The sequence below is a fragment of the Athene noctua genome, unplaced genomic scaffold, assembly GCF_965140245.1.
Source record: "Athene noctua unplaced genomic scaffold, bAthNoc1.hap1.1 HAP1_HAP1_scaffold_31, whole genome shotgun sequence".
NCBI lineage: Eukaryota > Metazoa > Chordata > Aves > Strigiformes > Strigidae > Athene > Athene noctua.
The window spans coordinates 1,692,404-1,979,727 of NW_027437536.1; the positions used below are offsets into that span (position 1 = coordinate 1,692,404).

At 48.8% G+C, this 287,324-nt stretch overlaps 3 protein-coding genes, 2 long non-coding RNA genes and 1 pseudogene across 15 annotated transcripts; 3 read left to right on the forward strand and 3 right to left on the reverse strand.

Annotated features, from left to right (window-relative positions):
* Positions 1 to 54,469: 54,469 nt before the first annotated feature.
* On the reverse strand, positions 54,470 to 220,284 carry LOC141974119 (uncharacterized). The gene is made up of 3 exons (XR_012635689.1): positions 220,082 to 220,284; positions 219,049 to 219,505; positions 54,470 to 54,571 (listed from the first exon to the last, which is right to left on the reverse strand). It is a non-coding gene; the product is annotated as an uncharacterized LOC141974119 (long non-coding RNA).
* LOC141974154 (ADP-ribosylhydrolase ARH1-like) lies at positions 83,584 to 87,231 on the forward strand (annotated as a pseudogene).
* On the reverse strand, positions 88,082 to 95,937 carry LOC141974151 (transcription elongation factor SPT5-like). Of its 2 annotated transcripts, XM_074933485.1 has the most exons (6): positions 95,809 to 95,937; positions 94,258 to 94,422; positions 93,059 to 93,333; positions 91,972 to 92,175; positions 91,776 to 91,868; positions 88,082 to 91,604 (listed from the first exon to the last, which is right to left on the reverse strand). In XM_074933485.1, exons 3-6 carry the CDS (start codon positions 93,236 to 93,238, stop codon positions 91,584 to 91,586), a joined length of 498 nt encoding a protein of 165 aa, XP_074789586.1. In that variant the 5' UTR covers positions 93,239 to 93,333; positions 94,258 to 94,422; positions 95,809 to 95,937; the 3' UTR covers positions 88,082 to 91,583. The 2 variants fall into 2 exon arrangements, with proteins under 2 accessions (XP_074789586.1, XP_074789587.1); XM_074933486.1 differs by lacking the exons at positions 93,059 to 93,333; positions 94,258 to 94,422 and having other exon boundaries at positions 95,809 to 95,932.
* Positions 129,118 to 148,377, forward strand: LOC141974122 (uncharacterized). Its single transcript, XR_012635690.1, has 3 exons — positions 129,118 to 129,480; positions 147,495 to 147,586; positions 148,206 to 148,377. It is a non-coding gene; the product is annotated as an uncharacterized LOC141974122 (long non-coding RNA).
* Positions 158,630 to 165,733, forward strand: LOC141974116 (protein Smaug homolog 2-like). 4 transcript variants are annotated; one of them, XM_074933423.1, is made up of 10 exons: positions 158,630 to 158,743; positions 161,637 to 162,086; positions 162,770 to 163,013; positions 163,094 to 163,213; positions 163,312 to 163,398; positions 163,962 to 164,084; positions 164,193 to 164,278; positions 164,377 to 164,501; positions 164,772 to 164,852; positions 165,131 to 165,733. In XM_074933423.1, exons 2-9 carry the CDS (start codon positions 161,742 to 161,744, stop codon positions 164,815 to 164,817), a joined length of 1,176 nt encoding a protein of 391 aa, XP_074789524.1. In that variant the 5' UTR covers positions 158,630 to 158,743; positions 161,637 to 161,741; the 3' UTR covers positions 164,818 to 164,852; positions 165,131 to 165,733. The 4 variants fall into 4 exon arrangements, with proteins under 4 accessions (XP_074789524.1, XP_074789521.1, XP_074789523.1 ...); XM_074933420.1 differs by having other exon boundaries at positions 163,094 to 163,203; positions 163,871 to 164,084; XM_074933421.1 differs by having other exon boundaries at positions 158,633 to 158,743; positions 160,651 to 162,086; positions 163,094 to 163,203; positions 163,871 to 164,084.
* LOC141974117 (transcription elongation factor SPT5-like) lies at positions 168,791 to 197,914 on the reverse strand. Of its 7 annotated transcripts, none has more exons than XM_074933426.1 (6): positions 189,084 to 189,430; positions 178,405 to 178,553; positions 170,563 to 170,740; positions 169,749 to 169,952; positions 169,552 to 169,647; positions 168,791 to 169,374 (listed from the first exon to the last, which is right to left on the reverse strand). In XM_074933426.1, the coding sequence occupies exons 2-6, from the start codon at positions 178,536 to 178,538 to the stop codon at positions 169,231 to 169,233; spliced, it is 756 nt and encodes a 251-aa protein (XP_074789527.1). In that variant the 5' UTR covers positions 178,539 to 178,553; positions 189,084 to 189,430; the 3' UTR covers positions 168,791 to 169,230. The 7 variants fall into 7 exon arrangements, 6 of the variants coding, with proteins under 6 accessions (XP_074789527.1, XP_074789525.1, XP_074789529.1 ...); XM_074933424.1 differs by lacking the exon at positions 189,084 to 189,430 and adding an exon at positions 184,948 to 185,797; XM_074933428.1 differs by lacking the exon at positions 189,084 to 189,430 and adding an exon at positions 178,782 to 179,256 and having other exon boundaries at positions 178,405 to 178,527.
* Positions 220,285 to 287,324: the final 67,040 nt, after the last annotated feature.

A 287,324-nucleotide genomic window follows, 5' to 3' on the forward strand; every position in this document is an offset into this window, starting at 1 on the left:
CCGTCAGGAGGGGAATGCAGTAACCACCTCAGACAATTCTCCGGGTGCATTGGTGCCACAGAGGGACTGTACCCTCGTGCCCACAGAGCTGCAGGCAGCAACATGTGTGGCCAGTGGTCCAGCTCTGGGCTCCTACATCACCTCTGCTGTGGCTGAAGAAGGTAAAACATGAAGCAGGTAGAAAGGACAACGTGGGGAGATTGGACTAAAAGTTCTAAGATCATGTCATAGTTGCCCTCGAGGCTTTCAAAAAGTGGTATTTGGAAAGTTCACTTTGACACAAGGTGATTCACTGATAAAGGCAGAAGTTCAAGAGTGTGTCTCACCGGTGCTGTGGCCAAGGAGTACAGTGCTTGCAAAGAGCATCAATTATTTCCTCAGAGAGATCACGTGGGATTGTTTCATCTCCATTCGTGACATCAGAAATCCTGCATGACTTCATCCTGACTGCAGCCTGGAATACCTGCTTCTAAGGGAGATACTGGGTGAGAGATTCAGCCCATCAGTCAGGATAGCCACTCTCATACTAGAGGCGTGAAGGAAAGTAATAAAAAGCAACAGATCTAGCTGCTGGTTGTATGGAAGCTCTTGCAAGTGTTATGCTGCCCTGTTGGTAAATTATCTAGCACAGATTAATTATAATGGGGTTACGGTTTAAGTCAAAATTTGTCCCACCCTCTTGTTTTTCATGTCTCATGGCTTTTGTGCAGGATATATACCATGTAAAAAGATAAAATCACACTTAGCTCAACTTTGACCAAAACCCTACTTTTGTTTCTTTTATTTTCCTATCTTTTAAAGTAAACTCACTATCATATTTGTTTTTTTCTGGAATGACTTCCTCTGAAAGTTTTCTGGGGGAAAATGGATCATAAAGTCTTCTGAAGAGAAGAAAATGGAGATTTCTTTTATGTCTTTTATGTCTTTTATCTGAACAAAGCTACAGTTAACTTCTTGGAAGGCTTATTTTAACTTAAATCTTTCTTTGGTATTGTGAGTTTAGGTATTTTATGATTTCTTCTCCCCACTCCTTTGAATCAATTTGAAAGTTAAAAAGTGCTTTCTTCAGTTAATGGAAGGTATTAAGCATGACAGACCCTGGGAGAAACCTTTATGGGCTGCTGCACCATTGTCTGAGGATTTTGTTAGGCACGGTCAGAAAAAGAATGATGGCTTTGCTTTCCTCTTCAGGCAGTGAGATGTCATGATTCGCAATTAGAGGGTAAGAAACCTCAGCTTTCTCTCCTGACTGTCCTAAAAGAAAATCAACAAACAGGAATGTCACATTCTGTCTTCACAGTTAAACTTCAGTTCTCTCCTTTGCTTGAGAGTTCAGCAAGGGACCACTGTAACATTCTTTCCCTTCCTCCTGTTTCAGGATCTATTTTGACTAACCACTTATAGCAATTTGCAGTTGTCTTTGGACTCATGTTAAATGATTTAGTGCTGGGTTTCTTGGTAGCCTGTGCCTGTATCAATGTGCTATAGAATGATACAGCTCCTGGAGCACATTTGTAATTGAACCGTAGAGCGTTTTGTGAACACTGAGGTAACGTTTGGAAGCCTGTGAAACTCAACAGGGTTCTGATCAGAGAAAGTTTACAAGGAGAGTGTGTGCTTCAGATAAAACAGGAAAATTAAGGCAGCCAGTAGGAATCAGCTGGGCCGTCTAAACAGGGCACTGTTCTGTGGAGGCAAAAGCTGGCTTTTGGAGTGCACTGAACGTGCTGGAGGGGAACAGTTAGGATGGTGAAAGCAAGAGTCTGTTATGGTCGAGAGCGTTGGGGTTGTTAATTATAAGGACTGACAGAATCCCTCTCACGATGGCAAGAAAGGGACAGAAATCCCAGGGCGAGGGGAGAGAACCAGTGGGACAACCAGCAATGCTATCAGTGGGAGGCCTGGGGTAGGAAAGAGAGCTGCGAGCAGCTAAGAATGGAGCCCTGATGACCTCAGCATCCTGGCAAAGAGGGTGGCAGGTCATACACTGACAAGCTAATGACGGCTACTGATGGAATCTTAAGCAAAGGCTGGAGAGAGAGGGCTCGGGGAAAAAGCTCCAGGGGAACAATTCCCTTGCTTCCAGGTTTATGGTCAGTGATGTAACCCTCTGCTCTGGCAGTCCTGGCACTGTGAGCAGGATTGGCGCAGCCCTTCAGCTCCGTGCAGCATCTGCCTTAGCGTTCCTGCCGGACCGTCACGGACCCTTGGTGTGACCTACCCTCCTTCCCCATTTTCACATTAGTGGCATTACTTGTTTTCCTTCACTACTGAAGACATTTTTCTTTCCCAGTTTGGTGGTGCGCTCTTTACTGCTGAATCTCTCCGTGCTGCTGCCACTCATGGCAAGTGCTGAGATGACTTTTAATTCGTGCTGTTAAGTACATACTTGAATTTAAGTGTATGACTGAGGGTTGTGTGGAATGGAGATGCTGTAACTCTCCCGTTCCAGGGCGCTGTTGCTCCAGCGGGCATTACCACATGCAAAGAGACTCTGCAAGCAGGGCAAATATGACTCTAGAGTCCAGAGCAACCCTTTGCTTCTTACTGTGAACAGCAGACAGCGAGGATTAGGAAGTTACCAGGCTAATCATCTGGATGTGCATCGCCCTGGTAAGACCGTGTGTTTCTGTTCTCTCTGCATGTTCCACTGGGCTGGGAAAGCAGGGAAGGGTTGCCTCTGCCCCTCCTTGAAATGGGCTGGTCCTGGCTGATACTCAATTGCCATCTTCAGATTCTCTTTCCTCTCCCCTCTCCCTTTTATATAGCTTTTTATATCATCCTATCCCTGTAGGTCCCTCCTCTCCACACAGAACGCATGCTTTTGCTCTTCCCCCATTCTCTCTCATTTACCCTTCAAGGACAGACAGTGTCCATTAAGACCCTACTGACCGCTACTGCTTTCCTGTTTCTTTGTCTTCCCTATCTGACCATATTAACCCGGGGTCTCCTGCCTTACGTGCCGCTTTGGGAGCTGCTCTAGCTCAGGATTTTCTAAGTGCACAGCACAATGGGATCTCACTCTGCTCCTCAGGCACCGATAGAAAACAAAATTATAAACAAGCAACCATACAAAAATGATCATAATTTCTGCAGGGATACCTCTATCTAGGAAGTTACCTACAGTAAGAACAACTTGAGGGCAAGCTCTGCCCCCTGCTCTGTGGAAACACAGCACTGAAGAGATACTGCAGGTCTCTGGGTACTTGATAGCTACCTTCAGGATTCACAGGGAAATCTTGTACCCTAAACCCAAACCAACACCCCGGAGACAAACTGCCATCGAGTGTATCGAACCCTATGAAGTTAGGACTCTCAGTGCACCGTGCTTCTCCCCTCTGTCCTCTCAGCCTCCCAGGAAAGCACAAGAGAGCATGACTACCTCTAACTGAAGATGCTTCCCCCCAGTACTTCTCTTTGGACTGCATCCTGCTGCTCTGCTTTTCCCAAGGAACTCTGCAGTAAAAGCGTAGCAGAGCCCTTTCTGTCCTCCTCTGTCCCCCCCTGTGCTGAGCCCCTGTCTGTTTTACAGGGGAAAGGCGCGGTTGTTGACATTTCAAACCATTCTGAAGCAGGACACACGTCCTCCACTCGAGTTGGTTCTGGCAAACCACATGCACCACCGGAACTTTTATATTAGTCCCTTGTCATCACATTGCTTTCTGAAAATTAAACACAGCAAATACTTGTCTCCTTGCACTGACCTGAAGTACTTTGTCATGAAGAAACCCAATTGATATTTTTTGATTGTGAATCTGTTCTTGTATAAAATGGATTCCACCTCCAAAGGCCATAATTAAAACCCTGGAGAAGTACGTCAAATCGAGAAGGAGCCATTTATCCAGTCAGTTTTTCATCTGCGAGCTGAAGGAATAAAGCGTAATCATAAACAGCAGCTAACGTAGCAGATGTAATCTGCTTATAGAGATGAGCATAAACTACTCAGACCTAAAAGGACCCCTTGATTTCAGCAATTCTGCTGAAGCTCAGCAAGTCATCCAGCTCTGTACTAGAAACTTCTGAGTGTCTGCCCCTACAGTCTCCTGGCAACTGTAAACGAATCTACATTGAAAATTCTAGAGGAGAAATTTTAAGTCCTGAACCTGACTTGAGTTTCAGCCTCTTTGTCACTGACTTTTAAACGGGAAAAAATAATGTTAAGTTTTAAATGAGCCTTGCAGACTTCTTTCTCCAATAAGCCAGTCACAGCCGATAGTTTCTAATTCAGAGCCGAGAGGCCACACTGAAATGGTGACCTGCTACTTCAGTACCTTTCTAATAGTTTGTTCCTTCTGAGACAAACACTGCACTTACCATTATAAAACACACTCTTCCAGAGATTTTCACGTGGGGAATCACAGGACCTTCATTAAGGGAGACAGCAATGATTCACCTGATGTATCTGGTTTCAGACGCCTGGGCACATCTTCCTCTTAGTCTACATGACACTGTGGTCTCCAAGGGAACCATTTAGTACCTGTGTGGCTTCTAAAATTCATTCTGCTTTCTTCCTTAGGAACTTCAGCATTCTTACCTTGCTGTGGGAACTAAGTGCACTGCGTACCCTCGCCTTTATGGGCACAATCAGTAAACAAAACAAAGCAAAGCAAACCAGCACAAGCCTAGGAGAAATAAGTGCTGAAACAGAGAGCAAGTTTACAAACTAAGTTCTCTGTTGCAGGCTGCAGAAAAGAAATGAACTGCTCATACAAGCGCCATGTTTATTCTTGCTTCTAAGTGCTGTACAGATACTAGGGTTGTACTCCAGGTTCTACATTCAAAGCAATGTTTAAGCACTGGTTTTTCGAATTCTTTCAAACTTCCAAGGATTTTTCTATAAGCAGTTCTTCTCTTCTATCTAACTAAAGGTGGCTAGGAGCTCTGTCAGCTGGCAGCTTGACAGCTCAGACCGGGACAACTCACCCAGGCCTTAAGGATCTCTCCTGTCCCCTCGCAGTGCCGTGGGAAACCATCAGAAGCAGCACATGCAGTTAAGAGAAGCTCTGCCTCGACAGTCTCTCCTGTCTCCCTGAAGACAATATGAGGAACCGTCAGCTAGTCGCACAGGAGGGTAAGTAACCTGGATTTGCGGTGTTACAGTATTACCTTGTTGGCTGTTTAGACAAAACAGGCTCCAGCATGGGGCAGCACTCAAATGTTTTTTCACTCCATCTGATCAAAGGTTCTGAACTAATATTCCAAAGTATATCAACAACCCTTTCCTTCACACACTGCAGGAGCAAGAGAAATACAGCTCTCCTTACATTTTCCTCTGTGCCTGATGAACAGAATCTTGATTTTACTGGAATTCTTCTGTTGCCACCAGTCAGCTATTGATTTTAAGAAATAGAGAGATACAGAATACAAGAAATAGAGAGATACAGAAATAGAGTCCACTTGACTCGGGTCAGGAGAGACGATAGGAAAAAATGGGGCTTGTGGTTCATTTAAAGCACAGCCTCAAAAGTAAAACCTGCTGGTTGCAAGTGCTATGAGTCTGAGCTTACGTGGTCGTAATCTTAACTTTACAAATCAGGAACTTTATGATGAAATGGATCTCTCTGTTAGAAAATCCTCAACTGCTCTGTGGTCTGTGCAGACGTTATCTGATCGTTCAGTGAGGTCCTTGTGGTCTGTAAAAGTGGGGACCCTGAAGATCATCAGAGCCAAGTCTCTTCCCTGGGGCCTTTTTGCTCTGCTGACACCTACTGCAAATCTACCAGCACTACGCTCTCCAGAGCAGCAGTCATTGACTCCGTCAAAGTCACAGGCCAAGGGTCTGGGGCGAGCATCTAGTAATTAGTGTCATTATTCCCAGGATGACAGTTACCAGCTGCAGGATCCACTCAGCATCTTCTCTCAAAACTTGTCTTTCTGCAGTGCTGAGGGTTCAGTAGGCTCAGTTACCACCGTTTCCCGATTACGTTCGCTAGGGTATATTGTTTCAGATGCACAGGACGGAAAGCCAATACCTAATTCTGACCTTTACAGTAGCCTGTGATTAGAGAGGCTGCTCCTACAGCCATTAGCCACAGCATTCTGCTGAAAAACATCTATCCTGTTTGGGATAGATTTGGGATATTTCTCCTCTTTCAAAGATGCTTACAAAACTAATTTCCTGAAGAAATAACATGGTTTCTTTCAAGCTATTTTCTTTGACAACAGCCTTCTTCAAACTAATACACTGCATATATTAGTTGTACAATGTGATGTGTAAGCCTCTTTCAGCTAATGGTGATATGCACATGGTAAAAGTTCAAACCCGATTCTCCAGTTTTCATTAGAAAAAAATAACACTGAGAAGAGTTACAAGGCTACGGTCTGTGTTTGCTCGGCAGTGTCCAAATCCTGCATGGTGCTGAGCCGAGCTGAAGTCCTGTGCAGTTCAAAGAAACTAGAATGCTTGGCATGTATTTGAATCAGACCTACGTCTTTCCTAAAGGAACGGAGAAAAGAAATAGCATAAACGTACTTCCACCTGCTCGGGAAATCTAACACACCTCTCCTGTGAGCAGGGGGATAAGGTGTCCACAACAAACAAGGCTTTGATAGGACCTACTGCGAATTCATTTAATAACAGAGGGAAGCAAGCCTTTGATGGGAAGATTCTTCTCTACACTTTGAAAACTGGAGGTGTTTTAAATCCATGATGGGACGAGTTTCCCCAAAGGCTCTAATAGAGCCTACTGATTCCAAAGAATATTAATCTTCTGCCAAATCAGAGCCCTACATTTCAAAGGGCGTAAACGATGATAAATCAGAAGGTGTCATACGGGGAGACTACAGAAGGAGGGTTATGTCAGAAGGTAGGACAAGAGCTCCTCTTTCCCAGAGCAGTAAAGTCTGGATTATTGAAACAGGCGAAAGATTGTCTAGTACAAAAGCAGGAGAAGAGTGCGGGGAGCGTGGCATCGTGTCACTCTGACGTATTTCTCTCCCTTCATTCTCCACGAAGCTGACAGCAAGAGCAATCGGGGATGTCCTGCACTGAACAGCAGAGTTCAAAGGGTCAGAGGAACAGATAGATGTGTTCTGGAGAAGCTTTGATTCTTCACTCCTACTGTGCTGATGAGTCACAAATCAGAAGAGAACGTATTTTTCAAACTCTGTCAATAAACTGTGTTTCCGAGTGGTAACCTGCCCTTTCAGCAGATATTGCAAAGGGTCCCCTGGACAGTGCCTCAGCTGTGCCGGGGTCAGTGGAAGCAGCAGTGTTGCTTTGAAATGTGCTGCTAGACTGTATCTGTGAGCACTGGATGTTCTTCTTGAATAACCTCAAGTAAAAGGCTGAATCAATTCAACGACAGCGGCTGAAAAAAAGTGCAATGAGCCACATTATAGGAAAATGGGGAAAAGGATGCAGGATCTCCACTGAACACAAGCCGATATTGTCGGCAGTCTGTGGCAACACCCTTTTCATTTCAGTTCAGTCCCATAAAATTACCACTAACATTACAACTCACGCAGAACACAGATCAATGTAAAAATGTCACACAATTCCTCCAGATGGGATTTTTTAGTTCCACTAGATCCCCATCTACTTTTTTACTTGTCTAATATTTCATTACAACCTTCCATAAGTTAATTTTCTTTCCACTGACCATGTAAATCACAGATCAATTTTCATTTCAAACCCCTGACCACAGATTGCTCCTGAAAGCTCAAAGCACATGCTTCAGTAAGCTCTCCAACATTCTTAATGCACATTAGAAAAAGGTTGTGTTCTCTTTAAAAATCTTTTTTAAGGAGTTAATTTTACCTTAAAGTCTGGCACGAGACCCAAGTAGTTGGTACTCCTCCCTTCTCTCCTTCCCCCGCCTCTAAAAGCAGGTACACATTTGAAATGTAACCGCATGTAGAACTAAAAATCTTTCATGGCATTTGTTCCGAAACCAAAAATTCCGGCAAAAATACAAACTGCTTTAGATTTGCAGAAAGTGGACAGGATTGCTTAATCCCCACCCCCTACTGCAACCATGTACTGCTCTAGGGAAAGAAGACAGAAAAGGAGGAAAAGCATTTACACTTCAGCCGTCGGCTGTGCTTTCTCTGAACCATTCTTTTTCTCCTATTCTAACAGAACCTTTGCTTGGGCTAAAGTACATGACTCAGTATTGCTGATTTTACTTACAGAAGCAGCCACCCTAAAGCCAGTGAGATATGCCTGCGAGACCAGCAGGATTCAGCCTTGAAATCAATCTGTAAGAAAAGTTTTGTGGGAATGCCCGGAAAATACCCTGCAATGTATTCTCTGACGCGTTCTCTTCTGACGTTAATTTAAACGCAGCGCTCTCGTGCTCTCCCCTACAAATCTGTAAACGGACCCTTGGCAGACGGGACCTGGGAAACATGATTTCTAAGGCTGGTGTTGCTATCGTCCTGCTGAGAAACACAGGGCAGTCACTTCGCCACTCTGTGCCTCAGCTTCCCCATTAGCTGACGGGATCATTACAATGGCCATTTTTTATATTTAACAGGACACCCCAGTGCTTGAGCCGACATATGCATAAGCATCTGCTGAATCAGTAAGAGGCAGGAGGGACCCTGTGGCCATTTACCTCCTTTTACAGGCAGGCTGCGCTTCCTCACACCAGGAATTTCTGCTGTTTAATCTCAGATTGTTTTCACGGGTTCTGGGCACTTGAGAACCGCAGCACCAAACCTTGAAGGACAAATACTCCAACAGAGCCAGCTGGTGTGGTCGGAAAAGGAAGGGTTGTGGTTTTCTCTTGGAACACAAAGGAATGGTAACCCTTCCTAAGGACATGACCCGGATCACTCAAGTCTTACTAATTGATTAAGTGCAAGGGAAGAGAGAAGGGTGCGTCCTCCAAGTGTCTATTCTTTGCACATTCCTTGTGCATATGAAATTTGCTTAATAGGAGCCAGGGAAAACACATTTTTGTGCAAATGTCACAGCAGGAATTTACACATTCACATTGACTTAGTGGGGCATCACGACCATACAGCAACTGAACACTTTAACACAAATGTATTTGGGGAAAAAAAAATCTTATTTCTAGGTAACTGACAACTGAAGAATCGGTAATTTCACTGAATAAGTTGTACTGGGTAACTTCCGTATCATTAGTCACTCCATTTTACCTGTGCCTTGAATTCCTAAAGAGACTCATTTTCTCATTTTAAATGCTTAACATATCTCCTCTATGATTCCTATGATTCCTGTCACTGAAGGCTCTTTTCTCTTTCCACAAGCAAGAGGTGTAATTGTTTTATCCAATCACCCTGAGGTCTGAAAGCCCCTGAGAAGAAAATCAGTTAAACGCATATATGGATCACAGAAGATTTAGTGGGATTATTCCCTTGATCAGCGTTTAGTATGAATTCAAGTACTCTGTTAGATCAGAACTTTTCTGAATTCGTACGTTAATCAAAAAGTCTTCAGGGTGTTGTCTTCTGAGTGACCTAACTGAGGTAGTTTGTGATGAAAAGGTTTAGCAGTTTACTGATGAGAGAAGAAGTAAAAGACAGCAGGAGAAGCTCCAGCTCACAGACGCTGTGGACACCTGGCTTGGCTGCGCTGGCAACCCAGGGACAGCAGGCGTGACAACAGGAGGAGTGAGATAGGTCAGAGAACAGCATGGAAACACGTCCCCCACTCCTCTCGGCCGACCAGGCCCGGTGAGGTTTAAGAGAGATGAAAGTTGAGGAGTATCGCCTGGTTTCGCTACGTTATGGAAGGTGTGGTGGCATCCACAGGTAGGGAACTGCCCCGGATGCTCCAGCAAGGCCCTGTTTGATCCCATGCTTCTATCTGCCAGCAACGGTTATAGCGGGAAACTTCTCACCTGGTAAGGTCACTGCTTGCAAAAGTTGTTTGGCAGCAGAGCTGCACCTTTTAGCTCGCAATTAGACACCCCTGGCTAAATAAAGAGCAAAGGTTTCCCAGCTTAATCCCTACCCTCCAGCTCCGCACCGTGGGGTGAATAAATGATGTAAGAACGGCACGAGTTTATGTTCCTGCAGAATACTACGTGCCCAGCCACTATAACCTGGAGCACTCCGCAGTGGAAGGATGCATTTTTGCAATGCCTGTTTCTTCATTAAGATTTCATCCTCCACCCACCCTAAAAAGCCACTTGCCCTTCACTTTGTTATATCTGCTTTTCCCCGCTCCTGTTCCCACATTATTTTTTTAATCTCCAGTTCCCTGCTTTACATGCACTCTCAAATTTTGAAGCGGCAAAATTTGTGCGTCAGTGTGTCATTTTCATCTGTGGTTTAGGAAGGACAGGTTCTTCGGTGCAGCCTAATGCTCTGAGAGAGACGGTATTTTAAACACTAAAGCGAAACCTGTTTACAACTGTGAGAAGAGAGGTGTGTTGACACTAAACTTTAAAGCAGGCACAAGGTAAAGGCAAGTCGCTGCTCCAGCAGGTGAGAGTACTATGCACACGGTTTGTAAGGGAGTTTGCTCGACACACGAGCTGCCTCCTCTTTTTTCTGCTTGACAACCTGTAGGATTTGGTGCTTCACACAATTCACCTGGTAACCAGTAGTCACCAGAGCTTAATAACTAAACAGTACTTCAGGCACAGTGCAGAGAATTTATTTTTTAAAATTAATATTCCACCTGAGGAAAACTTTTCCTACCATTTCCATCTGCAAGAAATAAAAAGAAACAAAGAAAGAAATGGAAAAAGCTGAAGCTTTGATACTTCCTGCTCACCCCTTTATCACTTTCATACCGGGCAGTCCCTCCGCATCCTTTTCCATTAAAGCTGTACAATTCAATTGTAACCTGCTGGCTAATATCTTGCTGTACTTGGCTGAGTTCTGTTCAGCAGCAACGGCTTTCTGAGAAGCAATCAATGTAATTCTGAGGAGTAAAAAATACATCTGCATTTTATATCCTCTGTGTTTCGATTGAGTACTGTTTCTAACAGGGTGAGACCCAGAAGGGCAGAGAATACTGGGGAAGAACAGGGGTAAGGTGTCTCGCAGAACTGCTTTGCAGTCTGATTTGAGACCCCAGGGAGGACGCAGCAGAGATCTCAGGGTAGAACTCCTAAATCGCACACTCTCTTTACACCTAGCCTACTCTAAGGTTCTCCCGATCTACTTGCACAGCCAAAACTCTTGTCTTTTGACAACATCCTTTCTTTCCTCACAAGAAAAGAAATCGGTCCCTTTTACCCATTTAGAGTGGACAGACTTATAAATAATGGAAACGTGAAAAAACCCCAACTTCAGCACATTAAGGTACAAATAAAATCGACTGCTACATATTATTCAGTTGACTTCTATCTGTACAGCAAGGTGTCAATCATAACAGCATTTTCGAATAGGATTAAACAACAAACGTGCAGAGTTATTATGCAGGAATCTGAAAATCTGATTAATTTGTAATATTTGTGTGTGGTCTCAGAAATCCAGCCATGGGCGCTGCCTTGGACTCAGAGCAGTCCCTATGGAGCTGGGGAGCCACCAGCAGCACCTTCTCTGCTCTCCGCTGTGCTTTGGGGAGAGTGTAGTCTTGCTACACCTCTGATGGCTGGTGCGCAAGGGGCAGGGAGAAGGGACGGGGAACCTACTCTGGAAAGAGATGTAATTCCCCTTAACGCCGTTTGCCTAGGCAGGGAGCTAAGACTTCTCTTATCACTGGGCGCCGCATCACAGCCTAAGCCAGCGAGTTTGCTCAGCAGTGCTGTATGAACAGACAGGAGTGCTGCTGCCACGCTACAGCCATGACTGCAGACAAGGCTTTCATATTTAATAAGCAGCATTCATCATATATGATATATCGTAAATTAATTATAAATGACATAATACATACACCCACCTCTCATCCCACCAAGGGGCCGGAAGGGCACGACCCGATAGAAAACTGAAGTGCACTGCAAACACTGTAAAATAATCTTCTTAAAATATTATTTAAAATAAAGCCTTTATCAAAAAAAAACCCAAACCCAAGCAGAAAACCTTGCTGAACAACACCTGGCTTAAAAACATCCCACACGCCAAGGCCTCCGAGCCTCCCACAAAATCACACTGTACAGGCACTAGTTGTAAACAGGCTTTCCACAGTTTGCTTCCTTTCTGTTTCTTACACATCTTCAGCAACACACCAGGTAACTCCGTTCTAAATGTCTTTATCTCCCGGTGCCCCACAGAAAGGAGGGAATCCCCTCATCCCCACTTTGCAAATGAGCCACTAAGGGACATGGGGACTCAGAGCCGGATTCTCCCGTCACGCCACTGAGGCACCCAGATCCCCTCCGCCGGAGTTACGCTGCTCAGGAGAGCCTGGGTCAAACACAGAACTGCTCTGTGACTCCTTGGCCTCTCCAGGGCTACCAGCAGCTCTGGCACACGCTCCCCAGCCCCCTGCGCTCGGACGCGCTGCCCGTCCCGGTGGCCTTGTCTCACCTGGTGTCCCATCTCGCAGGGAACCTGCAGCTGGCTGCCGAACGTGGCTTCACTGGAGAGCATTACAGGGCACAGGCTGGAGTGCGTTAAACACGCACGTCCAGCTCTGTCCCGGGCCTCCTGGCTCACCTGCAGATGTGGGCTTGTGCCTGCTCAAAGGCGCGGCGCACGCGGGTGTTTCCTCTCAAACTCTGCACCAGCGCTCGCGCAAAGCCCGGGCTCAAAGCCCAGCACAGGAGCAGCCTCAGCAGATGATCCGCACATCAATAACTTCCTCACAGGCTTCCAGAATGAGTTCGGGGTGTCTCACATCTATGCCAGGGAGATGCTGGGCCGCCTCTCTTAGTGCTCAACGCTCTGAAAAACAAGCAGGATCAAACTGAGAAATGCTAGAGTTGCAGTAATCAAACGAACACAGAAATCCTTCTGAGATACCCGTGTAAGCAAATAGTTTAAATGAATTAACAAAAGAATGCAGCACTTCAAGCAACAGTTCATATTAAAATCCTTAGACACAGTTCCACAATGTGACATTAAATTACCTGTATTTATCTCTCAGTAACGGGAACAATAAGAACTCGAGAGTAGACTTTTTGCTTCCTCGCTGAGCCAACTCACATTAAAAATACAGCTTTAAGAATTCAATCATTAAAGTGAAAATACTGCCAGTGAGAAAAAAGGCTTACGTTTTTAAAACTAATAAAATCGCAGTCTGCGCACGTGATGTAGCTGCATTTAGATCATAAGCCGTATCAGGAGAAAAACAGATAACTTCTTAAAAGAAATTAAATAGACTGATAAAATTCTAATTATCGGGTATGGTGTATGGAAGTTTGTCATCCCTGGCTAAAGTAACTTAGCTCTTCATTAGACGAACCCTTAATTGTCAGCGACTACACCAGCAGCAACCTTGCTGAACAAAATTTAATAGCTGAAAGGAAAAGATGCAGCTGATAATGAAAAACCATAACATTCCCCCCAACCAATCCTCATTCTGCCATGAAGCACCATTCTGCCACGAGCACATACTGTGGCTCTTAATTTCACCATTTCAATTTTCCTGCTGCCTCCCAAGTTAGACATGTAGGTAGGACGCCTTTCCAACCCACGTCGTAAAACCTGAGTCATCAGATTGCTCCACAGAATTTCACAAACACATCTAAATTTTACAATACTTTCAGGAGAGAGAAGTGAGATTTTATGCTGAATCCACCTCACACTGGGATTATGCTATGGCTGCCAGAGGAGATATTCCTGCTACCTCAGCAAAGAAAATCAAGATGAGAAATTAAATGAGAATAATGAATCATGCACTGAAAGGTGTGAATTTAAGCTTGGGCTTCTCACATTTAAGTAGTCAGACAGCTGTCTTCTTCCAGTCCATGGCCAAGACAATTCGCATACAGCTGACCAAGACAATTCGCATAGAACTCACTTATCTAGATTGTATAAAACTTCTCTAAGCATCAGGTTGTCCCACAGATGGTGAAGCAATTCACCTTCTACTGCTGATCTCTACTTCAGATTCTAAGCTGTTATTTCTAGGCAGGGATTTCAGCCTCACAAAGAAAAGCAAACAAGTAGAGGTCTGGGTGAGTGCAGAATTACCACCAGCACCTGTTAACTCTGAAACCTAACAACGTTGCAATGCCAGTATCATTATTTTACAGTTTGATCCTTTTAGCACAGCACACAAGTACTGTGCTGATCCGCCACAGCGTCAGGTTGTCTCAACTTACATAACTCTCACCCTTAACTTTTCCCTACCGGCGCACAAATCCTCATAGTTTACCTTTGAAAATGTTTGTGGTGTGATAAGGAAACGCCATCTCGATCTACCATACTGACATGTATGTCAGTGCAATATCCTGCACAGAATGCTAAAAATCCTGCCTGCGGAATGGATTGAATCAGCCAGCAGAATGGAGAGAGCAGATCTGCTTTACTGGCTGCATCATTCAGCACTGAAGTAAGTAAAACCTCACAGTTTTCTACTGATCAGAACCTGCCACGCCGTTGTTACTGCAAAGCGTCCAAAACCACTGCAGAGCTCAAAATCATTCTGCCGGCAGAGCGCAAAATCTCGCCTTTGCCTGGTCCCTGGGGACATTTTCTCCTAAAGGTTCTTCTCCCACAAGACACATAAGGTAGCCGCAACCCCCGTGCTCATTACCCGTGTGCACAGAGCGTGGCTTGTGTTTACACACCTGCATCTTTCTGGATCGGGACTGACGACATTAAAACTCCCGGAGATTTATAATGAAAATCAGGCGGCTATTAAAGTGATTCACGTTACCGAGACCTTCTCCTGGGCACCCCCCAGTTATATTTACCACCAAACAGAAAACCTACCTCACCAGGGCACAAAAATCACAGGTAGCACAAATCCCCAGCTCTCCCAACTGACTTAAATTTTCTCCTTTCCCATCTTTATTTCTGCTCCTCTTCCATTGTCTCATTTTTTTCTTCTTTCTCTTTTCCCCAAGTGATGCTTTTTTTCCTTATTGGTGCCTATATGAATATTCTTCCACTTCGGATACTTTGTGTGAGAAAAGACGCATTGCTACTGCAGAAAAGGTGAAGGGATATAATTGCAAAAGTATGTTCTTTACTCAAAATAGACTCATTCCACTTTTCTTCACCTGCTAAGTACAGTGCGTGAAACTCCCTTGCTAATGGTACGTGCATTTTTAATGAATTGGACCCTTCCTACGGAGAGTCCTGGTTTCTTTTATACTGGATGCATCAGCACAAATATAGTCACATTAAGGTCACAAAGACCCTACCGGCTCTCCCTGAACTCATACAACATTTCATACTCACTGTTTGCTGATAGTGCTGGGGAATGCAATGATGATAAAGGTTACTTACCAGGAGATGGACAGCCGAATGCATTATTATCTCACGCTGGGCAGCTGACCCCTTGCTAAGAAGGGCAGGAGGCTTTCCTAAATTAAACTTTCCTTGCTTTCCATCCCTGGAAGCTTAGTAAATGCCAGAGTGAGCACACTGAAGAACATCTACTTTGGAACAACGGCCAGTTTGCTGTGGTCAACTACCATTCCTTTATGATTTTTACAGCACTTATCTGTGCACGCATTTTTATTCCTAGCAGGGCAGAGGGCAAGCTTTCCCCCAAAAGCTCGACTTCCTGACGCTCACCCTGCCCATCTGACTCCTGTACCCTCCCCAAAGTAAGGCGGACTATGGCGGTACCTTGTAATGATATAGATTGCTGTTCACCTGGAGACCCTTGCACAGTTTCCGTATTATGGGCTTGGCTGCTGGCACTCCAGACTGACGACAGCCAGGCGATACATGTGGACGGCTTCCCGTGCGCAGTAATTCGGGCTCTGGGTGGAGGAAAAGGGTGGCCTGTCTGACATCTTTTGCTTTTTACAAGTTACACTGATAGACTTATTTACCAGGGATAGGGCATGGGTAGGTGGCTGATGACAGAAATTTAACTCACACCTGTTGACACCCTCCAGGGACTGGAAAGAAAAAACCGTAAGGTGGGGAAGACGTGAACCTTGAGCCCTGCCAGACCTAGGAGAGCCTGTCTAGAAATTCCAGTCACCTGGTTCGGTGAGTGGGGAATATCCAGTTAAGGGAGGAAGCGTTCAGTTAAACCCAGTAAAAGCACCTGGCACTTAGATCTTCAGCAGAGCCAGTGTTCAGCAAAATGCCCCCCCCCATATATGTAAACTGCTGCGGGAGCGTCCTGGCCAGCGAGTATGCTCAAGCAACAGTGCTTTATCACTCTTGCTACTGAGTTCACTGTCTGGTTTCATCCCTGTGGTGTCTTTAACAATTTCACACTCTCTGCTGTGGTCTTTGCAGAGCCCTGTGGGGCAGCTCCATCAAGGGCCATTGCAGGTTGTTCAGCTGTTCAGACTTTATTATTGAGACTCTGGAAAGAGCCATCCCACAGAGCAGCGTACTGTAGGAGTGCAGTGGATCCAGGAGGAAACTTTAGCAGTGGCAGCACCTCCGTATGCAGGAGACCACGCTCCTAGCTCAGACTAAATCACAGAACTGCGAAGTCTACATTATAAACCTCTTGAGCTGCACATGTACCTTCAGAAATTCCTAGCTGCAAAAACCCAACAGCCCTCCCCCTTCAAAAGCAGCCTGTGCCATTTGGCATCTGCAGCAAGTTCTCCCGGTGTGGCTCAGCAGGGGGAGCCATCACTTCAAATTAAAGCCTTGGCTGGGAGCTGCCCACACTCAGGGTATGTATGCGTGTCTCCCGAGCTTGGAAATCCTGAACTGAATTAACTTCCGTCTCTTCATTATTGTCTGAAATCAACGGCAGTGACTATTTACAAGGAGCTTTTGACAGCGGTTCCCAAACACTTTATATTTTTTTAAAGAGCATTCAGTCTGCTGGCCAGGTCTTGAAAGCTGTGCCAAGCCTGACCATGCCTAAACTAAGTTTAAAACACACAGCAAGGGCTTTTGGTCCTGCCCGCCCCCCCTCCCCATAGACCAAAAGTTGAAAACATCACAAAGACCTGAAGAACTAGCAGTCAGCATTCCCACCCTGTCTGCCCCCTGAATTCGAGCAGGTACTTACCAGACAATGATAGTGAAACACTCCGCAGCAGCCACTGGGATGGTCTTTCGCACACTGGCAATACCCTAAAGCAATCTGCGGGGAAATGACCAAGTGCTTTACAAACATTTGGGCACTCTTTCTCTAATATGTTGATCTTGCCTTTATGTGAGGAGTCAGACTCCTACCGGATTTCACATGGTGGCTTAGTTCTCTAGGAAAGGTTTAAGAATACAGCAGAGGCTGGAAAAGCTTTCCCTGTAACAGGCCTCCATCCCAGGCCAGGCTCACTGCAGGAAAGATCTCCAGTCAGTAACGCTGTGGCATGGCAAGACCTCTTGGCAACACCATGCTGTGCAGGAAGGGACAAAGCAAAAAGGAGCCACACCACTTAGCTCTGCCACAATACCCAGTGGCGGGCAATTTGCTCAAAGAGGGAGAGAAGGCTCTGCAATACATCCTAACAGGGTTAAATTATACGGAATACACAGGCTGTTTCTAATCCAGGAGAATGCCTGCGTTCATCTCTAGATGTACGCGTCTCTATAGATACATATTTTTAAACAAAATAGTTTCCTACATCCCTTTTGGTTTTATATTATTGTTCTGTTTATTTTTTCAGCAAAACAGTAGTTGAAACATATCTACTGGTTAAAGATGCTATTAAGTGCATTCCCAGTGTGCTGTGTCGCTAAGAGACTTAGGTGACATTATTCTTGTATCCTTTTACAAAGCATTATTTTATCGTCCTCTCATTTCTCAAGTTTTACTTCCACTTAAAGTCAAGCAGAGTGAGGGCTTCGCAGAATTCTCTTACATTACCGTCCTGTCATTATTCTGACTCACTTACACAACAACACTAAACCAGCATCAGCTTCCATTTGTCGTATTATTTATTTTGAGGATTATGTCAGATCTCGGACTATGTGTACGTGCCTACTAAACATCATTTGGAGTTGGGCAAATGTGGAGCTGGACCACAGTCCATCAGAGTGGTTGCATCGGCACGTGTTGCCAGCATGCCGCTTCCTCCAGCCACAGATTCCTTCTCATCTGACCCTGCCCTATCTCTGGGACAAACACGTAGGTCGGACAGGGTGCAATGTCTGCCCAGCTGGCCTCTAGAGTTGTCTTTCCTCCACAGTGAAGAAATCTGCACTCAGATCTCTGGGATAAGTTCTTGCTGTCTTTGGGACAAAGCCTCTGCAAGTCTTCCTTGCATCCTCACATCAGAGAAAAAGCCCCTACTCCCATCACCTTGCCTCTCCTTAAGTCCACATACTGGCTACTGAAGGACTGCTGGAGGAAATAATATTTGCTGACTGCCGACTATACAGTCCCGAGTATGGTTCTGGGCACAAGCAGCCATTCCATTAACCATCGCTCAGATTGCTCCCCTTGTTATTCTGCAGGCTCCGTTGATTATATGGGTGATAATACACTAAGATTTCACTCAGAAAGAGATGGCTGGGTTCAAAACACAATCTAGATTGAAAATACACTAAAAAACCCCAAAATATTTGTATTGATACTTACCATCTTCTCCGCTGAATGGTATTTAAGGAGCTTCCAGGGAAAATCCAGCCCTTTACCATAATATGTAGGATTGACATTCATAAGGCAGTTGTATACAGAAAACAGGATGCAATAGGTTTATTTCAGCCATGTGAAGCACACCTCTTGTACGTGTTACTCCACTTTGCACACGTAGTGCTATAATAGCATCGTTTTTACTTAAGGTTATTCTAATGACTTTCCTCCAAAGAGCATTTCTGGACACCACAACTCCCTAAATGGCAACAATGGATAAACATCAGCTTGAGAAAGGCAGCTCTATATTATTTATGAAGCTGCAATTCTCCTGTAAATAACCCCGTTGTTAAAATGATATGTGTCTATGTAATTGAGTCTTCTGTATACAAGGCTTTATTGCAATGCCAGAAGTTAACAGACCAGTCAATAAAATCAATAACTCGCTTTTTCTTGCTTATGTATCTCACTTTTCTCCACCTTTCCTATGTCCTCTGTTTGTTCCGGTGACATATTAACCCTACAAAGGATACACAGCTCTTATGATATTGTTTAGTAAATGGTCATCTGAAGAAACACCGTGTTGGGGCAGGCAGAGGGCCTGCCGAATGCCTGGCAGGGAGAGAACAGTTTGACCTTGACCAGCTTGTGGTGTACCCCTGAGCAGCTGGAAAAGTCCCGGAGGAGTGCTGGGTCAGCCTGAGAAAGGGACTGGAGATAAGGAGAAAGAAGAACAATACCGTGTTTGTCAGATACCCCAACAGTGGGGGATTTTAAGAAAAGTAGCCAATAAAGTAATAGACAAACAGCCATGTAACCAATGAGCATGGTGCCTGGATGAAAGGATAAAGTATGTAAGATATGGGGGGAGCAATAAAGATGGCTATTCTGCTGCAAAAACGTTGTCGTGTCCGTCTCTGCCGCGACAACACCGCCTCAGCAACTTAATACTCTGCCTATTTATTGTGCTCTTTAACATACACTTGTCTGGTATAAATCAGGGTGAAAGGAAGCGACTGTCTGGATCTATAGGTCAGAGCGCTAGAGATTTCTAACCTGAACGACTACATGAAGGTCTGAGAAGATTAGGTTCCTACTGATGCGTTTAGCTAGAAGTGCTCCAGGCCTGGACTGCATTATCGTACAACCACTGTCAAAGCAGCTCTGCCAGATTATAGCACTGTGCTGCTTATGCCTCTGATGCTAAGGTTGCATTTCCGTTACGTTCCCCATTTTTCAAATATTTATAACTTGGCCGTAAAATTTGCTTTGGCCTGAAACATGGTGAACCAGAAGCCAGATTCTACAAATCTTTACTCAAGAAAGTTGCCCATCTTGTTTCAGTGGGAGTGTTTCCATTAGTTGGGTCCTGCCAGACTACAATCCAAGGTCGAAGGCTACAAGCCTGGTTGTTTTATTTTCTTAATGAAAAGAGGCCTTGGTCCCTTGAAAATTATTCCTTAGGAAAAAAAAAGAAAATATGGAAGCACTGGAAAATAAGGCTTGTTTTTGTGATGTCGTTAGATTCCCTACCTTGGTAATCTCTTGATTTCAGCACTTCGAAAAGAAAAATTAACAGCAAAGCTGCTGCAGTGTCGAAACCAGCTGTGGGGCACACGCACTAAATTTTATTCCACTAATTGCATTTTCTTGTGGGATTTCATCTGGGATCTAGCACACCTCCTAAACAGCGTAAAACTGGGGGGGGCTCCCAACGAGCCGTTCTCGTCCATCAGGAATGCAAACGTGCTCACAAAAGGGATCTTACTATGTGTGCTCCATACAGGCTCTTCATTCAAAAATACTTCAACAGATGTCATGCTGGATAAACATAATGGCTCGCCTGAGGCTTAGAGCCACTTTACTCACAGTAGAAACAAATTTGGACAGCATTATTCAGATGAAGTCCTTAATATACACCCACAGGCTTACTCGGGCTTACCGACACAATATCTTTTTCTTTCATGCTCCTTAGCCAGCTGAACACGTGATCTGTTATCGACTCAAATTTTCCCTGTTGATGCTGCTCTCTTGGCTCCCTGCTGAAATAGGTCCTCCCTCTGCCTTTGGCTTTGGGGTAAGATTGCTGTGGAGCGCTGGCTGGGGACCAAATGCGAGGCCCTTCTGCCTGCTCCAGCAGCCCACACGTTATCTGCGGGGAAGTGCAGGAGGCGCGTGTTGTACAGCAGCGTTCTCCGAATCCTTTCCTTCTGAATCCTGGCCACAGACAGGGTTGCCCCAAACAGCAGAAGGTAGCGACACATTCCTACTCTTTGTTAACCTAAGCCAGAAAATCCAACCACAGGAAATGCTTTTAAAACAGAGTATGAATCCAGTGATGAGCAGCAGAAGACTGTGCAGTCCGGGATTCGTTTTGGAGTTTCATTCGAAGGAAACTCGCCCTTGTGCTTTCACTGTACCTGGTGCAGAAGAGCATGTTGCAGCGAGCTGTGATTCGGCTCAGTCCTGGAAAGGTCTCAGTGAGCAGTTTCACTCTTGTGAGCAGACTCACAGAAATAACACGAGCATGAGGCACTGGCGATGCTTATTTATGTTCCTGGGGTAAGACCCCTCTGTGCACAGAGCAAGTGTGTGGTTGCAATGCTTCTTCACAAGAATTTATACCTTTTCTTCCCGTTTACACAATCTTGTTTGGCACTGCAGAACCAGGCTCTGGCAGTGGCAAGTACACAATAATATCGAGTGGTATCTGTTCTGAGCAGCATGAAAATTCCTTGCATGGAAGTTCCTTTCTTCCCCATAAGATTCATCTCATGCCATATAGTAGCACCAAGAACTGTGGCAGTAAGCTACAGACGTGCTGGTTTATAATAAAGTAGAGGGTTTCTTTAAAGTACCTCTGACTTTTGCAAGGGCCGAGGTCTGAAACACTGGGCTATAGGACAGCGCACGCGCCTGACACACCACCTTGCAGGCTGTGATGGGGGTGGCGTTGTGTCGTGTGCTGGGACCGGAGGTTATCCCAGCGGGCTGCAAGCAGCGATGCTGTGCTGCCTCAGGGGAGCCCGCGCTGCGGTTGGGGTCTCTAAGGACACTCCTTGCCTGCAGCCCCTCTGCGCTGGGACCCCTCAGCAGCAGTCCTGGCAGCCCAGGTGCCCTGAAATACCAGCGAGCGAAGCCGGAGAGAGCTGCGGTGCTGCCAGGCGAGGGGCCGAACAGCACAAGTATCGCTTCTCCTAAGCCACCAGCAGCAGCCTTGGGGGCTGACAGGGAGAAATACAGCGGGCGGGAGTTCACTGAGCGGCATATCTGCCAGGGCTCGCTGGTTTGAGTAGGGGCTGCTATTTCTGTGGCAGCCTGTCTAGGGAGAGCTCCCCAAAATATTAGGCTGGCATCATCAAGTAAGGCAGAGCCCATGCTGAGACTTGGTCAGTTGTTTGAGCAGCCGGTACGCTGTGCCCCTCAGGAACAGGGCCTGCCCTTCCGAGAGCGAAGGCATGGCAGCACTGGCTGCTCTCTGCCTACAGCATCGGGCAGCATGCCGCGCAGCTCTGTGCTTGAGCTCCGGGCACCGAAATAATGTCATATCAGAACTTCAGGCTGACCTGCTGCAGGGGTCACAGCTCAGGAGACAGAGAAAGAGAGGGTGAGTCACTGCAGAGAATAGGGACAACATTTACGTCTCAGATCTGCAGAACATGGGTGCTGTCTTAATCTTCAGGCATTCCCTGCTGAAGCACATGGTTCTAACGGGGGGAGCAAGAATACGTTCCCTTTATTTATTTACAGTGAAGTGGTCGCGAGACTGTAAAAATAAGGTATGGGGTGCAAATCCATAATTCTGAGCTCGCTCTCTCCCACTCCGATCGTCTGTGAAAACATCACAGAGCAAAGCGCAGCATCTCTTCTCATACAGCAAGACCTTGATGGGCGATAGTTTTGAATCACCTAATCTCAAAGATACCCTGCAATCCTTAGAAAAATCCTGTGGATACTGGGGGACAAAAGCACTTGTACAGTGATCCCCACGTTCTTCTCCAGGGCTCTTCACTGGAGCTGCACTCTCACAATGTGCACAGACGTAAAGTCTGACCCTGATGTACCTCTTCTAAGAAAGAATCGGTCCCGGGCTACAGTTGCTCTCCTTGGCTCCCCTTTCCTGCTCAGCTTCCCCTTTTTCTGTGCTGTTTTCCTCCTCTTTTAGGAGGATTCTCAGGCAAAAAGCCCGAAACAGTGACTTCAAGAATATTAAAAATATGTGGGGTCAATTGCTTATGTTTTTAAAGGCAGGGTGGCTCTTGGAAAAAAAAATCTCAAATGAAGTACATAAGGCAACTTTTAAACCCACTATCTTCTGAGAATGATTTTGTACTTGGAATAAAAAAATATTTGCATTAAAATGGGAACGGTGGAGAAAGTCCGAGCAGATGGGTGACAGATCCTGCCACTAACACAAGGGTTTAAAACCTATCAGGGCATCCTTGAGGCTGGAGGCCACACACACTTCATCCTTTCACACTGGAGCAGAAATCAGAATTCCCCCATTAGGAGCAGCTCATCTTCCAAGGATACTTTACACTGTATCACATCCAGCAACGCTGAAAGTCACACTGAGAAAACATCCAAATACCAAATTTTTTTCTACCGTCTGAGAAATAAGGAAATGGTCTGAGCTGCAACTCTCTCTACTTTTATTTTGGTACATCCAGCATTTTCCTCCCAGTCTCTTAAAATCTAGTGCTAAAATGTATCTGTAGCTGGGATGGGAAGAGATCTTCAGGACTGCACCACAAATCAATGCCTTTTCAATATACGTGTTCTGGGTGATGAGCTGCAGAGAAAGAGTATCTAGGATCAGGAGGATCACGTCTAGCACTGGCATAAAGAGGCGAAATGCACGTGGGTTAATCTTGCCGTGGCACAGAGGGCCTGTAAAGAAATGGAATTCCTATCAAAGAGCACTGCATGCTCCGCTGAACTTTTGTCACTGAGAAATCAGCATTTGGTATTACACACAGCTTTCAGGAGAGCTTCTGCAATGGCTGTCTGCACGTAAGCAATACACCCTGCCAGCGAGCATGGGCTCGCCGAGCGGGGAGAAGGGCCAGCAAGGAGACAGCGAGCCCTGAACGAGGGGCAGGATGAACTGTGCCTTCAGCTGCAGACTGGAAGCGCACAGCCCTGAGCCTGAAAGGAAGGTCTTTGACCCGTTTGCTATGAAACCAACAGGCAGTGGGCCCGGACTGTGAGATGACCCCTGCTGAGGAGTGCCAGCTTGCCATGGAAGCAGCCACGGGGGTAAGTCACCCCCAGAGGAGCGTCGGATCGCCTGGTGGGAGCAAGTCAGATCAGTACCCGGAACAGAAAGGCTAAAGTGCTTCTCCTCTTTGGCTCCTCTTGTCCAGAAGCACACTGAGGCAGGCAGAAATACTTCCTGACTCACACAAGTTCAGTACGGAGGACTCCCAAGGGAAGCCTGAACTAGATTGCGTTTGGAGCTTGGCAGCAAAGCTGCTAAATAGAAACAACAGCTTTAACGAAAAGCAGTGGTGTGTTAAAACCCCTGCGCAAAGCCTGTTTGCCTCTCTGATTTCTTCATGGTTCTTGCTCTCTCCCTCCCCCCCCGGCCCACCAATAAAAAAAAGTGGATGTGAAGGGAGAAGGCAGCCTGAGACTCCAGGCGCTCATGCAAGAGTTCAACAGCTACTTCTCTGGACTGCAATATGGTAACTGTCTAACAGGGCTTGGCCAAGCCACATGCCGGCACAGAAACGGGTCTTTAGTGACGGATTTGTACCCGAACATGGTAACTAGGGGGGAAAGCAGGTTGGTGTTAGAGTATTCATAAGGCCCTAAGCAGATTTTAAGTGAGAATACAAGAGCAAACAGGTCCTTCTCATTACTCCCATGCTTGAATTCGTCTCCAATAAGGCCAGTGAGAGATGCTCCAACAGATGACAGTGGAACCCTGTCAGACCCCATGTCTCATAAACTTGGAAGCATACTTCACTTCAGAAGCGCTTCTTTGACACAGGTGTCGTCAGGAGATGACAAGGAACATTATGCCTTTTTAAAGCTGTAAAGCAAAGTTGGTTAATAAAAATGTTTTCCTCAAGAAGACAGTAATCTAAATTTCTTTAAGTACAGTACGCTGTATCTCCTCTGTACCAGCTCAGTTCTCCTTTCTATCCTTCTTAGCCAGCATGCCCAAACTGTCAGGGAGAGTGGCAGCACTGCGACAGGAAAGGCCCCTAAAGCTGCTTCCTATTATCCTTTGGCATGACGTGTCGCTACGTGACTTGTTTTTCCTACTTTCCCTCTCTCCTACAAAAGACATGTGGGAGGTAGGATGAACCTCGGACCAGGACTTGACACTTGGGAAAACTCCATTTTCCTAAGGAACTGTTTCCTTTTCTTATTTTTTCCACTACTGTCTTCAATGACATCCATGGCCAGAGGAGTCTCTCACATCCCTGAGATGCAGAGACACCCCCCAAGCTCTGGGGGGGCAGGCACGTTACATGGCAGGGAGAGGGGGGACGCGAGGCTGCCGATGCCGGGAGGAGGCAGAAGGCCCCTGGGGATGGCGGAGGGAGCCATCAGCAAAGAGTGGCACCCAGCCCCGACCTGCAGAGCGGACACTGGTTCCAGAAACACAGGCACCATCTCCCGCAACACGCTTACGCAGTGTCTGACAAAACGCTTGGCTTGGGCCTCGGCCTGCCACAATCATCCCAATACTACAAAGCCAAAAAATGCAACAGTGTGAAAGGGACACTCATGGACCAGAAGAACAGGCAGCAGCTCTTCTGCACACACAACATTTTAAAATCGCTTAAATTCCCCAGTAGACACTTGGCACCAGACCCGTAAGACACGCAAGCATAAAGTATCTCTCCGATCACAGTAACAGCCAGGGAAGGCAAGAAAAGAAAGCCAGGAGCATTCGGTCCAGCTTAGGATTGGGGATTTCTTGACTACCAGTCCCGGTGCTCCAATCACTAATCCTTGCATCCAATAGCTGAGGACGCTCCACGCACGTAACACTGATCTGATCTTGATGCCGGCAGGAGAACAGATCAGTACAGCACTCGTAACTGATGTATCACTAAAGTATCGATGCAATTTTCCTCATGCCTTGCTATTTCTATTTTGTTTGCTTTTCCGTGTACGCAGAATACATGCTGTGCTCCTAGCTGCTCTATACTCTGCTCTTTCCATCCTGTAGGAACAAACAAACCGAGGCAAAGGCTTTAACAGAACTCCTGCTGCTCATCAGTCTCATGGCTGTTTCAGCGTTATAGAGTTCAGCCCTGCCAGACACCGAGCCATTCTGTGGTTTATGAAAATTTGGAACCCTTCCACACATCGTGGAAATAATTAGTGCCTACTCGGAACATTGTCCCAAATTATTTACCTTCCATTTCCACTATCTAATATTCTCAGCATCATTATGTTTTCGGGTTTTGGGTTTTTGGTGTTTGTTTTTTTTTTTTTCAAAAATGCTGTAACTTCTGGGAACAGCTTCCCCTTTTTGCCCTGTATTTATACAGCACCTAGTGGCACGAAATCTCTTGTGCAGAGTGAGATGATGAAGAGCTAATCCAATAGGCAGCCTTCCTGAATTTGACCAAAAGGAGCGGGCGAAAAATTTCTCTATTTTAAAAAGTGCCATTCTCTTATGTCATTATATTCCCAATACTCTATAGATTAATTAAAAATAAATTTCCAAATTTTTTTTTTTTTAAGACACAAAAATATTTTAAAGACACAAAAATTCAGTTTTCCCTCATGGAGATAAGGACTGCTATGAGGCCTCCATCTCTGACACAGGATTAATTTGACCTGTAGACCCAGGTAGAAAATTTGTGATTCTTTGCTATTTTATTTTCATTGCAAAATGCCAAAAGAGTTAAAATCAGTTAACTGAATTTCACCAAAAATCCATTTTCCGGAGAGGAAGTGTACACTCAGTGTATGGCAGAACACTCATTTCGAGCAGCCAGCATGAAATTTCAGGCTGAAACCAGAACCAGAGACGGAAAACGAACCAGCCTTCCTAGGAACAGCCAGCGCCCCAGTGGTTTCCACACCTGACAGAGCACTAAGATCTGATTCAGGACACAAACCCAAAACTCTCATTTCCCAGGCTGATACCTGACGCGGTCTCTAAGATGCACCTTCCTCTTCACGTTCCTTTACTGAAAGAGCTCCGTTCTTTTTCCACACGGGGAAGACAGCTGGGACACAACCCCCTGGTGCCTGGGTCAGCCCCAGCAGCCTTTGGCCCCCCTGGACCCCAGCGCTGGTGCATACAGAATCACCCTACATGTGCTTTGGCACCTGGAGCGCAGCGTCAGAGCACCACTCACGCAGCGCAGAGCTCAGAAATTCAGGCCCAGCCACGGCGGAAAGGAGCTGCTTGCGATAGCCCTGGTCTCAGGCAAGGCTGCACATGGTTCACATGCAGATGAAACGGGACCAGCAGGATCAGCCCCTCATATTGCTCCTATTCAAAAACCCCTACCCAACTCCACCAAAAACCAGCATTCCATTGTGAAAAGTAACTGGTGCTGACTTTACGCAGAATTGCAGGAATTTGAGAAGTGTGCACGTTTTCAGCGCTGGTAATACCGCCAAGCAACGACATGTTAGTCCTTAGAAACTGCCAATCTCACGCCGCGCACAAAACCAAATCAATAGGAGGAGGCACACGTGTATTTTGAAGACATGTCGGTTTTACAGAAGGCAGTTCCTGTCATCATCAGTTACCTGCTCCTGTGCAATGTTCATTTCAATAAAGATTCCTTTCCACACTTTCAGCGGAAGGAACACAAACGTTTTCTCCGCCGCCTCCCAAGCTCTGCAGAGACAACTGTGCAGGGTCCCTGCAGGGATGACTGATCACGCGGGATGCTGGAGGCCCTTGTGGGTTAATCCAGGGCGTCATCCCTGTCCTTAGGACAGAACAGAAGTGCCTTGCTGGGTCACAGCCAGGGGACGGGACGTTGCCCTGTGCGGGCTGGGAACACCTTTCTGGAGGAACAGCGCGCTGTGGTTACCCATCTGGGTAAACCTTGCAACTTCAGCAACAGTTCCTCTGTGTGTCAGCAACGTTAATAACCTGATGCCGAAGCTACTGCCTGCCTCCCCCTCCAGAGGGGTTCCAATCAAAAGGGAAGAATAGCACTAAGACTAATCCCTGGGCAGACTGGCTCCTGGGCATAACCAAAATATCGTTACGCAGGACATGATTTCTCACTCCAGTGCCGTGAGGGCAGACACCGCTGCTGCCGTTCCTATATGAAGTGTCATACGTGTCCCACGGACACATCATACAATACACAACACAGAATCTGCCAGCAGACGTTTCTCCAGGTTTGCTTCCATTGCTCTTTCCTCGGATTTATTCTAGTCACCACAATACACATTTTCTTCGCTTTCCTGACCATCTTTCCCATGCTTATAAACACACTGTAAAATAACATGCAATCTCTCTCAGGTTTTTAGAAACACAAATAATACAGCACTCTAACACCTAGGCTGATGCTTTACCCGTATGATACTGCAAGGCATGAGACACATCTGCCAGTCAGATCTTGCCGTGTCACATGCAAACATTTCATTAACGGATCTCGCAGGGGGGTTGTTTAACCTTTAATCCCCTGATTAGCTGACTGACTCCATGGGTAACGATTTGATTCCAGTCCCTCTGCCACAGCAACATGTTCTCCTTTGTCACTCTCCAAAACCACGAAACTTCTATCACAAGTTAAATTAGCTCAGGATATAGCAATAGAGAGAGTATTCTTGCTCTAACGGTAGGTTTAAGATGGAAGCCTTCCACAACACTCTTAGAGAAAAAAATCAGGAAAGTTACCCTAAAAGGGAGGTTCTTGCCTTCCTGAAGCAACACATTTTCTGCACTAGAAAGTCTTTACTGAAAACACTCCAATGTCATTACAATTTTATGTAAAGATACTTTAAGACGGTTTGTTTTTTTTTCCAGAAGAGTTTATGGCTCCCTCTGAGCCTTGTTCAGTTCAGCTCGATCCAAATACACCTGAGAATCAAAAAAACCAACTGCAGTGAAGCGAACGCTGAGCTCTGATTCTGCAGGCACGTTTGTCTGTGCTTTCTTTCACCCTGGAACCGATGCAGGGGACAGAGACACTGTGGGGTGGTAATGGGGTGGCAGCCCTGTCGCAGACGAAAGTATTGATTTAGTAAGAAATCTAGATTTATTAATAACTAACAGCAATTTATCAATACAAAATAATTCAGACAGAAAAGCAACTTATTCACAGATTCTAAAATGACAAGATTCACTGTAACTTACCTAACGGTACCTTAATTTATTCATATATATATATATACATGCACATACACAAACCAGACATGTACATACAGAAACACCCGCCTGTGCTGGTGTAAACAGTGCTCAAGCACTGAAATGCTGCAGCCTGAGCAACAGGCCCCGGGCTGAAGCCTCTACCTTAGCATGTGGTCATTAATAAAGCAGGGAAACTCGCCAGGGAAAGAGGCAGCTTAGACACCAGATATAATCTGTACGGAATGTGTCAGGAGACAAAGTATCCAACTTTCCTTTCGCATCCTTGTTCAAGGCTGAGGACCCATGTATTCGGCCTTGGTAGAAGCTCCCTTGATCTCCCCTCCCTGAGCCCTGGCCAGGCTTTGGGTGGAATCCAACAGGAGAAAACTGGGCAAAAAAAAGTTATTTTGGTTTGTCAATCTCTGGTATACAAGGGCGTGCCCGCTCCCAGCGCCTCTGGAGGCCTCAGCTCCGGGCGGAGGCACCGCGTAGGATTTCCCCCTGCCCGGGCCAGGCTCTGCAAACCCTCGTTGGAACCGGGGCTGCCCGCAGGGCTGGGGGACGTCATCCATCTGGAGAAGGATCTTTCGTAATCGCCGCTTTCTCTCTCAGGTAGTGATGATTTCATGCATTACACTGTGCTCTCCTGTTTGCTGCTTTAAGTGCACTCTTCTGCCTTTCCTTACTGCACATTTTCTATATTACGCTCTTACATTACTTAGTTATCACTAGTAAAATACACCTGCTCTTTTCACTCTGGTGTCTGGGTTTAACTGGTATCAGAAGTGGGTTTCGGCGAAAAATGCCGTTATTTAAGTTCAAAGGTATTTGGTGAAGTCTACCAGATGTTCCTGGTTGGGAAAATCCTCCCTATAGTTCGCTGGCCCAGGAGTGGGCTCAGGTCGGAGGACCGTGTGAACAACGGGAGAGCTGGCTGGAAGAAGCCGAACCATTAGATGTTCTAAATTGTATGAAAAGGAAACCTACTGGAAAAGAGGTTACAAATCGAAGTAAACGAGGACGGATTTTGTTAACTGCGTATAGAAAACACCACCCGAGTAAAGAGAGGCTGTTGCTGGAGCTCTCCCAGCTGGAGTGACAGATGAGTGATTTGCAGAGTCAAATAGTGATGCTGCAATGCCAAAATAATTTGCTTGCTGATAAGCTGGATACTGATCAGACAGTGGCGGAGAAAGCTGCGGGGTGAGCAGCACGATATAAGAAAAGGAAGGGGCGAGTGAATCGTAACAAGGTGCACGCAGTGATTGCGGGTGCCGGTGCACAGTGGGACTGAGACGTGGGATGGTGATATTTGGGAGTCCACAGATTCTGACGAGGTTGGTTCCACAGATGAATTTGTAGATGCAAAACCTGTGTTGAGGTGAAAGACGAAAGCCGATTCTCACGGGCAAGTTGTAAGGAAGGATACAATAGAGGATTATGCACAGCATGAAGTAAATGATATAATTGAAAGGTCTAAGCAGAGACCAGGGGAAGCCCTGCTTGCTTGGATGGTGCGTTTGCATGGTCAGGGAGCTGCAGGGATAATCCTAGATGCAGGGGGTTCTAAAAAGTTTGTGATTTTATGCTCAGATTCTTTTGTGCAAGATGCATTTCGAAACAATGTTCAGGATACTCATTTGTTAGCACTGGCTGCTCTGGGATGTATACCAAATATCCCACAGACAATAACTGGCCGGCATCTGACCGTCCCTGGTGTACTTTGCGAGACTGTATACAGCGGATGAAAGAGGAAGGGATGCAAGCAGCTATTTTTATAGGAGACGCTGACCTTATGCTGCAGCATCCTTTGTCAGTCACTATGAGAAACAGGGTGATTAAAACTGCTCCACCAGCATATAAGAATGTAATTATGACTCTTCTCCCTAACGAAACGGGGAATTGTCTCAGTGAAGTAATTGGCAAAGTGCAACAGTTACGTGACCTTGGAGAGTGGGGCTGCTGGAGAAGTGCAGGGAACCGAGAGAATTCCGACAGATACGATAACAGGATTTCTCGAACAGAAATGTTTACTGCCTTATTAAGGGATGGTATGCCCCGTGATCAAATTGATGGCATTTTAACCCCAGAAATGTGGAAGATATATAAAAAGAGAGGGTTGCATAAACCCAACAAAAAGGTACAAAATTCCCAGGCCAATAAGGCAGGGACAACTCAGTCTACGGCGCCACCTCTCGAGCCTTGACGGGACCATCCATCTGCTCGCGGGGGGGCCACCACAAGTGGATCGCCGGTTCTGGGGGGTGAGGAGGATTGGGCACCTTTCTCTGACTTGTACCCTTTGCAGGAGGCAAGGGAGGTGAGTCAACATTAGGATCAGCACAAATGAATTAATGGCCAAGCTCCAGTGCAGGGGGTACGGAAGGACCGATGGCCTCACGTGGAGCTCAAAATATTTTGGAATAACCCGTCTCCACAGACTGTAAATGCCCTAATTGACACTGGAGCGGAGGCCTCTCTAATATTTGGAAAGCCAAAGAAGTATAGGGAACAACCTGTAGTTATTACTGGGTTTGGAGGAAAACAAATTGGGGCAGTACAAACACAAATAGAAATGAAAATAGGGAACCTCCCAAAGAAATTGTCCTCGGTAATGATTGTTCCTATTCCTGAATATATAATCGGCATAGACATTTTGAAAGGATTGACTTTAAATCTCCCTGACGGTCAGTATCAGTTTGGCATCAGACCCTATATTGGTGCCAGACCTGTTACCGTCGGCAAAGTAAAAATGCCTCCTGTGCAGATCCCGGCTGCAGCTGAGTTAGTCACAAGGAAGCAGTATAGAATTCCGGGAGGACATGAAGAGATATCACAGGCAATTAGAGATTTATTAGATGCAGGAGCTTTAAAGCCAACCACGACAGCGTGGAACAACCCGATATGGCCTGTCAAGAAAAGTGATGGCTCCTGGAGAATGACGGTGGATTTCAGAGAAGTAAACAAACATCCTGCACCGCTTGCAGCGGCCGTGCCGGACACTGTCACTTTCATAGAGAAGGTTCAGAGACATCCCGGAACTGGGTACGCTGTCATAGATTTAGCTAGTGCATTTTTTACTGCCCCTGTTGCAGAAGAGCATCAGGACCAATTTGCCTTCACATGGCAGGGCCAGCAATACACCTTTACTAGATTACCTCAGGGGTGGCTCACAGCCCCACCATCTGTCATAGAATTGTAGCTGAACACTTAGAGGGAGTACAGCTGCCTCCTCACACACAATTAAGTCAATATATAGATGGTATTTTGATCAAGGAAATAATCAGGGGGAGGTACAACAAGCTCTTGAATTAGTGATAGACCACATGAAACAGAAGGGTTGGGAAGTTAGCCCTGAAAAAATCCAAGGACCGTCTCAGACAGTAAAGTTTCTAGGAATTCAGTGGCACTGTGGGCATCGAGAAATACTGCCTAAACCCGAGAAAAAAATTTGCATTTTGCTGTACCACAAAATAAAAAAGAAGCTCAAAGATTTATTGGGCTATCCAGCTTCTGGAGGCGACATATTCCCCATTTGGGACAGATTTTAACCCCTTTGCACAAGGTGACAAGGAAAGAATATGAATTTGAATGGGGAAGTGAACAACAAGTTGCTTTTGAGTTAGCTAAGGAAGCCATTCAAAAACTTTAGATTTATGGCCCCTACAGGAAGGGGAGGTAGAGTTAAATGTGTCAGTAAATAAATCATATGCTAACTGGAGCCTGTGGCAGAAACAAGGGAGGAAGAAGGTTCCGTTAGGATTTGGGGGCAGAAAGCTGCCAGAGGCAGGAAACAATTACACTCCTCCTGAGAAACGATTATTAGCATGTTATTGGGCATTAGTTGAAACTGAACAGCTCATGACAGGACATGAAGTGGTTCTTTGCCCCGAGACTCCTGTCGTGCAATGGGTAAAAAGTTCTCCAAAAACTCATCGCATTGGGCATGCTCAGGAATCAAGTATCATAAAATGGAAATGGTGTATACAAGATACAGCTAAGGTAGGAGTGGGTGGGGTAGCCACTCTCTGTGAGCAAGTGGCAACTACCCCCACAAAGGATCGAGAAATAAACCCTGATGTTACACCTGAACTGGAATCCCCAGTACAATGGGAAAGGCTTTACATCAACTAGAACCCTCTGCAGAGGAACATGTCTGCTTCACTGAGGGATCAGCGAAGTACACAGGAGGGAAAAGGTTTTGGAAAGCAGTAGCTTATCACCCTCCTTCAGGAAAATTTTTAGAAAGCACAGGAGAAGGACAAAGCAGTCAGTATGCTCAATTGTGTATGTTATCATTTTAATCAGATTGCAAATTGGGAAAACAGATTCTTATCCCTTGCAGAAACAATAGCAAACATATTCGATCTCCGCAACTGCTGGGTCTGCGGGAGCCCAGGCGGATTGGAGGATTGGCCTTGGACAGCCCAGCCGGTGTCACCTAAATGGGGGATCAGCACACGAAGTGATGTAAATGAGACAACGGGATTTTGGACTGACGACAGCGACCCTTGGCGATTGCACTTTCCTGGAAAGGGTCTTTACTGTCTCAGTCGGACAAGAGAACACGGGGTTCAGATGGGGAAAAGTGTTTGTGAATGGACCTTGTCTCCAGGTTTTGATTGTTGGACTCCTAATTGTCCTCCCTATGATTGTTTCAAATATCGGGGCAGATGGAATCAAACACATGTTAAACTTACTAATGGTAGTTGGGCAAGGTGTTCCTACCACAATTACAAGCAAGATTTTGAAGGTTGTAAAGCAGTAGGATGGGATGGCTATTTTGACCATCTATTTTTAAGCTGTCCCAGAGATAACTCTACAAGTAAGACTCATGTTGTCCATGATTATCAGTGCAAGTGGCAACATCAAAATGGCACTCGAGCTCACTTCAGCGAGTTCTGGTCCAAAGCTAACAAAACATCTTGGGGATGCGATTGTAAAGGGAAGTCCCATGTGGGAGCTTGGAGCTGCACCTGTTGTGATTCTTACGGTGAAGCAACTGTGGTCGGAGGACCACTAGGCCCAGGAAACACATTATATTTTGACCCACCAACTGATGACGAAACCTGGGAAGGCCCCTTTGCCAATGGAGCTTGGGCTTTAAAGGGACATTATTGGATTTGTGGCCAACCTGCTTATCGGAGGATACTCCCAAATTGGTCAGAATATGCTGTGTGGGATACAGCAGACCCCTATTCTTTTTACTATCACAAGATCAGGGAAAGGGGCTTGGGGTGGAATTATATGAAGACTTGGTTAGGGAAAAACGGTTCATTGACACTTCCCTAACTAAGGGGAGTGTGCAAAAATGGGGACAAGATGAATGGCCACCTGAAAGAATCATAGAATATTATGGACCAGCCTCTTGGGATCCCAACGAAATAGTGGAGGGTGCCAGAGAACCCATCTATAATTTGAATCAGATAATTCGGTTACAAGCTGTCTTAGAAATAATAACTAACCAAACAGCTACAGCTCTTGACCTTCTGGCTGACCAGTCCACTCAAATGAGGAGTGCAGTCTCTCAGGATCGTATGGTCTTAGATTACCTGTTGGCAGAAGAAGGTGGAGTCTGTGGGAAATTAAAGGAATCCAAATGTTGTTTGCAAATTAAGGATAATGGAAAGGTAGTAAAACAAATAACTCTAGAAATGAGAAAATTAGCTCACGTACCGATCCAAAGATGGAAGGGCTGGGACCTGGATCCATTTTCATGGCTGCCGGGGGGCCCTTGGATCAAACGTGTCCTTTTCTTTTTCCTATGTGCTGTTGCTAGCTTAGTGTTTATTGCTTGCTTCATTCCTTGCGGTATACAGTTGATTAGGCACGCAGTAATGGAAATGCAATTTGTAGTTACACCTGATGGGAGATCCTCAACTGATGAACGAAAACTAATGTCACTGACCACAGAAATGGTCTGGGAGCCATGATTCACCTATAGGTCCAAGGGCTGAATGAAGTGCTAAGGCTTGGACAACAAGCCCAAGCCAGAGTTGACCTATAGATGAATCCTGTCTATTTTAGAACTGATAACCATTGTGCTAACAGGTATTATACTGAGTTATAGCCACCCGCCTGTGCTGACGTAAAAAGTGCTCAAGTATTGAAATGCTGCAGCCTGAACAACAGGCCCCAAGCTGAAGCTGCTACCTTAGCATGTGGTCATTAATAAAGTACGTAAACTCGCTGGTGAGAGATGCAGCTTAGACAAAATATAATCAGTAGCGAGGAGAGAACGCATCCAACTTTCCTTTCTCAGCCTTGTTCAAGAACCCAGGTTTTTGGCCTTGTTAGAAACTCCCTTGGTTTCCCCCCCTGAGCCCTGGCCAGGCTTTGGGTGGAATCCAACAGGAGGATGAAACCAGAAATTTTCCGCTCAAAACAAAGGTGCCAGCTCTTCTGGCCTGTCGATCTCTGGTCTATAAGGCTGGGCCCGTTGCAGTGACCCTGGAGGCCTCAGCTCCGGGCGGAGGCACCGCGTAGGATTTCCCCCTGCCCGGGCCAGGCTCTGCAAACCCTCGCTGGAACCGGGGCTGCCCGCAGGGGGATGGGGGATGATAGTATATGCAAGTGGGGATGTATTTTTCCTAATCTCTATTCTCTCTCTCATGTAGTAATGATTTGATGCATTACCCTGTATTTTCCTGTTTGCTGCTTCAAGTGCACTCTTCTGCCTTTTCTTACTGCACGTTTTCTGTATTACACTCTTAGATTACTTGGTTATCACCAGTAAAATATGCCTGCTCTTTTCACTCTGGTGTCTGAATTTAACTGGTATCCTTAATCAGCAAAATAGGGGGGGTCTCCTCAAGCATCACCCATCCCTGTCCTGCATCCCCAGGGGCCACGTCAGCATCCCCCACAAACTCCCCTCGTAGCCCCCCTACAACCCCCAAACCCACCTTGTATCCCCCCTACACCCCCCAACACCACCTTGTCTCTCTCCCCAGGCCAGCCACAGCCCCAGCTCCATGATGCCTGGGGCCTCCTCCCCGGGGGATAACAGCCCCCACACCTCCGGCTCGGGGATCGAGCAGAGCTCCAGCGACTGGGTGACCACCGACATCCAGGTGAAGGTCCGTGACACCTACCCGGACAGTCAGGCGGTGGGACAGACCGGCGTCATCCGCAGCGTCACGGTGAGACCCCCCCGCCCCGGTTCGGGGGTGCTTTTGGGGCAGGGAGGGGGTAACACACATGGTGAGGCTGATATCCCACCCCCCTTTTTCTGTTTTTGTAGGGCGGGATGTGCGCTGTCTACCTGATGGACAGCGAGAAGGTGGTGAGCATCTCCAGCGAGCACCTGGAGCCCGTCACCCCCACCAAGAGCAACAAGGTAAGGCTCCCTCCCAGCCCACCCCTTTACTCTGGGCCCCCCAACACACCCCCTACCACCACATGCTCCTTTGGGGACCTTCTAGATCCCATCAGGTGCTACCCCAGCCCCTCTGGGACCTCCCCCCAGCCCCCTCAAGGCTCACTCTCCCCCCATCTGCCCCCCCCCTCAGGTCAAGGTGATCTTGGGGGAGGACCGTGAAGCCACCGGGATCCTGCTCATCATTGACGGGGAGGATGGGCTCGTCCGCATGGATTTAGAGGAGCAGCTCAAGATCCTCAACCTCCGCTTCCTCGGCAAACTGATGGAAGTTTGAGGGGGTCCCCCAGTTTCCCCCGTTCCCCCCACCCTCCTGTTGATCCCCGTTCTCTTTGTGTCCCCCTGTTTTCTTTCTATAGGTTTTTCCTTTCTCGTTTTTTTCCCCCTGCTCAGTGTCGGTGGTTGTAAGGAGGTTTAGTTGTCAATAAACGCCAGTGGGTGCAGCACCCCCTCTTGTGTGCTGCCTTCTGAGGGGGGGTGTAAAACGGGGGGGAGGTTGAACCAGGGCCCCGCGCCCCCCAGGGCTGGGGAAAGGGCGGTTAAATGCCCCCCCGGGGCCGAGAGAGGGTTGCAGCGGGACCCCCGGGGGTGGGGGGTGCTGAGCCGGGACCCCACTGCGGGGCGGGGGGAGAGTGAAGCGGCTTCAGCGCCGGCCGCGCTCATGCTCTGCCCTTACACCCCGCCTCCGCTTCCGCCGCCTCCTCCCATTGGCTCTGCCGCCGCCGGGCCCGCCTGCCCACCGTCACCATTGGCCAGCAGCCGCGCCGCCATTGGTGGTCGGCCCTGAGTCCACGCCCCTCCAGCCCCACCGCCGCTCATTGGCTGGAAGCGGAGGGAGGGGATTGGCTGCGGCGGCCGCGCGTGCGCCCTGTGGCGCGCAGTGCGGGAAGATGGCGGCGGCCTGTGAGTTCCGCGGCGCCCTGGGAACCCGCCGGGCCGGGCCGGGCCGCCAGCGGCACCGGCGGTACCGAGGCGGTGCTGCGGGAGCGGCTGCGGCGGCAGCAGGTGGGGCCGCGAGGGGGCTGAACCTGGTCCTGAGGGGACGGGCGGGCGGGAAGGGGGGGCACGGGGCTCCGCGGGTGTCCCCAGCGGTGCCCACCTGTCCCCGGGCTTCTCTGGGCGCCCCGCGCCTGGGCCTGTCTGTCCTCGGGGGTCCCCCGCCCTCCCCGGGAGGCGCCGGCGGTCTCTGACTGGCGCTGGGTGTTCCCAGAGCTCCCCGGCTGTCGCTGGCCATCCTCGGCCACCTCTAGGCCTCCGGGGCTGTTCCCGGGGCCCTCTGGCTGTCCCTGGCCACCCTCGGCCCGGCCAGCACTCCCTGCCTGTCCCCGAGTGTCTCTGGGGCTCTCTGGGCGTCCCTGAGCATCCTCAGACATCCCTGGGGGCCCCTAAAGGTCCCTGGGGCTCTCGGGGTGTCCCTGACCATGCCCAGAGCTCCCTGGGAGTCCCCAGGTGTCCCCCGAAGTTCTGGACTGTCCCCGGGGCTCCGCGGATGCCCCTTGCTATCCTCGACCCTCCCCAACTGTACCCAAGCCCCCCTGGGTGACCCCAAGCCCCTCCTCCCGGTGTGCGCCCCCTCTCTCTGTGTCCCCTCGCTACACAGGTGACAGAGGGACCCCTGGGACACCCCGAGGGCCCGGAGGAGGAGGAAGAGCACAGCCCCCTCCAACCGCGGCAGCCCGAGTTTTTGTGGAGTTTGCGGGGCTGTTCTCGAGGCAGGGGGCCCTCTGCGCCGCGGCGATGGAGAGCGCCGGGCCTTTGCTGAATGCCGTGCCGGCAGCGGGAGGGAAGCCGGGCGCCCCTCGAGTCCCGGCGGTGCCAAACCCACCCCGGCAAAGAGTCAGAGGAAACGCTTGGCTGTCGGCAAACCATTTACTGGGGGATCACTGCGAAAACCGGTGCCGAGAGCGTGTGGCACAGCACATCCTGGGGCATCCCTGGCTCCGCTCTTCTCTCCCGGCGTGGAGCCGGGTGTTGCTGGTCGGGGTGGCTGAAGGTGAGGAAGAGGAGGGTCTCTGGGCAGCTCTTCTCTGCCGGGGGGTTTGCCAGGGTTGCCGCGGTGGCTCAGCAGGGATGCGGGTGTTCTGGCTCTGTGCCGGGAGGAGTGTGCCAGGCACAGTGGGGGAGTCCCCGTCTGTCCCCTGGGGCCCATCCTTGGGGACAGGGATGGCGCTTGGCCGCTTGGGGTCGCGCCGCGTCACCGGAGCGTCCTGCGGGGAGAAGGATGGGGGGGGCGGTGAGCGGCACCGTTACAGAGGCTCTCAGATAAACAACAACCACCAACAATAAAAAATTATTATTATTATCAACCCCATTAACTACCTCTCTGTAAATTACAGGTGCAGATCTCTGTGAGAGGAGAGCAGATCGCCTGTCTGGGGTCTAAGGGCAACCCCAAACGCTCTCTCGCTCACCTGACAAGTGAGGGCTCTCACCCTCGAGGACCTGCTCAGGGCAGCGTCCCGACCCAGGGCCCCTCGAGGAGTTTCCTTGGGCAGCGTCCCGACCCCAGGGGAGAGGCCTCGACCGCAGCTGCTGCTCCAGGGGACGAGCTCCAAAGGGCTCCCAGGGGACTCCATTTATAGCCAGGTGACTCTGACCTGTAGCCAACAGCGGCTCCCGTTAGCCAAAGGCCCCAGTTACCGCCAAGCCCCGAGAACAGGCAGCCAGGAGCTGCTACGCTTCAGCAGCCAAGAAGCTGCTTTCACTGGGGGGGGCACCAGCCACAGGCACCCATGGGTGGCATCCCCACCCCTTGACCCTGAGCACCCCGGGATTCTGGGCACTCATGACAAGGGGCACCAGGGACCCCCAGCACCCATGTAATGGTGGCACCAGGGACCCCGAGCATCCAGGGCCCCAAAGCACCGGGGGGACGCAAAGGCCCCGAGCACCCGGTGTCCCCGAGCACCCACGCCCAGGAGCCCCCCCACGGCTGTACCTCGGCGTGGGACGAGGTGTTCGCTCTGCCAGGCAGGTTCTGCTCCACGCCGCTCCCGGCGACCACGCTGCCATCGGGGCGGCCACGCTGTTCCCGGCTGCCGGGGGCCCCCGGCACCGTGGAGTTACCGGCCGCGCGCGTTGCCCTGGGCTGGCGCTGATGCTGGGAGCGCCCGGTGCCGTGGCGGGTGGGGACGGGGGCTGGGCAGACGTCCCGCGGGCTCGTGCCGCTGCCGTACCCGCTCGGCTCAGCCAGGCTGAGCCTGTCCAGCGGGGTGGTGGCCTTCTGGGTGCTGCGCTGGCTGGCGGGGATGAAGGCGCCTTCCTCCGTGCCAGGGAAGAGCTGAACCGCGCTGCATCCTTACGGGATGCCCTCCAGTCCTTGTGGCAGAGCTGGCGATACTGGGTGGCCTCAAAGCGGGACTTCACCTGCTGCAGGGAGATGAAGGGAGGCTGGAGGGCGGCGCTGGGCGTGATCCTCTCCCGCGAGTCCCGCGTGAGCGTCGTCTTGAGCAGCGGCACCGTCCCACGCAGTCACAGTGCTCGCCCAGGGCTTCCTGGCTGGAGTCAGACGCCAGGCGGACGAGCCCCGGCACCAGCTGATCCAGCGAGGAGCAGACGTACCTTTTCCTGGTAGGACAGGCTTTTACCCGTCCTGTTAGCCGATCGGTTCTCACTAACATGTCAGAGTACCCAATTTTGGTTTTGGCATTTCAGTGGAATTTCCTTTCAGGAAAGGTGTCTGGAGGTCTTTTTCCACTGGGAGCCTTAATTCGTACAGAAGCGTATTGTTTACAAAGTTTACATCCTTCACAGATTCTTTTGGCTGCTGCATAAATTCCCAGGGCAGCCCAGAGTCGTTGAGTCCGGAGCGCTAAGCTCTTCGGCCCCCCATGAGTTTTTTCGTGATGCCATCGCGTAATCGGTAATAAATACCTTTTGGGGAGAAGCAGCTTGTTACTGAGCATCCATTGTTCTCCTTGGGGCTGGGCTCCAAGCCGCATCCACCGCTCCTTTTCTTCATCAGGGAGGTCTTCATAGAGCTTATCTATATCCAGAAGTTTGGATACATCAGCCCTGACCCCCAGATCCAGCCGGGCCGGGGGGGTGACGCCAGAGCGAGCTTAATGCCCCTCCAGACCCAACGGCCCCAGCGCTAACGCCCTCCCCCAGAGAGGGCAGGGTGTGGGGGGAGCGGAACCTTGGGGCTGAGCACCCGCTTTCTGGGGGGGCCCTGAGGCGCGAGCGTGGGGTCCCCGAGGGGTGGCGGGCTCTGCACCCCAGAATTGGGGTGTCCCGCCCTACTGCCGGGGGTACCGGCCCCGGTGGCGGAGGAGGGAGGAGCAGACCCTTCCCCTCCCTGCCCCAAACAGGCTGGGGCACGGGAACACCCCGATCCCGTCAGCCGGCCGGGAACGTCTCTGCCCCGGCCGGGTTTGGGCTCTGTTCCCTTCTCCGTAGCCCAAAAGTCCCAGCTGTACTGCCCCCGGGGGGGATTCGCCTGTCCGGGAACGTCAGGAGAAATGGGTTTGTTCTGTGCCAGCGTCACGCCGGGATGAAGCCCAGCGGCACCTCCAAGCAGCTCCGGGGCTGGCGACACCCCGAGACCCCAAACCGAGGCCGGAGTTTTCCCGCTGGGTCTCTGGGGCCTCCCGGCCCCGCGCGGCTCCTGCCCTCGCCCCGATCGCTGCCCCCTTCCTCGCGGCTCCGCACGCCCTCGGCAGGGCCGGCCCAGCCCCCGGGGCCGGGGGTTTAGTCCCCAGGTCAGTTAAGCTCAGCTCCGCGCCCACAGAGAGCGGAACAGAAACAGCAAAAGGCTTTTGAACAGGATCCGCGGGGGCGAGGAGCCGGGAAGAGAAAACCCGCCGGGGGCTTGGACGCGGCGGCGTTTCGGCAGCAAAACGTTTGAAATAATCTCACCCCAAACCCCGCCGGGAATGCCAAACGCTCCCCCCCCGCAATGAAACTGAAATTACCCCTTTTCGCAGCCAGCCCGGGTCAGCCAACGACGCAGCGACGCTGCTCGGTTCCTCTCGGCATCGCTCCTCGGAGCTGCGTCCCGCGGGGCTGTTACTGGTAGGAAACAGATGAAAATCTCTCTTTTTTAATGATTTCTTTTATATGAACGAGATCCTAGAAATAAGCAATCAATGGCCATCGTGATTCCGCAGAAGAGACTCGGAATCAGTAAACTGCCGTGAGGCTGCAGGTGCTCCGCTAGTCTGAAGTCACAGAGCCACGCTGTGCTGCTCGTTCGTCCCCTGCACAGCCCGAGCACGGCTGGCCAAAAACCCCGCCCAGGTAATCCTGGGTGAGGACGGACGGGTGGACACCTTTCCTTTAGGCATGCTTAAGCTGATTATACTATTTTAACTGAGACAGGCACAAGAAATGGGTGACAATCCAAGCGTCTGGCTTTAATGCTTTTAAAGGTTCTAAGATTAACTTCTCAGAAATGGGAAATGTTAAACGGAACATCGAGGAACGGTTGCGGGAGACAGACCAAGAAAAGAGGGTTGTTTGAAGCCGGGTGACTTGATGGCCCTGAAACGGCCCAACAGACCGTGTGATCAGGGGCAGAGCCACAGACAAGAAAGGACTCGCTGCCTGGTGGGGATTTCTGGGCATTTTTGATCACTGAAAGAACAGAGCATTGAAACGTCAAGGGAACTGCGGTGGACTTTGTACGATGTGATGGTTTAGAGTCCCGATGTAAGGAGGAGCAGGGACTGATCAGCTCGTAGGTCAGCTCGTAGTGGGGCGGGTTGATGCTGCTCTGGTCGGTGCAAAAGACGTTTCCATCCGAAGCGTCTGGGAATGAAAAGGTTCAAAGGCGTCGGGGATTTCAAGGGTGCTGACGAGAGCCCGGAGGCCAAGGGCAGCTCAACGTGAGCGCCGGTCCCTGGTTTATCCGGGCTCTGAACGAAGTGTTGGGAAGCGAAGGCTTTGCCCTCGGGATATTCGGGGTGAGGCGGCAGCTGGAGTCCAGGTAAGTGCAGAACACGTGTGTGATGATCTGGAAGCAGAAAAACAAACCTCGCTTTAGCGTCCTTAAAAATACAGCAGCTTCCTTGCCATAATCGTGGCTGTCCGTGACAGTTTTGGCGAGTGCAACGCTGGCTCAGCCCCGGTGTGTTCAGGAGCCCGAGGCAGTTTGACGCTTAAAGCGGAGATTCCAGCGGGCCGGCACGCCACGGCCGTGCAGGCAGGTTTGTTTTGTCCAGCAGCGAAACAGCCCCAGTCACAAGGCGATAAACTGAGGCTGCGCGTCAGCAGCTCGGTTCCCCCAGCAGCAACTTTATCCCGGCACCCTGCAGAATTTGGCCAAGGCACGGCTTTAGCAGATTTCGGCCACGAACTCCAAGCAAACTGTTTTAGCGACGGGTCCTGCGCTGCCTGCGAGGCTTCGGCTCAGAAGGGCAGCTGGAATCCAGTGACAGCAAATCCCTCCTTGTCCCTCACGAAAGGCCAAACAAAAATCACTGGAAAAACCTGAGCTGGCCACAGGTCTTATTAAGAATGCCAAAATTTTGAGATAAAGGGGTAAAACGAGAAAACCACGCTGCAGCCTGCTGTTGGTGGATTAACCCTTCCCGGGGAGGTCTCAACATTTTCTGTGGGCAACATCACCCAGTGATCTGTAATCTGGTACTTGCTGGGCTTGTTCTATACAACGGGGTCTGTTGCACAGAAAACACAAAAGAGTTCCTCTGGGCTAAATGGCCAAAGTCTCCAGAAATCTGGGAGATGCGCCTGGGAAAGCAGAGCGTTGTATTGCCTGCAGGGTGAGCGACAAAAGGGCGAAATTCCATTTTTTCTTATTCTTACAGTGATTGTCTCGAGTCACTGAATGTCAGAACTTCATGGCAAGTGTTTCTTTTCATCTGTTGGGTCAGAACTTCTGTCCCAGGATTGCTGGAAGTTTCACTCCGGGGTGCCCTCCTCTCTCTCTTCATCTCTGAACACTTGGAGCTGCTCACCCCGCTGTGGGGCAAGACACCGAGAGCTGCTCCGTGGCCAGTCACTGTCAAATATTCCATCATCTTCACAAACTGAAAATCAAACCCTGTGTCACGACTGGTTTTGTACAACTGCAGCTTCAGCAACTGACTCTCGTGATACCTTTGTCAGCAAAGCTGTGAAGCTCTGACGGTCACACCTCCTGTTATATTCATATTAATTAAAAACATCAACCCGCCGCGTTTTATATTTCAAATCCAAAACTAAAGGCTGTGGGCGGCAGGGGGGAGGAAATACAACATCCCCAGCCCCTCCCCGCAGCCGCCACTGCCACGATTTGGCCAGAAAAGCGCTTGGAAAACGGCAAAAGTCCCCAACGAAACGAACACACACACACAGAGGAAAAAAAAAATAAAAATTGAGTTAAACCTGCCTGTGGGACATCGACAGCGTCTGATCGTTCCGCGGCGGTGACGGGGTGCGGGGGTTTGGGGGTGAGGGCTGCGGGGAGCGTTCTGTACAGCGGGGCCTCCGGCTGCTTTACGAGTAGAATAAAAAATGGGAATTTTCCAATTATTTGGGGGGTTTTATGAAGGTTGGGAAACGGTGAGATCCTGGCAGGGGGCTCCCCCATGGGAACCGCCCTCACCCCCCGCACCGCCCCCCAATTAAAAACGCGGCGCTGCTAACGAAGTCGGCGCCGAACTGGGCCCGGGCGGCAGCCGCCTCTTTCCCTGGAGGTTTTTACCAAAACTGGAGGAGTTGTTGGGGTTTTTACCAAAACTGGAGGGTTTAGTTGGGTTTTTACCAAAATTGAAGGATCTTGTTGGGGTTTTTTAACCAAAATGGGAAGGTTTGGTTGTGCGGATGTTTTACGAAAATTTGAGGGATTTGGTTGGGGTTTTTTTTCCAAAATTGGAGGGTTGTGGATGTTTTGGGAGGGTTTTTTTAGCAAAACTGGAGGGTTGTTGGGACAGGATTTTCTACCAAAATTTGAAGGGGTTTGGGGCGAGGGGTGTGTGTTACCAAAATTGGAGGGTTTGGTGGTTTTTTCACCAAAATTGGAGAGTTGTGTGTCTGTGTGTGTGTGTTTAACCAAAATTGGACATTGTTAGAGGGTTTTATTTTTTTACCAGAATTGGAAGGTTGTGGGGGTCTTTTACCAAATATGGCAAGGTTTGTGAGTTTTTTCCTAACAAAACTGGAGGGGGTTTTGGGGGGATTTTACCAAAATTGGAGGTTTTTCTTTTTTTAACCAAAACTGGAGGGTTTTGCGTGATTGGCAGGACTGCCCTCCCACCTCGTTAGCAATTTTATTAATAATTTGTAACGCATTAGACGGGGAGGGGTGGGCATCGAGCCCTCCTCCGACTTAGGGGACCCCCCCCGGACTTGGGGGGTGCGGGCCCGATCCTGCCCCCCCCAGGAGCCGAGATGGGGAGAAACCCTCCAAAAACGGCTCTCGGGAGGGGTGGGGGTGCGGGCGTTAGGTGACATGGGGCTCTTCCCTCGCTTCTGGGGTGCTCCCCGCCCGCGCTAATTAGCGCTTCCTTGGTCTGTGGTAATTAGCGACGGACTGGGGGTAACTGGGTGCCCTGGGCTGAGGCTACTGGGGAAGCTGGGGCCACTGGGCTGGGGTTACTGGGGAAACTGGGGGCATTGAGCTGAGGCCATGCGGGGGTACAGGGGGATGCTGGGGGTTACTGGGGATACTGGGGGCACTGTGCTGGGTTTATGGGGGATGCTGGGGGGATTTAGAGGAATACTGGTGAAAGCGGGCAGAGCAGGCTGCAGGGTGTGTCTGTGGGGGTGTTACTGGGAGTACTGGGAGGCACGGGGTGGGGGACGGCGGGAGCTGTTGAAGCACACTGGGGGCACTGGGAGCGTCAGTGAAGCTGAACCGGGCCGTCAGACCGGGGGTACTGGGAGCACTGGGCCGTGTGGTGGCAGGGCTGGGACGGGGGCCACTGGAAGAACTTGGGGGGGCCACTGGGGGACACCAGCCTGAGCATAAGGGGGGCACTGGGAGCACCGGGGGCCACTGGGGAGTACTGGGAGCGCTGGGGGCACTGGAGCCGGCGCGGTCCCTCCGGGCTGACACGGGGCGAGGAGCCGGGGCTGCCCTCGGCCGGGCGGGCACGTTCATCGCCGCCAGCCGCTCGCCGCAGGAGGGGGCGGCCGCTGGAGCGCTGCGCCAAGCCCAAGGGGCTGTTCGCACCCTTCGGCCACCGCGGAGGAAAAAGCGGAAGGTGAGGCCGCACCGGGGCGGGGGCACCTCGGTCCCCCCCTGCCCCGGGGGAACGTCGGCAGCTCCCGGCGGGTTTTCGGAGCCGCAGGAAGCGTGGCACGGCGGCACAGAACGGAGCTGAGGAGCCGCTTGTGCCTCGCCTTGGGTTGGGGCTGCGCTCGCTTGGAGGACCCGGCTAAATGCGAGCGCTGCCTCAAAAAAAGCATTTTCCTCTCGCGGTGAGGGCGGGCGGCGAGGGGGGTGTGGGGCAAACCCGGCCGCGACGGCGGCTCCGTTTGCGGGCAGGGTCGGCTCCACGAGGATCGGTACCGCGGTACTTCAGCCCGGGGCGCATCCAGCCGCGGGAGGGCGAACACTCCGCGGCTCTGCGGGGCCTGGCCCGGGCGCGCGGCTGCGCCCGGCCTCGGAAAGGGAAGGGGCTGGAGAGCGAGTGCTGCGGCAGCACGGCCCGGGTGGGTGCTTACGGGGGCTCAGGAGCTTCGTCCCGGCCTCGGGTGAACCCGCTCTGATGGGTGTCCCCGCTGTCACCCAGGTCCTGCCGCGTTTGGGGCAGCTGGCGGCCGCCAAGCGCTCGCTGAAGCCAGCTCACTGCCCGAGGGGCTGCTCTCCCTGGGGAAAGCAAATGACACGGGATTACCGCCCTCACCGAGGCAGAGCTCATTCCTCTGAAGCACTGCAAAGCGCACAAAGAAACCAGCGACGGGGAAGAACGACGGGGAACGAGAGCAGAACCAAGACGGTGCATCACAGGAAAAAGGGGATGGCTTTTTCCCCGTTGCCGAGTTAAACTTCTTGTACACTCACGTTACACCGACTGTCACGGGATTGCTGGAGGTTTTTTCCTGGGACGTCATTCACGCGCAGTCAAGGGCCGGGGTGACTTCGGCAAGCACATGTCAGCCTGCGAGCTGACTCAAAGCACTCTTCAATGCTGAGCATCTCACCCCCCGCTTCTCCCTGTCCCCACCACACACACCCATCCTCACAGCTGTGCACGGACACAAACGGGTGTTTGTTCCCCCTTTGTGAACATCCTGTCTATGTACAAAGGCATTATACCACAGGCAAAGGACAGGCGTATGAAAAGAACCTTCTACTGGCACTTGTTAGCTGAACCAGCTGCCAGTACGAGCCAGTGAACTGCTAAGTCAGTGCGCAGTGAGTCAAGGATACCCTTCTAAACTCCAACAGGCAGTTAAGTGTGACACGAAATAAACTCACCCAGTGAGAATTCATTTCCAGACAGGTTTCCTAAGACAGGAATGGGTAAGAAAAGGGATCTGCCGAGAGAAAAACCAGCACACTCCTCAGATCTAAAGGTTCAAGGAGTTTCTGTGACTAAAAATTTATCCTAAGACAGCAATTTAGAAAACACTGTCAGCAAAACAGTCACTTTATTCTGAGAGGAACTTTTGCTACAGTTTTTTGGGGGAGAAAAACCTCAAACCCCAAAAAAGACTTAGAGCACTTCAACACTTGCATCTATAAACTGTGTAAAGTAAGAGTAAGCTTCACTTACTTTTTGGAACAACAAAAAGAATCCCCAAGAGCCCAAGCCCTTGGTTAGAGGAGCTGCCTTACAGAAAAATTCCCGAGTTTTTCATTTCTTTCTGCAGGTAGGCACAGATCAGCAGCCCTCCCAGAAAGAGATGGGGGACACATACACGCCTTTCCTTCATGTCACCGGGCAAAGGTAAGCACCTCAGCTTTAAGTTCTGGGACTCCCACGAGGGCCCGGGCAATCTGAACCCCTCCTCACTCCTAACAGTTTCCTCTAGGACATCGCGCGAGCCTGTCCTCCGAGCCCAGCTCCCTTCAAACCCTCCCTGGTTTGAAGCTGAGGACAGACCAAAGACAGAGTAGTACTTCTCCGTGGTGTCTGCTTCTGCAAACCTTTGCGTTGGCTGGAGACGGCTTCTCTCCTGAAGTGCCCAAAGTCACCTACTCCACCTCCTGAAAAGCCACCTAATGGTTTCAAACACTGACAGTCCAACATAACAGCAAGCCACGAAGAACACACTGACACAGCAGTGCTCAGAAACACGTTCAAGCAGCAGTACAAGACTGGCAATCACAGCATACTTCATAGGCCATTTGGAGACGTGTCTTAAGTATGTTCTGTCTCAAAGCCAGACAGTCGTGCTGCAGTCTGTGTGCTCAGCAAGCACTCCTGGTAAGCATCTCCATTACCCCTGTCACAGCTGGGAGCCATTAGTACATCTGAAGGCTTGTGGAACAAGAGAAACTACACTCTCTTAACACAAAAATTTTATTTTACCACACTGGAACTAACACCCTGATGGGTTAACACAAAGCTGCACCGAAAGGGGACCAAAAATATGGCGCGATATTGCACCACAGCATCCTTCTACCACTCGGTCAAAGACAAACTGTCTGCACAGACAACTCTTTGTCATATGAAAGCACACTAAAATAAGACAGGGTAGCCTTGCTAAGTATCTTAAAGTCACTTCTGACATAAATTTGGATAACAGACATAAACAATGGGAGTTTTACTAATCTGCTTTTGTTTCTTACACAGCTGAGAATATCGAGCAATCTCTTCATTGACACCAAACAGAAATTTCCACTGTGATAACAACAATGGTCGCTGGGACATGAAAGCAAAGCAGTACAAAGTACAGCAAAGCAGTCTTGCAACAGCAGTAAACTCTAACTTTTATCCCATTACTGTGTTTATACTGACAGGGAATGTTAATAAAACAGTAACAAAAGCTTCTTTACAGCAGCCGTTTAGGAGAAATGCAGCGGTAACTTAAGGTTGTCACTAGAGTGAACAAGTGACTTCTGCAAAGTATTAAACAAAGTGTATCCTGAATAGTATACTACAGCCTTTGTCTAGGATTTAAGTGCATCTCTTGTACAACATAAAGCAAAAATACTGAATTTAAAAATGTCATCTCCCAAAGTCATTCATTTCAAACAGCACACCCAGTCTCAACATCAAGCATAAAATCTCTTTGTCAATTACAGTATATTCTTATGGACTCTCTTGTTTGACAAAGCAATACATTTGTTTTACCTGACCCAATTTGTACATGATTCTAATGTTAACTTTCGTCTTTTGTGTCATTCAACACACGGCACCTACCTTCTACACAAGCATTATCCCTCATGCCCTTCCATTAAACTCATTAACCCAGCCAAATTAAGCCCAGTCAGCAGCTGGCTGAAACAATTTCCAACGTGGATGAAACATCCCTTCCCATGAATATAAATCACGACTTTCATGCAACTCCATTCTAAATCCTCCTAACGACACTATGGTTCAAGATTCACTCTCAAAGTGAATACGTACAACATTATATACCACTAACAGAAAATAACAGTGAGCAGGCAGGTATCTTGGTATGTGTGCATTTATGTGAATAGGAGTAAACTGCCCAAGAATTTCAAGTAACCATTTAAGATCTTGCCAATGCAATCTCCCTTTACTTGAACCAACTTGTGCAATAAAAGGCGGGGAGAGGGCAGGGATCTGCCATGCCCGTGGGCACAAGTCAAGCCAGAATTCAGCTCTTCCAGCGTCCTCGAGCTCAAACCTGCCCCCAGGTCCCCGCACGGCAGGAAGGGAAGGATGCTCTCCATGCCTACCAGCCACAGGGCCGCCTTCAGCTCTTGCTAATGGAACCAGAGGACGTTTCATCCTTCACCCACTTCACGTGAAGGCTGCAACAGTGGCTGGAACTCAGTGAAGGGACCGTAATACCAAAGCTGTGACTAAAGGCCCAACTCTTCCCCGCTACTTTAAATCCATGCTTCTCAAGCATTTTCTGGTCACCTAACAGAGACTGTATAACAGCAAAGTGCACAGCGGGCTTCCCGGGTTGGATTTGTTCTCCTACCGACAGCGCAAAGCCATCCATTGTATATTTTTCCTCCAGCACTAATAGTCTGAAGCGGCTGCAAAGACCCTAACTGTCAACAAACACTTAAGACAGCAAAAATAACTTGTTTTTTGACAGTAATGCAAAGAATATAGGGTAGAACTTCAATTTAATGAACCAAAGAACATATGTTGGAAGCATCTTAATCGGACACGATTTCCTTCTCAAGTATGACTGAGAATTGCTTATGAACAGTTTCCTTACAAAACAATTCTCAACATCATCAAATCATCCTCTCCTTCAGCACAATAAAATCAAGACTTCTTCCTCGCGAATGACTGAAAGTTCCATTACTGTTCTTTCAAGAGAAGGACATGCTATCTCCCATCTTCTTCAAGAACCTCCCACCCTCCCAAGCTCTAGGGGCAAATTCCTAATGAAACTGCATAAACAAGTAACTGAATAACATTAGCTGGAAGAACTCTGCAAGCCCCATCAGAAAAAGTCATTTTTAAAATTTACGTGTAGGCTAACGTAGCACTGAAATGCTTCTTCATGTAGGTTTCCAAGACAGGATTAAAATGTTGACATTTTCTGTCAGCAGTCAGTCCCAATGATAAACACCTGAAAGAGCAGCATAATTATTGCACTATCCTCAAGAAATCTTAATATTGTACATTCAACTGCCTTTATTTTCACGCAAGACACATTAATAACATTAAAAACACAGACTTTGGCTTTTCTTCTTTCCTGTGAAAATCTCCCTGCTCACAAGAAAGTTCTCTGTTCCAAGCAGAAGCTTCCCGTTTGTCCTCAATTCTGCTGTTAATCCACTCAAATGACTGGACTTGATTGCTTCCATCTCTGCTGGGAGGATGACATAACTAATCCAACCCCCTTTTGATCAAATCCAACTGAAATGTCAAATATAATAAAAACCTTCCATGCATTTTAGATTAAATAATAACTAACAGCTCATAAGATCCGTTTCATTAGTAATCTCCATTCTAGCTTTCACACCATGTTTATTTATTCACCTCTGCAGTACCGGCATTTCACGCCAACCACAGAGAGAACTTACCAAAGCACCAAACACTAACGTGTCACACATCTCACTCTCCGAGTTCTCCAGCATTATGTGAAAAAGTGCACCCAATGTATCTTGAAGAAACTACAACTAAATATACCATTCATCACATTCTATAGGAAAAATTACATTCAGATGTCACACAGGTTTCTACAGACGTATTTACTTTCACTTACGAATTTTACGGAGTCGTGACATTTTAAAAGACAGCTAAAAAAGGAAAATTTAACAATTTTTCAGCAAATTATTTTTCAGTTACGTTTATTATATCTATAGATCCCTATCACTCAGATAGAAAGAAAAAGGGTCAGAAATGACACTTGATACGCCTGAACAGTAAGTTTCATCTATTATAGTGAATCAATGAAGATGTATTTCAAAACCCAGGTTCAACAGACAGTCAAGAGGATCAAGCAGTTTCTGAAAACGGATGTTTCAGAGCACAAACCAGAGAAGCATCTCAGTCTCATGCCAAAATAATCAAGTCACCCTCAGTAGATTTGAGCCCAGCAACGAAAAGTGCACAGCGCATCGCTTTTCACGACTGCGTAAACTCAGACCCACAGTTTCAAACGAGAGCACACGTGCAGGCGTGGGAAGCAGAGCGCAGCACCTCCTGCCCAGCCCCAAACCTCCACGCCTCTGCCACTCTCTAACAGACCAAGAGTCCTCACTAGCCAGCTGGCTGGACACCTGCTCTGTGCAACACGGAAGGAAAAGCAGATTAGCGTCAGGGAACCCAAGTTAAGCAGAGGGATAAAAGCTGTTTTATGAATGTATAATCCCAGTATTTCTTCCCAGTGACAAGTATTACATGCGCAGACCAGAGATCCTCATCAATGCATTCGGCTTTATCAGCACGGGATTCCATGTCTGAGCATTTTCTTCCACCAGATGACACAAAAACGACACGAGCTCCTCGAGGGCAGAACGAGGATGGATCACGGTCTCAGTCCGTATTTCTTTTGGTTGACAGAGAAGGGGTTCAACGCGGATTGTTCCAGCACGTCTGTCTCAAATGAGATAAAAATGGGTTTTGTCTTGTAGACGAGACAAGGTATAGTTGGGAAAGACGTCTGAACAAGCAGAAGGCGACTGATTCCTGAGACGGCAGCGACAAAGAGATATTATATACACTGCGGGAGCGAGGGAGAAACAGCCCGACTGCCCCAGTGCTCCCTCAGAAACCGTCACCTGTGCAATGAGTCTCCCAGATCAAACATGATTCACCTGGGCAATCTACTAAAACCACAGCTCAACTTCAGGAATTAAACTCCATTTAGCAGCTCGCTAAACCCTGCTGAATGCCAAACTTCCTCAAAACCAGTGAGCATGGAGCCACAGTTTGTGCTACTAATATCTGACGATGAAGGGGTGGGGGGAAATGATAGCCTTTTCACACTCCTATTCATTCAATTAAAGAAAATCCAGCTGGTGGCCGGTCACGAGTGGTGTCCCCCAGGGCTCAGTTTTGGGGCCGCTCCTGTTTAACATCTTAATTGATGATCTGGACGAGGGGATCGAGTGCCCCCTCAGTCAGTTTGCAGACGACACCCCGTTGGATGGGAGTGTTGGTCTCTCGAGGGTGGGGAGGCTCTGCACAGAGATCTGGCCAGGCTGGAGCCATGGGCTGAGCCCAACTGGGGGAGTTTCACTGAGGGCAAATGCCGGGGGCTGCCCTTGGGCCACAACAACCCCCAGCAGGGCTACAGGCTGGGGGAGGAGTGGCTGGAGAGCTGCCAGTCAGAGAGGGCCTGGGGGGGTTGACTGACAGCCGGCTGAACAGGAGCCAGCAGTGTGCCCAGGGGGCCAAGAAGGCCAATGGCATCCTGGCTTGTGTCAGGATTAGTGTGGCCAGCAGGGACAGGGAAGGGATCTTGCCCCTGTACTTGGCGCTGGTGAGGCCGCACCTTGATTCCTGTGTTCAGTTTTGGGTCCCTCACCACAAAAAGCACACGGAGTTACTCGAACATGTCCAGAGAAGGGCTACAAAGCTGGGGCAGGGTCTGGAACACATGTCCTGTGAGGAGCGGCAGAGGGAACTGGGGGGGTTTAGTCTGGAGAAGAGGAAGCTGAGGGGAGACCTCATCACCCTCTACAACTCCCTGAAGGGAAGCTGCAGAGAGCTGGGTCTGAGCCTCTTTAGCTAGTAGAAAGCGACAGGACAAGAGGGAATGGCCTCAAGTTGCTCCAGGGAAAGTTCAGACTAGATATTAGGAAGCATTGCTTTCCAGAAGGGGTTGTTGGGCATTGGAATGGGCTGCCCATGGAGGTGGTGGAGTCCCCATCCCTGGAGGTGTTCAAGAGTAGGGTCGATTTGGAGCTTAAGGATATGCTGTAGGTGGGAACTGTGCTAGGTGAACGGTTGGAATAGATGATCTCCAGGGTCCTTTCCAACCTAGATGATTCTGTGAGTATTCTGTGAGTAAAACATGCAAATAAAGTACATTTAACCAGCAGCTGGCAGGAAGAAAAGAGTAAAGCACGGTTTTGAGCTTTGACGGGAGAACTTTCTGTCTTGGCTTGAAGAGAAGTAGCACTCCCAGATCCCAAGCACTGCCTGGCTAAGTCCCTTTAAAAACAAAGGGTGGTTAGAAGGCCGCGTCATTACCACTCGAGTCTTCATTTCACATTTAGGCATCATATAGTGACCTTCATCAGCAGAGTTCAAGTTTCAAATCTGTTCACAAGGACCTCATGTAACAGCAAGAAGAATACAGGATAGATAGATGCTTCTGTTGTATAAAGGGGCAGGAAATCATTTCTCAAGTGGGGAGCTAGTAGGAACAATTTCTAGACTATTAGTTTACATTCTCATATCCTATAGACTCTGTGCACAAATGGAGTCAGAGCCTCAGCTAAAGGGAGATAACATCTACAGTCCCCACACGCTATTGAAACAGTCAATCACAGAATGAGCATCTTGGCCGATCTCTGCTTAGCAAGAAACGAACTCCAGTAGGCAGAGGCATTTCACTGGAGGTTTAGAAAACAGAAAGAGTTTAACAGAAAAACTGAGTATGTTTCATCACATGCGTACTTACTTTAAAATAGACGTAGACTGTACCACGTATCATATTTAAAAACACGAAGGACAAAAAAAGCTGAAAGGAAAGAAAGGAAGTTACAAAGTAGATGTTACAAAGGTGCAACAGAGCAGTCTACACAAAGATTTGCTGAAGACTGCTGTAACAGACGGGTAACGTAAATAGTGATCACATGAAAAAAGAACAGAAATGGCCAAGAGAGCGATATTAAACATGAACTCTTCTCTCCGGTGCCTAAATCAAGTGCTGCTCAGATCCCTGTGCCACGGGGAGAAGGGATTATGATTTCCTATGAGTCCTGCAACAATGCGTGGAGAAGAGGGAAAACTACAAGTGACACAACGATGACAATGCTTGGCAGAAGCCAGTATCAGTGTCAAGATTTTCGCTATCAAATGCTCCACAACAAAACAGCAGCAGGTAGAACCTTCCTGAAAAACAAATCCTGCGAGATACTATTGTCAACCTACTCAGTGAAGGATAATATCAGCACGCCCAGATGTTTTAAGTTATTTCAAGATAAGGTATTTATTATGCTTCTATTTACCAAATTAAAACCCACTGAAGTAAGGAAACAACACTACAGGCCCTTAAGGGTCATCTTTCCCCAATACATTACATCTTCTGACACTCTTACATTGATTTATTACAACACATTCAATAAAGTCCCAGCCTACTCTTTTCCACAGCTAAACCTGTCTTTATGTAGGTCTCTACAATCTCTCAGTGACCTTGGCAAGTGCAAATAACTTGACTCAGCTAAGAATTTTCAGAAGTCATTTTCTTAAAAAAAGTATCAGCAGCACAGAGCAGGATTGCATCCACATCCATGTATTAAAAATACATTTAAAATCACCACGTAACAATGTTCTAATCTTTAAAGAAGAAGAGCTTTTGCCTTTATGTATCTGTATACAAAAATTCACTGAAGGGCTAAAAAACCCCAAACACCCTAGTCTCCAGAAATGGGCAGTTTCCATGTGTTTTACCACTACTCAGGCGAAACGTTCTTTGCGGGCAGGGAGAAAGGCATTAGCATCCCGAAGGCTGAGATCTCTGCCTACAATTTAATCTGCACGTGCGTGCAGTGAGGCTGAGGCAGATGCGTGGGGAACAATAAAGGTATGAATAACACAAAATACGGGATTCAGCAAAATTATGATACCAAATTTATTTTCAAAGAAATTAACTTGTTACTTAACCCCTTCAGCACCATCAACTTTCATCAGCTGCTTCAAATTCTGCTGCAACAGGTTTGTGTTCCATCGCCAGTTCAGAAGTCCCAAGAGGTCAGCTAGGAATAAGAAAAACAATTCTAACATGCAAAACATTTACTGTCACTCACACTCCCTATAACTATGTTCAGGACAAACAGGTTTACTCCCTTGGGTCAGGCATTTTCTCCAGACAACAACATACTTCTAGTCTGCCCCTGACACGGCAGAAAGTTAGCCCAGAGCTTCTCTCGTGGAAGAGCTCTGACAGGCTTTCGGACAAGCAGCCTGCTTTTGAAATGTCAGCGTTAAAATCTCGGCCAAGGAAGTCTGATCCTTCAGTTTTAATTTGTTGTACACAGCAGTTGAGTGTTTAGATAAAGATGCCAAAAGGAAATTAGTCAGCCACCGACACAGCCACATCTACAGGGCAGTGATACTTCCAGCGTTAATATTTCTAACCTCTCACAGAATACACTGAAAAGAGAATAAGGCACAAAAGAAGGCAAACAGCTGCAAAATAAGCTAAGTCAGAGGAAAGCCGTCTGCTTCACTCCCAATGCCCCAATTGCTTGCTCGCTTCCAAAAGATGGAGAGTTCGGGCACAGACCAGATCACGGAACAAATCACCTGCCAAGGGGCTCGTCCCCAAATCCTCCCTCCCACCGTTTAGACTGTGTCACTGCAGCTTCACTGACAAATACGGGAATGCTGAAGGCAAGCGCTCTCTGCTTTATTAGTCAGGAAGAGCCACAACACCATTTTCTGTTTCCTTTAAGGAAAGCTGCTCACGAGGAACTCACAATTGGTGTCCCCCTGCAAATAAGCACGCCAGGAAATGTTCACAGCCCCACTGGAGCACCGGGAAATTAAACCCACCCCAGCATTTGTTGAGATGCGACCGGAACTGCCCACAAACCCAACACCCCAGCTCGTCCTGCCTTTGCCAAACCAGCACCAGGGAAAAATTCCACCCTGCCCCATTAAAAGTCACTTTTCAGCACAAGACAAACTCTCTGGGAGCCACCCTCAGTAGAAGTCCCCCGAGAGAGACACCCAGAAGATTTTAAAGACTACCTACCTGAAGTTTGGCCACCGGGTTACTACTGCACATTACACCCACCAATACGGTTAATATTACGTGAATTCTGCCCAGTAACTCCTACAGGACAGGCAGTTTCTCCCAACCAATATCCCCTCAGCTCTTTATTTCAGACTTTCAAAACAACCAACACAATGTTTACCAACTGTATTGGGTCTGGCTGAACTGGAATCGGTTTTCCCCTACAGCAGCCCCACGGTGCTGTGGTTTATGCTGGGAGCTGCAGGGTGTTGATAGCACCCTGGTGTTGTGGCTGCTGCTGAGCAGTGCTTACACAGCACCAAGGCTCTTTCTGATATTTTCCCCAGTGGGACGGGGTGGGCAAGATCTTGGGAGGGGACACAGCCAGGACAGCTGACCCAAACCGACCAAAGGGATATTCCATACCATATGACGTCTGCTCAGTATAAAGCTGGGAGAAAGGAGGAAGGGGGTGGGGTCACCCTTGGTCCTCCGAGGCAACTACTACGCGTATGGGAGCCCCGCTTCCTGAGAAGGCCCGACATCGCCTCTTCATGGGAAGTAGAGAATAAATCTGTTTGCTTTTGCTTCCGCGCGTGGACTTTTGCTTTGCTTTGCTTATATTAAAACTGCTTTTGTTTCACCCACAAGGGTTAGTTTATCTTCTTTCCCCTCTTTACCCTGTTGAGAAAACAAAGGGAAAGGGGGGGGGAAGTGATAGAGCGACTTGGTGGATACCTGGCATTTAGCCAGAGTCAAACCATCACAGTCTATTTTGGCGCCCAACGTGGGGCAAAACAACGGCAGTTTTATATTAAATGTGCTGTAGCTATAGTAGTTATTAAGCAACAAGCTCTTGTGCTGGTCACGGGCTTGTTTATTGCGCTGCTTATCTTTATTTTGTTAAGCTCGGGAACATGCTGCAAGGAATCGGGAACATCATGAGTGGTTTTATTTTGCAGGCTCCCAAGGTACTTAGTCATCCTTATGTTAGTGCATTGATACTCTTTATTAATGCTGTTCGCCTGTTGTGGGTTGTGTGGAGCTCGGTATGCTCTTGGTGTAAGAGAACGCAAATTTTGAGTGAATCGGTGCCAAAATGTGCTCTGAGGCGGCCTGTTCCTGGGTGGCAGGGAGAGTGGAAGGAGTTGGGCAGATTCCTAGGATGGTTATCACCTCCTGTAGCCTGGGATCTCACCCCTGAACAGGCAAGCAACCCCACAAAATTGACACATCACCTGATAGAGGGGTGTCTTGCCTATCCCAATGAGAATCAGCAACTTCTAGCACTTTACTGGGGCCTGGCCTGTGCTTATCGAGCTGCAGTTCAGCACTCTCAAAGGGCTGTGGTTGGCATGGGAACTCAAACAATAACAACAACAGAGATTGCCCCAGTAGTAAAAAAGAAACAATGGACAAGGAGAACAACAGGCCCATACCCTCGATTAATAAGGGAGGAGAAAGAGGAGGAAGAAGCTGGTCCTTCAGCAAAGGTATCAGAAGAGGGAATAACAGAACTGAAGCAGGAGGCAGAAACTACCCGGTCCCTGACGTCATCAGAACTGCGAGATCTGCGGAAAGACTACTGCCGCCAGCCGGGTGAGCGGATCGCTGCCTGGCTGCTGCGATGCTGGGATAATGGGGCAGATGCTCAACAGCTGGAAGGTAAGGAAGCCCAACAGCTGGGTTCCCTTGCTAGAAATCGAGGAATTGAAAGGGGAATTGGAAAAGAGACAGCAATTTGCAGTCTGTGGAGACGGCTCCTTTCAAGTGTTAAAGCAAGGTATCCTTTTAAGGAAGATCTTATGGACCACACCCCAGGGAAGTGGGCTACTGCAGATGAAGGTGTCCAGTACCTGAGAGAATTAGCAGTGATGGAAGTCATCTATGGTGATCCAGATAATGATGAAGCCCCTAAAAATCCAGAGGATGTCCCATGCACACGGGCCATGTGGAGGAAGGTGATTAAAGGTGCGCCATCCTCGTATTCTGCCGGCTTGGCCGCAATGTACTACCCAGAAATGGATGCAGGAGAAGGACTAAGATGTACGCCAACTGTGGAGGCAGTCTCTTCCTGGCTTCAGAACTTTGAAGAGAGTCTTGGTACCTCCTCATCTCTACGGGCGAGTGCCCTGGATGTTAGGAGCTCCCCAAGAAATCATTTCTCTTCTGTCCCAGTCAGGGGGAAAGGAAAGCCAAGGCGCATGACACGTGGCAAACTCTGGTTCTTCCTGCGCGACCAGGGGGAGGACATGAGGAAGTGGGATGGTCAGCCCACCTTTAAGTTGGAAGCACGTGTACATGAATTGCGAGGAAAGACCCCTGCCAACAAGAAGACATCTAAGAAGGTTGCTAATGTAGCTGGTGTAAAACCACAAGGAAGTAACCAGCGATCTCCCAGATACAGAAAGACTGAGATCACCTCCCTTGATCCTGAAGAAGGAACCTCTGGCCTGGCACGGCAAGAGTCAGACAGTGAGTACTCCGACCAAGAACAGGAATAGAGGGCCCCTGCCTCCAGCCAGGAGGAGGAAAGGGATGATCGGGTTTATTGGACAGTGTGGATTCGATGGCATGGCACATCAAATCCACAGAAGTACCAGGCTTTAATTGACACCGGGGCACAATGTACACTAATGCCGTCAAGTTATAGAGGGGCAGAACCTATCTGGATCTCAGGAGTGACAGGGGGCTGTCAAGAACTATCAGTATTGGAGGCCGAAGTTAGCTTGACTGGGGACAAGTGGGAAAAACATCCCATTGTAACTGGCCCAGAAGCCCCTTGCATCTTGGGCATTGACTATCTCAAGAGGGGATACTTCAAAGACCCAAAAGGATACCGATGGGCTTTTGGTGTGGCCAGTGTGAATACAGAAAAGGTAAAACAGTTGTCTAATCTGCCTGGCCTCTCAGAAGATCCTTTTGTTGTGGGACTGTTGCAAGTTGAAGAACAACAGGTGCCAATTGCTATGAGGACCGTGCACCGACGGCAGTATCGTACAAACCGAGACTCTCTGGCTCCCATCCAAGAATTGATTCGTCAACTGGAGAACCAAGGTGTCATCAGTAAGACACATTCGCCTTTTAATAGCCCAATATGGCCAGTGCGAAAGTCTGATGGAGGGTGGAGGTTAACAGTAGACTATCGTGGCCTGAAGGAAGTGACGCCACCACTGAGTGCTGCTGTACCAGATATGTTAGAGCTCCAGTATGAACTGGAGTCAAAGGCAGCCAAGTGGTACGCCACAATTGACATTGCCAATGCATTCTTTTCAATTCCTTTGGCAGAAGAGTGCAGGCCACAGTTTGCTTTCACGTGGAGGGGTGTCCAGTATACCTGGAATCGACTGCCCCAGGGGTGGAAGCACAGCCCCACTATTTGTCATGGACTAATTCAAACTGCACTGGAAAAGGGTGATGCCCCTGAACATCTACAATACATTGATGACATCATTGTGTGGGGCAATGAGGCAGAAGAAGTGTTCAAGAAAGGACAAAGAGTAATTGAGATTCTTCTGAGAGCTGGGTTTGCCATAAAGAAAAGCAAGGTCAAGGGACCAGCACGAGAAATTCAGTTCTTGGGAATAAAATGGCAAGATGGACGCCGTCATGTGCCATTGGATGTTGTCAACAAGATAGCAACTATGTCTCCACCGACCAACAAGAAGGAAACACAAGCTTTCCTAGGACTTGTGGGATTTTGGAGGATGCATATTCCAGGTTACAGTCAGCTTGTGAGCCCTCTCTATCAAGTGACCCGCAAGAAGAACAATTTTCAGTGGGGTCCTGAGCAGCAACAAGCCTTTGAGCACATCAAACAGGAGATAGCTCGAGCGGTAGCTCTTGGGCCTGTTCGGACAGGACCAGCTGTGCAAAATATACTTTACACATCAACTGGGGAGCACGGACTCACATGGAGCCTCTGGCAGAAGATACCAGGTGAAACTCGAGGTCGACCATTAGGATTTTGGAGCCGGGGATATCGAGGATCAGAAGCCCACTACACTCCAACTGAAAAGGAGATACTGGCAGCATATGAGGGGATTCGAGCTGCTTCAGAAGTTGTTGGTACAGAAGCACAGCTCCTCTTGGCACCACGGCTGCCTGTATTACATTGGATGTTCAAAGGAAACATCCCCTCCACACACCATGCAACCAGTGCTACCTGGAGTAAATGGGTAGCATTAATCACGCAACGGGCTCGACTGGGGAAACCCAACCATCCAGGGATCCTGGAAGAGATCATGGACTGGCCAGAAGGTAGAGATTTTGGAGTGCGGCCTGAGGAGGTGGCTCGTGCCCAAGAGGCACCGCCATATAACGAGTTACCAGAAGATGAGAGGCGTTATGCTCTCTTTACTGATGGATCCTGTCGTGTGGTAGGAAGCCATCGGAAGTGGAAAGCTGCTGTGTGGAGTCCCACAAGACAAATCGTTGAGGCCACTGAAGGAGAAGGAGAGTCAAGTCAGTTTGCAGAAGTAAAAGCGATCCAACTTGCCCTAAAGATTGCTGAACGGGAAAAGTGGCCAGTATTATATCTCTACACGGACTCCTGGATGGTGGCTAACGCCCTGTGGGGGTGGCTGCAGGAGTGGAAGAAGACCAATTGGCAGCGCAGAGGTAAACCCATCTGGGCTGCTGCATTGTGGCAGGACATCGCTGCCTGAGTGGAAAACGTGGCTCTAAAGGTACCTCATGTAGATGCTCATGTGCCCAAAAGGCGTGCCACTGAAGAACACCAAAACAATGAGCAAGCAGACAAAGCTGCCAAAATTGAAGTAGCTCGGCTGGACCTGGACTGGGAGCGTAAGGGTGAGCTGTTTGTAGCTCGATGGGCCCATGAAACATCAGGGCATCTTGGCAGAGATGCAACGTACAGATGGGCTCGTGATCGAGGGGTGGACCTGACCATGGAGGCCATCTCACAGGTCACTCACGAATGTGAAACATGTGCTGCAATCAAGCGAGCCACACGAGTAAAGTCTCCCTGGAACAGAGGGCGATGGCTGAGTTTTCAATACGGTGAGGCCTGGCAGATTGACTATATTGGACCACTGCCACGAACACGCCAAGGCAAGCGCTACATACTCACCATGGTAGAAGCAAATACGGGTTGGCTAGAAACGTACCCTGTAAATCATGCCACTGACCGAAATACCGTCTTGGGTCTTGAAAGGCAAATTTTATGGCGACATGGTACTCCTGAAAGAATCGAGTCAGACAACAGGACCCATTTTCGAAATAATCTTATAAACTCCTGGGCAAAGAAACACGGCATTGAGTGGGTGTATCACATCCCTTATTACCCACAAGCGTCTGGAAAGATTGAAAGATATAATGGACTGTTGAAGACTATGTTAAGAGCATTGGACAATGGGGGATGGAAGCATTGGGATATAAATTTAGCAGAAGCCACTTGGCTAATTAATACCAGAGGATCTGTTAACCGTCCTGGGCCTGCCCAAACAAACCCCCTTCATACTGTGGGAGGAGATAAGGTCCCCGTAGCACACACAGGGAGGTGGCTGGGGAAGGCAGTGTGGATCGCTCCTCCCTTGGGAAAAGGCAAGCCCACTCGCGGGATTGTCTTTCCTCAGGGACTGGATGTACTTGGTGGGTAATGCGGGAGGATGGGACTACTCAGTGTGTGCCTCAAGGACATTTAACCTTGGGGGGAAAGTAATCTGTGGGATGAGTTGTATGTTGCAGGAAGTGATGGAGGAAGTAGGAACGATGAAGAGTGAACCAGACACGTGCAATGACGACCCAAACCTAGCCGGTGCTGGAGTCCAACGGTCAAGCATACTTCTGTCCTTGACAGATGGAAGCCAAGACACTGAACATCTGAAGGAGTGAAGAAAGCTTATGGAATGGATAAATGAATATTATGTGGGACCTGGGCATAACGTAAATGGTATGGAATAAGGGGTGGAGACTGTACTGGGTCTGGCTGAACTGGAATCGGTTTTCCCCTATAGCAGCCCTCACGGTGCTGTGGTTTGTGCTGGGAGCTGCAGGGTGTTGATAGCACCCTGGTGTTGTGGCTGCTGCTGAGCAGTGCTTACACAGCACCAAGGCTCTTTCTGATATTTTCCCCAGTGGGACGGGGTGGGCAAGATCTTGGGAGGGGACACAGCCAGGACAGCTGACCCAAACCAACCAAAGGGATATTCCATACCATATGACGTCTGCTCAGTATAAAGCTGGGAGAAAGGAGGAAGGGGGTGGGGTCACCCTTGGTCCTCCGAGGCAACTACTACGCGTATTGGAGCCCTGGTCCTGAGAAGGCCCGACATCGCCTCTTCATGGGAAGTAGAGAATAAATCTGTTTGCTTTTGCTTCCGCGCGTGGACTTTTGCTTTGCTTTGCTTATATTAAAACTGCTTTTGTTTCACCCACAAGGGTTAGTTTATCTTCTTTCCCCTCTTTACCCTGTTGAGAAAACAAAGGGAAAGGGGGGGGGAAGTGATAGAGCGACTTGGTGGATACCTGGCATTTAGCCAGAGTCAAACCATCACACCAAGGCACACATCTGCAGAGTACATTCTGGAAATTGTAGGCAGAGACCCAGAGCAGCTGCTATACCTTCCCCAAAAGCTTTCATTCGAAGCAATAAATAAAATGACTGCTAGTGGAACGGACTGCAGTGCTCCCTGGGACAGATTCTCCTCCGAGCAGCACTCAAACCAAGCCTTCTCATCATCTCTTTGGGAGTAGACGTAAAGAGCTTTTTACTACATTATAGCTTGGAGCAATTCAAGCACTCCATTTAAAATTTTTTTTAATATAACCTGCTACAAGTCTATAAGATTTTTAAGCCAAGATCTTAGAGACTCAACCTTAAGAGAAAAATTGCTTCTGGAAGAAAACTAAAGATGCCTCCATGAGCTAACTGAAGTGTTTCATGAATATGTTGGTACGAGCTTTCCACCACTAGTTTGATTTCAGTCTGACTTCTAAAAAGGCACCAGCGTGACAAAAGAAATGATGCCAACAGAAGCTGGCCCACAGACTGTTTTGGAATGGCATCGGGTATTGCCCCAAGAAAACAAACCCACGCGTGCTTTCAGCAGGACGACACAGCAGATGCTCGATGAATACACATCTGCGGAGAGAAAATGTCAGTGCAGTCCAGCTACCAGAGAGAGAAAAATAAGTCACAGTGTGCAGCAGAAGTGCGTATTCACTCTCTCAGGGCAAGCACTCACCCCAGCAAAGTACCAGTTAATCCCGCTCTTTTAATAGGTCCAGGGATAGAATAGGTCCGGGAAGTAGAACAGGATAAGGATGTACAAAGGTATTTTAGCCTAGGAGTGACAGGAGGAGGAGGAGGAGCAATAGTAAATAGTAATAGTGTAGTCAGCCTGGGTTCAAGTGAAATTTATGTGATCAGGAAATACCAGAGCAGTAAGACAGAGGATTTTCAACTGCAAAGGGTTAGAACAACCCCCCAGCCTGCCAAGTAGCCAATAGCAACTGCACTTTGTTCGGGTTAATGTGATTTATGATTATACTGGCTACATATAAAGATCTTCCTTTACATCACAGTTAGCAGCTGGAAGCCAATGGTCCAACGCCCTGGCTATGCACTTTCTTTGACCTGTATCTAGGCAACGGTTTCCCTATGGAGACACCCAAATGTTTCTCAAAGCCCAGTCACAGGGCTGAAGTTAGATAACGTAACTGAGTTGAAGTTAGATTACATTTTCACTCTCATTAAGTTTTCATGTGTTCTTTGAAATAATCTTCCCTTTTGAGTATAAGCATATGATTCTCCACTCTTTGACTTGTTTAATTCTGTATTTACATATTCATTGTTATATTCTTCATTTATGCCACTTCCGCACCTGAATTTGTCATGTCATGTGCATTGCTTCTTTTAAATAAAAACTATCAGTGGTGTTAGATGAGTAGGTAAAATTTCACTCAACTCTTCTCCAAAAGCCTAGTCTCCTTGGTCCCTCAATGTCTTGACTTCCAATCAGTAACAGCCACTATTATCTAGAGGTTTGAGTCCGTCAGGCCCCAAAGAAAACATAGAAATACTCTGACTAAGCCTTACAGACACCCTGGATGCTTCACCATAGCAAATCCACGGGTGGAACACTAGACAGCTCTCTGACTACTGGCAATCAGAACAATTTTCCAGCAAGCCCGTTAGCAGAATTCCGGTTCTATTCCCATTGCCCCGATAATAAAAGGACATCCAGCTTGATAGTCCTGTCAGAGGCACTGGTAAGACTCACTATCCACCAGCAGTGTTTGTATAGAGGGGGATGTCACTTCTGACGCCGCTTTGCCCCCCCGTTCTGTATTTCCTGGTATCTCCAAGCTCCTAGCTGACAGAAGAAGATTCAAATACCAAAAGTGCTCTGCCAGTGCAAGAGAAAACAAGACCTCGTTTGTCACAGCTCAACCAGATACTCAGAAAAAGGAGAATAAAATCATAAAATCAACACTCAACCCTGACTTGGACGTGACTCGAGGAGCAGATGCAAAACACACCTTGCTATCAATTTACCCCAAGAACAGAAGGCCCAACATTTCCCAGCCCAGAGACACCTACTGAGATGTTACCAACTGCAAGCAGACATCCCCTACATATGGGATCAAATTTCTCACTTCTGACTTTAAAAGCCCAAACAAAACCACTGTAAACACAAACAAAACCACACAAACTTGGGGTGTCTGCTGATGCATTCAGTGCCCCACAACACAAACCACAGTAAAGCAAGTGGGAGCTATCCAAGGGTCAACCAGCCCCTAGAGAAGGCGGGAACCCAGTGCCACGCTGCCTGCAGCCGCGTCAGGTGACGGCAGCGCTCGGCCAGGACTCCAACACACATCTCTACAGTTCCGTACCGCTTCACACCAACTCTTCAATTCCAGAGTTTTCATACAAAAATGCACCTGAAGTTTCATGGCCCCAAGTGTTTCTTCAGCCCATAAAGGACAGACTCGTTACGGGAAGTCTTGAAAGTAGAATGAAGGCATGTGCTGCCACGGTCCTGTGGGTACAGGAGGAAGGACATTCTCTTCTGCCTCAGATGGAAAAGGGCGAGAATCTGGCCAAGAGGCAACGTGATGGTGAACAGAAAATTCTCATGCCTCTAACAGCTGACTTTCTCCCTGATTCTTGAGGAGGTTGGCGTGTTTTGCTTCTTTCAGACAGTCCTCCTCTCTGGCTTACACTGCTATTCTTCCTCAAAAACTGAAAGCAAAATCTGAAAAAAGGCAGGAAATGCGTGGCTATAATACATTCTGCCACAAATCACTAACAACTGCTCGAATGTTCACTAAGCAGATACTTCATGCTATCACTTTCTCTCAAAGAAAATAGCTGAAGTGCTACCGGTGGCCAAGTTTGCTCTTTTGGAAACCTTTCAGATGCTAAGGACATCAGTTACTAACGGAAAAGCAGCATTAATAACTTGCAGTTTACAGAGAACTGGAGTGTTCCAAGAGCTTAGACACAAAAAGACAGTCTGCAACATCCACTGCAATGCAGAAAGAGCCATAGGATTCGTTAACATACTTCCAGAACTGCTAAAAATAAGTCTTAAAGCCCATGTTCTAAGATACTTGTGGAGGCTGAACAAAGAACTATTATAGGTAACCAAAAGAAGAAAATGATGTTTTGGCTCAACCTTTTGGTAAATGAGGATAATCACAGATTTTTACTTCATAATTTTCAAGAAAGCGAAAGGAAGTCTGTTAACCAACAATTTTACAGAAGTTACAATCAGCTTCAGAAACTATGATCTGCGCTATAAAGCGCTGCCCATTTTTAGATGAAAAATGATACTTGAGGGAGGAACTGTCGCAGATGAGAGTATTGACACGGTAATGATTTAGTAAGAAATCTGGATTTATTAGTAAGTAACAGCAATTTATCAATACAAAATAATTCAGAAGAAAAGCAACTTATTCACAGATTCTAAAATGACAAGATTCACTCTAACTTAACGGTACCTTAATTTGTACATATATATATACACACATGCACATACACAAACCAGACATGTACATACAGAAACAAAGGGGTTTGGATTCAGTAAAATGAACACAAAAGGGGCAAACACACACACAGGAACAAAGGCAAGGGTACGTACCCACACACACACACCCCCAGTAAACAGAGAAAGAATGGGTCAAATAGAAGCTGGCTCAAAGAAAATTTCCCTCTCGAGTTTAGAGCAAATACTCCCAATGCCTTGGCATTCCTCAAAGGGCAATAATTGAGACTCGAGCGGGCGGACTTCGCCCCGGCCTTCCGTCTGGAGCAGACGACACCTTAAGGGTTTTGGTACCCGAGAGGCTCCCAGCTCAGGGGAGATGCTGGTCACAGGCCGCTGCGATCCAGGAGAGCTCAAAGGGCCTCTCTGGTGGTCGCAGTTTGTAGGATCCAAGATAATTGACTTTTGTCAAATGCTATCTGGTGCCTTCCGGCAGTTGCACAAAAATTTGATGACCATGCAACCCTGTTATTGTTCCATCTGATCACATCCCAGGCACAGGGGTGCCAGGCCATCAGGAGATGATGGGCCATTATCACCCTTTCCCAGCAATAGGGAGGGCAGGAGCCAGGCTCCTTAAGGGGGGCCTTAACATTAGCAGTGCTTATCTCCACAGACTGGTGTATAGCTCGGGGGGATGTGGATGGAATCACACCTGCCACCAAGCAGCCCAACAAGGAGGGCAGGAGGGGTAAGAATTGCACCACCACAGGAACTGAAGGATGAAAATTTTCTGTTTCTTTTCCAAATCGCTTAAGGATCCATGGTGATCTTGTTTAACAGTGTTAGAACCCTTTGCAGCAAGAGAAGAGGCTTTGGCAACTCTGAGAAAAAGTTTCACAGGCAACATAATTAACAGTAACATTAAATACAGATCAAAAGTTCAAAGTGAATTATATGTAAAATCAAGCATGAAGCAATGCTCAATCTTCATTTTAACAGTAGTTCTGCAAAAGCAATGTCAATATATTGATCACTGTGAAATACTGCTAACTACCAGCAAGTACTAGGAAACACTGAGGGGAAAGAAACCCCTAAAAATCACAAACAAAAAGCAGCTCAATTCCACATGCTGGTTTCTGCCTTCTACAACCCCCCAAGCCACGGTGTTACTGCTGAGCTACGATCCCATCTTTGCTAAGAAATTCCAAAAGCATTTCTGAATTTTTTGCTAAACCCCCCCTTAGGCTCCAAGACTGCCAGACTGCAGTGAACCTGATGTGCTCTGAGTAGGAAACACCTAGGATGTGCTGGAACAGAGATGCCACTGAAAAACACTGCAATAAAACTGTGAGCTGACTACAAAGTCGTCCAGAGTTGTAACTTTTGCCCCGGACAGAGGAGAACTCCTTAACGTGACAATCCAGTCATCATTCCCAGCCAGCCCCGTCCCAAGGCCTCCTCATCCACCCCCTCGACTCCGACAGAACTCCCCGAGCCCAGCCCTCCCTCCTCCTGAGTCACGACGGAATGATCCCTTTCCCCGGCACGACTCACTCGCATCTCAGTGACCCACCCACACTCCCGAGTCGCCTTCTGGGGCAGCAAAGAGAACGAGGGACCGCTCCGTGCCAACGAAGCGCAAAAATTACAGAGAGTGCACAGCCTGGAAATGTGGAATATTTGCTTCAGTGGCTGCCATCAACTCTACTTTACACAGCCTTTGGATGCCGTCAGCCAGCCCGTCAATACACATGAAAAACGTATATAAGGGAAGTTTTAAAAGGAACAAAATATGCCAGCGCCACTCCCGGTACCCTCTGTTCATCTGAGGATGTGTGAACGTGAGGGTGACCTCTACTCTCATGCTCACATCCCTTCTGCCCAACACAAGAAAACATCAGAGATTTCTTCAGGTGTCAGATATGAACACTGCACCTTGGAAATAACAGAAAACAGCTTATTTGGGAGCAGAGCCACGGTATCACCTGCTCTTGAGAGCAAAGCCATCCTCTGAGTGCTATTATTCGCACCCACAGAGAAGCAAAATGCCCCAGAGCCTGTTTTCAGTGTACGTCCGTATAGAAGTCTCAACTAAATAGCAAACAATATTCCTGTCTCCATTTAACTCGGGATTCTTCTGGTTTCTTAGAGACATGTGCTGCTCTAAACCAAAGCAAAGGCCATGGGCAGAGAAACGGCTGGATAGTACACCCCCTCAGCAGATGCTTTTGCTGCATCCAGACAATTTAATCCAAGACCGCATGGCAAACAACCCACCCCCCATTCACAGGGGAAGGGGGACAGAGAAGGCAGGAAAGTCGGTACATACAACCCCACTGCAACCACAAGGAGCAGAAGCTCCAGCACTTCTATGAACTCACCATTCTGGCTAAGTTTTGTTGAACAAACTACAGTACAAATCTGGAAAGAGTCTTTGCTGATGGTGCAGCCTCCGAGGTTCTCCATGCTCTTGCCTGTTGCAGAGCGTCCCTTTTCCTCCAGTTCTATTTTAGTGGATGGCAGACTGACATATGTCGAGGCATCCTCCAGCTTCTCGGATTCTGCCTACAGCAGTCTTTTAACTACAACATGAAACAACTTGAAAACATCTAGGAAAAAACCTTGGTAATAAGGAAATTTTATTATTGACACTGGATTTTCTTAGGTTTGCTCCAGAACCGAAGCTATCCAATGGGTCTTTAACAACAGTAATTTAGCCTGTCTGCAGATTAGAGCTGGGATGTGATAAAGGGCTGCAGAAGTAACTTTTCCCAGCCATGAAAACCCACATAATACTCACTAACAAGTGCCTTTGGAATCAGAACATCCCCAGCAAAACATATTCAAGGTTTAACGGTCAACCTGCCGAACATGCAAGTTGCACAGTACTTGCTATTTAGTTGCTGGATCTAATAGAACAGTCTATAAAACATTTTTCTGTGCAATTCCATAACAGTAATTCACTAAAAGTCAGTCAGCTGAGGCAGCTACTATAGAAAGACTAAAGTATGTCAAAATTCTACCTTGTAAACTATAAGGTCATGTTCTCCATCTCTCAAAGCTGTTCCATCATATCTCATGAGCTTCACAAATGCTAGGGCAAGTATCTTCTCAGATTTATCTTTGGCTGGTACAAAACAAAAAAAAAAGGAAGAAAAAACCAACACATAATTAAGTAATTGATACTTATACAGACAGTCCACCTGAACCTCAAAAATATGGATAACCTGTAACGAATGACCATAGCAAAAGATTCTCACATGGACAAATTGTACAAGAAATACAAAGTAAAATACTTCAGTAAGGCCTTTGACACCGTTTCCCACAGCATTCTCCTGGCAAAACTGGCTGCTCGTGGCTCGGATGGGCACACACTTTGCTGGGTAAAAACTGGCTGGACGACCGGGCCCAAAGAGCTGTGAGGAAGGGAGTTAACTCCAGTTTACCACCAGTGGCGTCCCCCAGGGCTGGGTGTTGGGGCCGCTCCTGTTTAACACCTTCACTGATGAGCTGGACGAGGGGCTCGAGTGCCCCCGCGGTCAGTTTGCAGGTGACACCCAGCCGGGTGGGGGTGTTGGTCTCTCGAGGGTGGGGAGGCTCTGCAGAGAGACCTGGCCAGGCTGGAGCCATCCCAGCTGGGGGAGTTTCACCGAGGGCAAATGCCGGGGGCTGCCCTTGGGCCACAACAGCCCCAGCAGGGCTACAGCCTGGGGGAGGAGTGGCTGGAGAGCTGCCGGTCAGAGAGGGACTGGGGGGGTTGATAATGAGCCAGAGTGTGCCCAGGGGGCCAAGAAGGCCAACGGCATCCTGGCTTGTGTCAGCACTGGCTTGGCCAGCAGGGACAGGGAAGGGATCTGAGCCCTGGGCTCGGCACTGGTGAGGCCGCCCCTCGATGAGCGGGTTCAGTTTTGGGCCCCTCACCCCAAAAAGGCCATTGAATGACTCGAGCGTGGCCAGAGAAGGGCAACGGAGCTGGGGCAGGGTCTGGAGCACAGGTCTGCTGGGGAGCGGCTGGGGGAACTGGGGGGGTTCAGTCTGGAGAAGAGGAGGCTGAGGGGAGACCTTATCACCGTCTACAACTCCCTGAAGGGAAGCTGCAGAATGCTGGGGATGAGCCTCTTTAGCCTAGTAGTAGGTGCCAGGACAAGAGGGAATGGCCTCACGTTGTGCCAGGGAAGGTTTAGACTAGATGTCAGGAAGTATTTCTTTACAGAACAGGTTGTTGGGTGTTGGAATGGGCTGCCCAGGGAGGTGGTGGAGTCCCCATCCCTGGAGGGGTTGAAGAGTCGGGTCGATTTAGCGCTTAAGGATCTGCTGTAGGTGGGAACTGTCAGTGCTGGGTGAACGGTTGGACTAGATGATCTTCAGGGTCCTTTCCAACCTAGATGATTCTGTGATTCTGTGACTCTGTAATACCTTTCCCACTATGAATCAGTGGGCGGGAGAGTGAAAGAGACCGAGACATATCACAGAGCAGACAAAGAGGAGATAGAAGACGATGTGTGGAGGGGACGGGAACAATGAAAGAAGGGGGAGAAAATAAAATGAGAGAAAGAGGGATCAGATCTCACAGAGAGATGGAGAGCCGAGCATCTGGACAACACTGCAGTGACATGGGAGTGCTGGGCACCACCCAGCTCTGAACCCAGCAGGTCCTGGGGCCAGACTGCACCCAGGGGTGCTGGCACCCCCCAGACCCAATGCCACAGCCCCAGCATGGCTGGCACAGGAGACACAGACAGGACAGACGTCCCTTGCAGGAGACGCACAGACAGCAAACGCACGTCCCACTCCCCGAGGACTCAGACAAGCCCAGCTGGGGCACTCTGTGATGACCCATGACTGCCACTGAACATCTCTGTCCCCTCCTCGAGCAGCCAAGGGACAAAATAAAGGTCAGCGTTTAGATCTGAGGGGTAGCCCTGCCCCATGCACTGCATGGATCTGGGATGGGGGCAGCACCTGAGAGGCACCCGGCACCCTGGACAGATCCCAAACCATGGGGCACCCACCATGCCAGGACAGGCCCTGGCACAGCACCCAGGTCCAGCCAAGGCTGCACGAGGTCGGAGCCCTGGCCGGGCTGGCACCACTTGGCCAAGACTGGCAGCTCTAAGGCAAGGTCGGAGCAGAAGTGTCTGTGCTGGGCAGCAGGGGCCATCCAGAGAGGACAAACACCGTGACGCGTGGCCAGAGGGTGGCCTTCTCCCCCACCCACAGGCCCCAGCTATGCCCTGGCACTGGGGAAATGCTTTTCCTGCTGGTGGGGGACTTGGGGGTGCCAGGCTGCCTCTGGGCACCCACGGCTGCTCTTCACCTGCAAACCATGGGAGGAAAAATCCCTTCCCTCCCACCCATCCCTCCCACCCCTCTGCGAGCCTGGATGGGACCCCCAACCCCGCCAGGATGGAGGCAGGATGGGGCCCTGGCCATGGGCCAGCCAAGCCCGGGTGGGGGGCCCGGGTGGGGGGTCAGGGCAGTGCATCCTACCCTGCCAAGCCTGGGTCTGCACAAAGGTTTTGAGAGGAGGTCAGTGGCCTGGGTGTAGAGGGACAGGGCGCAGCACAGCGATTGCCGGTCAGAGCTCTTCTCCAGGAACGTCTTCTTCAGTCCCACACCACCAGCATGGAAGTGTTGCTGGAAGGGAGGAAGACAGCTGCAGGGACCTCAGCAGCTCTGCTGGAGCCCCCGCGCTGCTTCCCCAGGCCTGTGCCTCAGGGCTAGAGCCCTCAGGGACACCCCTTCGTACCCCAGAGTACCCTCACCTTGCTGCTGTCCAGTGCCAGCTCCACCACTGCACATGGCTGTGGGGTCAGGCTCTTGGCTTCCCCCCACACCATGTGGTCCTGCAAGGCACAAATCCTGCTCTCAGCACAGGACCTGGGCCCCATTCCCCTTGCTCCAGCCGCATCATCAAACAAGCACTGGTGGGGTCCCTGCGACAGTGCCAGTGCCAGCCTGCAAAGTGTCACCCGCCCTGGCACAGGGAGGAGCTCAGACTGCCCGGCCCCCCCAGCCCAGCCTCCCGGCCCTCACCTCAGCTTGGAGAGCTGCCCCAGCTCCTTACCTGTGTTGAAAATCATCTGCGAGCCCTGCAGAGAGCAGACAGGAATGACCCCCGTGAGCAGCTGGGCTGGGGTGACATGGCCAGGCTGGGCACATGGTGCCAGGAGCTCGCTGCAGCTCTGGGGGCTCCCCTGGACCGTCAGGCTCCCGGGGGCCAGGGAGGTGCTCCTCAGAGAGACCCGGGGCCGCTGGCCATGCCGTGGTGGTACGGGGCTGGCAGCCCCTGTCCCAGCCACTGAGCAAAGGGGCTGGGGGCTTGGGGCCCCCAAGGCAGGACATCACCCTGGCACCAGGGACCTCACACCCTGATCAGCACAAGCAGCTTGGCCCAAGGGTCCCATCCTGCTCCCTGTGGTGTCCAAGCTCCCGCTTCTGCATCCAGCAGAGCCCGGCACGGCCCTGGCACCGCACGGACAGTCACAGGACATGGGGCGGGGGAGCAGAGAGCGAGCGCAGGGGGACAGTGGGCACGGGCAGGATGTGGCACGGTCCCTCTGCACCCCACGGTGCTGGCAGCCCAGCCCTGCCGGCCCCTGCCCAGTCCCAGCCCCAGGGAGGGTCCCAGCCCCTCTGTGCCCCAGGGAACACCGTGGATGGGAGCCCCTGGCTGCCTTCGCCTGCCCTGGGCCATGCCACCCCCATGGGCAGGGGACATGGAGCCATTCCTTGGGGCCACTGGCATGGCTCACTGGGAACGCAGCCCCACGGCACAGGCAGGTCCCACTCACCTCCCTGGTCTGGCAACCACTTACCAGGCTGAGCTCAAGCTTCCCTTCTGTGTGCAACGTCCAACTGGGTAAAACTGGGGCCCAGTGGGGAAGAGCCAGCAATTCCCACCTCCTTCACCAGTGGCTCCAGTCCTTCCCAACAGTGAGAAACCCCAGCAACTATCTCACTAACCTTTACCTTTTGCAGAGGCCTGGCCCACCCATGCCCTCACTTTGTAACCCCCCATTAACCCTTTATAGGCTCCCCCCAAGTTCTGTCCTGTTAATCTTTCCCTTGCTCTCCCCATCTCCCCCAGCCAGTGAACAGACTGGGAGCTGGGGACACTGGTGTCACCCAAACGCACAACAGGACAACAATTACTGAGCTGAGACCCCACAGCCCCAGAAAAGTGACAGGTGTGGCTGGCTCAGAGCCCTTGGTGTCACCCTTCCCCACTTGACCCTGAGGGAACAGCTGCCCCGGGAAGCCTCAGGGTGCACGGCTACGTGTGGGGAGGACAGACCCACAGCGATGCGATACGGAGCCTGTAGGCAACCTCCCTCTGAGGAGGGACCATTCCCTGGGCTTTGCTCTGCTTCCCCAGAGCCTGTTCAGCCCCCGAGCAAGGGAGAGTTCAGCCCTGCTGCTGGGATGTGCCCTCCCATCCCCACAAAGCCAGTCCCTGCTCCCCAGACAACCCCAGCCCCGCAGCAAGGACGACGTGCGGTGGCTCCCCACACTCTGAGCGCCTCCTGAGTCACCCCCTGGCACAGGGGCTGTGCCCACAGCTGGTGCTGATGAGCACAGCATGGGCTGCTGCCCCCGCTCAGGGGCAAGGATCGAGAGGAAGGGACCAGCGGTGTCCTCTCTTGGTGCCACATGGAGTGACAGGAAGATCCTTTGGCAAAGCCAGCCGAGAGGGTGCTGGGCTGTGCTGGGCACCTGGGTCAAGCATGACCTTTCTATCCCTTCCCTGGCCATGAGCTGGGGGCAGGTTTGGGGACGTCACCGAAGTTCCCCCCCCCCAGCAGCCAGCGAGGGCACCTGGCCAGCAATGTCCCACACTGGCCCCGACCAGCCACCTCTCAGCTCCAGGGTCCCTGTCGCTGGTCCCCCTCCCCATCATTCACCATCCAGCCAGTCAGCAGGACAATTGTCTTCTCCGTCGTGTTCATCACCAGCTTCCAGAGCCCCTTCAGCACCCACTTCAGCACCATCTGCTCGCAGATCTTGGCGGAGCGTCAGGCTGCAGCGAGGGGATGGAGCTGAAAGTCCCGGCACAGCACCCTGCTGCCACCCCTTGAGCGGTCACCCTGACCCTGGAGGTCCCCCAGACTCCTGGGGGGGGCCCGGGGCATTGGGGAGGGGAGGGTGTGTCCCCGTTGCCCCCACACTCTCTTGCTGTCCAGGAGGTCCATGACGGGCTGCAGGACATTGTCAGCAGCTGATGACTGACTCACACCGCTTTGCTGAAGGGGGAAGAGCAAACGCCGCCGCCCTGTGCGCCAGCTCCGTTCATTGCCCCTGTTTACATCAGTTCCGTTTCACTTTTGCATCCCACTGACCTCCAGGCTGTGCCTGTTTATTGCTCACACGCTCACCAGACTCTGCAGGGGGTGTTTTTTGCTGCTGTTTTTCACAAAACACGGTGTTACACAACACTGCCGCAGTTTCCCAAAATTATTCTTCTAGCCTCAAGGTCAGTTCACCTTTTGGTAACCACTAGTTCTTAATTCCCACAGTGGGGAAACCTGGGGTGACCCAAGAGGACACTGGGGACCACAGGGGAACAGGTGACAACCAGACAGGTTGTGGGGCGCTCCGTTAGCCCTAACGAGGCTGGGGGAGGGCCTTGGGGACATCCCTGTCACCACTGCCACCCCCATTTCCCACCAGCAGGTCAAGTCACACACTCCATGGTGCCCGCTGGGGCGCCGTCCCCTGCCGCCTGGCCATCAGCCCCAGCAGTGTCTTCCTCATGTCCAGCAGCAAGTGTCCCTGTCCCCAACCCTGTCCCCGCCCCTGCCGCTCATCTGGGAAACGAGAGCGTCAGGTCTCAGGCTCCTCGGCCACCGCTCCCACCGCCCTGTCCCCATCCCCTCCCCGCTGTCACCCCCCTGGGGTGACCAAGGGGACCTGAAAGCCCCCTTCTGCTCCCCAAATATCTGTATCTGCCCCCCCCCCTTTTATGTGTCCTCCAACCGCAAGATCCTCCATGAGGCTCCGCAAACTCTCACGTCCCCTCCCCACCACCAGCCGGGCTGCACCCACCGCCATCACACCCCACGGATGCCTGGGTCCCTCCTGGACACCTGCGTCCCTTGGGGTGGGGGGCAGGGAGGGGTCCCAGGGGGCAGGGTGTCCCTGAGCCCCCCTATCCCAGCAGGCACCTGCTACTCTCTGTGGGTGTTGGCTCAGGTCTCCAGGCCCAGGAAGAATTGAGGGGGTCCAGACACCCCCGCTCCCCAATAAAAGGGTCCTATGAAGCTGTCAGCCTTGTTGGGGACACCAGGGACATGGGGGGGACACTTGGGACACACACGAAACACATGGAAGGACAAGGGTCAGAGACACAGAAAGGATTTTATTGTTCAACTCGGCAAGCCCCCATCTGGGACAGCCACTGCCCTGGCGGGGCCACAGGTGGCCACAGGTGTCCTTGTCCGCTGCATGGCAGGACCAGCCCCTCCCGGGAATAAATTGTTTGGGGTTAAAACCCCCAGGAACAGGGACAAGGACAGCGATGGGGATAGGGGTGGGGACAGGGACCAGGACAGAGAAGGAATGGGGACAAGAACAGGGGTTGGGACAGGGATATGGGGACAAGAACAGGGACGGGATGAGGACAGGGATATGGGGACAAGAACAGGGGTGAGGACAGGGATATGGGGACAAGAACAGGGATGGGATGAGGACAGGGATATGGGGACAAGAACAGGGTGGGGACAGGGACAGGATGGGGACAGGAGGGGACATCAGGGTGGCAGAGGGCTCCCCCCAAGCGTGCCAGCGCAGGCAGCCAGTGGCAGCTGGAGGGGCGCAGGGGGGTTGATGTCGTCATCATCCTCATCCCCGTCCAGCTCTGTCACCCGGTTGTTCAGATGGTTGAACCGCTGGGCCCACAGGCTGTGGGGGACAGAGGGGACACTGTGAGGGACCCCAGCGTCCAGAAGGGGGAACTCCCAGGTGTCTGGGGTGGACACCCAGGCATCTGGGCACCCAGTATGAACCAGGATGTACCGGTATGAGTGGCGCTCATCGGGGCTGAGGCTGTGCCAGAGCTGCGCCAGCTCCCGCGTGACCGCAGAGGAGGCCACTCCTGGGTAGGCTCTGGCACCATTGTCGGGGGTGTCACCACCTCAGGACACCCCTCCGCCAGTCCCCGTGTTCCCCCACAGAGCTCATATGCCCCTTGGCTGTCCCCATCCTCCTGGGGTCCCCATGTTGTCCCAGGGTCCCCATATACCCCCTCCTCCCTGGGGTCTCCATCCTCCTGGGGTCCCCATGTCCTCCCTGGGGTCCCCATGTCCTCTGTGGGGTCCCCACACACTCCTTCTCCCCTGAGGTCTCCAACTTCCTGGGCCCCCATGTTGTCCCCAGGGTCCCCATGTCCTCCCTGGGGTCTCCATCCTCCTGGGTACCCATATTGTTCCCACATCCCTCTTCTCAGGTCCCCATGTCCCTAGAGTCCCCATGTTGTCCCCAGGGTGCCCATGTCCCCCCCAGGGTCCCCGTGTCTCCACCTCATGTAGTTTCTCCGGTTGATGCGGCAGAACATGATGAACCCATTTATACATCTCTTCTTGGGGCGGAGGGGGACACCCTGTCCCTGTGTGCGCGGTGACCCCCCCATCTCCACAGCCACCCTGGGGGTCACCGGGCTGCCACTGGCCGCTGCCTCCTGCGATGCCACTGCTGGGGCCTGCGGGGACAGTTGTGTCCCCTAGGGGTGACACTGGGAGGGGTGACATCGGAGGAGGAGAGGTGACACTGGTGGGCTGACAGTCCCTACCTGCGGGCCGAGATAGACGTCTGCGAAGAGATCTGGGGGGGGATGGTGACACTGAACTGGGGGGGCACAGACACATTGTCACACCCCCCCCGGCCCCCGCAAACCTACCTTGTAGCACTTCATCAGGGGGCCCCGGGGGGGGGTGGCGAGGCCAGCAAGGAGGGGCTGAGCCCCAGCAGCCCCTCCCGCTCCGGAGAGGGGCTCAGGGAAGCCCCCCCTTCCCAGTCCAGTGCCTCCCAGCAGGGCCCAGTAAGGCCCATCCAGGGGTCACTGCCCCCCCTCATCTCCTTTTCTTCTTCCTCCTCGTAAGGCACCAGCTGCTGCTTGGGGGGGCTGAGGGGGGCAAGGAGGGGGTCAGCACCTGGCAGTGCCCCCATCCATTTGCCCCCCGCCCATCACCTACCTCCATGTGCCTCTAGTGCTCGGTCCCGCCTCCGTACTGTCACTGTCACTGTCACTGGGGTTGCCTGTGGAGATAGGGGGGCTGTCACTGGGGGGGCAGTCCCCCAATGCGGAGGGGCTTAGGGGTGGCCCTTGAAGTGGGGGTGGGTGGGAAAGGAGGAGGTCGGGGGGGGCTCAACGAGTAGAGGGTCCCAGGGAGGGTACTCAAAAATTTGGGGTGGGGGGTCAGGGAGTGTGTCCCTGGATGTGGGGGGGATCTCCATTACCTGCATCACCCTGGAGGACACTCAGGATTCCCTGCAGGTACTGGATGTACCCCAGGACATTCTCTAGTATCTGCACCTGGGGAGGGGAGTCCGGGAGGTCCAGATGGGTGTGGGGGTGAAGCTCCCCTCAGCCCCCAGGGCCCCCGCTAGATCTCCCAAGCACCCAGATGACCCCCAGCACGCAGATCCCCACCCCAGTCTCCCCCTGGCGCCCTGCCCCCCATCAGCCCTCTCTGAGACCCCTCCCCAGCACTCAGGATCCTCCCACAGACCTCCCTGACACCCTGCCCTCCCCCCTAACACCACAGTGTGTCCCCCCTATGAAGGGTGACCCCCCTGTACCTCGGTGTGGGGTCCCCCATCACCACGGGGCCATGGCACCATCTGTTCCAGGTCCAGGAGCAGCGAGCGCCAGTTCTGGCGAGGGCGCCTGGGGGGGAACACCACAGGGAGGGACGAAAAAGGGTGACATGGGGGGGCACACATGGGGGGAAAACGGGGGGGCATGGGGGGCTGCACCGATGGGAGGTACATAGTGTGGACACTGGGGAGCCATGGGAGTTCACAGGGGGCATGGGAGGACATCAGGGGAACACCGAAGGGGGGGACACTGGAGGGGAGGCGACACAGGGGGGCACAGGATGGAAACACCGAGTCCCATTGCGGGGAGGCGGGGGGGGGGGGGCACCAGGAGAGGAAGAGAGGAAGAGGTGACACCACAGGGCACGGTGAGGGACGGCTGGAGGGGCACTGTGGGGACAGCCAGGGGGTGGGGGTTGACACGCGGCAGGGTGTGGTGCCTCCCCTTCCCCCTCACCGGCGGCTGCCAGTCTGATTCGGGTCCTGGGTGCTGCCCCCCTGCTGCGACATCTGCTGGGGAGGGGCAAATGTTGGGGTCAAACGGCCTCGGGGCGTCAGACCAGGGGGGGAGGGCACATTGCCGGGGGTCCAGGGTGAGAGGAGGGATCAGACCCGGGGTGGGGGCAGAAATCACAGGGGGCTCCAGGCCCAGGGGGGCTCCCAATTCAAGAGGAGGGCTGAGAGCCTTGAGGGGGCCAGGCCCAGGGATGAGGGGGGCCAGGCCCGGGAGGGGCAGGCCCAGACCCGGGGTAGGGCAGACCCAGGCCCAGGTGGAGCAGGCCCAGGCCGGGTGGGGCAGGCTGAGGCCGGGTGGGGCAGGCCCAGGCCCGGGTGGGGCAGGCCCAGGCCGGGTGGGGCAGGCCCAGGCCCGGGAGGGGCAGGCCCAGGCCCAGGCCCAGGCCCAGGCCCGGGAATCCCGCCCTCACACCTCTCCTGCGCTCCGCTGGCACCAGCCCGCGGTGGGGCGTGTCCTGCGCCAGGGGGCGTGGCCAGTCCCACGCAAGCCGCTGCTCCGGTTGGACGAGGCCGCCGGGGGGGCGGGGCCTGCACGGGGGCAAGGTCCGGTGGGATGCTCGGTGGGATGTGGGCACGTCGGGGGCGGGGCCAGCAGCAGCCGCCTCTCGCTCTCATTGGCTGTTCTCCCCCCCCACGGCGCCTCGTTTTTCCCGCCGCCTGGAACCGGGTCTGAGAGACCGCGGGGACGGGCAGTGGGCCCCGGGAGCAGCGGGTCGGCCCGGGGGAGCTTGAACAACCCCGGCGGGTGGATCGGACCCGGGAGGCCACGGAGGGTGACACCCGGTAGTGCCGAACCAGCTCTATTGCCCCAGGGTGGGTGAGCACAGGCCTGGAGGGGGATCACTCCTCTGGGGGGGCCCAGAGCTGGGGAGCGGGGCTGGGCCTGAGGGGACACCGGGGAGCTGCGGCGAGCAGGGGGACACCGGGAGGAGACTGACTGAGGGGGACTGGGAGAAACCGGGGGGTCCTGGGGGATCAGGCAGGACCAGGGGGAACCCAGCAAGATTTTGGGGACCCAGGGCGACCCAGCAGCACTAGAGGGACATGGGGGCACCCCAGCAGGGACACAACAGGGGGACTCGGAGGGACAGTGAGGACCCTGGAAAGGAACACACAGGATCAGGGGGACACTGGGTCACACCAGGGCAAGACATGGGGATCCCAGGGGGAGCTGGGAGACCCTGCAACACACTGGGGACATGGGGTGACTGGTGGGGACATTGGGGGCCATGAGGTGACCAAGGGGGGCACTGGGGACCCCGAGGGGAATGATCAGGATGAGGGAGATCATGGGGCACACGAGGGTTACCCAGGCAGACCCCAGAGGACACCTTAAGCTGACTCAGGGTGATACTGGACATCCCAGAGGTCCAAGAGAGCATTTTGGGGATCCTGGAGTGACCCAAAGGGACACTGGGGACTGTGGGGAGGCCCTGGGGTGACCCAAGAGGACACTGGGGACTGTGGGGAGGCCCTGGGGTGACCCAAGAGGACACTGGGGACCACAGGGGAACAGGTGACAACCAGACAGGGTGTGGGGCGCTTCATTAGCCCTAACGAAGCTGGAGGAGGGTCTTGGGGACATCCCTGTCACGGCTGCCCCTCCCATTTCCCCCCGCCAGGTCAAGTTGCACACTCCACACAAGTCAAACACAAGCAAAGGAGTGCCTCTGCTTCCCCCCCACCCTGTGATGCGAGCCTGAGGAGCCAGCTGGGCTCTGAGGGAAAGCACTGGGCCAGAGAGCCCAGCACCTGGGTGACACGTCACCGCCACTCACACAAAAGTGACCATGCGGAAGCTGCTGGGCCAGGCAAGGATGAGGGTCCCGCAGCAGTCCAGGCCCAGCGGTGTCTCTTCCTCTGCACATCCGCACGCTGCCTTCTCCCTGCACAGCACCTGGAGCTCACTGAGACACACCCTGTGCTGCAGCCAGAAGCTGGTGCCACACCTGCAGCCAGGAAGAGCAGGGGCTGATGGTGAGGTTGCCTTCGGTGGGGGCAACTATGGCAATCCTCCTTGGGAGAGCCTCTGCACCCAGACAACCCTGGGAAGGGTGGCTCAGAGTTGCTGGTTGCACAAATCAGCAACATCCTGGCCAGGGAGACACCCTGACTCTTACAGCCCTGGTTTCTGACCGCCTGACCCTCCCAAGGAAACCTCCCTGCGACGTTCTTGGACACTGGACGAAAGGCAAGCCTGTGAGGGCTTTGTGAGGTATTTCCTGAGGGCTGGTATTGGAGGCAGGAGTTGGGAAGAAAGAGTACTGCCATCTTCTCCTCTTACCTGCGCTTGGCAATAGCAAGGGCGTCTTGGAAAACCAGGAGGTGTCTCCTTCTCGTCCTCCCATGCCAGGTCACCTCCATGCAGTCACAGCGGAGCAGCTTGGAATGCCGTTGGGTCACGAGGACACCCAGCTGGCTGCCACCAGAGCTGCCCCGGCAAAGACACAGTGTGGACATAAGACACGGGGCTCTGCCGGGAACCGGCCATGCCTGGTGCCACAGAGACAGAGCGGGTACGCACCGGGAGAAGCAGGAGGTCAGCTGGCCCATCCTGCTGCGGCCAGGCAGACACCTGTGCTGCGGAAGTGCTCAGCAAGGGGAAGAGCAAGGCCCCGCAGAGCCTTCTGAGGCTGGCAGGCCATGTCCCTGTGCCAGGGCAGTGCTGCTCCCATCGGAGCCCATCTCTCCCCAGCACTGCCCATGCCAGCACAGCGCCACATTGGGAGGCACTGGTGGCCCTTTGTGATGCGTGGGTGGTCATGCCCAGGGCGGGGGACAAAGAGCCGCTCCTTGCAAACAAAAGGAACTACATCCAAGCTAAGGGTCCTGAACAAGGCAGGCAGCTGCTGGCAGGAGTGACCTTGGAGCCAAGAGAGACACTTCGTGCCTGACTCCTGCCAGCTGAGCCAAAGCTTCCAAAAGGCAACCTCAGGTACCTCGGCTCCTACTACCTCCACCTCTCCACACATGATGATGTCCAGTCCTTCCATCTGGTCCCCCGTACTGGACCCAGGGCTCAGGCCAGACTTGGAGAGACTCGGGGGTGGAGAAAAATGAGTAACAGTCTGGATTTCCTGCTCCAAACAGGCTGTGGATGGACAATCCTCAGCAGCAAGGTGCTGTGGTTAAGGAAGACACAATACCCGTGAGCCAAGGTCACAGGCAAGCACACCTGTGTCACCCCAACAGTCCCACCAAACCTCTTAGACTCCTCCAGTGCCTTTGGTGACACAGCCCATTTCTCTGCTTGGGTGGGTCACAAACCTCCTGTCCCAGGGCACAAGCGTCACACCACAGGCCCAGCATCCTCTACAGCAGCTACCCAAAATGTTTTGTTGACATTGGAGGCATGTCCGTGCCCAAGAACATAAGCAACCCAGGAATCCAGGACCAAAAAGCCCAGATTTTGTCCCTAAAAATAACACACCTTAATGCTATCCCCCCTACACTCTGCCATCCCGTAACCCTAACACCCCATAACCCCAGCTCACTGTAAGCCTACGCCCCCATAACCCTGGCACCCAGTAACACTGGCTCTCCCTAAAACTACTGTGTGATAACCCTGGAAAACCATTACCCCAGCACTGCATAACCCCAGAACCCCAACCACCACGAGGCCCCGAGAACAAAGGCAATCAGCAGCTGCTAGCCCTGACCAGCCAAGAAGCCCAGTTTTCATTGGGCGGGTGTGCGAGTGTCAGCCCTGCGCGGCCGTGGGAGATTCAACATGTTAAGAGGCAAATCGACATCGGCCACCCAGCTCTGCGCAGGCCTGGGGAAGCAGCGAGGCTTTGAGGGGAAACAGGCCTTGGAAGGAAGATAAGAAACTGGAACCTGCTGGCCTTCTTTCTGTCTTTCCTGACTGAATAATCGCAATGATGAACAAGGCAGCCTGCTGAGTTCCTAACAAAGTTCCTGACGGGAAGCTGCTACAAATATACTTGAAATTGCTAACGTACAGAGACCTGTAAAATAGGACTTTTAGTTTTAACGTCAGACATCTTTTGTGGTTTACCAGCTTGTATTTGTCCTGTATTTTACTGTAATGTATGGAATTTCATTTATACATTTTCCTAACTACCCTCTGTAGTCATTACCCAGTCACCCACTTGTAAGATGTTTTGAAACCTTTAACTCCTTGCCTAGTAAAGATAAGACAGACCTGGGACACTCTGAGAAACTCCCCGAGTTCATCCCTGGTAGCAGGATCCTCAAGAAAACAAAGGGCCTAAGAAGACGCCAGTGTCACAAGTGCTGAGAGCTGGAACAAACGAGCTGAAGGAGGGATGAAGTAACTCCGTGACCAGAGATGGACACGAGAGACCTAAGGTTCACTAAGGGACAGTGAGAGAAAGGCCGTGGGGACCCCTAAGGAGGGGAGAAGACCCTGACTCTGTTTTTACTATGTAAATGAGTTCTAAGAAGCCATTAGCATCAGACTGCCTTTTCCAAGAGATCTGGTGCCGATGAGTGATTTTGTGTGTATTAGTCAGAGAGGTTTGTTAGTAAGCGGGCACTTGTAGTGGAGTGATCCCCAGCACTGTGAAAAGGAACCCTGTGAGCGGTTCTTCGCAGTCCTGACTGGGGAGTGAAGCTCTTTGTTTCAGGGTTTTTGTAATTTTCCAAACTGACAATGAATTTTAAACCCCATTATTTACCTGTTTTACTACCAACAACCTGTCCCCCACCCCCACCCCAACAGGATTTTTCCAAACAGATCAAAGATTTCTGTATCCTTTGGCACAATTTGTGCAAAACAAACAAAAAAAAAATTAAAAGCTGCTGCTAGGAAAGCAGGAGTTACACTTTTCTGGCCTGGCTGGGGCCTGAGCTGAGGCCTTGGGCCTGACTCCATAATTAGGGCTCTGAAATTTAAGGACGATCTTTTAACCACTCGTTGCCCACCACCAAACATAAATTTACCATTTCTGAATAACAAAACCCAGAGGTTTTTGGTTGGCATAGGCCCCAGTTGTCAGAGCAGGGCTGATATCGCTCCCCCAAGCCAAGTGATATCAGTTTTGGGGGATTGCGCCCCAAAATATGGCTCAGGGCAGTTTTTGCCCCATCCCAGTGAAATAAAAACTGGGAAAATGTTTGGCAGAGACATTTCTCCTTGGAATGCTCCTTTTCTCCCCACACCACCTTCCCCCAGGGCTGCTAAACCCCAGCCCTCTGCACCCCAAATCCTTTTGGGGCCTCTCTCCACACTGGGTGCCCCCCTGGCCCTTTTGGGTGCCCCCGATGTGCTTGGGTGCCCCTTTAGATGCCCCCCCCCCCTTTCTGGGTGCTCTCCATGTGTTCGGGTGCCCACCTGACCTTTTGGGTGCCCCTGATGTGCCTGGGTACCCCTTCAGATGCCCTGCCCAGCCCTTTTGGGTGACCCCATGTTCTTCTGTGCCCCTTTGAATGTCCCCCCAGCCCCCTCTTGGTGACCCCCCCCAGCTCCTCTGTGCCCCTTTGGGTACCCCAGCCCTCTTTGGGTACACCCCCTATCCATGCCCCTCTGGGTGCCCCCCCCAGACCCCCCCTCAGTGCCTTTTGAGCCCCCCCTGAGCCTTCTCCCTCCCTGCCACCCCCCAGGCACAGAGGCCCTGGGGTCCGTCACCCCTCATCCCCATCACCATGGGACCAGGCCCTGTCCCCTTCCCGAAAATCCCCGGGGTGTCCTTAAGGGATCCCGGCCAGCACTGGCCCCACGCCCTGAACCTGATGGGCATCCCCAGCTGCCACTGCAATGGAGGAGACGTGAGTGCCCCCGGGGGTTCCCCACACTCCCCCCAGTGCTGGCACCCCCCTAACCCTCCCGTTCCCCCCAGGGAGCCCTCAGTCAAAGCCTACGAAGCAGCCATGGTGCTGGGTGGAGTGGGGGACGCGCTGGGTTACTGGGGGGGCCGCTGGGAATATTGTACCTCGGGCCCCCAGATCCATGCCGAGCTGGCTGAACAGGGGGGGCTGGAGACCATCACCCTTGAGCCCCCCAAGTGGCCCGATGTGGCGATGACACTGTCCTCCACCTCGTGACTGCCGAGGGCCTGGCCACAGGTTTGAGGGGGTGGGGGAGATGACACGATCTCCATTGTACCCCACAAACACTGGGGAGGGTCCCCAGCAGTGTGGTGGTGGTGGTGGTCCCTGTTATACCCTGGGGCTGCATGGTAGGGGGCTGTGGTGAGGTGGGGGGTCCCCATTATACCCCTGCGCTGTATGGAGGGGACCCCATTATACCTCTGAGCTGCTTAGGGGGGGTTCTGAGGGGGTTTGGGATCCCTGTTGTACCCCTGGGCTGTATAGGGAAGTCCTGGGGGAGGTGGGGGGGTCCCCATTATACTCCTGGGCTGTATGGGAAGGGTCTCTGATGAGGTTGGGGGGGTCCTTGTTATACCTCTGAGTTGCTTAGGGGGGGTTTTGGGGGCATTCACGGGTCCCCGTTATAACCCTGGGCTGTATGGGGGGTCCTTGGGGGGAGCTTTTGGGGGTCCCTGACAGGCCCTGGAGGGGGTTTGGGGGCATCCTAGTTCCACACACCCCTCCTTTTAGGGGATCCAGGGAGGCTTCCTATTTCCCCAAAAAAATAATTGGAGGGGTCCCCATTTCCCCTCAGGGGTGGGGTGGAGGTGTCCTATTTTTCCCCCCGGTTTGTAGGAGTTTGTGTTCCCTTCCCATATTGGGTGCTGGAGGGGGCCCATTTCCCCTTCTCAATTTGGTGAGGTGCAGGGGGAGGGGGTTACTCCTTTCTCACCCAATTTGGGGTGCTCAGGAGTGTTCCTATTTCTCCTTGAGTTCTGGGGTGTTCACGGATGTTGTCCCCCTTCCCCTCCTGTATGGGGGAGGGAGGTACATGGGGCCTCACCTTCCTCTCCTATACGGGTGGCCCAAGGGGGGTTCTCACTAGCCTCCCCCTCCCCAGGCCTAGAGGGGGAACCCCTCTTACAGGAGCTGGCTCGCCGGTACGTGGCTGCCATGGGTGACATGGAGGGGCGCAAGCCGGGGCCCACCAGCATCCTGGGTGAGTGGCAGGGGGGACAGTCTGGGGGGGTTCAGGGGGTGCCAGGGGAGGGTCTCACCCCCTCCACACCCCCTACAGGCACCTCGCAGCTGCGGCCAGGGGAGCCCGAGGGCTACCGCATCCCCTTCAACCCCAGCGGCACCGGCTGCGGGGCCGCCATGCGCAGCCTGGCCATCGGCCTCAGGTGGGGACAGGGACAAGGGGGAGGGGGGGAGGACATGGGGACACACATGGGGACAGGGGGTGGGAGTATCAGAGCTGGGGGGGCATGGAATAGGTGGGGAGGGGAATGAGGGGGTGTCAGAGTTGGAGGGGACAGGGATGGGGACACCAGGCTGTCAGATCTGGGGGGGGGCGGCATGGGGACATGGGGGTGTCAGAGCTGGGTAGGGGGGACGGACACACACATGAGGGGATGGGGACATGGGGGTGACAGGGACATGGAGGTGTCAGAGGCCGGAATATGGGGACACAGAGGGGGGTTGGGACATGGGGGTGTCAGAGGTGGAGGGATGGGGACACGGAGGGGACAGGAGTGGGGAGATGGGGTGTCGGAGATGGGAGGGGGATGGGGACGTGGGGAGACGGACAAGGGGGGATGGGGACATGGGTGTGGGGCCTGGGGCGGGTGGGGAAATGGGGGTGACAGGGACATGGGGGTGTCAGAGACAGGGGGATGGGAACACAGAGGGTGATGGGGACACAGGGGTGTCAGAGCTGGAGGGGACAAAGACCAGGGACTGCCGAGATGGTGGTGCTGGAGCTGGGAGGCTGGTGACAGGGGGATGGAGACAAGGATAGCGGGGCCAAGAGTGCCAGGATGGGGATAAGGCTGGGGCTACAGGGACAGGGCAGGGGACAAGGGGAGGGACGGGGACAGGGCTGACCCCACCGCAGGTACCCCCACGCCTGGGAGCTGCCGACGCTGATCCGGGTGAGCATCGAGAGCGGGCGCATGACCCACCACCACCCCACCGGTGGGTGCCAGGCCTGGGGTGCGGGGGGGGACACGGACAGAGGACACCAGAGACCTCCTGAAACCCGTCACCTTTAGGGTACCTCGGGGCGCTGGCAGTGTCCCTCTTTGGGGCGCTGGGGGCTCGGGGGGAGCCCCCAGAGTGGTGGGGGGTTGAGCTGCTGTGGGTCCTGCCCCTCGCGTGGGACTACATGGAGGATGCCGGGGTGGCCGTGGAGGACAACGCTGCTGCCTGGCCCTTCTTCGGGGATGCCTGGCACCGGTGAGGGGGTCACTGGGAGCACTGGGAGGGGATCAGGGGGGTCACTGATGCCCGCCAGGCTCTATCCCCGTCCTGGCAACGCCTTGGTCACTGCTGATCCCAGTGCCCAGTCTGGCCACAGGACCACCAGTGCCCACCCTGAGTCCCCATGACCTCAATGTCCCTGCCAGTGCTGCCACCCTCAGCCCAGGGCCACCCCCCACTCCCAGTGACCTCAGTGTCCCTGGTGTCCCCACTGCCACCATGCCCCAATTGTACCCAATGTCCCCACAAGTACCTCGTGTCACAGGGGCTGCTGGAGAGCCACAGCCCGGTGCCCCCCGTGTCACTGCTTACCCCACTGTCACTGGTGACACCAATGACCCCAATGTTCCCAGTGACCCGTGTCCCTGGTGACTCCAGCATCTCCATGTCTCCTGTGTCCCCAATATTCCCATGTCCCTGCTGACCTGTGTCCCCAGTGACCCCAATATCCCATGACCCCAGTACCTCCAGTGACTCCAGTGTTCCCAGTGACCCCAGTGTTCCCATGACCCCAGTGTTCCTGCTGACCCCAATATCCCCAGTGACCCCAGTGTCCCCCATACCCTCAATGACCCCAGTGTCCCCATGACCCGTGTCCCATGTCCCTGCAGGTACCTGGAATCCCGAGGGCTGCTGGAGGGTTGTGGCCCGCCGCAGGTTCCAGCCCTTCTGTCACCGGTCGAGCGGGACGCAGCATACCTGGGCTGGGCACTGGAGGGGTGGCCCAGGCGCAGTGGCCACGATGCACCCATGGTGGCCCTGAAGGCCCTGCTGGCAGATGCTGGGGGGACCTGTGTGCCATGGGGTGCTGCAAGGTGGGGATAACGACTCGACGGGGACCATCACTGCTGGGTGCTGGGGATTGCGGGGAGGGGCCTGGTGTCCATCCCCCCCCGGGCTGCACTGCCGCCTCGAGCACCGTGGGAGGCTGTGGGATGCTGCCCACCGCCTCCATGCGCTGGCCTGTGGGAGACGCTGAGCCCCCGCCATGTCCCCGGTGTCACCAGCTGTCCCCCTCCTTCTGGAAAAGGTCCTGTGAGTTCCTAGGGTGGAGCAGAGACATTTGTGGGGTCCTGGAGGGGGTTGGGAGGTTCGATGGGGGGCAGAAGGTCCCTTTATGGGGTGCTGGGAGGCTCAGGAGGGTCCCTGGGGGTCAACAGGGACCTTCATGGGGTGCGGGGGGGAGCTTAAGGGAACTTCATAGGGTCCTGGGGTGCTCAGAAGGTGCCTTGGGAGACCCTGGGGGTCAGCAGGCACCTTAAAGGGGTGCTGGGGGGCTCAGGCAAGCCCCTGGGAGGCCACCGTAGCCACATCCAGGTGGCCTTTTCTCCCTCCACAATCAGAGACCTCCCCGAGGAGCCTCAGTCACCCCCCCCCCAGTAAAAAACATGTCTCCCCAAGTCACTCTGTGTCGAGGTTTGTGCTCTGCGCCCCTTGTCCTGTCACTGCCACTGCTGAGGCCCCACCTGGGCGGGACTACCAACACCCAAACCTTCTCCAGGCTGAACAGTTCTTTACTGGGCTCTCTCCCAGTCACTCCATCTCTGGTAGCCCCGGACTTAGACCCAGTGGCCAGCGGGTGGGCTCCTCAGTGCTGAGTGGAGCGGGAGCACAGGACCCTACTGCCGCACCCCTCCGAGCGCCACCCAGGATGGAGACAGATTTCGTTGTCACTTCAGTGGGTGCCACAATCCCAAAGTCCTTTGAAGCAAAAAGTGATGGGCCCCCGGGGTTCACAGCCCCCAGGGTGATGTGTCCAAAGGGTGTTGGGCCTGGTTTTAACTGCCCCAAGGGTGGTGGGTCCCAAGGTTAACCACGGCAAGGGCAATGGGCTCCCCTCACCGCTGGGCCCCCAAGGTTGTCCGAAGGCCTCACACGGTTTACACACTATTCCTAAATCTATCACCTAAGTCCAAAGTCTTCATAAATTTCCACTCAACCTTTCAGTTCTTGATTCTCATCATTTATTGAAGTTCACTACAACACCCTGTCTCAGTCTAATTATTCTCTTCTGGTTCCAATCCTTGTTGAAACTGATTTCAGGGTCATCTTTCGGGTCATCATCTTCTTCATCTTTCTTCCACTAGTTTTCACCTCGCACAATTCTAAGACTTCAAGACGTTCTATTAAAAGCTTCAGTAGAGCAAGCAGTTTCTAGAGACTAAATTCTCCTAATCTAGCAAACCCCCTGTGTTCAGTCAATTAACCATCCTTTGTTAAACCTGTCTCTATAGGATCAGCTTGATGGGGTTTTAAACCAGCCTTGGGCTGGGACTATACAAGCAGCAGGCCAAGAATGCTTCTCAGGCCTGTTGAGCAGCATTCCGGTTGCCTTGGTAATATTACAGTATAGCTCAGTCCTGGACACATTTCACTAGGCCTTAAAATCTATTTCAAATATACCAGAGATTATATTTTAAATTCTTCTACAGGTGTGAGGCCAGAGGGCAAGTAAAGGGCAGAAAATCGTGGAGTGCAAAAAGGGGTGGGAGACAGAAAAGGGCTGGGTGGGCAAAAAAGGGTCAGCAGTTCAAAGAGCACATAAAGGCCAGAGAAAAGTGGGGGCCGAAAAGCAGCAGGAGGTCAAAAAGGAAGGCTGGAAGGGAAAAAGAGGCCAGAAAAATGTGGAAGCCAAAAAGGGGTGGGAGACTGAAAAGAGCTGGGAGGCCGGAGGGAAGTAGAGGCCAGAAAAAAGCAGAGGCCAAAAAGGGCTGGAAGGGATGGATTGCAAGTGTGGGCCAGAAAAAACTGGAGGCTGGAGGGCAAATGCAGGCCAGAAAAAAGCAGATGCTGGAAAAGGCTGCAAGGTCTGAGGGGCTAATGCCTCTCGGTTTCAAAAGGGGTGGGAGGACGTGGGGGAAGTAGAGCTGGAGAAATCACTAGAAAAGGAATGAGGAGTCCTGCAGGGACGGGGTGGAGAGAAACAGGGTCAGGGAGCAAGAGGGAGGGAGAGAGAGAATGATGAGTGGAGAGCAGAAAGAAGAGAGAGAGAAACCAAATGTGGGGGGGAGGGAGGGAGGGAGAGCAAGAGACGGTAAAAAAGGCAGAGGGCTTGAGGGGGGGAGAGAGGGATTGGGACAAAGAGAGGGAGAAAGGAAAGACCGTGATGGGCTGGAGGGTGAAGGGGAAAAGGGCACAGAGCAGGACAGGTTGTCTAATCCTAATAATGGCACAGGGAGCTGGGCACGGGGTTATACTGGGAAACAATGGGACAGGGAGTGGTATGGAGCTCTAGAGGCAAAATGTTCAGGCGAGGCTGGAGGTCAGAGAGAAGAGAAAAGGGACAGGCAGCGAGGCGGTGGTGGAGAAGGAAACCAAGAGACAAGGAGAAGGACGGGAGCGAGGCAGAGAGGGGGAGAAAGGACGCCAAGGCAGCGATGGGGAGCAGGCCAGAGGGATCAGGAAAGAGAGGAGGCAGCACAGAGGCATCTAGAAGTGAGGGACAGGGAGCCAGAGAGCAGGAGACGACTGCGGAAGGGACAGTGACACGGAGCAGGATGCTGGCCTGGAACCAACAGGAGCAACAGAGAGAAGGACAGAGAGGTGGAGCGTTAGAAAAGACGGCGACAGAGACCAAGGCAGAGAGATGAAGCAATCGACAGTCGAGACCAGGAGCAGCACAGAGGGTCTGAGAGAGGGCGAGGTGAACAGGGTGGAGGAGGGGGACAGGGAGATAGAGGAGCAGGGGTGGGGCACGAGCGAGAATATGGGATAGAGGGAGGAAGAGAAGGAGGGAGGGAAATAGGAAGGCAGGGATAGGGAGCGGCACAGACAGGCATGGAGAGGGAAAGAATGCCAGGGAACAGGCCAGAGAAGTTGTGGGGGAAAAGAGACTAGTGCCGATCAGGACAAAGAGCTGGAAAAGGGAAAAAACAGTGCTAGGCTGCAGGAGAGAGACAGAGGATGAAAAACAGGAGAGGGAGCAGGACAAGGGCGCCTAGAGAAAAAGAAAAAGGGAGAGCTAGAAAAAGACAAAGAGGGAGCAGAAGAGGAGAGAGGAGAGCAGAGGTAAAGGGAAGGAAAAAAAAAAGTCACAGCGTTGGATAGAGGGGAAACAGGGGAGGGCCCAAAAATCACAGGAGAAGCGACAGGGCCCCAAGTGCCCCGAACCACAGCTGTCGCTCCCAGCGCTGCCAGGGACATTTCCCAGTTCAGACCCCTCTTTCTCCTTCTCTCCTCTGTAGCTCCAGTCACCTGGCTGTTCTCCACCTAAAAGAATACACGGTGTCTCTTGGCTCTTATGAGACCAGGCTTCCCACACACGCAGCCTCGCTCGCTCGCACGCTACGCGGCCGGACCGCCCTCGGGGTGACACACACAGCCCCTGGGCGCCTGCTGGGGTCTCTGAGGGGGCTCCTTCCTCACCCGGAGAGGCAGGCTCTCTCGTCTGCAGCGGGAGGCAGCTGCTGCACAGATGGCCTTAATTTTCTCCTTCTTTCCCTTTCTCTGCCCTCTCGGGCTTCAGCCGTGGCAGCTCCTGTCCACTGCCCCCAGCCAGGCAGTGCCCTGCCCGTCCCTTTTCACCCCCGTGCCCCGAGAAGCGCAGGACCAGGCAGAGACACCCGATTTGTGGGAACAGACTCTAGCACTGCAACAGTGGGGATGTTGACTCTGGCCGGGGTGCGAGGGTATTTCTCCACAAAGCTCGCACCCCTACCGCACATTTTACCAGAGACTCATCGAGTGTGGATACAGCTAGTCGTTGGGTTCCGCAACACAAACATCCGTGTGCAGGATGAGGGTGGGTTAGTTCTAGAGCCTGGTGCCAGCAGTTGATGTTCTCTTTGCACCTGCCCATCGCCTCCTGGGGGCATCTCTGGGGGGCTTTGGGAGGAAGGCTCTAGTCTTTCTCACTTTGTTTGTCCCCCAGAGCACGCGCAGATTCTCTTGGCCAATTTCTTGAATAACAAGAGGGTTTTTCAGCCGGTTTACTCATTCTGTCTTATCTAAGAAAAGCAATGGAACTTCTCCCGTCCGTACATGGCTATCTTTACTCATTATCAAGAACCAACTAGTTAGAGCACACCTGTTCCCCAAGGACAAAACCATGATATTTTGCTGAACACTACAGTTCTTGGTAGATTTTCACAGTGAACTGCTTTGTTTTGATGAACACAGTCCTGGGTAAAATTCCACAGAACAGTCTGGGCAAGCAGGATTCTTAGCAAGATTCAAAAATACTATAAGTAAAACTGTAAGTTGCTATAACTAAGTAAATAAGTTGCTAAGCAGTTTGCTATTAGTAAGTAACTAAGTAAGTCTCAAAACAAGTCATCAGTTCTCTGCATCAGACACAAAGAGAACAGGGGGCAGCAGGGGCTGGGAAGTACAGGAGGCCCCCCCACAAGCTTCCAGCAGTTTGCTGAGGAAGCGGCGGCTGGAGATCTTGATCTTGTCTTCTAAATCCATATGGACGAGCCCGTCCTCCCTGTCGCTGTAGATCAGGATCCCGGTGGCTTCGCGGTCCTACCCCAGGATCATCTGGACCTGAGGGGGGGAGAGTGGGCCTTGAGGGGGCTGGTGGGGGGTCCCAGGGGTGCTGGGAGGGTCCCAGAGGGGCTGGGGGGAGGTCCCAGAGGGGCTGGGGGGAGGTCCCCAAAGGAGCACGTGGCGGTTGGGGCTTAGTATAAAGAGGGGGTCTGGGGGGGGGACCCCTACCTTGTTCTTGGTGGGGGTGACGGGCTCCAGGTGCTCGCTGGAGATGCTCACCACCTTCTCGCTGTCCTTCAGGCAGACGGAGCACATCCCGCCCTACAAAAACAGAAAAAGGTGGGGGGGGAAATCAGCCTCACCATGTGTGTTACCCCCTCCCTGTCCCAAAAACACCCCCCGAACTGGGGCGGGGGGCTCTCACCGTGACGCTGCGGATGACGCCGATCTGTCCCACCGCCTGACTGTCCGGGTAGGTGTCACGGATCTTCACCTCGATGTCGGTGGTCACCCAGTCGCTGGAGCTCTGCTTGATCCCCGAGCTGGGGATGTGGGGGCTGTTATCCCCCGGGGAGGGGGACCCAGGGGTCATGGAGCTGTTGCCCACTGGGCTTGGGCTGCGGCTGTCCTGAGGAGAGAAACAAGGTGGTGTTGGGGGGGTGTAGGGGGGCTACAAGGTGGGTCTGGGGATTATCGGGAGTTTAGAGGGGCTGCTGGGGGGGCCCTTGGGGATGCAGGATAGGGACGGTGGATGCTTGGGGAGGTCCCCCCTATTTTGCTGATTAAGGATAGCAATTAAACTCAGACACCAGAGTGAAAAGAGCAGGCGTATTTCACTGGTGATAGTCAAATTATGTAACAGTGTAATACAGAAAACATGCAGTAAGAAAAGGCAGAGTAGTGCAGCTAAAGCAACAACCAGGGGAGCACAGGGCAACGCCTCAGAGCATCCCTGCCCGAGAGAGAGCACAGGGGTTAAGGCAGATCCCTCAGCCCTTGCCCCCGCTGCCAGCCCCCAGCCCCGCGGGCAGCCCCGGTTCCAGCGAGGCTTTGCAGAGCCTGGCCCGGGCAGGGGGAAATCCTACGCGGTGCCTCCGCCCGGAGCTGAGGCCTCCAGAGGCGCTGGGAGCGGGCCCGGCCTTCTAGCCCCAAAATCAGCCCGGCAGGAGAGCCGGCGCCTTTGTTTGGAGCGGGAATATCTGGTTTGGCTCTCACAGGAGATTGCCCCCGAGCCTGGCCAGGGCTCAGGGGAGAAGCTCAGGGGTTTCCCTGCTCATCTCTTGGATCACGCGCAGGGTCTCACGGGTACGGCAGCGGCACGAGCCCGCGGGACGTCTGCCCAGCCCCCGTCCCCACCCGCCACGGCACCGGGCGCTCCCAGCATCAGCGCCAGCCCAGGGCAACGCGCGCGGCCGGTAACTCCACGGTGCCGGGGGCCCCCGGCAGCCGGGAACAGCGTGGCCGCCCCGATGGCAGCGTGGTCGCCGGGAGCGGCGTGGAGCAGAACCTGCCTGGCAGAGCGAACACCTCGTCCCACGCCGAGGTACTGCCGTGGGGGGGCTCCTGGGCGTGGGTGCTCGGGGACACCGGGTGCTTGGTGCCTTTGCGTCCCCCCGGTGCTTTGGGGCCCTGGATGCTCGGGGTCCCTGGTGCCCCCAGATCATGGATGCTGCGGGTCCCTGGTGCCCCATGTCATGAGTGCCCAGAATCCCGGGGTGCTCCAGGTCCCTGGGTTGCCCATAAACCCCAGAAAGGCGATCTGCTCTCCTCTCACAGACATTCGAACCTGTGATTCACCGAGAGGTAGTTAAAGGTGTTAATAATTTTTTATTGTTGGTGGTTGGTTGTTTATCTGAGAGCCTCTGTAACGGTGCCAATCACCCCCCCCATCCTTCTCCCCGCAGGACGCTCCGGTGACGCGGCGCGACCCCAAGCGGCCAAGCGCCATCCCTGTCCCCAAGGATGGGCCCCAGGGGACAGACAGGGACTCCCCCACTGTGCCTGGCACACTCCTCCCGGCACAGAGCCAGGAACACCCACATCCCTGCTGAGCCACCGCGGCAACCCTGGCAAACCCCCCGGCAGAGAAGAGCTGCCCAGAGACCCTCCTCTTCCTCACCTTCAGCCACCCCGACCAGCAACACCCGGCTCCACGCCGGGAGAGAAGAGCGGAGCCAGGGATGCCCCAGGATGTGCTGTGCCACACGCTCTCGGCACCGGTTTTCGCAGTGATCCCCCAGTAAATGGTTTGCCGACAGCCAAGCGTTTCCTCTGACTCTTTGCCGGGGTGGGTTTGGCACCGCCGGGACTCGAGGGGCGCCCGGCTTCCCTCCCGCTGCCGGCACGGCATTCAGCAAAGGCCCGGCGCTCTCCATCGCCGCGGCGCAGAGGGCCCCCTGCCTCGAGAACAGCCCCGCAAACTCCACAAAAACTCGAACTTTTCTCCCCAAACGGGAGCGGGGAGGCTGGATTCGGTGCAGCCGGAACCTGTGGCTCACCGGTGGCCCGTTCCCCGGTGCCTACCGGGAGCCGCAGAGGCTCTGCCCCTGCTCAGAACCGCTGACGTCAGCGCTGCAGCGGGAGCTCCAATCCCGCTCCAAAACCGCCGGCACCTGCTCCCGGGTGGAGCTGCGGGGAGTGAGGAGACCGTCACCCAGCGCCCACTGACCCGTCACCCGCCGGTACGCCACGCTCAGGCCACGATACTAACCACGGCAACGCTGCAGCGGGTCTGGGCATCGGCGATGGCGCCAAGGGGTTTGAGGAAGGCAAACGCGGTGACTCGGCTGTGCTGCCAACAACCCACCAGCCACCGCACCTTGACCCGCGCCCAGAGACGGCTTTCCGCAGCCGGTTATCGATCGCCGGCCAAAACCTGCGGAGGGAAAAGGGTTCAGGGGCACCGGGGCCAGCAAGTCAGGGCTGGCCTAAGACCCCACACACCTTTGGGGGTGGCAGAATTCAGTGGGGGATAGGGAGCTCAGAACTGCAACGTCCACGAAGGCCTCGGCAGCACCAGCACCGGGCACCGGCAGAAGGTGGCCAGGCTGGTAGGTAACTGTGGGTGCAGGAATGGGGGGCGGGGGGGGCTGTGGATGCGGGACAGGGATGGGGGATGCTCGGGGGACCCCGAGGATGCGGCACCAGGGAAGCCGGGTGCTTGGGGGTCCCTATGCGTGGACGCATGAGTGTGGTGGGTGCCAGGTCCCATCTCCCCCACCCTCACCCAGAGCACCCCCATCCTGACGCCCTGCAAGGAGCTGCCAGCGGCCCCCGGCCTGGTGACCGCCGCAGCCGGCAGCGCGGCAGTCGTGCACTTTGCCCTTCCCAAGCTCCCCAAGCGGCTGAAGAGCCGCCAAAGCAGCACCAAGTGCCGCAGCCACCACGGTGCTGCCAGCGGCGGAGCCCCGACAACAGTGAAGGAAGCGTCCGCCACCAAAACGCAGGCGATGGAGGAGCCGCCAGGGAAAACGGAGCTCGCTGGCGGGGCCGCCGAAGCGCCGGCAGGTACCGACCTGTGGTTACCAGCCGTGGAGGTGGCAGTGCCAAAAGTCACCGTGGGGCTCAGCCTCACCGGCGCGGCGGCGCTGGCCACCCCTCAAGCCAAGGAGGCGGCGTTCCGGCTACCCCGCTTGGAGGAGGCTGTACTCTGCCTCCTCCAGGCCCGCGGTGTGTCCCAGGGATCCCCCTCTCACCTCTGGGGCGAGGGGACACGGAGAGAGGGAGCGCGCACGGGGAAGAGGGGTGTGAGAACTCCCAGGGACGCTTCGGGACACTTGGGGAAGGTCCAGGGACAGTCCAGAATTGCTGGGGACACATGGGGACCCCCAGGAAACTCTGGGCATGGTCAGGGACACCCCGAGAGCCCCAGGGACCTTTAGGGGCCCCCAGGGATGTCTGAGGATGCTCAGGGACGCCCAGAGAGCCCCAGAGACACTCGGGGACAGGCAGGGAGTGCTGGCCGGGCCGAGGGTGGCCAGGGACAGCCAGAGGGCCCCGGGAACAGACCCGGAGGCCTAGAGGTGGCCGAGGATGGCCAGCGACAGCCGGGGAGCTCTGGGAACACCCAGCGCCAGTCAGAGACCGCCGGCGCCTCCCGGGGAGGGCGGGGGACCCCCGAGGACAGACAGGCCCAGGCGCGGGGCGCCCAGAGAAGCGCGGGGACAGGTGGGCACCGCTGGGGACACCCGCGGAGCCCCGTGCCCCCCCTTCCCGCCCGCCCGTCCCCTCAGGCCCAGGTTCAGCCCCGTCACGGCCCCACCTGCTGCCGCCGCAGCCGCTCCCGCAGCACCGCCTCGGTACCGCCGGTGCCGCTGGCGGCCCGGCCCGGCCCGGCCCGGCGGGCTCCCAGGGCGCCGCGGAACTCACAGGCCGCCGCCATCCTCCCGCACCGCGCGCCACAGGGCGCACGCGCGGCCGCCGCAGCCAATCCCCTCCCTCCGCTTCCAGCCAATGAGCGGCGGTGGGGCGGGAGGAACGGGGCGGGACCAAGACTGGAGGGGAGGTCACTGACGGCCAGACACCAATGGCGGCGCGGCTGCTGGCCAATGGCGGCGGCGGGGAGGAGGGCCCGGCCGCGGCAGAGCCAATGGGAGGAGGAGGCGGAAGCGGAGGCGGGGTGTAAGGGCAGAGCATGAGCGCGGCCGGCGCTGAAGCCGCTTCACTCTCCCCCCGCCCCGCAGTGGGGTCCCGGCTCAGCACCCCCCACCCCCGGGGGTCCCGCTGCAACCCTCTCTCGGCCCCGGGGGGGCATTTAACCGCCCTTTCCCCAGCCCTGGGGGGCGGGGCCCTGGTTCATCCCCCCGGCTGCACCCACAGGCGTTTATTGACAACTAAACCTCGTTCCAACCGCCGACACTGAGCAGGGGAAAGGGGTGTGGAGAAAGAGAACGGGGGGACACAAAGAGAACGGGGGCAGCAGGGGGCGGGGGGCACAGGTGGGCCCCCTCAATCTTCCATCAGTTTGCCGAGGAAGCGGAGCTTGACTAATTTGAGCTTGTCCTCTAAATCCATGCGGACGATGCCGTACTCCCTGTCAGTGCAGAGCAGGGTCCCGGTGGCTTCCCGGTCCTCCCCCAAGATCACCTTGACCTGAGGGGGGGGGCAAATGGGGGGAGAGTGAGCCTTGAGGGGGCTGGTGGGGTGTCCCAGGGGTGCTGGGAGGGTCCCAGAGCGGTTGTGGGGAGGTCCCAGAGGGGCTGGGGTAGCACCTGAGGGGATCTAGAAGGTCCCCAAAGGAGCATGTACGTGTGTGTGGGGGCAGTGATGGGAAGCCCAGGATAAAGGGGGGGGGGGCTACCTTGTTGTTCTTGGTGGGGGCGACGGGCTCCAGGTGCTTGCTGCAGATGCTCGCCACCTTCTCGCTGTCCTTCAGGTAGACAGCGCACATCCCGCCCTACAAAAACAGAAAAAGAGGGGGGGGAAATCAGCCTCACCATGTGTGTTACCCCCTCCCTGCACCAAAAGCACCCCCGAACCGGGGCGGGGGGGTCTCACCGTGACGCTGCGGATGACGCCGATCTGTCCCGCTGCCTGACTGTCCAAGTAGGTGTCACGGACCTTCACCTCAATGTCGGTGGTCACCCAGTCGCTGGAGCTCTGCTTGATCCCCGAGCCGGGGGTGTGGGGGTTGTTCCCCCGCAGGGGGGGGGCTGTAGGGGTCATGGATCTGCTGACCACCGGGCTGGGGCTGGGGCTGTCCTGGGGAGAGAGAGAAGGCAGTGTTGGGGCATATAGGGGAACTACAAGGCGGGTTTTGGGGGTCTTAGCGGGGCTATGAGAGGGTTTGGGTGTCGTAGGGAGTTTAGTGGGGAGTAGGGGGCTACAAGGTGGGTTTGTGGAGTTGTAGGGATTTTAGGGATGCTATGAGGGGATTTTGTGGGAGATGCTCAGTAGGGGCCTGTGGATGCAGGTCAGGGATTGGGGATGCTCGGGGAGATTCCCCCTATTTTGCTGATTAGGGATACCAATTAAACTCAGTCACCAGAGTGAAAAGAGCAGGAGTATTTTGCTGGGGAAAACCAAATAATGTAACAGTGCAATACAGAAAACGTGCAGTAAGAAAAGGCAGAAGAGTGCAGCTAAAGCAACAAGAGGAAAATATAGGGTAATGCATCAGATCATCACTACCTGAGAGTCAGAGCAGCAAGTACAAAAGATCCTTCTCCAGATGGATGACATCCTCCAGACCCGCGGGCAGCCCTGGTTCCAGCGAGGGTTTGCAGAGCCTGGCCCGGGCAGGGGGAAATCCTACGCGGTGCCTCCGCCCGGAGCTGAAGCCTCTGGAGTCTCTGGGAGCGGGCCCGCCCTTGTATACCAGAGATTGACAAGCCAGAATAACTGGCACCTTTGTTTGGCCCAGTAAATTTCATGTATCATTTTCCTGTTGGATTCCACCCAAAGCCTGGCCAGGGCTCGGGGGCTGAGACCAAAGGAATTTCTACCAAGCCGGAATATGTGGGTCCTCAGCCTTGAACAAGGATGCGAAAGGAAAGTTGGATACTTTGTCTCCCGATACATTCCATACAGATTATATCTGGTGTCTAAGCTGCCTCTTTCCCTGGCGAGTTTCCCTGCTTTATTAATGACCACATGCTAAGGTAGAGGCTTCAGCCCGGGGCCTGTTGCTCAGGCTGCAGCATTTCAGTGCTTGAGCACTGTTTACACCAGCACAGGCGGGTGGTGATACCTTAGTGCAGCACCCACGAGCACGGTGGGTATCAGTTATCACATCTACAGGATTCACCTACGGGGCAGCTCTGCCCTGGGCCGCTTGCCAAGCCTGAGCACTTCACAGGTGGATGCAGGGCAGGGATGGGGGATGCTCGGGGGGCCTGGGGATGCAGCACAGGGAGATGGTAGCGCCAGGATGCCGAGGGTCTCGGGGGAGCGTCACCCCCCACGAGCTCATCTTACCGGCACGTGTCACCCCAAGATCCGGCATCGCCCCGGAGGGCCGAGCTCCGCCAGAGATTGAAGAGGAGGAGGAAGATGAGGACCAAGAGGCTGAGGAGGACGGTGGAAAGCAACGTGCTGCGGGAGCACTGGGATGGAGAGGGGCCGTCAGTGCCCCGAAGTGAAGGAATAAATTCACTGACGGGGTTTAAAGGCTCGCCCGAGACTGGTGGCACCCAGCAAGGGATGGCACCGGGTCCAGCTGGCACCGAAGCCAGCCCCCGCAGAGCAGGGGAGTTTCCTTCGGTGGGAAGCAGGTGGGATGTGCCCCCCGGTCCTCCAGTGGGTCCAGCTGGGGTGCGGTGACTTGTGGAAAACAGACTCTCCAACACGAATAGAGTTATACGGCAGGGGTGGTTACTCCAGCGCCGGGGTGCAAGGGGATTTCTCCACAAAGCCTGCAGCAGGCAGCTGGCATCCCTTGCTTACTTCATCAAGTTGTTTAGAGAAGTACGACACTGCCCTTCTATCTGGTCCCAATTTTGGGGCCAGGACCCCTGGGGCTATTCCCCGTTTCTCGAGGGAGAATAACCAGACAGCTGAGTGATGTCTGGTTAACCCGGAGCAGGGGCTTCTTCAGCTGACGGAATGCTCTGAGCGCCTCTCCGTGCCGAGTGAGGGTTTCTGATTTGATTTTAATAGCTCACCGAGGGATTTTTTGTACCAGGAGTCCGTAGTTACATACCCACAGGCGACACCTCCGGGTCGTTCCTAGGATCGCGCAGAGCTCTTTAGCTGGCTGTGCCCGAGGGCTCCGACAGGGGCCTCTGGCCTTGCAGTCCCCAGGGTCCCTTGCCCAGCCGTGACCTCGGCTCCAGGGCAGGTTACTCGCTGCTGAGCTGCTGGAGCTTTCTGTGGAGAGACTCGATAGCCATTAAGACCCCAAATTTAATAAACTAATAGTCCATGTTACGCACATTTCTTTAGTCTCTGTGGCTGTTAAGGAATCATCTACATACTGCAGGACCCCCGATTCCATGCGGCCGCTCCCATTGCTCCAGGTCTTTAGCTACTTGGTTTCCAAGAAGAGTGGGGCTATTTTAAACCCCTGGGGCAGCACAGTCCATGTTAATTGCATCTTCCTCCTGGACTCCATCTTTCCTCATTCAAATGCAAACAATCACTGACTTTGGAGCTCAAAGGCAAGCAGAAGAAGGGGTCTTTTAGGGCCAGCACGGTAAACCAAGGCAATTCCGGTACTCATCTAATTAACAGTGTACATGGGTTTGCTACAGCAGGATGCAGATCTCCTCCCCTCCTCTTGCTATATGCTCTCTGTGCTCTGTCTAACAAGGTCTCCACATTCCAACTCTCTGGCACTTTCAGCTTTTACAACTTCTTTCGAATGCCCCGTGCTGACTGCCCTATAAATAACGACACTAACTGTTGTATTCCCACCCCTGACCCTGGATCTAAGGGGTGTGTCGCCTCACGGTACCCGCAGCTTACCCAGGAATTCTGAGGGAGTATCTTTAGGTCCCTGCCGAAGGGCATATAGGGCCGAGCAGTTCATTGCTTTCGGTACAGCCCGCTCCATGCCCCTGACACTCCAATCTCCATCTGCATCCACAACCTCATATGGGCTCCTGTGTTGGGGTTCCAGCACGGGTGTTTTATTAGAAACTGGAAATGCTTGGTCACCCCAACAGTTGCTTCGATACCCCTTCGCTGCACTTTTCCAAGGTGCCAGATGGAAGGAAGTGAACGGGACTTTTACCCTGGCAGGGCCCATCCAGCCCTAGGGCCTCTCTCAGAGGAGCCGGCATCGCCGCTCGCTTCTCCCGTCTCTGTCTGCGACACGGGGCTGTGAGGGGGGAGCCTGCCTCTGGCTCCTCCAAACTTTCACCCTCCTCCTGCCGGCTTCCTACCGGCAGTTTATAGTACTCTGGGAAATCTTTATTTTGGCCCCTTTTTCTTTCCCTTCCTTCATATTTTCTCTGTCCGGTGCCAGCACCAGTGGGTCTCGTGGGGGTGCCAGGCCACGGTCTATTTGATATTCAGGATGGTCTCGGAGGGTGAAAAACATGTCTGCATAGGAGACTTCATCCCAGTTCCTTCCCTCCTCAAAACAGCATCAATTGCAGCAGGGTGTTATCACTCAAGGTCCCATTCAGGGGCCATTTTCCCCGCCGTCACGTTTGTGGATAACAGGTGATGTGGCACCTTTACATCGTGTCACGGTGGGGAAAACGGCACCGAAAGATCCCCCTCCCGAGGGGGAAGGAAGGACTTAACTCATTATCCCGCTCCTTAATTAGTGACATGAGTTACTCACCTGTGCTGAGCTTCCCCATCATTATCAGAGTTGTTTCTAGGAGGGTGGTGGTGTCCCAACCTGTGCTGTGGCTATCGTGGTGCCCCTCACTCTGGGCCTAATTAACAGAGCTCATAACGAGGGGAGACCTCGTTAAGCCAGGTCTTTCCTCGCTGCAGGATCCAAAAGAACATGTTGGTGGATCTGAACAAGGAGATGATGAATGAAATGGGCATCACGGTGGGAGACTGTAAAAGGAACAAGCTTTAGACAACTGTTTTCTCTCAGGATATTATTAATAGCAGGAATAATTAATAAAGAGATAGTGGTTTAGAGGTTTAATTAATAGAGCACAGATGCTCTAGGAACAATACCGCCAGTTTAAGCAACTTAGGAAAGCTAAGCAATAGCTTAGGCACAGATTAGGTATATGTCATATAGAATATTTTGAGTCTTTTCTCAGAAGTCTAAAAGTGAACGATGATGAAGACTGTTCAGAAGATGAGGAACCACGATGAGTGGAGACTGCATCCGTGAGCAGCGGTGTCCGAAGAGGAACTGGAACTAACGATGGGAACTCGGCGAAACTGTGGAATACGGTGGACTTCTGAAATGGATGATGAACTGAGAGCTGAACGTTCCTGGAAAATCCCCAGAGACTCTTGGTATTGTATGTTGTATCGTATCTAGAGAGGGCGCTTTTTGTGAGCTGTGGCCACTCCCTGAGGCGATGGCCCAGCTCTGAGCTGTTAATAAAGCCAGCCCAGAGGTACCCGCAGTCTGGGGAAACCCTTTAACAGAACTGGCCACCCCGATGGGACTCTGGGACACAAGAGAGCAAGAGTCAGGTATTCCTCTGGACAAAGCCGTTGCCCATACTCAAATTGCCGGCCAAGGAATGAGAGGTGAGTTCACCTAAGAGACTTGGGCACGGGTAATTCCAGAGAGAATTATACTGGGAAACTCTCGTGCTGAAATTTGCAAAGAGAGAGATAAAAGAGATGTACAGAAGATGGGGACAGTACTCAGCATTGAAAGGGGGACGCCCCTTGCTGAGGTTTCAGAAAACTGAGGAAAGATACCTTTGGCACAATCCTCACAGAAAAGGAAACTGATGGAGGAGGGCCAATGGATGTATGGCCTCCGAAAGGAACAGTCAAACCCCATCAGTAAAAATTTCTAAGAATAACTTTGGAGGATTCTGAGAGTCAAGATACGGATTATTGGTATAGTTGGTATAATAGAGGTCAGCAAAGAAAGAAAAGCTCTTGGATAAAAACTAAAGGGAGTTGACTTCCTTCAGCTCCTGAAGCTGAAGCAACTGAATTCCCTTTTAGAAGTGCTGGCGTGTGCCCAAGGCGTTTGGATTCCAGCCCAAAGCCTGGAGCGGGCCCTGGGGCAGGTGCCGCCGTCTCTCCAGTAACAGCAGCGATGGGACACGAACCTTGGAAGCAAGGTGCTTGAGTCACCTGGCAAGCAAAAATGCCTCGCTTACGGGCTGATGCTGGAAAACGTGCTCTGCTGTTATTGGGAGTTGTCACTGATTACACCCCTAACTGGAATGATATGCAAACTTTATGATGAGAACAATTTCAAGCAGAGAAAAGAGAAAAGATTTTCCAAAAAGGCAAGAGAATAACTAATTGGACAAAGGTTTTGGAATGCAACGAGCACCCAAGTGATTATTTGGGCCAGTTGAAGGCTACTTTAATTATGGGGGTATGACCCGTGACCATTTCCAAGAGCCACCAGCTATTAGTGTTTGTGTAGAAATTGATGCCAGGCTGGCCAGGGAAAACGTTAACTAAAATCCTTAGCATTGCTGCTTTTGTTTTTGATGGGAGAGATGAAAGCAAAAGCAGCAAGAAGAAAGGTTAAAACTTGAGAAAAAGGCAGAGCAAAAAGAGAAAAACAGAGAAATTGTGTTGCTGGCTGCAGCAGTTACCCAAACCTATAACCCAAGGGGGAGAGGTCGGGGGTTTCCCCGAGGCAGAATCAGGGGAAGGGGCGCGCGAGGCAGAATTCCTCTTCTCTCTCCATATGCTAATGGTTCAGATGCTTCTGCCGTGGGAACTGGGGACACATGCAGAGAGAGTGCCCGCCGAGACCCGTGTCTGCACAAGAGCATCTGCCCCTGCCAGACCTCCTCGACCTCATCACAGCGAAGAAAATGATAGTCATCTTCTCTGGGAACTGCAGGAACAACGGGCCCCCGTGGAATCAAGGTAGATGAGCACGGTCAGATTTCTGCAGAGGTAAAAACTGCTTTGGGGTAAATCTGTGATCTCTTCCAGTTCCCCTACTGGCCCTTTGGGCCTGTACTGAATTTTGAAGTTCCCCACATTTGAAATGATAGTACGGGCAGTAGCAGGGGAACAGATAAAATATTTATCTACCCCTTTGACGAGACCTTTTGCAGGAATTTGGTCCGTTTATCTCCTTGGCTCCAACAGAGATTCAGTTGGTTTTAATGGGCTCAGAAATAATCGAACTGGGAGGTCAAACCCCACATGATGTGAATGAGACACGATTTGAATTGGCTGCAGTTCCCAGAGAACTCTGAAGTAAGTGGGATGGTTAACACTGGCCGAGCCAGTTGTGATAAAAACAGAAGGAGGGAATCCTCCTTCCATTTGGCAATATCCCATTATAAATGAGGCCATTCCCAGTATAGAAAAACCAACTGTACATTTTTTCAGAAAAAAGAATTTTGAAGGAATGTCGTAGTCCTTATAATACTCCAGTTTTACCAGTTAGTAAACATAAAGTAGATAAAGATGGAGATGCTGAATATAGATTTGCTCAAGATCTCCGAGCTGCAAATGAACATGTAATTGCTTCACACCCTGTGGTACCAGATCTGAGTCTGATTTAACACAGATCCTGGGCACAGTATTTCACAGGGCTTGATCTTACAGGAGCTTTCTTTAGCATCCCAGTCGCGGAAGAAAGGCAGTCACTCTTTGCCTTCCCATGGCAAGGGAAGCAGTTAACTTGGACTAGGTTACCACAAGGATTTACTAGTTCTCCAACAGTATTTTCTCAAATTTTGAAAAATTATTTACAAGATTTGTTTTTTTCAAATAAGTCTGTTTTGATACAGTATGTTGATGACTTGTTATGGGCAAGTAAAACTACGGATGACTGTATTAGAGACACTGAATATCTGTGTATCCGACTTGTTAACAAGGGGCACGGTGCATCTCTGTCCAAATGGCAGTTTTGCAAACAGCAAGTGAAATATCTGGGATTCATCCTAAAGCCAGGACTTCCTGATTATTCAAAACCTTTTACATTGTATTGGGATGAAAGTAAAGGAACTGCGAGAGGGGTGGTAGTACAAACTTTAGGACCACAGGAACGACCTGTTGCTTATTTTTCTTCTATGTTGTAATTTTTCTTCTTCATTGGTAATGCACACAAGAGAAAAAACAGGGAAACAAGCAGACAAAGAGCAGGCTGGGATTTCCTCACATTTTATAGTGGTACAGCATTTCTAGGGAGCTCAGCTACAAAAAACCCCTAGAGAATAGTATGTTATATACATACGTAACTTCACAAAAAATGTGCAAAGTTCTTAATGAGAAAAATGCATTAGCGAGCTCCTCTCCCATCAGTGTTACATTTCATGTTTATTTGCATCATTTCTCCTCCTGCCTGTTCTCATGTTTTTTTCTCAATTTCTTTCTTACTCTGCCTACGTGCAGATTTGCATTTTCCTTTGCTGTTAAAATTCTCCAGTACTTTGCCCGGAAGTTCTTTTCAGAGGATGCGCTCCTCAGATTTCAAGACAATAAATCCACCAGAAATGGAGCCCGAGGGACTCCGTACCAACAGATATTACAGCTACACTACCTGTCTGCTTTACCTCAAAACCAGGGACAAGGGACACACGGAGAATGTCACCTGCTGGGATAACAGGCTGCCAAACTCATCAGTGAAGGCCAAATTCGCAGCTTGGCCATGATGCCTGGACCATAATCAGGTCTGCGTTACAGGTTCCCCTTATCAAAGCTGGCTGTGGGCTGATCTAGCTACATGACTTTCACTGAAATAAAGGATATATGTGCACTTAAATATGAGCACATTTTATCTGGAGTTTTTATTTTTACATTTGAAATCCACTATAAAGAATACAATTCCCTTTATAATCACTAACACCCTTTTTAATCTCTTTTTGTACTCGTCCCTGCTGGATAGCCTCCTTAACTCCTCCCTTTACACTTCATCCCCTGCAACAGCTCCCAGATTCTCTGGGAATTATTTCCACTCGCCTCCCCAGTAAGTGATCAGCCGCATAGGAAAACATTTGGTGTGGCATCATTCAGATTGAGAACACATCCTTCACCAAGGACACCCTCCTCAGTCACTCCTTCATGAGGACACTGTGTTGTCCATAGCTTTTACATGTGAAAGAGCAATTCCTGAACACCAAGAACTTTGGAAACTTGAACAAAACAAACAAACCAACCCCAGATGCTGCTCAACCAAAAAGTTTTGGGAGGTGCCAAGAATACCAAGGACCCAATCACTCCCATGCGGAGTAAAAATTAGCTTAGTGTCCTTATCTATTCAAATGCAGCCTCTTATGACACCACCCACGGGGTTTCTAACAGTATCAGTTCTGACAATGAACCTGTATTAAGTTGCCAAAAGCAAACGTTACATCACGTCACGGAGGTCAAGTCCTTCTGGAAATACCTGTTTAAGACTTTAGGAGCTGCACTCACAAACATGCTGCTTTAAATTGGAGTAACAGAGGTGACAGCGTAGGTTCTTACACGTGTCAAACTTCCTCAAACGCAGTGAGCGTAGATGTAAACTACAGCTGGAGAGAAATTCCCTGCCAGCAGTTGCATACTGCGCCTGTCACTGGCAGGCAATTACATCTCTTCTCCTGATGCAGCGTAGATCACCTAGTTGTACCTCCCACAGTGCTTCAAAAGGGCAGACGGGGGGATCACAGCAACCTGCAAGTTTAAGGACTTGAGGCTGCTGATGAAAAAGTACCTAATAAGATTTATATCAGAGAGACTACAGGCAGGGTTGAGAGATTCAGAGTTTCAAGGAGCCACAGAGGGAGAATTAAAAAAATTCTCCTCCTCTACTTCCTACTAGAAGGAAATAATTTGGAAGCTATAACTTGGTCTCTATCACAGAGCAACCCAACTGTTGTGCATAAACAGTTTATATCCATTCTACACTATGAATGAGAAAATGACATAATTAACGTTCTTTGCATTAAAAATCTCTCAATTCTGTAGTAGTCCTTAAGCATTCGATGCACTGTGATCTGAGTTTCATTATTAGCACAGAAATTAAATACTGCCTAAGAGAGAAAAGAATAAAAGTTTGATCTGGATCCTCAACATTTTCTTGTCTGTCTGTTTAAAGATTCTCAGTCATTTAAGGGCCACAGGTAAGACTGCATTTCTTAATTTCAGCTTCTCATCTGTCCTGTCCCACTCAGATGAGGGGGAAAAGTGACCCAGATTCGCAAATCCCCAACAGAGTGGACAAGTCTCCAAGTCCAAACATTTATTAACTACCCACAACGTACTAATTGAACACACAATAATTGGCTAAGTATACAGCAAGTTGTGGCGAGCAATGTAATATGCCTTGCATTTCTGAATGGAAAAAGGAAAAGAGGGAGCCAGAGGGACTGGGGGAATACAGGTCAGCGCTCTGGGTCCCTGCGCTGATCCCGCCGGCGAGGGTTCCAGGAGGTGGCCGTCTCCTTCGCTGGCATCTGGCTTCTTCCCTTCACTGCTCTCTCCAGGTGCCCGCCCCCCCTTTCTGCCCCCCCTTGATTTACACCCACTTTCCTTGGGTCCGTCCCCTAGGTCGACCCACAGAGCTACGTATGCCATGTCCGGGGAGGGGTCAGGTGTGCCATGGGATGAGGTAATTAGCGCGATCAGTCAGCCCTCGTTAGCATACTGAGGGTGTTAACTTTAATATGCATTTGGTGGCTAATGACCCAAGGTCATTCACCGGACACCGGCCCTTGCGATGTGCCCAGGTGCCCCAGGGCAGAGCCGTCCTGTCCCCACAGGGCTCCCTCCCCCGGCTGCACGGGGCAGCGTTATCAGCTTCGGCCTCCACAGGATGCACCCGGGACTCCGAGATTCGTCTGGCGAGGGTTTGAGGCATTTCTTCCATCAGCCTTAACTTTTGCTTTCCCAGGCTGTTTTTCTTGCAGGCCTGGTTTCTTGTCCCTCATACTATGCCATAACAAAAGTACTCCAGCAGAAAGGTAACACCCTAGACCATCTTTAATAGGAACATATCTGGAATCACAGGATGATGGGTAGAGAACTGGATACAAAAACAAGTTACTAAAGGTTAATCTTTAAGATCTCTGGCATCTAACCAGACTGTTCCCTGTAAATTTAAAGCCTCTGTAACAGAAAAAGGCTGACAAACTAAGAACACAATCAGTAACACCACACTTACACCCCTGAACACTTACTTAGAATAGAATGCATTTAAAAGAAAATGCAGTGAAGACTGCATAATCATAAAACATGACTGTGCCTACCAAACCTTTTGTATTTTGAGATTTCAGATCAGGACAACAATTTCACAACCAAACAAAAATAGAAGTCTCCATCAAACACCTGATGAAAAAGTTTCACATCTATTGAGTAGGGTTTGCTCCATTCTCCTCAGTTAATCACTTCTTTTCCCCCATCTGTCTTCTCAGAACCATGGTCTTTAACATAGCTCAGGTTCTTCACCTGGTTGTAGTGAAACTGGAATCGTATCAACCTCAAGGAAGCAATCATCCCTCAGCACCTGCTCGGCCGTCAGTCTGTTATGGCAGAACAAATCCAGGTGAAGAGATCTAACTTTATCATCCTGCAAACAGAGAGAGAGAAGGATTTAATCAGGAAGTAAACCAAGCTCAACTACAAATAACAACTAAGTATTTGATGAACACATCTTCTAAGTGCTCAGGGCCCAAAGCCCTCACAAAAGGTTGTACTACAGTATTCCCAATGGTCAGCAACACTTGACACTTTGCTCATTAACAACAATATAAAAGCAAGAGTTCAGCACCAGGTCTCTCCACCTGGCGCCAGCAGACTTCACAGAAGAGCGTGAGTTGTTGTATTTCAAAATATCAATTCACTGGACGACTGTAAGTTATAGAAATACTGAAGCTGGTCTTGCTACTGAGAAGGAACAGAACAGGTCCCATTCACCTTCTACAGCTTCATCTTTTAATTTCTCTCATATTGCTTCATCTCTCTGCAAGAGCACAAGAAAAGAAAACAAACTGAAGAAATGGGCCCTAAAGCAACAGCAGCAGTTTTGCTATTAGCCCATCACTTATGATTAGGCTCTTTGGATTTATCAGGAGGGATTACATACCTCGATGCTTAGCACAGGAACAGTGCTAGACTCCGTACACAAAACATAAACCCACAGCTGCTATGCTTACGCATAAACATCACCTGTTGAGGGAGGAAGAGCACACACTGCATTTGCAGCAGGGGACTGCAAGAAAAACAATCTCCAAGACTGATCTTAAGACATAGATTACCAAAACTCAATGGGGCCAAAATCCATCTGTTACTGATTTTGCTATCAACTGAAATTAAGCTATGTTTGATTTTAATATGAGTATAGAATTAAGAGGTATTTTAGTAAAAATTATTTGTTCACATTTATTGCACTTTATAGCAGCTTATTGCACTTTATACCAGGAACTGAATGCTACTCTAAAATCCCCGTATAGCCCCGTACCAAGGCTGAAGGGATTGGTCAAAATTAACTAGTAGGAACCTAGGTAACAAACACAATTTGATTTATAGACTGATTTATGATGAATACATAGAACTAGGAGAATGCACGTAGCTGTCAAGGTCTAGGATTAATGGGAACTGAGGAAAGCTAGCTCTAACAGCTTGAAAGTACCTGCAAGAAACTGTGAACTTAAGCAAAAGGCAATTCCGGCAGGGGGAGATCGCGACCCCCGACTCATGGGCCACCTACTCCCATTACACCCCAGAGCCATTTCCAGACATTTCTAACCTTTACTGCGCAGAATCGGAAACAGGAGGAGAGTGTGTTGATGATTTCCAAGAAATAATATATTTATGGATGAATACTTAATGAATATGTATGAGCAAGTTCTATATAAGAAGTATAATTCTGGTGCCTGGTGTGTGCTGTTGATGAGACGATTCCCCTGCACACCCAGACATTAATAAAGAAGTGTCTGCTTATCTGCATCACATTGATGTCGATAAGTTTTTATCCCGGTTTTTGGTGACAGTTTTTTTGGTGACCCAGATGGGACCTCACTGAGAGAGACCGGAGGAGTTAGGGACCTGATCGGTTCCAGCCGGCACCGAGGATTTCTCGGGGACACCCATCGATCCCCGATCCATGACGCTTTTCGAGACGTCCCCTGGATTTTGGCAAGACACTTCTCTTTTCTATTGGGATAAGTGGGTTGGAGTCCCACCCATGAAAATTGGTATTGGGAACTGGGTTAGAGTCCCACTGTATAAGCCTGCCTGTCAGACACGGCAAACGCTGCGCAGGGTTGGGCTAGAGGATCCTCGTGTATTGGAAGCCTAGGCGTCTGCCCCTAAGACATAAGCGAAAGCTATTGCAGGGCTGGACAATTGTGGATTTGGAAACAAGAGAACCTATATGCTATAGAGTTCTCAAAGGTAGTGCCTCTAACGAGGTTAGGAGTTTTACATGTGTTATATTGTGGAATTGATTATTTTCTCAGTGGAGTACTGCGTAAGAATTAAGAACTGTGTAATATTGTGTGACATACTGTTATTAAAGGTAATAATTGTGGAAAGGTGTGAGTGTGTTTGTAAGTGTGAGACGTGCAATCGAGCATGAAGCAAGTGCTGAGTTCAGATCTGCGGTTCTGTTATCCCGCGAGGGGTGCAGCCGGAGAAGAACGAAGTGGAAAGTCTGAGTGATTGTATATTGTGTTGCAAAGTAACTGAACCATGGCATCTAAGCTGGCTCATTTGTTTAAAAGTAAAAGTATGTGTAATCTGGCTGTGAATGACAAAGTTCTGAGAGCTTCTCCGTTAGGATGTTTGTTAGCACATTGGGGAGATTTGCAGGATGATTTGCGAAAGAGTCAGATGATTGAATACTGTAATCACTGGTGACCTCCGTATACTTTGGATGATCAGGAAAATGGCTCATGAATGGAACACTGAATTATAATACCATTTTGCAGTTAACGCTGTTTTGTAGAAGAGAAGAGAAGTGCCATATGTTGATTTATTTTTCTATTTAAGACAAAGGAAGGATTGGCAGAAGGAATGTAAGTTGATTAGTAGGTATAATTTAGTAATGGCTATAACTTCTGACGATAAAAAGGTGAAAAAGTGTTGTTCAACATGTGAACTTGGAAAAGATTGTTTAAAGGAAAGAATTGCTTCTACTGAAAAGGATGAAGGGCTGGAATTAGATATATCCCCTCCACAGAGAGAACGGCATCGGGGGGGAGAATACAGAGAACAGGTAGAGGAACCTGAGAGTAGTGGAATAGAGGATGTGGATGAAGGGTCGTCTGAGGTTGTAATTCATACCCCTGTTTCTCGAAGAACTCGGCAGCAGGTACAAACAATAGCTCCCCTGCAGCAGGCAGCTGACAATGATGCGCCGGTGTGTGTGAAAGTGCCTTTTCAGTGACGGATTTGATGGCTTGGAAGCAGGCAGCAGGAGTGTACAGAGAGGATCCTGAGAGAACAGGCAGAGTAGTAGATACTATCATCAGAACACAGAATACGGATTGGAGTGATTTACAGGTGATTTTAGCTAATGTGTTAGATGATACAGAAAAAAAAAACCCAGATGATATTAAAGACTGTCAGAACACAAGCAGAAGTGGCTGTTTTGAGTGGGACAACAGGTGGAACATTAGAGCAGAATTTTCCATCTGGGGATCCACAGTGGGATCCAAATAATGTGGAGCACAGAGAAAGACTGAGTCGGTATCAGAAATGGATTTTATATGGAGTTAAACATGCCATGACTGTTTCTGAATTGGTCTAAATTATATGAGGTGAGACGAGATAAGAATGAATCTCCCTCAGCGTTTCTGGAAAGACTGAAAGAAGCTGCCAGAAAAAGTACTGATTTGAGAGTAGAAACCGAGGCAGCTCAGATACAATTGGCTGTGGTTTTTATGGGGCAGTCAGCACCAGATATAAGAAAGAAACTGACTGATAAATTTTTGAAGGATAAAATCTTGGAGGAGTGTGAATCTGAGTGCAATACTCCTATTTTACCAGTCAGAAAACCCTCGGGTGAATACAGGTTAGTGCAAGACTTGAGAGCAGTGGATCAAATGGTCAAGGACATATATCCTGTGGCAGGAAATCTTATACATTGTTAACAGCTTTAAAGGAGACTTATCAGTGGTTTACAGTGCTTGATTTAAAAGATGCTTTCTTTTGTATACCTTTGGAGAAGGAAAGCAGAAAACTGTTTGAATGGGAAAATCCACAAACTGAACGAAAGATGCAGCTGACATGAACAAGATTACCCCAAGTATTTAAAAATAGCCCAAAAATTTTTGGAAATCAGCTGGCAAAGGAGCTTGGAACTTGGAAACAGGACAAACCAAAACCTGGATATTTATTTTTACAATATGTGGATGACACACTGATTGCTACAGAAGAAAGATTTACCTGCATACAGGTAACAATAGATCTTTTTAATTTTCTGGGACTGAATGGGTACAAGGTATCCAGGGGAAAAAAAAACAAAACAAAAAACAAACAAACCCCCCCCCCCCAAAAAAAAAAACAAACCCAAATGGCATGTCAGACTGGACTTTGAGATTTCAAAAGGGCAGCGGCAATTAGGGAAAGACCGCTAAGAAGGCATTTGTGGTACCTGAGCTGAAAAATATTCATGAGCTCAGAGCATTCCTAGGAATGACAGGACGGTGTCACCTCTAGATTATGAATTACTATCTAATAGCCAAACCACTGTATGAGGCCCAAAAGAACTCTCCTTTTATGTGGGGCCCACAGCAACAATGGGCTGTCACAGAATTGAAACATACTTTAATGTCTGCACCTGCCTTAGGACTTCCAGACTTAACCAGGGATTTTCAGCTGTTTGTCCATGAGAGGCAACGCCTGGCACTAGGTGTGCTGACTCAGTGGATGGGAAGTTGGAAACAATCGGTTGGATATTTCTCCAAACAACTGGACACAGTGAGTAAAGGGTGGCCAAAGTGCCTTCGAGCTGTGGCTGCAACAGTGATGCTCATACAGGCAGCTCAGAAATTGGCTTTGGGAAGCACAATAACAGTCTGTGTCCCACACGTGGTGATAACTGGTTTAGAACAGAAGGGGGGACACTGGCTATCTCTGAGCTGAATGATGAAGTACCAGGTAGTACTGGCTGAACAAGATGGTGTGAGTCTAAAAACAACTAACCTGGTAAATCCTGCAGTGTTTTTAAGTTCCACACAGGAAGAAGGACAACTGGAGCAGGACTGCTTGGCTACTATTGAGTATGTTTATTCCAGTCGAGAAGATCTGAAGGATGTACCATTGGAGCAACCAGACTGGGAATTGTATACAGATGGTAGCAGCTTTATGGAGCAAGGAGTTCGATACGCTGGATATGCGGTAACAACAGACACCACAGTTATAGAAGCAAAGGCACTGACGAGTACCACATCAGCTCAGAAATCAGAACTCATTACTTTGATTCGAACCTTAGAACTAAGTGAAACGAAGAAAGTAAATATTTGGACAGACTCAAAGTATGCTCTTGGGGTGGTACATGTCCATGGAGCTTTGTGGAAAGAAAGGGGATTATTGTCCTCTCAGGGATCAAATATTAAGCATCAAAATTAAATTTTACAATTATTACGAGCAGTTCAAAAACTAGATCAGGTAGCAATCATGCACTGTAAAGCACACCAGATTGGGAACACAAAACAAATTGCTGGAAATAGTTTGGCTGACCGAACAGCAAGAAAAAAAGCAAAGGAACAAGCATTCCAAATGGCATTCATTCCCTCCAAAACAGTAACCCCTCATAGACGAGTAGTAGTTCCACCTTTGTTAATGAGAGAAATAATGCAAACCAAACATCAAGGATGTCATTAGGGAACAGAAGCTTGAGTAACTTCTTTACAAAACCAAGTTATATCTGTTAAAATGATGGACATGGCTAAATTAATAACTGCAAAATGTGAAGTATGTTTGAAAAACAATCCAGTGATGAAGAAAAGAGTCCAAATGAGTAGATTAAAATCCAGTACAGAACCTGGAGATTATTGGCAAGTAGATTTTTCAGAATTACCTGGGCCAAATGGGTACTGATACAGCCTGGTGGGGGTTGATACTTTTACAGGATGGCCAGAAGCTTTTCCCTGTCGCACCACACAAGTAAAGGAAGAGATAAAGCTGTTACTACAGGAAATAGTTTGGAGTTCCTATTGGAATTTCTTCTGACAGAGGTCCACACTTTGTTGCAGAAGTAGCCCAAAATGTTAGCAAAATTATGGGTATCACTTGGGATTTGCATACTCCATGGAGGCCACAATCCAGTAGGAAAGTAGAAAGAATGAATCATACCTTAAAAAGGCAAATAATTAAAATCTGTCAAGAGAACAACTTAAAATGGCCTCAAGCATTTCCATTGGCATTATTACGAAGCAGAGTACAACCAAAGAGTGGAACCTCAGTCAGTCCTTATGAATTACTGTATGGAAAACCTTATGAGTCCCCAGAACCAAACCCAAACATGCATGTAAAAGGAAAACAGAATGTGTATAACTATTTGCTTTCTTTAGGAAAAACACTGACTGCGATCCGGAGTGCAGTGCTGTGGAATAGACCATTATCCCTGGAAACTCCAGTGCATGATTTTCAACCAGGAGATTATGTCTATGTGAAAACGTGGATTTCCGAACCTCTGCAGGAATGCTGGAAGGGACCTTTCCAGATACTGTTAACCACCTTCACAGCTATCAAGACTGCAGAATCAGATGCTTGGATACACTATACTTGGGTGAAAGAGGCACCTACTCTATTTCTTGGGGAATTTTAACTATGAATTTGACCAATCTGGAACATGAAAACGAGACTACTCATTGTGAACAGAGGCCAGTGACTCATTGGTATGAACAGGTAAAACTTATTAGGAAACAGGGGAAATCAATGGACAGAGAAACTGATTGTAAAAAAACCCTGTTAAACTACAATTTCATGAAAGCAATCCAATCGGTCCCTCTTCGCGGAGTTCCAGCTGTTGGATGATGTTCATATGATGAACAGATTAAAAATAAGGTGAGCAGAAGCATTATGGAATGGAAATGTAACAAAACGGATCAAAGTACGCAATTAGTAGAGCAGTGGGGTTCTGTATGGTCTATGTTCATATTCTCTCAGTTTCAGTACATGGTCAGAACCCCCTGGTGTTTTACTTGGAATGGTACTTGGATTAACGGTGTGCTTGCAATCCTTCCCTTGGTAGAAGATAAAAGTACTTCACTGTTAAAAAAAAAAACAACAAACAAAAAAAAGGAAAATACAGTGCCATGTTAGAAATGTGAAAAGGTATATGATTGCAGCAATGCAGACTTAATAATTCAAATAATTCCTCATTTGTCAGCTGCTCTAAAATTTGGTTGTTTTTGTCAAGGTTTTTATAATAACCTCACCTTGACTAGTATATTCACACCCAGAAGATACCTATTTCAGGGCATTTAGTTTGGGCATTAAGGGATGGCACCTGGAAAACCCACTTACCAGTAGATGGTAAGGTGAAACAAATTACTTTAGGCCTGCCAACATTGTGTCCTTTTTGGAAGAAATCACCATTCAAAGGACCCTTAGAAAATTTTTAAAAATTCAGCGAACCAAAAGTCAGAAACAGATGATGATACATGGAACAAACCATTAACAGGAGTGAAAATTGGCTGAGCCTTAGAATCCCTTTTGAACCCAATAGCTTCATATAGAAACAGGGAATGGCTCTATCAGTTAACAGGACAAGTGGAAAAGTTGGCCAACGTCTCAACAAAAGGATTTAAAGAATTAAACATCCAATTACAGGCAACTTATCGAATGACACTTCAAAACAGGATGGCATTAGACATGCTTCTGCTAAAGGAACATGGAGTGTGTGGGTATCTCAAAGATAGATTGGATCATTGCTGCATTCATAACCCGAATGTTACACGGGATGTAGAACATGACTTAGATCTGTTAGGCAAAATCCAAAAAGAAACAGAAACAATACGAGAAGATATATCAGAAGACTGGCTAGGAAAGTTTTTAGTGGATTAGGATGGAATCTGAGCTCTTGGCTGAAATACCTAATTAAGACTCTTTTTCTGCTACTAATTGTTTTTTTAATGATTATGCTGTTATATGCCTGTCTCAGAAGACAGTTTACTAACAGACTTACAGTACATCATAGGATTATGAGAGAAGTACCAAATATTCCACTAGAATACGAATTACCCCTGAAATATGCTGAAAAAAATATTAATTTTGAAAATAGAAATGAATAATTTTTATAAAATGTGAAAGTATTGAAATAATTTTCAACGCTTTTAAAGGGGGGAAATGTTACTGATTTTGCTATCAACTGAAATTAAATTGTGTTTGATTTTAATATGAGTATAGAATTAAGAGGTATTTTAGTAAAAATTATTTGTTCACATTTATTGCACTTTATACCAGCAACCGAATGCTACTCTAAAATCCCCGCATAGCCCCGTACCAAGGCTGAAGGGATTGGTCAAAATTAACTAGTGGGAGCATTTGGAACCTAGGTAACAAACACAATTTGATTTATAGACTGATTTATGATGCATACATAGAACTAGGAGAATGCACGTAGCTGTCAAGGTCTAGGATTAATGGGAACTGAGGAAAACCAACTGTAACATCTTGTGAGTACCTGCCAAGAAATGGTGAACTTAAGCAGAAGGTAATTCCGGCAGGGGGAGATCGCGACCCCCGACTCATGGGCCACCTACTCCCATTACACCCTAGAGCCATTTCCAGACATTTCTAACCTTTACTGCGCAGAATCGGAAATAGGAGAAGAGTGTGTTGATGATTTCCAAGAAATGATATATTTATGTATGAATACTTAATGAATATGCATGAGTGAGTTCTATATAAGGTGTGTGATTCTGGTGCCTGGCACGTGTTGTTGGTGAGAGCACTCCCCTACACGTCCGGCCATCAATAAAGAAGTGTCTGCTTAGCTGCATCACACTGGTGTCGATAAGTTTTTATCCCGATTTTCGGTGACACTTCCATAGGGAGTCTGGCTTGTTCACAGTCTCCCAACACAGCAACACCTCTGACCAGGGTCAATAATCCAGCAAAGCACAAGATAACCTGCACACCTCACTCACCTGCCCCCATTTCACCCAGAGCAAAGAATCACTGTGATGCAAAGGAATACACACCAGTAGTAAAAAAATGGAAGACAGAAACAAGCAGACAATTTCCAACTCTTCCACTAATTATCGGAGTGACTGGAGAATTAGCCACGCCCCAGACAATCTGAAACCTAGGTGAAAAGATGAGATCTGAAAACTGTTGCTCTTACAGGCACAAGAGTTCATTAAATGTTTATAAAACATCTAAAATGCTTACAGGAAAATCTCTAGAAGATCCAAACATGTGCAATGAAATACAGGAGTGAACCATGACTACACACTTCCTCTGCAAAAAGTGAAGAAAGTCTGAGCATTTAAAGAGCTTGATAAGCTTTGTACTTGTGTATTTGCATTTCATGATATCATCAAATGTCTGTCAACAACAAATATCCCCTTCTCATCATCTTTTTACACTAAGGAAACCAACCAAAGATTGATTTCACAAGGAATACTGCTGTAGGACAACATTTCATCGTGTCTAGTCCATTCCGTTGTGCTTGCCCTTACTTACTTTTTAAAAAAATAAAACTCTGTAAAACTGGAAACACACTGAACACTGAATTGTCTGCTTGTTTCTGTCTTCCAGTTTTTTACTACTTGGCATGGCAAAATGAGCGGCTACAAGAGCTTGTCTCTAAACTTTCCTTTGCCTCAACAGTTATCTAACATTAATATCCCCATTTTAAAGCTTAATGTTATTTTCCTGTGGCAATTTTACATTTGCTGAAGACAACAAAATTTTCACAGTATGCAATTCCTCTGGGCACGAGACTGAGATGGAAGAGAAATTACCAGCCAGTCAAGAGCCTGCAGATAGGCATGGAGATTAATTCTGAATAAACTGACTATAGATAAAGCACTTAAAAGCAAAATAGATTTTCCCCAAGAACTGGGACAAGGATTAACAGCTAGGGGTCCAAAAGATTCCTCAAGAAACAGCTGAAAGATATTTATTAGTAGTACATTTCTTAGTAAAACTCTCATGTGTGTTCCCGTGCACTGCAGGCACCACAGATTGCTTTCCAGAAGATCTTGGTGGCTGGCACATGTGCACACACACGCATCCAGGATGAATCCTCGAAAACTGCCACGAATTATATATTGATCAGCATTGTACCACCTGGCAAGGTCAAAAATCAAATGCTCTTCTTTTCCTCAGGGAAAAAAGTTGAAGAAACTTGCTCTTATTAAAATTAATGAATCCCTGCTAAGAACAATAATGGCTAAATTCATTGATTGTCCTTGAAATACAGGCAGCTGTTTGCACTTTAAAAGACACCCGCCACAGAAGAACACAAAAGTACAATACCCTGAAACTGCCCATTTAAACTTTGATTTGCACACATCAGACCTGGTTTGCAAAGCATTACCACAGAAGAAGTTTTATGTAAAACAGAAGTGAACCAACTCTAATTTTTAATGCCCCAAGAAATCTTTTCTAATTCCTTGAACAATTAAGTTTCTCTTTTGTGCATGAGAGAAAGTTAGGTTTCTCAGTATCTCAAGATTATTGTGCGTAATCTGGAACAATGCACTGGGCAGACTGTTCTGTACGTTTTGTGGAATACATTTAAAACCCCCTAGCGCGCCCTAATGGTGAATCATCAAGTACTGAACCTTCTCTCCTATAGTATTGTGTGTTTAATGAGATTCATTTAGTTTTTAGTAAGAAGCCAAGCAGTTACAATGACGAGAAGAAACACTATTTACAGAATCACCTCCCTGCTCAAATGCTGCATGTTGTTTTTTTTTTTTTTATTTTCCATGGTAGGGTCACACTGGAAATAATTTTGCAGAGGGATTTGGTAGAGAGTCCTGTGCTTTATCAGTAATGCTGTCATCCCTGGAGAACACTGCTGAAAGGCAGTTAGTAAAAGACATACTGTAGAGGATAACAGTCATCTCATAAAACAAGATTATTTACAGTAGGGTGTCATGCAGTGATCCACAAGCTACCCTGCCTGGGCACTGGAACCACTACCGCTGGGTTAGTCTGGTACTGTATCATGACGTTTCTTAACCTAAGCACAGTAAACAGGATACACTAAGCTCATAATAAATACAACTCTAATAATTTAGCCCCATGCTTTAACAGTTACTTCTGCTAAGCAGGCAAATCATTAATACACAGGTCTAACCAATAAAGAGGGGTTTACTCTTTAGGTTTCTTTTTCCCTTGACAAAAAAACCCAAATTCATCTGACCAGCACTAACTCCACTGCTTTGTTTTCTAGTTTTCTATTTAATGTATTTTTCTACTTTTTTGGAAAGTACAGGGATTAACCTCTAACTCTTCCGTATATTCCTTTGAAAATTCTATCCACAACCTAAGACTACTTAAAAGCCAAAGAGAGTCACCTGCTTACAGCTTTTTTATTAACGCTATAGGGCTTGATTTAAGGAGTTTCCTGGCCTTTTCAAATCTAGATAAAGCAGTAAGCTCTCACTTAAAGTAAGATCAACAGAACAAGCATGGTATGAGAAGCAGTCCATATGGATAAAAAATACAAGGGCAATCCACTCAAGGGAGATGGGAGGGACACAGGACAAGAACAGAGCAGTCAGTAGTAACTAGGCAGGCAGAAGTACAGCAAAAAGTATGAAGCAGAAACTAACCTGGGAAAGGTAAGGATTTGAAAAAGGTCCATAAACCTCCCAGCAAATTTCTTTAAACTATATATGGTGGCACATCTGTTGTTATTCCAACTTTTATAAAGAGGAAAAGGAATCCCATGTTGCAAAGGTAGAAGAGGTTGAAAGCAGGCACAAAGAAAGGTCTTAACTCCTAGCCAAAAGGCTGAAGGCTTATGTGTGGGGACAAATTCCCATGCAGGCCACCAGAGACAAGATCACAGACAATCAATATGATTGGAAGTCAAGCCCCAACTTTATTAGCAAGCAAGTCCTTATATACTCTTGTGCAGTCTAAAAATAGCAAGCCCATATATACTTGTGCATTTGTGGTGGTGCCATTCTTACCCCTCCCTGCCGTCCTTGTTGGGCTGCTTGGTGCCAGGTGTGATTCCATCCACATTCCCCCGAGCCATACACCAATCTGTGGAGATAAGGACTGATAACCTTGAGGAGCCTGGCTCCTGCCCCCCCAATTGCTTGGAAAAGGTTATAATGGCCCATCATCTCCTGATGGCCTGACACCCCTGTGCCTGGGATGTGATCAGATGGAGCAGTAACAGGGGTGCATGTTATTCAAATTCTTGTGCAACTGCTGGAAGGCACCAGATAGTATTTGACAAAAGTCAGTTATCTTGGATCCTACAAACTGCGACCACCAGAGAGGCCCTTTGAGCTCTCCTGGATCGCAGCGGCCTGTGACCAGCATCACCCCTGAGCTGGGACGCCTCTCGGGTACCAAAACCCTTAAGGTGTCGTCTGCTCCAGACGGAAGGCCAGGGCGAAGTCCCCCCGCTCGAGTCTCAATTATCGCCCGTTGAGGAATGCCAAGGCATTGGGAGTATTTGCTCTAAACTCGAGAGGGAAATTTTCTTTGAGCCAGCTTCTGTTTGACCCGTTCTTTCTCTGTTTATTGGGGGGTGGGTGTGTGGGTACGTGCCCTTGCCTTTGTTCCTGTGTGTGTGTTTGCCCCTTTTGTGTTCATTTTACTGAATCCAAACACCTTTGTTTCTGTATGTACATGTCTGGTTTGTGTATGTGCATGTGTGTATATATATGTATAAATTAAAGTGCTGTTAAGTAAGTTAGAGTGAATCTTGTCATTTTAGAATCTGTGAATAAGTCACTTATCTTTCTGAGTTATTTTGTGTCGACAAATTGTTGTTACTTATTAATAAATCTAGATTATTTTTACTAAATAATTACAGCGTCTATACTTTCATCCATGACTGCATTCTCAAAACAGCAGCAAGCCCTTATGTACTTGTTGCTACCTTGTGTTACTCTTGCACATGCTCATTTCAAAAAACAGCTCCCCTCGGCACTTCCCACAAACATTGCTACCTGCATGCAGCCAGCAGATAAGTTCCTGCTTTTGCAACTCCAATGAGTCCCTTCTTTACCAGTTTCTTCCTTAACAAGCACATTCTTCTCTTCTGGCCTCCTTGCTTTTAGATGTCGTTAATCTCCTGACCTGAGTGCTGGTTGTACTTCTGCACTGTCAGTGTGTGCGGAAAGTTCAGCAACCCGGCCTATGCACCCACAATTCCCCCTTTTTATTAAAGTCTCCATGCTGTTTTCCACACAAGACAAACAACATCTCATTAAAACAGGAAGACAACATATCAATAATCTCACTATTATTATTGGTCCTGTTAATATTCTCAAAAGCTCTATAATCCAGTTTGGCCACCCCAGACTTCCTAGAAACTCATGCAAAGGAGATGAAACTTGCTGAATCTTATGCATATTATCTTGCAGTTGCTGAAGCTCCCTAAATATAGATAGTGATCAGAGAGATTAATACAACACACACCCTCAAGTTCTTCACATCCATGTCCTTGTGCCAGCAACAAAAATCTATAGCCGCTTTATTCTGCAAAACAGCATGCCTTATGCTATCTACATCTGTCAACAAATTACTTATTATATTAGATGTTAAATTGTTTTGCACTCCAACAGGCCATTTTGTTCAAGGTGGATAGAGCTTTTGCAACCCCTACTCCTGGGACTAAAAGAGATGCACTGACCATCTCTCCAGGCCCCCACAATGCCACTTGATCTCGGCAATCTGGGGTGAGTTCATGATGTGCTATGGCCTGTTTTGATCTTTGATGTTTTGTGAGGTTAAGATTTCTTATACTAGGGGCAAACAGAGTCAGCCTTCCCGGATAGCACAGACCTCTAATTACTCTGGCAGGGATCTCTTCCCACGCTCAACCCCCACATATTAAAAAACACCCAGGTGGTAACCTTTTAGACAAACCATTATCCTGTATTCTTCCTTTTTCAAGAAGTAAACCCATCGTATAGGCGTCACCACAAAACCAAATGTCATTTACCGGTACTGCTGAAGGGGTCACGTTTTGCCGTTCCAGCCAGACTGTCTGATTACACCAACCATGATGGCAGTCAGATGGGCTTTTTGTCCACCAGACTGTGTCCGTCCCCAGCACTGATCTTGCATGCTATTCCCAGCTGCTGGGGGAAGAGAGCTCTCAGCTCTAACTCCTGTAAAGGAAGGGGGCTGTCTGGTCGAGATAATCCACCATATGCCCCTGTCACATAGACAAGCCTGCTTGCGGACAATCAGCCTCTGCCTGTACTGTGTTGTTATACAGTGCCCAACATGTCCCATTGATGTCCTCTGTTCCCTTATTTATTCTTGCCATATTTTTAACAAATCCTTTAAAGTCCTGAACACTAAAGTATGGCATACCGATCCAACAGGTCTGAGATGGGTCGATAGCAGTTGTTAAACCTAGGCAAAATGCCTGCTGTCCTGATTGATTTGCCCAGGTTACCCAGAAATTCTTCCGCGGGTCAGTTGAACTAATTCCCCACATTCCCTGGCCCATTCTGTCTAGTATGGCCAAAAGATACCAAACCCCGATTCCTTTCTCTCCCATTTTTCCAATGTTGCTTCTGATATTGCCACTCATGGTTAACCACCCTCTAACTTCTGGGGACAAATATACCATCCTCACACTCTACAGATTCCACAATATTGTTTTCAGTCACAAATACAAGTGTTGAATCTATTTCCCACACACACAGCACCATTTGTGGCAACTGAGGCATGGACTCTTCTTGTTCAGCGCTGTTCACGCAGTGGTAACTTCTCACAGTTCAGGACTTTCCCACTGCTCAGTGCTGCAGCTGTCCCTTGGTTTTCCCTGGCGTCTTGGCACAACTCAGCAGTTTCTTATCTTTCTCACAAGGCCTGTTTCTCATCAAAGCCTTGCTGCTTCTCAGGGGCTGTTAGGGCTGACAGGCCAATGCCTTCCAGATTTCCCCTTTCTTTGTTTTGCAGCGGCACCTACAAGACTTGTTTAAGCGCTTTATCAATTGAGGTTTAGACAAACTTCAAAAAACACTGCATACTTAAAATAGTTCCACAGAAGGCTAAAAACAATACAGCAGTTACAATTACTCACTGAAGAGAGCAGGCTAATTTCACTACCCATAATTAAGGGATATGACTAAATACTGCAAAAATAAACAGTAAGGAAAACACGTAGTAGCACGCTTACTTAATGGGGTACTAACATCCAGATCCACAAACGCTGGGGAACCCTGGATGCAGCGAGGATTCAGAGTGCCCTTCCTCACAAACAGGAGATCCTACGCGATGCGTCCATCCGTAGGTGAGGCATCCAACATCGCTGCAAGCAGGTCCGGCCTCTGGATCAACGGGCCAAAATCACTGGCACTTTTCTTTGAGCGGGAACATCTGATTTCATCCTCCTGTTGGGTTCCACCCAGAGCCTGGCCACCACTCCAGGGGGAAACCAAGGGAGTTTCTAACAAAGTTAAACACTTGAGCTCTTAATTCTTAATATTGCTAAACAGAGGGAGTTGAATACACACATTCTTACAGTATTTCATCCTTATTAATAACTACCTTCTGTGTAAGCTACATCTTTCACTAGTGACTAGTAAGCCTAGATATTTCATTAGGGAGTTGCAATTGATGTTAGCGTTTTCTCCTTTAAGAGCTGGCAACCATAGCGTGCTTAAGGACAGAGATAGTGTGTTTTGTCCCGTTGCAGTAGCAAGCATTACCCAGACATTCTGCTGAAATGACCCGTCGAAGAGACCCCAAACTGTCGGCACAGGGGCACCCACAGCACCTACAGCTGGATCCTGGGCACCGACCAAAAGCCGCCTCTCACCCTCAGGTGCGGTCGCACACACCCTGCCGGTAACCACCGGGGACTGTGACCTGTGCAGACACCAGCACCACCTGTTCCCCAGGTTATTAAAGGAAATGGTCCTTCCCAGTTACCCCTTTCCAGGTTTTTTAACACTTGAGCTTTGCTCTGGACTTCTTGTTGATCTGGTATCTGCGATGAGAAGTGACACAATATTGGTGGCACCCATGAGACAGGGGATGTTTAAAAAGTCCATGACACACAATGCCTGATTTAGCCTCTCGTGAGGCGCAGACGGATACCCTCCCTCTCCCCTTTCTGTGGCTGTAACAGAGGCTTTAGGTGCCAGGCGTACGCTCCACAGTGGCCTGTCCGGCCGGTGAGTGGGGAATGCCGGGCAGAGGCTTGACCCCCACTGTATGGCCGGATGCAAACACTGCTCCAGAAGGGGCATCGACAGACACGGGTCCATATTTTACCGTTCCAAATGCAGCCAAGTGAGAGACGTCACATTGCCATAATTCTGAGGAGGCGAGTCCCCGAGGGCTGACACCACTGGCTGTTGAAGAGAGCGAGTCCTGCTGGCACTCAGGGCAAGGGGCAATGATGTCTTTAGCCTGATGCCTTGATAAAGATAATTGGTTTTGTATTGCTCTGGAGTTTTGGTGGAAAAAATGCATGTGAAAGCTGAGCTTGCTCAAAGACATTTGTATGAGCCACTGTAGCACGTGCATAGTAACCGGAACAATGATACACACGGGTTCCTGACCAGCAAGTAACAGTAGGCGCTGCTGGCCCTGCGTGATCATTTGGCAAACATTTCTGGACGAGTAGTGACCATCTCGTGCATTCGGTGTGACAAAAAAATCCATTCAGCAATAACAAGAGGGTCCCGAAGTGTTTCACCCCACTGAAAGAGCAGAGCACAGGGCTGCCCTGGAGGGTTCAATAACACCAGTTGATGCGGGTGGCCGGGCACACATCCCAGTGCTTGTCTGTCTGAGACGGCGTTGGCCACACGGTGGGGATCTTGTTTCGCTTTCTCTGGGAGTGCTCTGGGTGATGTCAGTGAGGGATCTCCTCACAAAACATCAAACAAGCTATGGGGATCATCATTAGTGAGGCCCACAACGGCCGTATCCAGCTGATGGCTCCCAACAGTTTCTGTAAATCACTTAAAGTCTTAACATCAGTTTCGAGTTTAACCTGTTGCAGGACAATGGTCTGTTCACAAAGTCTCCAGCCCAGGTACTGCCCGGTGATGATCTCTGTACCTTTTCAGGTGCTGTTTGCCACCCCATTGGAGACAGTGAGCCTTTGGTTAAAGCGAGAGCCTTTTCCATGATCTCCCGTGTTTCTGGGCCGTAAGGATGTCAGCCATACAATGATACAGAGCAGCCTGGGGGACCTGCACTCTAACAGGGCTCAAAGCCTTTGCAACAAACCCTGACACATCGTGGGACTGTTTTCATGCCTTGTGGTAAAACAGCCCAGTGGCACCGTCTCGCAGGTTCACTGACATTAACACTGGGAACAGAGAAGGCAAATCTAGGTGCATCATCCGGATGCAAGGGAATGGTAAAAACCCCAGTCCTTTAGGTCAGTTATTACAAGGTGCCAGTTTTGGGGAATCATTGCTGGGGAGGGCATTCCTGGCTGTAACGCACCTGTATCCTCCACGGCATCATTAATGTGTCAGAGATCATGTAAAAGTCACCATTTACCACTTTTCTTTAAAATAACAAACACCGGGGAGTTCCAAGGACTGGGCGTAGGAACGATATGTCCTGCAGTTCCTGAACTCAAGCGTTCAGGTGGCACAACTTTTCCCTTGGCAGGGGCCACTGACCCACCCACACAGGGGATTCTGTTTCCCAGGTGAGTTTCAGGGGGGTTTCAGGGGGGGTTGTGCTGCAGTGGTGATTAAGACAAATTCGATGTAATTTGAGTTCCCCATCGAGCCATACAGTCACGACCCCAAAATATGAGAGGGGTTTCCAATATAAATGGACAAATATTCGCTACCCGGTTTTCTGGGCCCCTCATGAGATCTTTGCTTTGAAACGCTACAGCGTGACACCAGCCCCGAAAAGTGCTTGAGCTACCCGAGCTAACGGCCAATGCTGCGGCCATCTGCTCGCAGATATTAGGGTCACATCCGCGCCAGTATCTAAAATGCCTGTCAGCTCAACAGGTTCTTCTGCTCTGGTGAGGGCACATTTTACCAGAGGTCGACCTTGTGCCACTGCCTGAGCCCAAAATATTTGAGGAGTACCTGCGGATCCAAATCCTGAGTCACCCCGGCTTCTCGGCATCCTGCTGGGGGGAGCTGCAGTAAGATAAACAAGCTGAGCAATTTTTGACCCTTTTGTTACTGAACACGGGGGTACCGGGGTCCAGGCCATAATTCTGATTTCCCCGTCAGAATCGGCATCTATGACCCCTGGCAAAACGAACAACCCCTGTCAGGTTTAGATGCTCTTCCCAGTAATAATGCACTTTTCCCATTTCCCAGCGGTCCATATACTCCTGTTGGCATAAGGATACCGTGGTCTCTAATAATGTTACTGACTCGGAGGCTGCCAGCTCCACGCCTGATCGATAGTGACTAAATTATGACAAACCGCCACTGATTGCAATATTTTATTAGTGTCTTTTGTTCACACTTGGGCCTGGAGGTCCCCCTATCTCCTTCCAGTGCTCTAAAATACTGACACACCGTGAAACGGCGAATACTACAAACAGCAAAACCCCTCTCAGAACATATAAAGCCATTGCTTGTTGATGATGTGGTGCTGACAGACAAGGGACGCTGCATGACAGCGTCAGCACCTTCTCTGTGCAAAAACTGCTGCTTTTGGGGGGAGGCTGGAGGGCGGGGAAGGCGGGCGCGGGCCGAGAGCGCTGTGCCGGGCTCGGCCGCAGGCGGTCACTCCGCGGCGGGGGGGGCTCGGGGAGGCCCCGGGCCGCCGCCGCCAGCTCCGCACTTTGAGAGTGTCCGAAACCAAGTTCCCAGTGGTCGCTGGCTCGCTGGTAGGCTGATCCCCGCGGGCAACTGCATCCCGCAGCCCTTCCCCTATTTCAGCCATGTTGCCGGTTCAGGGGCTGTGACGGCATCGGCGGGATGCCGTGGGTTCCGCACCGGTTGAGGACCCTTCGCACGGAGGTTTCGTTCTGAGTGATCCCTCTCTCAGAGGACTCTCCCGGGTGATTTTCCGTCCATCGACGGCTCTCACGCCTCCTTACTCGTTTCCAACCCAAGGCCTCCCATCCCCGCCGTGTGGGGTCACTGTCACTGGAAACACCGTTGGTCCAAGCTGGTTAAACTGCCCCTCAACCACTGCATCCCGCATAACTCCCCGCCATCGGTGTGCTGGGTCACCGTTCCCCCCGCGCCTCCCGGTGCCCCCCTCCCATCTGAGCCGGCGATGGCAGCGGCCCGAGGGCCACCGTTTCCCCCTGACACCCCCCGCACTGCCGTGAAAAAGGGGTGAGCAGCAGGAGGGGGGGGCGGCGGTGCCGTAGGAATAGGCCGAGCCGATTCCTTCCTTCGCACTCCAGGTCGCTCGATCAGTTTTCTCGGTCGCTCTCGCAGCTGTGGCTCTTGTGAGCCGCACCGACATTGTTCACGCACCGCTCGGGGGGACGGGGCCGAGGGCGGGGGGGGCGGGAGCGGGGCAGGGGGGGCGCCCCGGGGTTGTTCCCTTGGGCGTCGAAGGGGAGACTCGAGCGGCGGTAAATCTGCGGATTTTTGCTCTTGAGCCTCCTGCCGCGCGGGCGCTGCGCGTGAGGCGCCCCCACCCCTCCCTTTAGGAGCTGCCCCGGGGAACAGGGACCCCCCCAACGCCACAGCGGCAGCGGAATCCTTAGGCCGGCGCCTTGTGCCGCTGCTGCCAAGGCAGCGACAGCAGAGGCGATGCTCTGCCGTTCTGCCGCCGTCTCCCCCGGAGCCTCTCGGTCCGTCGCCACGCCGGGGAGTTTCCCGCTGCCGTTGGCACCTGAACTCAGGTCATCCCACCGTGCCGCGCCGATCCTTTCCCCAGGAACTACTTCAGAGGCTGCGCTCGCTGTGGGGATTAGCCCGCGCTGCCCAGCCCATGGCAGCAACTGCCTCAGGTTCCCCTCATCGTAAGATAATCCTCTCCTAGAGAGTGTATGTTGGAGGAGCTTGACCGCTGCCATCCCCGGGACCGGCGCTGCCGTCCCCGGGACCGGCCCCGGAGCCGCGCTGCCCGCCCCGGGACCGAACACCGGTGCCGCGCTGCCCTTCCCAGGACCGGGCCCCGATGGCGCTGCCATCCCCGGGACCGGGCCCCGACGGCGCTGCCATCCTCGGGACCGGACCCCGGTGCTGCGCTGCCCGCCCCGGGACCGGACCACAGTATCCTTGCAGCTGCTTTGGACACTTGCTGTCATTCTTCCAGCTTCAAAGAGAAATGTGGGCCCGATCGTGCCGTCAGCGCTGACAAACTTTGTGAATCCATGCGAGCCCTTCACCCGAAGGAAATGGAGGACTGAGATGTCGTTCTGAAAGCATCTCGGTACTTTCCGGTAACTGACAGGCCCTTTTCCTTTCTCTTTTCCCTTTGCCAGTCTGTGTTGCAGGCCTCAGCAGAGTCCAGCAGGGCTGGGCTCTGTTCTGTGCTTCGCGAGTCGTTAGTGCACTGCATACAGTGCCATTGCTGGATACTGACCAGCTAAATAAATGCTGGAAAGCCTTGGTTTCACAGAATTTTGCTCACCCCCCATGCGATCTAGAAAACAAGCTGCCGTTTGGAAGCGTACCTGTTTCCATGTTCATAGTGCCTTCTGACTGTGCATAGCACAGCCTTTGCTGCTTCGGGAACCGCCACAGGAAAATACCTGATTAAGATACAAAGTAGATGCGACTTGGTTGTTTTTCAGATAATTTTTGCTTTCAGAAATGAGAAGGGCTGATGCTGACCTCAGCGTAGCAAAGGCAGGTCCCGCGCAGGCGGAGTGCTCCTGTGCTGTATGTACATGGGTGTATAATGCAGCCCACATGAGCTGGGCTGATGGCAGCTTCAGTTTCACTGCTGTCAGAGCTTTGCAGCTCCCTGAGTGAGCTGGCTGCTCTGAATGAATGTTAGCGTAATGTATGCAGCCGATAAGCGATGTGAGTGCTTGAGTGACTGGCGAAGCGCTTTAACGTACCATTTTCAGCTTGATGTTACGTGACATCAGCAGAAGGCCACGTGCCAGTCCTCAGGCTTGATATTAAAGTCAATCTGCTCTTTGGATTTCAGAGGCCAGAGGAAACACAGTGCTGCCTGACACAAGCCCACAGACCAGCCCCAACCCAGTCGGTCCCATCCTGCGTTCCCTGCTGGGCCTCAGGTCAGTGTCTTCCTTATCGACGAATCAAGATGTGCGATTCGATGAAAAGAAAAAACTGCGACTGATCGTCTTTGACCTGCGTAATGCCGAAAATGTGATTCTGTTTGGCTGCAGAAAGGGAGCATGTATGTATCATGTGTATGGTTTTGAAGGTATTTGTTTGGAGAGATGAGCTTTTGGTCTGTTTTCCTAAAACAAAACCTACGCAGTTTTGCATATTTATTTGCAAAACTATTTGAATTTCTTACAGAAGTTATTTTTTCAATACATGTCATAATTTAATATTAAAAAGCTTGTGCATTTTTAATGCAGCCTTCTTGGCTCTGACAGCTCTGCCTGTCGCACACAGCTACTGCGTTAGTAAAGGCACTTCATTATCTTTTGTGCCAGGTATTTATTTTCTTTTGAACAAAATGGGGGCATAACAGTATGTCACTGTATAACATTTTAAAAGATTTCCCACATGGCTGAACAGTTTTATCCAGGTTCAGCCACGCTCTAAGAAGATACTCAATGTTTTTCCGCTTTGCAGGTCCATACAGTTTCTGGTAATTGTCACTGCAGCATTTTCAGCTTTTACCAGTCCCTATACAACGGGAAAAATCGGGGATATGCGGGCATTTAGGTACTTGCAGGCTGATTTGAGTCGGGCCTTCCTGTGTTCAGAATTACTTACCTTCAGCGCATGATGGATTTTCCAGTCTAGGTTCCAGTGGGATTGCTGCCGCGCTACATGACTGCGACGCTTACAGCTTCGGCCGGGCAAGCCTGTCAGAACTGTCTGCGTCGGTGAGAACCTACGCTTTCAGATCTGGGAAGCAGTGCGTGTCTAGGCTGGAACACAAGGGGATCCCGAGCCAGGAGACTTACCAAGGGTGTGGTACTGAGCCATGCACAGTAAAACAGGCTCGCTGTCTGAGTTTTGTTACAGCCGTCCCTGACAGCCCAACAGTTAGCCTCAGAGCAGCGGGCGTGATGCCAGGAGGCACTCCAGCCCTGAATCAGCCGCTCCTTAGTCCCTTCAACATGGCTGGGCAGCTGGGGGGCAACAAGGACTCGGCCGAACTCTCCCTACAGCGAATCTCACCAGCATCCCAGGGCTGGTACCACCAGCTGCAGCAGGAGGCATCATGACTTTGCCGCTGCCAAAGCTGCAAGGTAAGTCACGTTTAGAATTTTTCTCATAGGTTCTTTTGCCTGTTTGTTCCACCTCATCTCTCTTTTAAACCGCGTGATCTCTTTTCCAATGAAATGTTGCTCTTGCTGCATACTGGAAGTTAATACTTGGATCGTTTCTAAACACTTGGTACTGAAGGGATATTCGCATTTTTATAGAAACAGGTTGGAGCTTGCATCTTAGATTCTGTGGGTCAGTAATGTAAAGTACTTGAATGACTCAGTAGGCTTTTCTGTTGTCAGTGATCAATCTTCCGTACTCGGTTCACTTCAGAATTTCAAATGGCAACATGAAGACAGGTATTAGGTTTCACCGCCGCTGATTAGGGTAGCTGAATGAACAGGGGCAACTAAACCCACGGTATTGCATCAAAATCACTTTCAAAAATCCCTTTTACTATAAAATCAGAGTTTTCTCAGCTGCCATCAGTGCCCCAGACGTGCATGCTTGTTCTTGCTGTGGAAGGTCTGCTTTATCAGTCAGGTTGTGCCATCCTCATCCGAGCTGTTGAGGGAGTTACATGACTCCAGAGTCACAGGCAAAAAGTTCATCTCTGTATGGATCCTCGCCGTTGTCTCAGCTGTACCATGCTTGCAAGAGTTCTACCCTGAGATCTCTGCTGCGTCCTCCCTGGGGTCTCAAATCAGACTGCAAAGCAGTTCTGCGAGACACCTTACCCCTGTTCTTCCCCAGTATTCTCTGCCGTTCTGGGTCTCACCCTGTTAGAAACAGTACTCAATCGAAACACAGAGGATATAAAATACAGATGTATTTTTTACTCCTCAGAATTACATTGATTGCTTCTCAGAAAGCCGCTGCTGCTGAACAGAGCTCAGCCAAGTACAGCAAGATATTAGCCAGCAGGTTACAATTGAATTGTACAGCTTTAATGGAAAAGGATGCGGAGGGACTGCCCGGTATGAAAGTGATAAAGGGGTGAGCAGGAAGTATCAAAGCTTCAGCTTTTTCCATTTCTTTCTTTGTTTCTTTTTATTTCTTGCAGATGGAAATGGTAGGAAAAGTTTTCCTCAGGTGGAATATTAATTTTAAAAAATAAATTCTCTGCACTGTGCCTGAAGTACTGTTTAGTTATTAAACTCTGGTGACAACTGGTTACCAGGTGAATTGTGTGAAGCACCAAATCCTACAGGTTGTCAAGCAGAAAAAAGAGGAGACAGCTCGTGTGTCGAGCAAACTCCCTTACAAACCGCGTGCATAGTACTCTCACCTGCTGGAGCAGCGACTTGCCTTTACCTTGTGCCTGCTTTAAAGTTTAGTGTCAACACACCTCTCTTCTCACAGTTGTAAACGGGTTTCGCTTTAGTGTTTAAAATACCGTCTCTCTCAGAGCATTAGGCTGCACCGAAGATCCTGTCCTTCCTAAATCACAGATGAAAAGGACACACCGATGCACAAATTTTGCTGCGTTAAAATTTGAGAGTGGATGTAAATCAGGGAACTGGAGATTAAAAAAATAATGCGGGAACAGGAGCGGGGAAAAGCAGATATAACAGAGTGAAGGGCAAGTGGCTTTTTAGGGTGGGTGGGGGATGAAATCTTAATGAAGAAACAGGCATTGCAAAAATGCATCCTTCCACTGCGGAGTGCTCCAGGTTATAGTGGCTGGGCACGTAGTATTCTGCAGGAACATCAACTCGTGCCGTTCTTACATCATTTCTTCACCCCACGGTGCGGAGCTGGAGGGTAGGGATTAAGCTGGGAAACCTTTGCTCTTCATTTAGCCAGGGGCGTCTAATTGCGAGCTAAAAGGTGCAGCTCTGCTGCCAAACAACTTCTGCAAGCAGTGACCTTACCAGGTGAGAAGTTTCCAGCTATAACCGTTGCTGGCAGATAGAAGCATGGGATCAAACAGGGCCTTGCTGGAGCATCCGGGGCAGTTCCCTACCTGTGGATGCCACCACACCTTCCATAACGTAGCGAAACCAGGCGATACTCCTCAACTTTCATCTCTCTTAAACCTCACCGGGCCTGGTCAGCCGAGAGGAGTGGGGGACGTGTTTCCATGCTGTTCTCTGACCTATCTCACTCCTCCTGTTGTCACGCCTGCTGTCCCTGGGTTGCCAGCGCAGCCAAGCCAGGTGTCCACAGCGTCTGTGAGCTGGAGCTTCTCCTGCTGTCTTTTACTTCTTCTCTCATCAGTAAACTGCTAAACCTTTTCATCACAAACTACCTCAGTTAGGTCACTCAGAAGACAACACCCTGAAGACTTTTTGATTAACGTACGAATTCAGAAAAGTCCTGATCTAACAGAGTACTTGAATTCATACTAAACGCTGATCAAGGAAATAATCCCACTAAATCTTCTGTGATCCATATATGCGTTTAACTGATTTTCTTCTCAGGGGCTTTCAGACCTCAGGGTGATTGGATAAAACAATTACACCTCTTGCTTGTGGAAAGAGAAAAGAGCCTTCAGTGACAGGAATCACAGGAATCATAGAGGAGATATGTTAAGCATTTAAAATGAGAAAATGAGTCTCTTTAGGAATTCAAGGCACAGGTAAAATGGAGTGACTAATGATACGGAAGTTACCCAGTACAACTTATTCGGTGAAATTACCGATTCTTCAGTTGTCAGTTACCTAGAAATAAGATTTTTTTTTCCCCAAATACATTTGTGTTAAAGTGTTCAGTTGCTGTATGGTCGTGATCCCCACTAAGTCAATTAGAATGTGTAAATTCCTGCTGTGACATTTGCACAAAAATATGTTTTCACTGTCTCCTTTTAAGCAAATTTCATATGCACAAGGAATGTGCAAAGAATAGACACTTGGAGGACGCACCCTTCTCTCTTCCCTTGCACTTAATCAATTAGTAAGACTTGAGTGATCTGGGTCATGTCCTTAGGAAGGGTTCCCATTCCTTTGTGTTCCAAGAGAAAACCACAACCCTTCCTTTTCCGACCACACCAGCTGGCTCTGTTGGAGTATTTGTCCTTCAAGGTTTGGTGCTGCGGTTCTCAAGTGCCCAGAACCCGTGAAAACAATCTGAGATTAAACAGCAGAAATTCCTGGTGTGAGGAAGCGCAGCCTGCCTGTAAAAGGAGGTAAATGGCCACGGGGTCCCTCCTGCCTCTTACTGATTCAGCAGATGCTTATGCATATGTCGGCTCAAGCACTGGGGTGTCCTGTTAAATATAAAAAATGGCCATTGTAATGATCCCGTCAGCTAATGGGGAAGCTGAGGCACAGAGTGGCGAAGTGACTGCCCTGTGTTTCTCAGCAGGACGATAGCAACACCAGCCTTAGAAATCATGTTTCCCAGGTCCCGTCTGCCAAGGGTCCGTTTACAGATTTGTAGGGGAGAGCACGAGAGCGCTGCGTTTAAATTAACGTCAGAAGAGAACGCGTCAGAGAATACGTTGCAGGGTATTTTCCGGGCATTCCCACAAAACTTTTCTTACAGATTGATTTCAAGGCTGAATCCTGCTGGTCTCGCAGGCATATCTCACTGGCTTTAGGGTGGCTGCTTCTGTAAGTAAAATCAGCAATACTGAGTCATGTACTTTAGCCCAAGCAAAGGTTCTGTTAGAATAGGAGAAAAAGAATGGTTCAGAGAAAGCACAGCCGACGGCTGAAGTGTAAATGCTTTTCCTCCTTTTCTGTCTTCTTTCCCTAGAGCAGTACATGGTTGCAGTAGGGGGTGGGGATTAAGCAATCCTGTCCACTTTCTGCACATCTAAAGCAGTTTGTATTTTTGACGGAATTTTTGGTTTCGGAACAAAGGCCATGAAAGATTTTTAGTTCTACATGTGGTTACATTTCAAAAGTGTACCTGCTTTTAGAGGTGGGGGAAGGAGAGAAGGGAGGAGTACCAACTACTTGGGTCTCGTGCCAGACTTTAAGGTAAAATTAACTCCTTAAAAAAGATTTTTAAAGAGAACACAACCTTTTTCTAATGTGCATTAAGAATGTTGGAGAGCTTACTGAAGCATGTGCTTTGAGCTTTCAGGAGCAATCTGTGGTCAGGGGTTTGAAATGAAAATTGATCTGTGATTTACATGGTCAGTGGAAAGAAAATTAACTTATGGAAGGTTGTAATGAAATATTAGACAAGTAAAAAAGTAGATGGGGATCTAGTGGAACTAAAAAGTCCCATCTGGAGGAATTGTGTGACATTTTTACATTGATCTGTGTTCTGCGTGAGTTGTAATGTTAGTGGTAATTTTATGGGACTGAACTGAAATGAAAAGGGTGTTGCCACAGACTGCCGACAATATCGGCTTGTGTTCAGTGGAGATCCTGCATCCTTTTCCCCATTTTCCTATAATGTGGCTCATTGCACTTTTTTTCAGCCGCTGTCGTTGAATTGATTCAGCCTTTTACTTGAGGTTATTCAAGAAGAACATCCAGTGCTCACAGATACAGTCTAGCAGCACATTTCAAAGCAACACTGCTGCTTCCACTGACCCCGGCACAGCTGAGGCACTGTCCAGGGGACCCTTTGCAATATCTGCTGAAAGGGCAGGTTACCACTCGGAAACACAGTTTATTGACAGAGTTTGAAAAATACGTTCTCTTCTGATTTGTGACTCATCAGCACAGTAGGAGTGAAGAATCAAAGCTTCTCCAGAACACATCTATCTGTTCCTCTGACCCTTTGAACTCTGCTGTTCAGTGCAGGACATCCCCGATTGCTCTTGCTGTCAGCTTCGTGGAGAATGAAGGGAGAGAAATACTTCAGAGTGACATGATGCCACGCTCCCCGCACTCTTCTCCTGCTTTTGTACTAGACAATCTTTCGCCTGTTTCAATAATCCAGACTTTACTGCTCTTGGAAAGAGGAGCTCTTGTCCTACCTTCTGACATAACCCTCCTTCTGTAGTCTCCCCGTATGACACCTCCTGATTTATCGTCGTTTACGCCCTTTGAAATGTAGGGCTCTGATTTGGCAGAAGATTAATATTCTTTGGAATCAGTAGGCTCTATTAGAGCCTTTGGGGAAACTCGTCCCATCATGGATTTAAAACACCTCCAGTTTTCAAAGTGTAGAGAAGAATCTTCCCATCAAAGGCTTGCTTCCTTCTGTTATTAAATGAATTCGCAGTAGGTCCTATCAAAGCTTTGTTTGTTGTGGACACCTTATCCCCCTGCTCACAGGAGAGGTGTGTTAGATTTCCCGAGCTTGTGGAAGTACGTTTATGCTATTTCTTTTTCTCCGTTCCTTTAGGAAAGACGTAGGTCTGATTCAAATACATGCCAGGCATTCTAGTTTCTTTGAACTGCACAGGGCTTCAACTCAGCTCAGCACCATGCAGGATTTGGACACTGCCGAGCAAACACAGACCGTAGCCTTGTAACTCTTCTCAGTGTTATTTTTTTCTAATGAAAACTGGAGAATCGGGTTTGAACTTTTACCATGTGCATATCACCATTAGCTGAAAGAGGCTTACACATCACATTGTACAACTAATATATGCAGTGTATTAGTTTGAAGAAGGCTGTTGTCAAAGAAAATAGCTTGAAAGAAACCATGTTATTTCTCCAGGAAATTAGTTTTGTAAGCATCTTTGAAAGAGGAGAAATATCCCAAATCTATCCCAAACAGGACAGATGTTTTTCAGCAGAATGCTGTGGCTAATGGCTGTAGGAGCAGCCTCTCTAATCACAGGCTACTGTAAAGGTCAGAATTAGGCATTGGCTTTCCGTCCTGTGCATCTGAAACAATATACCCTAGCGAACGTAACCGGGAAACGGTGGTAACTGAGCCTATTGAACCCTCAGCACTGCAGAAAGACAAGTTTTGAGAGAAGATGCTGAGTGGATCCTGCAGCTGGTAACTGTCATCCTGGGAATAATGACACTAATTACTAGATGCTCGCCCCAGACCCTTGGCCTGTGACTTTGACGGAGTCAATGACTGCTGCTCTGGAGAGCGTAGTGCTGGTAGATTTGCAGTAGGTGTCAGCAGAGCAAAAAGGCCCCAGGGAAGAGACTTGGCTCTGATGATCTTCAGGGTCCCCACTTTTACAGACCACAAGGACCTCACTGAACGATCAGATAACGTCTGCACAGACCACAGAGCAGTTGAGGATTTTCTAACAGAGAGATCCTTTTCATCATAAAGTTCCTGACTTGTAAAGTTAAGATTACGACCATGTAAGCTCAGACTCATAGCACTTGCAACCAGCAGGTTTTACTTTTGAGGCTGTGCTTTAAATGAACCACAAGCCCCATTTTTTTCTATCGTCCTTCCTCCTGACCCGAGTTACGTGGACTCTATTTCTCCGGGAGTTAATTTAAAATGCGACCAAATATTTATTGACATCATTTCATTTTTGTAGGCCTTTAAATACTGGGAAGTTTATTTTACGTAGGAGAGTGGGTCTAGTTCCTTGGACTGTTATGTTCTCTGTCTCTGTCTCTCTTTCTCCCCTCCCAGCCCACAACAGATAAGTATATCAATCTGGTAATAGCCATAAATTCAGGGCATATAATCTAGCTGTCTTCTAAGGGTGAATATCAGGGATAACCCTGTATCCTTAAAATCAATAGCTGACTGGTGGCAACAGAAGAATTCCAGTAAAATCAAGATTCTGTTCATCAGGCACAGAGGAAAATGTAAGGAGAGCTGTATTTCTCTTGCTCCTGCAGTTTGTGAAGGAAAGGATTATTGATATACTTTGGAATATTAGTTCAGAACCTTTGATCAGATGGAGTGAAAAAACATTTGAGTGCTGCCCCATGCTGGAGCCTGTTTTGTCTAAACAGCCAACAAGGTAATACTGTAACACCGCAAATCCAGGTTACTTACCCTCCTGTGCGACTAGCTGACGGTTCCTCATATTGTCTTCAGGGAGACAGGAGAGACTGTCGAGGCAGAGCTTCTCTTAACTGCATGTGCTGCTTCTGATGGTTTCCCACGGCACTGCGAGGGGACAGGAGAGATCCTTAAGGCCTGGGTGAGTTGTCCCGGTCTGAGCTGTCAAGCTGCCAGCTGACAGAGCTCCTAGCCACCTTTAGTTAGATAGAAGAGAAGAACTGCTTATAGAAAAATCCTTGGAAGTTTGAAAGAATTGGAAAAACCAGTGCTTAAACATTGCTTTGAATGTAGAACCTGGAGTACAACCCTAGTATCTGTACAGCACTTAGAAGCAGGAATAAACATGGCGCTTGTATGAGCAGTTCATTTCTTTTCTACAGCCTGCAACAGAGAACTTAGTTTGTAAACTTGCTCTCTGTTTCAGCACTTATTTCTCACAGGCTTGTGCTGGTTTGCTTTGCTTTGTTTTGTTTACTGATTGTGCCCATAAAGGCGAGGGTACACAGTGCACTTAGTTCCCACAGCAAGGTAAGAATGCTGAAGTTCTTAAGGAAGAAAGCAGAATGCATTTTAGAAGCCACACAGGTACTAAATGGTTCCCTTGGAGACCACAGTGTCATGTAGACTAAGAGGAAGATGTGCCCAGGCGTCTGAAACCAGATACAACAGGTGAATCATTGCTGTCTCCCTTAACGAAGGTCCTGTGATTCCCCACGTGAAAATCTCTGGAAGAGTGTGTTTTATAATGGTAAGTGCAGTGTCTGTCTCAGAAGGAACAAACTATTAGAAAGGTACTGAAGTAGCAGGTCACCATTTCAGTGTGGCCTCTCGGCTCTGAATTAGAAACTATCGGCTGTGACTGGCTTATTGGAGAAAGAAGTCTGCAAGGCTCATTTAAAAACTTAACATTATTTTTTCCCGTTTAAAAGTCAGTGACAAAGAGGCTGAAACTCAAGTCAGGTTCAGGACTTAAAAATTCTCCTCTAGAATTTTAAATGTAGATTCGTTTACAGTTGCCAGGAGACTGTAGGGGCAGACACTCAGAAGTTTCTGGTACAGAGCTGGATGACTTGCTGAGCTTCAGCAGAATTGCTGAAATCAAGGGGTCCTTTTAGGTCTGAGTAGTTTATGCTCATCTCTATAAGCAGATTACATCTGCTACGTTAGCTGCTGTTTATGATTACGCTTTATTCCTTCAGCTCGCAGATGAAAAACTGACTGGATAAATGGCTCCTTCTCGATTTGACGTACTTCTCCAGGGTTTTAATTATGGCCTTTGGAGGTGGAATCCCTTTTATACAAGAACAGATTCACAATTTAAAAATATCGGTTGGGTTTCGTCATGACAAAGTACTTCAGGTCAGTGCAAGGAGACAAGTATTTGCTGTGTTTAATTTTCAGAAAGCAATGTGATGACAAGGGACAAATATAAAAGTTCCGGTGGTGCATGTAGTTTGCCAGAACCAACTCGAGTGGAGGACGTGTGTCCTGCTTTAGAATGGTTTGAAATGTCAACAACCGCGCCTTTCCCCTGTAAAACAGACAGGGGCTCAGCACAGGGGGGATCAACCTCCAACGGGAATCATTTATTCTCATGTTGCACATGCCTCCCCTTCCTTGCCTTACCAGCTGCTTTGATATGTGTTAAAGTGGTAGAAGATGCTCATTCACTTTGCTTTGTTCACGCTGCTGTTAAAAGCACCGTGTATTTAATGAGAGTACAGAAGACAGGAAAAGATTCCTTTGCGTTATGGAGGAAAGGCTGTCACGATACTTTAGTCAGTGATGTTCTCGCGTTCTCCTGAAAGGTATTCAAGGCTGGTTAGCAGAACAGCCTTGTTCTACTACTACTACCTTTTTTTGTGGTGGGTTTGTAGATTGAAAGATAGCCTTTGAAGAAAATCTCTGCGTAGCTACATTAAAAAAAAAAAAAAAAAAAAAAAAAAAGGAAAAAATTAAGCACCTGTGACTTTATCGAGTAGAAATAATGATTTCCATGCCCATGATTTGTATCATCTTGCCATCTAAACGTGTTCTACAACCATTAATTAAGATTTCCCCATATCTGTTAAGTAATGTTCTCTCCATTTCATTGCTGAGGGAATTAAGATGCTGAGAAGTCAGGGAGCAATAGAACCCAACATCTGCCTTCAAACCTCTTCCTGTGCAGTGATCCCTTTCCTTTCTGCACAGTATTTTCTTCCCTTCCATGCTCAGAGTCTAAAAACACCGGCAGGAAGGAAGCACCCCTGGAAAGAATTGGGGACTCCAAGATCAAAGTTGTTTCTTCCAGAAAAATAAACCTCAGACCTCTCATTCCCTGTTCTGTATTCCTCAGCAACGCCTTGATTTTAGTGGCTGTCCCCCTGATTTATGTTTCTGGAGACAGGTGTTTTGTGTTGAGGCCCTAGATTTGCAGTACCCCAAATTCAGAAAAGAGTTCTGAGCGAGGAGGAGGACAGAAAGGGCTCTGCTACGCTTTTACTGCAGAGTTCCTTGGGAAAAGCAGAGCAGCAGGATGCAGTCCAAAGAGAAGTACTGGGGGGAAGCATCTTCAGTTAGAGGTAGTCATGCTCTCTTGTGCTTTCCTGGGAGGCTGAGAGGACAGAGGGGAGAAGCACGGTGCACTGAGAGTCCTAACTTCATAGGGTTCGATACACTCGATGGCAGTTTGTCTCCGGGGTGTTGGTTTGGGTTTAGGGTACAAGATTTCCCTGTGAATCCTGAAGGTAGCTATCAAGTACCCAGAGACCTGCAGTATCTCTTCAGTGCTGTGTTTCCACAGAGCAGGGGGCAGAGCTTGCCCTCAAGTTGTTCTTACTGTAGGTAGACTTCCTAGATAGAGGTATCCCCGCAAAAACTATGATCATTTTTGTATGGTTGCTTGTTTATAATTTGGTTTTCTGTCAGTGCCTGAGGAGCAGAGTGAGATCCCATTGTGCTGTGCACTTAGAAAATCCTGAGCTAGAGCAGCTCCCAAAGCGGCACGTAAGGCAGGAGACCCCGGGTTAATATGGTCAGATAGGGAAGACAAAGAAACAGGAAAGCAGTAGCGGTCAGTAGGGTCTTAATGGACACTGTCTGACCTTGACGGGTAAATGAGAGAGAATGGGGGAAGAGGAAGGGGTGGGCAATACAGATCCTTGAAAATGAAAAGAAGCAACTTGTATTCAAGGTGATGAAGAAAAGGTAAGCTAACTAAACGATGTGAAAAGACAGCTCAGATAGCAGCCTTGGAGGACCAGCAGCACTCTACGTGGGTAAAAGGGACCGATTTCTTTTCTTGTGAGGAAAGAAAGGATGTTGTCAAAAGACAAGAGTTTTGGCTGTGCAAGTAGATCGGGAGAACCTGAGAGTAGGCTAGGTGTAAAGAGAGTGTGCGATTTAGGAGCTGACAGGCAGATTTGTTTGCTGTCAGCACACAGACGGAATTGAATTGGTGTCCTTGAGATGACTCGGATAAAGGGTTAGGAGGACCAGGGCAAGGATCTGAAGGAACTGCTACAGAAAGCTGGAATGAGGGATGAGAAGGATCTTCCGCAAGGCATGCCAGTGGAGCCAGGTGCACATCTGCTCGCCTGGGAGGCGGCCGAACTCTCTCCGCATATCTCGCAGCTCAGTCGGGGACAGAGATCGGACGATCACCTCGGGCCCTTCCTCCTGTTCCCGTGCCGGGCCCGTCCCCATCCCCCCCTTTGCGAGCTGACTTTCTGGTGTATTTGGTTTCTGTATCGGGGCGACTGATCCCGGCCCTGGCTGTCTCTCTGGCTCAGCTGCTGTGCTGGTGGAGGCGACCGAGCCTGGCTCTGCCTGTGCCCCCGGCCCAGCTGCTGTCCCAGTAAGTTCACTCTCAGACCCTGCAGCCCTTCCTCCCCCTTGAGGGCAGTGAGTGGCGTTCAAAAGGACACGGCAGGCATGGGCAAGTCCCCAGCGCGTCGCAGCGAGCTGTGTCTCCCGGGTTTTGCCAGGTTGCCGACACACCTTTTCTAAGCACTCCGCCAGTTTATCAGGGCTCTGCATTTGTTCGGGGGTGCAATTCCAAAGCCTTGGGGGTGCCCACCGACTCAGGTGCTTGCCCATCTCTTCCCACAGCCCTTGCCACTCACTGTTACCTGACCTCGGGGCAGGTTTCCGGGCACTGCTATTGTTGGAGAAATACCGCCTGGCCAAAACCCAAATCAGGCAGCCACTCAGAGAGCATTGTGCCGCAACCACACTGGCCTGGATGCTCCCAGGACAGTTAAAGCTCTCCCCAGCCGAGAGGATCTCTTCCTCTGGCTCACCCACAGAGGGGGTGAGACCCCTCACAAAAGCCCAGGCAGCAAACAGGTACCGCCCCCCCCAGCGATACCAGCACATTATAAGCTGTCAGGAGCCAGTAGAGCAAAAAAACACCCTTGACACATTTTCCACCACCAACAACCACCAGCACTGGGAACACACAGTGGATACAAGGATTAATCCAGCCCCACCACGCAAGGAAGTGGGCCAGCACTGCAAATATTTTCTTAGCAAACAATACAAAGAAACCCAGAAAGATTGCACCTAACAGATTGCTCCAACACACCCTGGTCAGGGTCTTGGCGCATGGACCTGACCTCAGCAGGGTCTGAATAACCCGGCTAGTGCCCTCTCCCCACTGCTGGGAAACCACCCTAGCCTAGCCGAGCCAGGACAAGGTACAAATCCTTCACACCCCAACGTCGGGCAGTGATCCCTTGGGCCAGCTGAACAGCCAAAACCAGCTGCTCCACGTTGTCTCATTAGATCTGCCACCCTACACTTTGCAGTGGCCAAAGACAAAACAGGCCGTTGCTTGGCAGCAGCCTGGGGCTGCTTGGCACCGCAGCAGAAGCATGCTCCTAGCTCGGGCCGTGGCCAGCCCCAGGCACAGAGAGAAGGAGGAAGAGGAGGAGGAGGACCACAGGCAGCGCCAAGCTTCATTATTGCAGCAAGATGCACAGGCTGTAGGTTAGCTTTCTAAGCCGGTAACAAAGCCTGCAGAGATGGAGAGGGACACACACCTTCTCTGAGTCTCTCAGGAGCACGGTGAGGTCTGGAGAGCCATCAGTGAAGGGGATCATGTCGTTTTCACACCACTGCTGAGGCTGGCAGTGGGCTCCCATCTCCGGGTGCTTCTGAAAACAGAGGGCTGGCGAGGCGGCCTTCCAGTGCTTGGCAGAATAGCAAAGGACTCTGAGTGCCATTAGTGAAAGGTCAGCTACAGGCACCCCAACTCCAGCTCAGACACCTACCGTGATTAAGTTCCAGGGTGATGACACATTTCCCTTTATTGCGACTCTTTCAAACTGCCTTTCTGCCAGCCAACCCTTGTCAAGGATGGAGGCACTTTCAGGGGAAGGCCCTATTACTGTATGGGTTGTCTTTCTCTCCCAGCGTGTATTACAAGCGCAGAACCACAGTAAACAGGGCTGGCTACCAACCTTCCCCTTTAAGATGATAAGGCACCAGTAGCTGATAGAGCATAGCTTTAGTAGTGTCCTGTTTAGCTGTGTTGGAGGAGACAATATTCATCCCTTCAGAATAATGTCTCATAACTTCCATTGCAGGTCCCTGTGGTCCCTCACATGGAAGCCACAAAAACGCACACCCTGCTAAATAATTGATTTCTTCCTTTAAAGAAAGTGGAGTGCCAGGTTTTTTCTTCCCTGCCTTGGCATTGTCTCTACTTTCCTGAGGCCGTTGTTAATGATCATGAGACCGCTCCCAACTTCGGGACGTTCTGGACAGCACCCACTTGCACTAGAACAAAGAGCGCAAACATTTGGATTCCTCAAATTTATCTTCTTCCCCTGAGACTTTTACCTGGCTATTGGGCCCCATTGTGGCAAATGCCGCAGCATCTCTGACACGGGAGAGCAGACTGCTCTGTGCGGTAGAGCTGGCACAGTCAGGGTGGTGAGGCTGGATGCCAGCCAGTTCCACCAGGAACACTGTGCTTGGTTCCGTGCCCTTGCCTAGACAGGGAAGACTTAAATTCTCAAATCCACCCATTGCTTGCCCAGTTAGTTCCCTTCTTCCAGTGAAGGTGCTGTAAGTAAGTGTGGTGTACTCAACTTCACTGCCTGCTCAGCCTTCCTCAGCCACCCCCGGACACAAGAGATCTTGGTTCGCTGTGCCCATCTAAGGCTTCACTTCAGACCTGAAGGCTGAAGCACTTGCCAAGGCCTTCCTTCTGCAGGCTTCAGGAGCAGCACTTTGACTGAACCGAGCTGAACAAAATATGCACGGAAGCCTTTAACTCTCAGCCGTGCTTTGGGAAACATCTCTTGAAAAATGTGTACCAGAACTGGCTGGGCCAAACTGCAGAATGCCCGCACTGCAGCCGGAAACTCCTGAGAAGATAACACCAGCCTCCTAGTCCTTTGCCAAATCACCGGCGGCTGTGCTTGTGGAGGACATGTTTGTACAAGAAATTATGAAAAGTGCACAATGTGGTCTGAAAGAAATAAGCCCTCAAGGGTGCAGCTCTTGTTTTGGGAGAGAAGCTAAAAAAGAGTGGTAGTCTGTAGCATGTATCCTTACTTTTACGGTGTACCTTGGAATATGTGGAGGTTTTGGAAGCTGCTCATTCTTATATGAAGATAGATTCAAAACTTACCCTTCTTAAGTTGTTTATTATTCTTTCCAGTGCTGGGCGGAAAAAAAACAAAGGGAAAGAACATGAAATACCGTCATGTCTAAGCTGGAATCCTCACAGCCAAGGCACACTGGGGACACTCCAGATGGTGTCAAGTATTAAGAAGCAAAGAGGGGTTTCCCCCTTACTGTTTTGTCTTTTTTTCCCCTCACAATACAGAACTAATTCCTACACCTAACCTCAGAGGATTTGAGGCTGAAACAGCACAGTCCAAGCACCTCAGCAGCACTGAATGAAAACGTGCATAGCCCTTACAGGTACGGAGAGTAACAGCACTCCTTCAGAGAGCCCCTCAGCCGTGCACGATGAACCCATATCCAAACGCACGCGTTCTGTGTGGAGAGGAGGGACCTACAGGGAGTAAACGCACTCTCAGGGTAGAGTAATACAACCCTCTTCTCTGCCGCTCCCTGCTCCTGGCATCAGGGTGAATGTCATCCTGCTCCCCCATGATTGATAGGCGGGGAGACAAAACCCCCCCACAAAACAATGGAGGAAAAAAAGGTAGCAGCTGAAGGGTTTCAGAGGGAACACCCTGATATAAAAAGCTATATAAAAGGGGAGAGGGGAGGGGAAAGAGAATCTGAAGATGGCAATTGAGTATCAGCCAGGAGCAGCCCATTTCAAGGAGGGGCAGAGGCACCCCTTCCCTGCTTTCCCAGCCCAGTGGAACATGCAGAGAGAACAGAAACACACGGTCTTACCAGGGCAATGCACATCCAGATGATTAGCCTGGTAACTTCCTAATCCTCGCTGTCTGCTGTTCACAGTAAGAAGCAAAGGGTTGCTCTGGACTCTAGAGTCATATTTGCCCTGCTTGCAGAGTCTCTTTGCATGTGGTAATGCCCGCTGGAGCAACAGCGCCCTGGAACGGGAGAGTTACAGCATCTCCATTCCACACAACCCTCAGTCATACACTTAAATTCAAGTATGTACTTAACAGCACGAATTAAAAGTCATCTCAGCACTTGCCATGAGTGGCAGCAGCACGGAGAGATTCAGCAGTAAAGAGCACACCACCAAACTGGGAAAGAAAAATGTCTTCAGTAGTGAAGGAAAACAAGTAATGCCACTAATGTGAAAATGGGGAAGGAGGGTAGGTCACACCAAGGGTCCGTGACGGTCCGGCAGGAACGCTAAGGCAGATGCTGCACGGAGCTGAAGGGCTGCGCCAATCCTGCTCACAGTGCCAGGACTGCCAGAGCAGAGGGTTACATCACTGACCATAAACCTGGAAGCAAGGGAATTGTTCCCCTGGAGCTTTTTCCCCGAGCCCTCTCTCTCCAGCCTTTGCTTAAGATTCCATCAGTAGCCGTCATTAGCTTGTCAGTGTATGACCTGCCACCCTCTTTGCCAGGATGCTGAGGTCATCAGGGCTCCATTCTTAGCTGCTCGCAGCTCTCTTTCCTACCCCAGGCCTCCCACTGATAGCATTGCTGGTTGTCCCACTGGTTCTCTCCCCTCGCCCTGGGATTTCTGTCCCTTTCTTGCCATCGTGAGAGGGATTCTGTCAGTCCTTATAATTAACAACCCCAACGCTCTCGACCATAACAGACTCTTGCTTTCACCATCCTAACTGTTCCCCTCCAGCACGTTCAGTGCACTCCAAAAGCCAGCTTTTGCCTCCACAGAACAGTGCCCTGTTTAGACGGCCCAGCTGATTCCTACTGGCTGCCTTAATTTTCCTGTTTTATCTGAAGCACACACTCTCCTTGTAAACTTTCTCTGATCAGAACCCTGTTGAGTTTCACAGGCTTCCAAACGTTACCTCAGTGTTCACAAAACGCTCTACGGTTCAATTACAAATGTGCTCCAGGAGCTGTATCATTCTATAGCACATTGATACAGGCACAGGCTACCAAGAAACCCAGCACTAAATCATTTAACATGAGTCCAAAGACAACTGCAAATTGCTATAAGTGGTTAGTCAAAATAGATCCTGAAACAGGAGGAAGGGAAAGAATGTTACAGTGGTCCCTTGCTGAACTCTCAAGCAAAGGAGAGAACTGAAGTTTAATTGTGAAGACAGTATGTGACATTCCTGTTTGTTGATTTTCTTTTAGGACAGTCAGGAGAGAAAGCTGAGGTTTCTTACCCTCTAATTGCGAATCATGACATCTCACTGCCTGAAGAGGAAAGCAAAGCCATCATTCTTTTTCTGACCGTGCCTAACAAAATCCTCAGACAACGGTGCAGCAGCCCATAAAGGTTTCTCCCAGGGTCTGTCATGCTTAATACCTTCCATTAACTGAAGAAAGCACTTTTTAACTTTCAAATTGAAAATTTCAGTTTAATTTCCAAGAAGTTAACTGTAGCTTTGTTCGGATAAAAGACATCTCCCTTTTCTTCTCTTCAGAAGTCTACTAACTTTATGATCCATTTTCCCCCAGAAAACTTTCAGAGGAAGTCATTCCAGAAAAAAACAAATACGATAGTGAGGTTTTTTTAAAAGATGGGAAAATAAAAGAAACAAAAGTAGGGTTTTGGTCAAAGTTGAGCTAAGTGTGATTTTATCTTTTTACATGGTATATGTCCTGCACAAAAGCCATGAGACATGAAAAACAAGAGGGTGGGACAAATTTTAGCTTAAACCGTAACCCCATTATAATTAATCTGTGCTAGATAATTTTCCAACAGGGCAGCATAACACTTGCAAGAGCTTCCATACAACCAGCAGCTAGATCTGTTGCTTTTTATTACTTTCCTTCACGCCTCTAGTATGAGAGTGGCTATCCTGACTGATGGGCTGAATCTCTCACCCAGTATCTCCCTTAGAAGCAGGTATTCCAGGCTGCAGTCAGGATGAAGTCATGCAGGATTTCTGATGTCACGAATGGAGATGAAACAATCCCACGTGATCTCTCTGAGGAAATAATTGATGCTCTTTGCAAGCACTGTACTCCTTGGCCACAGCACCGGTGAGACACACTCTTGAACTTCTGCCTTTATCAGTGAATCACCTTGTGTCAAAGTGAACTTTCCAAATACCACTTTTTGAAAGCCTCGAGGGCAACTATGACATGATCTTAGAACTTTTAGTCCAATCTCCCCACGTTGACCTTTCTACCTGCTTCATGTTTTACCTTCTTCAGCCACAGCAGAGGTGATGTAGGAGCCCAGAGCTGGACCACTGGCCACACATGTTGCTGCCTGCAGCTCTGTGGGCACGAGGGTACAGTCCCTCTGTGGCACCAATGCACCCGGAGAATTGTCTGAGGTGGTTACTGCATTCCCCTCCTGACGGGCTCACGCTGAGTTTGGTTTCTTCAGCCACCTTTCTCTCTGCTCTGTTTAAATAGAGCCTTCTCCAGGCTGCGCGTTAATGGAACATAACATCTCAGTGCAGTATTTCATCCTCCAAAGGAAAGAGAGGCCGCTTCCACAGAGATCTAAAATCTTATTTTTAGCAAATTAGGAAAGTGTCCACTGTTTTCAGGGGCATTACTCACAACTGTAACAATATATTACTCAGCGCTGGTGCCTACTTGATCTAGAAATAAAAATGAAGAATACTGGATCATTAGAGGTCCTTATACTATTTGATTACCAAATACTAAGGCAGTTAATTTTTCAAAAGTACTATCGATGGCAATATCCATCTACCTCAGCCAGCTCCGGCCTCATCTCTGCAGTTTACCAGCCCAGCCGGCCTCAGCTGGGGGCAGGTGGAGATGGTTTCACTTGTGGGAATCATTAAAAACTTACAGCAGCTCCCCAAACCTAACGCTGTTCCATCAACCTGGGATTACTAGAGTGAAATATATTAATTTAATTGATTGAAACCTCCTGGACAAATGCGTTCCTTTTATATATGACACGTTCTCAGCTGAAAGAAAGGCCTCTTTCTACCAGGTTAAGGAAACAGAAAATGGTGTTGTGGCCCTTCCTGACTAATAAAGCAGAGAGCGCTTGCCTTCAGCATTCCCGTATTTGTCAGTGAAGCTGCAGTGACACAGTCTAAACGGTGGGAGGGAGGATTTGGGGACGAGCCCCTTGGCAGGTGATTTGTTTCGTGATCTGGTCTGTGCCCCAACTCTCCATCTTTTGGAAGCGAGCAAGCAATTGGGGCATTGGGAGTGAAGCAGACGGCTTTCCTCTGACTTAGCTTATTTTGCAGCTGTTTGCCTTCTTTTGTGCCTCATTCTCTCTCAGTTTATTCAGTGAGAGAAGTTAGAAATATTAATGCTGGAGGAGTCACGGCCCTGTAGATGTGGCTGTGTCGGTGGCTGACTAATTTCCTTTTGGCATCTTTATCTAAACACTCAACTGCTGTGTACAACAAATTAAAACTGAAGGATCAGACTTCCTTGGCCGAGATTTTAACGCTGACATTTCAAAAGCAGGCTGCTTTTCCGAAAGCCTGTCAGAGCTCTTCCACGAGAGAAGCTCTGAGCTAACTTTCTGCCGTGTCAGGGGCAGACTAGAAGTATGTTGTTGTCTGGAGAAAATGCCTGACCCAAGGGAGTAAACCTGTTTGTTCTGAACATAGTTATAGGGAGTGTGAGTGACAGTAAATGGTTTGCATGTTAGAATTGTTTTTCTTATTCCTAGCTGACCTCTTGGGACTTCTGAACTGGCGATGGAACACAAACCTGTTGCAGCAGAATTTGAAGCAGCTGATGAAAGTTGATGGTGCTGAAGGGGTTAAGTAACAAGTTAATTTCTTTAAAAATAAATTTGGTATCATAATTTTGCTGAATCCCGTATTTTGTGTTATTCATACCTTTTCTGTTCCCCACGCATCTGCCTCAGCCTCACTGCACGCACGTGCAGATTAAATCGTAGGCAGAGATCTCAGCCTTCGGGATGCTAATGCCTTTCTCCCTGCCCGCAAAGAACGTTTCACCTGAGTAGTGGTAAAACACATGGAAACGGCCCATTTCTGGAGACTAGGGTGTTTGGGGTTTTTTAGCCCTTCAGTGAATTTTTATATACAGATACATAAAGGCAAAAGCTCTTCTTCTTTCAAGATTAGAACATTGTTACATGGTGATTTTAAAGGTATTTTTAATACATGGATGTGGATGCAATCCTGCTCTGTGTTGCTGATACTTTTTAAAGAAAACTACTTCTGAAAATTCTTAGCTGAGGCAATTTATTTGCACTTCTCCCCCCCAAAAAATGTAGAAAAAGTTCCTCTCAGAATAAAGTGACTGTTTTGCTGATGGTGTTTTCTAAATTGCTGTCTTAGGATAAATTTTTAGTCACAGAAACTCCTTGAACCTTTAGATCTGAGGAGTGTGCTGGTTTTTCTCTCGGCAGATCCCTTTTCTTACCCATCCCTCTCTGAGGAAACCTGTCTGGAAATGAACCACCAGCAACAAGGAGCCCTGGGCGCGTGGGCACTGCAGTGGAGCCCTCACTGATGTTCAGAGGAACCCCCGTTAGAAATGACACCTCTGTGGCACTTGGTCTTACTTATTCTGGCCTTCTCGCCGTGTCTGAAGGGGTTTTTCCCCCCCACTGATCTTTTGATACAGGCCCTCGCTGCATTTGTTTCTGCAGCATGAACCCCCTGTGAGCTGTGAAGTCGTTCTAAGCACACCGATGAATTTATCGTAAAGGTTGCAAGGGCTGACTGCTCTAGAGAGAGGGCTGGTTGGGATGGGTTAAGGAATAAGTTGCAATTATTCTGTGGAACCTAGGAATTCCGTCCTCTGTGTTGGGTGTGCAGAGAACTGTGGCCATCAATTACTGCTTATTTTCTTTATGGCAAAGCTTTGACTTTTCTGGACCTTATTATTCTCACTGGGTGAGTTTATTTCGTGTCACACTTAACTGCCTGTTGGTATCCTTGACTCACTGCGCACTGACTTAGCAGTTCACTGGCTCGTACTGGCAGCTGGTTCAGCTAACAAGTGCCAGTAGAAGGTTCTTTTCATACGCCTGTCCTTTGCCTGTGGTATAATGCCTTTGTACATAGACAGGATGTTCACAAAGGGGGAACAAACACCCGTTTGTGTCCGTGCACAGCTGTGAGGATGGGTGTGTGTGGTGGGGACAGGGAGAAGCGGGGGGTGAGATGCTCAGCATTGAAGAGTGCTTTGAGTCAGCTCGCAGGCTGACATGTGCTTGCCGAAGTCACCCCGGCCCTTGACTGCGCGTGAATGACGTCCCAGGAAAAAACCTCCAGCAATCCCGTGACAGTCGGTGTAACGTGAGTGTACAAGAAGTTTAACTCGGCAACGGGGAAAAAGCCATCCCCTTTTTCCTGTGATGCACCGTCTTGGTTCTGCTCTCGTTCCCCGTCGTTCTTCCCCGTCGCTGGTTTCTTTGTGCGCTTTGCAGTGCTTCAGAGGAATGAGCTCTGCCTCGGTGAGGGCGGTAATCCCGTGTCATTTGCTTTCCCCAGGGAGAGCAGCCCCTCGGGCAGTGAGCTGGCTTCAGCGAGCGCTTGGCGGCCGCCAGCTGCCCCAAACGCGGCAGGACCTGGGTGACAGCGGGGACACCCATCAGAGCGGGTTCACCCGAGGCCGGGACGAAGCTCCTGAGCCCCCGTAAGCACCCACCCGGGCCGTGCTGCCGCAGCACTCGCTCTCCAGCCCCTTCCCTTTCCGAGGCCGGGCGCAGCCGCGCGCCCGGGCCAGGCCCCGCAGAGCCGCGGAGTGTTCGCCCTCCCGCGGCTGGATGCGCCCCGGGCTGAAGTACCGCGGTACCGATCCTCGTGGAGCCGACCCTGCCCGCAAACGGAGCCGCCGTCGCGGCCGGGTTTGCCCCACACCCCCCTCGCCGCCCGCCCTCACCGCGAGAGGAAAATGCTTTTTTTGAGGCAGCGCTCGCATTTAGCCGGGTCCTCCAAGCGAGCGCAGCCCCAACCCAAGGCGAGGCACAAGCGGCTCCTCAGCTCCGTTCTGTGCCGCCGTGCCACGCTTCCTGCGGCTCCGAAAACCCGCCGGGAGCTGCCGACGTTCCCCCGGGGCAGGGGGGGACCGAGGTGCCCCCGCCCCGGTGCGGCCTCACCTTCCGCTTTTTCCTCCGCGGTGGCCGAAGGGTGCGAACAGCCCCTTGGGCTTGGCGCAGCGCTCCAGCGGCCGCCCCCTCCTGCGGCGAGCGGCTGGCGGCGATGAACGTGCCCGCCCGGCCGAGGGCAGCCCCGGCTCCTCGCCCCGTGTCAGCCCGGAGGGACCGCGCCGGCTCCAGTGCCCCCAGCGCTCCCAGTACTCCCCAGTGGCCCCCGGTGCTCCCAGTGCCCCCCTTATGCTCAGGCTGGTGTCCCCCAGTGGCCCCCCCAAGTTCTTCCAGTGGCCCCCGTCCCAGCCCTGCCACCACACGGCCCAGTGCTCCCAGTACCCCCGGTCTGACGGCCCGGTTCAGCTTCACTGACGCTCCCAGTGCCCCCAGTGTGCTTCAACAGCTCCCGCCGTCCCCCACCCCGTGCCTCCCAGTGCTCCCAGTAACCCCCCCACAGACACACCCTGCAGCCTGCTCTGCCCGGTTTCACCAGTATTCCTCTAAATCCCCCCAGCATCCCCCATAAACCCAGCACAGTGCCCCCAGTATCCCCAGTAACCCCCAGCATCCCCCTGTACCCCCGCATGGCCTCAGCTCAATGCCCCCAGTTTCCCCAGTAACCCCAGCCCAGTGGCCCCAGCTTCCCCAGTAGCCTCAGCCCAGGGCACCCAGTTACCCCCAGTCCGTCGCTAATTACCACAGACCAAGGAAGCGCTAATTAGCGCGGGCGGGGAGCACCCCAGAAGCGAGGGAAGAGCCCCATGTCACCTAACGCCCGCACCCCCACCCCTCCCGAGAGCCGTTTTTGGAGGGTTTCTCCCCATCTCGGCTCCTGGGGGGGGCAGGATCGGGCCCGCACCCCCCAAGTCCGGGGGGGGTCCCCTAAGTCGGAGGAGGGCTCGATGCCCACCCCTCCCCGTCTAATGCGTTACAAATTATTAATAAAATTGCTAACGAGGTGGGAGGGCAGTCCTGCCAATCACGCAAAACCCTCCAGTTTTGGTTAAAAAAAGAAAAACCTCCAATTTTGGTAAAATCCCCCCAAAACCCCCTCCAGTTTTGTTAGGAAAAAACTCACAAACCTTGCCATATTTGGTAAAAGACCCCCACAACCTTCCAATTCTGGTAAAAAAATAAAACCCTCTAACAACGTCCAATTTTGGTTAAACACACACACACAGACACACAACTCTCCAATTTTGGTGAAAAAACCACCAAACCCTCCAATTTTGGTAACACACACCCCTCGCCCCAAACCCCTTCAAATTTTGGTAGAAAATCCTGTCCCAACAACCCTCCAGTTTTGCTAAAAAAACCCTCCCAAAACATCCACAACCCTCCAATTTTGGAAAAAAAACCCCAACCAAATCCCTCAAATTTTCGTAAAACATCCGCACAACCAAACCTTCCCATTTTGGTTAAAAAACCCCAACAAGATCCTTCAATTTTGGTAAAAACCCAACTAAACCCTCCAGTTTTGGTAAAAACCCCAACAACTCCTCCAGTTTTGGTAAAAACCTCCAGGGAAAGAGGCGGCTGCCCCCGGGCCCAGTTCGGCGCTGACTTCGTTAGCAGCGCCGCGTTTTTAATTGGGGGGCGGTGCGGGGGGTGAGGGCGGTTCCCATGGGGGAGCCCCCCGCCAGGATCTCACCGTTTCCCAACCTTCATAAAACCCCCCAAATAATTGGAAAATTCCCATTTTTTATTCTACTCGTAAAGCAGCCGGAGGCCCCGCTGTACAGAACGCTCCCCGCAGCCCCCACCCCCAAACCCCCGCACCCCGTCACCGCCGCGGAACGATCAGACGCTGTCGATGTCCCACAGGCAGGTTTAACTCAATTTTTTTTTTTTTTTTTCCCCTCTGTGTGTGTGTGTTCGTTTCGTTGGGGATTTTTGCCATTTTCCAAGCGCTTTTCTGGCCAAATCGTGGCAGTGGCGGCTGCGGGGAGGGGCTGGGGATGTTGTATTTCCTCCCCCCCGCCGCCCACAGCCTTTAGTTTTGGATTTGAAATATAAAACGCGGCGGGTTGGTGTTTTTAATTAATATGAATATAACAGGAGGTGTGACCGTCAGAGCTTCACAGCTTTGCTGACAAAGGTATCACGAGAGTCAGTTGCTGAAGCTGCAGTTGTACAAAACCAGTCGTGACACAGGGTTTGATTTTCAGTTTGTGAAGATGATGGAATATTTGACAGTGACTGGCCACGGAGCAGCTCTCGGTGTCTTGCCCCACAGCGGGGTGAGCAGCTCCAAGTGTTCAGAGATGAAGAGAGAGAGGAGGGCACCCCGGAGTGAAACTTCCAGCAATCCTGGGACAGAAGTTCTGACCCAACAGATGAAAAGAAACACTTGCCATGAAGTTCTGACATTCAGTGACTCGAGACAATCACTGTAAGAATAAGAAAAAATGGAATTTCGCCCTTTTGTCGCTCACCCTGCAGGCAATACAACGCTCTGCTTTCCCAGGCGCATCTCCCAGATTTCTGGAGACTTTGGCCATTTAGCCCAGAGGAACTCTTTTGTTTTTTCTGTGAAACAGACCCCGTTGTATAGAACGAGCCCAGCAAGTACCAGATTACAGATCACTGGGTGATGTTGCCCACAGAAAATGTTGAGACCTCCCCGGGAAGGGTTAATCCACCAACAGCAGGCTGCAGCGTGGTTTTCTCGTTTTACCCCTTTATCTCAAAATTTTGGCATTCTTAATAAGACCTGTGGCCAGCTCAGGTTTTTCCAGTGATTTTTGTTTGGCCTTTCGTGAGGGACAAGGAGGGATTTGCTGTCACTGGATTCCAGCTGCCCTTCTGAGCCGAAGCCTCGCAGGCAGCGCAGGACCCGTCGCTAAAACAGTTTGCTTGGAGTTCGTGGCCGAAATCTGCTAAAGCCGTGCCTTGGCCAAATTCTGCAGGGTGCCGGGATAAAGTTGCTGCTGGGGGAACCGAGCTGCTGACGCGCAGCCTCAGTTTATCGCCTTGTGACTGGGGCTGTTTCGCTGCTGGACAAAACAAACCTGCCTGCACGGCCGTGGCGTGCCGGCCCGCTGGAATCTCCGCTTTAAGCGTCAAACTGCCTCGGGCTCCTGAACACACCGGGGCTGAGCCAGCGTTGCACTCGCCAAAACTGTCACGGACAGCCACGATTATGGCAAGGAAGCTGCTGTATTTTCAAGGACGCTAAAGCGAGGTTTGTTTTTCTGCTTCCAGATCATCACGCACGTGTTCTGCACTTACCTGGACTCCAGCTGCCGCCTCACCCCGAATATCCCGAGGGCAAAGCCTTCGCTTCCCAACACTTCGTTCAGAGCCCGGATAAACCAGGGACCGGCGCTCACGTTGAGCTGCCCTTGGCCTCCGGGCTCTCGTCAGCACCCTTGAAATCCCCGACGCCTTTGAACCTTTTCATTCCCAGACGCTTCGGATGGAAACGTCTTTTGCACCGACCAGAGCAGCATCAACCCGCCCCACTACGAGCTGACCTACGAGCTGATCAGTCCCTGCTCCTCCTTACATCGGGACTCTAAACCATCACATCGTACAAAGTCCACCGCAGTTCCCTTGACGTTTCAATGCTCTGTTCTTTCAGTGATCAAAAATGCCCAGAAATCCCCACCAGGCAGCGAGTCCTTTCTTGTCTGTGGCTCTGCCCCTGATCACACGGTCTGTTGGGCCGTTTCAGGGCCATCAAGTCACCCGGCTTCAAACAACCCTCTTTTCTTGGTCTGTCTCCCGCAACCGTTCCTCGATGTTCCGTTTAACATTTCCCACTTCTGAGAAGTTAATCTTAGAACCTTTAAAAGCATTAAAGCCAGACGCTTGGATTGTCACCCATTTCTTGTGCCTGTCTCAGTTAAAATAGTATAATCAGCTTAAGCATGCCTAAAGGAAAGGTGTCCACCCGTCCGTCCTCACCCAGGATTACCTGGGCGGGGTTTTTGGCCAGCCGTGCTCGGGCTGTGCAGGGGACGAACGAGCAGCACAGCGTGGCTCTGTGACTTCAGACTAGCGGAGCACCTGCAGCCTCACAGCAGTTTACTGATTCCGAGTCTCTTCTGCGGAATCACGATGGCCATTGATTGCTTATTTCTAGGATCTCGTTCATGTATAAGAAATCATTAAAAAACAGAGATTTTCATCTGTTTCCTACCAGTAACAGCCCCGCGGGACGCAGCTCCGAGGAGCGATGCCGAGAGGAACCGAGCGGCGTCGCTGCGTCGTTGGCTGACCCGGGCTGGCTGCGAAAAGGGGTAATTTCAGTTTCATTGCGGGGGGGGAGCGTTTGGCATTCCCGGCGGGGTTTGGGGTGAGATTATTTCAAACGTTTTGCTGCCGAAACGCCGCCGCGTCCAAGCCCCCGGCGGGTTTTCTCTTCCCGGCTCCTCGCCCCCGCGGATCCTGTTCAAAAGCCTTTTGCTGTTTCTGTTCCGCTCTCTGTGGGCGCGGAGCTGAGCTTAACTGACCTGGGGACTAAACCCCCGGCCCCGGGGGCTGGGCCGGCCCTGCCGAGGGCGTGCGGAGCCGCGAGGAAGGGGGCAGCGATCGGGGCGAGGGCAGGAGCCGCGCGGGGCCGGGAGGCCCCAGAGACCCAGCGGGAAAACTCCGGCCTCGGTTTGGGGTCTCGGGGTGTCGCCAGCCCCGGAGCTGCTTGGAGGTGCCGCTGGGCTTCATCCCGGCGTGACGCTGGAACAGAAAAAACCGGTTTCTCCTGACGTTCCCGGATAGGCGAATCCCCCCCGGGGGCAGCACAGCTGGGACTTTTGGGCTACGGAGAAGGGAACAGAGCCCAAACCCGGCCGGGGCAGAGACGTTCCCGGCCGGCTGACGGGATCGGGGTGTTCCCGTGCCCCAGCCTGTTTGGGGCAGGGAGGGGAAGGGTCTGCTCCTCCCTCCTCCGCCACGGGGGCCGGTACCCCCGGCAGTAGGGCGGGACACCCCAATTCTGGGGCGCAGAGCCCGCCACCCCTCGGGGACCCCACCCTCGCGCCTCAGGGCCCCCCCAGAAAGCGGGTGCTCAGCCCCAAGGTTCCGCTCCCCCCACACCCTGCCCTCTCTGGGGGAGGGCGTTAGCGCTGGGGCCGTTGGGTCTGGAGGGGCATTAAGCTCGCTCTGGCGTCACCCCCCCGGCCCGGCCGGATCGGGGGCTCAGGGCTGATGTTTAGCGCCGGGTTTAGCGCCAGGGGCAGGGGCAGCGGGATCTTCAGGGCTTGTTCAGGGCCAGGGCCATCTTTAGGCCCGGGTTCAGCGCCAGGGACATGTCTCGGGCCAGGTCTGGGCCCCGCGCAAGGCTGCGGCTGCCGGGGGTGCCCGCTGCGCCCCGTCCCCCCCCGTCCCGAGGGCCCCGGCGTCCGCGGCGGCGGCTGCCAACAGCCCGCGGGGGCCCCCCCGGTCCTCCGGCGCTCGAGGGGGCGCCCCTGCCCGTTCCCCTGCCCGCCCTCGGCTGGCGGCGCCGGGTGAGTCCTGGCGGGGCCGTCCCTTGCGGCGCTCCCCGAGGGGGGATTCCGGTGGGGCCGGGCCCGGCGGCGGGAGCGGAGAGGTGAGGGGCAGGGAGGGGGTGTGGGCCGAGGGGCAGGAGGGAGAGGAGAGGCCGTGGGGCGGGAGGAGCGGGCAGGGCTGCGGGCAGGGGGGCGGCAGCAGCCCCGGGCCTGCCTGCCGGCCCTCAGAGGGGCCGCCCCGCCGCTCTCTCCCCGCAGGCTGCTCCCGGCCCCGCCGCCCGGCCCCGCGGCCGCTGGCTCCTGCGCCACGGGCTCCGGCACGGTGGGGAAGGGACGTTTCCCTCTCTGCCCTGCCGCCCTCCTCCCCCTCCGCCGCCCAAAATGGCCCCGAGTTGCTCTCAGCCCCCCAGCTTGGGTATTTTCCTCCGGGAGACCGTCCCCTCCCCGCCCCCGCCAGCCCGGGAGCCGTTTTCCTCCCCATCCCGCTAACGGCACGGCGACAGCTGCGGAGGCCCGGAATGAGCCTCTCGGCCGGTGCCCGCCCAAAGCCAGGCGGCCGCCCACCCCCTCTTCCGTGGCCACCTCGTTTTCCCTTTTCTGGGGCTTTTTTTCAGCGACATCCGAACGGATGCAGTTTTTCCCGGAAGCCGGGGTGCCCCCAGGCCGGCCGTCGCGTTTGTGGATAACAGGTGAGGGGGCACCTTTACACCGCGTCACGGTGGGGAAAACGGCACCGAAAGATCCCCCTCCCGAGGGGGAAGGAAGGACTTAACTCGTTATCCCGCTCCTTAATTAGTGACATGAGTTGCTCGCCTGCGCTGAGCTTCCCCATCATTATCAGAATTGTTTCTAGGAGGGTGGTGGTGTCCCAACCTGTGCTGTGGCTATCGTGGTGCCCCTCACTCTGGGCCCGATTAATCAGAGCTCATAACGAGGGGAGACCTCGTTAAGCCAGGTCTTTCCTCGCTGCAGGATCCAAAAGAACATGTTGGTGGATCTGAACAAGGAGATGATGAATGAAGTGGGCATCAGAGAGGTGGGAGACATCGTCGCCATCCTCAGACATGCCCGAGTTGTGTGCAGGCAGGTACGGGGAAGTCCTGCCGGCTCGTTCAGCAGCAGAGTTTTGCCTCGAGCCTTCTTGTTCGCCTCCCCACAGCCTGAGGCGGGAGAACCCTTCCCCGTGGTTTTTTCCTCTGGGAGATGCGCAAGGCGGCCACCGAACGGCTCTGCCCCAGCTCCCCCGACGTTCAAGCCGAGCTGCGCCGCAGCGCCGGTAGCGCTGAGTGCAGGTGGGAGGTTTCTGGGAGGTGAAATCCCCTTGCACGATTAACGTAATTCCCTTCCAAAGGAAGGGCTCAGAGGATGGCTGCCCTCCGCGCGCTCCCGGGGGAAGGACCCCTCCTGAATTCAGCTGACGAGATGGACGCTTGTCCCGCTCGCCCAAGCCCCCGGGGTCCCAGAGCTCGCCCTCACTGCGCTGCCCCCCTTGCAGCCGCCAGCCGGACGATCGCCGCCAGCCTGAGCAGAGACTCGCCTCCCGCCGCCCCGCTCCCGCAGCGGCCCCACGCCTCCTCGATCTCCGTCCCCGTCTCCAACGCACCGGCCGCCGCGAAGGCAGGTAAGGAGGGGCGACGGATCCCGGCGGGAGCAACGCCACAAGCTGCTTTTTGCTTTGTGTTTCCTGCTCAGGGGCCCCCCAGTCAAATTTTAACAGCCCCTTTGGGTCCGGCGGTGGGTTTGTGAGCCAAGCACGCAGCACCCTTGTCTCTGAAATGGAGAGACAGGGATTTGAGGGGTGGTCCCCTCAGCGGGCGAGGCCTCGGCTGCCTGGCTGCGCTCCAGCAAGGTGTCTGGGGGCAGAGTCCCTCAGTGGTCCCTACTGGGACCGGTAGGATTTAACAGCTTTGCTGCCTGAACAAAGAAATAGACTGGAACAGCAAATCTTTGTACTGTTAAGCAGGTATTCCTGGTTAGTGGCACTGGGATCGCCCCGGGGATTGTCCACCATGAGGCCTCCCAGAAATTAGTAATGGGCATCGGTTTATATGCACACAGATCATGCATATTCATTAGCTTTCCTGGAAGGGATGTTTTATGATAATGAGTGCCCAGAATTCCTTCACATAGTCCGAGCATGTGTAGGGAAAACAGGGTGGGGGTCTTTGGCAGTCGAGGGAAGCAGTAAGTAGTCTTCTTCACGGTGTTTGAAGTCAAGTCCAGGTGTCTCCTTCCTCAATCAGCAGAATCACCCTCCCTAGAACAGGGTCTCTGTGTCTCTTTGTTCGAGCCCCCTTATCTTAGTTTGCCCATTCTAGGAGTTGCGCAGGTGTCCACTGAAGGCCTTGAGTCTGCTCTCAGGGATTTCCGTAGGGAGCCTAACGAGCGTCTCAACCTTACCTCAACAGACCTAAACCTAAACCTTACCTAAAGGGACCTCGGGAAGCAGCTGAGGAGAAACTTGACTTGAGAACCAAACGAAGCAAAGCACAAGCCAAGCTTTCGTATATCACATCCCAGTTTAGTCTTAATAACTGTCAGAAATTCATTTCTTTGAGCCCTTTCAGTGGGGACACGGAGAGTGGGATCAAGTGCACCCGCAGCCAGTTTGGGGGTGACCTCAAGCTGAGCGGGGCAGGTTGATGCTCCAGAGAGAAGGGATCCCAGGCGAGCGGGGCCAGGGGAGGCTGTGAGGGGGACTGGGGGGGCTGGAGCACCTCCCGTACCAGCACAGGCTGAGAGAGCCGGGGTGGTTCAGCCTGGAGAGGAGGCGGCTCCGGCCAGAGCTTAAAGCAGCCTTTGCGTGTTTGCAGGGGGCTGCAGGACAGGGCGGGGGGGCTTTTTATCAGAGGGTGCAGAGACAGGCCGAGGGAGAGCGGTGTGAAAGTGGAAGAGGGGAGTTTTCCATCAGAAACTCTTGCCGGGGAGGTTGGTGGGACACAGAACGGGCTGCCCGGAGCAGCTGTGGGTGCCCCCGCCTAGGCTGGACAGCAGAGGGAGCAGCCTGGTCGAGTGGGAGCCGTCCCTGCCCACGGTAGGGGGTGGGTGGTCTTTAAGGTCCCTTCCAGCCAAAGGATTCTGTGATTTTGCGGCTGGGGGCAGCTAGAGGCGGGGGGAGGGTGTTTGCAGAGCCCGGTGCTGGGGGAGCTCTGTTGGTGCCAGGCTCAGAGCTCACTCCAGCCCAGGATGGTGCCCAAGCGCTCGTAAAACCCTCCCACCCCCTGAGGCTCCTTGCGACGAGAGCTCTCGATTCGCTTTTCCTTCGTCCCCCCAGGATTATGCGACACGGCAGGAGAACGTCCAACGGTCCCGGTAAAACGCCGGCGGGTGACGGCGGAAATGGAAGGGAAATACATCATCAACGTGCCCGGGGCACCACGCCGAGGACGAAGAAAATCCCGCAACAGCAAGCGGCCAAAGGTACCAGCCTTTGGGGGGGTTGATGTTCATTTTCCCTTCCAGAAGCCCAGCTGAGCCCCAAATTAGCCTGTCGTTACGAATCCCGTGAGGATTTTCGCATCCAGAGAGCGACTGGGCAGCAGTTGTGTTATGCCAAGGAGATATTAACTGACCACAAGCTGTAAAGGCTCCACTCGCGCCCGTTTAAGCCTTAGGAAGGAGGGGACGGGTGGCCATCTGCACGCTTTTGACAAGTGAATTTTATTTTGCCGGTGCCCCAGTGGTAGGACGGGGCTGAAAAGCCGCGAGCCCTCGGCGCTGACCCGGCAGAGCTTCATTTTCCAGGGAAACCTCCAAAACCCCACGTTTTCCTGAAAACTGCAGGTCTGCAGAGGACATCTGTCTTCGACCGGCTGGGAGCCGAGGCGAAAGCGGACACGGCCACAGGAGGGAAGGTGAGAGGATGTGGGTTTTCAGCTGCGGCTCCGTGTAGCCGTCGCTCTCGGCAGCTGGGCCAAACCCCACCGGGATCCCGGCATCAGGGTCCTCTCCCCCAGGATTATATCGGGATTTGCAGCCTCCCGCTCGCCGCGGAAGGGCTGAAGGAGCCTTGAAATAACGGGGCAGTGGTGGGGAAACACCTGGGAAGAGCAGGAGGGAGCCACCAAAGGCAAGTGGATCCCAAATCCCTGGGTGATCCTCATCTGCGCTGCTATTTTGACCCCTTTAATGTGGGGGGGATACAGGAGGTTTTTTCTCTCCTCTGGAGGCAAAAAGCTCAGCACGGAAGTCTTGGGGGTGTAAAACAAGTTGCAGACTCAGCCCCTCGAGACAAATCCGAGGGAATATGATGTTATGGGTGATGCAGAGACCTGCTTTATAGCCTAGTCATTAATTGCCGCAGGCAGCATTTTGCATCGTTACATCCCAAGAGGGCTGGTATCCATCTGGTCTCCATCCCAGGGGCAGAATTTGGGGGGCAGAGGGGCAGGGGAGGGTAAATGGGGGTGCGGGTGCTGACGGGCTCCTCTCACCTTGTCTCCCAGCCTGCGGGGGTCTTCAGCAGACTGGGCGATGCCTTGGGGACCGATGGGGACAAAGCCACCGAGAGCGACGACGACTGCTCCGTGCTCCAGTACGCTGCCGTCCTAAAAAAACTCGCCAAACCTCCCCCTAAGGAAAGCTCTGAGCCGGGAGGGACCGTCAAGGCGAAAGCCACCAGTTCGGAAGCCAAACCGGTCCCCGTCACCGCAGCCACCCAGCGACCGGGTCGCAGGAACGCCGCCGGTAGCCGTACGGCAACAAAACCGTCACCGGCGGCGTCTAAAATTGGCGGCGTCAGCGTTGTGGCAGTGCCGGTCGAAGCGCAGGGTGGTGACGGCACCAGCACGAAGGATAAAAGCGAACCCGAATTTTGGGTGAGAGTCAGAAGGACTTGGGGTCCCTGGTGCCCCAGATCATGGGTGCTGGGGGGTCCCTGGTGCCCCAGGTAACAGGTACTTGGGGGGTGGACTCTTGGGTTCCCCCCAGCCAGAGGGGGCTCGGGGGGGCTGACGGAGCCGCCGGGGCCCTGGCAGGCAGCCGCACGCCGCACTACGGCTCGCAGACGCCGCTGCCCGACGGCAGCCGCACGCCCGCCCAGAGCGGCGCCTGGGACCCCAACAGCCCCAGCACCCCCTCCGGGTAGGTCCGGGGGGTCCCCCCGTTTACCGGTGTTGCCTTTAGGGTAAGAGCTCACTTGGTAAGAGTTCTGGCCGGTCCTCAGAGATCAGAGGGGCGAGGGGCGGCTGGACTTGTCCCTTAACAGGTGTGACATGAAATTGGTATTAATATACCAGTCGGGACTGGGACCCTGATCCGAGCCAGCCCCAGCGGGCACTCAGGAGAAACAGTCAGATTCACGGATAGCACGGTTTGTTTTCATGCAGCGTTGACAGGTTCCCTGAGGCTGCCTACGATAAACGCACAAGCTGCAGGTTGGCTCTAGAGCACTACAGCAACCGAGAAAACCCAACCCGGAACGATTGCAGTCCCACACACACAGTTCCCGCGGATGCACTGGGCGTAGCCCCCTCTGGGGGGGCGAGAGCACGAACCCGTGGGTCTGTCCCTCCGCTTTGGTGTCGGGTGGTCGTCCCTCCAAGTTGGGTGCAGGCTTGGGGGGCTATTTGTGGTGGTAGGTCGGGGTGAGCGGGTGGGGCTGGAGTCCAATCAACATTCTGTCAATACTGACCCAGTTTCGTGGTGCCAAGGGGCACGGCGGGCTTCTGTGGGAAAAGGAGGGAGGACGGGAAGCAAGATGGACTTGGTACAGTGGGTGCAGGAGAGAAGGGAGGGTGAGCACAGAGTTGGCAGGTTGCCACAAAAAAATCATGTTTCGAGGGAACCCAGCAGAACAGGAGATAAAAAAACTGAGTAAAAGCCTGGCTGGCTGGCCGGGCCCAAAGAGCTGTGGGGAAGGGAGTTAACTCCAGTTTACCACCAGTGGCGTCCCCCAGGGCTGGGTGTTGGGGCCGCTCCTGTTTAACACCTTCACTGATGAGCTGGACGAGGGGCTCGAGTGCCCCCGCGGTCAGTTTGCAGGTGACACCCAGCCGGGTGGGGGTGTTGGTCTCTCGAGGGTGGGGAGGCTCTGCAGAGAGACCTGGCCAGGCTGGAGCCATGGGCTGAGCCCAGCTGGGGGAGTTTCACCGAGGGCAAATGCCGGGGGCTGCCCTTGGGCCACAACAGCCCCAGCAGGGCTACAGCCTGGGGGAGGAGTGGCTGGAGAGCTGCCGGTCAGAGAGGGACTGGGGGGGTTGAGAATCAGTCGATCAATCCATCAGGGTTTAGCCCCGCGTTCCCCCCACCTCCCCACGCGATTGCACAGGGACGCAGCCTCAGTCTCCTCCCTGTCCCCTTTCTTTTGCTGCAGGTGGCATCAGCCCGTGGCCGCAGGAGCCGGCCGAGGCAGGAGTAGCTCTCTCTGGCCCCCCGCCCCCTCCTGCGCCCTGGCAGCACCAACGTCAAGGCCAGCGACATGAAACAGTCACTTTTATCTTGGCGTCCGGGATCAAGAACAAGCTCTGCCTGTAGGAGAGCCAGCCCCTCTGCGAGGCTCTCAGACATACCCTGCCACCCCCCGGGACGGCCGCAGAGCCTTGGCTCTCCGGCTGCGCCAGTAAGGAGCGTTTGCCCGGTGCCGGCGGCGACCCCCCGATGGAGCCTTCGTGCCCCGATGCTGCTCGAGGGCCACCACCTCCTCTCGAGGGGCCCGAAGATGCAGCCACCGAGTCGGGGCCGTCCCGGTCCGCGGCGGCTCCTGAGGAGAACAGGCACCCGCCCTTGTACCCCCCCACCAGCAGCAGCGGGCCGGGGGGAGCAGGTGAGTGGGGCCGGCGGGGGGGCGGGAAGGGGTCTGGGGGGGAATTGAGAGGACAGAGGGGGCGGGAAGGGGTCTGGGGGGAATTGAGAGGACAGAGGGGGCGGGAAGGGGTCTGGGGGGGAATTGAGAGGACAGAGGGGGCGGGAAGGGGTCTGGGGGGGAATTGAGAGGACAGAGGGGGCGGGAAGGGGTCTGGGGGGGAATTGAGAGGACAGAGGGGGCGGGAAGGGGTCTGGGGGGGAATTGAGAGGACAGAGGGGGCGGGAAGGGGTCTGGGGGGGAATTGAGAGGACAGAGGGGGCGGGAAGGGGTCTGGGGGGGAATTGAGAGGACAGAGGGGGCGGGAAGGGGTCTGGGGGGGAATTGAGAGGACAGAGGGGGCGGGAAGGGGTCTGGGGGGGAATTGAGAGGACAGAGGGGGCGGGAAGGGGTCTGGGGGGGGGCACATTAAGGGCTGAGAAGGGACATTGAGGGTGAGGAGGGGTGGGAGGGGGGACAGGGAGGGGCCTGGGGGGGATGGGGGTTGAGGATGGGCAGGACGGGTTGTGGGGGGAAATGGAGGGGACAGGCAGAACTTGGGGAGACATTAAGGGGACCCAGGTTGCCAGGAGGACTTGTCAGGGGGGTGTCCTGCAGAGGGGACCCTTGCCCACCACCTGACCCCCCCCCTCCTCTCCCCCCAGCTCTGCCCTCCCAGCTGCACCCCAGCCCGCTGGAGCCCTCCCTCTCGCTGGTGCCCGGCAGTGCCCGGGGAGGGGGACCCGAATGGGTGTGGGGGGGTGACGAAACCCCTGTGCCCCCCCCCACCTTTTGGGGACCACACCCCCCCGTCCTCCCAAAGCAGCATGGCTTCTTCAGGCAGTGAACAGACCAAGAAGCTGGCCGGCGGCCGCAACACCTGCAAGGAGGAGGGCAGCGGCATGAAAGGTGGGGTTTGGGGGGCCGTTTGGGGGTGGGGGGGCTCATAGGGACCTGTCACCCCATGTCACACTCCTGTCCCCCCCAAGATGTCCCCTCCTGGCTGGAGAGCCTGGGGCTGCAGAAATACACGGCGCTTTTCTCCCAAATGACGTACGAGGAGATGATGAGGCTGACGGAGCATCACCTCGAGTCGCAGGTGACACAGGGTGTGTCCCCCCCCCCTCCATGTCCCCAAATGAAAGGGGAGACACGGTCCCCCCCTCTCCAGTCACTGACCCTGCTTGTCCCCTCCTTGTCCCTGCAGAATGTCCCCAGGGGCGCGCGGCAGAGGATCCTCCTCAGCATCCAGAACCTGCGGGAGCGGCCAAGCATCTTCAAGGCGCTGGAGAAAGTAGGACGGTGACAGGGTGGCCCTCGGGTCCCTTGGGGTGGCCCCAGGATGGCCCTCATGTCCCTTGGGGTGGCCTCGTGGAGGCCCTCAGGTCCTCAGAGGTGACCCCAGGGTGGCCCATGTCCCCTTCTGCAGCCCAAGGGTGGCACAGGGTGTCCCTGCTCTCCCTCATGTCCCCAGAGGTGGCACAGGGTGTCCCCAGTGTCCCAAAGCCCCACAGGTGGCAACGGGTGTCCCCGAGGGTGGCATAGAGTGTCTCCCATATCCGTCATGTCCCCAGAGATGGGACAGGGTGTCCCCCACATCCCTGACACCCCTCCCCATGTCCCCAGCAGTGGCACAAGATGTCCCTGGTCACCCCTCCCTGTGTCCCCAAGACTGGGGGTGGGGGGGTTGGGGTGTGTGTCCTTGATCTCCCCCTCAGTCCCCACGTTCCCCCCCTCTCCTTGACACTTCCCCCCACTGTCCACAGCGCATCCTATGGGGGGGCAGCCTGTGGCCGGTGCTTCAGGAGCTCCAACAGATCATAGTGACCCCCATTAAAGCCTTTCGCCCCCCCCCAGCCGCTCCCCACCCAGACGACACCTCCGACAGGGCCCCCCCGGGGGCCACCAACGCCAAAGACCCCACAGCCCCTGTCCCTGACGGGGACATCCCGGGGCAGTTCACCCGTGTCATGGGCAAAGGTGAGATACACCCCCACACCACAATTCCTTTTTTTGGGGGGTCCCATGGCTCTGGGGAGGGGGGAATCAGGGTGTCTGGGTCCCTCCCTGACCCCCGACCCCCCCCAGTCTGCGCCCAGCTCCTGGAGTCGCGGCCATACAAGAAGTACATCACCAGTTACCTCCAGCTCCTGGAGCAGTGCCTGAGCCACGAGGTATGGGAAGGGCTGTGGGGACTTTGGGGGGCCTGTAGGGCTTGGGGGGGGGGCTATAGGGCTGTGTGACCCCGCCATGTGCCCCCTTCCCCCCCCAGGCGTTCACAGAGACACAGAAGAAGAGGCTCCGCTGCTGCGGGGGAAAGGTCCAGTGGCTGCTCCGCACCTTCCCACTCGGTGCCGATCAACAGCTCGCCCCAGGCCCTGCTTGCCCTCCCCCAGGGTACGTCTTGGGGGGGGACACGGGCCCCCCCAAACCTTGGCGGGGGGGAAGACAAAACCTTGGGGCACCCCCTGAGTGCGGGGAGGAACCTGTGCTCCCCCCCTCCCCTCCGCACCCCCCATCCCACTAGGGCGGGGGAAGATGTTCTGGTCGTGGTGTGGGAGGTTTGGGGGGTTCAGAGTGCCTGGTCCCCTCCCTAGGAGGGATGGGGGGGTCGGGTACAAATCTTGGGGCCCCCCTTACCCCAGTTTCTGTTCCGCCCCCCCTCAGAGCGTCCCCTCCCCGGCACGGACCTGGAGATCAGCCCCACGCCTGAGTTGCTGTTCAGCATGGTGGAGCAAGTGCTGGGCGGTGAGGGGGGTTCGGGGGGGCAAAGGGACGTGAGAGGGGTCCGGGGACGTGGGGGGGGTGTCCAGGGACAGAGTGGGGGCACGGGGGGAGACAGAGACACGGCAGGAGGGAGTATGGGGGGGACATACATGGGGACAGGGTGAATTTGGGGACACAGGGGAGGATGGGGAGCACGGGGGGGGCGCTGGGGGGGGCAGGAAGGGATTTGGGGGAGGGGAGGGGTGTAAGGGGATGTGGCCCCCCCCAAGTACCCTCTGACACCCCCCATCCCCCCGCAGATGGCTCAGACAAGACCTCACCATCTGATGGCACCGCCCCCCCTCCCCCATGACCCCTCCCCCCATGACCCCTCCCCCACTCCACGGGGAGGGTCACCCCCTCCATGACCAGTCTCGCTCGGTTCCACCCCCCCCACCCCCAAAATAAGCGGCGGGGAGGGCGGGTGGAGATTAACACAGACACCCCCTGCCCCCCCTTTACCCCCTCTCCCCCATTTTTGTCGGTTTTCACCATTTTTAACAATCCCAAATCTTTGCGGTTTTGATGGGTTTTTCAGTTTTTATTCCTTTTCTCTTCATTACTGTATCAGTACCCCAAATGATATTAACATATATTAATACACATTAATAATATCATTATTATTTACAGCCCAAACTGAGGGACACGGCGATGCCCCCCCTTCCCTCCCCTCCCCCAGGGTGGGGATGCCCCAGGACCCCTCCCCCGTCGGTACAGCCCCCCGCCCCCCCTTTGTACCCGCAGCGCCGCGGCCCTTTGCGATAGAAAACGTTATTTTAGACACAAGTTGTTAGGAATAACTTTAGTTCCGGCTGTGGCTACTAACCCTGACTACGTTATTAAAGAGAAAACCAGAAACACCCCCCAAAGTGCCTGGTTTTTCCCCAAAACGGGGAGGGGGGACACGCCGCTCTGTCGCTGGAGGAGTCGGAGGCGTCGCTGGGGCTCTCGTCGTCCTCCGAGGCCTCGCTGGGGTCAGGCGGGGGCTGTGCGGGGTCCCCCCCTCGCTGCCCCCCCGACTCTTCCTCCTCTTCCTCTCCCTCCTCCTCGCCGCTGTTGCTGCCCAAAATCTCCTCCCGGTCACGAGCGGCCCGGGCGGTGTCACTGCCCCCCCCGGCGGTCCCCCCAGCCACCTTCCTCCTCATCTTTGGCCTCATCCTCTTCCTCGCTGAGGGCCGAGCCCCCCCGCCCCGCTCGCTGCTGCTCCCGGAGCCTTCGGCCCCCTCCTCCTCCTCCTCGCTGCCCTCTCCCCCTTCGCTCTCGCTGCCTTCCTCACGCTCTTCGTCTGGAGGAGGAGGAAGAGGAGGAGGGGAAGAGATTATGGGGGAGGGCGTTGGGGGGGCCCCACACATTCTGCCCCCCCGGGTCCCCCTGTTTGGCTGATTAGGGATATCGATTAACCTCCGACAGCAGAGTGGAAAGAGCCGGCGTCTTCTGCTGCAAATAACTCCAGAGTGTGGGGAATAATACAGAGCCCACGGAGTGAGACAAGGGAGAGCAGTGCAACCAGGAGAGCACAGGGCAACGCCTCAGAGCATCCCTGCCCGAGAGAGAGCACAGGGGTTAAGGCAGATCCCTCAGCCCTTGCCCCCGCTGCCAGCCCCCAGCCCCGCGGGCAGCCCCGGTTCCAGCGAGGGTTTGCAGAGCCTGGCCCGGGCAGGGGGAAATCCTACGCGGTGCCTCCGCCCGGAGCTGAGGCCTCCAGAGGCGCTGGGAGCGGGCCCGGCCTTCTAGCCCCAAAATCAGCCCGGCAGGAGAGCCGGCGCCTTTGTTTGGAGCGGGAATATCTGGTTTGGCTCTCACAGGAGATTGCCCCCGAGCCTGGCCAGGGCTCAGGGGAGAAGCTCAGGGGTTTCCCTGCTCATCTCTTGGATCACGCGCAGGGTCTCACGGGTACGGCAGCGGCACGAGCCCGCGGGACGTCTGCCCAGCCCCCGTCCCCACCCGCCACGGCACCGGGCGCTCCCAGCATCAGCGCCAGCCCAGGGCAACGCGCGCGGCCGGTAACTCCACGGTGCCGGGGGCCCCCGGCAGCCGGGAACAGCGTGGCCGCCCCGATGGCAGCGTGGTCGCCGGGAGCGGCGTGGAGCAGAACCTGCCTGGCAGAGCGAACACCTCGTCCCACGCCGAGGTACAGCCGTGGGGGGGCTCCTGGGCGTGGGTGCTCGGGGACACCGGGTGCTCGGGGCCTTTGCGTCCCCCCGGTGCTTTGGGGCCCTGGATGCTCGGGGTCCCTGGTGCCACCATTACAGGGGTGCTGGGGGTCCCTGGTGCCCCCGTACCGCGAGTGCCCAGAATCCCGGGGTGCTCCAGGTCCCTGGGTTGCCCATAAACCCCAGAAAGTCGATCTGCTCTCCTCTCACAGACATTCGAACCTGTGATTCACCGAGAGGTAGTTAAAGGTGTTAATAATTTTTTATTGTTGGTGGTTGGTTGTTTATCTGAGAGCCTCTGTAACGGTGCCGCTCACCCCCCCCCCATTCTTCTCCCCGCAGGACGCTCCGGTGACGCGGCGCGACCCCAAGCGGCCAAGCGCCATCCCTGTCCCCAAGGATGGGCCCCAGGGGACAGACGGGGACTCCCCCACTGTGCCTGGCACACTCCTCCCGGCACAGAGCCAGGAACACCCACATCCCTGCTGAGCCACCGCGGCAACCCTGGCAAACCCCCCGGCAGAGAAGAGCTGCCCAGAGACCCTCCTCTTCCTCACCTTCAGCCACCCCGACCAGCAACACCCGGCTCCACGCCGGGAGAGAAGAGCGGAGCCAGGGATGCCCCAGGATGTGCTGTGCCACACGCTCTCGGCACCGGTTTTCGCAGTGATCCCCCAGTAAATGGTTTGCCGACAGCCAAGCGTTTCCTCTGACTCTTTGCCGGGGTGGGTTTGGCACCGCCGGGACTCGAGGGGCGCCCGGCTTCCCTCCCGCTGCCGGCAAGGCATTCAGCAAAGGCCCGGCGCTCTCCATCGCCGCGGCGCAGAGGGCCCCCTGCCTCGAGAACAGCCCCGCAAACTCCACAAAAACTCGGGCTGCCGCGGTTGGAGGGGGCTGTGCTCTTCCTACTCATCCTCCTCCAGGCCCGCGGGGTGTCCCAGGGGTCCCTCTGTCACCTGTGTAGCGAGGGGACACAGAGGGGGGGGGGGCACACACCGGGAGGAGGGGCTTGGGGACACCCAGGGGGGCTTGGGTACAGTTGGGGAGGGTCGAGGATAGCAAGGGGCATCCGCGGAGCCCCGGGGACAGTCCAGAACTTCTGGGGACACCTGGGGACTCCCAGGGAGCTCTGGGCATGGTCAGGGACACCCCGAGAGCCCCAGGGACCTTTAGGGACCCCCAGGGATGTCTGAGGATGCTCAGGGACGCCCAGAGAGCCCCAGAGACACTCGGGGACAGGCAGGGAGTGCTGGCCGGGCCGAGGGTGGCCAGGGACAGCCAGAGGGCCCCGGGAACAGCCCCGGAGGCCTAGAGGTGGCCGAGGATGGCCAGCGACAGCCGGGGAGCTCTGGGAACACCCAGCGCCAGTCAGAGACCGCCGGCGCCTCCCGGGGAGGGCGGGGGACCCCCGAGGACAGACAGGCCCAGGCGCGGGGCGCCCAGAGAAGCCCGGGGACAGGTGGGCACCGCTGGGGACACCCGCGGAGCCCCGTGCCCCCCCTTCCCGCCCGCCCGTCCCCTCAGGACCAGGTTCAGCCCCCTCGCGGCCCCACCTGCTGCCGCCGGTGCCGCTGGCGGCCCGGCCCGGCCCGGCCCGGCGGGCTCCCAGGGCGCCGCGGAACTCACAGGCCGCCGCCATCTTCCCGCACCGCGCGCCACAGGGCGCACGCGCGGCCGCTTCAGCCAATCCCCTCCCTCCGCTTCCAGCTAATGAGCGGCGGTGGGGCGGGAGGAACGGGGCGGGACCAAGACTGGAGGGGCGGTCACTGACGGCCGGACACCAATGGCGGCGCGGCTGCTGGCCAATGGCGGCGGAACGGAGGCGGCGCCGACGGCGGCATAGCCAATGGGAGGAGGAGGCGGAAGCGGAGGCGGGGTGTAAGGGCAGAGCATGAGCGCGGCCGGCGCTGAAGCCGCTTCACTCTCCCCCCGTCCCGCAGTGGGGTCCCGGCTCAGCACCCCCCACCCCCGGGGGTCCCGCTGCAACCCTCTCTCGGCCCCGGGGGGGCATTTAACCGCCCTTTCCCCAGCCCTGGGGGGCGCGGGGCCCTGGTTCATCCCCCCGGCTGCACCCACAGGCCTTTATTGACAACTAAACCTCGTTCCAACCGCCGACACTGAGCAGGGGAAAGGGGTGTGGAGAAAGAGAACGGGGGGACACAAAGAGAACGGGGGCAGCAGGGGGCGGGGGGCACAGGTGGGCCCCCTCAATCTTCCATCAGTTTGCCGAGGAAGTTGAGCCTGAAGATCCTGTACCTGTCCTCGAAATCCATGCGGACAATCCCGTACTCTCGGTCCCTGCAGAGCAGGGTCCCGGTGTATTCACGGTGCATCCCCAGGATCACCTTGACCTGAGGCAGAGGAGGGGTGCAGATGGGGGGAGAGTGAGCCCTGAGGAGGGTGGTGGGGGGTCCCAGTAGAGCTGGGGTAGCACCTGAGGGGATCTAGAAGGTCCCCAAAGGAGCAGGGGGGGGGGGGTTTGGAGTGGTGCAAGCCCAGGATAAATGGGGGAGCTGGGGGGGCCCTACCTTGTTGCTCTTGGTGGGGGTGACGGGCTCCAGGTGCTCGCTGGAGATGCTCACCACCTCCTCGCTGTCCCTCAGGTAGACAGCGCACATCCCACCCTACAGAAACAGAAAAAGAGGGGGGGGAAATCAGCATCACCGTGTGTGTTACCCCCTCCCTGCCCCAAAAGCACCCCCGAACCGGGGCGGGGGGGTCTCACCGTGACGCTGCGGATGACGCCGATCTGTCCCGCTGCCTGACTGTCCGGGTAGGTGTCACGGACCTTCACCAGGATGTCGGTGGTCACCCAGTCGCTGGAGCTCTGCTCGATCCCCGAGCCGGGGGTGTGGGGGTTGTACCACCGCAGGGGGGGGGCTGTAGGGGTCATGGATCTGTTGACCACCGGGCTGGGACTGGGGCTGTCCTGGGGAGAGAGAGAAGGCAGTGTTGGGGTGTTTAGGGGCGCTACAAGGAGGGTTTTGGGGGTCGTAGTGGGGCTATGAGAGGGTTTGGGTGTCGTAGGCAGTTTAGAGGGGAGTAGGGGGCTACAAGGGGGGTTTGTGGAGTTGTAGGGATTTTAGGGGGGCTCTGAGGGGATTTTGAGGGGGATGCTCGGTCGTGGCCTGTGGATGCAGGTCAGGGATTGGGGATGCTCGGGGAGATTCCCCCTATTTTGCTGATTAGGGATACCAATTAAACTCAGTCACCAGAGTGAAAAGAGCAGGAGTATTTTGCTGGGGAAAACCAAATAATGTAACAGTGCAATACAGAAAACGTGCAGTAAGAAAAGGCAGAAAAGTGCAGCTAAAGCAACGAGAGGAAAATACAGGGAAATGTGTCAGATCCCCGTTTCTCGAGGGAGAATAACCAGACAGCTGAGTGATGTCTGGTTAACCCGGAGCAGGGGCATCCATCAGCTGCTTCTTCAGCTGACGGAATGCTCTGAGCGCCTCTCCGTGCCGAGTGAGGGTTTCCGATTTGATTTTAATAGCTCACCGAGGGATTTTTTGTACCAGGAGTCCGTAGTTACATACCCACAGGCGACACCTCCGGGTCGTTCCTAGGATCGCGCAGAGCTCTTTAGCTGGCTGTGCCCGAGGGCTCCGACAGGGGCCTCTGGCCTTGCAGTCCCCAGGGTCCCTTGCCCAGCCGTGACCTCGGCTCCAGGGCAGGTTACTCGCTGCTGAGCTGCTGGAGCTTTCTGTGGAGAGACTCGATAGCCATTAAGACCCCAAATTTAATAAACTAATAGTCCATGTTATGCACATTTCTTTAGTCTCTGTGGCTGTTAAGGAATCATCTACATACTGCAGGACCCCCGATTCCATGCGGCTGCTCCCATTGCTCCAGGTCTTTAGCTACTTGGTTTCCAAGAAGAGTGGGGCTATTTTAAACCCCTGGGGCAGCACAGTCCATGTTAATTGCATCTTCCTCCTGGACTCCATCTTTCCTCATTCAAATGCAAACAATCACTGACTTTGGAGCTCAAAGGCAAGCAGAAGAAGGGGTCTTTTAGGGCCAGCACGGTAAACCAAGGCAATTCCGGTACTCATCTAATTAACAGTGCATATGGGTTTGCTACAGCAGGATGCAGATCTCCTCCCCTCCTCTTGCTATATACTCCCTGTGCTCTGTCTAACAAGGTCTCCACATTCCAACTCTCTGGCACTTTCAGCTTTTACAACTTCTTTCGAATGCCCCGTGCTGACTGCCCTATAAATAACGACACTAACTGTTGTATTCCCACCCCTGACCCTGGATCTAAGGGGTGTGTCGCCTCACGGTACCCGCAGCTTACCCAGGAATTCTGAGGGAGTATCTTTAGGTCCCTGCCGAAGGGCATATAGGGCCGAGCAGTTCATTGCTTTCGGTACAGCCCGCTCCATGCCCCTGACACTCCAATCTCCATCTGCATCCACAACCTCATATGGGCTCCTGTGTTGGGGTTCCAGCACGGGTGTTTTATTAGAAACTGGAAATGCTTGGTCACCCCAACAGTCGCTTCGATACCGCTTCGCTGCACTTTTCCAAGGTGCCAGATGGAAGGAAGTGAACGGGACTTTTACCCTGGCAGGGCCCATCCAGCCCTAGGGCCTCTCTCAGAGGAGCCGGCACCGCCGCTCGCTTCTCCCGTCTCTGTCTGCGACACGGGGCTGTGAGGGGGGAGCCTAGCTCTGACTCCTCCAAACTTTCACCCTCCTCCTGCCGGCTTCCTACCGGCAGTTTATAGTACTCTGGGAAATCTTTATTTTGGCCCCTTTTTCTTTCCCTTCCTTCATATTTTCTCTGTCCGGTGCCAGCACCAGTGGGTCTCGTGGGGGTGCCAGGCCACGGTCTATTTGATATTCAGGATGGTCTCGGAGGGTGAGAAACATGTCTGCATAGGAGACTTCATCCCAGTTCCTTCCCTCCTCAAAACAGCATCAATTGCAGCAGGGTGTTATCACTCAAGGTCCCATTAAGGGGCCATTTTCCATTTTCCCCGCCGTCACGTTTGTCGATAACAGGTGAGGGGGCACTTTTACACCGTGTCATGGTGGGGAAAACGGCACTGAAAGATCCCCCTCCTGAGGGGGAAGGAAGGACTTAACTCGTTATCCCGCTCCTTAATTAGTGACATGAGTTGCTCGCCTGCGCTGAGCTTCCCCATCATTATCAGAGTTGTTTCTAGGAGGGTGGTGGTGTCCCAACCTGTGCTGTGGCTATCGTGGTGCCCCTCACTCTGGGCCTAATTAATCAGAGCTCATAACGAGGGGAGACCTCGTTAAGCCAGGTCTTTCCTCGCTGCAGGATCCAAAAGAACATGTTGGTGGATCTGAACAAGGAGATGATGAATGAAGTGGGCATCACAGTGGTGGGAAACTGTAAAAGAAACAAGCCTTAGAAAACTGTTTTCTCTCAGGATATTATTAATAGCAGGAATAATTAATTAATAAAGAGATAGTGGTTTAGAGGTTTAATTAATAGACCACAGGTGCTCTAGGAACAATACTGACAGTTTAAGCAGCTTAGAAAAGCTAAGCAACGAAAAGCTAGACATAGATTAAGAATATGTCAAATAGAACATTTTGAGTCTTTTCTCAGAAGTCTAAAAGTGAACGATGATGAAGACTGTTCAGAAGATGAGGAACCACAATGAGCGGGACGTGAGCAGCGGTGTCCAAAGAGGAGCTGGAACGGAACGATGGGAACTCGGCGAAACTGTGGAATACGGTGGACTTCTGAAATGGATGATGAACTGAGAGCTGAAAGTTCCTGGAAAATCCCGAGACTCTTGGTATTGTATGTTGTATCGTATCTAGAGAGGGCGCTTTTTGTGAGCTGTGGCCACTCCCTGAGGCGATGGCCCAGCTCTGAGCTGTTAATAAAGCCAGCCCAGAGGTACCCGCAGTCTGGGGAAACCCTTTAACAGAACTGGCCACCCCGATGGGACTCTGGGACACAAGAGAGCAAGAGTCAGGTATTCCTCTGGACAAAGCCGTTGCCCATACTCAAATTGCCGGCCAAGGAATGAGAGGTGAGTTCACCTAAGAGACTTGGGCATGGGTAATTCCAGAGAGAATTATACTGGGAAACTTTTGTGCTGAAATTTGCAAAGAGAGAGATAAAAGAGATGTACAGAAGATGGGGACAGTACTCAGCGTTGAAAGGGGGACGCCCCTTGCTGAGGTTTCAGAAAACTGAGGAAAGATACCTTTGGCACAATCCTCACAGAAAAGGAAACTGATGGAGGAGGGCCAATGGATGTATGGCCTCCGAAAGGAACAGTCAAACCCCATCAGTAAAAATTTCTAAGAATAACTTTGGAGGATTCTGAGAGTCAAGATACGGATTATTGGTATAGTTGGTATAATAGAGGTCAGCAAAGAAAGAAAAGCTCTTGGATAAAAACTAAAGGGAGTTGACTTCCTTCAGCTCCTGAAGCTGAAGCAACTGAATTCCCTTTTAGAAGTGCTGGCGTGTGCCCAAGGCATTTGGATTCCAGCCCAAAGCCTGGAGCGGGCCCTGGGGCAGGTGCCGCCGTCTCTCCAGTAACAGCAGCGATGGGACACGAACCTTGGAAGCAAGGTGCTTGAGTCACCTGGCAAGCAAAAATGCCTCGCTTACGGGCTGATGCTGGAAAACATGCTCCACTGTTATTGGGAGTTGTCACTGATTACACCCCTAACTGGAATGATATGCAAACTTTATGATGAGAACAATTTCAAGCAGAGAAAAGAGAAAAGATTTTCCAAAAAGGCAAGAGAATAACTAATTGGACAAAGGTTTTGGAATGCAACGAGCACCCAAGTGATTATTTGGGCCAGTTGAAGGCTACTTTAATTATGGGGGTATGACCCGTGACCATTTCCAAGAGCCACCAGCTATTAGTGTTTGTGTAGAAATTGATGCCAGGCTGGCCAGGGAAAACGTTAACTAAAATCCTTAGCATTGCTGCTTTTGTTTTTGATGGGAGAGATGAAAGCAAAAGCAGCAAGAAGAAAGGTTAAAACTTGAGAAAAAGGCAGAGCAAAAAGAGAAAAACAGAGAAATTGTGTTGCTGGCTGCAGCAGTTACCCAAACCTATAACCCAAGGGGGAGAGGTCGGGGGTTTCCCCGAGGCAGAATCAGGGGAAGGGGCGCGCGAGGCAGAATTCCTCTTCTCTCTCCATATGCTAATGGTTCAGATGCTTCTGCCGTGGGAACTGGGGACACATGCAGAGAGAGTGCCCGCCGAGACCCGTGTCTGCACAAGAGCATCTGCCCCTGCCAGACCTCCTCGACCTCATCACAGCGAAGAAAATGATAGTCATCTTCTCTGGGAACTGCAGGAACAACGGGCCCCCGTGGAATCAAGGTAGATGAGCACGGTCAGATTTCTGCAGAGGTAAAAACTGCTTTGGGGTAAATCTGTGATCTCTTCCAGTTCCCCTACTGGCCCTTTGGGCCTGTACTGAATTTTGAAGTTCCCCACATTTCAAATGATAGTACGGGCAGTAGCAGGGGAACAGATAAAATATTTATCTACCCCTTTGACGAGACCTTTTGCAGGAATTTGGTCCGTTTATCTCCTTGGCTCCAACAGAGATTCAGCTGGTTTTAATGGGCTCAGAAATAATTGAACTGGGAGGTCAAACCCCACATGATGTGAATGAGACACGATTTGAATTGGCTGCAGTTCCCAGAGAACTCTGAAGTAAGTGGGATGGTTAACACTGGCTGAGCCAGTTGTGATAAAAACAGAAGGAGGGAATCCTCCTTCCATTTGGCAATATCCCATTATAAATGAGGCCATTCCCAGTATAGAAAAACCAACTGTACATTTTTTCAGAAAAAAGAATTTTGAAGGAATGTCGTAGTCCTTATAATACTCCAGTTTTACCAGTTAGTAAACATAAAGTAGATAAAGATGGAGATGCTGAATATAGATTTGCTCAAGATCTCCGAGCTGCAAATGAACATGTAATTGCTTCACACCCTGTGGTACCAGATCCGAGTCTGATTTAACACAGATCCTGGGCACAGTATTTCACAGGGCTTGATCTTACAGGAGCTTTCTTTAGCATCCCAGTCGCGGAAGAAAGGCAGTCACTCTTTGCCTTCCCGTGGCAAGGGAAGCAGTTAACTTGGGCTAGGTTACCACAAGGATTTACTAGTTCTCCAACAGTATTTTCTCAAATTTTGAAAAATTATTTACAAGATTTGTTTTTTTCAAATAAGTCTGTTTTGATACAGTATGTTGATGACTTGTTATGGGCAAGTAAAACTACGGATGACTGTATTAGAGACACTGAATATCTGTGTATCCGACTTGTTAACAAGGGGCACGGTGCATCTCTGTCCAAATGGCAGTTTTGCAAACAGCAAGTGAAATATCTGGGATTCATCCTAAAGCCAGGACTTCCTGATTATTCAAAACCTTTTACATTGTATTGGGATGAAAGTAAAGGAACTGCGAGAGGGGTGGTAGTACAAACTTTAGGACCACATGAACAGCCTGTTCCCTAATTTTCTTCTACATTAGACGCAGTGACTAAAGGAACTCCTTTTTGCATTAGAGCAATAGCAGCAGCAGCTGTAATGGTAGGAAAAAAACCCCAGGACAATTGTCCTAGGACAACCACTAACTGTCTGTGTACCCCATGAAGTAGAGATATTATTAAAGCAATATGGGAGAAAGGTTTATCTCCTCAAAGGGTGCAGAGAGAAGAGATAATTCTATTATTGGCTGATAATTTGAAATTGGAAAGGTGCAATGCATTGAACCCTGCCGCCCTAATGCCTTTACCCTCCGATGGAGAAAAAGATAATCATGACTGTGTTCAACTATTAAGTGAAACCAGCAAACCGCGAGACGATTTGAAGGTTCAGCCTTTGGATAACCCTGATCCGAACCTCTTCAGGGACGGCTCCTCCTGTTACGGAGAAGGTCGGAGATGTACCGGTCTTGCAGTGACTACGGAAACGTGGTGACTGTTGGTGGGACCTTTGCCTGCACCTTTAGGTGCACGGGGGGCAGAAATAATTGCTCTTACAGAAGCTGCAAAATATGGACTTTAAATATGATTTTGGTATCTGCCATGCCCCTGGGACTTTATGGAAAGAACGGGGTTTCTTAACATCTGCAGGGAAGTCTGTGCCTCACAGAAAGCAGCTCAAGGCATTATCAGAGGCGATACAATTACCCTCGGAGATTTCTGTCATCTATATAAAAGCACATACTCAGAGGCAAGATACGATTTCTAAAGGGAATTCTTTAGCTGACCAAGCAGCCAGAGCCGCAGCACGACAGGCTGTGTCCATCATGTCGTGATCACAACGTGAGGTGGTATCCAAACTTCTGGATATAGATAAGCTCTATGAAGACCTCCCTGATGAAGAAAAGGAGCGGTGGATCCGGCTTGGAGCCCAGCCCCAAGGAGAACAATGGATGCTCAGTAACAAGCTGCTTCTCCCCAAAAGGTATTTATTACCGATTACGCGATGGCATCACGAAAAAACTCATGGGGGGCCGGAGAGCTTAGCGCTCCGGACTCAACGACTCTGGGCTGCCCTGGGAATTTATGCAGCAGCCAAAAGAATCTGTGAAGGATGTAAACTTTGTAAACAATACGCTTCTGTACGAATTAAGGCTCCCAGTGGAAAAAGACCTCCAGACACCTTTCCTTTTCCCAAGGTCCAAACTGATTATACTAAAATGCAGAAAAAAAAAAAAAAAAAAAAAAAGGTACTTGGACATGTTAGTGAGAACTGATCAGCTAACAGGATAGGTAAAGGCTTGCCCTACCAGGAAAAATGATTCAAAAACAGTAGTAAAAAATTTCACTGAAGGAAGTAATTCCTAAATAGGGAGTTCCTGAAGTCACTGATTCTGATCATGGGGGTCATTTCACAGCTGATATTTTAATCCCAATTTATAATTTTTTAGGAATTTTTAGTCTATTTCATACTCCCCATCACCTTGAATCATTCAGCCAAGCAGAACAAATAAATAGAACCTTAAAAGAAAGATTATTTAAGGTCTGTAAACAGACTGGCCTAAAGTGGCCTGATGCTTTAAACTTAGTGTTTCACAATGGTCTGTGTGATTGTTTTGTTTGTTACATTGGTTGTTGTTCTTTTATAATGCAGAAGATAGAAAGAGTGATGTGGAATTATAAATAAGAAGGATCGCAGGAGTACGATGGAAAAACAAAAGGAGGGAATTTGTAAAAGGAATAAGCTTTAGAAATCTCTTTTCTCTTCGGATATTATTAATAGCAGGAATACTAATAAATAGATATTGTTTTATACAGCACAGGTGCTCTGGGAACAATCCTGAAGATAAGTCATCGTGATGACCCAAGACTGCATCAGCGAGCAGCAACGTCAGAAGACGAATCGGAGCGGAACGAGAAGAACTAGTCGGAACTCTGGAATATAACGGACTTTTGAAATTGATGATGAATTGGTATTGCATTCCATGTTATGAAGAATCATATAAATGTAAGCTGCTTTGTGTCAGCTGTTGCCACTCACTGAGGTGATGGCCCAGCTCTGAGTTGTTAATAAAGCAGCCTAGAGATACCCACAGTCTGGTAAAATCCTTTAACAGCACTACAACCCTGTCTCTCAGTAATCAAAACACTGCTTCAAGTAATTTCCCGATTAAAGAGTAAGTTATCACTTCTCATTTTCAATCAAAATGGCAAGTCATAACTGTACAGACAACTTTTAACCTAAAACTGTGTTTTTAAAAATTTTGCTTAAACCCAGACCACTGTTGGGAGAGTTATTATGTCTGAATCACACATCTAACATAAGCAGCTGATACTGCTGGCTTTTTTTTTTTTTTTTTTTTGTAAGTATTTCCTTCACAATTTCCCTCCTCTTCTGTTAAAGAGGTACTTGATTAAATCTGTGAGTTTTCTGGTACAAGCTGGATACTACAGAAGTAGAGGAACAATGAGCTAAAGGATGCTTCTGAGCCAAATCCTTCAACATCCCAGTACAGCCAAGTGACTTCAGGGCACACGCAGCTGGTGGTGTTGAGAGGGCAACAACTGTTTATGCTGCAGAAGCAAACAGAGTTTAAATCATATCTTGAACGGAGGCAATACTTGCACTTTTCAATTGACCTTAAAAATTACAACTTCATACCAATACTAAATTGATGATATCATCAAGGGAGTTACATATGGATTCCACGTTACATATTATAATTTGTACTATATTTTAAAGATGCTCTATTGACTTCGTTCTCCGCCTGGCTGTAACAGGACTGTTAACATACTCCTGTTCCGTCCTCATCAATACAGGAATAAAAGAACCCTTCAAGAAGCCGTTGACAGCTAACATGTATTGCACAAGCTGATTTGGTTTTAAGCATAAAAACTTAGAAAATACCGTTCACAAACCTGTTGCCATAATCGATTTTGGCAGTCACTTTCTTTTTCAGTTCTTTGAGCTCAGCTTGGGGTAGGGTCCCAGAGAGTACTGGAGATCTCCACTCAGTAAGGTCACAGATCATGTGCCGTACACTGCAAAACATTTCTCTGTTATCTTGCTGTTTGGAGGAAAAAGATGGGTAGAAGTTAGTTTTGAAGTCTACTGCGCATCTTGTAAATACATATAATAAATTGCAAGTATAAAATAGGAATTCAAAAGGGTAAGAGTCTGTAAGTAGCTCTAAATCAGAAGCCTAACTTTCTAGAGCCTAGAGCACTGAATACAAAGAATCTTACACTCTTCATTAAAGTATCTAAGTAAGTATACATGCTTGTGTTTATGTTACCTTAAAGCCAGGATCAAGCTGCATTCAGAACAGGCGTTCAAGGGAAAGCTATCCTTTCCTTGGTTCACAGAGGAACTTCATTCAATGACCTCTATATTGAGTAGAGCACGACTAAAAATGGGGCATTTTAATAGCAAAATCCCAACCATCCAGGGATCCTGGAAGAGATCGTGCACTGGCCAGAAGGTAGAGATTTTGGAGCGTTGCCTGAGGAGGTGGCTCGTGCCCAAGAGGCACCGCCATATAACGAGTTACCAGAGATGAGAGGCGTTATGCTCTCTTTACTGATGGATCCTGTCGTGTGGTAGGAAGCCATCGGAAGTGGAAAGCTGCTGTGTGGAGTCCCACAAGACAAATCGTTGAGGCCACTGAAGGAGAAGGAGAGTCAAGTCAGTTTGCAGAAGTAAAAGCGATCCAACTTGCCCTAAAGATTGCTGAACGGGAGAAGTGGCCAGTACTGTATCTCTACACGGACTCCTGGATGGTGGCTAACGCCCTGTGGGGGTGGCTACAGGGGTGGAAGAAGACCAATTGGCAGCGCAGAGGTAAACCCATCTGGGCTGCTGCATTGTGGCAGGACATCGCTGCCTGAGTGGAAAACGTGGCTCTAAAGGTACCTCATGTAGATGCTCATGTGCCCAAAAGGCGTGCCACTGAAGAACATCAAAACAATGAGCAAGCAGACAAAGCTGCCAAAATTGAAGTAGCTCGGCTGGACCTGGACTGGGAGCGTAAGGGTGAGCTGTTTGTAGCTCGATGGGCCCATGAAACATCAGGGCATCTTGGCAGAGATGCAACGTACAGATGGGCTCGTGATCGAGGGGTGGACCTGACCATGGAGGCCATCTCACAGGTCACTCACGAATGTGAAACATGTGCTGCAATCAAGCGAGCCACACGAGTAAAGTCTCCCTGGAACAGAGGGCGATGGCTGAGTTTTCAATATGGTGAGGCCTGGCGGATTGACTCTATTGGACCGCTGCCACGAACACGCCAAGGCAAGCGCTACATACTCACCATGTGTGGTGGTGCCATTCTTACCCCTCCCTGCCCTCTTTGTTGGGCTGCTTGGTGCCAGGCATGATTCCATCCACATTCCCCCGAGCCATCCACCAATCTGTGGAGATAAGGACTGATAACCTTGAGGAGCCTGGCTCCTGCCCCTCCCAATTGCTTGGAAAAGGTTATAATGGCCCATCATCTCCTGATGGCCTGGCACACCTGTGCCTGGGATGGGGTCAGATGGAACAATAACAGGGGTGCATGTTATTCAAATTCTTGTGCAACTGCTGGAAGGCACCAGATAGTATTTGAAAAGTCAATTATCTTGGATCCTATAAACTGCGACCACCAGAGAGACCCTTTGAGCTCTCCTGGATCGCAGCGGGCTGTGACCAGCATCTCCCCTGAGCTGGGAGCCTCTCAGGTACCAAAACCCTTAAGGTGTCGTCTGCTCCAGACAGAAGGCCAGGGCGAAGTCCCCCCGCTCGAGTCTCAATTATCGCCCGCTGAGGAATGCCAAGGCATTGGGAGTATTTGCTCTAAACTCGAGAGGGAAATTTTCCTTGAGCCAGCTTCTATTTCACCTGTTTATTGGTGGGTGTGTGTGTGTGGGTACGTACCCTTACCCTTGTTCCTGTGTGCTTGTCCCTTTTGTCTTCATTTTACCGAATCCAAACCCCTTTGTTCCTGTATGTACATGTCTGGTCTGTGTATGCACATGTACATATGTGTATAAATTAAGGTACCGTTAAGTAACTTAGAGTGAATATTGTCATTTTAGAACCTGAATAAGTCACTTTTCTTTCTGAGTTATTTTGTATTGACAAATAGTTGTTAGTTATTAATAAATCTAGATTATTTTTCTAAATCATTACCGTGTCAATACTTTCATCCGTGACACCATGGTAGAAGCAACTACGGGTTGGCTTGAAACGTACCCTGTAAATCATGCCACCGCCCGAAATACCATCTTAGGTCTTGAAAGGCAAATTTCATGGCGGCATGGTACTCCTGAAAGAATCGAATCAGACAACGGGACCCATTTTCGAAATAATCTTATAAACTCCTGGGCAAAGAAACATGGCATTGAGTGGGTGTATCACATCCCTTATTACCCACAAGCATCTGGAAAGATTGAGAGATCTAATGGACTGTTGAAGACTATGTTGAGAGCATTGGACAATGGGGGATGGAAGCACTGGGATATAAATTTAGCAGAAGCCACTTGGCTAATGAACACCAGAGGATCTGTTACCCGTCCTGGTCCTGCCCAAACAAACCCCCTTCATACTGTGGGAGGAGATAAGGTCCCCGTAGCACACACAGGGAGATGGCTGGGGAAGGCAGTGTGGATCGCTCCTCCCTTGGGAAAAGGCAAGCCCACTCGCGGGATTGTCTTTCCTCAGGGACTGGATGTACTTGGTGGGTAATGCGGGAGGATGGGACTACTCAGTGTGTGCCTCAAGGACATTTAACCTTGGGGGGAAAGTAATCTGTGGGATGAGTTGTATGTTGCAGGAAGTGATGGAGGAAGTAGGAACGACAAAGAGTGAACCAGATACGTGCAATGACGACCCAAACCTAGCCGGTGCTGGAGTCCAACGGTCAAGCATACTTCTGTCCTGAACACCCATCTTAACAGATGGAAGCCAAGTCACTGAACATCTGAAGGAGTGAAGAAAGCTTATGGAACGGATAAATGAATATTATGTGGGACCTGGGCATAACGTAAATGGTATGGAATAAGGGGTGGAGACTGTATTGGGTCTGGGCGAGCTGGAATTGTTTTCCCCTACAGCAGCCCCACGGTGCTGTGGTTTGTGCTGGGAGCTGCAGGGTGTTGGCAGCACCCTGGTGTGGTGGCTGCTGCTGAGCGGTGCTTACACAGCACCAAGGCTCTTTCGGACATTTCCCCCCCAGTGGGACGGGGTGGGCGAGATCTCGGGAGGGGACACAGCCAGGACAGCTGACCCCGACTGACCCAAGGGATATTCCAGACCCTGTGACGTCTGCTCAGCATAAAGCTGGGAGAAAGGAGGAAGGGGGGGTCACCCTTGTTCCTCCGAGGCACCCACTCCGCGTATGGGAGCCCCGCTTCCTGAGAAGGCCCCACAGCGCCTCTCCGTGGCAAGGAGAGAATAAATCTGTTTGATTTTGCTTCCGCACGCGGACCTTTGCTTCACTTTGCTTCTATTAAAACTGCTTTTATTTCACCCAAAAGGGTTAGTTTATCTTCTTTCCCCTCTTTGCCCTGTTGAGAAAACAAGGGGAAGAAGGGGGCGGGGGGGGGGGGAAGTGATAGAGCGACTTGGTGGATACCTGGCGTTTAGCCAGAGTCAAACCATCACAGGCTCCTGTTCTGCAACATTCCATCTGTAACACATTACAGCCTCCTTTCCCCGCCTAGCATAATACTTTAAAATTCCTCAGCGTGCAAAGCCGAGCGCATCACTATCTTAGGAGTCCCAGGTAACATCTGAAGGAAGTGAAAAGCCAGGAAAGCACCAAAGCTTATATGGGAAGTTAAACACCTTAACTGGTTACAAAGGCTGGGACTGTGCATATCAAATAGTGCCAGCAGCACACGCAAGCTTTCCTTGGGAACATTCAGCTAAACTAGGACACGGGGAGATAAAGTTCCAGACTTACAATGGAAGAAACCTCTTTTCCAGAGGGTTTTCTATAGGCGTGCCCATACACACATGCGTTGAGACAAAAGATCAAAGCTTTAACCACAAAACAGAGTTTGACACGTTGGTTTAAACCGTGGACAGTGCATATACACATCACTTGTAGCACAAACAAAACGATGCCAAACTGAAGTCGCACAACAACAGCCTTTCTATTTCTATGGTGAAAGATAATGTCGAGACAAAGACAACGCAGAGGCCCTGGATGCTTTGATCTTACCCAGAAGTGCTCTCTCCTACTGTCTTCATAACCCGCAAAATCCAAGCCGTTAGTTCAATACCCTCTTAAAAAGAATGCATCTTCCTAAACACCCTACATCAGTGAATTATTCAGGCTACACTCAGCTGTCTTTCATTCAGACTGTACCTAGGCCTCGATTGACTGAGAACAACTGGATTAATTAAAGAATGAAAATAAAATTCTCCACTCTATCTAGAAGACAGCAAAAAACTGCAGAAGGTGCAGGAAAAGAATATAGTGACTCAAAAGAGTCAGGGAAAAAATATCTAACTGAAACTTAAAGACTTCAGTCTGTGCAGATTGCCTAAAAGCTGACTTGATTCTAGTGTGAGAACCTTCACAGAGAGAAAATACCCATTATTCAAAGCTCGACAATGTGGCAGAGAAAGACACAACAGGCACATATGGCTGGAAGCTACATTTGACAATTCTGACAGAACTCCGTAAGGCAGAAAACAATGCCTGGATAATGGCTTTCACAAAGGAGTTCAGTCCACAAGACTTACTGAAGACAGAATTGAGAAATTACTGAAATTTCATCTGCATAAAAGAAAGGGATCCCATATCAAAGGCCGCTTTTAATATACCAGGCGGAAGTTGTAAGAGACTCAAGGGCTGGAAGATAAAAGTTGGGAGAACTCAAATTAGAACTAAAGCAGGGGGCAGGGAGTGGAGGAAGTTCATCTAGGGAATTATCAGTCGAGAGAGTAAGAAAAGTTATAGAGAAAAATGTTAAGTTACTAACTCTTCTGACCCATTTGCATTAATACAGAGAAAGTTGTGCTTTAGCTCAACTAGATGATGATGCAGCTAAGGACAGTACTAGCCAGCAGCACTGCTGATGACAGCACCTCTGAACTTGGTGAGTTACCCATTCAAAATATTCCAAACATACACCCAAGCATTCACAAAAAATGGATTTCCTGAAGAGAGGAGAAGCCTGAAGAAACTCTTAGACTTCAGGAGTTACCACCAAGCTACCGATGCAGATACAGCTGGTGGCTCCCCCTCCTCACCAACACATGACATCTTACTGATTCAATCCATCAGCGTGACTTTTATCGCAGGTGTCTCTCCAGCAGGACTACACCAAGTCCAGCAAGTTTAAGGAGATTTCTCACCTTCCCTTGCAAAGGGGAGACCATTCCTTTCCCCCTTCCTCCACCTGAGCAGCAAATACCTGAAACCCTCCCTGGCTCATCTGGAAACTCTATTCCCACCCGAGCCCGGGAGCACTGCCTCTCCTCCATGAGCTACACAGGCCATCTCTCCAGGGTCAGAGTCCTGAACCTGGGCTCTGGCACCCCTCAAACTGAAACTGCTGCAGTGACAGCCTGCCTCCCCTCTCCCAAAGGGAGGACACAAAACGCTCAAGGGGAAACCAGTAAAGGCCCACAGGAATGAATTCTGCATTTCGAGGAGAACCGAAGCACCAGTGCAGCACCGACTATTGCCTGAGCACAGCTGTGGCGGTTTGACCTTGGCTAAACGCCAGGTACCCACCAAGCCCCTCTGTCACTTCCCCCCCTTTCCCCCTGTTTTTCTCAACAGGGCAACGAGGGCAAAGAAAATAAGAGAGACCAACCCTTGCGGGTAAAACAAAAGCATTTTTAATAGAAGCACAGCGAAGCAAAGGTCCGCATGTGGAAGCAAAAAACCCAAACAGATTTATTCTCTCCTTGCCACGGAGAGGCGCTGTGGGGCCTTCTCAGGAAGCGGGGCTCCCATACGCGGAGTGGGTGCCTTGGAGGAACAAGGGTGACCCCCCCTTCCTCCTTTCTCCCAGCTTTATGCTGAGCAGACGTCACAGGGTCTGGAATATCCCTTGGGTCAGTCGGGGTCAGCTGTCCTGGCTGTGTCCCCTCCCGAGATCTCGCCCACCCCGTCCCACTGGGGGGGAAATGTCCGAAAGAGCCTTGGTGCTGTGTAAGCACTGCTCAGCAGCAGCCACCACACCAGGGTGCTGCCAACTCCCTGCAGCTCCCAGCACAAACCACAGCACCGTGGGGCTGCTGTAGGGGAAAACCGATTCCAGCTCAGCCAGAGCCAGTACAACAGCTCAGAAGGAGCCAAGGGCCACCCAAGCCTCTATAAACATAACTAGACATCTCCGGTTTTGTAACAGACAGCAACACAGGGGAGCAGTATGCTCCGCAACACAGCTGGTGTCTTACCGCTACCCAACATGAATGAGTAAGCTGAGGAAACTCTACAAACCCAGAGCAATCCTTACACTTAAGTCATGTTGCCTTCCAGAAGTGTAACCACCCTGTTGCTGAATCCTGTAGGCAGAGCTCCAGTAGGACACTACAAGATGCACACTTGTCCTTTCTGCACTCATTGAAAACAAAAGTTCTGGACTTATCCAAAATTTCCAGGAACCACTTTCAGGTTCTTGCTTTTCTTCCTCCCCCCTTTTAAACGGATGATGGACACAGCCAGTTCCTTCGTCCTGCACAGGAGAATCTTGATGAAAACACCTTTTTCAGCTTTCGGCTGCTGCTACGCAAAAGCCAGCAAGAACGTAGCCCAGTTATATCCGCATCGGGATTTTAACAAAAACAATCCACACTGCGCTCGGCTCCATCTGAAGAGTCCTGACGCATCAGTCCCCTGCTGCTTCAGGCTTTTCCCCTGCCACTGCAGCAGGTCTCTGTTGCACCGAGCCTAAGTTTGTAAAGGTGTCTTCTACTAGGCACTTGGACAGCAGTGAGCTTAATCTCACAGCTACATTTTAATAGCCGTTTCTATGGCTATAAAAACCAAGTTCAACACAATAAAACGGCTATCACACTACTGTGGAAACTGTAAAAAAACAGCCCCTGCAAGACACTATCCATTGCAACAGAGAACTGATGCTGCAGAGCAAAAAGCCTAAAGCGAGGGGAAAATGGGGTGAGGGGAAGAAGTTTTTATCTCCTACGGTTCTTCTCCTCAGCATTTCTACAAGAGAAAACAAAATCAAAATCCTCCATTGCCTTCTCAGGAAAGCTTATGGGGTGGGGAAGAGAGAAGAAGGAGTTTTAGGCTTTTTACACATCAAACCTTGCTCAATTTATTTTTACTTGCCATCACCTTATTTGTCTTTCAGTCCTTCAAGCTGTCTCCAACGGCAAGAACTGCAGAGAAAGAGCACAGATACAGAGTCAAATAATCCCCAAGGAACTTGTTCTGCTCTCTGACAAATAAGAGCCAGAGAGAAGAATCACCTGCTAAGAGCCACGTTTGATCCACCAACACTTTCTCTGCTTCACAACAGCCAGGCGATTGCAGAAATTGGAAATACGTGACATCTTTCCTCAAGCTGTATCGTATTCCAGAATGAATGGAAAAACCTAACCATGGAAGCGGGTCAAGCAGCACTGAATGCATTAGAAGAGCGGCATTTTGCAAAACCAGGGGGAAAACTGTTTACCCAAAGTAGCGAGAAATCACACGCGTCGTGCCGCTTTCAGAGGAGTGACAGAGCTGGCTCGGCAGCGAGCCTTAACAAAGAGTCACTGCCCGGCTCGCTCCGGGTGCCGAGAGCCCGTCTCTCGCCATCGGCCCCTTCCCCAACCAAGGGGGTTCCCTGTCAGCCAGTTACTGCTAACCTGGTGCTACAAGAAAAAAATATTTGAACTCTCTTTTTTGCCTGTTATCTGCCCAGCATCATTCCAACTATTGCCGGAGAAGAGGTGAAGCACGTGGTGCTGGTAGCCCAGGATAGCCCGAGCCAAGGGAGGAGGCAAGAGCCAGCAGGTCAGTGCTCCCTCTGCACTGCCCCACTGGAAGCAACACCTTAAGAACCACCACGTCCCTCTAATGATTTCTCAAATGTTTGTACTTGGCAAGTTCCAGCTGCTACCACAAGTTTCTGCTAAACTGGGCAGAGTATCTGTCCTCCACAAGCACTTTTACCTTAAAACATTTGTTTTCCCACAGTAATGGAGTACTCTACTCATTCAATGCTTTCAAGACCTCCACCTCCAAACAAAACTACTATAAAACCCCAAACTGATAGTTAGCGCATTGTACGCTCATTTCCCGTCCCCATGTCCACGAAACAGCTTGTTTTTAATACATGCTCATCCCATTCCAAAACCTGCCAGCTGAGGACGGAGCGTGGGGAGGGGGCAAGTATTTGTGCCATTTTCCTGTAGGCACCCAACTTACTCCTCTCGATGAGGAGCCTTTGGTCTTCTGAAGAAAAAACAACTTAATCTTTAAAAATCTTTCATTAGTGTCCCAAGAGCAAAACCACGTTGCTGCATGGAAAAGTAACAACAAAAATGCCTGCCGTGTGCAGACGCAGTAAGGAGGGAAACACAGTGGTAGAGCCCAAGGCTTCACTAATGTTCACCAATATTTTACTTTCTATTAAGTTTACTCAGCCATTTCTCAAGGCCATCACCACCCTACCCATCTTAGCAACACTGGAGCTGGTATTCAATTATCCTATTGCCCCTCCGCAAAACGATTCTGTATTTTCTATACTCCTTATGCAAATGTTACGGAAGCACCACAACACCATTATACAAACAACACATGAACTCCTCACCTTAGAGTTTATACCTCAATGCAAGAACAGCTCCCAGATCAGCACGCTGCGTTAAAAGATGGTATCACGCCCGGACTGTACAAGCATACACAGTTACCCCAGTATCTGAGATATTCAAGACCTAATCCTGTTAAAACTTCTCCCAGTGTTCAGCCAAGAACAGGTCACCTTCGCGTGCTGCAGCCGCGGAAACCCGCAACTGTTTCATTCAGCCCAAACTGTACTTTCTCTATTTACAGCACAAACCTGAACAACTTCAATCCCTCGGTTATCACAGTTCAGTAAATAAACAGAGGCCTCTTCTGCAGCAGACGCGACTGATAAAAATCTGTTCATAAATCATTTCAAGAATACATTCAACTAGAAAATCAAACGCAAGCTGAACCCACACAAAACTTCTAAAAATGCAAAAAGGACCATCACTGAGTAATTCTCTCCTCATATCCAGCTGTATCTAGTCCATGCTTTCTTTTTTAGGAATAAGAATTCCCACCCCACAGAGCCTGAAGCGAGCCATTCCAGCACTCCTCGAAGACTCACTTGCTTCTCAAAGAAGGGTTTTTCCCCCAAATAAAACCCTGCTAACGGAACACTCTTCCCATTATGCGGGCAGCACACGCTGACTAAATGAGTGACGCCCCATGGACGCTGCAGGCAAGATTACAAGGCAGCACTGGTTTAAGGAAGGCTTTGTTCCAGTCCCATGAAGCCCTGCACTGTGCTACCTGCACCGGCATCCCAGCAGCGTGACTCAGCGGGAGAGAGCAGATCGGACTAAACCGAGTCCAGAGTCCAGTTCCCATAGTCAGCCTTTTAGAGACACGCCCAGACCTTCTCTATGAGCCAGCACTAAGGAAATTCCCTCCTCTGTCAGCACCTTACCAGTCCTGGGACTCTTTAGGGCAGTAACGCTTAGCCTTAAAGCCAACGCAGATGTCCCCATTACCCAGGTCAAGGTCTAATGCTTTCTTCAATCCTTTTAGACTCTTAGTTACAGTGAAACACTCAAGAACAACACGAACAAAAAACCAAAGCAGAATATAATCAATACCAAAACAATATTTGGCTCTCCATCACAAGTTTGGGGTTGCTGTTGCGTCCCGTTTGACTCACACACTACCGAAACTACTCCCCAAGAAATACTTCTGCACCACAAAAACACCTGTTCTCATCTCCAGCCGCTCCACTTGTGAGCAACAACAACTGCTTTCTCATCAGAAGAGCTCAAGAACTGAAAACTCTGGGAAAGGGATCTGTATCCACTGCTTCAATCCCTTCCAGTGCTGTGTCACAGGTCACTAAATCCATTTTAAAAAGGAGTCAATGCCAGCTGCTGCGTTCGTGAGCAAGTCCCAGTCTCACAGGAGTTCCCAGTTGCTCTTCTGCACACTGCTGCCGAGCGCCGGGGAAGTGGTTGTCTTCACACCCAGCCGTTAGTGAGCAGCATCAGAAGAGACACCAACAAATGTGCAGAACAGAACTGACCAAGCTGACAGAGGGGTCAGAAGACAGATTGGCAACAACTGCTCCGACAGGCTGCCGAGGAAGGAACCTGTTAGATACTGCCATACCAAAGACATACCTTCTACCGAGTAACTCTGATTGGAAATGGGAGCCCAAATACCTCCAACATTAAACTGGAAAAGCCACAAACCACTTTTTTTTCAAACCAACTTACTAAAAAAACTATCAGTAAAACCACTGTTATACCACTTCCCTTTACACAGGAAACTTCAGAGATCAATCCACAGGAAAAAAAAACCCAATCAAAACCAAAACCAAAAAATCCACCAAAACCAAACACAAACCACAACACAAGACATACCAACCTCAGATGGAAGAAAAGAAGTCTCTCAAGTCTGCTTCCCCTAAGAGTCTTGGTCAAAGAGGCATCAGCAAGGCTGCAGATTGATGGAGACACAACTTCACACCTACTAGTCACAGTAAGAAAAAGAATAACAGGCAACAGTCAGACAGTCCAACAGCACGAGGTGGATGAGGGTCCGTATCTACCGCACGTGTCCTCTCTTAGTGAAAGGATTCAGCCTCCACATACCGCAAATGAGCAAAGAGAGTTTACGGTTCCTTACTGGAGGAAGAGAGGACAACAGAGCTCGTATATTTGCCATTTGCCCCAGCTGTAAGTCTCCAAAGATAAACACGATTTCCCATCAATGTGAAGGGTGAAACAGGGGTGGCCAGGTGAGTAGGCAAGAAGGAATTCCAGCAGGGACAACAAGACAAAGTGATGCCTGCAAAAAACTGGTGGGCATTTGTGTCTAAGGACAAAATAGGAGAAATAAAGGAAACAGCTTGGAAAACATTAAAAATTAAGAAGCATATGACAGATTACAAAACATGCAAAGAAAAATAAACAGGTAGCAAGAAAGCTTTCATGTACAACCGCAGACACTTTTGGATCATAACCAGGTTTTGCTGAAAAAGATACAGAGCAACAGATGTTGCTACAGGCAGAGCCCGCAGCCACCAGGCCATCCAGCAGCCAAGTTCACCAGGCAACATCGCCATCGCCTCGCGTTAGACAGAGCACACCACAGGCTCACTACAAGCATTATGTTCTATATATTCAAGCTCCAAGCGAGCCATAGGTTGGCCGACACAAAACAGCAAAGGTGTTAACGGGCTCCCACGCAGCCCCAAAGCAGCAGGAAAACAACAAAGAAACCAAGAGGGCAATCTTTTCCAAGCCAGGCTGCACTGCAAGGCAGAGGCAAGGACGGAGCGACTCCCAGCTCGCCGTACGACGGCAGTCTCCACAGCACTTCAGGGGGGAGGAAGCATGGGCTTAGTCGTGCCTGCAGCTGGTCCCTCCTTCAGAGTCACGGACCAACAGGAGGCCCAGGCAAGGCAACCGAGCTGGCGAACAAACCCTCTTTTAGTTCTTTCCCTTGCCTAATAAACAATAATAATTAAAAGGAAAACTCCACCCCCTGCCACCTGGATGCTACTTTTTAGTCACATGCTCCTATTTTTGGAGAATAACATGACATACAGTCAACAGGAACTGTAAAGGTTCCCCCAGACCCTTAGCTATAACTTTCCTGACCCAAGTGCCACACTTAACCGCATCTCTACTTAGCCATTACAGCTGCAGTGCATCCCCTCCTTTAGAGGACAGTATTTACAGGCAATTCCAAGTCACCGCCTCAGTAAGCCACGGCCGTTTCGGGGTCATGATTTGTTCACTGAAGCCATATGCACAGCAGATTTGTTTGAAAGCAAGCATCCTTTTTAATTGTTCACCATCTGCGCCAAGGCCTGGAAACTCAAATTATCATCAGCTCTGCTTCCCTCTGGCTCAGCACTGAGATGTTTCCCGTTCCGGGGCCCACTACAGGAACACCTTTTACATTACCAGTTGCTTTCACTTCACTTCATCGCAGCCTTCGCTACAGACAATACCAAACACACGCTAGGCGGAAGCAGAAGCCCCTCCTCAATAAAAGCACCCAACTACTTTCACTGAACCATTCCCTATGGCCAACATTTTTTCCTGCACACCAGCTGGCACTGTTAAGAGGATGCTAAAGGCTAAAGCATCAGCTGGAGGCAGGCAGGCATGCCACTGGAGACACAGGTAACAGCAGAGCTTTCCATGATCCTGGATCCCGTCCCCTCCCAACAACTCCCTTCAGCCTTACGCAGGTACCACCAGTGCCACGGTTTGCCATCTTACGTCTTCTGAAATCTTTTATTTTTTTTCATTCCACCTATGGAAACCAGGAGAGCCCTCCTCTATTAACACAGCGCAGTTGAAAGTCCTCGAGTGAGGTTTCGGTACGGCCCGGCATCATCAGCTCCTTGCCTGGGATCGGTTACCTCCTCCTGGGACCCACGGGCTACTCAGCTACGTTCCCTAAACTGATGTGATTTTATTGCATTCCACCTCAAATTGAGTGATGTCAGTACTTCCCTGCCTTGTTCAGAGCAGAAGGAGAAGGCAGAGCAAACACAAACACCAAGGGCCGGACTTCCAGAAGGTACGTGGGTGCTCGAAGAGGCTCTTGGGCACTTCGCGCTCCACACGCTCGCACCAATCCCAGCGCCCACCGGCACTGGCAGACGTGCATTTTCAGGGCTGCTCGGGAGCTGCGCCCCCAGCAAGCTCTGCCAACAACCAGTGAGGAAATCTCCACGTCCAGCCATGAGGTTCCTCCACGAGGAAGACAACTCTCCACGATGCCACCAACGATGCCCTCCACACACGGGGCTCCTCAGGCACTCCTGCTTTACTACAGTACGCTCCCAAAGCCCTGCACCTAGCTCAGCTTGGGAGCTGCTCACACAGGTTTTTAACCTCAATATTGATTAACTCCTGGAGTAGAAACACGGAACTGACACAGCTACTGCAACAGGAGAGAGGTACAGAACAAAATGCCTTAAGAAACCAAGTGCCTACAAACAGACACACCCATTACGGACACTTTTCCTTCCAATCGCCTTCATAAATTACACAGCAAATCCTGGATCACTTGCTGGGGTTTTCGACTGGGTAACAGAAAGGCATTTTGGTACTCCAACACCCTTCGCTAAAATCAGCCACCACAAACCTCCAAACACATCTTATAGAAAGGTCTGTGCTAAAATAATACAAACAGCACTTAAATAAAGCAGCAGGGCTAAGAAGTATCACTTAAAAAACCAAAATTCAAGTATCAACTATGGCCAACAGTTACTTCAGTTATTCATCCCTCGGTTTTGTTATTTAGACGGTTACACGATTACACATAACAGTTCTCCATGTAATTATTTCAGGTTAGTTGCAAAGCTCTATGGAGCACAAAAGTATTTCCAGAGAGATTTCATATTTTGCTGGTGAAACTGAAATTCAGCAACTGCTGCTTCTTGTGTTACAATTCCTTACATCAGAAACCAGATTTAATGCACACATTACATAAACACGGGAAGATAAATATGCTATAAATATAAAAATGCTTTCGCAACTGCAGCCTGAAAACGTAGATAAAGGTTCATAATTACAAGAATTATCTGGGTTTGAACATTCTTTTGGTTTAGATAGGGCATGATCTCAACTCCACCACCACCCCAAGCTAAAGGGGGGAAACATTCCAGGAACTCATTAAGGAGTTCATTAAAGCATTATTCAGAAAATGACGATTGTCAGAAGAGCCCTGGGATCTTCCACAGGCCAGAAAATGGAATTTAAAATGTTTTTAAGTTTACAAAAAAGACATGCTAACTTCTCAGGGGTCCATCTCCCAGACAAAGAAGGCCCATACAGAGCAGCCCATGTTTTTCACACAGATGGTGAGTAGCTGCCATGGAGTTTTGCGTGACAGTTTCACACCTGAAGCAAGAAGAGCAGAGCTAAGACTGACAGCTTTCATAGAGCAAATACTTTAAAACTGGGTGAGCACTCGTTCCTCAGTTGAGCTTCAACTCATTAATGTAAGTCAGCTTTCAGCTATTTATCTGAAGTTGGACACATCTACACCTATTTAACAAGATGCATTGGACTTCAGTCCTGAAGGACCACCAAAGGATCAGACAAAGCACACCCTGCGTGCTCTCCACAGCCAATACTGGACAAACTCCAGAACGCAGATATTCCAAAGAAAAAATTGTTGCAATGCTTACGCCTGTAGTTGAAAGCTGACAGAAAGGCTTCCTGGAGAAGCACCAGTCTAAGGTGCAGCCAGTTTACTTTCCCCTTTCCTGAAAGCTCTGCCTACGTAGAAAGGAAAATGCAGTTCTAATACAAAGTCTAAATTTAACAACGCATCAGCGCACCTAAATCGAGCCTTTGTGGCAATAAGAGACAAAGAGGAAAACTACAAAACCCACTAAGGTACTACTAGAAATTCAGGCGGAAATTCAGAAGTGGTTTTCCCCCGGAACTAAGACTAAACCAAAACCATTAAATCGGGACCTTGGCCTACTGTCACTACCATACGTGTGCACGATAGAGTGTAAATCCTTGTCTTGTGAAAATTTCCCCTCCCCCTTTATTTTCTAGGAACAAGAGTGTTAATTAACAGCTGAAAAATCCCTAAACTGACTGAAAATTACCTGCAGAGGTAAATATCTGCAGAGAAAACTATCTGCAGAGATAAAGAAATACTCTGTATTACACCATAGGCAATCACCTGCCTACAGGAAGCGTGTGCTCTGGGAGGAAGGGGAAAAAAAAAGGATTTCTGGTAAATCCCTACAGAAATAATTTCTCAGAACAATCCTGGTTTGTAATGTTGTCAATGACCTGGACAAAAAAAGCAAACAGGAGTACACGCTTGCTTCTGCTTATCCGGTATCTTTATCCCTCTCCAATCTGCTGCTTGTCACAACCGTTTATTGACAGAGAGCAATAGCGGCTGCTGAGTAAACTGAGCGAAATCAAGCACATGCCTGCAGTCAAATTCAGGTCGTCCATTCAGGAAGAAGTGTGCTTCATCTACCAGTCCCTTAGCCCTGCTTCAGGGGATGCCAGGAACGGGGAAGCATCCCCTCACCAAGCAGGGAATTAAAAGTATACCAACAAAAGTATATAAATATAATCTTTAAAGTATGTTAAAAAGTATATAAAATACATTAATATATACTTTTTATAAATAAATGCATATAAAAATAAAACTCTAATCTGGGCATACAGTAGGGTATGTCGTCTCTAGGAGACTGAATCTGCTCGTGCTTTCTCAAAACGGTAACACACCGATAACTGCATCGGCAAATATTGCATGGGCATTTTTACTCCATCAGTCAGGGATGTGTCAGCGCACGGTCCTGCTGTCAGTAGCCATCCTGCCCTGCCAGACAGCCCCAAACCTCTCTCACAAGACAGCATCACTAAAATGCCTCAAAAATTCCTTTTTCCCCAAGACATTTTCTTCCCTGCTTTAAGGCACAAACATGCAGGCACAGGATCACCAACTCTCTTAACAAACAAGAGTCTCCACATGCCACACCACCCCCCGCAGCTGTGGAGTATAAATCTGGCATTCCACAAAAGCCTCAAATCTGCCCTGAACCACCATGGTCCTGCCTCGAGCAGCAGAAGCGAAGCAGCACCGCTTGGCCGTCGGAGTTCCTGTGCTTTCAACAGCACCGCTCCTCCCAAATTCCTGTCCCCAAAGAGCCATTACAAGGGCAGAACTCAGTCTCCAAACTTATGTATCATGACCTAAGTATCACCGCTTGGTCCACCAACCCGTTAGAGCCCCTCTCTAGTAATAAAAAAAATACATATATCTCTGCGTACCCGGTTTGAAGACACCTCTGTACACGCCTTTTGAAAAGCCGGATGGCTGGGATCAGTCTTAGAGAGGCACTAAAACACCCAAACCTCGAAATGTGAAACAGGATGGACTTTGGCCAAAGCACCGAAAATCGGGCTGGTTATCATCTGCCCTGTCTCAACACGCAACAAAAACGCACCGGGAACAAGCAAAAACACAGCAACTCCCAACTGCTGTGGCTCACAGTAGAACTGGTTTAGTTTGTAGGCGGGGGTTTTTGCTTGGCTTCTTACTGCTTTTTGTCTTTTTCATGAATGCAGGTGCGGACACACACCCTACACAGCACAGAGCGCATCTGAGCGGCTGTCAGGACACTGGCTAAGCACCGAGACCCACAGGTACTGTCTCAAGTACTTTGCAGCACCGTGCCCACTCGGGGGCAGCGTGAGCGCACCCTGATACGCCACCGAAGTGCAGAAACTGTACGTATACAGTCGGAGAAGCAGCGACTAGTTTCACAGTGCTAGTGGCCTGGACATACACGTTATCCCTGACCCCACACAGGGCATTAGGAAGCACCTGCCCAGGCATCCCATGCTGTCCTGAAGCAGCAACACTCAACCAACAGATGTCCAGCCCTTTCTCCATCAAGGCTTTGAATTTAGAAGCTGTCCAAAGGCAGGAGCACTCTGCCTGTCAGGCAGAGCCCGCACGGGCTTACTGATCACGCACGGGCACGACCATCCACGTTCTGCAGTGACTCATTAAGAGCAGCAGAGCAAAGTCTGAGTCAGCAGCCTGAAAATTAACAGGATCTCACACAGAGCACGAGCCCCGTGGCAGGGAAGTTCTCCTGCAGCTCACCATGCACAGACACAGATGGCACTAGTTTTCTATCTCACCATTTACCAAAAAAAACGGATTAAACCATCACACTAGTGGTCTAATGACTCCATGTCTGCATACACCGTTGAACACAAAGGCATTTTAAATATGGCATTTGCAGTAACTGCAGTAGCACCGGTCCCACCTCTCACTGGAGGTTCAAGTGCAAAGGAGAAGGGCCAAACCACAGCAAAAGCCAAGAGGATCAGAAGTTACTAGAGCAACTTCAGCTGTCCCCGAAGCGCTATTCAGGTTCACAGACTTCCTAAAGCAACTCACTACGTCTCCTCTCCACTGGCACAAGGAAGAACACCAATACTACGAGTTTCGTGTCACGCAGAAAGCAGGAAATGGGAGGCTGAGCAGCCACACTCCGCAGCCGCTTGGGACACCGCGGGTACAGAGCGGACAGAAGCAGCTCCTGGGGCTCTCCGAAAGCCCCCGAGGTCCCTGCTGAGGAAGCCATACACCCACGTGGCCATCTCCCCCCACCACAGCCCTCCCCACCGGCTCGGGGCGAGAGACGGAATAGAGCGCCAGGCGCTGAGACGAAGGAGAAGGATACGCGGCACCAGGAGCGGCAAAAGGCTACTTCAGCTCAGCTGAGGGGTTCCTGTTGCGGACGGTTCCCCAGATGTTACTCCAGTAACGGCAGCATCCCAGTACCTCCACCCCCGTTCCTCATCCAACCTCCCCGCGCGCCGAGGCCTCAATTCTCTCAGGAAGCGGAGCTGAGTCACGCTCACCACTGCTTGCTCAGACAGTGCCCCTGCACTACGCAGCAGCGCTCCTCGCTTTAAGGCAGTAAGTTCAGTTTACCCACATGCTGGACACCCACCACCATCGACAAACCCCACCGTGCAGGGCGGAACGGGTCGAGCAGGAGGAGAGATTCTTAACACACCTGCATCCTACCACAGTTTCGGTAGAGCTGCGTCACAGTAATTTCGTCCTGCTGCATCACAGCCAGCAAATCCTTGGGACTGGAGATGTGAAGCAAGTCGAGCTGTGCACAGGCACACACTAGTCAGGAGCTGGGAAAAAAAAGGGTCTATTTACATATTACATATACACCCGTGCATATTTTATATACACACATTTTGTACACATACACACACAAGTACCTCTACATGCACACAGTTCTGAGCTCCCGCCACTGCGACACAAGTAACAGAAGCGACAGTAGGTACTTCCCTGTTATTTCTGCTCCAGTGAAGCACTCACACCAAGTATACTCCATCTATGTATCACTGAGACGGCAGTTCAAGCCATGATCCTCTTTGGGAACAGGCACATGTTCCTGTTCACTGTCAGACAATACTGACCCAACACCAGACTCCAGGTCTGTGGCAAATACTCCGGAAGGAAAAACATTCATACGTTAGGATGTTCAGCTTAATTTAACAGTGCCTCCTCCATCTCTGTTTGGGACTGTGTAACTGCTGCATCAATTCTCCACAACCTCAAAGTTTCATAAGCAGCCAAAACTAAAACAGCACAAGTCTCGCAGTGTACAGAAGCGCCCGTTTTCAACAACACAAAGACATGTAAAACACGTGTAACCAAGCTGAATATTCATCTTCCTCGGGAGGAAACCAGCAACACCGAAAAGAAGCTATCCCTCCCAAAACAGCCTCTAACAGCACGGCACCGGCCGTGAATCACAACGCTCAACTAGCTCGAAACCAGATTTTATCCCCTTGCAGCACTACAACTACTTTCCCCTCTCACACCCCTGCAGCTCAGCAGAGAAATAGCCTGAGTTGGCTGAGGAGCATCTTTGTACTTGGTAACGCCAGCACATCCTAGGCGGCAACTGGGTCACCCCAGTCCTTCAGAAATACCCTTCCCAGCCCACACCACCAAGCAGGCTGTTGGGAAGACCGAAGGAGCGACTGCCAGCTGTAGCGCTTCTGCTTGCCGGTCGTGTATCCTGCATCCTCAGCGCTGACACTGCTCGCAGGTCTCACGCACCGGACCCAGCCGCCTGTCACTGACAAGCCATGCTCTCACGTTCTAGGGATGCGCGCCCAGGATTTACAGTTCCTTCCTAAAAGCCACCTGGGCTCTACTCACACCCAGAGACGCCCTGCTTCCTGCTCACGCTGCTTCCACAAGGCTTAGCTGGGGGTCAATAGGAAAAGCAAGCTGCTCCTCACAGCCAGCAGAGCCCAAGAACCGCGGCGGACACAAATCAGTAATAACAGAGTGTTCTTCTCCGTACCCCCTAAACAAAGCTTCCGATCAAGATGAAACCCTTCCAAGGCCAGACGGGCCCCTCGGCACAGCCCCGCCCGCAGCCACCCGAGGCCGGGGCCGTTTCACTCCCGCGGGGATGTTCTCACCGCCGCCGCGGAACAACCCCCCCTGTCTGCGAGGGACGGAAGAAGCAGAGCGCGAAACGGCTCCGCGGACAGCAGCGCGCGGGGGAAAGCCCTCACCTGCCCGAAAATCGCACTCCCTGCAACAGGAAGAGCCTCTTCCCTCGGCAGCCTCACAGCCTTCCTCTGCCGAGGATGAGGGAGCCGCGGGCATCGCCTCCCTCCGCCCCTGCGCAGCTCCCGCCGCGGATCCGGCGCTGGAAGCGGATCCTGTTCAGCTGCCGCCGGGGGGGAGCAGAGACCGCCGGCAAAATAACTGCGAGGCCTCTTCTCTTCGGGCAGAGCGGCCGTCGGGAAGACAACCAGAAGCAGGAGGAAGAGGAGAGGCAGCTTCTGGAGCGAGGCTGACTCGAGCGCGGGCTGCCCGGCGTCTCCAGACGACTTGTCACCTCGCCCTCGGCAAAGCCCCGCCGGGCGGGGGCTGCAGCCGGCGGGGCGAGCCCGGGGACACCGGCCCCCGGGGGAACGGGGGAGGCCCGCGGCAGCGCCACAGGCGGGAGCGGGGCCGGGAGGGTCCTCACCTCCGCCGCGTTTCTCCTCCCTTCCGGCGGGAACCCGGCGGGTCACGGCGCTGGGGAAGGGGGAGGCGGCCGGGCCGGGCGGGGGGGCGAGAGCCCCGCCGCCGCGCCGCCGTTTTCCAGCCGCGGGGCGGGAGGAGCTGCCGGCGGAGCCCTGCGGTGCGGGCGGAGCCAGCGGCCTGGAGCCCCGGCCGGCCGCCGCGGGGGAGGCGGGGGCTGAGGGGCGGCCGGCCCCGGCGGGAGCAGCGGGGGCCGCCCCCGCTGCAGCGGCCGCCCGGGCCCGGGGGGCGGAGGCGGCCGGGGGGCGCCCCGCGAGGGAAGGGGCCGGAGCCCCCAGCCACCCCCTCGTCCTGCCGCTCGTCCCCGGCGCTCCGGAGGGGAAACGCCGGCCGGCTCCCGCCTGGCTGCCGCACCGAGGAGCGCGGGCCGGGGCGGGGGCTCCCTGGCAGCCTCCCGAACGCTGCTCCCCGATCCCCGCTCCGCCTGGCCTGGCTCTGCCCCGGAGCTCCTTCGGCTGCGCAGAACCGGCTCTCTGGAAAGCCGGCGGGAGCTCCCCTCAGTGCCGCCTTGCCAGGCAGACCCAGCAGGAGGACCCCGCTCTCCCTCGGGACGCTCCTGCCCAAGGAATCGCCGCTTGCTTGGTTGGTTTTACCCCCGGCCCCGAGCCCTTCAGCCACCTGGCCCTCAAGGATGTCTGTCCGCGTCCTTCCCGGAGATGCGGCACTCAAACGAGGCCTCTGCTAAGGTTTAAGGGCAGCCGGCTCTCCGCGTGTGGGAACTGCCGTGCCGAGGAGCGCACCGTTCCGAGGAAATCCTCCCTCGGCCGTGAGGGTTAGAAAGCTTCCGATGTCTAAACCCAAACCCTAGCCCAAGCTTAACATCATCACCGGGCTGATCCGAGTGTGGGACAGGCGGTTGTGGGGGAAAGGAGCTTCCCGACCCCAACCCTCATACTCCTCCTAATTCACAGTGCAGAGATATCCCAGTGCTGGTTGTCTAGAGCTAGGGGAAATGGGGGTGGGATAGGACTGTTACATCGAGAAAGGAAAAGACTTTTCTTTTCCCCCAGCAAACAGAATATACGTTACCCACACCTCCTGAAAAATATTCGTCATTAAACCGTAAAAGGTTCGGGCTGACACGTTTCACGGATCTCAGGCACAGTGTGTTTCTTCACACTGTGCATGTATGTTTTTCATTTACAAAGAGGAAACTGAAAAATGCTCCTTTCCGTAAATTCAGACAGTTTTGTCATCTTGTCATCTCTTTGGGTTCTCACCTTATTTTTTCAGTGCATCCCATCACTGAATCGGAGGCACTGCTCTTGGAGCAGAGAAACATTCCTTTTCATAACACGAACTCCGAGAAACCCAAAGGCAGTATTTGGCCATGAATGAATTGGAAATTCTTGTCACAGAGACTAGGAGTATCTTCTGAAGAGGATGAATGGAGACAGAACTGTTACCTCGCATGAAATACATTTGCAATAAATAAGAGATACTCCCCAAAATGTACAGATGCAGTCCAGTTATATTTCATACTTGCTGCGTATGACCACAAAAGAGGAATGTGGGTTCCATCTCACTTAAATATCACCGCTTTCTGTAATTTTTTTTTTTCATTGTCAGGCCCTGTTGGTAAATTCAACATTTTCAGTCAAAACATATCCGGTTATTCTACAGACACAAAGCAAATCCCTCTTGGAAATATTCCTCCTAGGAGGTAATGTGGAGGGCTTATAAATTATATAATAAATAACTGGTTTGCTTTTCTATTAAAGATATTCTGTTAGAAATGTTATTGCTTCCGTTTCCGATACTCATCATCTCTTTTTTCTGTACAATTTTCATTTGGGGTGAGTGACCTCTATGCTCTAGCTCATTTCTTTGAGGAATGGCTACCTATGTTCCATCTTTGGGTATACACAAAGGAAAAGATTTTTATATCTGAAGGAAAGACTCTTTTAAAAATTACTATTTTTTTACAGTGTGTTGCTCTTAATCAGAATGGAAAGAAAAGTTTATGCATTTCTGTTACAAAAATGACTTCAGCCTCGGGCTTACATGTACCCGATACACGCATCATCATCTTGGGGATCTCTCACAGACCAGCGTGGACAATTTTCAGAGAGAATTAAGAAGCCAAAACTGAATTTCCTTGGACGTTCCTCTTGGCTTCAGCCAGCCAAGGCGTGGCTTTTGGAAACCTGGACTGAAGTCTGGCAAGAGCTAGAGGGAAGTTTTGTTCCCTTCCAGGCTTTGCCCAGGTGTTTCTGAAGTATGCTCAGCAATCTTTAATCTTCCTCTAACTTTTATTTTGATCACCTACAGGTGTGTTTAAGCCTTTCCTCCAGTAGGATGACATTTGGGATAACCAGCATGCTGGATGCAGGACTCCAGTTGCCAGCAGAGGTATTCAAAGGCAACATCTGAATTTATAGAGCTGCTGTGACGTTTACTGCATTCATTGCACTGGTGTAGTATCTTTCCGAGGGGTTAAAGAGAGCGCCTCTCCTTCCCTTCTGCTGACTCTTCATCGGCATTTACTTCCTTCTTGCATCTGAATTTTTGTATTTACAGATTATGGGACTACTAGGAATATAAAGGCTGATTAATTACTTTTGAGTTCAGAAAGGAGATAAAGATTCTCAGTTCAGAGAGGAGATAAAACTATTAATTTATTACATAATATTTTTAATTAAACTGTTTATGTTTTAGCCTAAAAAATGTGGCTTTGTTGCATGTACTGAAAGTGGTTGTTTCCTAAGTTATGTTCCTTTGGAAATACTTCAGAGTGTTCTTGCTGTGTTATACTGAAAGTGATACAAGGAACAAGACAGCTTCCCTGAGCTTGATGTTTAAATGCAAATGTGTGAACATCTCCCAGTTACTCTGTGTAAATACCCAAGGGTTGCCCAAGTGATGTGTTTTAGGAGGGGTATGATTATCATGGATACAGCCTAGCTTTTACCTTGGTATATCATCTGGTGCTCTAGAATAAAAAAAAAAAAGTCTGAGTTTTACAGTACTACAATAAATGTAAGTGGCTTCATTTCTGCAAAAGGGGGAAATCTGTTTTCTGCCCGTGCCAGAGCATGAGATTTTACGTTCTTCAGAGAAAAAGTGCAACGAGATTTTACGAGGAGTCAGTCTCTATCCCTGTGTGCTCTGCACAAATAGAATTTACATCAGTGGTACGTCTTGTGCTGTCAGAAGCATCGCAGGCATCACCATCAGTAGTGTGTTTGTTTGATTGACAGTGTGCATCTTGGACAGGGGCGGATAACTAGTTAACTTTGGACCAAGGGTTGCCTTGCTAACGAGAACTTTCTCTGGAGGGTGGTGAAGCAGTGAAGCGCTGCTTATGTATTTCCTGGAACAGAAAGTCCCAATAGTTGTTTACAACCTTTTCTGGAAACTATGTCCGTTTTATAACATTCAGAACTGATAATAATTTTTCTAAACCAAGCCGTATATTCCTGGAATCTGAATGTTCTCAGAGAGAACTATTAGCAGTAAATTCTCTCAGAGTGTTATACAAAAAGTTATTAGGCTGCTTGGTTTTTTCCAAGGGAAACATTATCAAGTGTATTACTGGGAAAGGAGCAAAGCTTTCTTTCAGTGACTGTGAGATGTTTCCACCTGATGATTTTTATGATGCGTTACGATCAATAAAACAACTCAGTGTATTTCACAGTGGAAAATCCAGATTATGACCATTATCAAATCCACCACTGCTAGGACAGTCTCAGCATCCAGGCAGAGACCATGACACGGCTTAAAGTGCCAGCAGTGGTCACCAAAAGAAAGGGTCGGAAGTTCTGGGCAGCACTTTTAGAGCTGCCGCCTTTGTTCTCTCAACCCCGGCTCTCTGAAATCCGTGGAAAGACTCACGTTGGCTTTGGTGGGCTTTGAGTCTAGATCAGCTCTTGAGCGAACACGTTTCAGACTTTAGATCTCTCGATCTCAAGCACTAAACCAACCCTGACAAAATGTTTCTGGTTTGAACAAGGTGGCAGGGGCTGTTCCTGTGGCCTATGGTGTTGTTTTCATCTGGCTTTGAATGCTGCACTTCAATAAGGAAGTACTTTGTCCTTCCACTTTCAGGTGCCTACCTTTGAATCACCTCAAAGGCACGGAAAGAATGCTAAGACACTTTTAAAAGGCTGGAATAGATGTATGAAGCGGAGTTATCACCCAAAGGCCATGGGATTTTTTGTGCCAGCTTTTTTTGGTTTGGATCGTGGGGTTTTTTACAGGGAATTTTCCTTACACTCTTCCCCTCACCAAAAACCCCAAATGTTTAAAATGTCATTCTCTTCAGCTTCAATCTCCCTGCTCTCTAAGAACCTCTACATCAGTCAGAGGAGGAAGAGAAACCCATTAACGAGGTGAATGAAGCAGGACGAGGCCTTCCAGGAAAGGAGCTTCCCGCCTCCGCAGAGGCGCGGGTGCCGGGGCTCAGCCCCTCCTCGAGCGGTGCGGAGCCCCTGCCCTGCCTGCTGCAAAGCTGGGAGCTCTGTGGGAGGCCACGGGGCTGGGCTGGGCCACCAGGGGCCTGTGGGAGGTTGCCAAACCTGGTAAAGCATTTAGAGGGAAAATGTTTGGCGAGACTCCGGTCATGCCAGTAAGTGCCTGCGGGCGATCCCGCCTGGAAGGCAGCAGCCGGCTCCGGAAGGCTTCTTGGGTCCCAGTCGTACACCACGGGCACCTGCTGGGAGGTTTTCAAGGGCGTACCCCAGATGCCATCACCAGCGGCCTCTGCTTACACAAGGGAGAATGGTTTCCACAGCCACACTGCCAGCCCCTTCATCCCACCGCCTGCAAATACCACCGCTGCCTTCAAATGCAAAGGATGAACGTTCCAGTCTAGAAAGGGCCGTGCTTATGCGCCCACCAAAACATTCTGATTGTTCTTTTAATGCTTTAGAAACGGAACTTCTAATTCAACTTCAGAGTAAGAAATAGCTTTCCTTGAACTCTTTATACTTCTATAGCTATCTGTCTTTAGATTGGACTGTCAGATACAAGAATTGTCTTGTAAAACTGTAGTTCCCCTTTAATAAGCCGCTCTGACGGGCAGTTATTCATGCAGTCTGCTCCGTGCCGAGTGTGTTTTCATGCTGGGCAGCCCTGTCCCTTGATTGCAGGAACGCACTCCTGGGAATCCTAAGTAAATATGAACTGGTATGTATGAAAGGATTTACTAGACCTTCCGCTGCTTCATGGATTGATTCTGTTCTTCTGCACTATAAAGACACAGGAGTTCTAACAAATAATATTTCATAATATTTCACTCCTTGGATTTTTAAGATTGCTGTTAGTATTTACTGTAAGTTATTTTGACAGAAATTGGAGACACCATGCATAAAGAATTTCTTCAGCAACAAATTGTTTGCTAATGTTTAAGTTTCAGGACAAAATTCTAAAGAGTTGTTAAAGTTCAGTCCTGGAAAAATGAGTATATGATACGGATGTTAACGAGGTGAATCCAATTCACTGTTCTAATTATTGCATTTTCAGCAGATACTTTCAGACAAACAAAAGGCATCGTGGTACTGAATGTTGTCTTCAGGTCTGGCAGCTTTCAAGGAGCAATTCAGATTATTTTTATTTTTATTAGATAAGAAATTTCTCTCAAACTGCTCTACTTGTAAAGAGTTGGAGCCTGGTTGAAGCTAGTCATCTGGGACGCTTGTGGCCAGGGGAGAAAGAAGACAGCTGCAGAAAGCACTCATCCCACTTATCTCAGATGTATCAGGACGGGATAAATCATCTCCTAATGGTGCCCTTAACTGGACAGCCTATATAGACTGTACAGACTCTAGAGCAGACAACTCTTCAGGTACGGACACTTAGCAGTAACTGGAAATCCTACGGCATGAATGTCTACGTCTAATGGTAAAAGATTTTCTGCTGGGGGGAGATTTATGCAACCAGCATGTCATCTTTAGCCTAATAAAACAGACGTTGACTCATGATTAAAAGAAGTCTGATCTCGCTCTATATAGACCCGTGTATACTTAGGCCATACCGAGTTAAAATCTAAAACTATGTAAAAACTATGTAATAATGAAATGCCATTTTGCTCTTTGGCTTCAAAAATGAGCTGTGTGACAGAAATGCACCAGGAAAGCACAAAAATAGAAAGAACATTGGGGGTGGTTTAGGATATAAAGTGTATTTACTCTCGAGACAAATACTGTTGACTGAAATGTCATGCTTCCTCAGAGACAACATGGGAGCTCACGTAAGGTTTACAGTTGTATTTCATTTTACAAATAGTATCACTTACTTGAGTATGTAAAAAACAAATCATGCCAAGCAGAAATGATTGTTTTTAAAATTACATTCTAAATTAATGGAAGAAGGGGAGGAAGTACATGAAAACATCTAGAATTTACTAAAGCGTCAAATGACACTGAAGCGTGTCTCAAAATTGTGTTTGACAAATGAATCAAAACAGATTATGTAGAAATGCAATTATGAGTACAAGTAATTGGCCGAAGAATGTACTAAGGACTAATGTAAACATGAGAGTGAGACCCTGGTCCCACGCAGGACTTTATTAGGGTTTCACTACACTGTGCGGTAGGAGGCTTCTGGTTATGTGTTGCAGAACAATTAACTTTACTGCTTTGTGTCCCTGGCAGAAATGAAGAGTCAAGAACAGACATATTAGACAAATACCCTTCCCTTCATTCCTGCAGCCATTGCTACCTGCTCTAGCTGAAGGCATTGGTGGGCAGCAGAGATCTAGAACTTGGCTGCGATCGCAGATAAACTATTTTACATCTGTTTAACCTTACTGATTCTGCAGAATTATTTCTCTGATTTACAGTGTGCAGGCAGACTTCAGTGCCCAACACCACCTCCTCTGCAAGGTCGTCATATCATATCACTCATGAATATACTAATTAAACCATCATATTTGCTCAGGACAGGGCAGCAGTAACTTACAGACCACGTAGTTTTCTGGCCAAGCATATCCCTGCTGAGTGGACGCTAGGAATCACGATGGAGAAGAACATTTCCTTGCTGTAAGGCTAGATGAGAAATAAATATAAGGCACTTTGTGTCAGTTTAGTGATTGCCTTCACAGTGAAGGGCAAACCTGAGTAAAACATGAGCTGGGATTTCGTGTCAAGGAAGGAACAGGCTGGGCTGAAGGTAATAATTGGCCTGTTTCGCCATTTCACCTTCTGTGTTTAGTTGTAGCCCTACAAAGGGAGTGAGAAGAATTGCAATGTGGGGTTGTGGTCTCAGTTTTCCCTTGATACTGTTTTGATCTAGTGTAAATGATTACAGAGGTGCAGAGGTGGTGAACTTGGGTCGGCAAACACAGTGCAGTTTTGATGAGCAAAATGGGATATAAAAAACCCAGGTCCGCTCTCTGGAAAATATAAAGAGATAAAAATGTAACAAGAGCTATATCTTAGTGCTCAGGCTACAGCATCGCAGTACAGAACGCTGTGAATATTTATTTTAGTGCTCCATCAGTCACAATGGATTAAAAACTGAAATACTGCATCCAGTATGGGATAGGGTGTGGATTCTAGACCCTATGTTCTGCTACAAGGGCTAAATATTCTCCTTAATGGGAATTTACCGGCATTTATGGCAGCAACTCTGACGTGAGAGGAAGGGCTAGGACCGATCTGACTATTTCTGTCAGAACGGTTTGGCTCGGGTAGATCTCATCTTCCTAAAATAGTTCAAATGGTGAGTATTTACTCTGTGTTTTCATCTAGTGTCCCTCTACGATCAGTGAGGGGAGGATAATTCATCTCATTTTAACGGATGTGCAACATAGATCCCATGGGTAGTATAAGCCAACCCATCTTTTCCTATTACATAAAGTTAGCCTGAACAGCTGCACCCAACAGGGAGCTACTCTACCCGCCAACGGAGGTGCCTGTGGTTCTCAAAACTGCTCAGTTTTGTTACCCACCTCAGCTCTGGTTTACTTACTAAGAAGGTTAGAGACAGTGGTACATGCTATTCTGGTTCCCCCCCACCACCTGTTTTTTGTCCTACCTGCAAACTCCAGCTCTGTCATTCACCCCTTCTGTAGTTCAGGGATCTACATTTGAGGTCCTGAAGTAGACTTGGCTCCACCTCTACTGTGCAAACAACATTCATCAACACATACAGTTAAACTGGTCCAACTGTAGAAACCAGGGATAACTTTTCCAGGAAATAAAAGAATATTTTTCTCCTGTAGGAAGATCTTTCCTGTGCTTTTGTCAAGAGAGCTTGGACCAGATGATCCTCGCGGTCCCTTCCAACCTGGGATTCTATGATACCTTCCACCAGCATTAACCTGGGAGAAAGAGGCCTTTCTTTCAGCTGAGAACGTGTCATATATAAAAGGAACGCATTTGTCCAGGAGGTTTCAATCAATTAAATTAATATATTTCACTCTAGTAATCCCAGGTTGATGGAACAGGGTTAGGTTTGGGGAGCTGCTGTAAGTTTTTAATGATTCCCACAAGTGAAACCATCTCCACCTGCCCCCAGCTGAGGCCGGCTGGGCTGGTAAACTGCAGAGATGAGGCCGGAGCTGGCTGAGGTAGATGGATATTGCCATCGATAGTACTTTTGAAAAATTAACTGCCTTAGTATTTGGTAATCAAATAGTATAAGGACCTCTAATGATCCAGTATTCTTCATTTTTATTTCTAGATCAAGTAGGCACCAGCGCTGAGTAATATATTGTTACAGTCGTGAGTAATGCCCCTGAAAACAGTGGACACTTTCCTAATTTGCTAAAAATAAGATTTTAGATCTCTGTGGAAGCGGCCTCTCTTTCCTTTGGAGGATGAAATACTGCACTGAGATGTTATGTTCCATTAACGCGCAGCCTGGAGAAGGCTCTATTTAAACAGAGCAGAGAGAAAGGTGGCTGAAGAAACCAAACTCAGCGTGAGCCCGTCAGGAGGGGAATGCAGTAACCACCTCAGACAATTCTCCGGGTGCATTGGTGCCACAGAGGGACTGTACCCTCGTGCCCACAGAGCTGCAGGCGGCAACGTGTGTGGCCAGTGGTCCAGCTCTGGGCTCCTACATCTCCTCTGCTGTGGCTGAAGAAGGTAAAACATGAAGCAGGTAGAAAGGTCAACGTGGGGAGATGGGACTAAAAGTTCTAAGATCATGTCATAGTTGCCCTCGAGGCTTTCAAAAAGTGGTATTTGGAAAGTTCACTTTGACACAAGGTGATTCACTGATAAAGGCAGAAGTTCAAGAGTGTGTCTCACCGGTGCTGTGGCCAAGGAGTACAGTGCTTGCAAAGAGCATCAATTATTTCCTCAGAGAGATCACGTGGGATTGTTTCATCTCCATTCGTGACATCAGAAATCCTGCATGACTTCATCCTGACTGCAGCCTGGAATACCTGCTTCTAAGGGAGATACTGGGTGAGAGATTCAGCCCATCAGTCAGGATAGCCACTCTCATACTAGAGGCGTGAAGGAAAGTAATAAAAAGCAACAGATCTAGCTGCTGGTTGTATGGAAGCTCTTGCAAGTGTTATGCTGCCCTGTTGGTAAATTATCTACCACAGATTAATTATAATGGGGTTACGGTTTAAGTCAAAATTTGTCCCACCCTCTTGTTTTTCATGTCTCATGGCTTTTGTGCAGGACATATACCATGTAAAAAGATAAAATCACACTTAGCTCAACTTTGACCAAAACCCTACTTTTGTTTCTTTTATTTTCCTATCTTTTAAAGTAAACTCACTATCATATTTGTTTTTTTCTGGAATGACTTCCTCTGAAAGTTTTCTGGGGGAAAATGGATCATAAAGTCTTCTGAAGAGAAGAAAATGGAGATTTCTTTTATGTCTTTTATGTCTTTTATCTGAACAAAGCTACAGTTAACTTCTTGGAAGGCTTATTTTAACTTAAATCTTTCTTTGGTATTGTGAGTTTAGGTATTTTATGATTTCTTCTCCCCACTCCTTTGAATCAATTTGAAAGTTAAAAACTGCTTTCTTCAGTTAATGGAAGGTATTAAGCATGACAGACCCTGGGAGAAACCTTTATGGGCTGCTGCACCATTGTCTGAGGATTTTGTTAGGCACGGTCAGAAAAAGAATGATGGCTTTGCTTTCCTCTTCAGGCAGTGAGATGTCGTGATTCGCAATTAGAGGGTAAGAAACCTCAGCTTTCTCTCCTGACTGTCCTAAAAGAAAATCAACAAACAGGAATGTCACATACTGTCTTCACAGTTAAACTTCAGTTCTCGCCTTTGCTTGAGAGTTCAGCAAGGGACCACTGTAACATTCTTTCCCTTCCTCCTGTTTCAGGATCTATTTTGACTAACCACTTATAGCAATTTGCAGTTGTCTTTGGACTCATGCTAAATGATTTAGTGCTGGGTTTCTTGGTAGCCTGTGCCTGTATCAATGTGCTATAGAATGATACAGCTCCTGGAGCACATTTGTAATTGAACCGTAGAGCGTTTTGTGAACACTGAGGTAACGTTTGGAAGCCTGTGAAACTCAACAGGGTTCTGATCAGAGAAAGTTTACAAGGAGAGTGTGTGCTTCAGATAAAACAGGAAAATTAAGGCAGCCAGTAGGAATCAGCTGGGCCATCTAAACAGGGCACTGTTCTGTGGAGGCAAAAGCTGGCTTTTGGAGTGCACTGAACGTGCTGGAGGGGAACAGTTAGGATGGTGAAAGCAAGAGTCTGTTATGGTCGAGAGCGTTGGGGTTGTTAATTATAAGGACTGACAGAATCCCTCTCACGATGGCAAGAAAGGGACAGAAATCCCAGGGCGAGGGGAGAGAACCAGTGGGACAACCAGCAATGCTATCAGTGGGAGGCCTGGGGTAGGAAAGAGAGCTGCGAGCAGCTAAGAATGGAGCCCTGATGACCTCAGCATCCTGGCAAAGAGGGTGGCAGGTCATACACTGACAAGCTAATGACGGCTACTGATGGAATCTTAAGCAAAGGCTGGAGAGAGAGGGCTCGGGGAAAAAGCTCCAGGGGAACAATTCCCTTGCTTCCAGGTTTATGGTCAGTGATGTAACCCTCTGCTCTGGCAGTCCTGGCACTGTGAGCAGGATTGGCGCAGCCCTTCAGCTCCGTGCAGCATCTGCCTTAGCGTTCCTGCCGGACCGTCACGGACCCTTGGTGTGACCTACCCTCCTTCCCCATTTTCACATTAGTGGCATTACTTGTTTTCCTTCACTACTGAAGACATTTTTCTTTCCCAGTTTGGTTTGTGCTCTTTACTGCTGAATCTCTCCATGCTGCTGCCACTCATGGCAAGTGCTGAGATGACTTTTAATTCGTGCTGTTAAGTACATACTTGAATTTAAGTGTATGACTGAGGGTTGTGTGGAATGGAGATGCTGTAACTCTCCCGTTCCAGGGCGCTGTTGCTCCAGCGGGCATTACCACATGCAAAGAGACTCTGCAAGCAGGGCAAATATGACTCTAGAGTCCAGAGCAACCCTTTGCTTCTTACTGTGAACAGCAGACAGCGAGGATTAGGAAGTTACCAGGCTAATCATCTGGATGTGCATTGCCCTGGTAAGACCGTGTGTTTCTGTTCTCTCTGCATGTTCCACTGGGCTGGGAAAGCAGGGAAGGGGTGCCTCTGCCCCTCCTTGAAATGGGCTGCTCCTGGCTGATACTCAATTGCCATCTTCAGATTCTCTTTCCTCTCCCCTCTCCCCTTTTATATAGCTTTTTATATCATCCTATCTCTGTAGGTCCTTCCTCTCCACACAGAACGCATGCTTTTGCTCTTCCCCCATTCTCTCTCATTTACTCTTCAAGGTCAGACAGTGTCCATTAAGACCCTACTGACCGCTACTGCTTTCCTGTTTCTTTGTCTTCCCTATCTGACCATATTAACCCGGGGTCTCCTGCCTTACGTGCCGCTTTGGGAGCTGCTCTAGCTCAGGATTTTCTAAGTGCACAGCACAATGGGATCTCACTCTGCTCCTCAGGCACCGATAGAAAACAAAATTATAAACAAGCAACCGTACAAAAATGATCATAATTTTTGCGGGGATACCTCTATCTAGGAAGTCTACCTACAGTAAGAACAACTTGAGGGCAAGCTCTGCCCCCTGCTCTGTGGAAACACAGCACTGAAGAGATACTGCAGGTCTCTGGGTACTTGATAGCTACCTTCAGGATTCACAGGGAAATCTTGTACCCTAAACCCAAACCAACACCCCGGAGACAAACTGCCATCGAGTGTATCGAACCATATGAAGTTAGGACCCTCAGTGCACCGTGCTTCTCCCCTCTGTCCTCTCAGCCTCCCAGGAAAGCACAAGAGAGCATGACTACCTCTAACTGAAGATGCTTCCCCCCAGTACTTCTCTTTGGACTGCATCCTGCTGCTCTGCTTTTCCCAAGGAACTCTGCAGTAAAAGCGTAGCAGAGCCCTTTCTGTCCTCCTCTGTCCCCCCCTGTGCTGAGCCCCTGTCTGTTTTACAGGGGAAAGGCGCGGTTGTTGACATTTCAAACCATTCTAAAGCAGGACACACGTCCCCCACTCGAGTTGGTTCTGGCAAACCAAATGCACCACCAGAACTTTTTTATTAATCACTCAGCATCACATTGCTTTCTGAAAATTAAACACAGCAAATACTTGTCTCCTTGCACTGACCTGAAGCACTTTGTCATGACGAAACCCAACTGATATTTTTAAATTGTGAATCTGTTCTTGTATAAAAGGGATTCCACCTCCAAAGGCCATAATTAAAACCCTGGAGAAGTACGTCAAATCGAGAAGGAGCCATTTATCCAGTCAGTTTTTCATCTGCGAGCTGAAGGAATAGAGCGTAATCATAAACAGCAGCTAACGTAGCAGATGTAATCTGCTTATAGAGATGAGCATAAACTACTCAGACCTAAAAGGACCCCTTGATTTCAGCAATTCTGCTGAAGCTCAGCAAGTCATCCAGCTCTGTACCAGAAACTTCTGAGTGTCTGCCCCTACAGTCTCCTGGCAACTGTAAATGAATCTACATTTAAAATTCTAGAGGAGAATTTTTAAGTCCTGAACCTGACTTGAGTTTCAGCCTCTTTGTCACTGACTTTTAAACGGGAAAAAATAATGTTAAGTTTTTAAATGAGCCTTGCAGACTTCTTTCTCCAATAAGCCAGTCACAGCCGATAGTTTCTAATTCAGAGCCGAGAGGCCACACTGAAATGGTGACCTGCTACTTCAGTACCTTTCTAATAGTTTGTTCCTTCTGAGACAAACACTGCACTTACCATTATAAAACACACTCTTCCAGAGATTTTCACGTGGGGAATCACAGGACCTTCATTAAGGGAGACAGCAATGATTCACCTGATGTATCTGGTTTCAGACGCCTGGGCACATCTTCCTCTTAGTCTACATGACACTGTGGTCTCCAAGGGAACCATTTAGTACCAGTGTGGCTTCTAAAATTCATTCTGCTTTCTTCCTTAGGAACTTCAGCATTCTTACCTTGCTGTGGGAACTAAGTGCACTGCGTACCCTCGCCTTTATGGGCACAATCAGTAAACAAAACAAAGCAAAGCAAACCAGCACAAGCCTAGGAGAAATAAGTGCTGAAACAGAGAGCAAGTTTACAAACTAAGTTCTCTGTTGCAGGCTGCAGAAAAGAAATGAACTGCTCATACAAGCGCCATGTTTATTCTTGCTTCTAAGTGCTGTACAGATACTAGGGTTGTACTCCAGGTTCTACATTCAAAGCAGTGTTTAAGCACTGGTTTTTCCAATTCTTTCAAACTTCCAAGGATTTTTCTATAAGCAGTTCTTCTCTTCTATCTAACTAAAGGTGGCTAGGAGCTCTGTCAGCTGGCAGCTTGACAGCTCAGACCGGGACAACTCACCCAGGCCTTAAGGATCTCTCCTGTCCCCTCGCAGTGCCGTGGGAAACCATCAGAAGCAGCACATGCAGTTAAGAGAAGCTCTGCCTCGACAGTCTCTCCTGTCTCCCTGAAGACAATATGAGGAACCGTCAGCTAGTCGCACAGGAGGGTAAGTAACCTGGATTTGCGGTGTTACAGTATTACCTTGTTGGCTGTTGAGACAAAACAGGCTCCAGCATGGGGCAGCACTCAAATGTTTTTTCACTCCATCTGATCAAAGGTTCTGAACTAATATTCCAAAGTATATCAACAATCCTTTCCTTCACAAACTGCAGGAGCAAGAGAAATACAGCTCTCCTTACATTTTCCTCTGTGCCTGATGAACAGAATCTTGATTTTACTGGAATTCTTCTGTTGCCACCAGTCAGCTATTGATTTTAAGGATACAGGGTTATCCCTGATATTCACCCTTAGAAGACAGCTAGATTATATGCCCTGAATTTATGGCTATTACCAGATTCATATACTTATCTGTTGTGGGCTGGGAGGGAAGAAAGAGAGACAGAGACAGAGAACATAACAGTCCAAGGAACTAGACCCACTCTCCTACGTAAAATAAACTTCCCAGTATTTAAAGGCCTACAAAAATGAAATGATGTCAATAAATATTTGGTCGCATTTTAAATTAACTCCCGGAGAAATAGAGTCCACGTAACTCGGGTCAGGAGGAAGGACGATAGAAAAAAATGGGGCTTGTGGTTCATTTAAAGCACAGCCTCAAAAGTAAAACCTGCTGGTTGCAAGTGCTATGAGTCTGAGCTTACATGGTCGTAATCTTAACTTTACAAGTCAGGAACTTTATGATGAAAAGGATCTCTCTGTTAGAAAATCCTCAACTGCTCTGTGGTCTGTGCAGACGTTATCTGATCGTTCAGTGAGGTCCTTGTGGTCTGTAAAAGTGGGGACCCTGAAGATCATCAGAGCCAAGTCTCTTCCCTGGGGCCTTTTTGCTCTGCTGACACCTACTGCAAATCTACCAGCACTACGCTCTCCAGAGCAGCAGTCATTGACTCCGTCAAAGTCACAGGCCAAGGGTCTGGGGCGAGCATCTAGTAATTAGTGTCATTATTCCCAGGATGACAGTTACCAGCTGCAGGATCCACTCAGCATCTTCTCTCAAAACTTGTCTTTCTGCAGTGCTGAGGGTTCAGTAGGCTCAGTTACCACCGTTTCCCGATTACGTTCGCTAGGGTATATTGTTTCAGATGCACAGGACGGAAAGCCAATACCTAATTCTGACCTTTACAGTAGCCTGTGATTAGAGAGGCTGCTCCTACAGCCATTAGCCACAGCATTCTGCTGAAAAACATCTGTCCTGTTTGGGATAGATTTGGGATATTTCTCCTCTTTCAAAGATGCTTACAAAACTAATTTCCTGGAGAAATAACATGGTTTCTTTCAAGCTATTTTCTTTGACAACAGCCTTCTTCAAACTAATACACTGCATATATTAGTTGTACAATGTGATGTGTAAGCCTCTTTCAGCTAATGGTGATATGCACATGGTAAAAGTTCAAACCCGATTCTCCAGTTTTCATTAGAAAAAAGTAACACTGAGAAGAGTTACAAGGCTACGGTCTGTGTTTGCTCAGCAGTGTCCAAATCCTGCATGGTGCTGAGCTGAGTTGAAGCCCTGTGCAGTTCAAAGAAACTAGAATGCCTGGCATGTATTTGAATCAGACCTACGTCTTTCCTAAAGGAACGGAGAAAAAGAAATAGCATAAACGTACTTCCACCTGCTCGGGAAATCTAACACACCTCTCCTGTGAGCAGGGGGATAAGGTGTCCACAACAAACAAAGCTTTGATAGGACCTACTGCGAATTCATTTAATAACAGAAGGAAGCAAGCCTTTGATGGGAAGATTCTTCTCTACACTTTGAAAACTGGAGGTGTTTTAAATCCATGATGGGACGAGTTTCCCCAAAGGCTCTAATAGAGCCTACTGATTCCAAAGAATATTAATCTTCTGCCAAATCAGAGCCCTACATTTCAAAGGGCGTAAACGATGATAAATCAGAAGGTGTCGTACGGGGAGACTACAGAAGGAGGGTTATGTCAGAAGGTAGGACAAGAGCTCCTCTTTCCAAGAGCAGTAAAGTCTGGATTATTGAAACAGGCGAAAGATTGTCTAGTACAAAAGCAGGAGAAGAGTGCGGGGAGCGTGGCATCATGTCACTCTGACGTATTTCTCTCCCTTCATTCTCCACGAAGCTGACAGCAAGAGCAATCGGGGATGTCCTGCACTGAACAGCAGAGTTCAAAGGGTCAGAGGAACAGATAGATGTGTTCTGGAGAACCTTTGATTCTTCACTCCTACTGTGCTGATGAGTCACAAATCAGAAGAGAACGTATTTTTCAAACTCTATCAATAAACTGTGTTTCCGAGTGGTAACCTGCCCTTTCAGCAGATATTGCAAAGGGTCCCCTGGACAGTGCTTCAGCTGTGCCGGGGTCAGTGGAAGCAGCAGTGTTGCTTTGAAATGTGCTGCTAGACTGTATCTGTGAGCACTGGATGTTCTTCTTGAATAACCTCAAGTAAAAGGCTGAATCAATTCAACGACAGCGGCTGAGAAAACGTGCAATGAGCCACATTATAGGAAAATGGGGAAAAGGATGCAGGATCTCCACTGAACACAAGCCGATATTGTCGGCAGTCTGCGGCAACACCCTTTTCATTTCAGTTCAGTCCCATAAAATTACCACTAACATTACAACTCACGCAGAACACAGATCAATGTAAAAATGTCACACAATTCCTCCAGATGGGACTTTTTAGTTCCACTAGATCCCCATCTACTTTTTTACTTGTCTAATATTTCATTACAACCTTCCATAAGTTAATTTTCTTTCCACTGACCATGTAAATCACAGATCAATTTTCATTTCAAACCCCTGACCACAGATTGCTCCTGAAAGCTCAAAGCACATGCTTCAGTAAGCTCTCCAACATTCTTAATGCACATTAGAAAAAGGTTGTGTTCTCTTTAAAAATCTTTTTTAAGGAGTTAATTTTACCTTAAAGTCTGGCACGAGACCCAAGTAGTTGGTACTCCTCCCTTCTCTCCTTCCCCCGCCTCTAAAAGCAGGTACACTTTTGAAATGTAACCGCATGTAGAACTAAAAATCTTTCATGACATTGTTCCGAAACCAAAAATTCAGGCAAAAATACAAACTGCTTTAGATGTGCAGAAAGTGGACAGGATTGCTTAATCCCCACCCCCTACTGCAACCATGTACTGCTCTAGGGAAAGAAGACAGAAAAGGAGGAAAAGCATTTACACTTCAGCCGTCGGCTGTGCTTTCTCTGAACCATTCTTTTTCTCCTATTCTAACAGAACCTTTGCTTGGGCTAAAGTACATGACTCAGTATTGCTGATTTTACTTACAGAAGCAGCCACCCTAAAGCCAGTGAGATATGCCTGCGAGACCAGCAGGATTCAGCCTTGAAATCAATCTGTAAGAAAAGTTTTGTGGGAATGCCCGGAAAATACCCTGCAACGTATTCTCTGACGCGTTCTCTTCTGACGTTAATTTAAACGCAGCGCTCTCGTGCTCTCCCCTACAAATCTGTAAACGGACCCTTGGCAGACGGGACCTGGGAAACATGATTTCTAAGGCTGGTGTTGCTATCGTCCTGCTGAGAAACACAGGGCAGTCACTTCGCCACTCTGTGCCTCAGCTTCCCCATTAGCTGACGGGATCATTACAATGGCCATTTTTTATATTTAACAGGACACCCCAGTGCTTGAGCCGACATATGCATAAGCATCTGCTGAATCAGTAAGAGGCAGGAGGGACCCCGTGGCCATTTACCTCCTTTTACAGGCAGGCTGCGCTTCCTCACACCAGGAATTTCTGCTGTTTAATCTCAGATTGTTTTCACGGGTTCTGGGCACTTGAGAACCGCAGCACCAAACCTTGAAGGACAAATACTCCAACAGAGCCAGCTGGTGTGGTCGGAAAAGGAAGGGTTGTGGTTTTCTCTTGGAACACAAAGGAATGGTAACCCTTCCTAAGGACATGACCCAGATCACTCAAGTCTTACTAATTGATTAAGTGCAAGGGAAGAGAGAAGGGTGCGTCCTCCAAGTGTCTATTCTTTGCACATTCCTTGTGCATATGAAATTTGCTTAAAAGGAGACAGTGAAAACATATTTTTGTGCAAATGTCACAGCAGGAATTTACACATTCTAATTGACTTAGTGGGGATCACAACCATACAGCAACTGAACACTTTAACACAAATATATTTTGGGGAAAAAAAAATCTTATTTCTAGGTAACTGACAACTGAAGAATCGGTAATTTCACCGAATAAGTTTTACTGGGTAACTTCCGTATCATTAGTCACTCCATTTTACCTGTGCCTTGAATTCCTAAAGAGACTCATTTTCTCATTTTAAATGCTTAACATATCTCCTCTATGATTCCTGTGATTCCTGTCACTGAAGGCTCTTTTCTCTTTCCACAAGCAAGAGGTGTAATTGTTTTATCCAATCACCCTGAGGTCTGAAAGCCCCTGAGAAGAAAATCAGTTAAACACATATATGGATCACAGAAGATTTAGTGGGATTATTTCCTTGATCAGCGTTTAGTATGAATTCAAGTACTCTGTTAGATCAGGACTTTTCTGAATTCGTACGTTAATCAAAAACTCTTCAGGGTGTTGTCTTCTGAGTGACCTAACTGAGGTAGTTTGTGATGAAAAGGTTTAGCAGTTTACTGATGAGAGAAGAAGTAAAAGACAGCAGGAGAAGCTCCAGCTCACAGACGCTGTGGACACCTGGCTTGGCTGCGCTGGCAACCCAGGGACAGCAGGCGTGACAACAGGAGGAGTGAGATAGGTCAGAGAACAGCATGGAAACACGTCCCCCACTCCTCTCGGCTGACCAGGCCCGGTGAGGTTTAAGAGAGATGAAAGTTGAGGAGTATCGCCTGGTTTCGCTACGTTATGGAAGGTGTGGTGGCATCCACAGGTAGGGAACTGCCCCGGATGCTCCAGCAAGGCCCTGTTTGATCCCATGCTTCTATCTGCCAGCAACGGTTATAGCGGGAAACTTCTCACCTGGTAAGGTCACTGCTTGCAGAAGTTGTTTGGCAGCAGAGCTGCACCTTTTAGCTCGCAATTAGACGCCCCTGGCTAAATGAAGAGCAAAGGTTTCCCAGCTTAATCCCTACCCTCCAGCTCCGCACCGTGGGGTGAAGAAATGATGTAAGAACGGCACGAGTTGATGTTCCTGCAGAATACTACGTGCCCAGCCACTATAACCTGGAGCACTCCGCAGTGGAAGGATGCATTTTTGCAATGCCTGTTTCTTCATTAAGATTTCATCCCCCACCCACCCTAAAAAGCCACTTGCCCTTCACTCTGTTATATCTGCTTTTCCCCGCTCCTGTTCCCGCATTATTTTTTTAATCTCCAGTTCCCTGATTTACATCCACTCTCAAATTTTAACGCAGCAAAATTTGTGCATCGGTGTGTCCTTTTCATCTGTGATTTAGGAAGGACAGGATCTTCGGTGCAGCCTAATGCTCTGAGAGAGACGGTATTTTAAACACTAAAGCGAAACCCGTTTACAACTGTGAGAAGAGAGGTGTGTTGACACTAAACTTTAAAGCAGGCACAAGGTAAAGGCAAGTCGCTGCTCCAGCAGGTGAGAGTACTATGCACGCGGTTTGTAAGGGAGTTTGCTCGACACACGAGCTGTCTCCTCTTTTTTCTGCTTGACAACCTGTAGGATTTGGTGCTTCACACAATTCACCTGGTAACCAGTTGTCACCAGAGTTTAATAACTAAACAGTACTTCAGGCACAGTGCAGAGAATTTATTTTTTAAAATTAATATTCCACCTGAGGAAAACTTTTCCTACCATTTCCATCTGCAAGAAATAAAAAGAAACAAAGAAAGAAATGGAAAAAGCTGAAGCTTTGATACTTCCTGCTCACCCCTTTATCACTTTCATACCGGGCAGTCCCTCCGCATCCTTTTCCATTAAAGCTGTACAATTCAATTGTAACCTGCTGGCTAATATCTTGCTGTACTTGGCTGAGCTCTGTTCAGCAGCAGCGGCTTTCTGAGAAGCAATCAATGTAATTCTGAGGAGTAAAAAATACATCTGTATTTTATATCCTCTGTGTTTCGATTGAGTACTGTTTCTAACAGGGTGAGACCCAGAACGGCAGAGAATACTGGGGAAGAACAGGGGTAAGGTGTCTCGCAGAACTGCTTTGCAGTCTGATTTGAGACCCCAGGGAGGACGCAGCAGAGATCTCAGGGTAGAACTCTTGCAAGCATGGTACAGCTGAGACAACGGCGAGGATCCATACAGAGATGAACTTTTTGCCTGTGACTCTGGAGTCATGTAACTCCCTCAACAGCTCGGATGAGGATGGCACAACCTGACTGATAAAGCAGACCTTCCACAGCAAGAACAAGCATGCACGTCTGGGGCACTGATGGCAGCTGAGAAAACTCTGATTTTATAGTAAAAGGGATTTTTGAAAGTGATTTTGATGCAATACCGTGGGTTTAGTTGCCCCTGTTCATTCAGCTACCCTAATCAGCGGCGGTGAAACCTAATACCTGTCTTCATGTTGCCATTTGAAATTCTGAAGTGAACCGAGTACGGAAGATTGATCACTGACAACAGAAAAGCCTACTGAGTCATTCAAGTACTTTACATTACTGACCCACAGAATCTAAGATGCAAGCTCCAACCTGTTTCTATAAAAATGCGAATATCCCTTCAGTACCAAGTGTTTAGAAACGATCCAAGTATTAACTTCCAGTATGCAGCAAGAGCAACATTTCATTGGAAAAGAGATCACGCGGTTTAAAAGAGAGATGAGGTGGAACAAACAGGCAAAAGAACCTATGAGAAAAATTCTAAACGTGACTTACCTTGCAGCTTTGGCAGCGGCAAAGTCATGATGCCTCCTGCTGCAGCTGGTGGTACCAGCCCTGGGATGCTGGTGAGATTCGCTGTAGGGAGAGTTCGGCCGAGTCCTTGTTGCCCCCCAGCTGCCCAGCCATGTTGAAGGGACTAAGGAGCGGCTGATTCAGGGCTGGAGTGCCTCCTGGCATCACGCCCGCTGCTCTGAGGCTAACTGTTGGGCTGTCAGGGACGGCTGTAACAAAACTCAGACAGCGAGCCTGTTTTACTGTGCATGGCTCAGTACCACACCCTTGGTAAGTCTCCTGGCTCGGGATCCCCTTGTGTTCCAGCCTAGACACGCACTGCTTCCCAGATCTGAAAGCGTAGGTTCTCACCGACGCAGACAGTTCTGACAGGCTTGGCCGGCCGAAGCTGTAAGCGTCGCAGTCATGTAGCGCGGCAGCAATCCCACTGGAACCTAGACTGGAAAATCCATCATGCGCTGAAGGTAAGTAATTCTGAACACAGGAAGGCCCGACTCAAATCAGCCTGCAAGTACCTAAATGCCCGCATATCCCCGATTTTTCCCGTTGTATAGGGACTGGTAAAAGCTGAAAATGCTGCAGTGACAATTACCAGAAACTGTATGGACCTGCAAAGCGGAAAAACATTGAGTATCTTCTTAGAGCGTGGCTGAACCTGGATAAAACTGTTCAGTGATGTGGGAAATCTTTTAAAATGTTATACAGTGACATACTGTTATGCCCCCATTTTGTTCAAAACAAAATAAATACCTGGCACAAAAGATAATGAAGTGCCTTTACTAACGCAGTAGCTGTGTGCGACAGGCAGAGCTGTCAGAGCCAAGAAGGCTGCATTAAAAATGCACAAGCTTTTTAATATTAAATTATGACATGTATTGAAAAAATAACTTCTGTAAGAAATTCAAATAGTTTTGCAAATAAATATGCAAAACTGCGTAGGTTTTGTTTTAGGAAAACAGACCAAAAGCTCATCTCTCCAAACAAATACCTTCAAAACCATACACATGATACATACATGCTCCCTTTCTGCAGCCAAACAGAATCACATTTTCGGCATTACGCAGGTCAAAGACGATCAGTCGCAGTTTTTTCTTTTCATCGAATCGCACATCTTGATTCGTCGATAAGGAAGACACTGACCTGAGGCCCAGCAGGGAACGCAGGATGGGACCGACTGGGTTGGGGCTGGTCTGTGGGCTTGTGTCAGGCAGCACTGTGTTTCCTCTGGCCTCTGAAATCCAAAGAGCAGATTGACTTTAATATCAAGCCTGAGGACTGGCACGTGGCCTTCTGCTGATGTCACGTAACATCGAGCTGAAAATGGTACGTTAAAGCGCTTCGCCAGTCACTCAAGCACTCACATCGCTTATCGGCTGCATACATTACGCTAACATTCATTCAGAGCAGCCAGCTCACTCAGGGAGCTGCAAAGCTCTGACAGCAGTGAAACTGAAGCTGCCATCAGCCCAGCTCATGTGGGCTGCATTATACACCCATGTACATACAGCACAGGAGCACTCCGCCTGCGCGGGACCTGCCTTTGCTACGCTGAGGTCAGCATCAGCCCTTCTCATTTCTGAAAGCAAAAATTATCTGAAAAACAACCAAGTCGCATCTACTTTGTATCTTAATCAGGTATTTTCCTGTGGCGGTTCCCGAAGCAGCAAAGGCTGTGCTATGCACAGTCAGAAGGCACTATGAACATGGAAACAGGTACGCTTCCAAACGGCAGCTTGTTTTCTAGATCGCATGGGGGGTGAGCAAAATTCTGTGAAACCAAGGCTTTCCAGCATTTATTTAGCTGGTCAGTATCCAGCAGTGGCACTGTATGCAGTGCACTAACGACTCGCGAAGCACAGAACAGAGCCCAGCCCTGCTGGACTCTGCTGAGGCCTGCAACACAGACTGGCAAAGGGAAAAGAGAAAGGAAAAGGGCCTGTCAGTTACCGGAAAGTACCGAGATGCTTTCAGAACGACATCTCAGTCCTCCATTTCCTTCGGGTGAAGGGCTCGCATGGATTCACAAAGTTTGTCAGCGCTGACGGCACGATCGGGCCCACATTTCTCTTTGAAGCTGGAAGAATGACAGCAAGTGTCCAAAGCAGCTGCAAGGATACTGTGGTCCGGTCCCGGGGCGGGCAGCGCAGCACCGGGGTCCGGTCCCGAGGATGGCAGCGCCGTCGGGGTCCGGTCCCGAGGATGGCAGCGCCATCGGGGCCCGGTCCTGGGAAGGGCAGCGCGGCACCAGTGTTCGGTCCCGGGGCGGGCAGCGCGGCTCCGGGGCCGGTCCCGGGGACGGCAGCACCGGTCCCGGGGATGGCAGCGGTCAAGCTCCTCCAACACACACTCTCTAGGAGAGGATTATCTTACGATGAGGGGAACCTGAGGCAGTTGCTGCCATGGGCTGGGCAGCGCGGGCTAATCCCCACAGCGAGCGCAGCCTCTGAAGTAGTTCCTGGGGAAAGGATCGGCGCGGCACGGTGGGATGACCTGAGTTCAGGTGCCAACGGCAGCGGGAAACTCCCCGGCGTGGCGACGGACCGAGAGGCTCCGGGGGAGACGGCGGCAGAACGGCAGAGCATCGCCTCTGCTGTCGCTGCCTTGGCAGCAGCGGCACAAGGCGCCGGCCTAAGGATTCCGCTGCCGCTGTGGCGTTGGGGGGGTCCCTGTTCCCCGGGGCAGCTCCTAAAGGGAGGGGTGGGGGCGCCTCACGCGCAGCGCCCGCGCGGCAGGAGGCTCAAGAGCAAAAATCCGCAGATTTACCGCCGCTCGAGTCTCCCCTTCGACGCCCAAGGGAACAACCCCGGAGCGCCTCCCCTGCCCCGCTCCCGCCCCCCCCGCCCTCGGCCCCGTCCCCCCGAGCGGTGCGTGAACAATGTCGGTGCGGCTCACAAGAGCCACAGCTGCGAGAGCGACCGAGAAAACTGATCGAGCGACCTGGAGTGCGAAGGAAGGAATCGGCTCGGCCTATTCCTACGGCACCGCCGCCCCCCCCTCCTGCTGCTCACCCCTTTTTCACGGCAGTGCGGGGGGTGTCAGGGGGAAACGGTGGCCCTCGGGCCGCTGCCATCGCCGGCTCAGATGGGAGGGGGGCACCGGGAGGCGCGGGGGGAACGGTGACCCAGCACACCGATGGCGGGGAGTTATGCGGGATGCAGTGGTTGAGGGGCAGTTTAACCAGCTTGGACCAACGGTGTTTCCAGTGACAGTGACCCCACACGGCGGGGATGGGAGGCCTTGGGTTGGAAACGAGTAAGGAGGCGTGAGAGCCACCGATGGACGGAAAATCACCCGGGAGAGTCCTCTGAGAGAGGGATCACTCAGAACGAAACCTCCGTGCGAAGGGTCCTCAACCGGTGCGGAACCCACGGCATCCCGCCGATGCCGTCACAGCCCCTGAACCGGCAACATGGCTGAAATAGGGGAAGGGCTGCGGGATGCAGTTGCCCGCGGGGATCAGCCTGCCAGCGAGCCAGCGACCACTGGGAACTTGGTTTCGGACACTCTCAAAGTGCGGAGCTGGCGGCGGCGGCCCGGGGCCTCCCCGAGCCCCCCCCGAGCCCCCCCCGCCGCGGAGTGACCGCCTGCGGCCGAGCCCGGCACCGCGCTCTCGGCCCGCGCCCGCCTTCCCCGCCCTCCAGCCTCCCCCCAAAAGCAGCAGTTTTTGCACAGAGAAGGTGCTGACGCTGTCATGCAGCGTCCCTTGTCTGTCAGCACCACATCATCAACAAGCAATGGCTTTATATGTTCTGAGAGGGGTTTTGCTGTTTGTAGTATTCGCCGTTTCACGGTGTGTCAGTATTTTAGAGCACTGGAAGGAGATAGGGGGACCTCCAGGCCCAAGTGTGAACAAAAGACACTAATGAAATATTGCAATCAGTGGCGGTTTGTCATAATTTAGTCACTATCGATCAGGCGTGGAGCTGGCAGCCTCCGAGTCAGTAACATTATTAGAGACCACGGTATCCTTATGCCAACAGGAGTATATGGACCGCTGGGAAATGGGAAAAGTGCATTATTACTGGGAAGAGCATCTAAACCTGACAGGGGTTGTTCGTTTTACCAGGGGTCGTAGATGCCGATTCTGACGGGGAAATCAGAATTATGGCCTGGACCCCGGTACCCCCGTGTTCAGTAACAAAAGGGTCAAAAATTGCTCAGCTTGTTTATCTTACTGCAGCTCCCCCCAGCAGGATGCCGAGAAGCCGGGGTGACTCAGGATTTGGATCCGCAGGTACTCCTCAAATATTTGGGGCTCAGGCAGTGGCACAAGGTCAACCTGTGGTAAAATGCGCCCTCACCAGAGCAGAAAAACCTGTTGAGCTGACAGGCATTTTAGATACTGGTGCGGATGTGACCCTAATATCTGCGAGCAGATGGCCGCAGCATTGGCCGTTAGCTCGGGTAGCTCAAGCACTTTTCGGGGCTGGTGTCACGCTGTAGCGTTTCAAAGCAAAGATCTCATGAGGGGCCCAGAAAACCGGGTAGCGAATATTTGTCCATTTATATTGGAAACCCCTCTGACATTTTGGGGTCGTGACTGTATGGCTCGATGGGGAACTCAAATTGCATCGAATTTGTCTTAATCACCACTGCAGCACAACCCCCCCTGAAACCCCCCTGAAACTCACCTGGGAAACAGAATCCCCTGTGTGGGTGGGTCAGTGGCCCCTGCCAAGGGAAAAGTTGTGCCACCTGAACGATTTAATTCAGAGACAATTAAGTTGTTATTTTAAAGAAAAGTGGTAAACGGTGACTTTTACATGATCTCTGACACATTAATGATGCCGTGGAGGATACGGGTGCGTTACAGCCAGGAATGCCCTCCCCAGCAATGATTCCCCAAAACTGGCACCTTGTAATAACTGACCTAAAGGACTGGGGTTTTTACCATTCCCTTGCATCCGGATGATGCACCTAGATTTGCCTTCTCTGTTCCCAGTGTTAATGTCAGTGAACCTGCGAGACGGTGCCACTGGGCTGTTTTACCACAAGGCATGAAAACAGTCCCACGGTGTGTCAGGGTTTGTTGCAAAGGCTTTGAGCCCTGTTAGAGTGCAGGTCCCCCAGGCTGCTCTGTATCATTGTATGGCTGACATCCTTACGGCCCAGAAACACGGGAGATCATGGAAAAGGCTCTCGCTTTAACCAAAGGCTCACTGTCTCCAATGGGGTGGCAAACAGCACCTGAAAAGGTACAGAGATCATCACCGGGCAGTACCTGGGCTGGAGACTTTGTGAACAGACCATTGTCCTGCAACAGGTTAAACTCGAAACTGATGTTAAGACTTTAAGTGATTTACAGAAACTGTTGGGAGCCATCAGCTGGATACGGCCGTTGTGGGCCTCACTAATGATGATCCCCATAGCTTGTTTGATGTTTTGTGAGGAGATCCCTCACTGACATCACCCAGAGCACTCCCAGAGAAAGCGAAACAAGATCCCCACCGTGTGGCCAACGCCGTCTCAGACAGACAAGCACTGGGATGTGTGCCCGGCCACCCGCATCAACTGGTGTTATTGAACCCTCCAGGGCAGCCCTGTGCTCTGCTCTTTCAGTGGGGTGAAACACTTCGGGACCCTCTTGTTATTGCTGAATGGATTTTTTTGTCACACCGAATGCACGAGACGGTCACTACTCGTCCAGAAATGTTTGCCAAATGATCACGCAGGGCCAGCAGCGCCTACTGTTACTTGCTGGTCAGGAACCCGTGTGTATCATTGTTCCGGTTACTATGCACGTGCTACAGTGGCTCATACAAATGCCTTTTTGTAATGAATTCCAGACAGCGATCTGTGACTCCCTCGGACAGCTTTTAGTACACAGCCCATCACACAAATTATTACAGCACAATTTTTTATTATATGCCATGCCAAAGTGCAGCGACGTACCGTTGCAAGCCTTGACTGTGTCTCCTGATGGATCTGGAAAAACAGGAAAGTCAGTCATAGTACGGCAAGACCCGCATACTCATATCTGGCAATCAGACATTGCCCGATCCCTGGGATCGCCACAGATCGCTGAGCCAGCTGTAGCAGTCCCTGTATTTCAGCGCTGGGACACCCCAATGAACACTGTGACTGATTCTGCTTATGTTGCCAATCTTGTACAGTGCATGGAGAACTCGTGTTTGAAGGATGATAATAATCCACTGTTATATTCACTAATGCACACCCTTTTACAATTATTAAATAATCACAAGACTTCTCATTTTATTGTACATATTGGAGCGCACACTGTACTGCCTGGATGTTTGGTTGAAGGCAACTGACGTGCAGATGCATTGACTCCGGCAGCTCAGGTGGTACCTGATGTCTTTGAGCAAGCTCGGCTTTCACATGCATTTTTTCCACCAAAACTCCAGAGCAATACAAAACCAATTATCTTTATCAAGGCGTCAGGCTAAAGACATCATTGCCCCTTGCCCTGAGTGCCAGCAGGACTCCCTCTCTTCAACAGCCAGTGGTGTCAGCCCTCGGGGACTCGCCTCCTCGGAATTACGGCAATGTGACGTCTCTCACTTGGCTGCATTTGGAACGGTAAAATATGGACCCGTGTCTGTCGATGCCCCTTCTGGAGCAGTGTTTGCATCCGGCCATACAGTGGGGGTCAAGCCTCTGCCCGGCATTCCCCACTCACCGGCCGGACAGGCCACTGTGGAGCGTACGCCTGGCACCTAAAGCCTCTGTTACAGCCACAGAAAGGGGAGAGGGAGGGTATCCGTCTGCGCCTCACGAGAGGCTAAATCAGGCATTGTGTGTCATGGACTTTTTAAACATCCCCTGTCTCACGGGTGCCACCAATATTGTGTCACTTCTCATCGCAGATACCAGATCAACAAGAAGTCCAGGGCAAGGCTCAATAGGTAACAAAAACCTGGAAAGGGGTAACTGGGAAGGACCATTTCCTTTAATAACCTGGGGAAGAGGTGATGCTGGTGTCTGCACAGGTCACGGTCCCCGGGGGTTACCGGCAGGGTGTGTGCGACCGCACCTGAGGGTGAGAGGCGGCTTTTGGTGGGCGCCCAGGAGCCGGCTGTGGGTGCTGTGGGTGCCCCTGTGCCGACAGTTTGGGGTCTCTTCGACGGGTCATTTCAGCAGAATGTCTGGGTAATGCTTGCTCCTGCAACGGGACAAAATACACTATCTCTGTCCTTAAGCACGCTATGGTTGCCAGCTCTTAAAGGAGAAAATGCTAACAGCAATTGCAACTCCCTAATGAAATATCTAGGCTTACTAGTCAGTACTGAAAGATGTAGTTTAGATGAAATGTAGTTATTAATAAGGATGAAATGCTGTAAGAATGTGTGTATTGAACTTCTTCTGTTTAGCAATATTAAGAATTAAGGGCTCAAGTGTTTAACTTTGTTAGAAACTCCCTTGGTTTTCCCCCTGGAGTGGTGGCCAGGCTCTGGGTGGAACCCAACAGGAGGATGGAATCAGACGTTCCCGCTCAAAGAAAAGTGCCAGTGATTTTGGCCCGTTGATTCAGAGGCCGGACCTGCTTGCAGCGATGTTGGATGCCTCACCTACGGATGGACGCATCGCGTAGGATCTCCTGTTTGTGAGGAAGGGCACTCTGAATCCTCGCTGCACCCAGGGTTCCCCAATAACTGCAGATCTGAATGTTAGTACCCCATTAAGTAAGTGTGCTATTCTGTATCTTCATACTGTTTATTTTGTAGAATTTGGTCATATCCTTTGATTATTGGTAGTGAAGTTAGCCTACTCTCTTCAGTGAGTAATTGTAACTGCTGTATGGTTTTTACCCTTCTGTGGAACTATTTTAAGTACGCAGTGTTTTTGAAGTTTGCCTAAACCTCCATCGATAAAGCGCTTAAACAAGACTTGCAGATGCCACTGCAAAACAAAGAAAGGGGAGATGTGGGAGGCATCGGCCTGTCACCCTTACACTGCCTCTGAGAAACAGCTCGGCTTTGCTGAAGAACAGGCCTTGGGAGAAAGATCAGAAACTGCTGAGTTGTGCCGAGGTGGCAGGGAAAAACAACGGACAGCTGCAGCACTGAGCGGTGGAAAGTCCTGAACTGTGAGAAGTTACCCAGCGCGTGAATGAGCAGGTGAGCGTGTTACAGTGGTCTCATGCTGGCAGGAGAAAAGGTTGATGGCTGTCTAACTGCTGATTTTCTAATTATGAAATAAGAGCTTTGGCGAGAGCATAAGTATGTGCTATTGTAATAATAAAGGGTCTTTCCTTCTGCACTTCAAAGGAGAGTCCGTGCCTCAGTTGCCACAACCAGCACCAAAGGGGGTAGCAGTAATCAAACAATAAAAGTTTATTGTGTTGCCCATGAAGCGGCACGCGATAGTTAGAGATGGGTGAAAGAAAGGGGAAAAGTAAAGTTCAGAGAGAGGAGGGAGTGAGGTTATAGCTACCACTGCTGATCTCACGACGCCCTAACGGTCCCGGGTCCAGCTGATGCTGCGTCGTCGATCATCATGGTCCTTGGTGGGGAAGTTTCCCATTTTCGTTGTCCAGAAGTCATCCTTTTATGCTCAGGAACACACCTTGCTCCTCCTCTGCCTCGGGGGTCTCCACCCTGCTCAGAATTCAGTTGTCATATCTCCCCCTTCTCCAGCGAGGCCACCGCACATGGCAGGGGGGAGCGTCCAGGGCGTGGTCAGTCTCGGAGGCGGGCAGCCTTCCACCAGGAGGGGCGTTTTGGGATTATAATGAAGCAAAGTTCGTCTAAGGTTCATGATTTCTTCATCGATGTTATGGCAACAGTTGCGATCCATCTTTTCTGACAGTGGCTCTGCGGTTATCTCTAACAGCTCCGGCTGGGCCCAGGCACTGAACAACAGCCCAGCACCGCCTGCACCGCCCGGTCAGCGCTCAGGGGAACAGCCCAGCACCGCCTGCACCGCCCGGTCAGCGCTCAGGGGAACAGCCCAGCACCGCCTGCACCGCCCGGTCAGCGCTCAGGGGAACAGCCCAGCACTCGCTGTGCCACACCGTTCTGCTTCTGGAGCCGTTGCACCACATCCCACCCCAGGGATCGCAAGGCCAAGCAGGCCGTGGTCGGGTACCTCACTGTCCATGTCCCTGGTGACAGTGTTGACACAACGCTGATCTTCTGACCGACTCTTACAATGGGGGATGCTCGGGGGGCCCTGGGGATGCAGCACAGGGAGATGGTAGCGCCAGGATGCCGAAGGTCTCGGGGAGCGTCACCCCCCACGAGCTTGTCTTACCGGCACGTGTCACCCCAAGATCCAGCATCGCCCCGGAGGGCAGAGACCCAAAAGAGATTGAAGAAGAGGAGGAAGATGAGGACCAAGAGGCTGAGGAGGACGGTGGAAAGCAACGTGCTGCAGGAGCACTGGGATGGAGAGGGGCCGTCAGTGCCCCGAAGCGAAGGAATAAATTCACTGACGGGGTTTAAAGGCTCCCCCGAGACTGGTGGCACCCAGCAAGGGATGGCACCGGGTCCAGCTGGCACCGAAGCCAGCCCCCGCAGAGCAGGGGAGTTTCCTTCGGTGGGAAGCAGGTGGGATGTGCCCCCCGGTCCTCCAGTGGGTCCAGCTGCGGTGAGGGCAGGGAAATGGGAAGCGGGGGGGAAGACCCCAAACCAGGGTGGGGGCTGCTCTGTGGGTAAAATCCCCCTCCAAAATGCCCAGGGTCCCCTGGGAAAAGTACCCCACCCCCCCACCGCACCCCGGAATTGCCAAAGGTCCCCTCAGGGTGCAGGTTCTGTGTGGAAACAGGGGGCATGGGGTGCCCCAGTTTGGGGTTGTGGGGGGCCAGGCAGGGGGCTATGGGGCACCCCTGTTTGGGGTTGTAGGGGCCTGGGCAGGGGGCTATGGGGTGCCCCACTCTGGGGTTGTAGGTTCCTGGGGCAGAACAGAGGCCTATGGTGCACCCCAGTTTGGGATTTTAGGGTGCCAGGACAGGGCAGGGAGCTATGGGGCGCCCCTGTTTGGGGTTGTGGGGGGCCAGGATGGGGCAGGGAGCTCCACGGCCCTGCTTTGGGGTCTCGGGGTGTCGCCAGCACCTTACCTGCTTGTAGGTGCCGCTGGGCTTCATCCCGGCGTGACGCTGGCACAGAACAAACCCATTTCTCCTGACGTTCCCGGACAGGCGAATCCCCCCCGGGGGCAGCACAGCTGGGACTTTTGGGCTACGGAGAAGGGAACAGAGCCCAAACCCGGCCGGGGCAGAGACGTTCCCGGCCGGCTGACGGGATCGGGGTGTTCCCGTGCCCCAGCCTGTTTGGGGCAGGGAGGGGAAGGGTCTGCTCCTCCCTCCTCCGCCACGGGGGCCGGTACCCCCGGCAGTAGGGCGGGACACCCCAATTCTGGGGCGCAGAGCCCGCCACCCCTCGGGGACCCCACCCTCGCGCCTCAGGGCCCCCCCAGAAAGCGGGTGCTCAGCCCCAAGGTTCCGCTCCCCCCACACCCTGCCCTCTCTGGGGGAGGGCGTTAGCGCTGGGGCCGTTGGGTCTGGAGGGGCATTAAGCTCGCTCTGGCGTCACCCCCCCGGCCCGGCCGGATCGGGGGCTCAGGGCTGATGTATCCAAACTTCTGGATATAGATAAGCTCTATGAAGACCTCCCTGATGAAGAAAAGGAGCGGTGGATCCGGCTTGGAGCCCAGCCCCAAGGAGAACAATGGATGCTCAGTAACAAGCTGCTTCTCCCCAAAAGGTATTTATTACCGATTACGCGATGGCATCACGAAAAAACTCATGGGGGGCCGGAGAGCTTAGAGCTCCGGAATCAACGACTCTGGGCTGCCCTGGGAATTTATGCAGCAGCCAAAAGAATCTGTGAAGGATGTAAACTTTGTAAACAATACGCTTCTGTACGAATTAAGGCTCCCAGTGGAAAAAGACCTCCAGACACCTTTCCTGAAAGGAAATTCCACGGAAATGCCAAAACCAAAATTGGGGTACTCTGACATGTTAGTGAGAACCGATCGGCTAACAGGATGGGTAAAAGCCTGTCCTACCAGGAAAAGGTACGTCTGCTCCTCGCTGGATCAGCTGGTGCCGGGGCTCGTCCGCCTGGCGTCTGACTCCAGCCAGGAAGCCCTGGGCGAGCACTGTGACTGCGTGGGACGGTGCCGCTGCTCAAGACGACGCTCACGCGGGACTCGCGGGAGAGGATCACACCCAGCGCCGCCCTCCAGCCTCCCTTCATCTCCCTGCAGCAGGTGAAGTCCCGCTTTGAGGCCACCCAGTATCACCAGCACTGCCACAAGGACTGGAGGGCATCCCGTAAGGATGCAGCGTGGTTCAGCTCTTCCCTGGCACGGAGGAAGGCGCCTTCATCCCTGCCAGCCAGTGCAGCACCCAGAAGGCCACCACCCCGCTGGACAGGCTCAGCCTGGCTGAGCCGAGCGGGTACGGCAGCGGCACGAGCCCGCAGGACGTCTGCCCAGCCCCCGTCCCCACCCGCCACGGCACCGGGCGCTCCCAGCATCAGCGCCAGCCCAGGGCAACGCGCGCGGCCGGTAACTCCACGGTGCCGGGGGCCCCCGGCAGCCGGGAACAGCGTGGCCGCCCCGATGGCAGCGTGGTCGCCGGGAGCGGCGTGGAGCAGAACCTGCCTGGCAGAGCGAACACCTCGTCCCACGCCGAGGTACAGCCGTGGGGGGGCTCCTGGGCGTGGGTGCTCGGGGACACCGGGTGCTCGGGGCCTTTGCGTCCCCCCGGTGCTTTGGGGCCCTGGATGCTCGGGGTCCCTGGTGCCACCATTACATGGGTGCTGGGGGTCCCTGGTGCCCCCGTATCATGAGTGCCCAGAATCCCGGGGTGCTCAGGGTCCAAGGGGTGGGGATGCCACCCATGGGTACCTGTGGCTGGTGCCCCCCCCAGTGAAAGCAGCTTCTTGGCTGCTGAAGCGTAGCAGCTCCTGGCTGCCTGTTCTCGGGGCTTGGCGGTAACTGGGGCCTTTGGCTAACGGGAGCCGCTGTTGGCTACAGGTCAGTCACCTGGCTATAAATGGAGTCCCCTGGGAGCCCTTTGGAGCTCGTCCCCTGGAGCAGCAGCTGCGGTCGAGGCCTCTCCCCTGGGGTCGGGACGCTGCCCAAGGAAACTCCTCGAGGGGCCCTGGGTCGGGACGCTGCCCTGAGCAGGTCCTCGAGGGTGAGAGCCCTCACTTGTCAGGTGAGCGAGAGAGCGTTTGGGGTTGCCCATAAACCCCAGAAAGTCGATCTGCTCTCCTCTCACAGACATCCACACCTGTGATTCACCAAGAGCTAGTTAATGGTGTTGATAATTTTTTATTGTTGGTGGTTGGTTGTTTATCTGAGAGCCTCTGTAACGGTGCTGCTCACCACCCCCCCGCCCCCATCCCCCCCGCCCCATCCTTCTCCCCGCAGGACACTCCGGTGACGCGGCGCGACCCCAAGCGGCCAAGCGCCATCCCTGTCCCCAAGGATGGGCCCCAGGGGACAGACGGGGACTCCCCCACTGTGCCTGGCACACTCCTCCCGGCACAGAGCCAGAACACCCACATCCCTGCTGAGCCACCGCGGCAACCCTGGCAAACCCCCCGGCAGAGAAGAGCTGCCCAGAGACCCTCCTCTTCCTCACCTTCAGCCACCCCGACCAGCAACACCCGGCTCCACGCCGGGAGAGAAGAGCGGAGCCAGGGATGCCCCAGGATGTGCTGTGCCACACGCTCTCGGCACCGGTTTTCGCAGTGATCCCCCAGTAAATGGTTTGCCGACAGCCAAGCGTTTCCTCTGACTCTTTGCCGGGGTGGGTTTGGCACCGCCGGGACTCGAGGGGCGCCCGGCTTCCCTCCCGCTGCCGGCACGGCATTCAGCAAAGGCCCGGCGCTCTCCATCGCCGCGGCGCAGAGGGCCCCCTGCCTCGAGAACAGCCCCGCAAACTCCACAAAAACTCGGGCTGCCGCGGTTGGAGGGGGCTGTGCTCTTCCTCCTCATCCTCCTCCAGGCCCGCGGGGTGTCCCAGGGGTCCCTCTGTCACCTGTGTAGCGAGGGGACACAGAGGGGGGGGGGGCACACACCGGGAGGAGGGGCTTGGGGACACCCAGGGGGGCTTGGGTACAGTTGGGGAGGGTCGAGGATAGCAAGGGGCATCCGCAGAGCCCCGGGGACAGTCCAGAACTTCGGGGGACACCTGGGGACTCCCAGGGAGCTCTGGGCATGGTCAAGGACACCCCGAGAGCCCCAGGGACCTTTAGGGACCCCCAGGGATGTCTGAGGATGCTCAGGGACGCCCAGAGAGCCCCAGAGACACTCGGGGGCAGGCAGGGAGTGCTGGCCGGGCCGAGGGTGGCCAGGGACAGCCAGAGGGCCCCGGGAACAGACCCGGAGGCCTAGAGGTGGCCGAGGATGGCCAGCGACAGCCGGGGAGCTCTGGGAACACCCAGCGCCAGTCAGAGACCGCCGGCGCCTCCCGGGGAGGGCGGGGGACCCCCGAGGACAGACAGGCCCAGGCGCGGGGCGCCCAGAGAAGCCCGGGGACAGGTGGGCACCGCTGGGGACACCCGCGGAGCCCCGTGACCCCCCTTCCCGCCCGCCCGTCCCCTCAGGACCAGGTTCAGCCCCCTCGCGGCCCCACCTGCTGCCGCCGCAGCCGCTCCCGCAGCACCGCCTCGGTACCGCCGGTGCCGCTGGCGGCCCGGCCCGGCCCGGCCCGGCGGGCTCCCAGGGCGCCGCGGAACTCACAGGCCGCCGCCATCTTCCCGCACCGCGCGCCACAGGGCGCACGCGCGGCCGCTTCAGCCAATCCCCTCCCTCCGCTTCTAGCCAGTGAGCGGCGGCGGGGCGGGAGGAACGGGGCGGGACCAAGACTGGAGGGGCGGTCACTGACGGCCGGACACCAATGGCGGCGCGGCTGCTGGCCAATGGCGGCGGAGCGGAGGCGGCACCGACGGCGGCAGAGCCAATGGGAGGAGGAGGCGGAAGCGGAGGCGGGGTGTAAGGGCAGAGCATGAGCGCGGCCGGCGCTGAAGCCGCTTCACTCTCCCCCCGCCCCGCAGTGGGGTCCCGGCTCAGCACCCCCCACCCCCGGGGGTCCCGCTGCAACCCTCTCTCGGCCCCGGGGGGGCATTTAACCGCCCTTTCCCCAGCCCTGGGGGGCGCGGGGCCCTGGTTCATCCCCCCGGCTGCACCCACAGGCGTTTATTGACAACTAAACCTCGTTCCAACCGCCGACACTGAGCAGGGGAAAGGGGTGTGGAGAAAGAGAACGGGGGGACACAAAGAGAACGGGGGCAGCAGGGGGCGGGGGGCACAGGTGGGCCCCCTCAATCTTCCATCAGTTTGCCGAGAAGGCGGAGGCTGAAGATCGTGATATTGTCGTCTAAATCCATGAGGACGATCCCGTCCTCCCCGTCAATGCGGAGCAGGATTCCGGTGGCTTCACGGTCCTCCCCCAAGATCACCTTGACCTGAGAGGGGGGGCAGATGGGGGGAGAGTGAGCCTTGAGTGGGCTGGTGGGGGGTCCCAGAGGTGCTGGGAGGGTCCCAGAGCGGTTGTGGGGAGGTGCCAGTGGGTCGGGGGTAGCACCTGAGGGGACCTAGAAGGTGCCCAAAGGAGCAGGGGTCGGGGGGGGAGTGGTGGGGGCCCAGGGTAAAGGGGGGGGCTGGGAGGGGGCCCTACCTTGTCGTATGTGGTGGGGGTGACGGGCTCCAGGTGCTCGCTGGAGATGCTCACCACCTTCTCGCTGTCCTTCAGGCAGACGGAGCACATCCCGCCCTACAAAAACAGAAAAAGGGGGGTGGGATATCAGCCTCACCATGTGTGTTACCCCCTCCCTGCCCCAAAAGCACCCCCGAACCGGGGCGGGGGGGGTCTCACCGTGATGCTGCGGATGACGCCGGTCTGTCCCACCGCCTGACTGTCCGGGTAGGTGTCACGGACCTTCACCTGGATGTCGGTGGTCACCCAGTCGCTGGAGCTCTGCTCGATCCCCGAGCCGGGGGTGTGGGGGCTGTTATCCCCCGGGGAGGAGGCCCCAAGCGTCATGGAGCTGGGGCTGTGGCTGGCCTGGGGAGAGAGACAAGGTGGTGTTGGGGGGTGTAGGGGGGATACAAGGTGGGTTTGGGGGTTGTAGGGGGGCTACGAGGGGAGTTTGAGGGGGATGCTGACGTGGCCCCTGGGGATGCAGGACAGGGATGGGCGATGCTTGAGGAGATCCCCCCTATTTTGCTGATTAAGGATACCAGTTAAACTCAGACACCAGAGTGAAAAGAGCAGGCGTATTTTACTGGTGATAACCAAGTAAAGTAAGAGTGTAATACAGAAAACGTGCAGTAAGAAAAGGCAGAAGAGTGCACTTGAAGCAGCAAACAGGAAAATACAGGGTAATGCATCAAATCATTACTACATGAGAGAGAGAATAGAGATTAGGAAAAATACATCCCCACTTGCATATACTATCATCCCCCATCCCCCTGCGGGCAGCCCCGGTTCCAGCGAGGGTTTGCAGAGCCTGGCCCGGGCAGGGGGAAATCCTACGCGGTGCCTCCGCCCGGAGCTGAGGCCTCCAGGGTCACTGCAACGGGCCCAGCCTTATAGACCAGAGATCGACAGGCCAGAAGAGCTGGCACCTTTGTTTTGAGCGGAAAATTTCTGGTTTCATCCTCCTGTTGGATTCCACCCAAAGCCTGGCCAGGGCTCAGGGGGGGAAACCAAGGGAGTTTCTAACAAGGCCAAAAACCTGGGTTCTTGAACAAGGCTGAGAAAGGAAAGTTGGATGCGTTCTCTCCTCGCTACTGATTATATTTTGTCTAAGCTGCATCTCTCACCAGCGAGTTTACGTACTTTATTAATGACCACATGCTAAGGTAGCAGCTTCAGCTTGGGGCCTGTTGTTCAGGCTGCAGCATTTCAATACTTGAGCACTTTTTACGTCAGCACAGGCGGGTGGCTATAACTCAGTATAATACCTGTTAGCACAATGGTTATCAGTTCTAAAATAGACAGGATTCATCTATAGGTCAACTCTGGCTTGGGCTTGTTGTCCAAGCCTTAGCACTTCATTCAGCCCTTGGACCTATAGGTGAATCATGGCTCCCAGACCATTTCTGTGGTCAGTGACATTAGTTTTCGTTCATCAGTTGAGGATCTCCCATCAGGTGTAACTACAAATTGCATTTCCATTACTGCGTGCCTAATCAACTGTATACCGCAAGGAATGAAGCAAGCAATAAACACTAAGCTAGCAACAGCACATAGGAAAAAGAAAAGGACACGTTTGATCCAAGGGCCCCCCGGCAGCCATGAAAATGGATCCAGGTCCCAGCCCTTCCATCTTTGGATCGGTACGTGAGCTAATTTTCTCATTTCTAGAGTTATTTGTTTTACTACCTTTCCATTATCCTTAATTTGCAAACAACATTTGGATTCCTTTAATTTCCCACAGACTCCACCTTCTTCTGCCAACAGGTAATCTAAGACCATACGATCCTGAGAGACTGCACTCCTCATTTGAGTGGACTGGTCAGCCAGAAGGTCAAGAGCTGTAGCTGTTTGGTTAGTTATTATTTCTAAGACAGCTTGTAACCGAATTATCTGATTCAAATTATAGATGGGTTCTCTGGCACCCTCCACTATTTCGTTGGGATCCCAAGAGGCTGGTCCATAATATTCTATGATTCTTTCAGGTGGCCATTCATCTTGTCCCCATTTTTGCACACTCCCCTTAGTTAGGGAAGTGTCAATGAACCGTTTTTCCCTAACCAAGTCTTCATATAATTCCACCCCAAGCCCCTTTCCCTGATCTTGTGATAGTAAAAAGAATAGGGGTCTGCTGTATCCCACACAGCATATTCTGACTGATTTGGGAGTAACCTCCGATAAGCAGGTTGGCCACAAATCCAATAATGTCCCTTTAAAGCCCAAGCTCCATTGGCAAAGGGGCCTTCCCAGGTTTTGTCATCAGTTGGTGGGTCAAAATATAATGTGTTTCCTGGGCCTAGTGGTCCTCCGACCACAGTTGCTTCACCGTAAGGATCACAACAGGTGCAGCTCCAAGCTCCCACATGGGACTTCCCTTTACAATCGCATCCCCAAGATGTTTTGTTAGCTTTGGACCAGAACTCGCTGAAGTGAGCTCGAGTGCCATTTTGATGTTGCCACTTGCACTGATAATCATGGACAACATGAGTCTTACTTGTAGAGTTATCTCTGGGACAGCTTAAAAATAGATGGTCAAAATAGCCATCCCATCCTACTGCTTTACAACCTTCAAAATCTTGCTTGTAATTGTGGTAGGAACACCTTGCCCAACTACCATTAGTAAGTTTAACATGTGTTTGATTCCATCTGCCCCGATATTTGAAACAATCATAGGGAGGACAATTAGGAGTCCAACAATCAAAACCTGGAGACAAGGTCCATTCACAAACACTTTTCCCCATCTGAACCCCGTGTTCTCTTGTCCGACTGAGACAGTAAAGACCCTTTCCAGGAAAGTGCAATCGCCAAGGGTCGCTGTCGTCAGTCCAAAATCCCGTTGTCTCATTTACATCACTTCGTGTGCTGATCCCCCATTTAGGTGACACCGGCTGGGCTGTCCAAGGCCAATCCTCCAATCCGCCTGGGCTCCCGCAGACCCAGCAGTTGCGGAGATCGAATATGTTTGCTATTGTTTCTGCAAGGGATAAGAATCTGTTTTCCCAATTTGCAATCTGATTAAAATGATAACATATACAATTGAGCATACTGACTGCTTTGTCCTTCTCCTGTGCTTTCTAAAAATTTTCCTGAAGGAGGGTGATAAGCTACTGCTTTCCAAAACCTTTTCCCTCCTGTGTACTTCGCTGATCCCTCAGTGAAGCAGACATGTTCCTCTGCAGAGGGTTCTAGTTGATGTAAAGCCTTTCCCATTGTACTGGGGATTCCAGTTCAGGTGTAACATCAGGGTTTATTTCTCGATCCTTTGTGGGGGTAGTTGCCACTTGCTCACGGAGAGTGGCTACCCCACCCACTCCTACCTTAGCTGTATCTTGTATACACCATTTCCATTTTATGATACTTGATTCCTGAGCATGCCCAATGCGATGAGTTTTTGGAGAACTTTTTAGCCATTGCATGACAGGAGTCTCGGGGCAAAGAACCACTTCATGTCCTGTCATGAGCTGTTCAGTTTCAACTAATGCCCAATAACATGCTAATAATCGTTTCTCAGGAGGAGTATAATTGTTTCCTGCCTCTGGCAGCTTTCTGCCCCCAAATCCTAACGGAACCTTCTTCCTCCCTTGTTTCTGCCACAGGCTCCAGTTAGCATATGATTTATTTACTGACACATTTAACTCTACCTCCCCTTCCTGTAGGGGCCATAAATCTAAAGTTTTTGAATGGCTTCCTTAGCTAACTCAAAAGCAACTTGTTGTTCACTTCCCCATTCAAATTCATATTCTTTCCTTGTCACCTTGTGCAAAGGGGTTAAAATCTGTCCCAAATGGGGAATATGTCGCCTCCAGAAGCTGGATAGCCCAATGAATCTTTGAGCTTCTTTTTTATTTTGTGGTACAGCAAAATGCAATTTTTTTTCTCGGGTTTAGGCAGTATTTCTCAATGCCCACAGTGCCACTGAATTCCTAGAAACTTTACTGTCTGAGACGGTCCTTGGATTTTTTCAGGGCTAACTTCCCAACCCTTCTGTTTCATGTGGTCTATCACTAATTCAAGAGCTTGTTGTACCTCCCCCTGATTATTTCCTTGATCAAAATATCATCTATATATTGACTTAATTGTGTGTGAGGAGGCAGCTGTACTCCACCTAAGTGTTCAGCTACAATTCTATGACAGATGGTGGGGCTGTGAGCCACCCCTGAGGTAATCTAGTAAAGGTGTATTGCTGGCCCTGCCATGTGAAGGCAAATTGGTCCTGATGCTCTTCTGCAACAGGGGCAGTAAAAAATGCACTAGCTAAATCTATGACAGCGTACCCAGTTCCGGGATGTCTCTGAACCCTCTCTATGAAAGTGACAGTGTCCGGCACGGCCGCTGCAAGCGGTGCAGGATGTTTGTTTACTTCTCTGAAATCCACCGTCATTCTCCAGGAGCCATCACTTTTCTTGACAGGCCATATCGGGTTGTTCCACGCTGTCGTGGTCGGCTTTAAAGCTCCTACATCTAATAAATCTCTAATTGCCTGTGATATCTCTTCATGTCCCCCCGGAATTCTATACTGCTTCCTTGTGACTAACTCAGCTGCAGCCGGGATCTGCACAGGAGGCATTTTTACTTTGCCGACGGTAACAGGTCTGGCACCAATATAGGGTCTGACGCCAAACTGATACTGACCGTCAGGGAGATTTAAAGTCAATCCTTTCAAAATGTCTATGCCGATTATATATTCAGGAATAGGAACAATCATTACCGAGGACAATTTCTTTGGGAGGTTCCCTATTTTCATTTCTATTTGTGTTTGTACTGCCCCAATTTGTTTTCCTCCAAACCCAGTAATAACTACAGGTTGTTCCCTATACTTCTTTGGCTTTCCAAATATTAGAGAGGCCTCCGCTCCAGTGTCAATTAGGGCATTTACAGTCTGTGGAGACGGGTTATTCCAAAATATTTTGAGCTCCACGTGAGGCCATCAGTCCTTCCGTACCCCTTGCACTGGAGCTTGGCCATTAATTCATTTGTGCTGATCCTAATGTTGACTCACCTCCCTTGCCTCCTGCAAAGGGTACAAGTCAGAGAAAGGTGCCCAATCCTCCTCACCCCCCAGAACCGGCGATCCACTTGTGGTGGCCCCCCCGCAAGCAGATGGATGGTCCCGTAAAGGCTCGAGAGGTGGCGCCGTAGACTGAGTTGTCCCTGCCTTATTGGCCTGGGAATTTTGTACCTTTTTGTTGGGTTTATGCAACCCTCTCTTTTTATATATCTTCCACATTTCTGGGGTTAAAATGCCATCAATTTGATCACGGGGCATACCATCCCTTAATAAGGCAGTAAACATTTCTGTTCGAGAAATCCTGTTATCGTATCTGTCGGAATTCTCTCGGTTCCCTGCACTTCTCCAGCAGCCCCACTCTCCAAGGTCACGTAACTGTTGCACTTTGCCAATTACTTCACTGAGACGATTCCCCGTTTCATTAGGGAGAAGAGTCATAATTACATTCTTATATGCTGGTGGAGCAGTTTTAATCACCCTGTTTCTCATAGTGACTGACAAAGGATGCTGCAGCATAAGGTCAGCGTCTCCTATAAAAATAGCTGCTTGCATCCCTTCCTCTTTCATCCGCTGTATACAGTCTCGCAAAGTACACCAGGGACGGTCAGATGCCGGCCAGTTATTGTCTGTGGGATATTTGGTATACATCCCAGAGCAGCCAGTGCTAACAAATGAGTATCCTGAACATTGTTTCGAAATGCATCTTGCACAAAAGAATCTGAGCATAAAATCACAAACTTTTTAGAACCCCCTGCATCTAGGATTATCCCTGCAGCTCCCTGACCATGCAAACGCACCATCCAAGCAAGCAGGGCTTCCCCTGGTCTCTGCTTAGACCTTTCAATTATATCATTTACTTCATGCTGTGCATAATCCTCTATTGTATCCTTCCTTACAACTTGCCCGTGAGAATCGGCTTTCGTCTTTCACCTCAACACAGGTTTTGCATCTACAAATTCATCTGTGGAACCAACCTCGTCAGAATCTGTGGACTCCCAAATATCACCATCCCACGTCTCAGTCCCACTGTGCACCGGCACCCGCAATCACTGCGTGCACCTTGTTACGATTCACTCGCCCCTTCCTTTTCTTATATCGTGCTGCTCACCCCGCAGCTTTCTCCGCCACTGTCTGATCAGTATCCAGCTTATCAGCAAGCAAATTATTTTGGCATTGCAGCATCACTATTTGACTCTGCAAATCACTCATCTGTCGCTCCAGCTGGGAGAGCTCCAGCAACAGCCTCTCTTTACTCTGGTGGTGTTTTCTATACGCAGTTAACAAAATCCGTCCTCGTTTACTTCGATTTGTAACCTCTTTTCCAGTAGGTTTCCTTTTCATACAATTTAGAACATCTAATGGTTCGGCTTCTTCCAGCCAGCTCTCCCGTTGTTCACACGGTCCTCCGACCTGAGCCCACTCCTGGGCCAGCGAACTATAGGGAGGATTTTCCCAACCAGGAACATCTGGTAGACTTCACCAAATACCTTTGAACTTAAATAATGGCATTTTTCGCCGAAACCCACTTCTGATACCAATTAAACTCAGACACCAGAGTGAAAAGAGCAGGTGTATTTTACTAGTGATAACTAAGTAATGTAAGAGCGTAATACAGAAAACGTGCAGTAAGGAAAGGCAGAAGAGTGCACTTAAAGCAGCAAACAGGAGAGCACAGTGTAATGCATGAAATCATCACTACCTGAGAGAGAAAACGGCGATTACGAAAGATCCTTCTCCAGATGGATGACGTCCCCCAGCCCCGCGGGCAGCCCCGGTTCCAGCGAGGGTTTGCAGAGCCTGGCCCGGGCAGGGGGAAATCCTACGCGGTGCCTCCGCCCGGAGCTGAGGCCTCCAGAGGCGCTGGGAGCGGGCACGCCCTTGTATACCAGAGATTGACAAACCAAAATAACTTTTTTTTGCCCAGTTTTCTCCTGTTGGATTCCACCCAAAGCCTGGCCAGGGCTGGGCGGCTGAGACCAAAGGAATTTCTACCAAGCCGGAATACGTGGGTCCTCAGCCTTGAACAAGGATGCGAAAGGAAAGTTGGATACTTTGTCTCCTGACACATTCCGTACAGATTATATCTGGTGTCTAAGCTGCCTCTTTCCCTGGCGAGTTTCCCTGCTTTATTAATGACCACATGCTAAGGTAGAGGCTTCAGCCCGGGGCCTGTTGCTCAGGCTGCAGCATTTCAGTGCTTGAGCACTGTTTACACCAGCACAGGCGGGTGTTTCTGTATGTACATGTCTGGTTTGTGTATGTGCATGTATATATATATATATATGAATAAATTAAGGTACCGTTAGGTAAGTTACAGTGAATCTTGTCATTTTAGAATCTGTGAATAAGTTGCTTTTCTGTCTGAATTATTTTGTATTGATAAATTGCTGTTAGTTATTAATAAATCTAGATTTCTTACTAAATCAATACTTTCGTCTGCGACAGGGCTGCCACCCCATTACCACCCCACAGTGTCTCTGTCCCCTGCATCGGTTCCAGGGTGAAAGAAAGCACAGACAAACGTGCCTGCAGAATCAGAGCTCAGCGTTCGCTTCACTGCAGTTGGTTTTTTTGATTCTCAGGTGTATTTAGATCGAGCTGAATTGAACAAGGCTCAGAGGGAGCCATAAACTCTTCTGGAAAAAAAAAAAAAACCAAAGAAAGTATCTTTACATAAAATTGTAATGACATTGAAGTGTTTTCAGTAAAGACTTTCTAGTGCAGAAAATGTGTTGCTTCAGGAAGCCAAGACCCTCCCTTTTAGGGTAACTTTCCTGATTTTTTTCTCTAAGAGTGTTGTGGAAGGCTTCCATCTTAAACCTACCGTTAGAGCAAGAATACTCTCTCTATCGCTATATCCTGAGCTAATTTAACTTGTGATAGAAGTTTCGTGGTTTTGGAGAGTGACAAAGGAGAACATGTTGCTGTGGCAGAGGGACTGGAATCAAATCGTTACCCATGGAGTCAGTCAGCTAATCAGGGGATTAAAGGTTAAACAACCCCCCTGCGAGATCCGTTAATGAAATGTTTGCATGTGACACGGCAAGATCTGACTGGCAGATGTGTCTCATGCCTTGCAGTATCATACGGGTAAAGCATCAGCCTAGGTGTTAGAGTGCTGTATTATTTGTGTTTCTAAAAACCTGAGAGAGATTGCGTGTTATTTTACAGTGTGTTTATAAGCATGGGAAAGATGGTCAGGAAAGCGAAGAAAATGTGTATTACGGCGACTAGAATAAATCCAAGGAAAGAGCAATGGAAGCAAACCTGGAGAAACGTCTGCTGGCAGATGCTGTGTTGTGTATTGTATGATGTGTCCGTGGGACACGTATGACACTTCATATAGGAACGGCAGCAGCGGTGTCTGCCCTCACGGCATTGGAGTGAGAATTCATGTCCTGCGTAACGATATTTTGGTTATGTCCAGGAGCCAGTCTGCCCAGGGATTAGTCTTAGTGCTATTCTTCCCTTTTGATTGGAACCCCTCTGGAGGGGGAGGCAGGCAGTAGCTTCGGCATCAGGTTATTAACGTTGCTGACACACAGAGGAACTGTTGCTGAAGTTGCAAGGTTTACCCAGATGGGTAACCACAGCGCGCTGTTCCTCCAGAAAGGTGTTCCCAGCCCGCACAGGGCAACGTCCCGTCCCCTGGCTGTGACCCAGCAAGGCACTTCTGTTCTGTCCTAAGGACAGGGATGACGCCCTGGATCAACCCACAAGGGCCTCCAGCATCCCGCGTGATCAGTCATCCCTGCAGGGACCCTGCACAGTTGTCTCTGCAGAGCTTGGGAGGCGGCGGAGAAAACGTTTGTGTTCCTTCCGCTGAAAGTGTGGAAAGGAATCTTTATTGAAATGAACATTGCACAGGAGCAGGTAACTGATGATGACAGGAACTGCCTTCTGTAAAACCGACATGTCTTCAAAATACACGTGTGCCTCCTCCTATTGATTTGGTTTTGTGCGCGGCGTGAGATTGGCAGTTTCTAAGGACTAACGTGTCGTTGCTTGGCGGTATTACCAGCGCTGAAAACGTGCACACTTCTCAAATTCCTGCAATTCTGCGTAAAGTCAGCACCAGTTACTTTTCACAATGGAATGCTGGTTTTTGGTGGAGTTGGGTAGGGGTTTTTGAATAGGAGCAATATGAGGGGCTGATCCTGCTGGTCCTGTTTCATCTGCATGTGAACCATGTGCATCCTTGCCTGAGACCAGGGCTATCGCAAGCAGCTCCTTTCCGCCGTGGCTGGGCCTGAATTTCTGAGCTCTGCGCTGCGTGAGTGGTGCTCTGACGCTGCGCTCCAGGTGCCAAAGCACATGTAGGGTGATTCTGTATGCACCAGCGCTGGGGTCCAGGGGGGCCAAAGGCTGCTGGGGCTGACCCAGGCACCAGGGGGCTGTGTCCCAGCTGTCTTCCCCGTGTGGAAAAGGAACGGAGCTCTTTCAGTAAAGGAAGGTGAAGAGGAATGTGCATCTTAGAGACCGCGTCAGGTATCTCATTTCCCAGGCTTCTTCCTTGCTCCAGGTTTATGTTGATCACTTTTTCACAAAATAACTAAGCTCTCAACTGATTTAAGAACTATTGCATTCCAGTAATTTTCTTCTTTCTAACTTCTTTTAGCTATTACTAATTATTTGTTTGGTTGCTATCATTAGTGGGTCAAATTCTGCTCAGCTACTATTTTGACATTTGTTTTGCTTGATCAGAACAAAGAATTTAATACATGAAATAATAATAGCCTTTCATTCTTATTGCAACATATGCAAGGGATAACAACTTTCTGAATAGCCAAAATCTCTTTGTTCCATGACTTTAGCTGGAAATGCCACAAGAGTTTATTAGATTAATCAATTAGCAGAAATTACCATATTTATTTGCAATATCTTAGAACTTATTTTCTATTGCAGAAACAACGAATGGAAATTCAAGGCTAAATGAACCTGCTGTGGAAAAAAAAAAACCAAAACAAACAAAAACACCCCACCCCCCCCCCCCCCCCCCAAAAAAAATAATCCCCAAGTAACCTGGAGTTATTCAAGTCTGTTGTGCTTAAGTGGACACCATCACATATACACACACAGAAGTTTGATAATTATTTGCCCCTTCAATTTTATCTAGTTACTCCAGCTCTAAAATATTAACAGGTATTTTCCTTTTAGGACTTTACCGGAAATGCCTCTGAAGCTGTACTGCGGTTAAATACTAAAGTATGCCTTGGCTGAAAAAAGGGGCCATGAAATACGTGCATTTTAGAAGTTATCACTTCTAAAGTGAAGTTATTTAGAAGTATCCTTGGACTATTTGTAAACTTAGCAATAACAACATGCAACTGATGAGAAATATATATAAAAAATTATTTCTATGGAACTGTAGCTTTTTCCTTCTGACTTGTTCCTCTTTTCTATGACTAATTGATACATGAGAGTTGCTAATGCATATTTAACTCTTCTCAGCCACTGGGGAGTTAGGCAGTCTTTTCTTATGTAAAGAAACACATTATAATGAAGTAGAAGACCTTATATAATACAGAAGATTTTTGAAATAAGTGGTTCATACAAATGCCATTAAGGTGAAGCTGGGTTGGGTTGTGGGTTGGGTTTTTTTTTTTTGGGGGGGGGGGCGGGGGTAGAAGGTGGCTGTAAGTTTCTAAGGGCCTGTTTAGGTTTTACAAATATATTTGTGAAGCAATTATAACCTGATTGCAGTTACTGAGCATATTTTACAGTAAAATGTCATTTTATAATGATATTGAATTATTTTAATGAACAAGACACATGATGTTGTAGATATGAATAAAATTTGAAGTTTAACATAGGAGATATCCACTAGGGGATCGTAAGTATCATTCAGTGTAAAAAGGCTCCTCCACTCTGCTCTATTTTCATTCTTCTGTTTTATAATCCTGTCATCAGAACCACCTTCCTTGTAGGAGTAAGAACAGATGTCTCTCCCATTGGAGACCGTCTCTCTTATCCAGCCAGAAGGCTCACTTTCAAGTTACATGAGGCAAGAGGTAGTCTCTTCCCCTTATGAAGTTAAATGAGCTGTCAATCTCAGCCCCTGCTGACTGAGGAGCAGGGAACCAAGATCACAATGGTACAAAAAAGCTGTACTTCTGGTATCTCAGATGTCAGGAAGAGATTCATTAGAACTGAAATGTCACTCTTAAAAGCACTGCCTTCAGTGCAGCAGTCGCTTTTGTTCTCTACTAGCCTTGTGCTTTCACTCCTTGGGATAGCTAGACCACATATCCAACAGGAAAAAAGATTTAGCTTTCATATGTAGACCAGAGAGACCTTGGGAGGATAAGCCATGAAAATCGGTGGAACAATAAATCTGCTGCGTTACTGAATTAATGCTCTTTGGTACCTCAGCCTTGGTGGCTTTTAATAGCCACCAATAGCTTAATAAACAAAATGTACTATGAAGAGACTTTTTCCTCATGTTGATTTCCTTTACTGTGTTCAAATACCCATTAAAATAATTTTTTTAAACTGTGTTCACACCATCGAAAAAAAAACCCAGTAATGAATCAGAATATATCTGTTGTATCTGAGAATATACAGAGCACATGTAAACTGCAATTTTAATATCTCCATACTGAGAATTAATAATAAAACTATCTTTTCTTCCTGTATGTCAAAATAAAGCAGCCACAGCACAAAGCATATTTTAGTTTTGCACCCATGACACAATTTTTTATCAATGAAGCCTTGAGGTGCCTTTTAATCCTATAATGAAATTACTGACTTTTCCTCTGTTTAATGACTAGACATTTGAGTCACAGTTGTGTAACGTGGATTCAGGATTCTAGTTTCAGATGTCCCACCCTGTAAATCAAGGTAATAATCTTCCACAGAGATGGCATAAAGATAAATACATTATTGGTTGTGAATCACCTACCCCGCCTTTGGAAGAGACATGAATATCTAAAATGGATTTTTAAGTTCTGGAGCAAACTTCAAACTTTTCACTGGACTTTTTCATGACTTGTAACTGAGGAAAATTTCAAGACTGCAAACCTTGCTTCTGTATACTAGTGAATTGCTGATCCTGCTATATATGTAGTCACAAAACAAGAATACATCAAATAACCTTACGATTGTGCCTAAGCACAAAGAGACTAGTTTCTTTGTAGTGAACGAGTGGAACAAGCTTGCAGCAGTTTTAGGGACAGCATCTTGGGAAAAGTAGGAATATGAGAAACTGTTTGCTGGCAGGATGAAGTTGTTCAAACGCAGCTGTCTTTGCTGGCGTTCTGAAAGGGGCCTTACACCTGTGAATTGTAAAATTTGCTGCTGATGTTGCCATCAAGACACCTGCTCAGGCATACAAATAATTGTGAATAAATCAACCTTGGGAATTTGGTATTCTCTGCTGTTACCCATTTATTTCTTTCCCAATGAATTAATTGCAGCACCTGGAATCAATTCTTTCCAAGCCACTGGGAAATTACAGTGATATCTTTTTCCCCAGAGTTTTGTACTTTTACACCGTAAGTGTTGTGTTCAACATTTTTTTTTTTAATACTGTGATTATGATTTCACCACTTTATGTATGTGGATGTCTGAGTTCTCCTGGAAAATCAGGAGAACCTACCATGTACTCTTTGCCACAAAAAAACCCCAACAACCCAACCCAAACTTTCAACACCTTGCAGCCTGAAGGAACATGGTAAGAGCTCTAGGAAGAAGGAGCACCAGCCTCACAGTTTGAGGGCCTTTTCACTAGTTAATGTCAAACGCTACTAGATAGAGTCTCTTCCTGAACTTACGTCTAACTCTCATCTTGGTTTTGCTGTAGACAATGTAAAATGCTCTACAGAGACAACTGCTTGACTTTATCACAGTAATCCTTTACTTTAGAGCTTACAACCAGGATAGCCTTTTTTATTGCTTTTTTATCTGCAAGACACTGGATGTCATAGTACTGTGAGAAAAAAACTATTGTAGAAGTTGGAGTTCTTCCCTTAGACTGATATTCCTCAGGATGTTTGTGTATATTGTCAGGTCTTATTTACATTCTGCTTTCATGTGGGTATTTTTAAAAAAACATCTAAAATTCTCTGTTGACATGATAAACCTTTAGTGATATTTTTTTAATTTGAAGTTATTCTTACTCCAATATTCATTTGAAACACAGACCATACTCGAGTTCCTTAAAGATGGATAATTTTTAATATTGTCAATTTAGCTGTATAAGCAAGAAATGTTATATTACAGCTCAGTAAGGGCATTTTGTGCTCCTGCACAAAAAGCTATTACATTCAGTAGCTGGTACTCTTTCACAGAGCTTTTTTTTTTTTTTTTTTTTCTGTTCTCTCCTGTTTGCTTTCATTAAACTAAAGTAACTACGCCTTTGTGCTGAGAATTATCTGTAAGTAAAACTGGAATGGGAATTCTGAAAGTGAGTCTTTTTAAAAGATGTTGTTGGGTTAAAGGATTTTCAGACAATGTTGAGTACCTGGCTTCTAGAAATCACACTCTAAGTGATTTCAGACCGGGAATCCAAAATCACTAGTAGTGTTTGAAATTGTAGTCAGGGTAATATAAAATGAAGGTTTATTTCATTTAGATTTGAATACTCTCAGGAATCAGTCACTGACATTCACTTGCTGCTGTTTTCCAAAATGTTGATAATGGTCATCACTGAATACACTTCTAAAGGCATTTATCTGAAGAGATGCATTAAGGGTCTGATTAAAAGGTCTTATGCATAGCACCGGCTTTCTTGTGCTAAGTGCAGATCAAAACAGTTCAATAGCTTGTTTTGGGTTGGTTGGCAGTTTTTAGTGGTATGACTTTTGGAGGTCTCAGTACAAAAGATGTTGGGGCTGTTGATGTCCTGTGTCACTCTGCAGTAAATAATACCACATCAGCCTTTTCATAAAACAATTAACTTCTGGTTTCAGATGACTCTGGAAGGCTGTTCCAGAGTCTTTTAGAGCTACATAATTTTTGTCCTAGATTTTCAATATTGTGGTGGGTTAACCTTGGCTGACTGCCAGACCCCCACCCAGCTGTTCTCTCGATCCGCCTCCTCAGCAAGACAGAGGCAGAAGATGAAAAGAAGCTCATGGGTCAAGATAAATAAAGGGAGACCACTCTCTAATTACCCTCATGGGCAAAACAAACGACTGGGGAAGATTAATTGACAATTAAAAATGGAGTAGGATAGTGAGAAACAAAGACAAAACTAAAACCACTTTCCCCCCATCCCTCCCTTCTCAGGCTCAAATTCACTCATGATGCTTCTATATCCTCCCCCACCAAGCAGCACAGGGGGATGGGGAATGGGGGTTCATAACACTTCATCTCTGCTGCGTTCCTCTTCACTGTGTTCCCCTGCTCCAGTGTGGGATTCCTCTCATGGGATGCAGTGCTTCATGAAATGCTCCAGCATGGCCCTTCCCATGGAGTACTGTCCATCAGGAACAGACTGTTCCTGCATGTGCCACTCTACCCAGACTGCAGTTCCTGACAGCATCCCCCTCCTGTGTGGGTGCTCTGCATGTTGCAGGTTCCTTCAGGGCACATCCACCTGCTGTGATGTGGTGTCCTCCACTGGCTGCAGTGTGGATATCTGCTCTGATGTGGCCTTCTCCATGGGTTGCAGCAGGACAACCTGCTTCACCGTGGTCTCTCCGTGTGCTGCAGGCCATGTGCTCCGGCACCAGGGGCACCTCGTGCTCCTTCTCTGACCCTGGTGCCTGCAGGGCTGTTTCTCTCACATTTCTCTCACTCCTCTCTCTCACAACTGACATGCAGCACTTTTTACCTTTTCTTAAATATGTTATCACAGGGGCACCCACCAGTGTTGTTGATGGGCTCAGCTTTGGGCAGCAGTGAAGCCAGTGGGAACTGGCTCTGTCTGTCATGGAGAGCAGCTTCTGGTCTCTTCTCACAGAAGCCACCTTGCGTGACTCCACAGTCATAACCTTGCCATATGAACCCAACACAAATATTTGTTAATAACTTATACTGAGTACTACGAGGTGTTTCTCTATCTGCTTTCTATTGTGATACATTCCCTGAGGAGTAGTTAAAGTGAACTGCAGAATACCTGTGTGACCTGATGTTTGATATCCGCACTTAAACCAGAAAATTTTTCAAAGTATATTTGTCTGTTATTTTCCTGGTTCTCAAAGAAACTGTTTAATAATTCCTGTAAATTAGTTTTAAGTGCCACAGAAAAATATGCGGAGAGGAACAGTTCTGAATAAACACCAAATCTCCTGTAACCTTAGCAAGTAAGATATACTTAGTTAAGCTAAAGTTCTAGATTTTCCTTTGGTTATAATAATGTCTTTTAAAAATGTGATTGTGTTCAACTTTGGATTGACTTAAGAACTCACAACAATTAAATTTCCTAACTTGGTGTTGCAAGGATATACATATAACAGCTTCATCATGATTTTTCTTCCATCTTGCAGTTTTCATTAAACAAATTAATCTTTTAGCTGGGAAAGTAGATAAATGTAATGATTTTAGTGTTTATTAAAATATTCTACAGCAGAAGGAAGAAATTATTTGAAGTTTTGAAATGTTATTAAAGTAAACCAGCTATGAAAATTTGAAAATCAATATGCTACTTCCTGTTAAGCTACCTCTGCTTTAAATCAGAGCGTATGTTCTTAATATTGCAGTCACGCGTAAGCACGTGTTAGAACAACAGCACATCATTACCGATTACTCAGGAAGAAAACTTTACAAAGCTTTTAGGTATGGTAGCAGAAAGTTTCATCAACTATGACAGTTACAGATTGCTAAAAATTCTTGCAGATTAGAAACTGAAGGTCACACCAGCTATTTCACTGATAGTTTTGGAGACTTACAATAGACTTGCTTCTGTGAAATAATGTTTTTTATAGGATATGCATCACTTCCCGCTGCACTTAGGAGTGATCACCTTTATTTGATTTGTTGAGTCTATTAAAGTAGATTTGCTGTTTCACTGAATATTGGCATGGATGCCCATGCAGTTGCACTGCAGCGCGAAGCAGTTGTTTGCTGTGCTGCAGACAGCTCACAGTGTGACACTTCTGCATGTACTTTTATTGATTAGTAATATCCCCTGGAATTTATTTCACCACTCCAAAGAGCTTGCTGAGCAGATATTTATAAATCTCTGAAGTGTGCCCTAACAGGATAGAATTGATGAAAAGTATCTTGTACTTATTAGTGATTTTTAATTATTTATTACGTGAGATATGGTAGTCTTATATTAACCCCCTTGTTTATTTTCACTTTAGGAATGCCAAAACTTAAATTCTCCTTTGTATATATCACCACAGGATCTTCAGGATACAAAGCTTTGTGTTTCTGTATGTCTCTCTGAAACCCTGATGTGAAGAACAGCTTCAAGCTGTGGAGCAAAAGAAATGCTTCCTTTTTTATTTCATCACCTTTATGTCTAAATCTTCCAGCAAATTTTACTGCAGTTTATGCACCGAGATATGCGTTGTGCAACAGCGGTTTGATCAAGGGATGAATAATAAGTATGGCATTTATACTCAGATCTTCTGTTTGACACCAAATGAAGCTTACCAGTAGCAGCACAGAGTTATTTACAAAGAAAACCAGTCATCAGTTTTGTAATTTTGAATTTTGGCTATGAATGAGTTAATAAAGTGTTTCATTTGATTTTAGAGGCAAAACAAGCATTTAAACCGAAGATTCTTTACTGGCCAAGACTTCTGGATTTCTTGAAATGTGTAAAGGACCCTAAAAAATCATTTGTTTGGCTGGTATTTTAGGTGTGACTATCAAATAAAATCTTTGCAGGCTCCCGAACCATTCCACTTTATGGGCTATATCCTCTTCTGGTGACAGCATATGACTAAATAACCACTTTTAATTGCTGTTATGGGATCTCCATAAATCACAGTGATGAATGACACTTGCCCTGGTTTCATCCAGGATAGAGTTAACTTTCCTTGGGCTGAGAGGGAGCACAGCTAGAGGCCCAGGCCTGGATCAATCATTTGAGTATTTCATATCATGTGATGTCATGCTTAGTATATGAGGGGATGCACGCTTTCTCATTTTTGGTTTCAGTTTCCCAGCTGGCAGTGGGATTTCTGGTGGAGTCGGGGTTGCTGCTGGGGGTGGGCTGCATACTGATTGCTGGTGGGTGGGTAACTGCTGTATTTTACCCATTTGGGCTTACTGTTGTTTTGTTACTACTACCAAATTATTTTTCTTTTTAATTCAACCTATGAATTTTTTTTTTGTCTCTCCCCTATTTCACTGGGGGGAGGAGTAAATGACTGGCCACGTGATGATTGGCTACCAGCCGAGTTCAAACCACAAAACCACTAAACATATTCTCCACAAAAACTCCAAGCATACCATAACTTACTGTCAATGATGACAACAACTGTAAAGATACAAGACTAATTGAAAATAAGATTTGCCAGGACTTGGCATCCCTTAGTCTAACCCAGCATTCCATGAGAAAGGAAAAGAGAACACTATTTTTTTGATCAGAGCTCTCCACTCATTTTAAGTGAAAGCTCCATCTCTGCTTGTAGTCTTCAAATGAGCTAAAGCGACAATGTTCTTGGAGTTTTAGCCTGTCATAGATATTAGCATGTGGAGGGAACACAACATTTAAATATGGACTTTGGAGCTGGACAAATACAGAATAGCTTAGTCAGATACACTGGTTAGTTATCTTACTTCACTGGTTATCAGTCCCTACACCTCGTGCTCTTCCTACTTACTGAAAGCTTTGCTGGTGCTGGACAGGGCAGCATCAGGAGGTGCCACATACCCCTCTGCTTTGAGGTGGGTTCTTCCCACATCAAGAAAGTGAAAGCAATGCATCTGTGAAAGCAAAGTTGACGAGAGGAAAAAATAAATATTTACTTGGAATATTGCAGTGTGTGACTTCATTCAGGCTCTTTTCCAGTATAGTCTCAAATATAGGCTTCAGTGCCCCTAACTCCTTTCAAAGCAACATCAGAGCAAGTAACACAACTGGGGTATTATACTTGAAATATTATTAAATAGAAAGTATTCTATGGCTTTAGTAACCTGTCTCTTAATTTCTTACCGATTGGAAAAAATCCATGAAATAAGTTAATGAAAAACATATCTATATTAATATGTACCTTTTTTTTCGGTACAAAGTTGATGTCTTTGGATATGTTTTTCAAACCTCCACAAAAGCCAAATACACTACACTTGAAATGAAAATGTGATCTTTGAAACTGTGGGATTCTTTATGGAACACTGTCTAATGACTAACATGTACAAAATTATAATTTTGAAGAAGCAGCTCTAGAAAAGAATCCTCTCCATCAGATGTCTTAATATATTAAAAGCTTTGGAGAAGCATTTGTACCGGTTATAAACTATGACCGATCAAATAAATTTGCAGGTTTGCACATTTTGTAGATTTGATTAAAGGCTCTGTTAGGTAAGCCAAATGCTCCTGGGGTGGTTGCAGAGATTACTGTACCTAGAAGAGGAAGCTGTGGTTTATAGTTAACACACTGCACATTACCCTAATCCACTAAGTTTTTCCTTTTCTGTTTATTTCCTTGGATGTTCAGCAAAACACCTTACTTCTTGCAGATTTTGGGGGTTTTTTTGAGAAGTTGTCAATACTTTGCAAATACAGAGATGCATGTGTGATTTTGCTTGTGCTCTAACTGTGGGTCGTATTCTGGCTCTGTTTACTTGGGGGTTTATTCAGCAAGTGTTTACTGTAACTTGTTACTTTACCAGAAGAGAGAATAAAACTGTAGTGTATACCTGGTGGAAATCCAAAGGGTTTATAGTTTTGCTCAAAGCTACAGTACAAACTACTGGGTATCAAACTTCTCAGTGTAAGATGATGGATACCATGTGCCTATGATCACTAGTAAGGGGTCTTTCTTTTAACCCACAGTCCTTTAGATCTACATTTTTAAAGAGTCTACTTAAAGTTAACTGTTGAACTTGAAATATTCAAGGGGTTGTATTATTTGTGAATGTATAGTGTCATTTTGAAGATCAAGTAACATTCTATTTCTTTAGTTTTAGTTATTTCTGCAGCATCAAAGTAGGAAGAACAGCTGGGCAAGAGAAATCTGCTGCGTAAATGACTTCATAACCAATAAAGCAGAAAAATAACATACAAATAAATCCATCCTAGTAACAATAAATTTACAAGACAAACCCCATGAGAGATGTTTTAAATTTGACTACAGTTATTTTTGAGAATATTTAGGAATGTGTCAAATTGAATCCCAGAAATAAAGCAATTCTATGACCTACTTTGAAAGGGAAGCCCTTATGTGACTGTCATGCTCTTTCCACTACTTAAGAGCAAATTCCCCTGTCTTAGGTTGATTCTAGGAGAAATCATAACAGGTATCAGGCTCAACACAGAAAACATAACCTCTAAAATCTTGTAAAGGAATATAATGCTGCTCATATGAATTTTTCTACTGGTTATTCTGTAAGCACTGGTCAAGTACATGTAAATTTCTGTGATCGGAGTAAACTGGTGCAGTATGTTCGTTGAAAGAGGCTTTCTTCTTTACGAGTCCATTTGTTTCGGTGCTGTTACTGAGAAATCATTCCACATAGCTGGCTTCTAACATGTTCTGAAAACAACTACCTCTCAACTATGGGTTTTTCTGAGCTCTTAATTTACACTTCAGCTTCTGAGCCTTTTGAGAGATGTTTGGGGACTTTTGAGATCCAAATAGTTTCACAGTGGACACTGTCAATCACAGCAGCTTTCCTAATAATTACTAAGTTTATTTTGACTGCTATTATGCTATAAACTGTCATTTTTTTTCAGAACTATCTATTGTAGCTCCAAAGTTTGTTTTCTTTTAATAGGGGTATGCCCATTAATATCTATAGACAGCTGGGATTTTTTTGTTGTTGTTATATCACTTCACAATTTTATGTTCAATTTCATCTGCCAATTTAGAATCCAGTAAATTTCATAAAGTCTTTAAGAGTTTTTTGCAGTCATCCTTCATCTCTTCTATTTTGAACAATGTAATTTCATCAGCAACATTTGTCACTTCATTGTTTTTTCTCTTTTCCAGGTCATTTATGTATCTGTAGTGTTGAAGAGCATGTAATCCAGCACATGTGAAACCCTCTTCACAGTCTTTCTCTGCTATAAAATTCACCTTATCCAATCTCTCAACAAACTGTAGAGCACCTTCCTTTCAACCCCTGGCTACTTCGCTTGTTTAAGAGGCTTTGGCAAGTAATCTTGAAAGCCTTGTAGCTGACAGTATCAGTGGATCTCCCTTACCCACAAACTTGTTAACTATTTCAAATGCTAGTTCCCAAGCCTAACGGTGCTCTTTCACTTTTGAAAAAACATTCTGACTCTGATATCATAGTTAGTGTTGTGTCTTTTGGTGTGTTTTAGGGTTGCTGTTTTACTTTTTTGTCCTCTTGTGGTAGTTTCTGCTACATTTCCCAATGTAGATGTCAAGCTTATAGGCATTTGTTTTCCAGGATTTTATCTGGAAGCCTTTTTTTTTTTTTTTTAAAAAAAAAAAGTCATTTTAGCTAAAAAGACTGAATATAATTAAAACTCATCTGTATGTATACCTGGCTACCTGTGTACTGTCAAACAAAATACTATTTTGGCAGCATGTAGCTCAGCATGTTGAACAATGGCAGTACTGGGATAAGTACTGACATATTTACACTGTTACAGTAATCACCTTTGGCTTTTGACATTGGCTCAGGTATCCGGATGGGTGACCTGTGGTTGCAGCATGACCACAGTGTAGAAATACCTGGGAGCTTCCCTGAGGAAGAGATTCAAATCTTATCTTTAACTCCTTAAAGAACTCCAACTACGAGGCAAATGTGAGGGAGAAACAATTCCTAATGCTGCTGTCTTTGGAGGGTGTGCCTTGTTTAAGAATATTTGGAGGATGCTTAGAATCAGGCCTAGATAATCTAATGATAAAACAATGTTTTTTCATAATACTGATTAAGGATTTTGGGCAGCTTTTCTTTGTGGTTCTTTCAGTATTAGAGACCAGTTGAAAATGTTGATTTTTTTTTTAATTTTTTTTTTGTTTGTTTGTTACATGGTAGACTTTGTGGGCTAAACTCTTAAATTTCTTTAAAAGTGGGAATATACTTCATACTTTTGAAGAGTATTGTGAAAATGCAATTAAAATTCACACTACCTGTATAAATGTAAGTTGCATAGATGCCAAAGAAGGATTATTAAGAAATTTCTTTGCAGGGTGGCCATATGATGTACACTAGCTTTTTTGCTCCTGTTTGGTGGTCGTAACTAGTTGCTCAGTAATCCCAGTAGTGATTATCTATGCTGCAAGTCTTCCTTTGGATGACAAAGTAGAGAGCTGGGGAGGCTCAGAAGACAGGCTTGTCTGACAATCAGCAGTGAATAAAATATTTTTATGTGAAATGTCCCGTGTAATCCTGTGGATGTCAGTGTGGAAGAAATTAGCTGTTATATTTCATTCATGAGACAGAATATCCTTAGCATATCACAGGTAACAATTGTATTTGCTAGTGTTTTGTCTTCTGTAATCTGGCTGGTTTTTTGGTTTTTGTTTTGTGGTGGGTTTTTGGTAACAGGAAAAAGAAGTATGTTTTGCTTTACACTGTGAGCCAATAAGCAAAGTATTCAGCTGGTGAGCAGGCTGACTTGTTCAAAATCCTTGCCTTAAGTCCCAAGCACTTGGTGGGGTCAAGATTTCATTGATGGCACACCACAAGCACCATAAGGCATGGACAGACTTCAACAGCAGAATCCTGAGTATGGGGGCTTAGCGAACTGCATTGTTAGGAAACTGCTGAACGTTTCTCTAGTATTTCTGTGTTGGAATTTCCAAGTCATTATATAGATCTGGTCTTTTATTCTTACTCCATCGTATGAGTTGACTTTTAAATTTTTTTTTTTAATTATCATGAGAAATAAAGGTGTAGAAATACAGAGAAGGACTTGTAAAACAGCTGGGATCCATCAGAAGAACACTATCTAGAATTGATTGTAGGATAACCTTCCTTAATCACGTCCCTGTCTGGCTGGAGTTGTCTGTATGTGATGTGACAGTCCTTGAGAACTGTTGAGAAGAATCCAAAACAAATCTCTGTTCTAAACAAGTCTGTGATCCCTTTGATTTATCAGCTTCATGAAGTAGAACTTGTCTGCCCTGAATAAGCATGACCTGAGGTGACCTCCAAGTAGATTAGCTAATGAGGCTGAGTACAGCAGTGATGAAATAGAACCATAGAAAGGAGGCAACAAAGTAAACATGATGCAAATAGAATATTCTCAGCAGCATATAACTCAGGTTACATCCTTTGCTTAAAAGAAAATGAAGCTATTTATGTGACACTGTAGACACTAGATCTAAGGAACTTTTAAACTTTTTATGAGTAATCTCTGATCTTGCATCCATAGAGGCAAAAAGTAAAACATGAAACCGTAGTTTCTGCGTTGATTAAAATTGAGAGATGAATTAAAGATACAACTATCTTGATTTGGGTTATGATAACTAGCTTTAAAAAACTATAAATATGTATTAGTTGTGCTACAGAAATGATAGAGTGCTCATGCTGAGAGCTTATTCACTTAGAATAAAGTTATGAAGGTGGAGGGGGGAGGCGGGGGGGGAGGAGCAAAACTTCAAAGTTCGTAGGAGAAAAAGACTTCCCTGACTTTCCTTTTTTAAACTTTTCATTTAAATGTGAATATTTAGAAAGAGGTATAGTCACACTGTTATGGAGTCAGTATAGTTCTGCACTTGGAGGAGGTCACTATCTTCTCAGGGAAGAACATGCAGTTTTAACATGGTATGGTGGAAGTTCTGGACTGAAGATTTTAACATTAGCATTATGGCTAGGATGTTTATTAATTTGGTTTTCTTAATTTCAAAGTTGTTAATACTGTATTTCCTTTTACCTCTTTCTGCAACTCCACTATTTCACCTTTCTTTGTCAGTGTTTTTCAGTGATTTTCAACTTCTAATATGCCTTCCTTACATCTTATTATTCAGTCTTCTATGCTTTGATATCAGCCAACTCTTTGAATATAGCAGCAAGCACTAAAGCAAACTCAGAGAAAATTTGGAATTCAGATTTGATGTAAGTCACAATTCAGTTTTAGTGAAGTATAGTTGCTTTTTATATTATACTTTGCATGAGGTAAAAATGTAATCATGATCACACCTCTTGTGAGTATACTGGTAAGATTTAAGCAGCTTAAGGAAAAATGTAGAGGATATTGGTTGCAGCTTGAATATGCTCTTTGTGGAGAGCTTTGAAAAGCTTTGTGCAAATACTTATATTTTAGGGAAATGGGATGTAAATAGAATGGAGTTTTTATTGTTGACAATATTAGTGCTAATCCTGGGAGAGAATCCTCTGCTAGAATATACTTGTTCTTGAGACAGGTGCCACCAGTGAGTCACACAGTCCTTTGTCTCTCTCCAGAAGTAATGCACTTCAGTTGTTGGGAGTGGGGGTTGTTGGGGGGAGATGGGAAGAGGTGGGAAACCCACTCAAGGTTTTTCCTCATATGCATCAGTTGCCAAGCAAAAAAGGTGTTTTAGGCAATGATAGTGACCTTAAACAGAACATTAACTTAAGGGTGTTTGTAGTGCAAAACAGTTTTTTCATACTCAATATTTTTTTTATACTGTTTTTCTTTAAGAAATACTTTTTAACCTTAATTAGTTCAACAATTCCACTACTAGTTGTGTGCAAAATAAAGACATATTTGATCCCTTGCTGATCTTGTAGGCAGACCTTATACAATCCGTATTTAACCATCTAGTATTTTGGTCACACTGGTCTTTATTTCCCTGGCAGCTGATTACATTTTGTCAGATTTTTAGATGCATTTGCAATTCTAGTTGATCAAACTACAGTTTTGTTCCTGTTTTGTTTTGATTTCTTAAACTCTGGTTTGCATGCTGCAAAAAACGCATACTGCTGTGCGGTTTTTTTGCCTCTCCATATCAAATAGGACTTGAAATGCCTTCTTGGATCATTAACTGCAGTTCCCTACTGACACAAAGCATGAGATTGCACGATCACTCTTATTTATCACTAATGTTTTGCCCTCTGAGGTAAGGAGATTTCTCTTATGTGTAGTGATAGACAACAGTCTGTCTGGACATCTTTTGGTTTTTATTTTGACAGTGATTTCCATTTTCTGAAGAGAGGGTCTTTGTGAACTTTTATAGGTAATCATACTGAGATATTCACAGTAAAAACAGGGATTCAGTAATGCTGCTTTGTTCATCCTATGCTGCAAACGCTGTGCTATTAAGGATAAGATATCTCCAAAGGGTTTTATCACTAAAACCTTGAAGAATGCTTGGCAGATCAAATCATGTTACACACTTTTCAATTAAAGAGTACTGCTTAAGTTACGTGATAAGTAGCGTGTGTAGATTACTCTTGAGTATTTCTGCTCAGCGATGCTTTGAACACCTCCTGGTTTTCCTCCCATTGTGACATGTTATCATATCACATTTACCACCTGGGGAAACACAAGACCAGAACTAGAACTTTAATAGGATTTTAGTTTTGGCATTTGCACTTAATTAAAATACTCAGATGAAGCCCAAGAGTTCTTCTATATGAAGGCATTTCCATGCTTCAGTAGAATAAATCTTCCTTAGAAACATGTTCTGTAATGTGGTTATTTATGTCCTCTGGGGTTTGCAATGCTTCTTTACTGTCCTGCATGCCGCTCTGAGGTCAAAGAAAATGTCTGCTTTGTAGTGGCTGCAGGCAACACTGAAGATATCTTGCTTGAAAAGATGCCTTGCATCCAAAGGACTTTAGCTAGCAAGATTATAGGAACAGCTGTATGGAGAAAAGTGGGGGAGGAAAACCTTTATATTTTTTCTATAGTAATGTGAAAAACACTGTTAACAGAGCACCAAGTCTGAAGGGATTTGAGAGGTGTAATTGAACTGATTAAAACAATTCCGTATTTTGCTTGCCATGAATCCACTGAAGTATCAAATTCGAGTATAACCACTTCAGTAAGACCTTTTGACCTTTAATGTCTTAATTTTCTCACCTGATGTATTAGGATAATCGTCTCTTTGTATTTTCAAGCAGTCTGTTTTACTGCTGGGAAGCACCTGAATTGCTTTCAAATAATAGTAACAAAAAAAAAGTGGAGTATGAAAGAAGAAAAAGATAAAATATTATTTGCACTGTTTAATGGAATACATAGGCCACCATGAATGTTGTCTAAAAGAGATGGAGATTATATATAGAAACTAAAAGATTTACTCTGTAAAGTCATGCCAAATTAAGTTTGCGTGTCTCCTTTTACTACTAACAGAAGAAATAAATCATTCTTCCAACACACTACAAAACAAAAACAGATTAGCTCTTAATAGTTTCAAGATTATTAAAATTTGTATACGAGGTAGGCATAGGCAACTCTTCTCTGAGAGGTGCAGAGGCAGCCATCTGCTGACCGGACACACTCTAGCGAGGTGTGGTGCTTACAGGGGGCTTGAATCAGGGACATCACTGAGAGACTGCTGAGCCTCATACAGTCCACTGACTATTTTCTGCTGCTGTTTTGCGTGGGCACCAATGATACAGCCAGGACCCATCTGAGGAGTATCAAGAAGGACTACAGAGCCCTGGGAGCAGTGGTAAGGGAGCATAGGTAGTTTTTTCATCTGTCCTCCTGGTCAAAGAAAAGGAGTTTGAAAGGACCAGTTGAAACTGGTAAACCAACAGCTGGTACGGGCCTAGTGCCACAGCCAGGGGCTTGGCTACTTAGAACATGGGACTTGCTTTAAGAAATCTGGCCTGCTGGGGGCTGATGGGGTCCATCTGTCAGAGAAGGGGAAGAGCATCTTTGGTCATAGATTGCCAATGTGGTGAAGAGGGCTTTAAACTAAAGTTGCTGGAGGAGGGTAACCTCAATCCATCCCACTCCTACCAACTTGATTCCAGTGCCAACAATAGATGCTCAGAGCCTCAAAAGGGATCACGGGTCAGCAGGAGAGCACCTGGGGAGGAGCACAAAGAAATTCCAGCCAGTTGGTGAGCTTCATCGGGGCCCAATTTAAATGCCTCTGTGCAAATGCACATAGCGTGGGGAATAAACAAGAGGAACTAGAGTCATGCAGACGTCTGCAGAGCTACGATCTTATTGGCATCATGGAGACATGGTGGGGGATGGGTCCTCTGACTGGAGCGTTGGAATGGAAGAATACCGGCTCTATAGGAAGGACAGGCAGGGAAGATGTGGAGGGCGTGTTGCCCTCTGTCAATGACCAGCTGGAAGGCATGGATCTCTGCTTGGGGATGGATGAGGAGGCAGCTGAGAGCATATGGATCAGGCCTAAGGGAGGGCAGGGACAGGAGATGTTATAGTGAGGGACTGCTACAGGCCACCTGACCAGGAAGACTGAGCAGATGGAGGCCCTCTGTAGACAGGTAGGGGTAGCCTCACATTCATAGTCCCTCATCTTCATGGAGAACTTCAACCACCCTGATATCTATTGGTGGATGACACAGCAGTGCATGAGCAATCCAGGAAGTTCCCGGAATGCATTGACGATAACTTCCTTGTACAAGTGATAGAGGAGGGGCTGGTGGAGAGCGTGAAGCTCAAGGGCAGTCCTGGCTGCAGTGACCATGGAATGGTGGAGTTCAAGATCCTTAGGTCAGGGAGGATGGTCCACATCAAGTTTGCTACCTGCACTTCAGGAGAGTGGACTTTGACCTCTCAGGGATCTTCTTGGCAAAGTAGCATAGGATAAAGCCCTGGAGAGAAGAGGAACCCCAGAAAACTTATTGATATTCAAGGATCACCTCTTCCAGGCTCAGAAGAAATGCATCCTGACAAAGAGGAAGTCAGGCAAAAACACTAGAAGGTTTGCGTGGATGAATGAGGAGCTCCTGAACAAGCTCAAACACAAAAACAAAGCCTACAGAAGGTGGAAGCAAGGACAGGTATCCTGGGAGGAATACAGAGAAACCGTCTAGGTAGCCAGGGATCAGGTTAGGAAAACAAAACCCTGATAGAGTTAAATCTGACCAGGGCCATCAAGGGCAACAGGAGAAGCTTCTATAGGTACGTTGGTGATAAAAAGAAGACTAGGGAAAATGTGGGCCCTCTCACCAAGGAAACAGAAGGCTTGGTCACCTTGGATACAGAGTAGACTGATGCTCAAAGACTTTTTTGCCTCAGTCTTCACCAGCAAGTACTCCAGCCACACTGCCCAAGACGCAGAAGGTGAAGGTGGGGACTGCGAGAAGGAAAAACTGCTCACTATAGAAGAAGGTCGGGTTCAAGACCATCTAAGAAACCTGAAGGTGCACAAGTCCATGGAACCTAATGAGATGCATCCACAGGTCCTGAGCAACTAGTGGATGAAGTAACTAAGTCACTAGCTATCCTATTTAAGAAGTCATGGCAGTCTGGTGAAATTCCCAGTGACTGGAAAAGAAGAAATGTAACTCATTTTTTAAAATGGAAACAAAGAGGACTCTGAGAACTGCAGGCCAGTCAGTCTCATCTCTGTGCCCAGTAAGGTCATGAAGCAGATCCTCCTGGAAACTGTGCTAGGGCACATGGAAAATAAGGAGGTGATTAGTGATAGCCAACATGGTTTCACTAAGGGCAAATCATGCCTGTTGAATTTGGTGGCCTGATGAATTGGGGTTACAGCATTGGTGTATAAGGGAGAAGCAACTGACATAATTTATCTGGATTTGTGCAAAACTTTGACACTGTCCCACATGACATCCTTGTCTCTAAATTGGAGAGACATGGATTTGATGGATAGGCCACTCAGTGGATGAAGAGTTAGCTGGGAGGTCACACTCAAAGAGTTGCAGTCAATGGCTCGATGTCCAAGCAGAGAGCAGTGATGAGCAGTGTTCCTCAGGAGTAGGTGTTGGGACCAGCGCTGTTTAACATCTTTGGTAACATGGGCAGTGGGATCAAGTGCACCCTCAGCAAGTTCAGGGATGACGCCAAGCTGTGGAGTGCAGTTGACACGCTGGAGGGAGGGATGTGCCATCCAGAGGGACCTGGACAGGCTTGAGAGGTGGGCCCATGCAAACCTCATGAAGTCCACCAAGGTCCTGCACGTGGGTCGGGGCAATCGCAAACACAAATACAGGCTGGGTGATGAGTGGATTGAGAGCAGCCCTGCAGAGAAGGACTTGGGAGTAGTGGTGTATGGAAAACTGACTATGAGCCAGGAATGTGCACTCACAGCCCAGAAAGCCAACAGTGTCCTGAGCTGCATCAAGAGAGGTGTGGCCAGCAGGTTGAGGGAGGGGATTCTCCCCCTTTTTTCCACTCTTGTGAGACTCCACCTGCAGTGCTATGCCCAGTTCTGGGGCCCTCAACATAAGAAGGACATGGACCTGTTGGGGCGAGTCTGGAGGAGGACCATGAGGATGATCAGGGGCCTGGAGCACCTCCCATACGAGGGCAGGCTGAGAAAGTTGGGGTTGTTCAGACTAGAGAGAGGAGAAGGCTCTGGGGAGACCTTATAGCAGCCTTCCAGTACTTAAAGGAAGCCTGCAGGAGAGATGGGGAAGGACTCTTTATCAGGGAATGTAGCGATCGGATGAAGGATAATGGCTTTAAACTGAAAGAAGGTAGATTTAGATTTGATATAAGGAAGAAATTATTTCCTGTGAGGGTGATGAGACACTGGCACAGGCTGCCCAGAGAAGCTGTGGCTGCCCCCTCCCTGGCAGTGTTCAAGGCCAGGTTGGACGGGGCTTTGGGCAACCTGGGCTAGTGGAAGGTGTCTCTGCCCATGGCAGGGGGTTGGAACTAAATGATTGTTAAGGTCCCTTCCAACCCAAACCATTCTATGATATACTTTTGTGATAGAAATAGAATAAATTCTAGGAATAAGCCAACAATGAATTCTCAGAAAGTATGCATTAATGTGCATAATATGAACTAGCAGGCTAGATGTGATACAGCTTGTATGACATTTCAAATCCATTAAAATGTTAAATTCTGTTTTTAACTGCTCAGTTAAATAGTCAAATATTAGAACTTAATTATTTTATTCCTGTATCTGTTGATCCTAGGTACACAACAGTTTTATTAACTGTTTTTTTTCTTTTGTTAAATACGCAAGAAGTAATTTTTCACACTATGCATTGTGTTACAATCCATACTAAAGCAGATAACTTCCCTGATTTTCATGGCATCACATATGAATTCAAAATCATCTTGCAAGAATTTATACTGTTGTATGTTTCTGAAGTATTCTGAAAGTATTGCCAACAATGTAAAATACAACATGCAGTTGCATGCTTCCTTTAAATTAGGATGTGTGTGTGTGGCAAAAATCTTTAAGTTAGCTTCTGGAAGCAAAAAGATACCCGTAATAGAAGTAGTCTTTATGATGTTAAGTATAGTAGATTTAGTTTTGAACTGCTGAATGTGTTTCTGGAGTTAGCTGAATTGGTTTTGCAGTTCAAGAGGACACTGCTTGTGCTATAAAAAGTGAACCGTAAACACCTGGCTTAGCTGACTTCTATGAAGTTCACTTTAGTCAGTGTTTCAAGGAACAGGCTATTGAAGTAAGGAAGTGCTTGTAATGCTTAAGAGAGTCTTTCAGAAATTAGAGGAGAATCTGGAGATTTAAGGAGAGAAACTGTTTCGGTTGACCTACACCACTGTAAAGTAAAAAGCAGCCCAATCACCCTTAGCAAAACTTGAGGGGTATTCTGAGCAGTGATTTTTTTTTTCCTTTTAATTTATTTTTTAATGAAGCCCATCTCCTTTATGAAGTGTAAAACGCTAGGCTCTCTAATGCATTTCATACGTCCATAATTATTATCTGGACTTGGTCTTGGAAGCTTGCTTTGCTAGTTGCATCCAAGCATCTTTGGATAAAACAGTATTGTAAACTCTTCAGATTACTTCGTATCTTGTTCACATAATGAAGAAATAATTTTACTTGGGTAGTAGTGTGCTGGTTTCCACACCTACAACATTTTATCTAATGTCAATGCACTGTTTGAGTAGTTGCAAGAATTTTAATATAAATCCTTTACCCACCAGCATCTGATAACCAGTCAAAAGAAAGTTTGGGGGGGGGGGCAGGGAGGGAGTCTAAAGCTTTTAAATACAATGAAATCAGTTGGACCTGGAGGGTTTTGGACAGGGAAGTGCAAACACTAGTAATTTTGTTTAAGAACTGTCTCTTATGCAGAAATAATTTCCATAAGTGCTGAGTTGTTCTTTGATATTATTTCCTTTAAATGTTATTTAAATTAAAAAACATAATCATAATAGTATATGGCTATATAAAATATTAGTAATGTAAAAAAAAAGTAACATTATAAGTTTTACCCAAGTGTCCTCAGCTATTCACAGCAGCCCGTTTTTGTGTAGCAGTTTAGTTGCTTATGTAGCATTGTCTTCAGCTGTGAACAGAAGGGTTTTATTCATTGGTCAGACACAACACATGTGGTGACTGCTCCAGAGGTTATCACTGACGTACAAAATAAGAAATAGTTTACAGTTATAAACAACAGGACTACAGGGAAATGACGACATACATTATTCAATGTCATACTCAGTGCTCTGTGCGTACCAACAGCTTACTATTGCACATTTAGGCAAGTGAATATTTCAATAAAAACGGGGTCTTAAAATACTTCTTTAAGCCACTGTGCTGTATAATGCAAGTTTATCCCTATAACCTCTATCAGACCTGAACAGGCCTCTTAGAATCATCGAGCTGAAAATCTTATCCTTCTCTGGTAAGATTTAAGATGAGAAATGATCATGCTTCACTTAATTTGCTGCAGAAAGCACTGCTAAGAAAGAATGAAGATAGCCTTTTGTGTGTTTTTCCTTCATAAACTAGGAAGTGTTACTTGGAAGAAATGTTGTGTTCTGTCACCGAAATGTTGTTTACTGAAGTTCCTTTGGGTGGGCGCAAAATCCCTTCTGTGGTTGTAAAGATGTTAGCCTGCACAGATCCGTAAGAAACACAAGGGTGTAACTTGTTATGGTCAGAAGTAAATAGGTTAAATAGGTGTGGGTTGTTTTTTTGGGAGTGAGGTGGAAGGAGCTCTTTTCTTTTTTAAAACATCCAGAGAATGGAAATGGCATTCTGACACTGATATTAACATTACATTGCACACAGTTCTGAACTCGGTGAGAATGCATTCCTAAAGGAAGTAAATCTTCAGTGGTCCTTAAGAGGAGAGTAGACTGTTGTGGTATCTTTCAGAGAGAAAATATATGCTGAAATAAAATCTTCCTCTTTCTTTGGTGAGAAATGGAGACATGCACTTAAGCGATGTTCCTGTAACATGTGTCAGCTATGGAAAGGAAATTTACCACTCCTCTCTGGAAGCTTCAACAGATATCACTACTATTAAATAACAAATAGAAAAATGTGGACTCAAACCTACTTGATTCTGTTGCAGTACAGCAGATTTAAAAGAAGAAATACAGGATAGAACTACCGCTTTGTGCAGCTGGGTGTTAACACTTGGATACCGTGAGATTGTAAGCACTGTGGAAATGACAAATTCCTAAAAATTGACCCAATAAAATATACGATACTCTAGAAAATCTGAGATTAGCAGCAACTTTTATTGTCTCCATATATTATCGCTTGTAATCCAGGGATTTTCCCCAGATGAGACAAAAAAGGGAACGTTTACAGCATAAAACTAAGACAATGCTTAATAATGAAATCTTGGTAGGTTTTACACATAAAGTATTTATTTGTTTCTACATTACTTTCTAATGTTAACAGCAAAACTGTGAGTATATGTAGCCATCCATATATAAACACACACATAAACATAAGGTCCTTTTTTTGTCCAGCTAAAGGAATTACGATTTCCATTCACCAGAAAAAAAGGTATCCGATTTGAATTACAACAGCAGATAACTAACTTAATGCCCAGTAAACCCCCTTCACCTTATATGGGAACTTAAATGAATTGATCTCTGGTATTACACAGATTTTAACAGTTCCTTTAACTTTACAAGGTAGTGTGACGAGGTGATGCTGTGACTGAGTTAAGATCTATATGTTGCAGCATGGTCTGATTAACATTCTGAGACTGTTATTAGTTTGGATTTAAATCAGTGTTCTCACCCATATGTAAATAGATTGACCTTTTGAGCTATGACATATTAGCAGAATCTTGCAATTTCAAGTCAAATACTGTTTCCTTCATTCCTGCATATTTAATTGTCAGTCAGATTATGTGCTCTATGTATGCAGAATTCATCTTTTGCAAGACATTATCATAAAGTTAGGAATCAAATTGATTCCATTGATGTTAAAACATACAGAGGAACCATTTAATTTTTCCTTTAAGATTGTGTGCTTGGCTTTTTATTTTACTTTTTTTTTTTTTTTTAAATATGATACATTTAGTGGTGTAAAATTAATCAGATCCTTTCAAAGGATCTTTAGTGCATTCATAATAAAATACACTGTAGTTGTAAACAAGAAAAGTTTTTTTGTTCTTGTTCTTTGAGGAGTTTGATGAAAGGACAAGGGAAGAGTTGAATCTGAAATTTAAAGAGGAAGGTTTTTTGGCGTTGTTTTTCTAAGACAAAAAATAGGAAGAAATTCTGTTGTTTCTCATTTAGAATCTGGAAAGGTGGAAATTATTTAGGAGTAATGTGGTTGAACCACAGTCCAAAGTGCCAACACAAAGGACTTGGTTCCAAAGATTTTACAAATATGTAAGAAACAAGTGGCTATTAATAGAACTTATTTTCAAGATCTTTGGGATTTTATATTCTGTTTTCTCTTGTTACATCAGAATCATTAGAAATGAATAGCAGATGTTTTCCTTTTGCTCTCTTACATCAAATTATAATTCTCATTATTTAATTATGTATGCACTTTTCAGTATTTGTGATTGAAATATTAAGAGAAATAACTATGTGTTTCCATATTGAGGATAACAAAATCTTCAAGAGATAGCTAAACTACAGCTTTCTTGTGATGATGTATTTCCTTGCTTTAGGCAGGGGAGTTTTTCCAACAGCAGTTGAAAATGTGGAAACAAGTGTGGTTTTGGCGTGTGCAGGAGAGAGAGGTTTATTGGTGGTGGGATTTTTCTTTGTTGGTTTTTGTTTGGTTGTTTGTTTGTGGTTTTTTTTTTTTTTTAAAAAAAACAACTGCTTTGATGGTCCTCACTTTTATTTAAAAACAAACAAAGAAACACCACCACCCCCCAGTTTATGGTGTAAATTTTTGAGGATACTTTAAAAGTAAAAAGGAGGTTGGCAGAACAGTGCAATGCTCACAGTTCAGACAGAAAATAATATTAACTAATATTTCTATGACTGGGTTGGTTGTTTCCTCTTCCTCTCCACAGGTAGACTCCAGAGATTCAAGCAAATGGTCTTCAGACCTGCCAGAATGATTAGGGCCTAATATTTGACATTATCTATGTTCCTATACAAAGTATTTATTTACTTAATGACCTGTTAATGACTTGTTGAAACAAAAATATGCTTTACATTTTGTCTCATGAAGAGCATTCAAGATTCTTAAAACATTTTTTTGGTACAAAGTTCCAGACTCTGACTTTAGAATATGTTTTATTTCTTTCCCTAATTCAGGCCATGGGGTGCAGACAGGGATGAATTATTACTAGTAACACAATATGATAGTGAGTTAAAATTTCTGTGCACTTTGACTGCCATAAAAAAAGTGTATCCTCTCTATTTGTATGACAATCTAAACTTTAAGGGAAATAGCTGAAGCTAAACCAGTAAATCTCATTAAAATTATTACGTCTGAGAGTAAGCAAGAGCAGCTAAATGAGTGGATGAAAAATATTAGCAGTAGGAATGTGGATAACAGATAAGGAATGTAAACCTGGTAAAACTGATAAACTGCTAGATGTTTAGTAATCAACAAACCTCCGATAATATTGCTTAATATGCTAGTCTTTAAACCATAAGCTACTGACTTTAACTTGAAAGAAAAAAAAATCCCACTGTGACGAATTCTTTTGTGGTCTATCATGGTTTTTGTGCTGTGCTTGGGAAATTGTTGGGAATCGAAGAGCTTTGATCTTCATGATGAGCACCTCATTGATGTTTGCAGAATATTAATTGTGCAAATCCTCTGACTAGTCAATGACAATGGGCCCTGTCCATTGTGGGGAGATGCAGAATTTGTTTATGATGCAAAAAGTTTGATGCCATTTCCATAACAGGGGCTGAGATTTTACTGATAAATTTTACAGTGGAGTTTCTGGCAGAATCATCTTTATTTTCATTTTGCAGTGGAAATATTTTTCTTTGCCTCTTCACAGAATGGCTTCAATATCACCTTATTGCTCTTTCCAGTAACCTCGTTCAAGGTGCTCACTTTCCTGAGTTGTTTTAGGAAAATGAAGTGGATAACTGGTGCTTCTATAGAAGCAGATTGGTTCTGGTCTTTCCCTGTAATCTTTGCCATTGCTGTGCCTTCCCCATCAATGCCTGGTGCCTCTTCATCCCATTTGTTCCCTGTGATAATCACAGCAGCATAGGTTTCAGCTCATGAAATGTGATGACTTTGAGCGATGAGATAACCAGAATTCTAACCATGGACAGTTTTATAGCGCTTGGCAATACCAGAAAAAATGGCTGAAGGAGAAGCAGGTAAGGTCCCGGTCCCTTTAGCAAGTCTGTCCCAGACTGTTCCAGGAGTCATTACACAAACATTTCATAAACTAATCCTCTCCACAAAAGGCTGCTAACCATGGAGTGGTGCAGTTACGCAGTGGTTAAGATTCAGCAATTTTCAGTCTATTGTATAATATAGGGACAGAAACAATCTGGTAAAGCTTTACATTTTAATTTCTGCTAAATTTGTGGTAAAGACTATTGAGAGAGGGAAAGAAAGTAAAAAAGTGGTTTTGGTTTATTTTTCCAGTGGCATGAAAGCCCCGGATATGTGATGTTAACACGCACAAATGCTTTAGTTAAGAGGTGTTTCCTTTAAATTTTATAATTCCTTATTTTTAATGTTTCTTTTAAATAAATACCTGAACAATATGTTTATACTTCTTTAAAAAATCATTAAGTGAACCTGTTGAGTATCAAAAATTACTTTTGATTTTAAATGAATGATTAATTTTAATTGGATTTAACTTTAAACCATTTTTAGTAATGACTTTAATGTATTTAATTAAAAAATATTTCTTTGTCTTTAGAGTTTTTATTGTGATCATGAAATTAGGTAGCTTGTTTCTCTGAAAATGGCCTTTTATGCATATTCATGTAACAGGAAAAAGGTCTAGAAATGTTAATAAAAAGTAAATTTTTTAAGGAAAAACAGCAAGTTTTTTTTTCTGCTCTTTGCTAGAGTCAGTAAAAGATTAGCTCCCATTGCTGTTGTAAAGAACAAATCTACCACAGATTGCACAGAATTCTGAAGAACAGAGAACCCTGGTGTGACGCAAATTGACCAAACAGCTGCTGGATGTTGAATTCTAACAATACTTTAAACAGCTGATTTCTTCTGGGAGATTAATATTAAAAACTGCAAGTAGAATAAGACCTGACAGGACCTGACTACTGAAAAATTTTAGGCAATTTGAGACTACTTAGAATTACAGAATAACTGGTAATTTTTTTAAGGCACATACTCAAAATTCATGATGGTTTTCAGAATAATGCAAGACCATTGTGAAGTTTGTCACTAGGGGACATGTAAAGCAAGAATTCACATCCTTAAATAATATGCTTTTTTTCTCAGTTTTTTGAGAACACAAAAATTGATAATTATTTGAATTAATTTATTAATTTATTTAGATTGATGAGGGTATGTGGAGGGAAACAAATACTAGCTGGTTAAAAACACTTAGAGTCTGTGAAGTTGAGTGACACAGCACATAGTTCTCAATCACTAGTTGCTGAAAGATCTCCCCTGCCTGATTCAGGTGTTCAGGTTTGGCAGCAAGGGGAAGGGTTCTGTAAGGGTGTTTTATACATGGAGTATTGCAGAAAGCTCTGAATGTTGTTTATGACTGGAAATGACCTGTCTGTTGCTTCAACAATTAAAATGCTATCCTGATAATGGAATACATGTGGAAATAGTACATGCCATTCACATATTGCAAGTTTTAAGTTAGTGTAATATAAAAGAAACTGTGAGATATAATGAATATTCAGTTTACACTGGCTGTAGACTTACAGCTAAGTCAAAGGTCGAATTAATATAAAATTTTCCAACTAAAAATGTTCTCAGGGCTGAAAGCTGTGTATTAATAACAACTCAAAAAGACCCAGGAGTGGCTATAATAAACTTGCACAGAAGTTGGCTTTGGAAGTTTCTACTAAATTTTAAACTTAGCAGTTTCATTTGAAATATTCCGTACTAAAAAGAAGATTCTGAAATACTTGGTTTAAACAATTAAATTTAGGGAAAAAAACCCCAAAGTTTTTCCATAATAGGGAGAAATCAGATTTTCAGACCGTTACAGTTAACACTGCTTGTAATTATCTGTATACAATGATTGAGCTGAAAAACATCTGACAAATGTTAAACGTCATTAAGAATGGAATGACGTGGCTACAAATCTTCTTCCTTCAATGAACTCCCTAAATAGCAATGAATGGGGAGTTAATCAGAGGATTTGCTGCTATCTGTTGGTGTAGATTCTGTGAGAATTGTTTTTGTTTATAAAAGACTTCATACAAAGTTGGGAGAGGGGGAGAAGCAACAGTGCTTCAAAGGATCTTTTCCTGCACTGAACAACAAATCATCAGTGTATTTGATACAGTGCTCAGTGGCAGGAGAAACGTTGCCTAGCTAATGGAAAAATAATGATACAAAAATGTTTGAAATAAAATACTGGACACTTAAAGCTGATTCTTAAACCATATCTAATCAAATCTTCTGTGTTTGTGCAGGCCCTCTGGCTTTTCATATTCATAACTTGCCTGAAATTAAATGTAGGTGTCTTGTATTTTCTTGGGAGAGAAGTGTAAAATTACACCTTGCTTTTAAGGCATTTCCCTGTTCCCAAGGATAGTGTGGACCTTTTAAATATCTGTTTTCATTAGAGGAAAGAATGTGTTCGTTAATGTTCTTGACGTTCGTATGGGGATTGTGATGGATAGTAAACTGTTCATCAAATTCAGCAAAAAGTGAAATTGCCACACTGTATAGAATTAACAGCAAGCACTTAGCTGAACTAACATGATAACATGATGTTGTGTAAAGGGGAGGGGGGGGGCAACAACAAAAGAGTAAAAAAGAAGTGTCTGTACTTTATAAAGCATGAACAAAGGCCTTGTAAATACTTCATGTATATACCAAACCGTGAGTATATTGTGCGAGGCTAACCGCAGGCGCTTAGTTGAATAAACAGGAGGATATTTACGTCCATAAATCTCCTTGCTCAAGGCCAGCAGTGAGCCTAGACTGATAAGAGCACTGCAAGCCTGTAGAATCATCACATTCCAGGCCAAGGGTGAAAAGTACACCGTGAGGAAGACCTACGGCCTTCCTCCCGGAAACCACCACCCATGATCTGAGGACCCCTGCCCACAATTTTAGCAGAATCTGCGCAAGCGTAAAGAACTGATAAGCTAATTACCATACAAAGTGGGAGTAGGCGGGGTTTAGATAATGTATATGTATAGGCTTATCATGAATATGCGATGCTTTGTAATATAAAACTAAAACAGAGTGACTTGAAAGGCGCGCGCCGTTGGTGGAGTTGAACTCCCCGGCCGCCCAGCGCTGTTTTGCTTGTTGTCGCTTGCTAAATAAATCGGAAGCACTGACTCACATCAATTCGGGAAGTCAGCTTATAACAGGGATGAAACTTTAAAAGTAAATGCTGCTGGATACAGATAGTTACAGTAGTTATTGAAGCTCTTTATATTAAGATCTTTACACTTTCATTCTACTTATGGACACTTTTGTCGATTTAATTATCTGGAAAGAATATAAGGAACCATATAGAAACAGAAAAAAGTTGAGATTTTTTTATTTTTTTTTCAGTAATGCATTGACTTGAGTGGTACTTCGGAGCGCTTCTCAGCCTTTCACTATGTGATCAAGTAGGTAGGACATATCTAATGTGATTTTTACACTATCCTGAACACAAATCCTTCTACCACAATGTTCTGCAGTAGAATAGCATTTCTGGTGGTATTTGCTTCTTTATAATGTTACCAGCTAGGCAAGGAAAGAGACAGACACTTTTCTTTGACTGACAGTTCCCACAATGCCTAGTATTACTCTATACAAGTAAAGTGCAAGCTCTCTCTTAAGGTTCCCATTAAACAGCCTTCACAGACTAAACCTATTTGTTGTTTACTAATTACATCTTTTAAGATAATAGATTTAAGAACATCTCTATCTGCATTTTTTACAATGGTCTACGTTTCTGCACTTTATCTCCTGTTTCGTTCCTCTTTTACTCTGCATTAGATCTGGTCTGTGCAGCAGAAAGTCAAATACAATGACTATAAAATTCTGTGAAACCCAGCTTTAACAACAATAGCAGAAAGAGAGTTGGGGATGTTATGAATTAAAATTACCAATTCGTTTTTATTTATGGACAGTTTATACCCTAAGGTGGTACTTAATTGCATTTTAATTCTTTGTGATTATGGATGGAGGGTTCCATTTTAATCTTACAATCTGTGTAGAATAATTTGCTAGGCTGGTAACATGCAAATACTTGAAATTCATGATTGTACTATAATCTTTCACACAAGTATAAACCACAGTAAAATCACTCTGCTGACCTTACCGGAATTCAGATTGTCTGTATTTATAACAGCTAAATTTCAGCATATTCAGACTGAAAAAAAAAAAAAAAAAAAAAGGGTTTCCACCACTAATTCTTTTTTAATTGACTTTAGGTAAGGCATGAACAAAAATGTGCTTGGAATTTCCATTTTATGTAGTCTCTCACACTCTTGCAGATTACACACGATGACAGACTGGATTATGAAAGTTGTAATTCCTTTTTTTTTTTTTTAGTTCTCATAAGCAACTGGTTGCTCTCACAGGAACTATAAGCATCATTTTATTTCTTAGTTCATCAGCAGAAAAGCTGACCGTTAAAAGAATGAGCTGAATTTTTCTCATTCCCTAAAGACCATAGGCCAGGACAGAATGGGAACTAGACTTTCATACATTTATTTCAGTGCTTCATAAAATGAAAGAAGTACAGACACTAGCTGTAATCATTATTACATGACTGCAAATTCTTTTTCTCTGCCTGGAGCATTCTACTGTCCACCACCAGACTTCTTTAATCCTCTAGTTTGCTGATTTTTTTCTCAAATTCCCAGAGCAAAATCCATTTTTGTATTGGATTATCTGAGGCTACTTAAATTTTTACATATCACCTGGTTAGTGCAGTACCTGTAATGCCCCTATCTACTTTAAATTGTGACATATAAAAGTACCTACTGTCCTTCCTTTTCTTCACCCTTTTTTTTTTTTTTTTGAAAACCTATCTTTGAAACACTTGTGAGTAAAAAACATTCTGAATTTCTTGTTTGATATTCTTGTTCCTTCTTCAGCAAATGTAGTTTTCTACAGTGTTTTTGTTAGAACAGCACATTTATCTTTCACTTGTGCATTTGAACAAGACCAGCACGTTACCCACCGACAAGGGGGATGGTTTTATGCAAAACTTAAGTACAAAGCATGCTCTGAGTGACAAGGAGGACCCCGTTATTTCTCTTCTATCTCTCATCACAGGCAACATGTCATGAGATTATGCAGGGAGAAAATTAGAAGGACTAAAGCCCAGCTAGAACTTAATCTGGCTACTGCTGTAAAAGACAGTAAAAAATGTTTCTATAAATAATCAACAAAAGAAGGGCTAAGGAGAATCTCCGTCCTTTATCAGGTGCAGGAGGAACAAAAGATAAGGAAAAGACCAAGGTACTTAATGCCTTCTTTTTCAGTCTTTAATAGTAAGACCAGTTATTCTCCAGGTACCCAGGCCCCTCAGCTGGAAGACAGAGTCTGAGAGCAGAATGAAGCCAATCCAAGGGGAAATGGTTAGCAATCTGCTACACCACTTGGATACACACAAGTCTATGGACCCAAATAGGATCCACCTAAGGGTACTAAGGGCAGAAGTGCTCTTCAAGACACTTTCCATCATTTGTCATTACCCCTGGCTAACTGGGGAGGTCCCAATTGACTGCAGGTTAGCAAATGTGATGCACGTCTACAGGAAGGGCCAGAAGGAGGATTTGGGGAACTACGGGCCTGTCAGTCTGACCTCGAGGCTGGGGAAGGTTTTGGAGAAGAACATCTTGAGTGCCATCACATGGAAGGTACAGGACAACAGGTAATCAGGCCAGTCAGCATGGGTTTCTGAAAGGTAGGTCCTGCTTGACAAACCTGATCTCCTTCTATGACAAAATGACCTGCTGACAGATGAGGGAAAGACTGTGGATGTGTTCTACCTAGACTGTAGTAAAGTATTTGACACTGTTTCCCACAGCATTCTCCTGGAGAAACTGGCAGCTCATGGCTTGGACAGGTTTACTCTTTGCTGGGTTAAAAACTGGCTGGATGGCCGGGCCCAAAGAGTTGTGGTGAACAGAGTTAAATCCAGTTGGCAGCTGGTCACAAGTGGTGCTCCCCAGGACCCAGTACAGGGGCCACTCCTGTTTAACATCTTTATTGATGATCTGGATGAGGGGATCGAGTGCACCCTCAGTCAGTTTGCAGATGACACCAAGTTGGGTGGGAGTGTTGATCTGCTTGAGGATAGAAAGGCTCTACAGAGGGATCTGGATGGTCTGGACTGATGAGTCAAGGTCAATAGTATGAGATTCAACAAAGCTTAGTGCTGGGTCTTGCACCTGGGTCACAACAGCCCCATGCAACACCACAGGCTTGAGGAAGAGAAGCTGGAAAGTGATGGAAAAAGACCTGGTTGGTCAATAGAAAGCTGAATATGAGCCAGCAGTGTTAGGCCTATTTCTTCAAGTCAGCTTCTTTACATATTATTACCTGTACTGCAGTCAGAAACTCCCATCTATGTTGATTGAATTACCCTAGTAGTTCTAAATTCTTCAATATTAAGACCAACTGCCCCAAAATTATACAGGTAAGAGATGGAAAATGTCCAACAGCAGTAAACAGGCTGTAGGATTTGGCATTAAGCAATGAATGTTCTGTATTGAAGAAGACTTCTCAATATAAACATTTGAATAAAAGTCTTTTAGAGTAATTCATGTTATTTCAGGGTGTATCTAAAAGGCAGCAGCACCAGTAATCTATTTGCCATGAATTTCTGTACAATTTATAAAATTATTACCTTCTTGGAATATTACCTACTTCTTCCTGTAATCATAAAATTTTATGATGTATACCTTTCAATTGCTTGTGTAGGAAAAAAATAATGAATAACAATTAAATATGATTTGTGAAGAGAATAGAAGCCACATCTTCATTTTTCATGACCTTTTTATTTTCAGTGAAGGTTATGTGGTACTGAGGTAAATTGCCTCAGTTTAAGAATACGTGGTCTGCCATCTAGCTTTTTATTCTTGTTATCTGCTTAAAGAATGAACCACAGCAACTGTATCATGTGAAGTTACACTGTATAACAAGATCTTTCAGAGAATATTAATTCCATAAAGGTGAATTTTGTTATTTCAGTAAAAAAATTCTGCTTGGTTTTGGGTTTTTGTTATTGTGGTAGTTTTTGTGTGTGGCTTGTAGTTTGTTTTTTTGTTTGTGTACTTTTGGAGAGGTTGTTTTCTGTTCCTTGGGTTTTTTTTTTTTGTGTGGAAGAAGTACTATATCCATATGTTTGCTGACAATTTGTACAAGACTGGTATTTTTTTCAGAATCAAAATGCAGAATTTAGAAGTATTTTTCCTAAGGTAGCTTATCCTTCAAGTGTTCTGGATTCATGGGAAGACAAATGAAACTAATATAATATGAATAGTGTTAAAGTACATTTAGTGAACATAGGTAGATAACATAATATAGAAGTACTCAACCCATTTTTTTAAGTGCTTTTACCCAAAGGCATTTCTGGAAAGAACTATTCAGCAATTCTGGTATGGAAAGAACTATTCAGCAATTCTGGTATCCCATGAAAATATTTTAGTTTCAAAATCAGAGAAAGTGGATGAACATGTAATTCTTAAGATACTTCTCTGTGGTTCTCAGCCAGCTTTTACTTTCCAGTCCTACCCATCCAAGTTTCTTGTCATCTTTAAATGGTGAATTATTTAAAACTATCTCTTCTTTTACTGGGTGAATTTCCAGAGTAGTAGCATTACAAGCATACTGTCAGCATTATAATTACTGGTACTCCTGTCTGTTGGCAATTTTATTGCTATTCTTACTTTGTGTTCCATATCACTGTACCTTCCTTGAAAACAAGCAAATATATTGAAGATAAATTTCCCAATAAAGATGATAGAATGATTATGTTAAAAATAAGGACTCTAGTAGTAAGTATAGTAGTAAGATTTAAGAACTCAGGAACATTCCTTCACATCAACTCAGCTCTCCAGTCTGTTGTACGGATGGTTCATATAATAGTTAATGTATGATTCTAAATTACTTCATCAGGTATGTTTGTAAATGCATGATTTGAGTCATATTATATTTGTAGAGAATTACTTTTAACACACTTTCTTGAAAGATCAAGGGACACAGCAGACTTTAAATTTCACAGTGGATCCTGTTGCAAGATTAAGACAGACAATAGTGAAATGGGGTTCAAATTGAGATTGTGACCCATGGACACCTTGTGCATGTTGGGCTTTTTTCCTCTTGCACAAATAAGAGTTAAGAACTCTTTTACCATGTGTAAAAATGAATGGGAACCTTGGTTTTGCATTTATGGCAGATTTTCCACAAAGGCGGCATACTTTGATTAAGGACAATTAAAAATATATCAGGCAAAGACTTTTCATTCACCTTCAAATAAAACATGGGAGGTTATGGTGGAGCCAGATGACTGGTTTCTGCAACAACTAGGGTTTATAATTTCTGGATAATCTATAGAGTAACCCAGGAATTTTGTGCATCTTCAGTGATTTAGCGGTCTCTAACTGGACTATATTGATACACAGACTTTCTGTCAATACTTACTGTGCAATAATAACTTTGAAGACTGAGGTCACGACAATAGTTTTCCTCCCTCAGGATACATCTTGCATACTGCTAGGAGGTAGAATGAAAGCACTGATGGTGGTATAAGGGACAGAGGGCTCACGAAAGCTATACGAGCTGATGTGTTACTGTTAGGATCTAATAATAAAAATTTTCAAAACTAAAAGTACATCTTCATAAAACATAGCATGTGGCAACTTCAAGTCTTCTGACACAGATCATTTAGCAGACTTCAGTGATATACCAATAGTTTTCAACCTCTACAGTCATCTCTTCAGACATGAGTTATAAAATAAATGAGTATTTTTCATGAGGGACCTGTGTGAATAGATTGACATCTCTGGAAAGTATTAGATTATCTTTTTCAGTAACCAAGTGAAATAAAATGAAAAACTCAAAGCTGTAGGCTCTCTTGGGATCCAGTACAGTATAGAAGTCTTCTTTATGCTTTTTATTATGAGCTCTCTAACTTTCCTACTATACATAATGGATTATTTCTTTCCATTCAGAGAAAGTAGGTAGTTATACATGTGTAATAACTGAAACAGCCATTTGGAATGTATGAAATGTTCAAAATGAACTTAAAAATCCTGTTAATTAAATTCATCTTTCTAAAAGTGATTAGATATTGTGTTCCATAAAAAAACAGGTTTGATATTAGAAGTTGTAATTGTTGTAGAACAATATATCTTTTTTTCTTTCTCAGATTTTGTTGGAAGCAAATTGGGTTTGTTGGTATGACTTATTTCTTTGTCTAAATAACTGATAATAGCTCTAATTTGTGTGTTCTGTGGGGACCATGTTGTTTAGAACTATTCAAAGAATAATGAAATATATTAAGTTTTGAATTTTAAAGATTAAAGAATATCTATTAATAAAAATGCTTTTAATTTCTCTCAAACAATATCTAATTGATTATCAATACTTTCTTGGAATGAAAATATAGCAGGGTGAAGAAATCTGAACATTTTTTAACATCTTTACCAAACACCAAGTTTTCTGAAACAGCAAAATTATATACAGTGTCGAAATCTCTTTAGAGGTTTTAGAGGTTAGAGAAGGAATCTGTGTGCTTTCTGTAGCTGTGGAAATGAATAGCTGAATTTATGTGGATCTGAAACTATAAATATGCAAGTACTCAGGAGCTAAGCGAACTTTGGAGCTCTCCTTAAGACTGAATTGTGTACTACGGGAAGAGGATGTAGGATATAGTACCCAATTCAGTCTACAGTAGGGACTACTATCGCTACAGACTTCTCTTACTCCCTGCCAAGTGTCAGCCCCTCTCATTGCAGCCTTTGTGAATTAAGCAACCATGCTGCCGCATCCTACACCTTTGCAGATTCATACCAATCACTCACTATATCTTGAAGGCTCTTTTCCTGCCGGTTCTAGGTCATTAGAACTTTTAATCTGTTCTAATCATGACAAAAGAATAAAAAAGCTACTGTGGTAAAGGATCCAGTTCGGTTTTAATATTAGTCTATCAGCTATGACAGCAAATAGAAAAATAAACAACTTTTTTTATTATTACTGTAAGAGATCATTCTGACTTCCAGCTTCAGAAAGAAATCTAGGAAGAAAATGTGAAAAGCATGGAAAATCAATTGACTATGTCACTAGATATTGAAGAATTACAAGCAACTAATCTGCCTTTTGAAAGTGATTGTGAGAGGAAAAATATAGACAGCTTATACTAAGTCATATCACAACTATCCCCCCCAGCTATTTAAATGAAGTAATTTTATTTTGCCTCCTCATAACTATTTAAAACACAAACAGCAAAAGCAAACATGTCTGGAACAGAGTAACATAATAAGGAACTATCCATACTGGTGTTGCAGCACTGTGGTGTGGGAAGTAAAGCAGTATGCTTTCCCACCTGTGGAAGGGTGGAATAGTTTTAACAAACCATTTGGGAGATGCCTCCCTTCTGTGTAGCACTGGGAGGAAAAAACCAAAAAGGAGATATGAGAAATTGCTAAACTTTTATGAGTCAATCATTCCAGTTGCTCCTATATTCTAAAACACGCAGAAGTGAATTTCACTTTCTTAAACTTTATTATAATTGTAGCACTTGAACACCCTTAATATTTTAAAATTTGTTTCATCTTAACTTCATTCCATTGGCTTGTTATCATGCTTCTTCTCACTCATCTTTATTACTGTAGTTTTGAATGTAATTTATTTAGGGACAAATTCTTGGAGAACACTTTTTCTTAAATTGAAGTTATGGTTTTCATTGATGGCTAGAGATAGATCAGTGTATTTAGTTCTTATGTCTGTATTTAAAGGCATCTTAAGGAAAAGCATTTTATGCAAGATTATTTTACCTTTATGCTGAGTATTAGCTTTGCTCAAGCTAACAATCTTCACTGTTTTCCTACAGAGGGAGTGCAGTACAGCTGATCAGCATAAATTAGTCTTCAATAAATTGCTCTCATAACTCAGTTTTTGTTTCTATGAGAACTACATGAAACTATTACTAAAAAAACGTATTACTACTACAAACTACTTACTCCTGGCTTGTGTCAGCAATAGCGTGGCCAGCAGGGACAGGGCAGGGATCTTACCCTTGTACTCGGCACTGGTGAGGCCGCCTCTCGATTCCTGTGTTCAGTTTTGGGCCCCTCACCCCAAAAAGGCCATTGAATGACTCGAGCGTGGCCAGGGAAGGGCAACGGAGCTGGGGCAGGGTCTGGAGCACAGGTCTGCTGGGGAGCGGCTGGGGGAACTGGGGGGGTTCAGCCTGGAGGAGGCTGAGGGGAGACCTTAACACCGTCTACAGCTGCCTCAAAGGAGGTTGCAGAGAGCTGGGGATGAGTCTCTTTAACCAAGTAACAAGCGATAGGACAAGAGGGAATGGCCTCACGTTGCTCCAGTGTAAGGGACTGTGTTATCTGTGTTGCACCACCACCATTTCCTGGCCTCGGCATCCTGTCATCATGGAGGAGTACTCTGAAGGAGATGAATTGTCTCCAATGGGACCACAACATCCTATCAGAGTTAAATCAGGATGAGGAAGACGTGCAAGTCAGCATGGGACCGTGGGGCAGCATGTAATACAGTGAGCTCCGTGGAAATGGGTGGACTCTGCAGAGATTATGGGGACTGGGACAATAAAAGAACTGTGTACTCCTCTTTCAGGAGCACTATTCACTCTTACCATCTCATCCTTCCTCGGAGCTGGGACTTTGGTGGAGCCTGGAGCTTGGAACATCATCACCTGCACCGAGACCGAGCCAACAGAACATCACTGGATTCATGGTGGCGGTAATTAGTCTCACTGCCTCTCTACTGTTTGCTTGCTTAGGGATTCTGTCTTTTCCTTTCTTTTCCTCTCTGTCCTATCGCTGTTATCTGTTGTGTGCACAATAAAGTTTACAAGGTTGTATGGCATCTGACCTCGTGTGTGTCTTAATCTCGGTCTTGGGATTGTTTAAGAACCCTCCTCGATATTGGATCGGGACAGCCAGGGAAGGTTTAGACTAGATGTCAGGAAGTATTTCTTTCCAGAAGGGGTTGTGAGGCGTTGGAATGGGCTGCCCAGGGAGGTGGTGGAGTCCCCATCCCTGGAGGTGTTTAAGAGTTGGGTTGACTTAGCCCTTAGAGACACAGTGTAGTTGGGAACTGTCAGTGTTAGGTTAACTGGATGACCTTCATGGTCCTTTCCAACCTACATGATTCTGTGATACAGGGTTTTCTTTGTTAGCTTATTGCGCTGAAGGTTTTGTTTAATATAAATCTGTTTTCTGAAGTTGTCATTGTAACAGAACAAGTATCTGCTTAGGTGGGAAGAGGAATGATATTCACTGTACAGATCATTCTAAACAGTGAATAACAACTAAATACAACTAATTTAAACTCACTTTGAATCACTAACAATGATGAAGTTACATTATGTTATGAAAGTGTAAATTAACAGTGTACTTTGACTAGTTCCATTGTTTACCTTCCAAGTATACTAAACAGAACAAATTTCAGTATCTTCTTTTAATAATTTCTGCAAAAGGACACATTTGAAACAAACATAGTTGCAGTTGAGCTCCGCTTATTTAATAACATAAATAAAAATTTTACAACATTTTGGACAACCTTCAGGTTTTCTTGCTTCACTGAGGATGCAGACGCAATTACTCTTATCTCTATAAAAGACTGCTTTTATAGGTCAGGACTGAAGTGCAATGGTGCAGCACCAAGCAAAGTTACTAATAGAATAATAAAAGGTTTTTGTCTCTAAAATTTCATTATCAAAAAAGGATTATTGTGGCATTCTTAAAGTTTCAGCATCAAATAGAAAAGTAAACACAGAAATGAGGAACACAAACAAAATGTTTTCTAGCAAATATTTAGTATACAGACAACTCCTTTCCCTAGGGTTTTCCTGTTTGTGTCTTGAAATTGGTCACACTGGTTCAAATAGGGCTGATCAGTGTCTCATATGGTTAGCACGTAGTTTCAACTGAATATCTGTGGGTTTTTTTCTTTCTTTTTTTTTTTTTTTTAAAAAAGAGGGTTTTTTAGTTTATATGTTCAGTTCTATTGTTCTGGTGCCTTGAAGTAATTAAACTCATTTTTTAGATAGTGTTAAAGCTAAATTATGTTAGTAATTATAGTACAATGATAAAACCCCAGGCTATTGATCCTGGTGATATTTGTACTTATCTTTTATTCAGTACACTGCTTGAAAATGATTTATTATTGCTTCAGGCTATAGCTAGTAAAATGAAAGCTCTGAACTTAAAATTTCTATTAAAACCTTTTGGTGATCCACGAGTCTGTCATCTGTCTTTGCCCCGAGACCACAATCATACATGTGAACAAGTTTAATTGAAAAGTCATTTGAACCCACTTTTAACTAATAAGTGAAGTACAATAATTTCTTTTTCTCATACAGTCTATGTGTAAACAAAATTTGGTACTTCAGGAGAAAAGAAAGGAAGTTACTTGAAGTCACTGACAGTTCTTACAACTTTGGGCTGGACAAAGGAATCTAGAATATACATTGATAATATATGTCAGTCCTTTTGCCATTGCATATGTTTATTTTACCTCATCAAAACTGATGCATATTTTGACTTGGCAGTGAATGGGATTAATCTCAAACGTGTTTCCAATTCTAGCATTTTACTGCTTAGGTGATGGAAAAACACCCTCAAGAAGTCTACATTTAACAAAAATAGTAACAGAATGCATTCTCACATAAATGGAAACTGATAGGCAAGTTAGAAGAGTTTTTGCCAAGAGGAAGTTTCAGGTCCCAGAAAAGCTTGTTCTCTATAGACAAAAATGTTTTTTCACCTGTTTGTGAGAGGAGAGGGAGAGATAAGGGTAAGCAAAATACTGGAAATATTTGACAGAGATCAGATCTAGGATTTGGTTGAACCCAAGCTGAAATCTAGATGTTCTCATTCCTCATTTCACTCAGATAATAAACACAAAAGTCACATTTCCCAGAGGAAAAATAAAATTGCTCTAACTAGAGAATAGCCATCAAGAGAAAACTTTAGTAAAAATAACTGGAGTACTAAAGAATAGAAACTACTATTTGCAGAGCACAAGGCAAAGGGAATATAAAAAAATAAAATAAAGTAAAAAGTTGTGTCTAATATGTTCAAATACTAAAATTGACTGTATTCAGAAAATAGGAGAGATTTCTGAGGCCTCATACTTCAAAGAGGTTGTTTCTCCCGGGGGATACTAGAACTGCTCCTCTAGGATGGCTCCTTATGGCTGAAATTGCTCAGTGCTTCTGGGGTCTGGGGCTTCACTTGCTGTTGTGATTCTTAAAAAAAATTGCCGTTACTGTACTGTTGTTAGTTATCACTGAGTGACTACATAAGGTAAAATACAGAGAAAGATCTTTGACTTCGAGTAGGAAGAGTAAGATTCTAAAAGGGTATGTGGGTTGTAGTTGCACAGAGGTGCAAACACAGGCAGTTATTTAGTATAATCAAAACGTGGAAAGTTCTAAATAGGTTACTATAGAAATCTTCAATTTCTGAAAGTCCTGAGAGTAAATGGTTTCAGATGATTTAAGACTTTAATTCCACCTTAGTTGGAGAAGGGAGTCTTATAGCGGATCTGGAGTATTTGCCCAGAGAATCTACAAGTGATTTATAAAAGATGAAACACCTAGATGATGCTTTTTGTGGTCTTAAAAATGCTTTGATTAAAATAAATAAATAAAATCTAGTGACGTGTTTCCTTTTGCCTAAGCTTGTGCATCTAAAATTCAGGTACCTAGATTAGGGTTGTCATGCAGACTTCTGTAAGCAGTTGTAAAATAGTTCCAAGCCAGAACGCCATCCATCCTGCTGAGGTCAGTGACAGTAATTTTCCTCTGAAAGTGAGGTTTAGGCTTCTTCAGTCTTGTGCACCTATCTCTTAACCAGCTGAATCCTTCCTAAGTGACTGTTTTGCAGCCCTAAGCTTCTGCCTACTTGAGAGGATTATCATGTATTTGTGGATAGTTGTCATTTAAGTGTTCCTATGCTAATCCTGATTTTTCTGAAGTGATTTACAATAAATTGCTTCTGATGACTTGTAAAATATGTTGACAGGTTTACAAAGACTTGCATGTTGAAAACTGCTCTGTAATTAACAATTGTTATTGCAGTTTTAATCAGATGATCAAAATTTGTCACTTTGATAAATTAATAAAAGAATATTTTTATAAAAAGAGGAAAGTAACGGGAAGGTTTTAAATAAATAAATCAACCCTTACTTCATTTTTTCTCTGATTACTATGTTAAATAACAACCTGTTGTGGTTTAACCCCAGCTGGCAACTAAGCACCACACAGCTACTCACTCACTCCCCACTGGTGGGATGGGGGAGAGAAGCAGAAGGGTGAATATCTTATAAACTAGTAATAGTTTTTACTGCTTACTGTATCTTGCAACAAAATGATACTAAAATGGTTGTTTACATTTCTCAAATTCTTAACTTCAATGTAAGCTGACCAATCAGTCTTCAGTATGCAATGTGGTCAAAAAAATTCTACTTTTCAGCGTTTGCCTGTTTTCTGGTAAGCTGGTTTGAGACGGAAGGCAGTTACAGTCAACAAAATTGAGTGTTATGTTCGAAATTGAATGAGTGTTAATATCGTTGTTCGTTTATAGACTCATCTGCAAAAGTATCACAGCTACATTCCCACAATAATATGTCTTAGAAAAAGTTACTTTAAATACTAGTTTTGTTGAAAACTAAAATTTGCAATACTACTTTTGTCAAACGTTTTTCCTTTCTATTTAGAAGGGGAAACCCAGCTTCTACACTGTTCTTTCTCTAGTTTTTATTGAAAAAAAAAAAAAAAAAAGGTGTATTAGTGGTTTAATGTGCTGCTCTGATTTAGTTTCACTGTAGATGCTTTCATTTGGTTGAGTCGAAGTTCTTTATGAGAAGGGAGGAGAGAACATTTTCATTGTATTCAACATCATACTTGGAACTCATGCCTGTTCCTTTCCTATGTGAAGATTATGTTCTAATTTGAGTTAATTGCACTACATTTTGCATGAAAACAATGACTAGTATTTTTTTCTTTTGAGGGGTGTGGGGGCAGCGTGAACAGAAAAAACTTGCTAAAGAAACAGTGAAATTGGAATTCCATACTGTGATAGTCACTGAGACCATTCTCTCTGACGAATGGAACAGTAATCTGAATTTATCCCCTTCTCCGCTGAAGCTTTTTCAACTTGTTGACAGCTTTACAGAGAAGAAACCTGTATGTGTATAAGTTTAAAATGTTCACTGGAATTGGTTTGCTTTTTTCAAACTTCACTTTGTTTTCCTGAACTTGCATTCTTCCACCTCTGTATTTCAGACAAAAATCACAGCTTATATCTCAAGAAGTTTTATGGTCATTTCCAAGATCTCGGTGTTGCTATGCATTGTCATTACATGGATGTCACCGAAACTTTAACAGTAACGAAGAATGAACACATTGAAAGAGTAGGTAAAAGTGATTTAGATTTTTTTTCCAGTTTACTTTTAGATTGAAATTTATGACTTTTATTTATTTTGTGACAACTTAGATGATTTCCTCTAATAGCTTTTTCTGAGAGCTGTGCTAGGCATGAATAGAACTAAATAAATCCAGGAACTGTAACGAAGCCTGATGGGAACAATGTATTATTACATTACCAGAATCCTGTTCCTAGGGCTAGTCTTTGGTTTATATTTCTCACTTTAAGAGATGCTATATTCTTTCATGTTATAGGAGTGAGTTTGGTTTTTATGAAAGAACAGCAATGTCCATAGCTATCTTATTAATTTCATTATTTATTATCCGTTTTGACAAGTCAACGAAAAATAGGTGACTGAAGAATACAGATTATGAAGGAAGCTTTTCCTTCAACAGAAGTTCTTCATATCCAGACACTGTAACTTGTTTTGATGTACTTCATATCCATAGGGAAGAACTAAACAAATAAAGTGGGTTTTAAGTCAATCATGAATTCAGAAGGCAGTGGTTCCTCCTTAGCAAACACTAAAGTTACTCATAGCAGGAAGATGGTGAAATATTTTGAGATAGCATCAGATAACAAATTAAGCATGGCCCAGAAATTTTATTATTTATTTTTAATTATTTTGACCCAGTGTTTATTTTAAGGATTGAACACAAAATCTAAAATAATATTTGCATATTTATAACATAGGTTTGGGCTTATCTATATACAAATAAAGTATGTCTTAGTTGGTAAAAATCCTTAAAACAGAGAAGGGAAATCTAATGATACAGATCTAATTTGGGAGGTGATGTTGGTGCTGATACTATTTTATGGGTTGAAAAAGTAGAGGTAGGTGATAAGAGGATACTTAGGGTTTCGTTGATATATAGTGGCTGTTTGCTTGTCTGTGTAGGGTGGGTTTTTAAATTTTGATAGCACAGATAAGAATGTTTGCACGGTTCCCACCTACAGCATATCCTTAAGCTCTAAGTCAACCCTACTCCTGAACACCTCCAGGGATGGGGACTCCACCACCTCCCTGGGCAGCCCATTCCAACGCCTCACAACCCCTTCTGTGCAGAAATGCTTCCTAATAATTCAGGGCTTTATTGCATTGTTTCAAGTCCTCCATCAGACATACAGCCTTACTGTAACATGTTGATGGTTTATTCTTTGTGCATAAATATACTGTAAAGTGTGTTCTGTTTGGACCATCTTCTAGTACCTTATCATAATCAGCTTATTATGTGGGGAATGTTGTAGAGTTTTGATCAACTAAGTGGCAGTTTCATCACAAAACTGTCTTGCAATTTAACTTCCAGTCTGCTTTTGCCCCAAAGGTGAAAACTGAATTTGTCACTTCCAAAATGTATGCAATAAGTTGTACATTTCTACTTGATCATAATCACTGTCCATCTCGGTCACGTCTCTGTTAGCAACTACAAAGAAATGCTGGTTAGTGTTGGTCCTAACATTGGTTTCCAGGGCATCGCAAAAGGACTGCATGAGCACTATATCGTTTTAACATTTGGGGATAGGAGTTTTGTTTATGTTTTTCTTCATCAAACACTTATTTTTGGCTCACTAGCCCCCAAGCTTCTGTATGTACATACATACATACTTCAGAAAGCTGATCATGCCTATAAATAATTTTTTTCATATTCTTTAGTCAGAATAATTTGATTTTCCTCCCACCTACCCCCTGGAAAATCCAGGTAACAACTCGTTAGTAATTTTGTGAGTACAAATTTACTTTAGAGTTATCCCACTAGACTGCAGATGTGTTCAAAGCAGTCTCAGGTGCTATAATGATGCAGACTTTCTGGTGGGAGACAGAACTCTGCATTTGATTCCCCAATGGATTCCATAGGGGAAAACATTTCTAGTGCAAGCTTTTTTCCCACATGCTTAGCTCCCGAAAGCATACCTTGATAAATATTAATCTGTGTACTTAGAGATTCATCTCCTTTCTCTTTCACATGGTGAGAATTGTATTCAACTCTTACAGTGCTCACTCTATGCTTCTGAGAAGTGCAGGATTCTGTATCAACTAAACTCCAAATTTTCTTTGTTTCATGGAATTCTTGCTTATAGTAAGCATTTGCAAATGGACATTAAAATGAAGTCCTTGCTTAGCGTTTCTGGAACCCAGCACTGTGACAAGGATTCCATTACATCTGACTTCGCAATCTAGCTAGAAGGTGACTGGCCATTGTCTATTAACAGTGCTGAAATAAGGTAGTTAAACAGACAGCAGCTACTATATGCAGTGCAAAGCCTCGTCTGCTTAAAAAACACACTACAAATTTCAGCTGTGTAATTTCAAGTGTGACTTGTTAGTTCTGTTACTGGAGAAATCATAAATTTAGAACATAATTTTTCCACAACCTTCTGTTGATGGCTGTGGAACATACTTTTTGCCTTTATGATATTTTTCACAGCATATATGGAAAGTTCTTAGGACATATTTATAATTGGTTTATCTTGTCTTCTGTCTTGAGTCCTGGTAACTTTTAGCTTAAGTCTGTGAATTGTTCTATACTAGTGGATGTCATAATTTCAAACTTCCACCTGGACACTTAGACTAAACT

Bases quoted from the DNA above. Each gene is read 5' to 3' on its own strand.
- LOC141974117 (XM_074933424.1), bottom strand. From the start codon at position 185,055: ATGAGTGCAGAAAGGACAAGTGTGCATCTTGTAGTGTCCTACTGGAGC. The intron at 170,741-178,404 runs GTTTGTGAACGG...ATGGCTATCGAG, and splicing joins AAAATCGATTATGGCAACAG to TCTCTCCACAGAAAGCTCCA. The intron at 169,648-169,748 runs GTGAGACCCCCC...CTGTTTCTGTAG, and splicing joins GCGTCATCCGCAGCGTCACG to GGTGGGATGTGCGCTGTCTA.
- LOC141974116 (XM_074933420.1), top strand. From the start codon at position 161,742: ATGAAACAGTCACTTTTATCTTGGCGTCCGGGATCAAGAACAAGCTCT. The intron at 163,204-163,311 runs GTGACACAGGGT...TTGTCCCTGCAG, and splicing joins AGCATCACCTCGAGTCGCAG to AATGTCCCCAGGGGCGCGCG. The intron at 164,502-164,771 runs GTACGTCTTGGG...GCCCCCCCTCAG, and splicing joins CCTGCTTGCCCTCCCCCAGG to AGCGTCCCCTCCCCGGCACG.
- LOC141974151 (XM_074933485.1), bottom strand. From the start codon at position 93,238: ATGGGGCACCAGGGACCCGCAGCATCCATGATCTGGGGGCACCAGGGA. The intron at 92,176-93,058 runs GCAGGTTCTGCT...TTCTCTCCTCAG, and splicing joins CGAGGTGTTCGCTCTGCCAG to GACAGCCGCAGCCCAAGCCC. The intron at 91,605-91,775 runs GTAGGGGTCCCC...TCCCCCCCTCAG, and splicing joins TCACCCCCACCAAGAACAAG to GTCCAGATGATCCTGGGGTA.